Source organism: Chelonia mydas, chromosome 2 (genome assembly GCF_015237465.2).
Source record: "Chelonia mydas isolate rCheMyd1 chromosome 2, rCheMyd1.pri.v2, whole genome shotgun sequence".
NCBI classification, from domain to species: domain Eukaryota; kingdom Metazoa; phylum Chordata; order Testudines; family Cheloniidae; genus Chelonia; species Chelonia mydas.
The window spans coordinates 81,104,505-81,364,420 of NC_057850.1; the positions used below are offsets into that span (position 1 = coordinate 81,104,505).

The 259,916-nt window shown below is 42.1% G+C and overlaps 2 protein-coding genes across 4 annotated transcripts; both read right to left on the reverse strand.

The window, feature by feature from the left end:
- Positions 1–7,578: 7,578 nt before the first annotated feature.
- Positions 7,579–42,738, reverse strand: THOC1 (THO complex 1). 3 transcript variants are annotated; one of them, XM_037892774.2, is made up of 21 exons: positions 42,458–42,738; positions 41,498–41,571; positions 41,338–41,398; positions 39,900–39,966; positions 38,349–38,467; positions 37,025–37,073; positions 36,338–36,433; positions 35,945–36,027; positions 34,631–34,704; positions 28,857–28,965; positions 26,925–27,056; positions 25,435–25,535; positions 23,767–23,833; positions 23,384–23,434; positions 22,814–22,884; positions 21,220–21,315; positions 20,155–20,220; positions 15,450–15,533; positions 14,711–14,858; positions 13,369–13,447; positions 7,579–8,290 (listed from the first exon to the last, which is right to left on the reverse strand). In XM_037892774.2, the coding sequence occupies exons 1-21, from the start codon at positions 42,503–42,505 to the stop codon at positions 7,995–7,997; spliced, it is 1,971 nt and encodes a 656-aa protein (XP_037748702.1). In that variant the 5' UTR covers positions 42,506–42,738; the 3' UTR covers positions 7,579–7,994. The 3 variants fall into 3 exon arrangements, with proteins under 3 accessions (XP_037748702.1, XP_037748703.1, XP_037748704.1); XM_037892776.2 differs by lacking the exon at positions 7,579–8,290 and adding an exon at positions 11,212–13,282 and having other exon boundaries at positions 42,458–42,611; XM_037892775.2 differs by lacking the exons at positions 28,857–28,965; positions 34,631–34,704 and having other exon boundaries at positions 42,458–42,610.
- Positions 42,739–68,652: 25,914 nt separating this feature from the next.
- COLEC12 (collectin subfamily member 12) lies at positions 68,653–208,152 on the reverse strand. Its single transcript, XM_027827139.3, has 10 exons — positions 207,597–208,152; positions 192,316–192,366; positions 97,042–97,164; positions 87,821–87,919; positions 82,766–83,812; positions 79,343–79,822; positions 78,782–78,918; positions 77,478–77,587; positions 75,628–75,773; positions 68,653–73,516 (listed from the first exon to the last, which is right to left on the reverse strand). Exons 1-10 carry the CDS (start codon positions 207,601–207,603, stop codon positions 73,512–73,514), a joined length of 2,205 nt encoding a protein of 734 aa, XP_027682940.2. The 5' UTR covers positions 207,604–208,152; the 3' UTR covers positions 68,653–73,511.
- Between the last annotated feature and the right edge of the window lie 51,764 nt (positions 208,153–259,916).

A 259,916-nucleotide genomic window follows, 5' to 3' on the forward strand; every position in this document is an offset into this window, starting at 1 on the left:
TACCATGAATTTGTTGAGTCCGCGTAGGTCCAGGATGGGCCAAAGCCCGCTCTTGGCCTTGGGGATCAGGAAGTAGCGGGAGTAAAAACCCCTGCCCCTTGACTCTCTTGGAACCTCCTCTATCGCTCCCACAGCTAGGAGTGATTAGACCTCCTGTAGAAAGAGGTGCTCATGAGAAGGGTCCCTGAAGAGGGACAGGGAAGGAGGGTGGGGAAAAAGCAAACTGGAGGAAGTATCCCCTTTCCACCATGCGTAGGGCCCAATGGTCTGATGTTATGTGAGACCATGCATAGAGGAAATGGGAGAGAATTTTGGAAAGGTGGGGAAGGATCCTGATTGGAGACAGGTGCTCCATCCTTGGGCACACCTTCAAAAAGTTCTGCTTAGGCCCTGCCGATGGCTTGGGAGGGCCCTCGCCTTGGCTGGCTTGGTGGCCAGTTTGTTTTCTTTTACCACCTCAGCCGCATCTTCTAAAGAAATCCTGTCTTGGCCGGGGGGAAGGGTAGGATCTCTGAGGCTGTGGTCTGAAGGGCCTTCTCTGCATTACTGGGGTATGCATTCCCAGAGAGCACATGATAATTCTCGAGTCCTTCAGACTCCGCAGTCTTGAGAGTCTGTCTTTTCGGAGAATAGGCCCTGGCCATCAAAGGGCAGGTCCTGGAGGGTCTGCTGCAACTCTGGTGGTAAGCCAAAGACCTGCAGCCACGAGATGTGGCGCATGGCTATGCCCAAGGCCAGGGTCCTAGCCGCCGAGTCCGCTGTGTCCAGCGAGGCTTATAGGGAGGTTCTGGCCACCTTCTTGCCCTCCTCTACTAGAGCGCCAAATTCCTCTCTGGACTCCTGTGGAACCAACTCTAAATTTTTCCATAGAGTGCCACGAATTATAATCATATCGGCTCAGGAGTGCATGCTGGTTAATCACCCTGAGCTGCAAGCCTTGGCTTCTAGAGTCCTTTGATTTAGGCGCCGGGGCCTGCTGACCGTGCCGTTCCTTCTCGTTGACCGAAGCCACGACAAGGGAGCACGGTTGGGGTGTGTGAATATAGAGGTACTTAAATTCCTTTGAAGGGACAAAGTACTTCCTTTCCATGCCCTTGGCCATAGGCGGAATAGAGGCTGGCGATTGCCAGATTGTCTTGGCATTGGCCTGTATAGTCCATATGACAGGGAGGGCCACTCTGGACGGTGCCTCTGCCAACATAATATCAGCCACTGGGTCCTCTACCTTCACCACCTCCTCTATCTGGAGGTTCAATTTGCATGCCACCCTGTGGAGCAGTTCCTGGTGGGCGCGGAGGTCCACAGGAGGAGGACCCGAAACTGTAGTCCCCGCCACTGCCTCATCAGGTGAGGATGAGGAAGATATCCCTGGGACTAAGGGATCCTGTGTGAGGGCCTCTTGCAGGGAATCTTGATGCTTAAGGTCCACCATGCTAGGGGTGTGGGCCTGTACTGGCACTGGAGCAGTCACCTCAGAAATTCCCCAAGGGCGGGGGGGGAGGAGGGGGCGACGAGACACAGTGGCCTCTGGTACTCGGGGCTCCGAAGGGCGGAGCGGGAAGCCCCTGAAGGAACCCCTTGGGCCTGATAGTATGCCCAGGGGGTCCAAAAAGACCACTGTGCGGGTCCTTGGCCCAGGTCCTGGCCTTTGTCCAGCCACTGGCCTGCACCGCCCTTGCCCTGGTCCTGGTAGCCACCTTGTGAGCGTGTTGCTAAAGTGGAGTGAGACGGCCAAGGTGGTGCTGTACGTGTCATCGCTGAGTCCCCCGGTGCTGTACGGTGCCACAGTGCTGGGGACCGGTGGCGTGATGCAGAATGGTACCGAGACATCGATCGGTGCCTGCAGTCGTATCAGTACCAGAAGTCTAATCTGGATCTCGCTGGTGACCTCCAGCGAGATCAGTGCTGGGATCGGCTCCGGGTCGATCGCTGGTCTGACCGGTACCGGGAGCGGTGTCAGGAGTCCGATCAGTACCGGCCGTACCGCGATTCGGAACTCCGCAAACTGGAGCGGCATCGCAAGTACGACCAGTGCCAAGAACGAGATCAGTGCCAGGACTGGGAGCGATTCCGTGATGGTTGCCAGGACCAAGATTGGGACCAGGACCGGTGCTGTCCTGCTTCGCTTGGCGACGGCAGTCATATCAGGGACGGTTTTTCCCTCAATGGCTCTGCCCGCACCAGAGGTGCCGCCGGCTGCAGAGTCAGCGGCTCTGTGAGCGCGATCAAGTCCTACACTGTTGAAAAGGTCTTCGGCATGGAGGGCAGCTTCAGCTCGACAGCGATGTGCACTGGGGAGCTGACATGTACCAGACTCGACGGCCCTTGCGGCGCCAGAGTTGACGGTGTAGGAGCCATTACTTGTCCTGCGTGCTCTGGCAACAGACACAGCTCCAACCGCAGTGTGGGACGCGTCGGTGGCTGTCGAACAAGAAGCAGTCGGCAGCTGTTTGGGCTGCTGCTGCTTCTTCTTCTGGCCCGGAGGTAGGGAGCGGCGCCGTGTTGGAGGTGGTGCCAGGGAGATCTGGCGCCACGAGTCTTTAGCAGAGTCCGAACGTGGTGCCGGACCAGTCGGCGCTGCAGGGGCACTCCGCACCAAAGACGACGGCGCTGAGTCCCGGTGCACGGAGGAAGGGACCAGGCTAAGTGCCGCCTCCATAAGGAGCTGCTTCAGTCTAAAGTCCCACTTCTTTTTGGTTCTCTGCTTGAAGGCTTTGCAAATGTGGCACCTGTCCGCTTGGTGGGATTCCCCCAGACACCTTAGGCAAGAGTCATGGGGGTCTCCCATTGGCATCGGCTTCAGACAAGCCAAGCAGAGTTTGAAGCCCGGAGACCCAGGCATGGGCTAGAGTACTGGGACAGGTGGGAGGGGAGAAGACCCCGTTCCACCCCCCTAAGTAATCTAAATCTAACTATACTAAGTAACTATTAACTACAAACAACTAATCACAAACTATTAACAGATACTAAAGCAAATGCTAGGGAGAGTAGAGATCAGCCAAGCTGTGTTCCACAGTTCCAATGACCGTCACGGGCGGTAAGAAGGAACTGAGGGGGCGCTGGGTCGGCTGGGGCATATATCCAGTGCCACTCCAGGGGGCGTCTCAGCAGACCCACCGAGTGTTGCTAGGGTAAAAATCTTCCGACGATCATGCACGCGGCGCGCACACCTAATTGGAATAGATATGAACAAGCACTCGAAGAATGGAACTTTTCTTGGCACTAATGATGAAGCCATGCGCCTGGATAAGATTCAGCATCCAAGACGTAGCCCTGTATGCTACAGTTCTGATCGAGATATCATCCAGGAAGGGTATAAGTGAGTTCCCTGTGACCAGAGTCTGGCTATTATCACTACCACCATCTCTGTAGAAACCTTTGGGGCTGAGAACAGGCTGAACAGCACTGTTCAGTATTGATGCTTCCTGCCGTAGGCAAACCTGGAAATCTGCGGTGACATGGTCTGATGGGGATATGCATCTGCTAGATCTACCAAAAAGTCAAGACAACCTCTTGGGATAGGGATGACACTGCAGAGGCCAGGGGCCTCTGAAGCTGAAATGTCTTTCTTCATTCACTTGTCAAGCCTTGTGAGGTCAAGAATGGCTCTGATACATCCCCCTGTCCCATGTACAATGAAGATGGAGTAGAACCTTTCGTCGAAAGGAACATACTATTACTTCCATGTCTAGAAAATGAGATATTTCGTTCTGGATCAGATTGTGTTTTATGGGATCATTGGAGCTGGGTGACTAGATGAAGAGTGGATTGGGTGGAGCCCATAGCTTAAGGGAGGATCCCTGGCTCACATGTTTGTGGTAGATGAAAACTATTCTTCTAGGAAATGGGAAATCCTGCCCCCTAACTTCAGCTCTGGATGGATGCCTATGTGATCTTTGTAAGAAAGTGGTTTATGGAGAGTGGGGGCAGACTGAGGTCCCTCACGACTTTCCCCTTGACCTCGATTCCATGATTTCCTTTGGGGAATCTATTGTCTCTTTACTGGTTCTCTGTGAGGATGAGGAGCAAAAGCAGGCTGATCTATAGTCTCTCCTGATGGCACTTAGTGGGGAAGGGAGAGACTTGGATTTTGCTGCATTTTCAGCCACCACCTTATCCAGCTTTTCTCCAAAAAGCAGGGAGCGGATAAAGTTTGCTGAGCCTAGGACCTGCTTAGAGCATCCACCTTCCAGAGTCAGAGCCATAGGTGGCACTTGGCTGCTGCACTGGAAGCCCAGGCTCATTGCATCTACTGAGGCATCAGCAACAAACGCTTTTGGCTAGGGAGACGCTTTCTTTAAAGTGGAGCTGAAGTCAGGGCAATTCTCTGTTCTTAAAGGCTTTGAGATCTAGCCAGGAAAGGGATGCTCTAACAAAGCAGGTAGATGCCAGGGATGCTCAGAGGATAGCGGAGGAGACTTCAAAGTTATTGTTGAGAGTGGCTTTCTATCCACAGGGTTCTTAGGGTAGAACTCACCCTCTGAGGGAATAACCATACCCCTGGCAAAGTGCGTTTCCACCTTTAGTATCTCAGCAATAGAGCTCTTTGTATTAATAAGAGCAACCTTAGGCTCTGTAACATTCAAGAATCACTTGCCCTTATCAGACGTGTTCCATTCATCCCTAAACTTCCTTGGAGGAATGAAGAAGTATTGCAGCTTTGGGAAAGGATTTTGAGGGAAGAAATATATTCTGAGGCTTACTCAAAGGAGCCTGCTAAAGTTGCATTTGAATAATGTAGACAACCTTGCTGAACAGAGCGTGAAATTTCTCAGGGGAAAGAAAAAGCAAGCAAGAAAAAAAAATTGGTGTATTTTCCTCCATCCTGTTCAGATTCAGTGCCAGACAGCTCACCTTCCTCAGTGGAGGAGTCAGAGGACTCTCAGATCCTAAAACGTGTTTTTTCTTTTCCCTTCCCTTTATAGCCTCTTGATTTTTTTTAAACCATGTGTGCGCGCTTTGGGAGTGTAGATGCTCTGCTGTGGCTTTTTGTGCCTTGCATTCTTTAGGGCCTGCTGCCTTCTCAAGAGATCTGTCTCAGAATCCTCCCCTACTGCGTCCCATTCTCCCTGGAGGGGAGGGAATAGGACAACTTGTCAGAGCCCTCCTGGCTGAGGGTGATCAGAAGCCTTGCTTCCTTTTCCCAGGGAACTCAAGACACACCTTAAGACTTGAGGGGAGAACAGGATTCATGACCCTGCAAGCCTCCCCTCTTTGTTCTGTGAGGGTTCCCTGGGACTTATGTTCCCCTGCCCCAAGTTGAGTGGTCACTATCCTGCTTATTTTTGGAGCCTCTCTGCTCTGGCGCTCTTGGTCCATCTTTCCCACACTGGAGTTGCGACAGCTCTGGTGGGTAGGGGACCCCAGCTGCCTGTCTGACTCACAGCCCAGGGACCTAACAGAGTTACGGATAGAAGGCTGGGTGCAGGCAGGATATAATTCTCTTCTGCCGAGCCGAGGATGGTTGCATCACACAGAGAGCACTGCCTGGATAAGGTGCAGAGGAGCCAGCAGGGAGACACTGCAGGGAGGGTTAAACCCCCAAAAAGGTTAACCGACCTAGAGAGGAGAAATGCTGAGGAGGGAGAACACTGCTCCCCACTGCAAAGGGGGAGGAAAGGAAACTGCTGCTTTCTACTGCCATGGGGGCCAGAGGGATCAAGGCCAAACCATCCAGTGTCAAAAAGCTCATCTGCTTCATTGGGAGGAGAGCAACCCAGATGTTCAGAATTGTGGGAGATGCTGGGCTGCAGGACAGTGCTCCTATTTCACAGCTCTTACTTCCCTGACAAATGAGATAATCTCCTTGCAACTCCACAACATCTAACATCTGCCTTGAAATATGTTCCCAACACCGTCACACATTCAAATTATTACCCCTAAAGCAAATAATCCCTTAATATTTTACCCAAATCACAATCCCATAACCAGCAAAACAGCCACACTGGATCATGCCTGTGGCCCATCAAATTTAATATCCTGTCTCTGACAGCAGCAAGCATCAGATGCACCTCCCTGAAAATAACAAACGCGGCAGATGTGGGATAACCTCCCCTCTGCATGAAAGCCTCATCCTAACCCTTAATGGGCAGGGTTTATGTTCTGCAGAATTTTTTTTTTTTTGGAAGGGATATAAAAGTATTTAGCATGTACTATAGCTGGATAGTCTTGTTATCTCCAGAAATGTGCAGTCCCTCTTTGAATCTGGTTACGTTCTTGGCCTCAATTGACATCCTGTAGCACAGAGTTCTACAGTCGTCACTCTGAATGAAAAAAAAGTATTTCCTGTTGTCTGACTCGTTTCCCCATACCCTGTTCTTGTGTTCTGTGATAGAAAGAATACAAGATCAGTCTTCTCCATAAAACCACCTACATCAGCAATCTACACATTAGACAGAAACAGTCCTTTAAATAGGGCTCCTGATCACATCACGAGGACAAAACTCCTTAGAGGTTTAAAACAATGGGGGAAAAAGCCCAGAATGACTGGCTCTGCAGGAGAGAACTACCTAGTAGAACTCCCCACTACCTTGCTCCACCCACAAAGAAACACAGTACGTGTCCCAGCCCAAGAGTCCTGTTGGGCTGGGGAAGAAAGGATGGAGTTTTCTTTTTAAAAAGGCCCCCCCTCCCCCCCCCCAAATCTGGTGCCAGTGAAATCAGGTTTGGGGCCACAGTAGCTTGACACCTTCCCAGCTTTTTAAAGGACTCTCTCCTCCTTATGGTTGCCAGTCCTGCTTCAAGGGTCCTAATGGCCATGGCAGCCTGGTGGCTTCCCAGGCCAGGATATATAGCTGATCTGTTCGTTTTCAGTAGTGGGAACAATTAATCTAATACCACTGACAGAAACATTTATAATTTTTCTGTAGTAGGCTGCGCAGTCATTGGCGAGCATCTGTAGAAATTGAGAGAGATGATTTTGCAACTAGAATAGAGACTTTCAAAAATAAAAATCCAAATGATGCCTAAAGCTTTCTGAGTATTCAACGACTGATGCACTTCAATTAATAAAGCAAACTCTACATGGAGAAATGCTGATTTTGCTGAAGTAGGTTCTAGCCAAGTACTATACACCATCAAAAGCTCCTGAAGTTTTTTTTTTTTTTTTTTTTTAAATAAACTATATCCAGAAAGGCTTCACCCATCAATAAAATGCAGCCATCCCTACATTTGAAGAAGGAAGCTTAAACTAGCACTCAGCAACACTCTACAACAGGCCAGGATAGAATACCTCACCCACATTACATTGAGGTGAATTTTAGGTAGTTAGGTGACCTAACAACCCTATTCCTAAAAATAAATATTTAAAAGTCACATGGAATTTTTTTACTGGATTAGAGTTAATACCTCAAATATATGCCTAATCCAAAGAGCACTGGAAAAGAACAGGACACTTCTCCTCAGGACACTGCTTCACTGCTGATTTAGCAGTTAAACCAACTTCCCTCAGCAGGAAGAATACCACCCACTGGAGTATTAGCAACACTTTTTTCCCCCCCTAACTTGACTGTCAATGTTGACTCAAGTCAAGTTTTCAGGAAGGGAAGCCAGAGGCCTGCATACAATTCCACCCCAACATTTGCATGTCCAACCAAATTAATTAGGAATCGTATCATTTTACACATATTTAACCTGAGTTACATATAAGCAAGTACAAAGATAGTGCACATTACACACAGACCTTCGACACGCTTGTCAGCAAAACATGGTCTAAAAACAGCAAGCCGTTAAACTATTACGGTGTGTGTGTCTCAGAAAACTCCACTGAACCTTGGCTCTCCCCTTTTACATTTTCATAATTTAAGGATGATGCCTGGGTTGCTATTTCTGGATCACTGTTACTAATCCTTCTCGGGAACTCTAGAAAACTAAATATTATAGAAAGGTTTTATTTGTTTACTAAACATAAAGCTGGCCTATCAAAATGTTAGATCTGTTACCTAGCAACAATAATCACAAATTGTTTTAATAAAAAAGTTGCAATCTGAAATAAATTAACTACTGTTTTCAGTGTCATTAGTTAGGCTTTCTGCAAGGTCACTTAATCCAGCTTTGTTCACTGCAGTAATCAGATTCTCAGGTGTTGCATGTATCCCCTCTTGATCCTGCCAGGCAACCAGCAGCTGCTTTGCTCTCATCTTCACATCCTCACTATCTGATTCAATCTGTCTTATATCAGAGTCCTTCATTTCCAGGTAGGGGGCCAGAGTCTTCCACTGTTCTCCAAGCTTGTTAGCAAACGATTCAATTTGTTCCCCTGTCATGGGTTTGTCTCGTCGTACATCTGGACCTGAACACACACACAGAAAGAGTAAGGTTATACCCTCAGGATGATGCAGCACTCCACAATCCTTGTGATCTGCTAAATTTTAAGCCTATTACAGTAGAACCTCAGAATTATGGATTTCAGCCACATGGGGGGGTTAGGGGTTTGGGCTCAGGGTAGTGTGTGCGCGTGTGGGGGAGGGAGCGGGGGGCGTAGGGCTTCTGACCCTCAGAATGCCAGGGCTCCGGCAGGGGGCTCAGGCTTCTACTCCATGGGAGGACTGGGGCTCAGTGCTTTAGATTTGGCGGGAGGGAGTGCTCAGACTTCTGGTTTCAGCCTTGTGGGGGGTGCTGGGGCTGCTTTTGGCTTCAGCAGGTGGTGACCTCAGCTACAGAGGGAGCACTGAAACCAGTATTCCCCTCATAGCTGAAGCCCCAAGCCCCAGCACCACACCACCTCCCCCGCACCCTTCCTGGTCTAAAGCCCTGAGTCCCAGTGCTCCCAAGGGTCAGAAGCCCCCTAGGCCCTGTGGCAAATTGTCAGGACGATGATGGGTTCCGCGCTTCCTCTTCTTGGGGCGGGGGTGGGTGGGTTTCAGGGCAGTTTCCTTCCCCTGAACTAGGGTATCTACTGTCCCACTAGTAACCCAGAGAAGGGTAGTGGAGCAGAAGGGACCCGGGCCTGCCCTCTACTCCGGGTCCCAGCCCAGGGGCCCTAGGGATAGTGGTAAACCACTTGAATTAGTGCTTCCTTCCCCTGGGCTACTTCCCTCTCCCGTTCTTCAGCTTGTGGGGCTTCCTGCCCCCTCTCTCTGCATGAGCCGGGTGTCTCTTTACCTAGGGTCTTGGTCTTCTAGCCTTCTCCAAACTCTCCTCTACTTCAACTCCTCTAAACTGCTGGACCCTAGCCTTTTATCTGCTCTCTTTTCCCACCTAGACTTCCGGGGTTTCCCGGGGGATGAAAATAGCTCTGGGGCAAACTGAGCAAAAATTGGGGTGAGGCTATCTGTAGGTGCCTCCGTCTCAGCCCCAGGGTTGCTACCCTCCCCTGGCTCTACTGGGGGGAGTAAGTTCTCAAACCCGGGGAAGTCCCTACCAATTAGGACCGGGTAGGGGAGCCTAGGGACGACTCCTGCAGTTACCCTGGTAGTGTTTCCCTGGATCTCAATCCGTACAGGGACTGTGGGGTAGAAATTTATGGTGCCATGAACACACGTTACCCCTATGGTTTTGGCCCAGGTTAGTTGGTCTTGCCCTACCAACTTCCGAGACCAGCATGACAGCACTCCCGGAATCTACTAATGCTATGGTCGCAATACCATTCATCTTTACTGACCTTGTATACCCAAGTGAGGTCATTGCGACCCCTACCAGGCCGATTAGGCCACATTGTTCCCCAGGATCCCCCAGATTGCACTACATAGGCTCTTCCCTGTTGGGGCATTGGGCTGCTATATGCCCTAATTCCCCACACTCGTAACACCGTCCCCTTATCCCGGTTGCCGCCCTCTGCCTGGGGCTATTTGGTTCTCCCCCCCCAGCCCTCTCTTCCCAAACCCCCAGGTCCCTTCTTGGCCTCAGGCCATTCCTCAGCATCTCTCCTCCCAGTTATGATTCTTCTGTAGTTCGACAATCTTGGGTTTCGGGCTGTCTTCCTGGTTTGCTGTGTCTCACCCCCTGGGGTCTGGAACAGTTCGAAGGCTGCCAGCTGTCTTTCCACAAGGGAGACCAACTCAATGTAGGTAGAGGGGTCATTCTGGCCAACCCAAGCCCGGAGGCCTGGTGGTAGCCCCCTCATATACCAGTCCAGTACCAGGAGCTCCATCATTTTTTCAGAGCTGAGGGCCTCAGGGTGCAGCCCTTTCCGGGTCAGGTGGATCAGGTCAAACAATTGCGATCAGGGTGTCTTGTCCTCTGTATACTGCCATTCATGAAACCTCTGGGCTTGCAACGCCATGGTTACTCCGGATCTGGCCAGGATCTCTGCCTTCAGCTGGGGGTAATCCTACGCAGTCTCTGCAGCCATATCGTAGACAACCTTCTGGGCCTCTCCACACAGGAACAGGGCGAGGATACCAGACCACTGATTTAGGGGCCAGGCCTCCCGCAGGGTTGTTCTCTCAAATGCCAGGAGGTACGCCTCTACATCATCCTCCCATGTCATTTTCTGTAGGCAGTTGCTGGCTCGTATAGTCCAGGTTCCGTCACAATTGTGGTTCCGCTCCATAAGGGCCTTCATCTGGTTTGCCAGCTCCCATAGCAGAGCTCTGTCCTGGGCAGCCTGATTCATCAACAGCCGATTAGTCTCCTGCTGCACCCGAGTCGCTCCTATGGGGCAGTTGCTTGGATTCGGGTAGCCTCCTGCTGGGCCGCAGTGGCTTGTATTAGAGCCTTGACCACATCGTCCATCTTGGGGATGGGATGGTTTTGGTTAACCCAGGGACCCTAGGGATAGTGGTAAACCACTTGAACTAGTGCTTCCTTCCCCAGGCTACTTCCCTCTCCTGTTCTTCAGCCCGTCGGCCTTCCTGCCCTCTCTGCACAAGCCAGGTGTCTCTTTACCTAGGGTCTTGGTCTTCTAGCCAGCCACGGCACTTCTCCAAACTCTCCTCTACTTCAACTCCTCCAAACTGCACTCCTGCTCCAACTCCAAACCACTCTGCTCCCTGCTCCAACTCCTTCCCCTGGCTGATTGAAGCAGGTGGTTTTTATCTGATGACTAGCTTCAGATGCTCTAATTGGCTTCAGGTGCTTTTAATTAATCTATAGAAACCTTTCTTCCCTCTACAGGGAATAAGACTTCTCCTCATCCTGGGACTTATATATCTCTCCTATATCACTCTCCTGCTGCCTTCTGGCCATGCTGTATCACAGCCCCAACCCCCTGTGGCTAAAGCCATGAGGCAGGACAGAATTTGCCCCCCCCCCCCCTTTTCTTTTTTTTTAAAAAAAGTCTGCACTGCTGCCTGATTGGCGTCCGGTTGACTGGTAAGTCCGTAACTCTGGTGTTTGTACCTTTGAGGTTTTGCTGTATTTATAAACAGACTCTGGCTGTTTTACACATTTCAGCTAAGCATCTTATTTTGTATTTATGCTCTGAAACAGTCCTTTAAACTCTACTCAAAAACTGTCAGCCATCAATTTTACATAATCCGATCAATGCCTGAGTCTAAGATAAACTCCCCCCATAGGTGTATTATTGAAAGACTGTCCACTATGAGGCTTTCTAAACCACTAATCCAATCTGGTACAGCTACTATATTCTTAGGTTCATCACAAGCAACTGTTTCCACTGCTGAATGTAAGAAGTCTATTCTTGCAAGCCACTGCAATTTTCAATACCTAGGTCGATAGGTGTCTTAAAATCTAAAACCATAACTGGAATTTCACTACATCTGGAAAGGTTTACGTTAGTTAAAATCAAGCAGAGCTAGCCCAGTTTAACTTGTCTGAATTTGTGAAAAACAAAATTTGCTTCCCAGCAGGAATGAAAACTCTGGTTTTCCTGCTTACAGTGCAGCCTGCCCTGGATTATACAGCAGTTAGTTTTTAATTGTGTAAATTATTTTTTTCTTACTTAAACATTTGGCATCAAGATAAAAACACTTCGACCTTTGTGTCTTGCTGGGAAGACAAATGCTGTGTGATTATGCAAGTGACTTTACAAACTGGTAGTATATCACAGCTTGTCATCTATGTGCTCTGCTGACCATGTTTATAACGTTTCCAAAAAACACAGCAATGGATGAAGTTACCTATACAAGGAGTTGGATACTGTTCTGCATCAATGCGTCTCTCCTCACACAGCTTCGAGAGCCAATTGGCATGTTCTGAATGTTCCTAACTTTCTCCACTGCTTATCAGTCACACTCATTTATAGGACATTTCACAAAAAACTAAAACCATTACATCAAGAATTAGGAATTGAAGTCCATGAACAGCTTGGGACAAAAGCAAACAGAACACTTCCATTATTGCTCAGAGGCAGAGCATGCATATACTGCATCAGAGCACAGCCATCTCATCTTTACTTTAAAATGAGATTTAAAAGGAGAAGGAAAGTCAACAAAATGGAACTGTGAAGGCTGTTTCAGGTATTGTTAAACTGAAGAGGAGGAGAAAGCTCTTGCACCCAGAGTAACAAGATTGTCCTCTCTCTTCCCTTCTACAAGTGCTAGATGAAAAAAAGGTAGTGGACTAGATACACACACACAAAACCATGAAAGGTTTTAAAAACCAAGGAAAGATTGTTTTTAATTTGATCCTGAAGTGAATGGGCAGCCAGCAGGGGTGTCTGGGGATGGGAATGAAATCACATGCAACTCCCAGCAGCGCACTCCACATGCTGGATACTAGAGAGCTCAGATAGTGAAAGACCACACAGGGAAAAGCTGGAATGAGAGGACTGCATGGATAAGGATGGAGATAGGCAGATTCACTCACATGGGGGAGGAGAGATCAGAGTAAGAATGCGCCAGGATTATGGGCAAGAGGCAAATGAGAAAAGTCTGATTCATGGAAAGGAACGGAACGTTATCAGGAAGAATGCTCCTTCGCTGTCACAGAGAAACTTCTGCATTTGAGAAAGATGAAGAAAGATCTCAGCGATCTTGGAGACAGGTTATATACTATTATTGGAAGCACTGCATAGGGTATTTAAGGGTCTATAAGTAAACACTATCCCGGGGCAATTTAACTTGTACTTACAATAGAGGCCAAGAATTCAGAGAAAGCATTTCACATAGCTGTGCCATACTTTTGGCTTTCAATATCTAGTTACATAGTAAACACACACTGCCCAAGAGGAACATTGGGAGAGATTACTAATTATGTGTTCACAGTCCAAGTTGCACCCAACTCTGAGGAACGGAACACTTTCAGTGATGCACGGGTTGGGGATATCCAAGAAACTGCTAGCTTTGTGGGAACGGATATGGTGCTGCTTGTTACTTTCAATAGGAGCACTGGTGCCAAATGTTGACAGGTCAGAAGCAGAAGGTGAAACAGGACAGATGACCTTGGGGAGAAAGTATGATAAAAAACACCATCTTCTAAATATGGATCAAGAGTGAAACAAAAAAAACCAAAACATGTAAATCTTACTTTCATTGTTTTCCTTTAATAAAGCATCATTATCTTCCTCATCTTCATCCTCTCCTGTTTTTATTTCTTCAGAAGGAGGCTATAATGAGAGAATTGAATATCACTTGATGGCTTTTGTGTTTAAAAAGAAAGGTTATAGCTGTGTGATGGTCCCTGACATGCCTGCTAAAATAGACAATTTGACAAGACATTTGTGTAGCAACAAAAAACAAAAACCCATTATCCTTCTGTAACCAAAACCCTAACAACAACAAAATACTACTGACCTGGGCACAGGAGACTCTCCTGCTTTTTTCAAGAAAACAAAAGCTTACATGGAACTTGCTCACTTTAGGGAAAACTAATCATTCCACTATGATCTGTGATACTACAGGATATTCAGTGCTTATTTTTTTTTCCCCAAACCCTGTTCCCCACTCCCCCACCCATTTTCCCGTTCATTAGCCGATGGTGGCATTCAATAGAAAAAATACTGCGCTTATGGCCTTTTTTGCTCCTTTATGATGGATAAAAAGCCTAAGAGGATTAAAAAAGGTTCCTGCTTGTTCAGCATTTGAAATTCAGGTCTTCTCTACTACGTTTTTTTTGCTGTAGGACCTGACAGATGACTAGACAACTAGTTGGATGACAGAGTAATTATGCCAAGTGAAACATGATTGAAAAGAATGATGTTTACTGAGTGTTAAACTGTTTGTAAAAACTAGTTAATTCAAATGACTGAACATGCTGAAAAAAGCTTTATTAAGAATTGAGTTCCCTCTCTCTAGCCATCTTCAGATTAGGAATAAGAAAGCTCCTAAACACAAATATGGATCCTCCAAGACTGATGACGAACACCACAATCAAGAGAGACAGACAGACAGTCCTGATATTTCTAAGGGGTAAAAAAACAGATTTAAAACAAAAAATCCCACTCAACCTTTCAGGCCTTCTTCATATATCAATGAAAATAAAAAAGGGCAAAACCCCAACATTTCTCTTGTTCCTTTTAAGGTCACCTTTAACAACACGCTTAAGACAAACTGACCCTACAACACATGAAAGCTGAATGTTTCTGCAAATATTTTAGGAGTGTCACAATTAGTTGTTCTAACAAGCCAAAATTTTAAGCACATGATAGCAAATCAATTCTGTTTTGAAGTCTAGCATCAGCAGGGTCTTAATGGATAACACCAGTTTTATTTGCAGTTTTTATTTTAGCACACAACCATATGCATGAATATAAATTCTTTTGACATAAACCAAACATACATATGATCATAATTTATCATTCTGCAGAATAAGAGACTATCAGGAGGTCAGTTAGCATAATTTGATTTAAGTACCAGGAAATATTACTTACAGGCAACTCCTTAGCTAATTTGATTACCATGTTTTCTAAGTATTCTGGTAAACTCTTAAATTGTTGATTGGTTGGCTGGAAGAAGTGGGGACTTCTGCGTGCTAGTAATCTTAATGCTCTCCATCCATAATTAGAGTTGTTCACAGCCCTATAAAGACAAGTAGTGTTAGTTACATGTTCATCATCTATACATAGGGTTTGGAAGGCAAAAGAAAGAAAAATACCACTAGAGAACTTATTAGTGTTTGATTTAAGGAGATTTACTTTGTATCTTTTGATATGCGATGTTGACAATGTGTGTTTTAATGGTTACAAAGCTTTTAATGTTTTGAATCTCAACATCTATTATTATATAATTATCTAATCCCCCAAATGCCTGACCTCCTCAATTTCCCACAATTGTGAAAGCTTAAATAATTTTTTTAAAAAAATGCTTAAAACCCATAATTTTGCACAAGTTTGAAAATTAAAATTGACAATTTTAAAAAATGCTTTAACAAACTGATTTGTCGAAACCATAAAAAAAAAATTCTATCAAGCCTATCTGTTCAAGACAGAAAAAAAAAGTCACTCATTTTGCAACTAATGTCATGCTGTCCAAGCTTACTAGCCTTCTGGACAGAAGTTCAGACTTGTGGAAACATCAATAATCCAGAGAACAGATACTGTACTTCAATGACCCAAGCAAACGTTAAAAAGAGGGACACAAATTAAGTGGAATAAAATGAAATCTACTCACTTATACTCATTTTCAACCATGTTTTCAGGATCTGCCTGCTCAATAGCCTCTTCAAAGAACTCCTCCAGTGTCGGCATATATTCCCTGTGACATAAATCAGAGTTTGATACTCTTCACATTTTCATTCTGACTAATCTCTATTTATCCCTCCAATTAATTCATGCACACTTCAGTCTTCCTTATGAGGCAGCGATAGATATCCTGATTTGGACACTGCACTGAAGTGACAGATCTCAAGTTTACCTATGCATTGCTAATGTTGCTAAGACATGAACTACTGCTCCATCACTTAAATGCAACAGAGGTGTAACGTGATCTATTATCAGTTCAGCACCATAGAAGACTATACACACAGAATCCCTGCCCTGAAGACCTTACAGTCTAAGGCACCGATTCAGCAAAGCACTGACTTCAAATAGGACTTAAGCACATGCTTAAATGCATTACTGTACAGGGATGCGATTACTCGTGTGGTTAAGTGTTCTGCTCAACCAAACTCGAAATTAACGTATAACATAAGGAGATATAGAACATATTGGGTGGGAGGGTGAGTTACAGTAATATGATTATATGGTCGCTTTGATTACTAATATGCACGACTCTTGAGGATTTTGTAAAAATATTATTTAAGTTACCAGTATTATGAGGGTATGATTAGAATGCACAGATTTCATGGCAGAAGTGTGTTTTAAAAAGAGAGGCTTGAAGAAGAGAGTGGAAGCATGGCTGACCATATCAGGAAGGACCAGGCAGATGTAGGAGTCAACAAAGGTTGTTAGTTTTGTGCAACCTAGGTGAAACTGAGTAGGGAAAAGCACAGGGCCTTACCACCTCATCTGCCAATTCAGAACAAAGTGTTTGATATGGGCTGCATATATCCCTTCCATTCAGTTCATTTCTGGCCACTGATTTTAAGAGGAAAAAATTGTAGATGTTTTTATACTATACTTAATATGTTATTCCCATGCTGATGGATCCCACTCCTGGTTGAACATTTCAATAAGCATGGCTTTGCTTGTTTTTCTCCACTTGCAATGTGGCACATGAGATAATTACTGTATGTTTAAATTAAAAAGAAATCAACATACTCCTGAACATTTAGGGGATCACAAGATTACTTAGCTTTATTTAAAGAGTCAATACTTATAGTTATCATTCACCCTTTTGTTCGCTGCACTGTTAGCTGTTCTTGCAATAGTCAGCAGCTGCTTCTACTGGATATTCAAATCTGCACTTAATACTCCTGACAGAATATGGGCCACATTATTCTGTGCCCACCGCGCAGAAAAACACCAAAAGAAAAAAAAAAAAAAAAATCTGCTGGGGGACACAAGCCTCTTCCCCAGCAGCACGTCTGTTACAGTGTGCTTGGAACAGCCTCTGAGATGGGGGCTGGGCATGCATGCCTTACTGTCAGGGAAGTGGGGCTGGATGTACATGCGTGCCAACAAGAGACAGACACAGACTCTGTCCCTCTTTCTTGGGAATGCAGCTCCCTGGCATGGAAGGGTAGGGCTTTTTATCATGCACGAGGCAGGCTCGAGGCAGAAATGTAGCAGCCTGCCTGAGTTAACTGATCTCATTCTCTGAAGCACAAATGTAGCAGCTTAACTGTGTAACAACACTGTTAATGTTCCTATTGTTAGTTAACTGTTCCCATTCTCAGTCAGTTCCCCCAGGAGCACAAAATCTGTGCAAGTTGTAAGGCCCCTACATTGTTAGAGTGATGTAAACAAGCCTTATTATAAAATGACAGTATGGGAATCCTCAGATAGGAAGACCTATATGCTTTCTCACTTTTATCACAATGGGGTTAGATTAAATCTCAGGATTTAATTTTACTTACCCATTTAAAATATTAAAAAAAAAAAAAAAAAAAAAGACTGAGGGCAAATAAAACATTTACCAAGCAGTCATTAAAATGTCAGGACAATCAGAACCAAATCAATCACTTCCCAAAGTACTCAGCCAGGTCCAGGACAATGATTAGCAAAACTGTATGACTTTCATTTGTGGAAATCTGTGCAATTTAAAATGACATTCTACTTTTAGGGGTTTTTTTTGTGCTGTTTGGTGTCCTGTAATTTAAATGAAAATCCAGGATAATAACTGGAATGCAGGGTATTAGTTACCAAGTGTTTGTAACTTAACTTTCATGTGTTTAGGAAATGCTGAATAGTTATTGTGACTTTTTTCTGTATTGTAGTTTAAATAAATTACCAAAACAATTGAAACCGGTGTGATTATATTGTGTTATTTTGACAAAATATGCAGAATTTTGCAGAATTATGAATTTTTTGGCACAGAATTTTTAAGTCGTTGGCGCAGAATCCCACCGGGAGTAACTTAAGTACCTGATGCATCTAAGAATATGCAGAACCATCAAGATAGTTTAGTTCCTGTTTCAGAGACTGTCAGGGTTCCCTCCCCACTCTGAACTCTAGGGTACAGATGGAGGAACCCGCATGAAAGACCCCCTAAACTTATTTCTACCAGCTTAGGTTAAAACTTCCCCAAGGCACAAATTCTTTGCCCTTGGAGGGTACGCTGCCACCACCAAGTGATTTAACAAAGAAGCAGGGAAAGGACCACTTGGCGTTCCTATTCCCCCAAAATATCTCCCCAAGCCCTTAATCCCCCTTTCCTGGGGAGGCTTGAGAATAATACCCTAACCAGTTGGTTAAAAAATGATCACAGACCCAAACCCCTGGGTCTTAGGACAATAGAGAAATCAGTCAGGTTCTTAAAAGAAGGATTTTATTTAAAAACAAAAAAAGTAAAAATCACTTCTGTAAAATCAGGATAGAAAATAACTTTACAGAGTGACAGAAGATTCAAAAACACAGCAGAACTTCCTCTACATTTAGTTTCAAAGTTCCTAAAAACAGGAATAAACCTCCCTCCAGCAAAGGAAATATTTACAAGCAAAACAAAAGATAATCTAACACGCCTTGCCTAGCTTTTACTTACAATTTTTGTAATATGAGAGACTTTTAGGATGGTTTATAGGAGAAAGTTTTCTGACCTGATGCTTCTCTGCTTCCCAAAAGAACACAACAAAGCCCCCCCCCCCCCCCCCCCCCCCCCCCAAGATTTGAAAGTATCTTCTTTCCCCATTGGTCCTTTTGGTCAGGCACCAACCAGGTTATTTGAGCTTCTGAACCCCTTACAGATAAGGAGGAATTCTAGGCTACCCTTAGCTGTATGGTTATGGTTACAGCTATAGGGTACTGTGATATGTGCATTATCTTGCATCACAAATACAGCAGGAGATAGATTCATCAGGCATCAAGTCCTCATCTACATGTGCCTTATCTAAGGTCCATTCAAGAGAAATATCACCTTTGCCTGAAAAGGTGGCTATCATGGAGCAACAAGGAAGCAGGGAGGACACGCTGTAGTACAGGATCATGAAGACATCTAGATAAACTGACTTTGGTTTTGTTTTGAAAAGTGGGTTTTGTCCCAACTGAGACTGGGCCCCATTTTGCCAGGCACTGTACAGAGTCAAAGTTAGTCTCCACCCCACAGAGTTTACCAATATATAGAGACAATACTGGTGAGAGACAGGAGATATTATCCCATTGTACAGATGGGCATCTGAGGCACAGAGATGAAGTGACTTGCCCAGAGTCCCAGTCCAGTGTCTTAACCATTCAATCATCCCTCTTCTCAACCACTCCCCCATCATAATAAAATAAATACTAAATGGCTTATCATACCTCCATTGTTTCAGGTTTTTGGGTTGGGGGGGGGGGGGGGTCTCAACTCCATGTACTGATGTATGTGGAGTAAGAGGTTGGGTTTTTTAAGCACCCCTCTTCTGCAGCACTTTTCTGGTACAGAGAGGGCTAACCTACTTCAGCCTCCCCAGCCAAGCGAGCATGGTTAGAGATTCTGAGGCTCCCTCTAGCACATATTAGAAGCCTCAGAGCTAAAGAAAGCACCTCTCGTGCAGAGCTTCTACAATCTGTGAAAGCAGAGACTCTGCAAAGTTCCAGTGGAGCAGCACAAGCATCTTTCCTTGTGTTTCTTTTGGCCGCCTCAGCCACTGCCTACCACTCAACTGCCCCATCCAATCTCCATGCTCCCTGGCCAACCACTGATGCTGCACAAAAATAGATTAATGTAGCAGTGTTAGCAAAGACAATTATGTGGTCAAGTGTAGAGCCTTATAATTGCACAGTACACGGGGCCTTGACAGGGGCACAATTGTAAGGAGTAACTGAAGAGTGCATTTTATGGTCATTGCCTTAGCACAGCGGGTGTGTTAAATGACAGAAATCACTGGCAACAGATCTATTCCTAGCACCAGAAATAGTAGCCAGCTTCACCTCAAGTAATGCTACATACATACATGTTAACACATACCCACCATCTCATTTTATCTCCCTCAAGCATTACACTTTTAATACAGCTTAAACATTTCAAACCAGATTCTGCAACCCTCGCCTGCTACGAATGGCAACCGCTGTTCCCAGAATTACTAAGAGCAATGGGACTACTTGCATGAGCATGTGCTATTCAGTGAGAGTGAGGGCTGCAGACTATGGCCTTTAGTTAGAATTTTACTTTAAAAAAAGGCGAACAGAATTGTTGACCATATAAATAATATTAAACTGTTAGTTTCTTTGGTTATTTTAAATCTTGTATAGTCACAGTGCAGAAAGTTAGCTTGTAGGTAATGAAGTACTTTTCTGCTTACCTAGTCTCAGATTTACAAGCTTCCATGTTGTCCGGACATAAATTCCAAAGCCGAGTTAGCTCCTCACTGGAAACAGAAATACAAAATTGTGTGTTAAAACTGCACAATCGTTCACTAAAAGAAAAGGTGCAAGAAATATTCCTACCATATTGCTCATCTAAAAGACCCTTATAACAAATCATGTCACTTATGAGATGTGCATAAAATTGATATGTTCTGGGTTTATAACGTCAATGACTGACTGACTTCGTGGTCTGCGCTGGCCATTAGGCTAGTTACATTCTTAACATATGTGCAACATGCTGCCCTGGGGATTTGGGATCAGAAAGAAAAAAAAAGAATTTTACTTCAAGTTAGAAAAGCTTGACCCTGTCATGTTTGTGATAGAGCAAAGTACCACTTTCTAGCTCAGAGGGGACTTTCTGACAAAATCAAATCAACAGGAGGGGTTTGGAGTTCAACAGAAGGTTGAACCTTGCCTCTCCCAACCTGGAGGTTAGGTGAACAGCTACAATGGAAAGGAGAAGAAGAGAATTTCTCACTCCTCCACCTAAGAACAGTTAAATGTAATCAGTACATCACATAATAAGTAAAGGCAGCAAGCAGAACATGACATCATATTTGGGGATGCACTGACAAAGAGCCAGTGTCCCCAAAATGTTTATAATTTAATTCAGTCACATTAAAAACAACATAGACATAACACACTGGTACATGATAGACACAAGGGCGGGGGGAAGGATTCTTGGAGTGCTGCAAAGATCAGCGTGCACAGGCTTTTGTAGAAAACGTATCTTAAGGGAAGATTTAAGGCAGAAGAGGGAAAGGTGATTCAACAAGTGGCCTAGAAAAACGGTCAAAGATGAGACAGATACAAGTGGTGAACATGATCAGCTTCAGAAGTAGGTGATTAAAAGGAGGCATGAAATAAGGAATTAGAAGACACTGCTATACTCTGAAGAGATATTTCAGTAGTTTAACTCATTCTCAAAATTTCATACTTTTCTTATCACCACCAAGTCATCAATACAAACAACGAACTGGGGCAAAGAAAAATTAACGTACTTCCCCATGAGAATTTTTTTGTTTGGTCCTTTCCCTAGGAAATCCTCTGGAGCTGGCCTCTTTCTCACAAGTCTTGTTGGCTTGGAATCTGATGGTCTAAGTAAAAAACACTTTTCAATGTCAAAATTACAGTATTTGGAGATCCAAAATGGAAGACAATAGCTTCTAGCTGACTTTCAACGCAAACTTTCCAGAGGAAAGGTTAGCTATTAGGATTTTTGGGGACCTATACCATATTACACCTCAGATTCATGACATAACTGACGACACATCTCAGAATTTGTCAATAAGAAATAATTCCCATCTGTTCCAGCAGTCCATATTATGTGTCATCTGCATGCAACCTCCAGGGGATGCAGATTCCCTCTCTACAATGCCCCTGAAGCCACGGAAGAAATTCCTCCCTTCCCTCACCTCTTCTGCTATCTCTGCAAATGGGTGGAATCAAAGAGAAGGCTCCACCAAATTCCGCCCTCAGCATATCAGGTGGTGACCCCGCTGTTTTTCCCCACTGAAGATACCAGTCACCCATGGGGGAAGGAGGGCTCCAGGATGAAAGCATAAGATGGTGGCCCACAGCCCCAAAGCCTAAGAGAGTACATTTTTTAGCCTGACATTTTATCACTTTTTAACATGGCTTATATCTAACGGCACGAGGACCTTTTACTGGCTGTATGCAATGAACTACGTTTTCTTTCAGGTCACTCACTGATCATCACTGAGCAGCTGCTGGAGGGAATTTATCCATTCAAGCATGATTACATAAAATGCTCAGCCTCACTCCAACAAAGATGTACAGGTTTTATGTTCACTACAGCCAAACTGCCAGAGATCCTATTACTGGGAATCCACACCACAAGACGTGGTCATATGGGAAAGTATTTCAGCTTGAGCTATCTTACTTTTTCATTCTGAGCTCCGCTAAGTGCAGGAGGTGGGGAAGCACATGACACTCCATCAGTCCCCCACTCTCCAATCACAGAGTCCTTGGTAGTGTCCAGAGGAAAAACACACTGCCATGGAGGCAGCTGAGCCTCCTCCTCCTGCACAGGAGAGGAAAATCCACATGTGCAGAGCCCCCAATGTACTTGGGAGTACAGGGGCACGATGGGTTCCTAAGATTTTTACACCAGAGACCTAACTGCCATCAACACACACATGGTATGTCTATACTCAAACTGCAATCACACTTTCAGTTGAAGTGGGCACACCCGCACCAGCTTTAATGTAGCTAACGTGACTAAACATAGCAGAGAAGACACGAGCTTCAGCATGGGCTGCACAAGCCCGCACAGAACCCTGGCTATGTACTCTTACTGCTAGCCCGTGCCATGGTCTGTACTGTCCCCATGTTCACGGCTACTTTTAGCTGTGCTAGCTACATTAAAACTAGCATAGGAATGCCTACTCCAGCTGCAAATCACAACTCCAGCTGCAGCATCAACATACTCTCAGGTGTGATACCCAACTATTCTGTTTAGCAAAGTTACCTGCTAAGTCACTAAATGCATAAACGTAAGTACACATACTTGAGTGGAACGGTCATTTCAAGCTAATTATAAAAGGGAATTTACTATTTTACTAGTACACTTACCTTTCTTTCACAAAACTTGGGCAGCCTTCATTTTTCCAGGTGTTCCAGTTTTCTTCAGTGTTTAATATATGCTGAAAAATAAGTAAATAGACACCTAACACCATTAAAGGACACAATCACCTTCCAAAACAGTGCCTACATTTTTTAACGCACTACTATTAGAAACACTTGAGAATGCCAAGCAAAAGATTAGAGGGAAAAAAGTCTTTTTTAGTAGGTTTGCCCACAAAGTGCTGTAAAATGCACTAAGGAATCAGTCACACCATTTCTCTTATACAAAACGTAAAAAGGAAGCTTGGTTATACACATGTATGTTCGTGCGTGCATATTTTCCCCCCACAGCAACAGGAGACAGAAAAGCATTTTAAAGAAATATGAAAATGTGACTGCATAAAAAATATCGATGATGGGGGAATTGGTGTTGGTTATGGCACCTGAAACTTTTACTTCATACCTTAAAAACTGACTAGATAGATATCAGATCAATGGCATTCTTTTAGAGCCTACTTTGATTCTGTTTAGATAAAATTACAATTTAGTATATGTCTTTTTTTTTTTTTAAATACTTACCTCTACCATTTTTGAGAATCTTTCCCCATCTGGGGGGTTTTCTGAAAGAAGCTGCAATTGGAAGAAATCATATGATTAGTATTAACTTTTGGCAATATAATTTGTAGCAGAACATTTGAAAGAAGGTAAACAACCAAAAACTGTGGAAAGCACTTCATGGATAAGAAACGCCATTTATCTGCCTTTCTGGTATTTTTCCAAGATTTCTAGTGTTTTTTCATATTTAGGAAGACAACATAGCTAGATTTCCACAGTACAGCTGTGTTGAATTATTAAAAACTGATAATACAAAACAGCAAATGGAGTAAGGAAGCCAATTCAGGGAGAGTTCCTTCGAGTTACAAGAGTTAGAGCATGCATTGTTTGTTCTCTACTGTACTGACCTGGTAAACCAGTTTTGTAGTATCTTCAATCCAGAGGGACTGTTCATCAGTTAGAACATAGTTTGAACTGTGGGTGGGGGGAAAAAAGTACTGAGTAAAAACAGGCTGGCACATGAGATGCTGTATATTCAAATCTGTAATTTGAACATTAAAATTTTCTATATGTGAGGAAGAGGTTTGTAGTTAGCCAGCAGTGTTTGAAAGGAACCAATGAATCTAGGAACAGTAAGCAATGAACTACAGTAGAAAACCCACATTCATCTCAAACAATAACTTCAGCCTATTCTGTAGACTTCATGAAATAAAGGACATTGCTTTCTTTATGCATCTAGAATCTCAACAAGAGTGGCAGGTAAGAGGGGAAGGGAGACGTGAACTATTAACGAGATCTGTGACTTGGTTCATTTACAAAAGATGAGTAATTTTTACAAACTGAAAATGAACTTTAAATTCTATTTTTGAGTTTTCACTGGTGAAAGGAAAAAAGTCCATTTGTAAAGAGGATCCCTAGGAATATAAAGCCTGAATCAAACCATTCAGTAGCAACATAGTATGTAAAAATTCATCTTTTTTGTGAGGCACTAGCTATGTTCAAAAGTAAATATAAACATGGTTATGGCTAGTCAACTTATGGAAGAAAGATTTCTGCAAGGAGCCCTCTAGTTAGAGGAATGTGAAATTTGTTAGCTCTTTTAGAAAATCAGTATTATCTTACAATAGCTATATGAAATTTTATGCTGTCACATTCCTATTTTATTCCAGGTTGGTCTACACTAGCCTAATAAATGAATATTTATGTAGACAGGAGAATAAAGTTAGTATTTGTGCCCAAATTGGATTGTAGGGCAGTTTTGCCCAGTGGGTAAGACACTGGGGTGGGACTTGGGAGACCTGCATTCTATTCCTGCCTATGTCACTACCCTGCTGGGAGAGCTTGGGCACATCACTTCCTCCTCTGTCAAATGGAGATGATAATACTGACCTCCTTTATAAAGTGCTCAGAGATGTGCTAACTAGAAGCATCATAATAAGAGGTAAGTATGATTAATTATAATTAAGGATACGATTTGGTCACGAAGGTCATGGAGTCTGAATTCCATTTCAGCCCCCTGCAACCGGCGGGGCTCTGACTTCCATGATTTATTGCCCATGTTCTGCCCGTGAATTTTAATAAAAATCCTCATACCAAAATCTTAACCTTAATTATAATAAACTCAGTAGGCAAATCATATGTACACAGCACAAGAAATGAATGATCTAAATGTATTAGTGGGGTAAGTCTGGAAATTGCAAACATTGTTTTAAATTTAGAAAGTTGTACTCTAATACAGCAAAATTAGAGTATTTAGCAACATAAGAAAACTCTGTCATGTCACTTTAGGATTATAAAAAAAAAAGACCACAACCACTGCTGCTGGTATTTTGGACACACACACCCCCACACACACACACCCCTTTAGCATACAAAGGGCCAGATCCTTCAACCAGATGTTCCTCACTGTCAGATCTCTCAGACAGCCCAAATCCCATTATCAGATCTCTTCCTAAGTTTTACAGAAGATTTCCCATTAAAAGGACAGCAAATTTGGTGTCTCTTTTAAAAATGCATTAGTCTGCTTGTACTTATAAACCCAATCTCCCCCAAAAAGACAAACATTCCCAACTTACCTTTTAAATTTGACCTGTCCCTTTAGATACTGAAATAGTATTAGATACTGTAGCAAGATGTGACGGCGGAAGTTACTGTCACTCAGCTGTAAATCCATTAGCTAAAAAAACCCAAAAAAGCTAGGTTAAAAAACCCCATACCAACTATACATGATTCATCTGATCCAATATATTTTCAGATCATCTTCAAGCTTTCAAATGGAAAGCCTGTATGTATTTGATAGGAGCAGTCTCAACTTAGCCTACATAAATCTGAAGTTATCAAATATAGTGAAATCTGTAGTCAAGATTGTCCATATGTGGCAATTCATTGTAATGATCTTCAAAATGTATTACGTATCATTCTGCCTCACTTTTATTAGAATGCCTTCTCTACTAAGACACCAACTTTGACGTCTTGGGTGATATATTAATGTGATATCTGTTAAGAAAAGATAAAAGCATGAAGAATGGTGTATATGGGCAACTCATGGTTCCTTGAATCCATTACAAAGGTTTTATACTGTTACGCAGGCCAGTTTTACAGCATTCTACCTGAGGCATCATTCACTTCAAGCGTGCAAGGATTTGGACACCCACCACAAATGCCCTCACAGATGTAAAACTATTTTTCCCTCTACCAGCATACATTTGCAACCCTGAAAAGCTATTACCCTGCATAATTAAAAGTTTAAAACTAACTAAAAAAGGGCTCTGAACACTTCTTTCCCATGCAACATTTGTGTTGCAGCACAGATTTTTACAAAAAACATCTAGTTTTTACTACCAGATTCAATTTCTCCCAGCAAAACTTCCTACTGAGGTGGTCCAGTGCTTGGCTCCCAAGCAGTATTACTGCTACACGAAAAGTTAAGGAAAAGAATAAAAACTGACAGTTCCCTTGACTGTGCAAAAGGGGCTATGATGTGTTAGACACTACGTATACTTGGGCTCTGTGAAAAGGTATTGGCAACACTAGTCTCTGCACCCACTTATCATTGTCTAAAGTAATAGACATGGAACAGTTTTATGCTCCACTATACAAGATGGCTAAGGAAACTCAAGGGGGCGGGGGGGGAGAAGAAGCAGCTCAAAACAAAAAAGGTAACTTTGGTACCATATGAATTATTTCAAAGTTAAATAATGTATATTATTTCAAAGGGTAGATATTTTAGTATTTATCAACTTAAAATCATGCAATTGCCATAAAGTACATAATTCTATGCACATTACTACAACACTAAAAGAGATTTGCAATAATTTCCTCAAAAATTACAATACAATAAAGCAGAAAGTGCAGGTAAAACAACTGTATGCTCATTTTAAGCGTTGAAAGTTCAGTTGTATGTGATAAGAAAAAAGATTGTAAATATTTACTTTTGTTCATTTTCCTTCTAAATTGTAACATTATGGAACAATATAGGTCAGATGGTACAATTGCAACTGTACCAACTTTTATCGGTATCCAAGCTTTTCCGTCTTTATACAAAAACGGAAGTCAGGTACAATACCTTTTCACTAGTTAAGAACTTTGCAAAGTAGACATGTTCTCCCCCTGTTTTTAGTTCTTCCAACTTTTTTCTGGAGGCCTGTGTGTCATCCAATTTGTAGCTTTTAAAAACAGCCAAAACTTCTTCGGAGTACTGTAAAGCAAATGGTACTTATGTGAAAATACCAGCTATGCATTTTTTAACTAGAAAAACAGGACCAATCCTAGAAGGTTTTGAGCTAGTAAATATAAGTTTGCTATTCACAATCAGTAGAAACATCTGTGTGTAGTGTTAGCCAAAACACAAAAGTTATCCACTTAAAAGTCTGATGGAGAATGAATTTTGCACAGGAAAACTTGACTGTTAGCTTCTTGAGTAATTCAAGACAAAAGTAGGAATATGTTGTCCTTCAAGCGTTAAGTGGAAATTACTGAAAACTTAAATAATTTATAATGTGCGAAAAAGGAAGCTGACTGGTATTACTGAAACTACAGCTATGGCTCCCTACAGTTAAAGATGCAAGACAAGTTCAGTTCTAAGCCCTATATTGTCCCTGTCTCCCTGCCCCATTTTCTAATGTTTCCTCTCTCACACACACAAAACTTTGGCCTGAAAGGTCTTGCTCACAGTCATACCAAAGGAGAGGGTGTGTGAGCATGAAAATTTCAGGGAAACTGACAGACACTTAAATCTTGAAAAAAGCCACATGAAATTTTCACCACCCTATAATTTGTCTAGCCATTTTGGGCTACTCACTTCCCAGAAAGCACTTGTTTCAAAGCTTCAATACTTCTGAATCACTTAGTTTTTCAAAAGAACTAATGCACAGAGTACATTTGACACAATTTAATCCATAAAGTGAAAGTGATTTGAACTCTATTTTTAAGATACACATTTAGTGCTTTCCTGTTTAATCAGTGTATGTAAGAGCTTTCTCCATAATGGTTTTAGTGCTATACTCAGGCACCATCACACTTCCTTTTGCACATGCTAGAGCAGGTACTAATAGTTAAACTTAAGTCTCTACTTTTAGAATTAATTTAAAATATACTTTAAAAAATTATGCTAATGACAATTCATTTTCACGGAGAACCTTTGTCAGAATTTCCAAATTTGGCTTGGTTAAGTCCTGTCATTCTTGGTACTCCAAAATAATTTTTTTTTCTTTTACAGAGATTTTAAAAAGTGAAGAATGTTTTAAAACCTTAACCAAGATGTAACTTTAAAAATAAAATCCGCTCATGAGATCAAGCATTTTACCAGTAGCACATATAGCAAGTGGTTTGAAATAAGAAAGTTTTCCTTCTACTGAGTAACAAAAGGTAGAATTTTAAGACAAATGATTATAAGCCATTGTCTATTACAGAAACAGTTTAGCAATTATATTTACTAATCATACACATATCTACATAGCTGGCAAAACTGAAACATTGTTATTCACTATCCAACTGGTACAATGAGCTATGTGTATATGGCAGCTTCAAATCACAACATAAAGTCCTGACTCTACAGGGACTCTAAAAGGACCTGCCTAAGCAGAACATTATCTTGCACAAAATCCCACTGGCATCAACAGGACTCCAAAAAGGCACACCTCCCTGGATTCATTTGCAAGATTTAAGCCTAAAGCAAATGTTTTTCTCTTATCTAGGAAAAAAAAACAAGTTCTGGTTTTTGCTATTAACAAAAGAAAAACAGCTTTTGATATTGTTGGAACACATCAGCATTTCTATAAATGTCAGGAAATCATATATACATGTAGCTTTGTTAGCTGACCTACTGTGTGTACAAACAAATAACTGCATGTCTAACTCTGCACAAAATGTATAATGCATGAACTCGTGCACTCTTACTTTCCAGTATCATGAATAGTTTAATCTTTGGAAACAATACTTTCACTTGTGGAACAAAAGGTGAATTGCTGAACAGGTTTAATATAGGAACACAAATTACCTTAAGAAATGTCTTCCACGAGATCTTCTCATAGCACTGCACAGGATTCCTAAAGTAATCCTGAAGCGACCAGAATTTTCTATACAGGTTGTAATCTATTGGAATGGAGCTAACAAAGCAAATTATTATTTTACTCTGGCTAGTTTGGGATAAAAATGCTAAACAAATAAAGGTCCATTTTCATGAATACAGAATCACTGAAAACAAAACTACCACTATTCTTGTAAATCAAAAAAATGAAAAGCCAGTAGTAAGCCCTTCCTAGAGACAGTAACTCGGAATATCAGGCCAAAACAGGGGGTTTCATTCAGCCTGTTCATTTTCAGCTGTTATTTTAGGATCAGAACACTTTTCTTGAACTCTTTCTCCAAGTTCAACACTTCCATAGGCAGAGAAGCAGTACAGCCTCCTCTCCTCAAAGCATGCAATAATGACTGATACTGTAACCAGTCTATGGACGCTTGAAAACAGTGTATGTTGTCTTTCCTCTTTTAGGCAACCCACGTTAAAACATATTAAGACATACTGGGGCAGTGCCTTTACCTTGTAATGGCAAGAGAAACATGAGTGGATTTGAGATGGGTGTTGCAGGTAGCAATTTATTATGCAACTACCTGGGTTCCTGAACTGGCCCTTTAAATTAAACACCAAACAATTTTAGGTTCAGATTCTGCATCTCCTAGGCACAAATTTTAGAAGCGCTCTCTCACACCACCTGAGACAGTGATTTCACATGCACCAATAGTAACTGTGCATGCAAGTTAGCCAGTTTGATTTGTAATGGTCATTCACACGATCATGGTAACTATGCCTACAGATTCTCTTTCAGCCTTTGGGGCCGATATCAGGTGGAAAACAAGGCAGAGGAGAAATAACTACAGGGAGGGACATGACTAAAGATCACCCATTTTAAATATGAGCCTGCTGCTGTTGGTAAAGCAACAGTTAGCCACTTGAAAGCTGTCTGGCTTCTCTTCCCACTGACATAGTGGCTTCTAGGAGGAGCTGTTCCTGTGGCTAGCTACATAGTCACAAGCTGAAACAGTAGCTTGTTAATCACTCTTTTCCGATGGTATTCACATTAACCACGTCGGCGACCATACTATGTTCCACTCCTCCCACGAACATGAGAGAGTAGGAGAGGGTAAAGTAATTTACCCAATATGGGTATTTAAAAAAACAGAGTTAAAAAAACAAAAGACCAGGGGAGCAAGTGGACAGAAAGGAAAAACAGTACCAACTCAGACTTTAAGGTCAGATTAGACCATCATGATCATCTAGTCTGACCTCCTGCATATTGCAGGCCACAGAACCTCACCCACCCACTCCTGTAACAGCCCCATGATCTCCAAGTTACTGAAGTCTTTAAATCGTGATTTGAGGACTTCAAGACAAGAGAATCCATTATTTACTGTAGTTCAAACCAGCTGTTCCCCTTGCTACAAAGGAAGGTGAAAACCCCACAGGGACTCTGACAATCTGACCTAGGGGAAAATTCCCTTGACCTCAAACATGGTGATCAGTTAGACCCTAAACATTTCGGTGAGACTCAAGAGCCAGACACCTGGGAAAGAATTCACTGTAGTAATTCAGAGCCCTCCCCACCTAATGTCCCATCTCCACGCATTGGAGATATTTACTATCAGCCATGGATGGGTCACATGTCATTGTAGGCAACCTCATCATAAACTTATCAAGCTTAGTCTTGAAACCAGTTAGCTTTTTTGTCCCCACTGCTCTCCTTGGGAAGCTGTTCCAGAATTCACTCCTCCAATGGTTAGAAACTTTTGCTCAATTTCAGCCCTAAACTTGTTGATGGCCAGTTTATATCTACTTATTCTAGTGCCAACATTGGCACTTACTGTAAATAACTCTTCTCCCTCCCTGGTGTTTATCCCCTGGATGTATTTATAGAAAGCAATCATATCTCCCCTGAGCCTTCATTTGGTTAAGCTACACAAGCCAAGCTCTAAGTCTCCTCTTGTAAAGTAGGTTCTCCATTCCTTTGATCATCCTAGTAGCCCTTCTCTGTACCTCTTCCAGTTTGAATTCACCTTTCTTAAACATGGGAGGCAAGAACTGCACACAGTATTCCAGATGAGATCACACCAGTGCCTTGTATAATGGTAGTAACACTTCTCTATCCCTACTGGAAAACTTTGCCTGATGCATTCTAGTATTGCATTAGGCTTTTTCAAAGCTGGATCATATTGGTGGCTCATAGTTGACGACCAGGTTTTTCCTCCTCCTCCGTCACTTCCAACGGATGTGTTCCGCAGCTTATAGCAAAAATTCTTGTTAGTCAGTCTCTAGCTACATGACTTTGCACTATTAAATTTCATCTCATTTCTATTACTCCAGTTTTTAAGGTCATCCAAATCTTCTTGTATGATATGCCAGTCCTCCTCTGTATTGGCAATACCTCCCAACATTGAGTCATCCACAAATTTTATTAGCTCACCCTCACTTTTTGTGCCAAAGTCATGAATAAAAAAAAGTGTGAAATAAGATTGTCCCAAGACTGATCCCTGAGAAACTCCACCAGTAACCTTACTCCAGCCTGACGGTTCACCTTTCAGTAGAACCTGCTATAGTCTCTCCTTCAATCAGTTCCTTAGCCACCTTTCAATTCTCAGATTATCTACAGCTTTTCCAATGTAACTAATAATTTCCCATGTGGAACTATATCAAATGCTTTACTGAAATCCAGGTAGATTAGATCTACTGCATTTCCTTTGTCTAAAAATATCAATTATTTTCTCAAAGAAAAAGATAAGGTTGGTCTGACACCATCTACCTTTTGTGAAACTATATTGAATTTTATCCCAATTACTTCTATGTCCTTAACTACTTTCTCTTTCAAAATTTGTTCCAAGGCCTTGCATAAAATTGAGATCAAATTAATAGGGTTGTAGTTTCCAAGATCATTCCCCTCCCTACCCCTTTCTTAAAAAGAGGTTCTATATTAGCACTTCTCCTCTCATAGGGTATGCCCCCCTAATTTACAGATTCTTGCTGCTGGGCTTGCAATTTCATCTGCCAGTTCCTTTAGTATTCTTGGATGGAAATTATCCAATCACCCCGATTTGATCCCATTAAGCTGTTTGAGTTTGACTTCCACCTCAGATGTGGTAATTTCTACTTCCATATCCTTGTTTCTATTAGCCACCCTGCCACTACCCCTAAGCTCCTCCTTACCCTTATTAAAAGCTGAAGTGAAGTATTTGTTTAGATGCTGGGCTATGCCTAGATTATCTTTAACCTCCACCCCCACCCTCATCGCTTAGCGGTCCTCACTTCTTCTTTCCTTGTTTTCATTTATATGGCTAAAGAACTGTTTACTATTGGTTTTAGTTTCCTTTTCAAGGTCCAACTCTGCTTGGCTTTTGGCAGTTCTCACTTTTCCCCTATGCCTTCTGACTTCCAAGTGGCAGCTTTCCTTGCTGACCATCCCATCTTCCATTCCTTATAGGCTTTCTGCTTTCATGTGCTCAACTGCTGTCCTGATTCAGAGCATAGTCTCTCTCAGGTCATGATTTATGACAGGATATTTATATCAGTAAGGTCCCTTAATGGACCCACTTCAACAAACATTTCTGGCTTTAAGGGAGTGTGGTGTTAAGTATGTGTTGACTCATTCCTCAGAAGGGTATGTCAGTGGTAACACTTCCAAACTTTGAAACATCAAAGAGCAGCAAATCTATAAAGCTATATATTTCTCATTCCTTCAATACGGGGTGGCCAACCTAAGCCTGAGAAGGACCCAGAGTTTACCAACGTACATTGCCAAAGAGCCACAGTAAAATGTCAGCAGCCCCACGTCAGCTCCCCTCCCCCAGCACCTCTGCGGATCAGCACCTCCCCCTCCCTCCCAATCAGCTGTTTTGTGGCATGCAAGAGGGGAGGGATGGCGGGGGGGGGGGGAGTGAGGGCATGGCAGTCACAGGAAAGGGGGCAGGAAGGGGTGGAGTGGGGGCAGGGCCTGTGGCAAAGCCAGGGGTTGAGCAGTGAGCACCCCCTGGCACACTGGAAAGTTGGCGCCTGTAGCTCCAGCCCCAGAGTCGATGCCTATACAAGGAGCCGCATATTAACTTCTGAAGAATCGTATGTGGTTCCGGAGCCACAGGTTGGCCACCCCTGCTTCAATACTACAATTTTTTTAAAAAAGTGATCATATTGATATATCAATCCTGCTATTACTGTTTCAGTGCAATATTTTCTGATTATTTGCATGTACTTTACATCTGGCTCATCTGACCTGGAATCCATAGCAACAAAATCCTAGAGCACAGCCGCTCTCACACTAATGATTCAACCACTGTGAATGCAGCACTATTACAAGCTTACATTTACTGCTTCTGCCTCACTGTTTTACCACTCCTCTAATAATACAGCAAGATGGCAAAGGACAGCAATTTGTGGTTTAGTATGGTAAAAAGAACAAACATGCTGTTTAGTACCTGTAAAACTAATTACACTAAGAATATCAATAATCTGAGCAGAAGTTTGTTCTATAAATGCTGACACAAAGTCCATTTAAAAAAAAAAAGCACCTTGTTGATTATGCCTTGCACCACAGTGTCTCCAGCTCTCCCTCTGGGACAGGTGAAGCCACTTAAATGGAATGTGGATAATTAGAAAGAAGCTTCTTTAACATAAAAGCCTCAGGGAACAAGTTTTTTCCTATTACATTGAACATTTTCTTGATCGAGGACTATGGTAAACTGCTCAGCCACTTTACTGGAATGATTTTCAACCTCAGTGCCAATTACACTGTCAATTACAATTAAGGTGGTGATGTGAGTTAGAAGTCAAGTAGCCTGCAGTTTATCCTCTCTTCATGCACCCCCATGTTGCAAGCCAGAAAATAGAGAATTTCTTTTAACTATTCATTTAGTATTTTGAAAATTAGTAATAAGTTAGAAAGTAATTAGTTTAATTAAATAAAAGGCTTAAACAAAAACTTAAGTCTTCAATTACATTAACTGAACTGAGGACATTCTATAAACCCACAGGCAATAACTGTCAGTTGTGGGTTACTGAAGTTAGGCACCAAATAAGTGGCTTGATTTTTCAGAGCCATCTATTTAAATGGAAAACTTTGTATTATCATATTTGAAAATTTTGGCCTACCACCACTTTGGATAAATATTTTTTTAAAATGAGATAGGCTGGTATTTGGATCCATGAAGTTTTATCATCCGAGGCCTTGTCTATACTACTGCTGTAAGTCAACCTAAGTTACACTACTCCAGCTATGGGAATAACATAAGTGAAGTTGATGGGTGATGCTCTCCCGCTGGATTTACTTTACTCTTCTCGGGGAGCTGGAGTACCAGAGTCAAGGGAAGAGTACTCTGCCATTGACTTAGAGGGTCATCACCGGACTTGCTAAAATCGACACCCTGCTGCATCGATCACAGCAGTGCTGATCTACTGGTAAGTGGAGGCACGGCCTGTCTTATACTGTATTCAGTTTTTAATTAAACACCACTATCAAATGCTTGTTATGGTATTTTTTGGTAACATCAAAAATGTGGCTTCATTATTTGAAGACAATATTGTATTAAAATTAATGTGAATACTTAGATTGGACTGGACTTTTTTTTTTCACATTAGGTCATAACTGTTTAAAGAAAGGAATAATTCTGAATACAGCATACAAGAATATAGTTTCTAAACTAAGCATTCTTAAGCTAAAACTCCAGTTTTCAATCTACCACCGCATGCTTTCACTTCATAATTTTAAAAGCTAAACTAAACTTTAAGCTCACCAACTTGTAGGCGCTTCATCATCTCCCATTTCACCTTCTTCTACTTCCATTCCTTCATCTCTCTCCTCTATGTGCTGACAGAAAGGGGGGAGGAGAGGGGAAGAAAGTACACTCTAAGCGCAGAAACTACATATACACATTTGAATCTGCATGTCATTCTCATTATTCCAGTTTCCTAGACCTTCATTATTCATTGGAACCAAAACAAAACATCCTCTGAACAGTTTTTGGTTTGTTCATTCTTAAGCCAGGTCTTCAACTAGCAACTATTAGAACACTGACGCAGCGTTGCGATAGGTAAGGTAGCGAGTGCTGCAACTCGCATTTTAAGTAAACATGGAAGTTAAAACGGGTCTTGAAATGTGATGACTTGTAAAGGGAATTCCCTTTACTTTAATCCTTTCCCCTCTACAGGCCTGATCCAGGACAGCCTGCATATGAAGGAAGGGTGCGTAAGCATGTGCTTAAGTGCTTTCCTGAATTGCAGCCTATACTATTTTTTCCCTTCTTCCCTCCCCATCTCTTGGGGAGTTACACTCAACATATGCTCCGAAAATGGTTTTCAATTTTCTTGAATTGAAAAAATTAGGAGCAGTCACCTAGTTTAACTTCTGGGACACAAAGAGAAATACAGGCAGATACAAAAGAGAACATCAAGGAGGAAAAAGCTCCATCAATAGCATACACTACGGTTTTGGTCTCTTAATGAATTCCAGATTTTTTTAACTTCCTCTTTTTTTAAAAACTGCTTTAATTTTTGGTTCAGAAAATTTAGGATACAGTAACTTAGAGGTTTTCTTTCAGTGTTGTCCTACACTACTAGGTCCCTCTCACAAATACATATATATTGTATAGATGTGTGTGAGAGTCAGAGAGTGTCTGTCTCTCTCTCTCTCATATATTTATTTATTTCTGTAATGGACCATGCAAGGGCAGACTCCCTGACTTCAATGGAGCTCTGAGAGGGCTTGTACAGGCCCTGAATCTGCAAGTCAGAGAGAGGGCATGCTAGCACTGCAGTTTCACAAGTAGTCAGGAAAAGCTTATTTGATTAAGATATTAACCCTCAAACCTCAAGTTAAAGGTTTAAAATTCCCACATCCCATCCTACCTATAATGATTGCTGACAAAGTGGGTGAAATACATGTTAAGTTCCAGACCAGAATGATGTTTTATAGGAGTGCTATAACCAGAGTTAGAAGTATATAATTCTAAATACTGGTTAAAAGTGGTTGTGATTATTTTGTGCCAGCTCTCCTATAGTTTTACACAAATTTTCTGCAGACACATTGAGCATAATGCATCAATTCTCACCTTCTGTCCTAGAGTGCTCTCTTGTTCATTAGTATTGAAAACTGTGACATTTTCCAGATTAAACTGACTTTGCAAATTGAGTCCTGCAGAAAAAATACCAACTTTTAAAAAGAGCAGATATGTCAGTCTGGGAATTGATGAAGTTCATAAAGCCAGCTCATGATTATTACCCAACATACAGTAGCCAATCTGTAGGAAACAAATCAAGTAACAGTTTGTTTGTATTTATAAAAAGTGAATGATTTTTAAATTCTATGTTAGACACATATTAAAGTCAAAATTAAAAGCTGATTTCTGGTTAAAGTCAATTTTGTTTGAAGTAAGATTATTAGAGACTGGAGTATTTAATCTTTTAAGCTACTCTTCTTTCATGTGAAATACACAAAATCTCACCTGACTTCTCTGAAAGAGGAAATAATCTAGCCAGGAATAGCTGAATTCTTCCACAGAAGACAGTGTTCTGTGATTTAGATAATCTTCTTAGGAGATCTAAATAATGTAAAAATGAGAAAGCAGAGATAAGCATTAATGTTATCACATGTATTATCTCCCAACTTTTCATCCATTTTGTCTCTAGCACTCATTTTAAGAGTTCAGATAGGTGGGATCTCCATAACTAACAAAATAAATTTGAGACATCTGTAAATTTAAATGCTACTATCTTAAATGACCCTTTCTCCCTCAGGCCTCAAATGTTTTATCTAATGTGTTCTAGTGGACCAAGTCTCTGAATTCCCACAAACCAAGAGTCCTAAAATTGTCTTTAAAGATAATTGCAGAAAGAAGCCTATTGGACCACTCCTTCCAATACAGCCTCTGGCAATGATGAGAGCTTAAATGTTACTCAGAAACTTTCTTCTAGCGTCTCTCTCTCCTTCTCTGTGATAGAGAGAAATTTCCCCATAATCAAAATGAAGCTCATACTGAACAGCAAGGTCTTGAGTACCTACCAAGACAAACAGCTCATCATTTTAAAAACTATTACAGAAGACAGTCTAATGTGACTCAAATATTAAGACCCTAGCTTTGTTCAGCTGTTTTTGGACCTGCATTGCACTTCCGCAAAAAAGTGCTACTCACCGTTGCACATTCTCAGCAAGTAGTTCTTCCCAGCTGAATAAAATGTATTCTGTAAAACAGAGCAAACGGATCAGTCTCATTCGGAGGATGCTGCAAATCTTCAATAGCTTTTGTCTTTTCAACTCAACAATACAGATCACATTGATATTAGAAATAAATCCATCTGAGTCCTTCCTGTTCTTAAACCTCAACAGCGAATTTCCACTTATTTAAGGAAGACTCCATAAAAAAGTCCCAAAAATTCCAAGAAAATTTCTAGTTCATAAAGTAACCCAAGCTTAATGCCAACCTCCATACAAATACAAGAAATGCTGGTAATTCATGTGCTTTTTCTGAAAGGCTCTTAACACAGTGAGAAATACTGATTTGTCATCCACTTTTTCCCTGTGTTTTATGTATAGATGTAAAGTTAAGAGAAGCACATAAACACAAAAGATTTAGAACAGCATCAGCTGACAGTAGAAACTTGCCAGTACAAGGAATGAAATGGATGATGTTTGGAATGACAGAAACCTGTCCTGAATGGCTAGGAGGTCACATTTAGATCAAGGAACAGAGAACAATTATTTGAGGGTACTCGGAAGCTTTTTATGGATAAATCTGAAGAGCTGCCAACACTAAAGATATTGTAAACGTTGAAATTTTGGGCTGATTTTGAGGGGTTCTCATGATCATGCAATAAAACTGGAAACTCAGAAATATTGTTTGAAATGCCCAGTTTCCCCTTCAACTTCTGAAGGCTGCTGTTCTTGTGCTGCATGCAGTGCAGAGCACTGGAGCCTGCACATCCTTTGGCTTTGGCAGTGGCAGCAGCAGATTCACCCCCACCACCAACCACAATCTAGGAAGGGAGAGTGACTGAAGGAAGGAGCCCAAGGGAAGCCCCTTCTCCTGCAGGCTAGAGGGGAGAAAGCTGCTGAGGAAGGAAAGGGGGAGGAAGAAGGGGTGGGTGCACATGGCAGTTGAGGCCTGCATTTTGCGTGTGCACATTCTGTACACATTTTGAGTTGAATTTCCAATCTGTTATTGTCACAGACCATTTGGGATAGGCAGGGGATTTAATAAAAACAAGACAGACCAAAAAGATGATTTATTCCTTTTTTTTTAATTAATCATGATTTTTTAACTAAGTTAGTTCTGAATCTGCTATACTTACAAGCCTACCTTCTGTGTTTCCTATAAGCAGGCAATACTGACAATATTTATTCCACTATTTCAACACAAAAATAAAAGACAAAATCCATCTTGTTAATTGGTCAATCATTTATACCTCCATATCATCATCTTCAGCATGAACGAAACACACTTTGGAAAAAATACTCACTGATTTCCATGTAGTGACATTTTTTTCGACAAAGGTAAAAATTTTGTCACACTGATCCAAAGGCAGGCAATCCAGAACATCTCCCAGAAGAACAAAAGGGGTTGATGCTGTACAGATACCTTTAGAGAGGGGTGGGAGTGCAAGGATCATTTTAGTCAGAAAGACTTGCACCTAATAACTGTATTAACAAAGATGGAACAAGGAAGTTGCAAAGTATCATGAGAAAGAAGTTACCACAAAAAGTCAGAAAAGGTAGGGACTAAAATGTAAATTCTTCTGTTTTCGTGTGTGTGTGTGAGCACAAGTATGTACAGTACCTAGCACTTCGTAGGTACCGCTGTACTACAAATAAGATACAGTAATAGTTATCAAAACTTGGTAGGTCCCCAAATTAAGAGATGTTGGAATTTTTATTTAAATTTAATTTTATTACAATTAAAAGGTATTGGGCTGCTTTTTTCAGAGGAAGAAAGTGAAACTATAGTGGGGCCTACTGCTGTAAGGCTTTTTGAAGTAGAATCTGCCCGCTACCAAGAAACAATTCAGAAATGTCAGTGTTTTCATCACTGAGTGACTAATTCTTAGAATTGAAGAGACAGAGCCTCATATTCCCTCCCCCCCCCACGCCCATCCTCCTTTTTCAGACTTCCAATTTAATCATTCTACTTCAAAGATAAAGCTTCTGATGATTGTTATTATTGTCATTTAGTCAAGTGACTATTACAATGGTGCTCTGATAAATGGATGCAGAAATTACTGAGGTACACAGCATATGCAACCACAGCTAAATGGTCACACCTTACACTGATCATTTATGAAATACAAACATTTTGACAAAAGATGATTACTACCGTTCATATAAAATTTTACTCAACAAAACAAATATTTAACAGGAATACACTTAAGTGACTTATGTTTTTCCATTCATAAACAAACGGAATTGATGACCAGGGGTTCTGTGCAAGAGGGCTTCCACCATTGTCTCAATTCACATTCACAATTCTAAAGAGACATTGTAAAGACAAAGACTCAAACACTACCAACACAGCTGTGTTGCAGCAGGTCAGTTACTGCTGGGGGACCAGCATGGAAAGCCAGGAGATAAGTTTCTGTTCCAATAAGATGTTATAGGACATTGGTCAATTAACCTCACTGTCTCTCTCTTCTCAACAGTAAAATCAGGATAACAAAACCCACATTTGGAAAGAGTTTAGAGATCCATGGATGAAAAGTGCTATGTAAGTGCTATTACAACCTGAGAGAAAAGAGTCCAGAAATGAACTCAGACTCCCACTATGCTTTTAAAAAAGGATCCACTCCAATATGTACAGCGGTTACAAGTTCAGCTAGCAGAAGTTAGGCAGCTGTCCTATGCAAGAGCTCTACTACTGTTAGATCACCATAATATCTTAGCATCAGTGCAAAGAGTTAAGCTAAGGACCATGCACTAGCGGAGTCGACGTTTGTAAATACTAATGAAAGAGGATGATATGGTAAGCACACTCAAACTTATACCTTGTATCAGGCTGTTTTATATAATTACTCACTCACCATCTGTAACTCCATTAATAGCAAGAGAAATAATAGCCAAGACATTTTCACATGAGGCTTGGTTTATCTAAAAAAATGTAAAACAGATTTATTACAGAATTCAAGTAATCTGTACTATTTTGATCAGATGCATTTACTAAAGCCAGAGAAAGCTAACGTCTTGTTTTACTCAAGTATATTTTATATTACAAATGTTCAAAATCTCACTATGAGCACAAAGAAAAGTCAATGTTCATCTTCCCATGAATTTAAGCACACTAGGAAGTAACATTCAGTAGCAAGCATTTCATATGAAACTAATACCAAGTTAAACTCATGCAGTTGAGTGACATTTCCTGATTACTTTTGGTTATTAAAGACTCTATAGCACATTATGCATGGCCAGTGCTATTTGGAATACCCTTATTCCAACATGTGTAGTTACAATCTCTCTAGATTTCCTCTGCAATTTCAATGACCTGATACCTTTCATAAACAGTGGCATGGTAAATTTTAGGTCCATATAGGTATGGCACTCCAGAGTATGAAAAATCCACATCTCTGAGCGCTGCAGCGATGCAGCTCTAACCCCAAGGATAGATGTAGCAGATTTACAGAATGCTTCTGTCAGCCTAGCTACTGTCGCTCAGGAACATGGAGCTCCTACAGTGATGTAAAAACCCTTCCTTCACTTTGGATTGTGTCTATACTATGGAGTTATGTCAACATAGCCACAACTATGCTGCTATAGTCCCCACAATGTAGACATGTTGGGTGCTATTAAACGGTTAACATTTTCCCTATCCCCCACCCCCGAAGCATCTGCATTTTGGCTGCTGGGTGAAATGATTTTCTATATATTTTGTATATTACTTTGGAATGAACGGTGATACTATTCTAATCGAAGATTAAAAGACCCTTATGAGCCTACACTACAAAATGTTAGGGAATGTGCAACTTTTTTTTTTAAAGTATTTCCTTTCAGAGGGCAGAATGAAATCCTGTAAGTCTACACTCTGTTAGGTATTCTTTCATGCAAGTTATTGTTTTCAGTTTTGTTTTACTCTTAGGGTATTCCTTCAAGGGCTAAATAATGAAAAAAGCATTCTCTTAGATCCTATATAAAAGCTGTTATATCATAAATCATACAGATTTATAATTTGAAACTAAAGTACAGATTTTTAAAAACTACTGTAAACAATAAATACTTCAAGAGAGATTTTATAAACATCACTAGACTATGAGACATTTGTGAAAGCATCTTTCAATAGATAATTTTTAAAATATGGCAAAGTGATTCATGTTTCCAGCAGATATCTTAATAGTTACTGAAAGTTTTTACTAATAGCCAACATAGTACACTCAAATGGTAAATAAATGTACACAAGTTGTACATTAATTTACAATATACAATTTCAATTTGTATCAATAGTTACAGTGATGTGAACGAAATACTTACAATTTCCTCTTCTAAAACAACTCTGAAAGATTGATCCAGGGTGCATTTCTTTTCATTTTCACTACAAATAGTAAAGTTTTAGACAGTACTGATGAAACATTCAGGATCAATAATAACTAGTTGAAAAGACATTTTTAAAAATGAAATGATAACTCCTTACCTTCCAGGAATCTGGTTGAATGCATTCAATAAGGGTTTGATAGTTCTGTTGGTCAAAGCATCTCGAGTAGAATTCTAAAAACAAGTTACGTGATAAAATAAGTTGCAAGTAACTCCCAGTATGAAACCAGAAGGAAATCAAAAGTAATCCAGATACAGGAGTCTTTTTTTAATCCGACAGAAAAAGTTAAATACTAATGCTCTCTTAACATGTGGGGATTACCACAGATCAATTTCCAATAACAACAACAAACGTACACAATTTGGTGGGTCATAATGCCACAGAAAGTAATACCCTTTAAAGCACCAAAACGTATGTAAAATGAATTACGGCACACACTAACATGACTGACGCCACAAGTGATACAGAGGCCTGGCCTACTTACAAAAGTTGCACCGGTTTGACCAGAGGCACGGTTTTAAACTGATTGCGCTAAACTGGTTCAAGTTTACCTGGGGACACTCGTACGGGCTTAGCTCGCAACGGTAAACCGACATAAAGTTGCCCACACAGAAATTTACGCTGGTTTTTTTTTTTTTTTAATTGATTAAACTGAAACTGCTGCAGGTCCTACGTGCAGCCCCGAGATCCAGCACCAATTGGTGGCCCCAGTGGGAAAGCTACCTGCGCAGAGCCCTATGTCCAGGCCCGGCCAGTCGGGAGAGCTGCTGGGTCTGCCGCTGGCTGGCCCACCCCCCGCAGCAGCCGAGTCACCTGCCCCGCGGGTGTCGGGGGGACACACCCCACGGGCGGGGCCAGGAAGGCGGGGGGGGGGCGCGCGCGGCGGCGGGCAGGGCCAGGGGATGCGCGCGGCGACCCCCCCCCAGGGCCGGGAGAGCAGGAAATGCCTGCGCCGGGCTCCGCGCCGAGTACGCGGTGGCGTACACCGGGCACCACCGCCAGGTCCCGCTCCGCGCGCCAGGCGAGTCCGTGCCTCGGCTCCGCGCCCGCGCTGCTCACCGTGAAGCGGAGCCGCGCCTCGGGGAGGCTGAAGAGCGGCGGCGACATCCTCCCTCCGGCGCTCTGCGGCCCGCGCTTATGACGCCATCGCTCAGCGCCTCGGCGTCGAAACCATAGAGGGTGGAGCTCTTCGCCGCCGCCACGCCCCCTCCCTCGGGCTAGAGCGCCCTCAGCCACCGGCCTGTCGCGCCCCGAGGGCCAGGGAGAGGTAGGGCCCCACCCACCAGGCCGGCTAGAGGGACTCCGGGGGCGGGGAATGGAGCGCGGGGTCACGTGACTGTGAAAACGTCGCTTTGCTCCGCCTCCCTCCCGGCGCTGCGCTGTGCGAGGCGGGCACCTCCCCACCAGCCCGCCCCCGGCCCGCTCCGCTGGCCCCAGGGCCGCGCCGCCTGCCTGCGCCTGGGTGGTGTTGCCGGCACCCAGCGCCAGAGGCGAGCAACAGCAGGGGTTCGTTGCCCGGTGTGCGTCACCCCGTAAACACAACGGGGTGGAGAAGCAGAAGAGTTTATTTGGCGCTCCAAAGAAGGTACGGGGAGAAAAGAATCTCAAATCCTGCACACTGAGCAGGCAGAGTCGCATACCTTTATGCTCCTTATCTCTATTGCATTACACATCAGCCAAGTAAAACTGCCTTATATGGGTTACAACAATACTTTTTCCGGCAACCTTAACAAGCATTTAGCAATTCAAAACAACAGCACAGCCTGCTTAGCCTTGCGATTAATGAGGCAAATAAGCGGTTATGGCCTTGTAGCTGATTCCTGCCTTTATCCTAACTTGGCGCCAGCAAAACCTACACAAAACAGCTCTATCTGCAGCTGCAGCATCATTTTGGGAGTACAAGGGCTTTCTCAGGCCAGCCAGGACTGAATTCTGTGAAGGGGGGTTGAGAAGGCACCTGGGCCTAGAGCAAAGAGACTTCCTCGACACTCATGGTCTTCCATCCCCTCGACTTAACTAGTGGCCATGCCCTGGGACCCCAACGATGGGAACGGCTGTGAGCGTGCCCCGCCCACGGGGCCCTGGCTCCGGAGCCCAGGGTCAGCGGTCCCGGCTCCGCGTGAGCGCTGTGGCTCCTTGGAGCCAAAATGTCCAGCTAACACACTGGCTCCGCACATCCCGCCGCTGCATAGGTGTCCAAAGCCCTGGCAGCCTTCTGCTCAGCCCCCAGACCTCCCACTTCCCCCCGACGCTCTGCCTGCAATTCAGTTATGGGCTGTCCAGGCAAAAAATTTTGGCATAGCAAGAACTTAAAATGTGGGGCGAACATGAATTTACTATCAAAATAGGTAGCAGAGGGGCTGCTGTGCTGATCATATTATTCAATTCAATGGCTTAAATGAAGATGCAACATGTTTCCAGTGTGCCACAGGGGAGTGCCCCATAAGCCAAGAATTTTAAATTCAGCTGTTGCAGAGCTCAAAGGGCCTTGATCCTCCCAGAGAGCTTTTTTTTCTGTCTTGCCTTCACTGTAGAGCGTTGTTCCCCAAACTGTGAGGTGTGCCCCCCTCCGGGGGCACGGAGGAACGTTCTGGGGTTTGTGGTAGGGCCTTGGCCAGCCCCCATGGGAGGCAGGGAGAGAGTGCCACTCGGTCCTGCTCTGCCCCCAGCCCAGCTCCGCTTCCGGCCACAGCCCCCAGCTCCTGGCCCCAACCATTGGCCAGCTCCTGGCCGTGGCCCCCAGCTCCCAGTCCCAACCACAGCCCCACTCCTGGACCTGCCCCTCCCCACCCACCCCCCACAACTCTGGTTTTGGCTCCCAACCGCAGCTCCTGGGGGGGCGCAGACCAGGTAAGGGGGGATGCAAGTGAAAAAGTGTGGGGATCACTGCTGTAGAGGCTCTAGAACCTTCCCCAGCTCCCTTCTTGTCTGGTTTTCTGCTACAGTTTTAAAGAGTATGCACATCCTCATAAAAAACATCTCTACCCCAATTTTGTGTATAAACAATATTTAACAATAATTAATATTTAACAACAAATTGTTAAACCTAAACAAATCTCCAGCTTTGCCACTCATCCAGATGTCATCATCTTTGTCGGGAGATCGGTTTTGTCCGTATTCCAGTGGTGAAAGAAGAAAGCTTGAGATCTCTTAGGTCAGCATTTCTCAAACTATGGGGTGGGCCTCCCTAGGGAAGGCACAGGAATGTGTCAAGGGAGGTGTGAGCTATGTGGTTTGATTTTTTTAAGTGCTTTGGCTGTCAACCCTGGGTGGCTGGGGCTTGGGCTGTGCACACCAAATTGATCTGGGGTAAGTGACTGGTCTCTTGGGACTGGGAGCAATCTGAATATTTTGTGATTTTTGGTGTGAGTGACCATTTATCACTAAGTCCAGTTTGCCTAGGTGGCAAGACAGACTGGAGTGCCCAAGGGGACTGTCAGTGACTCCATAGTGAGACTGTTACAGTGATCCAGGAGTTCACATTTGTTTCTGGTGTGGCAAAATCTAATTATAGAACACATCACAGGGGTGTCTGCCCTGTTTTTGACTGTCTGCCCCAAGGCAGGCATTCACTATTGTGCACCACTCCAGACAGTGTGACAGATGGATACAAAATTGTTCTTAGATCCTAGGGTTAATCACAATGAGCTAATATAATTTAAAGATGAGAATCCTCGTCTGCACAGACGGTTACCACTATTTTGACATTGTGTTAGATAACCCTTGTTATAACACTGCCATATTCCAATGCAGAGAAGTCCTAAGGCATTAGAATATGGACTTAAATATTTCTATTATGGTAGTGCCCAAAGGTCCCAATCCACTCCATCACATGGGGCACTGTACAAACATACCTTCTCAGTGTGAGGAGCTTACAGTAGGACTGGTGAAAAAATGTATTTTTTGTAAAATCAAAAATCAGATTTCATTGTGTTTGAAATAATTCACTATTTTGTTGGAGTTTTTTGACAAAAGGAAACAGAAAAATTTTGACAGGTTTCAGAGTAGCAGCCGTGTTAGTCTGTATTCGCAAAAAGAAAAGGAGTACTTGTGGCACCTTAGAGACTAACAAATTTATTTGAGCATAAGCTTTCATGAGAAGTACTCCTTTTCTTTTTAGAAAAATTTTGGTTTGTTTCAAATTGGAAAATTTTGGTTCAGCTTTTGGGGTTTGTATATTTTAATGTTTTTCCCACTTTGTCTCCCTTTTATTTCTCTTCCCTAAAAAATTAAATAAAATTTTCAGATTCAAAATGAAGGGGATTTTTTTGTGTGTATTATCATCATCATAGCCCCTAGTAACTAGGAGCCCCAGTCATGGGCCAGGACATCATTGTGGAAGATGCTGGTTTAGCTGAAAAAACAGAAAATGTATAAATGAAATGAAAATTTTCTGTGATGAATTCTGTTCCATTAGTCATCCACTTTTCATCAAAAGCAATATCAATGAACTGTTCTAGCTTACACTCTAAGCCAGGGGTTCTCAAACTGGGGATAAGGACCCCTGAGGGGGTCATGAGGTTATTACGTGGGGGGTCATGAGCTGTCAGCCTCTACCCGAAACCCCGCTTTGCCTCCAGCATTTATAATAGTGTTAGATATATAAAAAAGTGTTTTCAATTTATAAGTGGGATCACACTCAGTGGCTTGCTATGTGAAAGGGGTCACCAGTACAAAAGTTTGAGAACCACTGCTCTAAGCTATATGTTTAATTACAATGCAATGCAGAACATATGAGACATACAGAAACAAGATGACAAATTATTCTCTTGCGGTGAGCTGTCACATTGCATAGATGCTGCAGTGTTCAGTGCTACACAGAATACCTAAGAAAAGATAGATAATCAATTGTTTTCTTGCAGGAACTGCTGAATAGTCCTGTAGATGTTTTTATTTCCTTAGCTCCCTCCTCTGCTTATACTGCCAATTGAGTCTGAGACAGCAGTGATTCAGCTACAAGTAAGCTCACTTCCATAGTGTTACTGGATAAATCCCATGGTAAGCCCAGTTGTTAACTAAAAGAGCTATTTCTTCCTGATTGCTTTTACGGTCTACTGAGAAGGCTGGATGAAATGTTTCTTATTTCTGTTGATGTAATTTGTTCATGCACTGTTGAGGATGGCAAAGGCCTCAGTTCCATAACAAGTGTATTTTCTGCACATCTCCTACCACTCTAAAACCAGTAACAGTATGTTAGCTTGACATTAACTAAGAAGCACACCAATTCTCTGTGGAATGGGAACATTTTTTGGCTGAATTACAAATGGTTGTTTTTCCTTGGGAAAGAGATTCAGTCCTTGACTGTTCATGAACTTTTTAAAGTATCTGAATCAATCTGTGCAGTGGAGTGAATTGATTTTCTTTGTCTTCTTTTAGCTCTCATTCTCTTTTAGTAAACATATATATATCGTTAAATAAGTGGGTAGTAAATTTGGTTGATTTCAGTTTGGCAGTGAAGCATTGTGTATTTTAGAGCATTTGTTTTACCCTCCTCCACTGCTAGATCTTCTCAACCTCACATAACTGAGGCCGTATCCCCATTTAGTACAACCCTTCCTATTCTTGTGGTTGGAATTTCCCCCTACAGAGCAAGCTGGTCAGATCATTAAAGCAGAGGTCTAAGAAGCAGGGGATCTAGGTTAAACATTCCTCTAATGTAGCCTCCTACGGTCTCTACACAGACCCCAGTTTTCTATGATCACTCATAGTTTGATTCAGTCTTCCTAAACTGAATCTGTATTTCAGTTACAAATAGTCAAAATATTGACTTCTGGGCTTCTGTCTCTCAGTCTAGTGACCTGACACTCAACCATTTAGCATTACCCGAGGCAGCTGAATTAACTAACACATTTTAACTAACATTTAAACATGACCTTAGTTTAGACAGGGACAGTTGTTTAAAAAGATCTGGAGCAGAGACAAGCAGGCAGTCTGTGTTGTTCCTCAAACAGCTCCCCTTCATGGCTTCCCGGTTTAAGTATAGGTATTGGCCAATCAGGGGACTGCTAGGACTGCCACTCAGGTCCTCTGGGTGGTACTTCTTGCCAAGACCAGCCTCACATGAGAGCCCAGCCCAAGTCGTCTGTGGCATTGTGGAGACATCAGTAGCTCAGAACCTCCCAGGTTCCAGCCCTGCAAGTTTTAATACTAATTTTCTGAAATTGGCTGGAATTGCTGTAAGAACAAGGTCATTGTAGACTTTGACATCTTTCTCTAAAGCCTTTTCTTCTTCCATAGGTGGCCATTTAATTGGAGCTCTTGATACAGTGTTTGCTGTGGTGAGTGTTTCCTCTGCTGCGTGTTCAATGTTGAAAGAAAATTGCATCAGCCGAAGTCTAAATCTTTGAATCCTAAATGGAAGGTTTTCCAGTGGTTTTACACCCAGTAATACCACTAAGAGCTGGTGATCAGTTTAAGCATTATTTTGGCCAGCACAGGTTAATAGGGTTGCCAACTGTCTAACTGCACAAACCCAAACACCCTTGCCATGCCCCCTGTCCAGCCCCTTCCCTGAGGCCCACCCTTCTCACTCCATCTTCCCTCCCTCTGTCGCTTGCTCTCTTCCACCCTCACTCACTTTCACTGGTGGGGGGTTGGGGTGCAGGAGGGGGTGTGGGCTATGGGAGGGAGTTTAGGTGTGGGAGGTGGCTCAGGGCTGGGGCAGGGAGTTGGGGTGCGGGAGGGAGTGTGGGCTCTGGTTGGGTGGTGCTTAACTCAGGTGGCTCCTGGAAATGACTGGCATGTCCCTGCAGCTCCTAGGCTTGGGGAGGCCAGGCGGCTCTGTGCACTGCCCCTGCCTGCAGGTACTGCCCCCGCAGCTCCCATTGGCCACAGTTCCCGACCAATGGGAGCTGTGGAGCTGGTGCTCGGGGCGGGGGCAGCTCATGGAGCCTCCCTGATTGACCCCACACTTAGGGGCTGCAGGGACATGCCGGCCGCTTCCAGGAGCTGCACAGAGCCAGGGAAGGTAGGGAGTCTGCCTTAGCCCCGTTGTACCACCAGCTGGACTTTTGGCCTATTAAAATGTCCCAGATTGCTTTCAGTAGCAACCGGGAGATTGAGGCTGATTCCAGGAGATTCCCAGCCAATCCGGGAGGGATGGCAACCCTAGGTATAAATAACAGTGTAGACGGTAAGGCACTGTTTAGGTGAGTAAAGACACGCCAGAACCTTAGAGTATGTACTCTACATGGCTCTCCACACATGCAAGCAGTGTCTCCCATAGCTACACTGCTATTTTTAGCAAAGTACTGTAGTGTCCTGTTTTGTCTCCGCTGCCAGAGACTTTCTCTGCCACAGGGAGTTGTTGAAGCCTTCCTCTGCCTTAGAGGAAGACTCTGGCTTTGGGGAAAGGCTCCGTCAAGGGGAGGCAGCAGGGAAGGGCTCCGGCAGCACCCCTGCTGCTTTCCCCCTGCCGGAGCCTTTCACTGCCACATGTAGCTATACACTGCATTGCAGATGCAGCCTACTTTTCAGTGTGGCATATAGCTACACGTACCTTACACGCTGCTGCCAGCACGGACAAGGCCTTAGTGGGAAGCCTAGGGTTAATGTGATGTGTTAAAATACAACTGGTCCTGTCTACATCAGAGTTTTAAAACATGTTAGTTAAAATCTATTTGTTGGTAAGTTTAAAAAACAAAACAAAACACCTTTTAGCCTAGTCTAGACAGAATTCAAGAAACGAGAGTGCTCAGCACATTGCAGGATTGGCTCCTTGTAATGCTGCTGAATACTCACCAGACCACTCTTGTATTTGAAACAGTAGAAGAGCTCAGCAGCCAAGACAGTTCCTTCGAATAAAGAGCCTGACTCAGGAAGAGCCTTCTGGCATTACTTTCTGGTGGTCATACTGGTCACTTGGGATGAATTCTACCCTTGATATGTTTTCCTTTTTTGTTTGTATTTGGTAATAAACAGTTATATGGACTTGGCTTGTGTTTTAGCTCAGAGGGCCTAAACAAACCCACTGGTTTAGCCCTGATGTGATTTCCCTAACTACCAGACATATTATTTTATGACAGGCTAACAAACCTAATTACTGAAAATTCCAGTTGACTAGCTGGGAAGCTGGTTTAATGGATCAACTTCTCTATAAAAAGAAAAGGAGGACTTGTGGCACCTTAGAGACTAACAAATTTATTTGATCATAAGCTTTCATGACCTACAGCTCAGCTCATGAAAGCTTATGCTCAAATAAATTTGTTAGTCTCTAAGGTACCACAAGTACTCCTTTTCTTTTTGCAGATACAGACTAACACGGCTGCTACTCTGAAACCTGTCAACTTCTCTATGGATCTGTACATCAAAGATGCTTTGATTTATTTATTTTACCACTTCTTTACAGTAAGAAAAGAACAATGTTATTTTAAATTCTACTTCCTGTATTTTCTGATTGTGTGACTGTAGTTAGTTATTAAACCACTAGAGGACAGTATTTACATAGAAAAGCATATACTTACAAACATCTTGGTTAGTTACAAGAAAAGGAGTACTTGTGGCACCTTAGAGACTAACAAATTTATTAGAGCATAAGCTTTTGTGAGCTACAGATTGGATGCATTGGATGCATACAGTGGAAAATATAGTGGGGAGATTTTATATACACAGAAAATATGAAACAATGGGTGTTACCATACAGACTGTAACAAGAGTGATCAGGAAAGGTGAGCTATTACCAGCAGGAGAGCAGGGTGGGGGGGAGGGGGGACCTTTTGTAGTGATAATCAAGGTGGGCCATTTCCAGCACTTTATAAGAACAGTAGGAGGGGAAATAAACAAGGGAAAATAGTTTTACTTTGTGTAATGACACATTCACTCCCAGTCTTTATTCAAGCCTAAGTTAATTATATCCAGTTTGCAAATTAATTCCAATTCAGCAGTCTCTGGTTGGAGTCCGTTTTTGAAGTCTTTTTCTTGAAGAATTGCCACTTTTAGTTCTGTAATCGAGTGACCAAAGAGATTGAAGTGTTCTCCGACTGGTTTTTGAATGTTATAATTCTTGACGTGTGATTTGTGTCCATTTATTCTTTTACGTAGAGACTGTCCAGTTTGGCCAATGTACATGGCAGAGGGGCATTGCTCGCACATGATGGCAGATATCACATTGTGCGGGTGCAGGTGAACGAGCCTCTGATAGTGTGGCTGATGTGATTAGGCCCTGTGATGGTGTCCCCTGAATAGATATGTGGACACAGTTGGGAACGGGCTTTGTTGCATGGTTAGGTTCCTGGGTTAGTGTTTTTGTTGTGTGGTGTGTGGCTGCTGGTGAGTATTTGCTTCAGGTTGGGGGGCTGTCTGTAAGCAAGGACTGGCCTGTCTCCCAAGATCTGTGAGAATGATGGGTCATCCTTCAGGATAGGTTGTAGATCCTAGATGATGTGATGGAGAGGTTTTAGTTGGGGGCTGAAGGTGATGGCTAGTGGAGTTCTGCTATTTTCTTTGTTGGGCCTGTCCTGCTGAAGGTGATGGCTAGTGGAGTTCTGCTATTTTCTTTGTTGGGCCTGTCCTGTAGTAGGTAACTTCTGGGTACTCTTCTGGCTCTGTCAATCTGTTTCTTCACTTCAGCAGGTGGGTATTGTAGTTGTAAGAATGCTTGATAGAGATCTTGTAGGTGTTTGTCTCTGTCTGAGGGGTTGGAGCAAATGCGGTTGTATCGTAGAGCTTGGCTGTAGACAATGGATCGTGTGGTGTGGTCTGGATGAAAGCTAGAGGCAAGTAGGTAAGCATAGCGGTCAGTAGGTTTCCGGTATAGGGTGGTGTTTACGTGACCTATCCAGCTTCTCGTCCACTGTAACCCTTAGGTCCTTTTCTGCAGAACTACTGCCTAGCCATTCAGTCCCTAGTCTGTAGCAGTGCATGGGATTCTTCCGTCCTAAGTGCAGGACTCTGTGCTTGTCCTTGTTGAACCTCATCAGATTTCTTTTGGCCCAATCCTCTAATTTATCTAGGGCCCTCTGTATCCTATCCCTACCCTCCAGCGTATCTACCACTCCTCCCAGTGTCATCTGCAAACTTGCTGAGAGTGCAGTCCACACCACCCTCCAGATCATTAATGAAGATATTGAACAAAACCGGCCCCAGGACTGACCCTTGGGGCACTCCGCTTGATACTGGCTGCCAACTAGACATGGAGCCATTGATCACTACCCGTTGAGCCCAACAATCTAGCCAGCTTTCTATCCACCTTATAGTCCATTCATCCAGCCCAAACTTCTTTAACTTGCTGGCAAGAATACTGTGGGAGACAGTATCAAAAGCTTTGCTAAAGTCAAGGAATAACACATCCACTGCTTTCCCCTCATCCACAGAACCAGTTATCTCGTCATAGAAGGCAATTAGATTAGTCAGGCAAGACTTGCCCTTGGTGAATCCATGCTGACTATTCCTGATCACTTTCCTCTCCTCTAAGTGCTTCAGAATTGATTCCTTAATTGCTCCATGATTCTTCCAGGGCCTGAGGTGAAGCTGACTGGCCTGTAGTTCCCAGGATCCTCCTTCTTCCCTTTTTTAAAGATGGGCACTACATTAGCCTTTTTCCAGTCGTCCGGGATCTCCCCCGATCGCCATGAGTTTTCAAAGATAATGGCCAGTGGCTCTGCAATCACATCCGCCAACTCCTTTAGCATTCTCGGATGCAGCGTGTTCTGGGCCAAGGTGTTCGAAGCACCGCAGGCCGGCAGAGGTACTCTGAAAAACGAGACCCACACGCAGCTAAGCAGCGAGTTATTGGCTTTATTGAAGGTTAGTGACACACCCGCAACAGGGATTCCAAGCGTTGCTGTCATGGAGGCGGAGAACCCAGCACACCGGAGCTTTGCCTGGGACGGAGTCCGACGAAGGGGTAAACAGCAAGCCCTAATAAGCAGTACACAAAAGCAGCTCATGAATATATAATAAGGTACTTCCCAACAGGGGCTTTCTGCTACCTGGCAACGGGCCATGCAAGGCAGACAAAACCGGCCTAAAACCGGTTAGAGTTGGTTCTCCATGTCCTACGGTGACCGGGCGGCCTTGAGAAAGTGGAAGTTCCCTAGCTAGGCCGTAACAAAGTCTTCCACAGTCCCTTACGCAGCGCATCCAGCCCCATGGACTTGTGCTTGTCCAGCTTTTCTAAATAGTCCTGAACCACTTCTTTCTTCACAGAGGGCTGGTCACCTCCTCCCCATGCTGTGCTGCCCAGTGCAGTAGTCTGGGAGCTGACCTTGTTCGTGAAGACAGAGGCAAAAAAAGCACTGAGTACATTAGCTTTTTCCACATCCTCTGTCGCTAGGTTGCCTCCCTCATTCAGTAAGGGGCCCGCACTTTCCTTGACTTTCTTCTTGTTGCTAACATACCTGAAGAAACCCTTCTTGTTACTCTTAACATCTCTGGACTCAGGCCTGCAACTGAGTGTGTAAACAGGCAATCTCATTAGCTACTCATGGATTGGATCTTGAAAGGTGATGAGCACTTTGGGCCTGAATGGTAGGGGCTGAGTACTAGGAGGAAGAGGTGGAAACACACAACACAGGTCAGGCAGGACATTTCAGGAGTAGGGAGCCAGCAGGAAAAAAGGCAGAAAGTGGAAGAAGGAAATGAGGGTGGCGTGTAAGTTAACGTCTGATCCAAAGGCTGCTGAAATGAGAGTCTTTCAGTTGATCTCAGTGGGCTTTGGACCAGGCTCCTAATAGATAGTCCAAAATTTTATCAGCTCGTTGATCAAAGCCAAAAAATCAAGTTGTTCTCAATGTGTTCTTCTAGGCAGCCAATTTGATACGGATTTAAAAGTTTAGCATTATTTTTGAGCAGATTCATTTTATTCAGGAATGTCTTATAATTCCTGGCTGGGGTATTAAAGAATGCTACATACACCAAGACATTTTTTAGACCACAGACCCCTGGGTTCCATAACATTAATTTTTGGGGTTATTTCCTTTACCTTTGTATCAGTTATTGCCATGAATTCCTAGACACAGCCTTTGTGTTTGTGCTATAATTCTAAACCTCTGCCCAATGTGGATAGATTTTTTTTCAGATTAGATTCCGAGCTATTGGAGCTGATTTATTGATATTATTCCATATTATTAATTTGAGCATGCGTCGCACTTTATAAAAAAAATAAGACACAGCCCTGCTCCAAAAAACTTACAATCTATTTCAAACACAAAAACTCTTCAAAGAGGAGTTGTTGATGTAAGAATCTAGCAGTATTCATTTTGTAAAAAAGCTTTGCAGAAAAAGTTTTCTTTAGGAGGACTTTGAAGCAAGAGAATTAAGTTGTTTGGTATATGAGATGAGTGAGGATATTCGAAGGATGAGGGGCAGCATGGAAGAAGGAGGAGGAGGTGAGAGACAAAGGTGTCAGAGCCTTCCCAAAAGTGGGAGGGACGGGAGCCGAGGGACCCTGCCCCTGAGGCCCCACCCCCAACCCTTGAGGCCCAGCCTCTGCCCCTCCTTACCTCCCAAGGCCCCGCCCCCAGCCAAGCCAGAAGCTGGAGTGGGGCCGGGGAGCCCGCCCCCCGCCAGGGGTTTTGGGGCTCCGAAAGCAGCCCCATGCCGATGTCCCCACTCCCTGGAGTCCCTGCCCTTGGCAAGTAGAGTATCCACAGCTCCTCACAGCTGCCCACGTGGCTCTTACCATGGCTGGGCTGTGGCTCCAAAGCCCACCCTCTCCGGTTGGAGCTGGGTCGGGGACAGAGGTATATGGGCATCTGTGGGGAGCTGGCATGGACTTGTAGATGGACCCTCCACCTGCCCTGGGCCTGGCAGGGACAAGGGCCAGGGCGGGGCTGCTCTCAGATGCAGACCCCCAAACTGCAGGCAGGTGGAGAGTCCTCATGGCTCCCACAACTGCCCCAGCTCCACACTGGCCTTGCTGGGGGGTGATCCTGGGGGGAAGAGAAGGGGAAGGAGGCAGGGTCTGCCCCCATGAAAACTGGATGGGCCAAGCCCATGCACTTTCAAAAAGTGGGAGGGTTATGGCCCCCCTGATTCCCCCCAGTTCTGGTGCCACTGGTGAGAGAAGGACACAGAGAGGGTAGATAAGAGGGAATGGGGCTGGATTTAGGGGCAGCTGACTGAGGTGACCGCCTAGGGTGCCAGGCTTGGGGGCCACTGGGCTTGGGGTGCTCTTTTTATTGTTAACGACAAAAGGGAAAATAGAATGTTTGAAGTAAAATATTTCAGGTATTCCGTATGTGGATTCATTTTAAATAGCCTCCTAAAATGTTATGCACCTTTGTAGAATCTTGTGGAACCTTCCAAACTTTCTGAGAACTACATTTTCCTTGAACCTCCTAGAATGTCCTTGTGAGCATATAAGGGGTGGGGCATCACCCACCAGTCAGTCAGTCAGATATAAGAACGAAGTGAAGCGAAGTGAGAGCCCAGCTGTGATATTGTGACCTTTAGTGTACTTGTGTTTTAAGACTCGAAGAGTGTGAGTAGTGACTAATAAAGAATGTTTTTAATGATGTCATGTGTGAGCACTTACATCAATTAGTTTGTAAAGAAGCTATGGACTATTACTTCAGGAAAACAATTCAAAATGAATTGATTGACCTTATGTCACTGAAGATGCTTGATAACATATTGATGCAGCCTGGCAAAGTGAAGTACTATGCTGTAATAATGGACTGCACTCCCGACATTAGTTACAGTGAAAAGATGTCATTTACAGTAAGATTTGTTGATGACAAGGATGGCTGTATCCAAGTAAAGGAACAGTTTATCTGTTTCTAGTCTGTAGATGACTTTACTGAAAAAGGCCTGACAGAACTGTTTGTGAACCTTTTGAATGAGAATAAAATAAAGATTCAGGACTGTTGCAGCCAAGGCTACGACAATGGTGTGAACACGAAGGGAAGAAACGGTGGCATCCAGGCAAGGTTCCTTGCACTGAATCCAAGAGCTTTCTTCATGCCCTGTGGCTGCCATTCCCTCAAACTGGTTGTGTCAGATGCAGCGTCATCGTCTTTAGATTCACTATCTCACTTTACAGTACTGTAAAGGAGGTATGTCCTGTTTTCAGCATCAACTATCAGGTGGAAGATCCTCAGGACAGATCCTCACGGACAATGTTAGAAATCTGACCGTGAAGTTACTAAGAGAAACTTGCTGGGAGAGCCGCACTGATAGTGTAAGGCCAGTCAGGTACCAAGTGACTGAGGTTTATGATGCCCTGATGGAACTGGCACAGCCATGTAAAGCCAAGGCTGGAATCTGACACGAGGTGCAAAGCCTGGCAAACCATATCACAGACTTCAAATTTTTTGTCTCAGTTGTGGTTTGACACAAAATCCTGTTCCAAGTAAATGTTGTAAACAAGGCATTACAAACTTAGTCGATGGACATCACAACCGCTACTACTTTGATGAAAAGCTGCCTTGATTTTCTCGTGGCCTACAGAGATAACGGATTTGAAGATGCCATCACTGCTGCCAAAGAAATGGTGGAAAACTTCGGAGTTGAGCCTGTCTTCAAGGAAACTCATATTCATTGGAAGAAGAGACAATTTGGTTATGAGGGCAGAAATGAGGTGATGGGAAGATTGGAATTAAAATTCAGGAAGGAGGTTTTTTGCTCTCTCGTTGACACTGCTTGAGTGTCCATCAAAGAAAGGTTTGGACAAAGTAAGCACCACAAAAAGACATGGAGTTTTTTTGTATTACCTTAGTAAGCTGCTAGTGGACAGGAAACACACTTGAACAATTGTACGAACCTTCACCGGATGCTGACACAAGAGGAAAGTTCAGACATCAAAGATAAAGACCTCGAATTGGACAACATCCATTCCATTTTGCAACATGGGAAGCACTTTCCACTCCAAGTTCTCCAATTCATTCGTGATGCAAAGCTGAAGGATATTTTTCCTAATGTGTGGATGCTTTGAGGATTCTGCTCATGCTGCCAGTCACAGTTGCAAGTGTGAGCACATCTTTTCAAAGCTCAGGCGCATTAAAACGTATCTTTGATTGACAATGGCCAATGAGAGACCGACATCGCTTGCTATTTTATGGCTTGAAAATGCCATTGGCCAGTCTATGTATCTCTCTGATACTGTGATTCAGTTCATGAGGGCAAAGGCGAGAAAAGTGACCTTTTGAACTAAAGGACTAGAGTTAACATTCTCAGGCTGTCACCTACTGTAACACTGTTTAATACTGGTCCACCCATATTGGTGGACAGTTCAATTTCTTGATCTTAGCACACTCCACTCCATGCATCTGATGAAGTGAGTTTTAGCCCACGAAAGCTTATGCCCAATAAATTTGTTAGTCTCTAAGGTGTCACAAGGACTCCTTGTTGTTTTTTCTTAAAATTAAAAAGGTTTTATAAGCTTAGAGGAAACTATTTTTTTATTTGCTTATATATGGCATGCATAAATACAGATTTAACTAGGCCATGGTTAAATATATTAGGAAAAAATCTATGGCTAAATTTATATTAAAATAAAAATAAGGTTGGTTGAGGGGGAAGAGTAGGAAGGGGAGTGTGGAATTAACAAGCCATGTGCCTACTGTCATCCTGACCACTTTACTGGTATGTTTTATCCCTTTCCTCCACCCTTCATCTGCTTTTTATTTGGCTTTCCAGGCCAAAGCTGGTGTATGTATAGCACATTGGGGTCATGCTCCCCATTTTGGTGCTGCTGCAATACAAGTAACAACAATAATGCTCATCATTTTGGGCTATTTGTGCACGGGGTCTCTTGTTTTAGTCTCACTGTGGTTGGAAATATCCATTTTATGGCAGCCGATGAGATTCCTTAAAAGTCAATTGAACACAAAAATGGAAAATCCAGCCGTGTCTGTGTGTAAATTATGACTAAAGCATGTGTCATCGATAAACTTTGCTATCGGGACTTTCTGTTGCCTTTTATTTGTATCAACTTCAAGCCTGAAAGAATGTTTTGGCTGCTTTTCAAAACATGAATGCCTAGCATATGTGGATTCACTGAAAGGGCAATTAGTCACTCCTATTAGCTCAGAATATCCAATCACTTTAAAATCCCTGCAACATCAATATGCCTCAGCATGAAACAAACTCTCTTGTGGCTTTCTTGTTTGCAACATGCTTTTAATACAGTTGTCTCTCTATCTAGGGGAGTATAGATCGTCTACTGACGTATAAATAGCATATGGGTGCACTACTTGTCCTTTTGGAAGAGTTGGGATGATACCACAGCCTTGAAATTAACCCAGGGCTTGTGTTTTGTGTTGTCTCATACTGCTTATGCCTAATAGAATTACTCATATTGTCATAGCTTGAGGTGTCATGTGACCATGATAAAAGCCCACAGTCATTCTTTTCAAATTCTGAACAAGGAATCCAATCAGAATAAGGAAAACAGTATTAGTCCCAAAGCTATTGTGTTTCTCTCTCTGGCCTGGTCTACATTCCAGAGTTAGGTCGAAGAAAGCCACCTTAAGTCTACCTGTTAATGAATGTGTCTACACTACCGAGTCCTTTACGTTGACCTAAGTTGCCTGTGATGTCGACGTCTGTAATCCACCTGTGCAAGATGCGTAGCACATAGTTTGATTTTCATGGGCTGACTGCAAGGTAGTGCAGACGCAGCATTGTGTAATTTGATTTAAGTGGCCTCCAGGTGGTGTCCCACAATGCTCTACTGTGACCGCTCTGGAGATCATTCTCAACTCTGCTCCACTGCAGCCAGGTACACAGGAAACAGTCCCTCCCCTGCTAAAGCCCCGGGAACTTTTGATTTCCCATTTCCTATTTGATCAGCATTGGGAGCATGCCAGCTTGAGCACAGCAGATAATGGAGACTACACACCCCAAACACACTCCAGCCTGGTCTACACAGGAGGTGGTGGATCTCACTGCTGTGTAGGGAGAAGAGTCTGTGCAGGTAGAGCTCCGATCCAGCAGAAGAAACACGGACCTCTATGCAAAGATCGCTCGTGGAATGGGGGAGAAGGGCAACATGAGGGACACACAGCAGTGCCATGTGAAAAGAAAATAACTTTTCCAGAAGGCAAGGGAGGCGAACAGTCGTTCTGGTGCTGAACCCCACACATGCTGGTTCTACAACGAGCTGCATGCAATTCTCGGGGGTGACCCTACCAGCACCCCCACAAGCAATGTGGACACCTCACAGGTGTGTGAGTCTAGGGACAACAAGGAGGATGATATGGTGGATGAGGAAGAGGAGGAGAATGGGAGACAGGCGAGCGGGGGATCCAATTTCCCCGAGAGCCAGGAAATATTTTTAACCCTGGAGCCCAGTGGGTTGCAGGACATCACGGTGGCCGACCATGATGGCGGGGAAGGCACCTCTGGTGAGTATACAGTTACAATAAAAGTCCAATTAAACTTTAGCGGGCACACACATTTCGTGGTATTGCATGTTTATTGTGAAGAAAAAACGAGGTGCTGTGATTCTCTGCATAGAAGAGGGCGCTCCAGCTACTCAGAGGGTGGTCCCTGGAAAAGACTGTTTATGTGGACTGGGATAGCCCAGGATTGTCCATGGATATCTCTAGGAAATTTTCGTGGTGGTACTGTGCAATCCTTTGCAGAAGGTTTCTGGGCAGGGCAGTTTTATTTCTTCCACCATGATAGGACACTTTCCCATGCAACTCCTGAATTAATTCTGCTGGCATCATTGTGGTACACAGCATAGCAGCGCAAGGACCGGGTCTATACCCAGACACTTGCAGCATCTCCTTCCTTTCTGCCACTGTTACCCTCAGGAGACTGATATCACGTAGGGTCGCCAAGGGAAACGGGGGAAGTTCTCATTAAAAGTGCTCTTTTACTGAAAAAAAGGGCATGTAGACCCCCGACCCCTTCCGGATCACCAAACCACACAGCCACTAATGTGCCTTTATTGTGCTCGGAATGGGTTGGCAAGTAGTTTAATGTGGCTGATAGGGGACTGGGTCCCCCCATGAGAGGTTCCGCAATTTGGGAGTGAAAAACGTTTCCCCCCCACCCCATTTGTAAACAGCTTCCTGTGGTGCTATAGGGAAGGACCATTGTTCGACTAGCTACCTGTGCTCCTGACATGAGCCTGCCATAAACTTCATTAAAAGTGTGGTCACCCGTGACCCAGGGGGGCCTACTGACCATGGCTGGAGTAGTAAAATGGTGCAGTGAACAGTTACAGATTCTGATTATGTTATGGCTTGCACCTAGTGTAATAAGGGTGGGTTTTTTTATGAAAATGGCTTTGCTATGAAAACATTTTATTCATGTGCAGTGGCTTCTTTATATTTTTTCCCTGACTGACAGCTGGAAATGTGTCCTTTAGCGTGTCATCAACACCTGAAAGCAGACTCTCGGTGATTAGAAGGAGGAGAAAGAGAACGCAGGAGGACATGTTCACTGAGATAATGAACACCTCCGGGACAGCTGACACAGAGCTGAGAGCATGGAGGATTTCACTGTCCGAGAAGTTAGACATGGACATGGAGAGCAGAAAAGCTTCCAATGAGCGAGAGTGTGCGGTGCAGGATGAGATGCTTTGGATTATGAAGGACCAAGCAGACATGTTGCTGCGTCTGATTGAACTGCAGGAACAGAAGCAGGAGGGTAGAGTCCTTCTGCAGACCCTGGTGGACATACAGCCAGCATCGCCTGGTGCAGAATCACTCTCCCCCAAGCATTCTATGAGGGGTGGGCGAAAAGTCCATTATCCTAGTGTAATAAGGTTTAAGATTTAGACTGTGCGCTTAGCTTTTATTTTCTTTGGTAACTATCTCTGACCTTATGTGCCTATCACTTATAATCAGTCGTTTTATATTTTACCTAAAACAGTGTGCTTTGGTTGAAGTACCTGGGAAATCTCAGCTCAGGTTACAAAGGCTAGAGTATGTCCTCTCCAAACTGAGGGAGGGGCGGACTATGTAATAAACTTACACTATGAGCCAATCATAGGCTTCTGACCAGGGAAAGGTGGTGTAGCGCTGGAGTGCAAGCCTGGGGACCTGGGGGGGAATTGGCTGGTGCCTTTCTCTGTGTGATTCGTGAGTGGCTCTGGGAGCATTCATGCAATCTAGCTGGGTCTGGGGCTCCACATGTGGTTGTGCTGAGTGATAACAGCACCTGGAGGGGATTGCTGCTTGTCACTAGCAAAGCAGTGTAAGAGGCAGCCCAGGCTGGAGAGTTAAAGGCACACAGCTGTACCCCAATTCCAAGTTGTACCCTGGGAACCCCATCACAAACATCTGTCTCCAGATGGTGTTCCCTAAGCCACAATGACATGCTGTAAGATCCTTTCAGATGTGACAATGGTCTGTTAGTTCAGTACATTGTTCCGTTTTCCCCTGTTTTAGCCAGAGTTGTTTTTGCAGTAAGTTTGCAGAAAGTGAGAGAAATTATATTGCACAAGGCTATATAAGTTTATGTCAGCCTACCACTATCTTCTCCTCTCATCCATGTACGTCACTCCCATTAACTGCAGGGAAGATATGCTTGTGAAATTCTTATACATCTAAATCCTAAAATATGCAAATTAACCTTTCTTTTAACGTGTCAGTTCAGTGCTGGTGAAAGGTGCTGTGAGTTCACAGCTGAAAACCCTGGAGCCCTCTGTTTAGTCACAGCCTGGGTCCAACACAGGCTGTGGCAGTGCAAACTTCTCTTCACAGTCCTGCTAAATTGTCTCATCCCTTATCTAGAGGAACCGGCTCTAGGCTGTTCAGTCCCCACGTCTGGTCTATCCCTGACCTGTGATGAGATTGACAAAACTGGGTCATTTTTCATTGCTGGTGTTTGTGATGTGGACACCTATCCATGGGGAAATGAACTGAAACCACTGACTCATTTCACTTGTATAGGCCATAAATAATACACATTTATCATTTTTCAGTGAGTGCTGTGTCACTCCTCTGTGTAATATCTCTTTATGCAGGGCCAGACTCTGGCTAATCCTTATATGGCTGCACAGTGTGGGCAGGAAGAGAGTATGGGGCCTCCACTTTCCACCTCCTTCTCTGTAATTCTGGCCAGAATCACAGCCCCTGTGATAGTGGAGTACAGGGTCTGCTAACATGATGCAAGACCCCAGAAACAGCTCACCTTAATGGGGCAACAAAAGGTAGGGAATTGGTGCAGGTATGGCCCCATCCCCTTCTGCAGACCAGCTGCATAGTAGGGGAGGATACCTCGCCTTTTGAAGGGATGTTACTGTCTGTACTTCCTGTATTGCTAGTAGTCCAGGTGCCAGCTCTTGCCAAGGCTATAGGTGTCAGCTGAGCACTGACAAATTCATAGCTGGAAGCCAGGCCAGCTCACCTAAATGTTAATATTGTTCAAGATAGGCGTTAGACTTGTAAAGAAGTGTTTAGACTCTATAAAATGCTGGTAAATTGCTGCATGCATTAATCTTACTTGTAATGTCTGTATCCCATGCTATAAGGTAATATGGAAGTTTTTCTTTATAACTGTAAAAATACCTGCTCTGAACTTGTGAACCCAGGCGTGAGGAGTGGTTTCCCCTCCTATCAAGAAGGATTATCGAAACTATGTGGGCCATTGTGAAGCATCACACTACAAAGACTGGGCTAACAGACCTTTCTCACCCGTGAAGGTGCTGTGTGCAAGGAAGCTCGTCCCATCAGCTTGAATTCTGAAAGAAGGAAATAAAGACAGCTGACATGAAATTCGTCATCTCCCTCTCACAGGGCTGGATCTAGGAAACAAAAGCAGAGAGCCCCAGGGTCAACCTGGGTTAGCCCTAAGATAAATTGAGAGCTGACTGATTACTACAACTCTGTCACCTTTTGGAACCATAGATTGTAACTTATTTGTGTATATATGCTGCCTGCTGTAACCTGTAAAAATCTGTCTCATTTCTTTTTCCTCATTAATAAATCCTTTGTTAGTTTACTATTGGACTGGCTATAAGCATTGTCTTTGGTGAGATCTAATGTACAAATTCATCTGGGGTAAGTGACGGGTCTCTTGGGACTGGAAGCAACCTGAATATTTTGTGATCTTTGGTGTACTTGACCATTTATCACTAAGTCCAGCTTCCCTGGGTAGCAAAATAGACTGGAGTGTCCAAGGGGACTGTGACTGTATGGCAAGACTATTATGGAGCTTGAGGAGTTCAGATTGGTTACTGGGTTGGCGAAATCTAATGCTAGTACACACCAACAGTTTGGGGTGTCTGCCCTGCTTTTGACATTCTGCCCTGAGGTTGGCACGCACGGTCATGGACCACTTCACACAGTATGACACTTCCCACTCCCCCTTACCAGTAGTGCTTACTATTAGCACAAAGTAGCCCACAACCAGGTTACTATATTGGTGCCAGACTAGTGACAAAACAGTCACTTATCTAGCAAATGCTAGCATCACAGCCAGTTGTTACATGCATTGAACTGGTTTCATAAATGAGCCAATCCTGTACTAAAGAGCTTTTGGGCTCCAGTTGATTCCTGTACTAGTTTGGCATGCTACATTGACTGTGGAATTAGGAGCAGATTTGCCAGTCCTTTAAGTAAAGTTTTGTATATAGAACAACTAAAAAACACATTGATTTTTTAGAGTATAAACTGTTCATGCCATTGTATTAGAGTCTGATCACTGTATAAATAAAACCAAAACAAAGACTCGACAGCAACTCCACCCTGTGGCTGATGTATTTTTTGTCTAGGTTTGTCTTCTCAGACTGTAATTACCTCAGAGCAGAGAGTGGCCCTGATTCTGCCTGCGCATCAGTTTGATGCCATTGTATCTCCTCCTACTTTCATGGAGTCACTTTAGATATGCACTGATGTGAGAGGAAAAAAATATCAGGCTCAGTATCTTACGTGGTATTCTGTACCGCACTGAGCACACTGTGAACACGCAATGATTAAATAACAGTATTGTGCTTTTGTTTAATGAATCCCATTGGCCACAAAGTCTGCGTTAGTCCTTAGTTAATAGTGAAAGAATTAGTTAAATCCATGGTTCAGGTCCTTCACTCATTTGCTTCATTCCTTTCTTAGCTAAATACACTTTAATATTAGTTAGGGCCTGACCCCGCAAAGTGCTTTGTATGCAGCAGGCTCTTGGGAGCTGCTGATGTAACTCTCGCTGAGGTCAATGGGAATGGCGGGCACTCAGCATCCTCCCAGGAGCATTCAGCAGATTGCAAGTTGAAATTCACTCCTTTGCAGAAGGCCAGCGCAAGACTTTAGTTACTCAAGCTAAACACTCACAATACTGTTTAAGTGGGACGTGAAGAGCTGTTGAGAGGCGGGAAGGGGGAGACAATTGTACTGGGCCCCGAAAATGAACAGGGCCCCCAAAACATCTGTAACTGTGGTGAAATGGGAGGAGACGGGTCCCCAAGGAATATGATGTACTAGAGCCCCAAATTTCTCTCAGTCGGCCTGGGGACGTGAGTATCCTTGTGCTGGTCCTCTGCATAGAATATCATTCCTCATGCCTATGGCACACACACAGCAATTCTTGGAGGAACAGGAGCACTGGAAGAGATTTAGAAATTGCTAGACTGGTTTGTCCAGCCTGTTACACCGTGAACACTCATTTTCACTCGCTATTTATTTATACAGAGCACTAGAAATATTCCTGGCTTTTTGTCTTGTTTCACAAGCCATATATTGTTTCAGTATTTATCTTGGTTAGCTTGATTACAGGGTAAGCAGTTCAGTAGCCCCAAAGTAGACGGAAACCAGCAAATCAAAACACATATCAGTATCCTTGACCACGGTGCCAACTTTTGCATAGTTGTGGAAAATGCAATACACATGCTTTTGTTGCTTGTGATGGTAAATGAAAAAAGATATACTACTATATAATTTCAATATACTGTACCTACAAAGTTGAAGCAACCACAAGTGATGCTGTACAGATGGTTTTCTCTTGCCAGTTCGCTGTGTGCTCGGCCGAGTTTCTCTTAAGCTATCGTAACTATAATCTAAAACGTACAACTGCAATCAGACTTGAAGATTTAAATAGGTTTTCAATTGCAGTGTTTTCCTCACCATCATGGACTTCATTCAAGGTCTGGTGTGGATAAAACAGCTGTTCTGCTTGAATTGTTTTATTTTTAGCCTCTTCTCATATATGAAGTGCCAAATTCTGCATGTACTCTGTGAGACTCAGTAAAGATGTCTGCTAAATAAGTAAAGAACTTCTAATGACATTTTAGTGAAACATTCTGCCTGGCATACTTTCTCCCTTATTCAAAATTGTTAACCCACACAGCAAGAGAATTGATTTAAACTAATAAGACAAAACTGGGATTTTTATCCACTTAGTCCCTTTCAAAACTTTGGGGGGTTGGATAAAATGGGATCTAGATTTGATCTACCTCAAATTTATTTTGGTTTTGGAAAACTAAATCCCCAACTGATGAAACTTGAAAGCCCCAAACCAACCCACAGTTTTATCCCTTTCTGTTTCATATAGAGTTGGGATTCCCTCCAAGACCTCTCCATTTGGCTTATCCAGAACGCCTTGTCCAGTTCTGGGAGAACACTTCATCCAGTTCTCTGGGATCCATAAAACCTCAGTTCAACGTCAAATCATCACTCATGTAGGCATGTAACAGCTCCTTGCTCATGCTGGCCAGGTCCAGGCTGATACCACAGTTTCAATTCACATCACACGTTATGCAGTTTGTATACATCTTTCCTAGCTACTAATATCTATACTTTTTGCATGTAAGGGCCAATCACTTTGCAGGCAAATGTATCAGTTCAACATGTTCCTGCCTATTTTGTTTACTATAAACATACCCACAATACCTGAGTTAGTTTCTGCCTCCTTTGTTTCAGCAGTTACTTGTTCAGGCTTGTCTTGTCTTGGTCTTGCTCATGTCAGCTAAGTTAGCCTTACATCTCGATTTTGAATGAAACTGAGGCCACCTCTCTGCCCTAACTCTTATCCAAAAAGACCCCCTAGTGGATTGGACAAACTAGGCTCTGGAGCTGAACTCTTTTATAACCAAAAGTAGCTCTGGTTTTGTTTAAAGAATTCTTCTTTTGCATCTTCCTGGATGTTCTTAGTGGACTTCAAGACTCCTAAAAAGGTGACACTTTTTTCTCATTATACAAGTGACCAACTGTACACAGGTTTTTAACCCCATATGGGGGGGGGGCCTGCTATTTCCTTTTTCTGCAACCTGTCTTCAGAACTCTAGTTTAGTAAGAGGCATATTTAACACAACTGAAAAACTGGGACAGATATTTCAGAACTTGTGCAGGAGGAAAAGGATGTGCATACAATAACTTAACCAAAAAAACCAAACAACCAGAGTTAGAACCACCAGAAATTTCTGCTTTTTCTGAGAAAGTCGTTTATGGCTTCAGGGCACCAACTAACGACTGCTTTCAAGTGCTGAAGTTCTATTCCTTTCACTTTTGATGAGAATGAGCATCATCATCATCATAAACACCCATGAGAATGCCTCACTGTGCTGTCTCTGAGAAGGGAGCTACTCAGTGGGTGATCCTATTAGAGCTGTGAGAATAACCTATTTTTTCCATTTGCTACCCATTTAAAAAAAAATAATTTTTTTTCAGATCAACCCAAAACAAACTTTTTCAAATGTTTTGGTGATCCAAAAAGTCAGGAAAAAATTTCTCTTTAGGTTGAGTGAAGTGTTTTGTTCTACCAGAAACAAAACATTGTTTAATTTTCAAGCTTCTTTATATTTCTAACTTTTTGAAAATAAAATTTAAATAAATTTTGAAACAAAGTCATTTTGCCTAAAAAAAAAATAAAAAAAATCAAAGTTGTGTTTCAAAAATGTCAAAATGAAGCTTTTCAGGGTCCCCGCCCCCGCAACTGAAACCATTTGGAGCATTTGACGTGAATTGGTGAAATGTTTTGGTTGACCTGAATTTGTATTTTTTGGCAAAAAAAAGTTTTGGACAACAAATTTTACCCAGTTTGGAAGGGACCATCATGAGAACTTCAGGGCAATTCTCCCTCTGCAGTAATTCTCTACCACTTTCTCGATTTCTCCCAATTCTTTTTCCAGTCCTCTCCTTGCTCTTTCCTATGTCCTTTCCTCCCCTATCCCCTCATCTTTGCCCTTTTTCCTTTCTCCTTCTCGTCTTCTTAGGAAAAAACAAAAACAACTTTAAAAACATTTGAGGGACACTACATGCCTAGTGAGATTGCTAATGTCGTCCCATGTTTGAGAGTGGGAAATCTGCTGTTGAGAGCTTAGGCCACAATAAAGTTCTATGCTAATATCAATAAAGCTTTAGCTATTTATTACTAAAACGTACATCAGGGGTTCTCAAACTTCATTGCACCGTGACCGCCTTCTGACAATAAAAATTAATACACGACCCCAGGAGGGGACACCGAAGCCTTGGTTAGATGGGGGGGCCAAAGCTGAAGCTCAAGAGCTTCAGCCCCAGGCAGGGGGCCTGTAACCTGAGCCCCGCCGCCCACAACTGAAGCCCTAAGGCTTTGGCCCGAGGTGGTGGGGCTTTGGTTTTGGCCCCGGGCACCAGCAAGTCTAAGCCAGCCCTGGCAACCCCATTGAAATGGGGTTGTGACCCACTTTGGGGTCCTGACCCACAGTTTGAAAACTGCTGACTTGCATCAATTATGTTAGCAGGGTGTGGTGCTGTCAGGAGTCAGGTCAGGAACATTTTGCCTGTTTTAACTGTTATAGTAAGAAGCTTCAAAGCTTGAGACCTTTTTCTCTCAGTTGCTACTTCCACTGCCAGGTTTTTACGCTGGCACTTTCAGAAAACAGACATACATTACACTTCTTTTACTATCAGTAAACAAAATATATCTCCTCTTTTAAGTGACTGTTGTCAAAGTGAGGCTGCAGAACTAAATAAATATTTTCTTTGCAGTCTGCCTGGAAGGCCAAATGTCAGGGATGCAGAAACATCCTTCTTTTCAATTGTACATTCAAACTTTTAACACCCAACATAGCACCTATGGCTGTAGTTTGACTCAAAGTCCTGACAGTTTGGAAGCAGTCCTAAGTACCTGGAACTTTCCCAGCTGCCTGAGTCTCCAGCCGAAAGCCTTTGTTTAATCAACTAGGATAGTTCAGGCTGATGGAATCAGAAAATTAACCCCTACAGGTCACGTGATGATCTCAAAGTTCTTTTGAAGATCCAGACGCTGATTCTGATTCACACTGATGAGAATCAGTATAAGTGAGATCAGACTCAGGCCCACAGTGTCATTCATTAAACATTTAATAAACCCTATGTCAGCTGCTTTAAAAAAAAAATCTAGAGAGCTACATTGGAACCAGAGGATCCATACATCTCAGGGTTTAAATTAGTAGGGCATGGGCAGGGGAGTAAGGAGCCAATCAGCTCCTCTCTCCCTCTGGCTGGCTAATGGGAGTTAGAGAGCCCATGGGAAGGGTGGGGAGGCACCCCTGAATTCCCCCCCATGTGTACTCCTGACTCCTCCCTTTTTCTCTGCCTCTGTCTCCCTTCCAGCTGGTCTTGTCAAATTTTCCACATCTGTTGATACAGGCCTGGGGCATTGTTCTTAGGAGAGTTTGTTTGCTCACATCATTCCTTGGTTGTGTCTCAAGATGAATGAAACCTAACTGACCACTGCATTACATGACATAACACAGGATTAATCGCGGTTTTGGAGATGCAGTGTCGCTCATTAACCCTTTCATAGACACTGCACATAGTTCACTGGTTGTGCCTTTCTGCTGGGCTCATCCCGCTCTGCAGAGCGATACATGAAAGCAGCAGTAGCAGCGGCATTACTTAAGTTAGCCCTAGGAGGAAAATAGGGGAGCAAACAGCTTGGTGTGGGTAACACCTAAAAATTATTTAAATCTGTTTTTCTGATCTTAACAGAGAATTGATTTCAACAGAACTATGGGCCTCTAAAAATCAGGCCCGCGCTGTCACAAAATGGGTACCCAAAATGGAGACACTTAAAATTAATAGAATTTAACCTCTCTTTGCCTCAGTTACTCCATCTGAAAAATGGGGATTAGACTATTTACCCACTTTAGGAAAGCATGCATAGACCCTGAGATCTTTGGATAAGAAAACCCTAAACATATGCAAAGCATTGTCATCTAATAAGAGCAAACTGTGCATTATATTTCTGGAACAGCTTTCAAATAGCAGTACTGGGCGCAAATAACCTAACTAGTTTTAATATGGAACTTGATTAAATTTATGAGCAGGATTATATGACAGGTTTGCCTGTGAAGACTGGACTCAATGACCCAGGCAGCCCCTTCCAGTCCTATATTCATATTACTTGACTAGTACTGTGGCTTTTATTGGTATTAGAATAAAGAAAATTCTCACACAAATTTTGGAGCATTGACCATAGTTTATTTTGAAAAACAAATAAAACTTTTATCTTCATCATTGAGACAGAAAAATATTGGTTCCTAGAAAAAGAAAACAAATTAGAATTTATTTTTTCCAGAATAGGGTTTCTTTGTTTTAGATGCCATCAAACGAGTGAGGGGGAACTTAAGTGAGGCAATGAATTGACAGGTGGACTGGAAGTTCCTAGGAAGTCCCTATGTCTGCTGCAGACAGCCTTATACAATGAGACACAGTAAATGAGGAACTGTTCTCTAGAAAGTTAGACCAAGACTTAGTCAATTCCAATTCTCTTCACATATTCTTCTGGTAATGATGTTCCAGCTGGGCCTTTACTGTCAGCTGGCTGTGACTTTCTTTTAATTAATGTATGTACATTACTTTGAAAGTGTCAAGTACTAGACAGAGTAAGTGATATCAGTATTACCATCACCAAAAGGCTCAGCCAGGAAATCAGAAAGGGGGGAAGATCAGTTTCCAAATCCATATTCTGATGTTAATGGGGGAAGAATAACAACGTCTCCTCCAAGTGGGAATATAAACAAAGAGGAGAAAGAAAAAGAGAAGGAAATTTATGGACTAAGGATGGAGAAATTCCATTTCTTTTGTATTTTACATTCTGACTCTGGCTGAGACCTTTGTGATTTTCAGCTAGGGTGCTTTAATAGGGCTGAACATTTTTGTTTAATCATATATTGTTAACAAACTGGATCTCCCAGATGGCTTTGCCTCCATTCTAGCTAAACAGATTCCTTTGCTTGGCACCATGCTCCCGTCAGCTTATCCTATTTCCATTAATAAAATCAATGACTAATTCTTACCACTTGTTAAAACCAAAAGAGGTATCTAGTGAAAAGAAAAATTAGAATAGCTGAGCCATTTGATATCTAGGAAAATAGCGACGTTGGAACCAGCATATCTGTTTAAACAGTAGAGTGAAACTAGACTGAACTATAGCTAACTTGAGTTCTGGTCCTGCACCATTAAAGTCAACAGATATTTTACCCTGGATCCCTTTTCCCAGTTCTGAGTTCCCTTCTTTAAGGCTTTATGAAGATGAGTTATATGTTTTTTCTCTTAACCTTTTAAATGACACATATCTATTAGCTAGATACTGAAGGAACAGAGAATTAAAAATGCAAGTCACTAGATAAAACAGATAATTGTGTTTAGAGATACTATATGCCTGATTATGATCTACCTTACAGCAGTGTAAATCAGGAGTAACTGTACAGTGGTGTGAGAGGAGAATTTTTGTTTGGAAAAACTATTCTTTCGTTTAAGTTGGCTTTTAATACATATGCAAAGCTTTTGACAATCTGTATGTACCTATATGCACAACCGCCAACTTTGCTATATATGTATGCACAGAAAGCACAATACTTACTTTAGTGTCTCCCACTTAGTGCTTCGTTCATTGGAACAATTTCAGATGATATTTATGGAAAATTTAAGGGATGTGAAAAGTTCTAATCAGCTGAAAATGATTCATAATGAATCAGTGATATCAGCAAAAGAGGGTTTTTAAAAGATCTAGCATTGGATGATGTTGTAAGGCACAACTTTTTTCCCCATAACATCTACAATGCCAACTACTTAATTATTAAGGGTAGTTATACTATCAGTGAAATAACATTTAGTTTTTATGTTAAATTAAAAAAAAATCCAATGGAAATACACATTCAGTATGCCAAGAGAATACAGCCAGTTCCGTTTTAGCTGGATGTAGCTTATCCAGACATTGCTGTAAGTGGACAAAATAATTTTCTCACACAAAAGTGACTTTTGCACAACTTTTCTGTCATTCAAGCCATACAGAAGATAGATTTACATGAATATTTACCAGACTCCACATGGCAACTCTGACTTCCATGGCTATCTCTTGGCCTCTCATGGCATCCAGTCTGCACCCTTGCCAATTGCCCTCCCCATCATGACAGTTTTCTGATCAGTACTGGCAACTTCCGCACTCCTTTTGAGATTTCAGTCTTCTTTTCCACTTCACATTTCCCTTTCTCTCTTATATGAATGCTGGCTAAGATGGACAAATGGGCATTTGCTTGATGAATCTGTCTTAGCTCGCCTGCACTCTGCAGGCCAAGTTTTCAAAGATGGTTGTCTAAGTTGTGCATGCAGAGGGCATCTACTTACAGTCACCCACTGAATCCATCTCTGCTTCAAGCATAGGCACAGAGACCCAGATCCTCAAAGGTATTTAGGTACCTAATTCCCTTTGAAATCAATGCAAGTTAGGTGCTAAATATGTTTGAGGATGTGGGCCAGGGTAACTGAGAATTAGGCCTGTTGTGTTTCTGACTCAGGAGTGGGTAATGAGGAACACCACTGAAGGTAATCTCCATCTAAATTCTTCATACAATAGTTATTATTCAACAACATTTTACAGCCTTAAACTGGCTCACCTCACTTTTCTAAGCGACTGGTAGTCTGTGAATGAGAAACCTCCCTGAATGGAAGAAAATTGGTCTTGGGAGGATCACTTACTGAAATGTATTTTCATTTGAAGAGCATTGTAACACACGTGCCATGGGGAAAAATCCATCTTTTCAAAAAGAATGCCGTATGCCAATACCACAGGAGATGAAAGATGGTCTTGCAGCAAAGTCTCCCAGCCCAGTGCTAAGCAATTTGGATTCTATTCACAGCTCTGCCTTGGACTTGTACAGCTATGAGCCCAATTTGTGTCTCAGTCACAGCAGTGGAAAGCAGGAGCAACTCCACTTAAATCAGTAGAGTTATACTGATGTGAGGTCAGAATGAAGTCTACCTGTTCCAGCCAGTATGATGGAGATATGAAAAAGATACTGTGTTAATGTTATCCGCATAGCTATTGTATAAATATATATTTAAACACAGCACTACTATATATTTATACACGTTTGTATATATAGGTACCGTATAATATTCATAGATCATCTGATTGTTATTCAATACATGACAAAAAGAAAATTCCTCTGGTAATCTAACTTGTTCTAGGAAAAACACTGCCTCTGAAATTATTAACTGTGTTTGTGGTTTGTGCTGTTATGTTCATTTTTCATACCCATTATGTTTTCTATGGATTTCTGCATTTCACTTTCCAGGTAGTTTCTTGGAATAAATTATAATTGACATTAAGAAAGAAGAGGATGAACTTTTGAGAGAATATGGAATTTAGGCCCTGGGAGCTCTAGAGCCAGTAAGGCAAGGATCTTTAATTGGTTACACTTATAAGCAATGCCAGAAAATATGAAGTACAAAATCTTGTCTCCTTCCAGCAGAGCTGGAGTATTTCAGCAGGCTTATGCATACTCAGCCAAGGTAAACTGGAGGTCACAAGGCAGTAAAAAAACAACTCTATTCCAAAAGGGTCCAAAAGGACATACACGATGGTGTAGCATGTGGCCTCACAGAGAATACACAAAATAGAAACCAAATCACATGGATTCTGCTAATAAACTTTAACTGTTTGTTTATTTTTTGTCGGTTTAAGATAGGCAGTGCTGCTGCTGTCTAGGCAACAGCTCTTTAGGGATATGGAGGAAGTGGGTTGGACAGTGATATCATCCATTAACCATACTAAATTCTGGTGGTAGCATACTTAATTTTGCTAGTTTTTTTTGGCAGGGGAGGATTGGGCCAAGGAAGTCATAAGATTAATTTACATTAAAACATTTTAGAGAAATGCAGGTTGACTTGACCTTTTAGAATACACAATGTTTTATTACCACATTTTGAAATCCAGTTTAAAAAACCCCACCACATTTCAGTATGCTTACATTTTTTGTTTCTGTTTTATAAATGTCTTTTAATGTCTTCTTAGTTTGACTTTCAGTAGTAAGCAGCACCTGTTATGGCAGAGCTCCTAAAAAACACTTTTTAATAGAGGAATAATTAAAACATTTAAAAAAGCTAGTGACTTAATTCTGTGATATTTTTCTGTAGACAGGGAGGGAGGAAGGGAGTGAAGTAAGGCAGACATTAGTGTCTTGTGTTAACATGACCCATATAGTACAGCAGTGCACTGATGGTTCACTGGGTGTGATTACGGCTATCATGAATATCTAGTCCCTGATCTACTTAGCTGTTACTCACACAGAGTAGACTTGCATAAAAATACTGTCTAAAATCAGCTTCAAAGTTATTTAACCAGAGTGGTTCATCTGGGAAAAAACATTTTTTTTAAACTGGAAAATATTTTTTGATAGCTTAGCAGAGCTAAGTCTGACAACAGCCTGAATTATTAGTAGTACCTTTACTGTTTTCTTTGGCCCGTGTACTATATTTGTTTAAAAAAAAAAAAGACAATAAAAAAAGAACAAATGTAAAAAGCAAATATTTTGTACAAAAATACAAAGTTTTAAAAGCTCTTAAAAGTATATTCCATATTATCGATAAGAACTTGACTATATATATATTTATATAAAATCTATATACTATATGTGTGTATCCGTGTAATTTTCCTATATTTGGGATTTTAGCAAATGAAATGTAATGTTTACACTGTAGCTTTATACGTATTTCCTATAGCTCAATGACCAAGAGTCTTACTCAGACTGCTAATTTCATGTTTTTGAAGACAAAACTTGTACACTTGTATGGTCACTGGTTGACAAAAATATGTAACTGATTCAGTCCAATTGCATTTCCAATAAATGCATTGTGCTACGGGTCCAGAATCCTTGAATAATCACAAGATGGCAAAGACGAGTTGCAGCTGAATTCTTTTTTTGCATTAAACCAGTTTTCAGTGCTTCCTTTTCAATTTTGTTAGGAGATGATGAAGTCCCATAGGATTTTTTAGTAATTTGTATTTGTGTCTCTAAATTCACAGCCTATTACAATCCAGGTGCCTAGGCTACAGTGAGAGAAAGAAAGAAAGAAAGAAGGAACATAGGTGAAAGGCTTGTAAAGATAAAACAAATTATCAGCAAGGAGGTTTATTGAATTCAAGGAATCTTGGAAAATTCTATCATATGAATCTAGGTTTTCAAGAAACATAACTTTTTAAAATACGACCCATAATCAGATATTGTACTCCTCCAACAACTAATCTTTTCAAAACCTAAAGTTCTGCTAATATAATACGTATTTATCTAGGAAGAAAAGAGAACTCTATGCACAAGCAATTCCTCAATCTACACAAACAGATGTGGATTATGCACATGAAGAGTGTACATATGTTTTTTGTGGATGCTACCTAAAAGCCAATATCTGAAAGTTTGAATCCAGCTGGGAGTTTCTACCACATCCCATGAAATTCTACCTATGTATTGGCAATCATAGCAGCCAGACATTCATATGACACACACAAAAAATTCTGAAAAAAGCTTTTAAACAATTAATGTTTCTGGCACACTGTAAAATAGTTTCTTTAAACAAGGTAATCATCAGAACAAAAATATTATGGGCCAGATCTGAGCTCTAGCAATGATCATGGAGCAGAGCCCTAAGCAGCTCTGTGGTGAAACAGGGTCCTATTCTAAGTGCATCACTAGATCTAGGAGGAGACTCTAGTACCTATGTGTCTGCTCAGTAAAACAGGCAGTCTGTGATTCCACCCCATCCAGCTGCCACAGAGCTGTCAGCTAGAGAACGTGGACAGGGTCCACACTCCCCTCCAGCAGTCAGAGTGGGTGGGTGGGTGGGAGTTTAAGGAGAGAGGCCCAGCAGTTGCCAAACCCTTCCCGTCAGCAGGGACTCCTCATGCTTCTTGGGGCTAGATCAGTGTAGAGCTGTTACAGGTGACAGAGTTTACATTTATGAGAAGTCTGTCCTCCCCGTAAAGCAGCTACACAGCATCTGCCCATACATAATCGGTATGGCTCTCCTCTCCCCCATGGTGTAATCATTACTCCTAAGGGCATTCTGCGCCAAAAAAATAAAAATTCTGCAAAATTCTGCAAATTTTATTTGTCAAATAAATGTGGAGGCTCCAGCATGTCACTGGGGAGCACAAGCCACTGGCTGCACAGAGGTAGGAGATCACTCTGCAGCTCCCCCATGGGACATGGCTCAGCAGTGAGCCTGAACCCAACCCTGACACAGCACAAGGACCGAGCCTGCCCCAGAAATACCCCAGGGCTCTGCCCCTCCATGCCAGGTGCACTAGGTGTAGGCAGGCAGGCTCAGCCTGGCAGGATCCAAGTGTGAGGGGATCCAGGTGTGGATTGAGAGGGTTCTGTGTGGGGCAATCTGGGCGTGGAAGGTGATCTAGATACATGTAGGGCTTGTTGGGGGGTTCTGGGTGCAATGGTAATGGGACTCTGCAGGGGGGTCCAGGTGAAGGTAGTTGGGGCTCAGCAGGGCAGGGTCTGGGTGCATGCATGGTGGATAGAGCTTGGCGGGGGGTCTGGGTGTGAGGGGTTCAGTACGCAATCCAGATGCTGGAGTTGTGGGGCTCAGTGGGGTGGGGATCCAGGTGCAGCTGGTTGTGCATGTCTGTTGGGGGTGGGGGGGTGAGGCTTGGCGGGAGGGTCTGGGCATGAGGGGGTCTGGATGCATGGGGGTTGGGCAGATGGGGGAGCAGCTCCCCGTGCATTGATCGCTCCCCCTGCAGCTAAGAAGGGATGGGCTGGGGAGTTTGCAGAGCTTCCTGCACCCTGGGGAGAAATCTTGGGGTGGGTCTGACCCATCCGCGGATGCCATGCAGGGAAGAGGAAGTCCTGTCTTCCCTGGGACTAGCAGCTGAGCCCAGCACAGGGTATGAGCCACCAGTCCCACCCCCTGCCCCATAGTGATTTACCTCTCTGCCTGGGCATCCAAAATATACTGCTGGGGAGGGTCACATGACTGCTCTTGTGGCTTTCCTTTGCTTCCCCATCAGAAAGTCATTTTTTTGAGAGGAAGCAAAGAAATCTGTGGGAGACATGAATTCTGCACATGCGCAGTGGCGCAGAATTCCCCCAGGAGTAAATCATGGCTCTTTGTGGCTATTATGAAACTCTTTTAATTGAACACTTAGCTTACCTTTGTCCATGTCTTTTTCACAAATAAAACTGTTAACATCTTCACATTGAAAGTCATTCCAGAGCCCAGCAGAGATTAATCCAGCACAATCTTCCCCTGGCCCTTGTCCAGTACTCCAGTTATCAGGCTGCCCACTTTTCCAGTTTCTTTCAACAAAATAAGAAGTAGATGTTAAGTGGCATCACATGATAGTTTTCCATGCACAACAAAAGAAATTAGCAAAAAGTATCATGAGATCTGCTCTGAACTGGAAATACACTCTTCAAAAAACATTACATGACTCTTCCTGAAAATGGAAAACAGAGACAGGAATCTACTCAGCCTTTGTCTGTCAAGGCTTAAAGCTTAAAATTAGACCAATGAGCTCTATTTTGGTTTGTGGATGTACATGCAAGTGTGATGAGAGTACATGCCATATGCACATGGCACCATTCCTCCACTGTATCCGTCTACTTCGTTCTTACCAGTGGATGGTACAGAAACATCCAAGATTCTGCCTAATGGATTCTTGTGTATTTCAATACCTTGCCGGCTAAAAAGAACTCAAAAGGGACATAGAGGAGAAAGGTGGCAAACTATGTACCTATTATTGCAAAGAAACTGAGATCCTGTCTTGATTGTGATGGGCCTCTCCAGCTGCAAAGCAGGGATTTGTCTATCTTTCAGACCTCATTTTGGATGAAAAATTAATTTTCAGACTCAGAAAGAATTTTTAAAAGTTGGCTTTATTTGGAGGCCAGTAACCTTGATAGTGAAACTTGACCCAGTACTTAGTACCTTTGCTTGGTGGAGCAAAACTCTCGATTCTGTTTTCATTTAATAAATGAGATATGCTTCCAGTCTCAAAACAAAAGCTCGGTTTTCTTAAAGAAACAGGTTGTTGAACAGAAGCTTGTGGTTGCTGTCTGAAATGGTGCCATAAGCAGCTAAATAACATGCCTGCCTGATACAGAGGGTCTGACCAAGCATCTGGGAAGAAACACAGACTTCCAGAAATAATGAATCACATTCAGTAACAGACAGTTCTGAGGTCACTAGAGGACACCTTTAAAGCACAGCACAAGAGAAATCTTCAGTGACACAGGCCTTAGGTTTGCTGTAGCAATCTGAAGTTGAGAGAGGTATAATGGTATAGGATTTACCAAAACCAGATCTTTTTTCCATGTTCCTCATGAAAGTGGCCACAAATTAGACACCTGCAAATCATTTATAACAAATACAAATGATTTAGCCTGTTTTTCTGGGGTGCTGCATGCTGAGATTTACAATCTCTGTGGTCCACTCCACTGTATTAAAAATTAGGGTGGCTGCAACCTGCTCCATTTAATACCAATTTGGTGCATCCTTTGGATGCCTGGCTACCTGCTAATGCAGCACTCAGCTTGCCAAAGTTTGGACATCCTTGCTTTATACCTTCTCCTTCTGTTTAATACCTTGTGTTTGGGTTTTATTTAATAGTTAGTCCTTTCATTTTTCTAGTCAGAATGAGCTCTCTATTTATGGCCAGTTGTAATGTAAACAAGGAAAATTTAAACAAAGACCAAAAAGCTGTCTGGGCTCTCCACCCCCACTTTGTAAAAACACTGGCAAGCAGTATTAGGCTGTACGGTTGTGTGATTCTTTCATTTAATATTCCATTTTCCATTTTCCTTTTGGCAAGGAGATAAAGCCTTGTGCATGGAGAAAAGAGGGGGGTAGGAAAAACAATATTCAGCAACACTTCCAGATAAAGTATTGCTTCACTGACATTCAGTAACTCATCTCTAGATATTGCAGATCTCTAGTAAAGTGGCGGCAAGAACAGTAGCACTCTGCAGAAAATAAACAACATGGTTCTTTTCAACACATACGTGTACTCTGGTAAGGTTCCATCCAGCCATCTCCACTCATTCTCTTGCTCTGAATCTGTGAGCCCAATCCAGAAGTTGCCTTTCCCAGCAATCTGCCTTTTTATCCATTGCTGTGAATGAAAGAATTCTGTGATTGCATTTTTCTGTTTCTCAGACCATACAATTACTTGCTTTGTGTAGATTTTGCTTTTTTGAAAATAGAATAAGAACAGTGTTCTTCTCCTTCCCATTCCCAATGCTCAACCACCTCGCTTCCTTGTGGGTTACCTCTTCCTTCTAATTTTGGGTCTTACTCTCCTTTGCTCTCACTCTGGGGATGCTGCTCGCACCTCTGGTAGTGACTGCAGTAATCAAAGGGCACTTTGGTAATTATTACTCCCTCTTGTCACCGAAGAATGCTCTCTCTCCTGAAAGGGTTCCTTACTGGCGGGAACTTCCTTCCCTCCCTCAAAGACAGACCTTAATTTGTAACAACATCCGAGATGGTTCTTATGGTTTGCTCCAGAGATAATCTGTACTATTTCTGCTTTATGAGGGATCACCATTGCTAATGTACAAATGATTATGGAAGGTTTATGCAGCTGTAGATGTATTTTAGGGCCTGATTCTGCAAACTTAACTGACAAAAAGGCACTATTTGTCTGTGAGTAAGAACAAAAAGGCACTAGACTCAATGGCACTATTTGTCTGTGGGTAAGAACTCCCCGCGAAAACTGGGTGGTTGGAAGGCTACCGTCCGTATTTTTTTTAACTAAGAAAAAGAATAAGCAGTTATACTTTACTGCACCACTCCTGCATGGCAGGGATATGTCTGAGTACCAGACAATTATACCACATAATAATGTAAGGTATGGTTTTTATTCATTATTGCTGCTCTGCCTATAAAAGACTTAATAGACTTTATTTAAGATTATAATAAAGGCTTAAGTTGTCTATCTTAAAGATTGAATTTAAAAATAACTATTTACAACATGGAAAAAATGTGTTTCAGATAATAGGCCACTAACAATGGGCCTGATTCTGAAAGGGGCTGAGCACCCACAACTCCCATTGAATTTACTGGAAGTGGCAGGTGTTCAGCAATTTCAGGATCAGGCCCATTGACTCCTATGTTGCTCCTTTTCACAGGACGTGCTGAGCAGACATGGGAGTACAGTGTTCTGGAATGGGGTAAGTCGGAGTTTTCACTTCACCATATGAATCCATGATGTTCTCAGCTTCCCTATTGCTGTTTAGTTTCCAGACTCAAAATACTTTCAAACCTTATACCTCAAGCTTTCAGAACAGCAGGTGATGTTATTTACCTGCTCCTCTTTGTTGTTTATGATAACCAGATGTGAGGACTTCTCATCACAGAAAACTTTTGCATCTTCAAAAATTTCTCTTTCAGATGAAAAGTAGTAGCATTTTTCTGTAAAGTTCTTCCAGTGAGCAGAACAACCTGTGACAGGAAACCCTGCTGTTAAACTGGGGATTTCAAACTCTCACAGCATGGCGGCATCTGAAATACTTAGGGGCTGAGTCAGTGAATATGCACATATCAGAAATCTGCACCAGAACGCAGAATATAGCTGACTTAACCTGCATGCCCAGAGGACTGCTTATTCCTCATTGCATTGCTGCCATCTCTTTAGAGATGAGGCATTTTAATCAAACTCCAGAGCAGCTGACAGAAGTCAGGCAGACACAGCTTTGCTAGGTAAACTAGAGTTCCACGCTAAGAATCTTTGAGAACGAGTGTGTCTAAGCAAAAGATAATAGAAATTAACATTCGCCCACTATCATGGTGGCAGGTGCACTAAAAATGGCTTCTTGGGCAGAGGGGCATATAAGTAGAAAAGTAGGTGGGTGAGTAGATAGCTTACCATTCGCCTCAGGTATTGATGTTGGCTCACTTTTCAGTGCCATAGGCATCCCTGGACCTGGTGGCCCAGGTGGCCCAGGCGGCCCAGGCATCCCTGGTATGCCAGGCAGACCAGGCAATCCTCGAGGTCCAGGTACCCCGGGCTCTCCAACAGTTCCTTGCAATCCTTGAAATCCAGGTGGACCTGGTGGACCTGGAGGACCATCTTTGCCAGGTGGTCCTGGTGGTCCAGGGTCTCCATTAGGTCCTGGCAGACCAGTCTTGCCAGTAGAACCTCTCTGACCTTTGGAACCAGGTGATCCTCTTGAACCTTTCCCACCTTTTTCTCCTGGTAGCCCGATTGGCCCAACTGGGCCCTTTTCACCGGCAGGTCCTGGTGGCCCTGGCTCACCTTTTTCTCCTTTTTGCCCTTTTAGACCAGTGGGACCAAGAGGCCCTTGGGGTCCCCTCTCCCCTTTAGGTCCCCTTGGACCTGGAGGTCCTGAAACAATTTAAACATGCAGAGGAGGGAAACAAAAAACAGGAAGAGTGTTCAATATACCTGAGATTAACAACGTTGGACATTCAATACACTGCAAGCCCAAGCTACTCAAGTAGCCAATGTAAAAATACAGTTGGTTTAGAAAAAAGAGGTGAATCTCTTCACAATCATTAGTTATATATTATTTCTTATTGAGCCTCCACAAGACACTTGATGCTGTAAAGAAAACATGGGCCCTGCCAGACAGGACTTGTAATTTACGTTAAACAGACACATAGTACCCCAGATCAGATGAGCCTCAGTTCTCAAACAGATACGGTTATCATTTGCTTTCTAAAAGTTGTGTTATGTGTTTTTTGTCTTTGGCGGATTGACACTGATGGGATTCATGGCAGCCTTAAGAAGGGATTTGAATGAAAAGAAAGAGCGATTTTTTGTGACACAAGAATAAAGGTTTTTTAATTTGAAGGAGCAGCATGAAAGAAGGGGTAAAGACAACAGCGGAAGGAGGTGGCAAAAAAGGATGTTTAGGAGGGCAGTTTGGAGGAAGTTAGCAGTCTGTACGTGGGTGTGGGGGGATAGAGTAAGGAAGTGAGATATGGGGGTGGGGCAGAACTGTGCAGGGCTTAAAGGTGAAGATCTCTCTCAATTTTTAATAGGTGCCTCCCAAAGCAGCAGCCATTGTGGATCACGGGTCCCTGAAATATGAGGCTTACTGCAAACCATGATTTCCCCCAAATCTATCTTCTTTCCCATCTTATCCTTTCACTCTTCCTTCTGTTCTCTTTCCTCTTCTACTCCCCCTTTGTTATGTTCTTTCTCCCTTTCTTCTATTCTCCCTGTTGCTTCCAACCACGCCTCTCCTTTCACTCTAATAGTAAGATGTAGTCAGTGACAGCAGCACTGTCTTGGTGTGGAACCTGCATGGGATTTAGCAGTGACATGCTGGGATAGTGGAACGAGGTCAAAAAAAGAGAGAGCCCAAAAGCAGAATGCCCCACAATGTCAGGGAGGCTTGAGAGTTATTGCACCACATGTTTATTATGAAGCAAGAAGCAGACTGGGAGTGAACCATAGACCAGCTGAATGATGAAAGGGAGAAATGAAGGAGCTATGGTCTATCTGAGAATCATGGGATGGATGGGTAGTGAGAAATAAGCCAACTGGAGGGTTAATGGAAAGACTAACAGAATGCTACCTGCCTACTGGATATTTATAGAAGGACAGAGCACCAGTCATAGCAGGAGATGAGAAGACAGTGAGAAGGAGTGGTCTTCCATATTTTATCATTAAAGGAGGTTTGGATTCTGTTCATGGATAAGCACATCTCAGTAAATTTTTAATTTTTTTCCCCAAAATCTATCCCGTTTAATCTCCATCAAGGTTAAGCTCCTAACATGTCTCTGAAAATGGAGGCAGCTACTTCTGTGTGAAATGAGACCAGGTAAGAAAGGTGCTCTGGACTCACATGCACCACGGACTGTGCTTTTATCTATTCCGAGGGAGGGTTTTATTTCTGTGACCAGTAGAGTTGACAATTTTGGTTGGACGTATTCCTGGAGGTTTCATCACATAAAGATTAATATTTAATTCCTGGAAACTCCAGGACAATCCTGGAGGATTGGCAGCCCAAGTGATCAGGGTTTAAAACCTGGTTCAAATCAGCAATATGGAGTATTAACTTCATTCAGAAGAATACTTGGCTTAGAAGACAAAAAAAAAAAAACTCAACAACTTTGTGTGTATATTTACTTCTGAAGAAAATAAAGTATCCTTTGATGAAAAGAAACAGGAGGTTTCCCAGCCTGTTCCCAGCTGGCTTAAAACAAAATAGTTTTACTTTTTCACTAAGGGTGACCTCTCTGGGAATGATCCAGTTTTGTATTGTTCAGCTATTTCCTCCTTAGCAGGGATTGGTTTCTTGAGGTTTCCACCTTCTCCACAACTATTATGGATTACTTTAGACTAGTGGTTCTCAACGCACATCCCAATCAGCACACAGCTGCAGTCCATGTGACATCCTGGGCTATACAGGTATATTGTGTCAATGTGGCCCACATAACACAGAGAGAGCTGCATATGCAGTCCACAATGGTAAAGAGGTTGAGAACCACTGCTTTAGACGATAGTTCAAAAGCAGACCCAACAGTCAGAATAAAATTTAACCAACCTATAACTTTCTTTCACAACATTCCAATTTCAGGCCGGTAAAGGAGGGAAGGGAATATTGGGTTGAAAAATTTAAACCAAACTTACATCTCCCAGGTTTAGAATTAGATAATGGAACAGATAAGGTCTGTGTCCCAGTATAAATTGGAAAAAGGACTTTCATAAAATGAAAGACTAATTTTTTTTTTTATTAAAGATTAAACTAAGGATCCCTTTCTCTGACAACGATGCCGGGAGAAGCCAAAGTCCAGGACAGCACATTCCAAAGAGAGTAGGTAATTGATAACATCTGTGTTCTCCTGGTCAATGTTTCCTTTCTTAGGGCTAGATTTGACCAGAGGTACTGTCAGGCACATTAGAGGGTTGCAGAGGGGTTATGTAGCAGCCAAAGCCCTGGTCACAAGGCCGACAGGAAGCACTGGGCAGGCCAGGCCTGGTGTGTGGGAAGTGCAGGAATGGAAGATTTGCATTGTGCAAATCCTCTGGACCTTCACCTTGCAGAACAGGGCAGCAGGAGCTCTGAGAACTACAGCAATCTTATCGCAGTCACACAGTTGCTTTGCTGCTGCTCCTTGGACAACGTGGGGTGTGTTCTTTCTCCCCATGCCCTCACAAACTACCTCTCTTGCAAGCTCAGCTATTCAGGCTTTGTTCAGGAGAAAATTTAACCCATAATAAAAAAAAAGTTGAAGTATTTTGATGTTATTTAAAGCAAGTAAAACCCATGTGTTGCTAAGAGGTACAACTTGAGGTATAGATTGAAATTCATCTTACCTTGCAGTATTGTGAAGTTCTTGATGAGCTGACCATGTCTGGAATCTACCAGCTTCATTTCTTCCATAATTAGTGATAAATTTGCAACTTCAATATCTAATCTTGATCTCATCACATCCTGTTGCATCCTGAGAGATGTAGAATCTAAACGAATATTGGCTAGCGTGTTGTTCATAAAAATCAGGTCATCTGTGTGTTTACTTAAGGTGTCTGTACAAGTTGTCCTGACCTCATTGAGATTGCTAGTCAGTGTCCGCAGGTGATGCGCAGTATAGCTGATATTGCTAATGATATTGACTATATCTGTCTCAAAGAGCTGAAAGCGCTCTTCTAGCTGGTTAAACTTGGCAGAAGTTCTGTTCTCATAATCTTTATGATGCTCCTGCAGATCCTTAAGATTTTGTTCATTGGCTTGTGCAACTGTGGTGATGTTCTCCATTTGCCCACTGAATGAGCTAAGTTGACTGTTCATGTCTTCAAGTGTATCATTATTAGCTTTGGCCAAGGCTGAGTTGTTGACTGCTAACATCTGTAAATTTTGCACTTTCTCCTTAAGCCAATCAGTGTCCTTTCGTGCTTGAAGGACAACCTGTTGCAGATTTTGAAAGTCATTTTTGATTCTTTGGATAGCCTGACTTGTATCATCCACAGACCTCTGCAAAACACTGATAAGATTTCTTTGCTGAACTTGTGTCAGATTTAAGTTGTTTAGGTTCATGATGACCACATTATGAGAATGCATTTGGCTTTGCAAATTTGTTTGGATATTACTTGTGTCTTGTTGGAGATTGTTGATATAGCCAGTGTATGCTTGGAGAGTTTTATTGACACTGATGATCATGAAAGAGTTGCTATCCAAGACACCTTTCATTTGGCTCTGCCTGTCATCTAATACGTTTCCAGAATCTTGTAGCTTCTCCAGTGTATCCTTGTTTTTGGTGGTTTTCTCTGCAATCTCCTGAAGCTGCTGGCGAAGAGCCAGAATATCAGATCTGAAGCTAGAAAGTTCTTTGTTAGTGCTCATATCTTTTTGTCCAGTTTCATCATCTATTAAAGAGGGAAATTTTTAAAAGTATTAGCTTTGTTTGTTTGTTTTTAAGCAAAATATAAAAAGACTCTTTCCTGCCCTGTAAATGCTGTATCTAAGAGTGGTCAGGCAATTAAAGCGTTCACTTGGTGAAACATTCAGTTGTCACTTTTCTAAAAACAGATGCTCTAGGGTCTAATTCTGCCCCCAGACACACGAAGTTAACTGCTGTTGAAGCCAATGGAATGCGACCCTTTGTCTTGCCCAGTGGCATAGAATGATGGTTCTATTGTCAATACTGTTTATATATGTTCATTTAAACATGATTGTTTTACTTTCTTTTAAAAATTAACTTTTAGAGAGAATGGTGAATAGGTGAAATATAGTACTGCTACTGTACTGAAGAAAAAATTGGATGATTAAGTGGAGTTCAATACGTTGAAGCGGTATAAGTAAGGAGCAGATGGCCCTTTCTGGTGTAAGGCACAGCAGGCTCAATCCCATGCCTGCAGAGCTGCCAGGTAGTGGGCACCACCCCTATTGCTACCTAGCAGCAGCTATAGCTTGCTTATGCTCCAGCACCCATGACCTGCTGTGGATACAGACCGAGGATCCTGGATCCTTCCAGCTCAAGTGCCACTTCTTGCCTGTCACACATATCCCACATTCCTCACAGTGCTGCTCATGCCTGCCTCCAGCTATGCCCTAGGGTTACCACCTCTGAAAACAAAAAAAAAAAACCCCAACAAGGCAAGCCTGCCCAACTCCAAGCCCCAACCACAAGGAAAAAACTCCTCAATCCCCACCTCCCGACCCCGCGTCAACAACCTCTTATAGTATTTCGAGAGAGAACACATATAGATAAGATTGATAACATCATTTGCTTACTTAAATTGTGGAAGTGGGAACACTGCGAGCATCTTTAGCTGGACACAAAAATGTTTAACATTAGATACCCCAGTGTACTGAGATGATATTGGAAATCTTTAGACCCACGTAAAAAAAAAAAAAAACAAAAAACCCCCACCCCAGCAGATAAAATTATTTTCCTGGCAACTGGCAAATCCACTAAAAAACCAGCCAGGCGGTAATCCTTCTATGCTCCCATACAGCTCTACAATCCTATGACCTGTCCCACTGTGATAGAGTATTTACACCACACAAGGCCTAAGTAAGTAAAAAGGATCAATTAACCCTGTGATGGCTGTACCTGGAGGAGAGTCAGGACTGGTAAGATCTAACTGATAAATCCCAGCTGGGCAGGGGCAGGCTGAGGTGGTATAAAACCAGGAAGTAGCAAGGAAGAAGGGAGTTGCAGGACGGAATACTGTAGTCACTTCCTCTAGAGGAGTTTATCTATGGGGAGAGTAAACCCTGGGATTCTGCCTCAGACTCCAGACTTTGGCAAGAGCCTGGGAAGGGTGAAATAGCATCAGGGAGCTCCAATGGTTACCCAGAGGGGGGCAGAGCTAGAGAAGAAAGGTAGGAAGGAGCCCAGGCAAACAGCAACATGGTCAGGGATGGCTTAGGCTGTGGTTACTAGACATACAGTTCTTGGGCTGGAATCTGGAGTAGAGGGTTGGCCTAGGTTCCCCTACCAGCCACTGGGAAAGAAGGAGCAATTTGAGTCCAGCAGGAGAGAGACTGGATGAGCAACAAAATAAGTCTGGTTGAGAGCTAATACCCAGCTGTGGCCACAAGGAGGTGCCACAGTGGTGAGTAGATACCATCTGACCCTCACATTTTCCCTGTGCCAGCCCCACCCCCAAACTCCCCTCCTAGAGCCCCCTTACTAATAAGCCCCACAGATATTGCCCCCATGTTTTTTTAAATGTTTAAACTTTTAAAACTTTTTAAATGGGAGTTGACTTAAATAGGAATTGATGGGGCTAATCACTCCTTAGATCTGGCCATATGATACATACTACAGAGTACAAACAATGCTTAGAAATGAATTTGATCACAACAGTTCCAGACTATGATTGATTAACTTAAATCACAGAATAAGAGAAGGCTGTATGTGCTTTTAGCTGTAACATTCCCTTCCTACGAATTCACCACTGCAAACACAGGACTTTGAATAACTTCATTAACATACAGTTTATGGACATCTTTTATTGAGAAGCCATTAGAGTTTTTCTTATGACTGAACTGCAAACTAAAGAGCTTTCCTAGCAGCAAGGACCTCACTTAATATACTGTAAATATCTATAAAACCTTTCCAGATCGATGGGTCCTACCCATGCCTATGGCAACATGTGTTGTACCTCATCCAGTGCACTAAATGCTCCACTAACAACTACGTAGGTGAAACCAGACAATCACTGCACTCGCAAAGGAACTCACACAGGACAATGGTAAAAGACAAAAACATCACATCAACTGTGGACGAACACTTTTCACAAAACAATTACTCTATATCTGACCCCAGTCCTCATCCTCAGAGGAAACCTGCCCAACACTTTCAAAAGATGAGCCTGGAAGCTTAAATTCATAACTTTGATAGACAGTAAAAATCATGATCTTAATAAAGACACTGTATTTATATCTTATTACAACAATCTGTAACCCACCAATCTCCCATTTTTGTCCTATGACTATAGGGGTGTTTATGGGCTATGTCACCTTGAATGGTCCCTTAGTTTAGCATAAGTAGACATATTTTATCTGTTCAACCTTGTATTTAACTGTGACAATCTGAGTACCTTTCCCAGACGTGAAAGAGCTCTGCGTTGCTCGAAAGCTTCTCTCTCTCACAAGAGAAGTTAGTCCATTATAATGTTTTTAATGAATATCTGGAGCTTCCTTTTCAGTGGTGCAGAGGAGGAAGGCTAGAAATGTACAGTGAAGAAAATATTTTCTATACCACTTATCTCTTTTCTTCAAAGTTGGGCGTGTGATATCACATGGGAGATCTACATTTATAACTGCATGACTTGTACTTCCCATGATGACTGACAGTGCTCAAAGTGGTTTGAAAAAAAGTGGTGGTGGTGGTCGGGGGAGTCTTATCACCCACCCATCTGCCTGTCCCCCTGCTCAGCAACCAACTCTGCCCCCTTGGCCCCAAATCTATCCTGTTTCTGTGGTCCCCACATCAGCTCTGCCCCCCTATGGCTCTCCCCTCTTCCCCCATCAGTTCTGAATCCCCTGTAGCTCCAGGTGTTCTTCACCCCCCACTTTCAGGCCTGAAGGGGGCTGCAGTAGAGTCCCTTCTCTCCGTTCCCAGGCTGGGTGTTGCAGGGAGAAGAGCAGAGGAGCCATCCTGTTGCTTGCAGAAGGGGAAGGGGGAAGAGGAAACAGAGCTACTCTCAGCTGCTTGACTCTTTCTGCTCTTCCCACTCCTGGGAGAATGATGTTGGATTGCTGAGGGAGTGGGGGAGAGCTCTCCCTGCTTCAAGAAGCCAATCAGGGGTCCATCCCGTCCATCCGTCCCCCCGCAGACAGTATTAAAACTGTGCCCTTCAGGGACCCGGCTTGCTTTTTAGAAGTCTTATTTCCTGGGTCTGTGACCTGTTTCCACCCAGCACACTTTAAGCACTAATGACCGATGAAGTGCATCTCCTACAAGTGATATTTTTGCCTCTGAGGTGAGGGTTAAACATATGCCATTTTTTGAACATCTCTGGTTCCAGATTTGGAATTTATCTACTAAACATCAGCTCAAAGATTACTGGGTGGGTGAAGACTTTCATTCTTAAGAGTCTCTTCTTTTGTCCATCAATATTTGCATCACTTTACAGCTCTGATTCAGAAAATCATTCCTATTCAGGACAGCTCATAAGCACATCCTGAAGTCCCTTTGATTTCAATATGGTTTCCATGGGATTGGATGTGGTTAAGAGCTATCTTGAATCGGGAACTAAAATTTAAGATGGAATGGATATGCAGGTATTTGGCCACCTGTTCATCAGACAGATCTGTGGAGATCAGAGAACTCTTATCCACTGATATATCTCCCAAAATAATACCACACAAGGACATGCAAATAGGCTGCCTTATCTGGCTTTCAGTTATGTGGAGATTACCTAATTTCTTCAGACCACTCTCCACTTCTGTGAGTTTCTCAGTGTATCTTCTGTGGGATGTCTCCATGCCACCTGTAACGTTGTCCATTTTTTCTACAACTGGAAAATTGAGAACAGTGTTAACAGGCATTTACATGTGTAATTTTTGTAGGTTTCATTGTGAGAAGTTCCAACTATGAGATATGGTGTAAGTAATGAGATTTTTATAACAAGTCATATAGATGAACAGTAAACAAGAGTGTAGTAAATAATGAAAAATATAAAATATTTGGGGTCAAGCATAGAAAATACTTTTTAAAAAAAAACAAACAATTATCTTGCTTTCCACTACTCTGCATAACGTCAGAACAGTGTATTCTCTTCTGCTCATATGACCGTGCGCTCTGCTAAGAAGTTAACCTCTATGCTTCAACCAAATATTTATTTTGGTAACAAACAGATTCATCTCATGAATGAAGATTCTTCTGAGTCTTCCTCTTCAATCAATTAATATTTTATAATATTTAACTACTAAAGGTGTCTCATTGTCTAATGAAGGCATGCTATATGCTTGAGGCTTGTTACCTCGCTAGCAGCAGACTCCCTCTCGCTCTCCTGTGGGCCACTTCCATTTAGATGGACCAAATAATTTTCTGATTCTTTTAATCATTATGAACTACATCCTAGCTACTAAGTGTGGAGGCTATAGAACATATATAAAGTGCTGTTCTTAAATAATGTCTTCTGAAAAGTGACGGAGCTTTAAAACCCCTAATAACAATTTAAGGACATTTAATTAAACAGCAGTTTTAGAATAATTCTGATTTGCAAGGGTTTAAACTATGGTCATTCAGCCCAGCCTGGACATATGGCTGTTCCCAATTTGCTCTTGGCTTGGGGAGGTTTGAGTTGTTTTCCTGGCAGTTACGCATTCTGTTGCTTTTCATGGCAACAGTATGTGTACGGAAGAAGGAAAGAGCCAGAAATGAAAAGCTCCAGAAAGCTCAAAGTGCTAAATATATATTTATAAATTGTTACAAGAAAGGGAGGAAACTGAATGCTTCAGAGGCTAGATTCTGCCTTGATAAGGTTGCCAACTTTCTAACTGCACAAAACTGAACACCCTTGCCCTGCCCTGGCCCCGCCCCTGCCCTGAGGCCTCACACCTTCTCTGAGGCCCTGCCCCCACTCACTCCATCCCCACTCTGTCCATCACTCGCTCTCCCTCAACCTCACTCACTTTCAGTGGGCCAGGGCAGGGGGTTGGGGTGCAAGAGGGGGTGAGGATTCCGGCTGGAGATGCAGGCTTTGGGGTGGGGCCAGGGATGAGGGGTTTGGGGTGCGGGAGGGGGCTACGGGCTGGGGCAGGGTGCAGGAGGGAGTGCGGGGTGCGGGCTCCAGGAGGGCTTGTATGTGTGGGAGAGGGCTCAGGGCTGGGGCAGAGAGATTGGGGTACAGAGAGGGGTGTGGGCTTTGGGAGGGAGTTAGGGTGCAGGAGGGGGTTACGACCTGGGACAGGAGGTTGGGGTGCAGGAACGGGGTTCGGGGTGAGGCTCCGGCCGGCCGGCACTCACCTCAGGCGGCTCCCGGAAGCAGCCGGCATGTCCGGTTCCTATGCGGAGGGGTCAGGAGGCTCTGTGCACTGCATGCACTTGCAGGCGCCGTCCCGGCAGCTCCCATTGGCCACAGTTCCTGGCCAATGGGAGCTGCGGAGCTGGTGCTCAGAGCGGGGGCACCACACAGAGCCCCTGTGGCTACCCCTGTGCCTAGGAGCTGGACATGCCAGTCATTTCCGGGAGCTTTGCAAAACCAGGGCAGGCAGGGAGACTGCCTTGGCCCTGCTGCGCCACTGACCGGACTTTTTTAGCAGCCTGGTCAGCAGTGCTGACCGGAGCTGCCAAGGTCCCTTTTCAACTGGGCATTCCAGTTTAAAACTGGATGCCTGGCAACCCTATGGCTTGACCTTCAAGTCCATGTCCATTTTCAGTTTGGTGTCTGTGTATTCAAATCACAGCTAAGGCCAGAAGGTTCTGTCCTATACCTAGATTATTTAGCCTCTGGGCAGAGAGGATCTGCACCACCCCACGAGGGGTTCCAGAAGACATTGTGCTGCATTGTCACTCCTCCAGCCCCCTAGCATGTGGAAGAAGAGGTGCTGCACCAGGCCTTCGGATGAGCCAGTGTGGAGGTAGGGGACAAAGCCATACCACTGCTTCCTCCCTATGCCTTCCCACCCTCTTTGGGGGTGATTTATAACCTGGCAGGAACTACAAAAGAGCAGTTGCCTGTGCTCCCCCAAGCGCAAGTAGGGGGGACCCTGGTACTGGGAGTGTAACTTCATGAGCCCTCCTCCTACTCTTTGCACTCATGCAAAGGTCATGCACAATCTGGCACTTTAATCTGTGGCAGCCAAGGGGTCCTTGTCCCTTTATTAATCTTCCATCTTCTTTTTTTGAAGATACGTACATGTATATAGCAGGATTTTCATGGGTCCATGCTGCTTCAAAAACATAAACCGAACAGACAGCTAGGGCTACAGTCATCCCTGGGCTAACTACACTGAAGTCAGGGGTTACTTTGGCCCTGTCACAGAGTGATAGCAATCAGCACCTGAACCAGCACTCTGATCACTATTTAACCAGTTAGGGCCCTGGTTTAAGCTGACCAGACAGCAAGTGTGAAAAATCAGGACAGGGAGTTGGGGGGGTAATAGGACCTATTTCAGAAAAAGCCCCAAATATCAGGACTGTCCCTGTAAAATCGAAACATCTAGTCACCCTAGCCTGGTTACAGAGAGGAGTTGCTCATTACCAGATCAGGTTGGGGCTGGGTAGCTAATAAGCTAATTTACGAGGAGCCAGGATAAAAGAGCACAGGGGTCAGGTGGACACCTCCTCAGGCTGTTTGTTAATCAGGCACAAGTTGGCGAAACCCCACCAGATACTTCCTGGAGCAAGAGTGAGGCTTGAATGTATACATGGGGATAAGAAATTCTGCCTTATGGCACAAGGGCCTCTGGAAGTTCAGGGGAAGTTTAAATGGAAGTGGGCTGGGGTAGTGGATTGGTTGCCACACCCTTTCATGTTAGGCACGGACTGGAACCCCTTCCCATTAGAAAAGCAAAGGGGTATCCAGAAACCCCAGAGGGATGGAATTTAACCCACGGGGAAGGGAAAAGAGCCATTAAACACTGCAGTGTTGGAAAATAGACAGGAGAACACAAGCCAGAGTGAAAGTAAAGAAAGGGGAATAACCCGTGAGATGAAGTGGGAGGGGGAAAAATAAGGAAGTAGTCTCAGGAGACAAAGGTAAATTGAGCTCAAGCAGTTATTGGAACAGAGCAGTTCCGAGGGTTGAGGGAACAAGTGACCATGGGAAGAGGAGGAAGGCAAGGGGCGGGGGGAGCGGGACGATGACACACCAGTAGACCCCTCCACAAAACAAAGGGTGAGAACAAGGAGAATGGCCCCCAGGTTGTCCCTGGTGTGAGGACCTGTGGGCTGAAGTGGAATTATGGGGGCTACTTCCACCCAGCACTGCCCCGTCACCGGGCCCAAGGTTGTATGAGGAACTTGAACATTCCTGGGTGGAAAGCTGCCTTGTTTCTCCTTTCCATAATGCGAATGAGCCAGCTATACACACTCCAGTGTGTGCGTGTGTGTATATATATATAAAAAACAAAACAAACACAAAAATAGAGCCAGAGTGCAGAGTTCTGCATTTCAGGACTGAGATGATAGTAGCTGGCCTTCTGAATACAAGATGCAGGCTGATAGGAATCCAGAACTAACACTCACTGTAACAGAAGACATCTGTTTTTTTCTGTCCTTATTCCTAATTTATGTTACTTAGAATTTCTAAAGGAACCCAGAAGAGAAATCAGCTATTTCACTGCATGTTCCCTGATCTAGAATGCTTGGATTTCCTTGTCCTCTTCAAGACTGAAGCCTCAGTTCACCAAAGCCTTTAAGCAGGTTCGTAAGTCTACTGATGTCAGTGGAACTTAAGATGTGCTTAAATGCTTTGCTGAATCAAGGCCTTAATGGGCATTATCACATCAGTTATGGTTCTTGTTAATCCCTGATGAAAACAATGCCCAATAACTTATTTTTCTATATGTTATGCCAGCAGTTCTCAAACTTTAGTAAGCCAAGGACCCCCATTTTGATTTAAAATTTTGCCACGGACCCCCAAACCCCCTGCTTAGACCCAGGACCTGCCCTGGTTTGTAACAGTTTGCTCTGAGGCTGATATCCACATTCGTGAGTTATTCCAGATAACCTGACCGCCACCATAGCCCCCTGCCCCTTCTTAGAGGCACAGGCACAGAATTTCACCCAGGGTATATTTAATATTGTTGCTGAAAAATACTGGAGGATACTTGGGATGTTGAAGTAGTTTAGGCTCAAACTTTAGTATATGTTATAATCCATTGTGGCCTCAAGGAATTGGTGGAAGTCAAATTTGCAGAGACCTTTAAAACTAGCCTGGGTGCAGCAGAGTTGGGAGGCTGTGGGGCAGCTGGTTACAGCTCCAGCAGGCAGATTCTAGGTCTGGTTTTTATGCCAGCCTGGAGTATAATAGAGAGATGTGGAATCTGCTTTAATCTTTGCAGACTGACTGGCCCCTTGAGGTGCTATCGGCCAACCAGGGAATGGCCAAGTGCAGAATGCTCCAGCCATGCCCCTTCCTTACCCTGATATGATCCTTACACTAGGGGTGGCAGTAGGGTGTGACATGAGCTAAAACATGCTGGTTATATACTTGCCAGGAAGATGTGGTTGCTTTTTGGCCCCTCATGCCACTTGGGCAGCATAATAGGGCCAGAGCGTAGCAGGAAAACCAGCTGGTTTCTGAGAAGCTAATGTTTTTGAATTTGTAACTTTCATCAGAAAACAGTTATCAACCTTTAAGAAATTTGACTGGCTAGCACATTAGGTGTATATCTAAAAAATGATTCTAATAAGCTCTTGACAGACAAACTGGAGACCTGCCCATAATTTATACTTTTTGATAAAATAAATAATTTCCTGAAGGGGTATAAAAAGAGGCCCTATCGAAACTAGATACTGCCAGCCAAGATGGCAGTGTCTGAGCTAGGTCCTTAAGCCTTTGAAAGATGTTAATCATCATTAAAGGGTCTTTGTATCATCAGTGGTCCAGTTCCTAGAAAATGCATGAGTCTAAAGCCTATGCGTGTGTAACTGGAGATAAGTTTTAAGTAGCAGCCCTGGATCAGGTGGGCTAGATCAGAGAGAGCTCTGTCCACAGAGAGAAATTTTGCTGTACACCGCAGCGTGATGCTCAGAGGAGGATCAAAGAAGGCAGTAAGATGTTAGCTATTTACTCCATTAACGGAGACTACTTTATCTAGTTTAGCTGATAAGTGCAAACCGAGATATGTTATACAAACCACTTCTACTGTTTTAATTCTATTTTCTCTGTCTTTAATAAACTTTGTTTTTGTTAAGATCATTGCTGTATGGGCAATTTTGCACAGACATCCCTTAAGAGATGCAAACCTTGCAACCAATTGCTGAAGGGTAGAATGTCTGGATCCTACTCCCTGCTCTCAGTCTCAGACAAGAAGCATGGACAAGTGTCCCATCCTAGCGAGTCGAGTTACAGAAGCAGAAGGATTAAGCAATAGATGAGAGTTGTTGAGCGTATTAGTCACAAACTTAAAGCTACAAGCTGCAATATAAAGGTCTACTACAAACTGAAAATAACCAGAAATTCAAATTTCAGGCTGATATTCAAAGAATGTTTACTCCCCGCCCCCCTTTGCCATGGAGTGAGCAAGAGTATAATCATTAACTTTAAATAGATTGTTTTACATTGACTGGTGCCAGAAGAATCTTAACTACATACTTTTGCATTTAATTTCCTTAAGAAAACATCTGGAAAACCAAGAACACTATTTTATTAATGTTTTTAACAATAGAAAGAATGTAAGTTTCATTCCGAAGGGAAAGGAATAGTAAACTCATCTTGCAACCCCTTTCAGACCTTGATATTTAATTCATGTTTTGGTTTCAGCTTTCTATGGATTGTTTCACAGATTTTACAACTAATTTGGAGATTTATTCTGTTTATTTTGTATCCCATAGAGTTATTTTTCTTGCCAACCAAATTTAATCCATTAATTCGTAGTTCTTGACTTTTTTTTTTAAATAACATAGGATAGCTAAGTACCATGTAGGAAACTAAAAGATTTAAAAGCAGCTTTGGGCATTATAAATATAAATCATCAGTGTATTGAAAACAAATCTAATGAAACCTTAGCTAACAGATTGGAAGAATTCCTGATGCTAGCAAAATTCTATCTTTCATTGTAATATCACCATACAAAGGAGAAGCTGAACTCTGAGGTAGAAGGGACTGTTGTAAAAATGTATTTCACTTTTCTTTAGTGTCCAAGATTTAAGGCCTAACTCCTTAGAAACAAACAAAAGTATCCTAACAGTTCATTTGGGGATCAGATATAATAATTTTTTCTCATAAACTGGTATTTCTTCTGATTTGCAGTGATCAGAAAGGTCTATGTAAAAAGCCAGCTTACTAGTGCACAGGATGCAAGTGTGAGGACAAAAGGACAAAATCATCCCCAGTGTAAGTCCATTCACTTCAGTGGAATTACTCAAGAGATAAACTTGACTCAAGAAGTCAGTGTCTTCTGAAATTCAGTGGAACAGACAGAACTGTAAGAAACATGCCCTGATGTTCAACCTTCACAACAAAAACAAATATGGGTGACAGGAGAGATGTGGAAAGTAGAGAAACAGGAAGTTGAGGAGAGTGCTGGACTGAGAATGGACTCTGGGCCAATGCCATGCTTCCCTCCCCTGAAATTGGGTTTGGTGGGCCCCCAAGTATGATGAATGAATGAGATGTGCATCTTCGCACAACCTCCAGTTTTTTTTCCTTGTGGCAATGGGCTAAGAAATTCCTCTCAGTGATGCCAATGAAAAATCCCAGTGAGTATTACTGAGTTGTAAAGAAGACAAAATGGTTGTAATCATACATGGAAGTGCATAATGGAATGTAGCGAGGAAGTAGAAAGAGCGAGGAAGGCCTTGAGGAGTGTAAGAAAACCAGAACTGGAGGCATGTGGAGAGAGAAGCCTGAAAATGTAGGGTTAGGAAGAGCGAGAGACATTTAGGTGAGGGTCGCCTTGTTTGCTTATTCCCATTCAGAGGTTTCATGAAGGAACAAAGAAATTGCCATAGGTCAGTTCAGACGCCTTATAGAGATAGACTCAAGGAGCTCTATCTATTTAGCTTAACAAAGACAAGGCTAAGGGGTGACTTGATCACAGTTTATAAGCCCCTATATGGGAAACAAATATTTGATAATGAGCTCTTCAGTCTAGCAGACAAAGGTATAACAAGATCTGATGGCTGGAAGTTGAAGCTAGACAAATTCAGGCTAGAAATAAGATATATAATATAAAACTGTGAGGGCAATGAACCATTGGAACAACTCCCCAAGTGGTGGATTGGGTGTTTTTTTAAAAGAGATGCTGTAGTTCAAAAGGAAACATTTTGGGGGAGTTCTATGGCCTGAGTTATAAAGGAAGTCAGACTGGATGATCACAATGGTCTCTTCTGGCCTTGGAATCCATGAATCAAAGTCCAGCTGGTAGGCTGGCTCTGACAGTAAGTAGCATCAGATTCTTCAAATGAGTATGCAAGATCCCAGAAAAGACAGTTATGCAATAACATGCCTAATGTGGAAGCTTCTTCTGAGTCCCAGGCAGTTAGTGGCTGGCTTAACATGGAGGACTGATAGCCCATGTAAGAGCCAGATCCTCAGCTGCTGTAAATTGATCTATGCCCACTTAACCTGCTAAGGGTCTGGCTCTGTTTTTATCCAGCTAATATAACTGGGGATATTCTTATCCCTACAAGTATCTAATCATCATTGAATCCTAGTAAGTTTTTTGTTTCAATATCTTGTAGCAATGAGTTCCATGGGTTACTTATAAGTTGTGCAAAAAATGTGTTTTGTTGTAAATATGTTTAATTTATTACGTTCCCTCTTGTTATTGTATTATACTAAAGGGTAAATGGGAGCACCTTTCGTTTATATTCATAGTTCAATACACCAACATCGTGTCTTCTCTTATGAAATCTTCTCTCTAACCAGTTCTGATCATTTTAATTTTTCCCATACAAAAGTCCTTCCAAGCCTCTAAACTGTGTTTGCTGCCTTTCTCTGTCCCTTTCCTATTTCTACTATTTCCTTTTTGAGGTGATGTGAACAAAGCACAGAATCAAAGGGAGGGGGAACCATCAGTGTATATAGTAGTCCCATTGTAATATTTTCAGCATTATTTTTCCCTTTTCTTAATACAGCCAAGCTTTTAACTGGCTTTTTTCCCTAACCAATACTGCATAGCGAGCAGATGTTTGCATTGATCTGTCAGGAATGATGCCTGTATTATTTTGTGGTGATAGCTGAATTGAATAACAATATGTATGACAGGTTTCAGAGTAGCAGCCATGTTAGTCTGTATCTGTAAAAAGAAAAAGGAGTCCCTGTAGCACCTTAGAGACTAACAAATTTATTAGAGCATAAGCTTTATGTATGAGAAGATCAAACTGTTCTTTTCAATGTGCATTACTTTGTACTCATATATAATTTTCTCAGGCAAAACATTGTTTAGCATTGTTTGATTCTTTGGAATTTCCTCAGTCTTCAAAATATTTTTTAGAATTGGCTTAAACACTGATGAATAAGCAATTTATCAGGTTTGGCACTACCCTGTTTATCCCCGCTTCCAGATCATTAAGAACAATATTCATTATACTTTTGAACTCCTCAGATAAAAAGTATTAATAATTAAGTGACACCATTCCTGGCCCCTCCTTTACACAAGATGAACTCTAGGGGTGGATTCTGGTACTTGTGTGGAGCCTTACTGAAGTCCTTGGCTCTCCAAATTAATATGCTTCCATATTGAAAACTGGTAAGTTAATTATACATTTTTTTTAAATCTCCACAAATGTCTAATCTAATGTCAAAGCTTTATAGCTGTTTGAAAGAGAAACTTCAAAGTTTGTCTAATATAGACTATGCCAAACATACAATGAATCATGTTAACAGAAGTTTAATTTTGCAATAATCTCATAACTGAAAATAAAATAAATCCATTCTCCTCTCTATCTCTTTCTAATACTTGGAGCTCTTGCTTGGATTCCTGTTTGAAAGTGAAATACTGTGACAGATATGGTACATACCTTTGTATCCCAGAATGGCTACTGTTATTGTTAGCAAGGCACACAAAATATATAGTAATATGATGGAGAACTTCAGTGCCCAGTTATTTTTACATTTGGTACATTGAGTCCCCTCCTGAATACCTGCAAAAGAAGATGGGACTTTAAAATCAGGTCAAAGAGTAAGCTTTTATTGTGGTTTCTTTGTCTAAATCACATACACATACAATAATTGTACACATACTTGTCTACACTGCAAGTGATGGCTAACATTCCATGGACTCCGGGCTCACTATAGCCTTACTTTAGTGATATGCTCCTTTTAAGGTTTCAGATGAGTAATAACTGGATTAAATTTAACTGGAAAACCAAATGTGGCTTTATTTGAAAAAAAAAAAACCCCACTATTATCATGAGTCTGATAGTGAGACTTGGTTGCAATTAAGCCAAAAATTTATGGCAATATTCTCTGTCTAGATCCTGATGGTAATAATTCAGTTTTAACATTCAACTTCCCTGCACTGTTAGCCGTGGGTGACATTCACACACAGAAAAAGTAGAACTGAAATTAAGTACTACTCTGAATGTCTGAAAGGAGACTTTTGCACTATTTTGCAACTTTTATATTGACACATGGACTTAGAAGATAAATATTAGCACTTCTTTTTATTTTCACTGTGTAAAATAATGTTAATGAGATTTACGGCTTGTCTATAGCAGCATAGTTATACTGGTATATCTCCCTGTGTGGACACCAGCAGGAGTTATATCAGTATAATTATGCTACTCATACCATTTCCCCACATAAGTGAGTTCTAAAAAAGAGAGAATAGGGAAAGGAACCTCCAGTTATGAGAGAAAATGAACCATTAATATTTGGTATTTGAGCTTTTTACAGAAGATATGGATGTCGGCCTGTTGTGAGACTCTTCTGTCAATGATCACAGGTTATAGCACATATATAAGCATTGAAAGCTTTCATTAGATTATCAATAATTGCAGGGGAAACAGGGACATATAAAAACATTAGAATGTGAAGACCATGTTGGAATGAATGGACTAGGTTGAGCCCTCATTAGGCAAGCATGAATATAGCCCCCTGCGTCTATTAAAAATGAACTTCCTTGACCTTTTACCCTATTTGTTTACTACTAATGGAGTCACAAAGGAGAGCGCTTTAGTAGGTTGGGTGTACCAAATTACTGATCTAATGAAAACTTGCTCAGAAACTTTTTATGAGTAAATTATATTTCCCTTGGGGATCAACCCACCAGCTGATTTTACTTTTCTCCAACTTGTGACCTTCTGCACAGTGCTATTCTTCAGGGAAATGCACAGGCAGCTTCAGCTGTGTTTACTGAGGACTGATGACAGAAATAGCAAGTTAAGTCAACTCTTGTTATCTCAAAGAGTAACAGGTTCTCGTGGTTTTCTTAAAGTGCTTTAAAAAGGGATTTTCATACAGAGGCAAATTCAAGAAGAGAGATTTATACATAAAGTAAGTTTATTTGATGAGTTATTTTCTCAGTCCCCTTTGCTTGTGTTATTTCATATATCAGGCTTGGATAACACTGAAATGAACACTTCACAGGCCAGCTCCTTCTTACACATTATGATTGTGTGGCGAAGTCACACCATAATCTCATTGTTGTGACATCACATTTTGTTACAACGGGATGGATGTGATGTCATAGATTCAAAATTATGAAGTCACTGTAGGACATAGAAGAGAAGCTCAGTTGGGAAAGATCAATTCCTTTTTCAGATAGAGATACAAACCTCTCAGTAAATTGATACATGTGGCAAAAAACGGTGGGAAAACAAGTTAATGCATTTATGTTCTAAATCTAGGTTTGTTAGCATAAGCCATTTGGCCAGAAGCTCCAGAGGGGAAAGGGCTCTCTGCTCCCCCTATTGGTGAAAAGAGAGCTTCATTTGCATAGGCTATCTACCCACAATCCTGCTGGTGACACTTGGGGAGTCACCATAACTAGACATGAACTTGGATTTTGGGGGCAGTGGGCTCCCAGAGCAGCTTGGAGAGGGGAAGAGGATTTTATCTTATGACAAAGAACTGGTTTCGAAGCAGCTAGGACTCTACTCAAGGGTTTTAAGTGTGGTTGGCTCCCCTTCCTGGCTTGTACAGGGTCTTGAAGTATTTGTGAGAGGGAGTTGTTCTGCCTGTTAACGGTCCCTAGAGAGGGAACACAGTTTTCCGGGCGGGGGCTTGGGCCAGTTTACTTATTTGTCAAGAAGATCCCCAAATATATTGAACACAGATCTTCTTGCTGTCATTAACGGCTTGGAGGGAGGGTTACTTTAGGTGCAGTGGAGTGCATGGTGCTTTTCAGACAAGTTTGAAAACAAGATCCCTCCTCTGAGAGGTATATAATTTAGGACCTGATTTTGTAAGTTTCTGTATGCTCTAATTATCCATGGAAATTAATGGGAGTTCAGGACACTCAGCACATCACAGGATTGGCCTCTACCTTATACAGGTAACAGAAATTAAAGTTAATGAGAGCAGGATCAAGCCATAATATGAAAGGGCAACAGACCACAGAGGTACAACACAGAGAAGGAGGCAGAAAAAAAATGCATGTTTGATATCAGCTGCATGTTGGAAATTTGTTTGTATTAAAGTCTCACATTAAAGTTACTCATTTTCAGCTTATGATCTGTTTGCTGACACTGTACTTAATTTGATTGCCTGTGCAATGTAACAGGCTGCAACTCTCACTGATGCCCCTGAATTTAATACTGTTCATCATCTAGCACCATATATGTACTCGTATTTCGCAAGCCACCTGCTTCCTTCTCTTGGTTTTCTCTCCCTATGTATGGTCCAATTAAACAACACTTGTGCTTTATGGATCTTTCAGTTTCAGTGTATTTCAAATGGACATAAAAATGGCACCTGAACATGAGACACTTCATTTTTTTAACAATCCACTACTGTCAGTATTGAGATAACACACACACACACACACTACATAATAATAATAATGATAAACACCCATTTTTCATGATTTGTGTGTATAAAACCAAACATCTTCTGTATTTTCCACAGTATGCATCCGATGAAGTGAGCTGTAGCTCACGAAAGCTTATGCTCAAATAAATTGGTTAGTCTCTAAGGTGCCACAAGTCCTCCTTTTCTTTTTACACACACTACAGCAGCCACAATTTAAAAATTATATTGTAATCTAATCTACCCCAAGATCTAACGTGCACAAGTGCTGGAGCAGAAAATCAGGTAGTTGTAAGTGGGTCCCTCCTCCCCCCACAACTTTGGAGACTCTAGCACAGATAGCTATATCAATTTAACCTCTTCTGGGCTGTGGTATTTGTCATGTCAGGAATACATGGTGTCATAAATATAAAGGGAAGGCTAACCACCTTTAAATCCCTCCTGGCCAGAGGAAAAAACCCTTTCACCTGTAAAGGGTTAAGAAGCTAGGATAACCTCACTGGCACCTGACCAAAATGACCAATGAGGAGACAAGATATTTTCAAAAGCTGGGAAGAGAGAGAACATCAAAGGGTCTGTGTCTGTCTGGGTGAGGCTTTTGCAGGGGACAGAACAGGAATGGAGTCTTAGAACTTAGCAAGTAATCTAGCTAGATATGCGTTAGATTATGATTTCTTTAAATGGCTGAGAAAATAAGTTGTGCTGAATAGAATGAATATTCCTGTCTGTGTGTCTTTTTGTAACCTAAGGTTTTGCCTAGAGGGATTCTCTATGTTTTGAATCTAATTACCCTGTAAGGTATTTACCATCCTGATATTACAGAGGTGATCCTTTTCTTTTTACTGTTTCTTCTATTAAAATGTTTCTTTTCAAGAACTGAATGCTTTTTTTCATTGTTCTAAGATCCAAGGGCTTGGGTCTGTGGTCACCTATGCAAATTATTGAGGATTTTTACCAAACCTTCCCCAAGAAGTAGGGTGCAAGGGTTGGGAGGATTTTTTGGGGGAAACACGTTTCCAAACAACGCTTTCTCAGGAACCCAGAGAAACATTTGGTGGCGGCAGTGGAAAACCAAGGGCAAAGGGTAAAATAGTTTGTACCTTGGGGAAGTTTTAACCTAAGCTGGTAAAAGTAAGCTTAGGAGGTTTTCATGCAGGTCCCCACATTTGTACCCTAGAGTTCAAAGTGGGGAAGGAATCTCGACACATGGATATTCATTTTGTTCCTGATAGTGGCTGGCCTTCTGATTAACTAATTAAATAGAGAGGACTACTAAAGATGACAAAAACCTGGATTTGTCTCAAATGAGAGAATAGGTACTGAACTATTTCCAATATCTCTGGCGGAGCTTGAACAATTTAGGTTCACTTTGCTTAAAGTCCACCCAAAGTTGGTTGATCTAGTACATAAGAGGCACTTGGTATGCATTGTGAACATGGTCTCATTAAGGTTGTCTTGTGGTTTGTTAAGGTCCTTTCCTTTATAAAGGAAACAGCCATATTAGTCTGTCAGACTAACACGAGGCAACATGGGGAAGGATTTAGAGTGAGTGTAGGGTATATGTAAAAAACTGCAACATAAAGTAGGTACCTTCTCTCAACCTTTATCATGGGAGCACAGAGTCATGGCTTGAAGTCCATATTCAATCTTTAACAGGAAAAACTTCCACTTGAGTTAATGGCATTTTGGCTATTTGGAGCCCTGAGTATAAAGACTACGAGATTTGGCTAATCACTGTTATCTGGCTAGGTTTGTAACATCTCATTTGGAGATCTTTAAATTAACTCAGTGGAACCAGTGTAGGACATTTTCCTACAAAGGGAACATATGTAAATCACACAGAACTGGGCTTAGCTTGAATCAGATCTTTGTTGTTCCCAACACAACATACTCCACTATGCATTCTCTACACATGGTTTTAATGATGATGCGCTCCCAGACATTTGTCACTAGCTTTGCATACCCAAAAGTCAGGGTCACTTCCGGATGATGAGCATTGCTCACTGCTGACTTTATCAACATTTAATAAATATCAGATGTGACATGCTGTGCCTTGACACACTTTTCTTTTTCCCCGACTTATTATAATACAAGCTTTGTTTTTTCTATTCACTGTTGGGAAGACATCTGGCCAAACAGACAGCAAATCAGTACAAAGGGATCCTGCTGGCTCACATGTTTTGGGTACCCCCATCTCTGTGAACCAAGATCGTCACAATAAACATGCAAGAGAGACATCCCCCTGTTACCAGCCTTTGTAGTATTTATTTTTACAGCAATACATTCTAGTGACTGGGAACTTTGTTTTCCCGCAGGGGGTATCCATCTGCAGACTCCTTTTGTGCTACAGATAAGGTACGGTTTTTTTTAATTACAGAAGGCTAAACGCATATTCCCTTTGCCAGTCTGCAAATACCTTATCAAAAGCCAGAAGCCTCAAACATATTCTGTTTCAAGGACCACAGTTTCGAATGTTTGAGTATAACATGTATACTGTACAGATTTTCCTGCCAAATACTTCTTTTGGAATATTTTCCACTGAGCTCTCTTCTTGGCTCTTGCTTCAGAAACTTAGGTGGCCTCATAAAATCTGTGCTATAATGTAGAGTTGTGATGAAAACCCAAAATTCCCTATATAACCATGACAAAAAAGCATTGGTAAGATAACTGAAATATTGGAAGAATGTAGTGCAGGAAGCCAAAATCAATGCATTATTTAGGAAAATTCCTTTCCAGTGTGATTCAATATTGATACAGCATCTCTTGTAGCATGCAAGGAAGGCTTCAAGTGTAGTTTATAGGCACCTTTATAAAACATTATCTAGAATCATGGATAACTAGAGTCATGAACCTAAATCCTTATTTAGTCTAATTTTAAAGAGGCTCAGTACAAGCAATTCCCACAGAATAGACATGGAGAAGTAGATTTTAAAATATATTTAGTTGCCAAAAGAGGCAGATAGGCACCTAGTGGGATTGTTGAAAGCACCTAAATGTCTAACTTTCTAATGCCAAGGGGAGTTAGATGCCTCAGTGCTTTTGAAAATCCCACGAGACATCTATCTGCACATTTAGACGTCTAAATACATTTAATAACATGATCCTAAGTAACTAAAATCAGGGACCCAAGTTTGAAAATTTTAGCTGGTGTAACTGACAAGTAAAATCATGATGCTTTAGCTTTAAAGACTGATAAATCTTGATAAATACCTTTAAGCATTAGGAAGGTGGTCTTACATCAACGGGGCATAAAGAGGCAATTTTCAGACTTTGGATCTTACATTTAGGCATCCAGATATGCATCTGGGTGTTTGTATTGACATCTCAAGACATCTAAAATAAGTATCTGACTGCCTGAGTGACAATTTGAGCACTAAAGTGGAAAGATTAGGTGCTCAGACATGAAAACTGGGCTCAAAATATTTAATATTTGGATCTGCTGGAGTATTAAGGGAACAAAGGGCATATTGCATTAGTATGTTCTATGCTCAGCTTACCAATGTTAACCTTCAATAAAGCTTGGAGATCGTAGAATCTAGTCAACCACAAAGTTTTAGCTGAGATTTGCAACTTTTTCCTTCATGTGGTTTTTACATGTTATTAACCTACTGCTTCATGGTATGAATCCATATAATCCCAAGTGAATAGTTAGGTTATAAATAGCAAAACTGATGATTCAGATAAATTCTGATAGTTAACATACCTTAGAAAGCAAAAAGTCTGTAAAACATTTTAATCACTGATTTTCTAAAGTTTACAAATTACAAAAATAGGCTGATTTTTGTTGACTTTTTCAGGAACATCCACTTTGTTATTTTAGAAGTTGATTCTGCATCATAAAGGCTACAGTGGGCATTGAGGGTGCTCAGCAATCACAGGATAAGGCCCTTAGACTGTGGTTATTAAGTACTCTAATTTAGGGCCAGATTCTGCTACCCTTACTCAAGCTGAGTAGTACCTTACTCCACAATTCTCCCCTTTGATTCCTTAGAGCTCCTCAGAGAGTAAGATACTGCTCAGAGAGAATAAGGTTGGCAAAATCTGGCTGTCCCTTAGTTTATATATTAAACACACAAAACCTATTGTTAAAAGAGCATATGGTTGCAAAGTCAAACACTCAAAAGTTAGGTAATGCCAGAATTAAAGTTGCCTGTACAATGCATTCCCAGCCTCCTCACCCAACAAATCCCAGCTTCCATTCTCACCCCTCGCTCCTGGTCTCCTTGCCTGCTGGTCCCAGTCTCTTTGCCCAGCCAGTTCCAGTCTCTCTCTCTGCACCTGCCTCTAGTGCTGGTCTCACAAGATTCCTTCTCCCAGTCTATTTCTTTCACTCCCCACTGGTCTGGCCTTTGAATCGGATAGATTCCTGCTCCATGCTGCCTAGGTGTCAGCAAGGAGGTCATTGAGAGCACAAGTGAGATGGACTCCCTGCTTTCAGTTCCTGTGCCCAGCCCCACACCAACCCAGAATAGCTTGGAGCAGCTGTTACAGGGAAAGTCCAGCTTCACACCTCTAGCTCTGGGCTGGGGCATGCTCAGTTGCTGTGTGAGGATGATGCATACACAGTCTGGTCAGAACTAGGAGCTGTGAGAGTCTTGAGTATGCTCAGTGAGGACAATCTTTGGAGATTTTAGTTGCTAAAATAGAAGTCTCTATTGAGCATGTTCAGACTCTGATTTTTCAAATTCTTATTACATGGCCAGATTTGCATGGTGATAGTAAAAAGCAAATCCCTGACACAAAGGCCACCCTGCTGCCAAATTTTGAGTTCTTGCTCCAAAGCATGGAAAAAGACACCAGAATGTTTTAACATGTACAAAACAATGTATTTTCCCCTAGCCTTGTTCTTAGAAATAGCTGAACCATTTTGGCTGAAGTTTTCCAAATATATTCAGCCAGGAGCAGACACCTGGCATGGAAAATTTCAGCCCAAATGGTTAAAGTTTGGCAAAATTATAAGTAACTGAAAATAAGGCTTTATAATGGGAAGCGTTAGACAACCCTAATAATAGGCAGCACTATCTGTCCCGCCTATCACACTACTGAAGTTACATGAGCATCTCAGGTTTCTTTAAAAAAAAAAAAAAGTTTCTAGCTGCACTGGTTGCAGAGAAAAGCTTTAAAATGTGAATTACAAAAGCTCAAAATCAGAAGGCAAATAAAAGAACCCAGCATTTATTATTGTTTTAAATGTAATGATTTTTAAACCAGTCTTATGACTGGGGGGGCTGAACCCTAATTTTTGAACACTTGGGGTTGGCAATATTGGAGATGTTTAATATCTTCAACTTCCATTGTGGTTAATGGGAATTGAAGGCACTTAGCACCGCTCATGTACCACTAAGGCTGTCAAAGGCATCCAACTGAATCCCAGTTGGATTTGGGAGCCAAACTCACTTAGGCTATGTCTACACTTACCAGGGATCGACGCTGCTGTGATCGATGCAGCGGGGGTCGATTTAGCAGGTCTAGTGAAGACTCGCTAAATCGACCACAGAGAGCTCTCCAGTCAACTTCGGTACTCCACCAGAACGAGAGAATTAAGGTAAGTCAATGGGAAAGTGTTTCCCGTTGACGCAAAGCAGTGTTAGACACTGGAGTAAGTCAACCTAAGCTACATCACTCCAGCTACGTGACTAACTTAGGTTGACTTACTGCGGTAGTGTAGACAAGGCCTTAGACAAGTGGTTCGCAAACTTGTTCCACTCGCGCTGCTTCCAGCAGCTCCCATTGGCCTGAAGCAGTGAACCACAACCAGTGGGAGCCGCGATCGGCTGAAACTGCAGATGCGTCAGGTAAACAAACCGGCCTGCCAGGGGCTTTCCCTGCACAAGCAGCGGAAGAAGTTTGGGAACCACTGCCTTAGACACCTTTGAAAATCCCAGCCTCAGTGTTTTGCTGGATCAGGCCCTAAATTCTGCACATGCGAAAAGTAGGGAAAATTCTTCACTGCAAGATCTATTCTGTCACATGTCGTGGTCCCTTTCCATGAATCCATTATCTCACTTCTGACCTAATAAAGGATCCCAAAGGGCTGGCTTTATTTTCTATGGAAAGCTCCCAGCATCAGAAATACTTTATTATGTGCAGTATATACAATCCCTTTCATTAAAGGAGGGAAGAGCCCTTATGATTCAGCTTGACCATCATCTCGCACTTATTTATATAACCCAGCCAGCATTTTGGTTTTGGCTTTGTACTTGTTCATTGTAGAATACAGAATGAATTGTCAAGGTTCCTAATTATACACCTCAACAACCATAACCATTTAATTATATAGTATTACCAAACAATGTCCTGCAGTGATTAAACATTCAATATCTTAATTAAAAGGGTACAGAAAAGGCCCAGCCACAACACAGGCAAACCACTGAGTGTCTGAATGGTTTGTTACACAAATATTCTGAGGAGAGCTGTAGGACTGTCATGGTAAATTTTGAGGAAAATCATTATAGTGCAATGTCAAGCCATAGAAATGTGGTAAGATTATTAAACTCCCAGGGGACATGAGATCTTTTAAACCATTATATTAAAACAATGCATCCAGATCTAAGATCAATCCCGAGCAAACAAGCAGCAAATGAGGGTACTTTGAAATAATAGTTTTCAACGGGTGAGCTATCACTGCATTCAGTTAATGCAAATCAAGCAGATGATCACTGAGTGCACTGCCCTGGAAGTAAGGAAATCCAATTAAACCGCTCACAAGAAAGAAAAACAAGAAAGAATTTAAACTTGTATATGAATTAAGGAAGTGTACACTGACTCACAAGACAGCCAAAACACCAAGTAGCATTCCAGCTAAATGTTTTTTTCAAGCTGAGCCATATGTGTGCACACACGCACGCAGAGGAGATTTAGGCCAAATAACTGAAGAAAATTCTGAACAGTAAAATTTATCGGATTGTGAACAGTCTCCTTCGAGAAGAAGTGGAGCTCCATTGTTTGAGTAAATTAAAACTCAACGAACAAAAACCTGGAAAATATATAGAAGGGAGCTGTCCTTCAGAGGCAAGGCATTTAGCCAGATGGCCTAATATGTCTTTTCTTTCCTTAAATCTGTTTAATTTTATGATGTTCAATTCTTAATCAAAGCAAGGAGCTTCATCTTGAGTGTTCCCAATGGAAGGTAGTTGCTAATTAATGTTGTATAATTTGAAGACCAATCAATGTATCTGATCTTTGTCCCCTAATTTAACTTAACTTTTGTTTTTCCTTCAGTGTAATGTATTAGGCTTAATTTATATTAGTCTGAATTTTTATACCATGGTATCGGAGTGATAGAGATTATAGTAATGGTATTTTGGTAGTTTTAAGGCAGAAGAAATAAGAAATGCATGCTGCACTGCTCTTGAGCTTCCTTTAAGAGGCCAGATTAAAGAAGTACCATCATGGTCCCAGGAGAAGCTGTAAGGGTTCTTGGTTATGATGTTGAGCACCAATTATATTTGCATGGAGGTGGGGCTTATTGGGGAAATAGTGACATTGCTTAAAGGGGCAGATGAAATTCCCAGGACCTTTTCAATCAACCTTTGCATTACTATTTCCAGACTTTTTGAGTGCTTTACTTGGCAGCCTAAATGTTCTTTTAACATAGATTTAAAAAAATAGAAAAAATGAAAGCATGTGCCACTATTTTGTAAAGCACAGAGGAACACTCTCTCTCTTGCCCAATATCTACACATGATGAGGCTAGGGCTTCTTCTTTCACACATATTGCCATATTCCATAAGCCACATATATTACAACTAAAATTTCATTCAACTTTCTTATTCATTCATGTGCAAATCCAAAGGAGACTAACTGTTCAGTAGAAATGTCTGTAAAATTTCTATGTATGCACATGTGCAGTGCTCATGGAATGTTGACAGGTGATTAGTTTTATTGTATAACAATACCCAGTGTGCATCCATGAACTATGTTTTTAAACTCTTTATAACTCAGAAGAACCAAAATGAATTTTCACCAGACCAGTGTAAGACACATCTATGCTCTTGGGAAGATATTTCTGAGAAACACCAAGCTTCCATCACTTGCCACTGCCATGCTACAGCTGTCTAAATAAGGTCCCAAAATAGTTTATAGCAGAAAAACTGCACTGTCTCTTTTTTCCATGCTTGCAAACTGCAGAACCATCTTTACTGAAAATTTCAGATTGAACAAATGTGTGGCACATCCAGTTGAAAAAAATGAAATAATGAAAATGATTGGGTATCCTTAACTATAGGCTTCACAATATATGGTAATGGAAAACTGACAATACAGAATTGGAGTAAGTAAATCATGAGTTAACGGCTTCAGATGAATATATAGCCTTTATCCTGCTGCCACTGAAGTCAACAGCAAAATTTCCATTGACTTCATTGAAAGTAGGATTATCCATAATGTACAAAATGCTTTTTTTTTTTCCATATGAAAAGTCTAATGGAGGGCAGTATTCAGGATTTAAAATGGAAGAGATGGAGGTTCTCCTGTTAATCTTGAATAAATAACAGCAAAATAGATCTCTTACTTGGAATGAGACCAAATGAATAAAATTATGCACAAAAATAATGAGGTGAATGAAGAAGACCAATTTGAGCATAACAGGACCTCATATAAGAACATGAATATGGAAAACACTTGGACTCCATAAACTATGCATCAATTTATCAGGCTATGGCTGTGGATGCGCATTGTCCAAACCCATTTCTGACTAGCCTTTCCCATGGTGTCACCAGTATGCTCCAGCTCCTAATAGTGCATGGTTGCATTTAATCACTGAATAGAAGAGGAAGATCTCTAGACACACTAGGTCAAATTCACCTTAGTGTCAGAGGTTACAAATCCATTGACTACAAATCCATTCCTAATCTCAACAAACTGCATGCCCACCTACAGAAAGAAGTTCAGCTCAGCTTTAAATATTGGTCTACTGAAAAAAGACCTGGTATTAACTTCTTAGCTCTCTCAGTTTCCTGGCAGACACACTTCTTTAGTATCCAATTACCTTGCTATAAAGGAAGCTCAGCATGAGCTTCCCTCACCAGACCAGAGCCTGTTTCAGGCATTTTTGCCAATGCACAAGGGCTCTGTAAGGCAAGGAAGCCACAGTTTTGGATTAATGGACTTCTCTCTGCCTAGGACTAGCATTCCATAAGTTTGGGAATTATCTGCAATTGTGATTTTACCTCTTATTTTCCTTTATATTTTGGGGAGGTAATTTTCACGGCACTATATTTCATAAATTATTGTATGATGCTCCCAGCACACTGGCAGAACAGGGACTAATAGATACATTTCTTGTTTTTTCTCTTAATTAAGTTTTAGAAATAGGCAAATGCCACATTCTACCTTTCTTTGCAAACAGCTTATGAATCATGGAATTAAATCTGCTTGTCACATGTTAGGAACAAGAGAAAAAAGACATTTGATATGTGGAATGGTGTTCTGTGCAGTTTGTATTTACAGTCCGGGTAAGTAACCTATCGATAACAACATAAACCCTGTTGAAATAATATATTTACTATGTCCCTTATGCCAGTATCTTCAAATTTGTATGTAAAGGAATAAGTCTGTTAAGTAGATAAAAATCCTACTGCAAATTGTTAAATATATTGGTCAACAAATCTGCAAACCTGTTAAATGTGTGCACATCTGCCCAGCAACAATTTGTCACATTTATACATAAGGAAAATTCATTGAACAGCCACCTAATTAACCAATAAACACATTACTGCAATAAAAATAAACCTTACTATAATATGTGCTGGCTGTTAAGTGTGTTAAAAGAACATATAACCCTTACTTGATAGTTTGTGAAAGCTTGAAAAAATATTAATTGTGGGCTTTTTGAAATATCTTTTATCATCTGAAATGGCAAGGAAGGGAGAAATTGTATTTGTACTTTTGTAAAGAACATTACTGAAAATTTTGAAAAAAGGCAATGTTACAGACAAGACAAAATCTTAGCTCATGACTGGATGAAAGCAGTCATGTGATAAGTCTGAAAATTGTGTGTGCTTACTTGGAGGGGAATACTACTTGGAGCAAAGCAGGCAGAAACGTAGGTCACTGCACTAAGAAACTTAGGATCCCAATTCTGATCTGACTTATACAAATATAGCCTCACTGGTTCGACAGAGTTACCTCTGATTTATATGAATGAAAGTGAAATCATAATCAAGTCTTCACTCTTCACATTTTTGTTTTAAAAAATTAATGCACAAGCACAGCAACCTATTTCTAAAACAAACTAAATTGCCTTCATGTCTTCAAAATTCAGAGACATTGAGTCCCCATTATGCTTTCATGCTCAGCAAAATTTCAGTTGAAAAATAATTTTGGTTTATTAGGAGTGCAAAAATCGTCGACAAATGTCTGTTTCCATGTAGTTCTATTTAACACAAAAAGTTTTTTGGCTGGTTGCTTGTATGTCAAGTTTCAGCTCAGAGTGAATCTTTCCATGGCTTAGGTATACACTCCTAAAAAGCAGTCTGGGAAATGCTGATAGACAATTAACTATAGCTAATGCCACACCATGAACCACACCATGAACGGCATAGCTTTCAATGTGATGTTGGAGTGTTCACATGTGTTTCATAAAATATGCAGGTTTCAGAGTAGCAGCCGTGTTAGTCTGTATTCGCAAAAAGAAAAGGAGTACTTGTGGCACTTTAGAGACTAACCAATTTATTTGAGCATGAGCTTTCGTGAGCTACAGCTCACTTCATCGGATGCATACTGTGGAAACTGCAGAAGACATTATATACACAGAGACCATGAAACAATACCTCCTCCCACCCCACTCTCCTGCTGGTAATAGCTTATCTAAAGTGATCATCAAGTTGGGCCATTTCCAGCACAAAGCAGGAGAGTGGGGTGGGAGGAGGTATTGTTTCATGGTCTCTGTGTATATAATGTCTTCTGCAGTTTCCACAGTATGCATCCGATGAAGTGAGCTGTAGCTCACGAAAGCTCATGCTCACATAAAATATGCATTTTGCTAAACATATTTCACAACTCACTCCCTGTGATGTCTGAGCATCTTATTCAAGCCTGCACAGGATGAGAATGGTTGAAGACCTAGGCAGAACACTTTCACAGCAGAGATTATTGTGTTTGACTACTTTGCATGCTTTTCTTGTTCTTTACTAATGGCTTGAAGTGCAAGAAAAGACAATTTTCTGTACACTGGTTTAAATGCAGCATTGCTCGTTTGAATAACTTTTGTCTTGCATACTCTTAACAAAAATATGTTGAAATTCTTTTTAAAGGTGGACAGAGTCAGCTCATATAACTGCTGCTGTGATAGTATTTTTAACTGACAAGATCCAAGGTGTAGTTTCTATAATTGTATAAAACCAAGTAATTAGGATGCAGAGTTGCACAATTAAAAGTGTCACTTTGACATGGATGTAACCTTAAAATTGATGCAGCCAATAGACTGACCTTGAGCATCTCCAGTTGTTTTAATCTCTCTCAGTTGGAAAATGTTCTGAAAGCTCTTGAGTCATAGAATCAGAAGTGGCTATGGCCAGCCAACGTATAATGCTCTTACTTAAGACTAGGCTGGCCTAGTCTGAAGTAAGGGCTCCCTTTCTCTTCCCATCCCTATTTTCTTAAGATCTCTGTTCAAGTGAACAGTGTTTTTTCAGAACTGCCTCTTCCTAAGTATTTTGTCAGGGATGCAGTAGTAAATTTAGGGCAAAATCTTGCTGCATAGGAGAAAGCAAGCAGAAGATAGAAGAGCAGTCATATTTTTAATAGCCTTTTCATTTCCTAACTATTAAAAATACTGTATTTTATTGAGCAATGCTGTATTAAGGTCCAAAGCTCCATGGATGTGAGTGGCACAGAGTGTCCCTCTTGCAACCCACTCAGCAGGGACACAAACTGTGCAAGACACACAAAGGGGGACAGGCCACAGCTTACCTCTCCACTGGCCTGGTGTGCAAGAGGGGAAATAGCTACACCCCTAAAGGGATATAGCACCCGGTGTGATCTGCATGCACACTGGCGACCTCCTGCGGGTATGATTTAGCACCACATCACCCCAATATGGGGATGTGATTAAAGACAAAATAGAGCCCATAATTAGTACTGGAAAAGAATAATGACCACCACCCATTAGAGATTTGAAAGGGACTTCAAATAAAGGGGGTGAGTGTGGATCAATAGCCAGTACTCTCTCAGTACCCTGAGACACTGTCTGAATGATTTTACTTACAAAGACCATAATAAAAATGTTTGTTCTAGGAACAAATAGGATGAATCAGAAGACATGAACTCCGGATATGAATGAAAAGCCTGTTTGTGTCTAGCACAATTGGAGATATTGTTTAGGAACAGTTCATCCATGTGAAACTATGACCCTGTAATACTGCCAAGGTCTGTGAGAGCTTTGGTGAGTAAGCTCTGGTTCTGCATGCTAATATTGCACAGTCAAGCAATCTTATCTGCTTTGTTTTCTCCAGGGAACATGTGCAAGCTGTAATGTGTAACACAGTTATTATAGGCCAGCTTCTCCCATTGTTTCTAATTGTTCTGGGCGCTTGAAAGAGGGCAAATTTAGAATTCTGAATTTCTGGGTGGCCCCTCTTCCTATAATGGGCCGAGCACCAAAGCCCCAGAATTGGATATCCCTGAATTATGGGGAAGTTTGTATTCAGATTCAGATCTCTAATCTGAGGCTTGGGCCCATCTCCAGAGCCTTCTTCAGAGCTGCTCACCACATTTTAAAAGGGAGATTTTGGCTATTTTGTTGGAGTGCTACTTATTTCTTGACAGGAATACAAAAACGGATGGAGGGGAAGAATGAAAGTTCTGTGAATGAGCTGTTAGAATGGATTGGGGAAAGAGCATAGGAACAATTGAGCCCTAAATCATGCTTTCTGCAACTGTACAAATATCAGTCAACAACATGTCCTGTAATGCCAGTGATTGTTAAAAGGCCCAGTAGAGAAAGCAGTGCCTTTGGACTACAGTACTAGATAGTAACTGATTCATTGTAATTTATCTTGGCACACATTCTCAGATCTGAAGTGACCTGTGTTTTCCAGAAAATTTGGAAGATGGCAACTTTTTGACATCGATGTAGAAGATATTTACTGAGGAAATCTTGGTTAGATGGCATTTACTGAAACAAACAGTTCAATCAATTTGGTCTTTATAATCCTGTTCTGACCACAGTGGCTGTTGTGACCACGTTTCTTGGTCACAGAAATAAAAGTAAATGTTGCATTCTAGAACCATTTGCCCAATAAGCTATTTAACATTATACAAATCTAATAAGTGATATAACACATTAAAGAAATGCTGAAATGCTGTATCATTTTCTGAAATATTGGACGCCTATTCATGAAGGGAACAGTATGAAAATATGTTCTACTGGGGACTCAGTGATGGCTTCCTTAGCCTTTCCATCTCGGTTCTCTCACAAAGCAACTTGTCCATTTTTTGACAGGGTAATTGGTAAAGTTGTCACTGCAGCTGCCTTTTATTGCCAACAAATGTGAGTCCCAGTGAGCTGTAGCTTTAATTCTTCATTATTCTAGTCTCAGAGGGAAAAAAATTACTCTGCTTTCAGCTATAACTCTCTCCCATGCCAGGAAGGGAAAGTGAAATGTGCATTTTGGGACCTGCAATGTGGTTGTGACTCTGCTGCTTCTTCCTTCAAAAATGGCATAATCAATTTAGAGATTGTATGAAACACATACGCTTGAACGTGGCAGGTTCTGGAACACATCTGGACCCAGCCTAATTCTCATGGAGAAAAGCTCAAACAGATGATTGTTTTTAAAAATGTATAGTTTCCAAGATTTGTTGCAGACATGACATCATTTTTTCACCTTGCTCATCCAACAAAGAAGATGAGAAGAAAGAAGAAAAAAAGAGGAAACAAAGAAAAGAAAAATCTCTAGAATGCGGACAGATGAGCCCTCTTTTGGACACAACTATGCTTCATTACCTCTGATGGCTGTTAACTGCTTATATGCCAGAGTAATATTGTGGATGTCTTAGATTAACAGGTCATTTGCTGCATTTCCTAAGGATGCCTAAAATGCTGTAAAGAAAAGGATTAAGGGCTGTGTCTTTCAACTTATCTGTACAGTGCCTGGGAAAACTGAACAAAAGAAGACAATCCCTTTGAATTCTCATTTGGTTTCAATGTTGGGATTCTGTGCCAAGTCCCAGTGGCTTGAATCTAAGAGTATTTTGGTTCATCAGTACTACTTTCATATGGAAGCTGAGCCAACTTCTTTTCACAATTACTCTTGTGGATCCCCACAGAAGTGAATAGTGCTGCTCCAATGTATCCGAGAGCAAAATTTGGCCTGTCAACTATTGCCCGTTAGTGTTGTCTGACTGCTTGGTAAAACTTCTAGGAAAAGCACAAGCTGAAAGCGATTCCGTTTTGCTAAATCAAACTACCCCACACATTCTGTGTGGCCTGAAAAAACTAGCTGGTTTCAACAACTGGTAGTTGTTTATTTTGAGAGAAGATGAATGCTGGATTCTTTGCATTGTCTGCCTCTAAAAAAAATATAAATATTTGCTTTCTTTGATTTAGACTTTTAAAAAATATGTGCTTATATTTATTTAACTGGACTGGATTTGTTTATCAGCCATTACTGACTGAAATTCTGTTTTCTTACAAGACTATTATGCTAGATAGGTCAATAGATGATGGGGTAACTTACGCTACAGGTTAAGCTAGTTTTTGGATGTGCATGCACATCCCATTAACTTCCAATTCAAGCCAATGCACATGCACTCAAATTGGCAGGATTTGTCCCTAAATCTGCATTTGTGAGATCAAAGAAGCAGTTATGGACTCTGAAGTGAACACATCGTTGAGGGAGCATTTGTAATGTGGATTTTGAAGACATTTAATCTGAATATCACTATTAAAAATAAAGTGTGGGTATTTTAAGTTTGCTCCCCTCTAAAACTCTTCAAATTTATCCTTAGTGTAACTCCATCATGTAAATCAATGGAGTTATTTTTTCACAACTGATAGTGTCCTTGGTGCTGTACAGAATACGGAAGAGATGTGATCCTTGTCCCATGAGTGGTTTACCATTTAAAGCTCTAATCCTGCAACCAGATACATACTTCCCACTGGAAGCAGTCACAGGAGTAAGCATTGAACCCAGCAGGCAGTGTTTGAAGGATCAGGCTTCTGTAGTGCACACAGATACGCCAAACAAAAGTCATAAGACTGTAGAGGGAATTTGCTTTCTTCACATGGAGTTTCTTTCTTATGTTAAATTCTGACCTCCATTACACCAGTGTAAATCCAGAGGAATGTCACTAATTTCACTGAAGTTACTCCAGATTTACATTGGTGTAGATGAGAGCAGAATTTGACTCAATATATTTAAGATATTACTTGTCAATATAAACTTTAGAAGCCCTCTTCAGTAGCCCTGGTATCTTATTTTAAGGCGTTTCTTAGGTTTTTGCTCAGCAGGGTCAGTTTCAGAACAAAAATAATGTTCAAAATTGTTTCATATTTTCTTACAGCCAAATCCAATAGTTCTTAATCACTCCCTGTCCAAGCAAAACTCCCACTGATGTCCGTTGGAGTTTTGCCTGAATCAAAAGTAAGCATGGTAGGATCTGGCCCTCCAAGAGCAAGGGAATCAAACACTAATGAGATCATGCTGACAACCACTTCTCAGGGGAGGAAGACATTGACATGACTTGTTTGAGGAATTTGTATAAAAGGGGTGAGGTCATCATAATTTGTTTTTAAAAGTTAAATAAATGCAAAATTGAGTCTCAGATTGCTCACTGTGCCCATTTGTGATGTCTCCTTTAGAGTAAGGTTTCAAAAGTCTCTTCCTTTATCACATTCCTGCTGTACTTGAGAAAAATACCCACAGACAGTTCCTACTTAGGGTAAACAAGATGTAGACATAAAACAGAGCATTTAGAATGCTCTATAATTAACAACATTAATTAACCACACGTCTTTGTTTCCATTTTCTTTTCTAAGAACTGCTTCTCTGAGGGTACTGAGAGACCACTACATAATGTGATCAAGGGCTGTGCAAATGTCGTCCTCCTACCGCTCTACCAATAAACCTCAATCCTGACCTGCAGCTTCCCTGCTACTCCAATCCTGGGCCTCTCTTTGGCAGAAATGGTAACTTTGCCAGTCTAAGGGGTAGTTCTAGGATGTGGAGAAATGAAGACAAAGCTGGGAGCAATAAGCTCTTTCTTACCAGACTCTGAATACTAATATGAGGAGGTAAAAATTGTGTAGGTCACAAGGACGCATTAACTCACTAGTCAATTAATTTCACTCCTATTCACGCTTTGGAATTACCTCTCTCTTCTTTTTCTTTGCCGAGAGTATGAGCCTTCTTAGATCTACTGGGAGCTCTTGGGGTCTCTTTGGCACTTTTCTAACAACAGCAGTCACACATCTAAATCCTCCTTTATGGAGCTGAAAATGCACAAGGACATAGATATTACACACCACTTCTGTCTGGTATTCTTCATGCCTGTGGAGTCTGAATTCCAGAACAGATGAGAAACAAATTTATCCACCAGAGAGTTAAAGCTCTAGACAACGTGGGACTAAAAATATCAGAAGTGTTTCCAGTAGAAATTTCCATATTGTTAATTTCCATCTTGTTTCAATATGGAAAATATATCAGCTGTATATTTCCTGCTGTCTTATGAATAAACTCTCATACTTTTAACTCTCACTAAGTTTTATTGTTTCTTTCTTAAAACTTCCCTAAAATGAGCTTTCTCTTTACATCCCTTCTACTAAAGTCCTGGTCATCTCTTATCTCAAATACCAAAACCTCCTCATCACTGGTCTCTTATCATAGAATATCAGGGTTGGAAGGGACCCCAGAAGGTCATCTAGTCCAACCCCCTGCTCGAAGCAGGACCAAGTCCCAGTTAAATCATCCCAGCCAGGGCTTTGTCAAGCCTGACCTTAAAAACCTATAAGGAAGGAGATTCTACCACCTCCCTAGGTAACGCATTCCAGTGTTTCACCACCCTCTTAGTGAAAAAGTTTTTCCTAATATCCAATCTAAACCTCCCCCATTGCAACTTGAGACCATTACTCCTCGTTCTGTCATCTGCTACCATTGAGAACAGTCTAGAGCCATCCTCTTTGGAACCCCCTTTCAGGTAGTTGAAAGCAGCTATCAAATCCCCCCTCATTCTTCTCTTCTGCAGACTAAACAATCCCAGCTCCCTCAGCCTCTCCTCATAAGTCATGTGCTCTAGACCCCTAATCATTTTTGTTGCCCTTCGCTGGACTCTCTCCAATTTATCCACATCCTTCTTGTAGTGTGGGGCCCAAAACTGGACACAGTACTCCAGATGAGGCCTCACCAGTGTCGAATAGAGGGGAACGATCACGTCCCTCGATCTGCTCGCTATGCCCCTACTTATACATCCCAAAATGCCATTGGCCTTCTTGGCAACAAGGGCACACTGCTGACTCATATCCAGCTTCTCGTCCACTGTCACCCCTAGGTCCTTTTCCGCAGAACTGCTGCCTAGCCATTCGGTCCCTAGTCTGTAGCGGTGCATTGGATTCTTCCATCCTAAGTGCAGGGTCCTGCACTTATCCTTATTGAACCTCATCAGATTTCTTTTGGCCCAAACCTACAATTTGTCTAGGTCCTTCTGTATCCTATCCCTCCCCTCCAGCGTATCTACCACTCCTCCCAGTTTAGTATCATCCGCAAATTTGCTGAGAGTGCAATCCACACCATCCTCCAGATCATTTATGAAGATATTGAACAAAACCGGCCCCAGGACCGACCCCTGGGGCACTCCACTTGACACCGGCTGCCAACTAGACATGGAGCCATTGATCACTACCCGTTGAGCCCGACAATCTAGCCAGCTTTCTACCCACCTTATAGTGCATTCATCCAGCCCATACTTCCTTAACTTGCTGACAAGAATACTGTGGGAGACCGTGTCAAAAGCTTTGCTAAAGTCAAGAAACAATACATCCACTGCTTTCCCTTCATCCACAGAACCAGTAATCTCATCATAAAAGGCGATTAGATTAGTCAGGCATGACCTTCCCTTGGTGAATCCATGCTGACTGTTCCTGATCACTTTCCTCTCATGTAAGTGCTTCAGGATTGATTCTTTGAGGACCTGCTCCATGATTTTTCCAGGGACTGAGGTGAGGCTGACTGGCCTGTAGTTCCCAGGATCCTCCTTCTTCCCTTTTTTAAAGATTGGCACTACATTAGCCTTTTTCCAGTCATCCGGGACTTCCCCCGTTCGCCACGAGTTTTCAAAGATAATGGCCAAGGGCTCTGCAATCACAGCAGCCAATTCCTTCAGCACTCTCGGATGCAACTCGTCCGGCCCCATGGACTTGTGCACGTCCAGCTTTTCTAAATAGTCCCTAACCACCTCTATCTCCACAGAGGGCTGGCCATCTCTTCCCCATTTTGTGATGACCAGCGCAGCAGTCTGGGAGCTGACCTTGTTAGTGAAAACAGAGGCAAAAAAAGCATTGAGTACATTAGCTTTTTCCACATCCTCTGTCACTAGGTTGCCTCCCTCATTCAGTAAGGGGCCCACACTTTCCTTGGCTTTCTTCTTGTTGCCAACATACCTGAAGAAACCCTTCTTGTTACTCTTGACATCTCTTGCTAGCTGCAGCTCCAGGTGCGATTTGGCCCTCCTGATATCTTTCCTACATGCCCGAGCAATATTTTTATACTCTTCCCTGGTCATATGTCCAACCTTCCACTTCTTGTAAGCTTCTTTTTTATGTTGAAGATCCGCTAGGATTTCACCATTAAGCCAAGTTGGTCGCCTGCCATATTTACTATTCTTTCGACTCATCGGGATGGTTTGTCCCTGTAACCTCAACAGGGATTCCTTGAAATACAGCCAGCTCTCCTGGACTCCCTTCCCCTTCATGTTAGTCCCCCAGGGGATCCTGGCCATCTGTTCCCTGAGGGAGTCGAAGTCTGCTTTCCTGAAGTCCAGGGTCCGTATCCTGCTGCTTACCTTTCTTCCCTGCGTCAGGATCCTGAACTCAACCAATTCATGGTCACTGCCTCCCAGATTCCCATCCACTTTTGCTTCCCCCACTAATTCTACCCGGTTTGTGAGCAGCAGGTCAAGAAAAGCGCCCCCCCTAGTTCGCTCCCCTAGCACTTGCACCAGGAAATTGTCCCCTACGCTTTCCAAAAACTTCCTGGATTGTCTATGCACCGCTGTATTGCTCTCCCAGCAGATATCAGGGAAATTAAAGTCACCCATGAGAATCAGGGCATGCGATCTAGTAGCTTCCGTGAGTTGCCGGAAGAAAGCCTCATCCACCTCATCCCCCTGGTCCGGTGGTCTATAGCAGACTCCCACCACTACATCACTCTTGTTGCACACACTTCTAACCTTAATCCAGAGACACTCAGGTTTTTCCACAGTTTCGTACCAGAGCTCTGAGCAGTCATACGGCTCCCTTACATACAGTGCTACTCCCCCACCTTTTCTGCCCTGCCTGTCCTTCCTGAACAGTTTATAACCATCCATGACTGTACTCCAGTCATGTGAGTTATCCCACCAAGTCTCTGTTATTCCAATCACGTCATAGTTCCTTGACATCACCAGGACCTCCAGTTCTCCCTGCTTGTTTCCAAGGCTTTGTGCATTTGTATATAAGCACTTGAAATAACCTGTTGATCGCCCCTCATTCCCAGTATGAGGCAGGAGCCCTCCCCTCACAGACATTCCTGCCTGTGCTTCCTCCCGGTATCCCGCTTTCCCACTTACCTCAGGGCTTTGGTCTCCTTCCCCCGGTGAACCTAGTTTAAAGCCCTCCTCACTAGGTTAGCCAGCCTGCTGGCAAAGATGCTCTTCCCTCTCTTCGTAAGATGGAGCCCGTCTCTGCCCAGCACTCCTCCTTCATGGAACACCATCCCATGGTCAAAGAATCCAAAGCCTTCTCTCCGACACCACCTGCGTAGCCATTCGTTGACTTCCACGATTCGACGGTCCCTACCCAGGCCTTTTCCTTCCACGGGGAGGATGGACGAGAACACCACTTGCGCCTCCAACTCCTTTATCCTTCTTCCCAGAGCCACGTAGTCCGCAGTGATCCGCTCAAGGTCATTCTTGGCCTTCTTCATCTCTCCTCTGACCTTTCCAATGTATCTAAAGTATTGCAGCTAAGATCATCTTTCCTGCCCACTGTTCTCACTACATCACTTTTCTCAAGGGCCTTCACTGGTTTCCCCATTCCTCTGCATTAAACTAAGCTGCTCACCCCGATCTTCATAGCTCTTCATTATTACACCTATACATTTGATCTCTTTTCCACCTCCATATGTTCTTCCATTTCTTCTCTCCTAACTGCTCCCTTTTTCTCCTCCTACCTGTGACTTTGTACCTCCTTTCACTGAGACCCTGATCCAAATCCCACTGAAGTCCATGGGAGCTGGATCAGCACTAAGGGCTAAATCCACAAAGGGATTTAGGCTTTGCAGAGCTCAGTGTTACAATGCCTAGCTTTTTAAGCACCCCCCACCCAGCAGAAGCCTCAGACCCAAGTTAGGTGTCCAGACTCCCTGTAAAATGCATGGGGAGAGTTAGATGCCTAAGAATAGCATTTATTGAAGCCAGCTCACAGGGCCACCTAAAATAGCCAGGGAGAGGGGCAGGGCCTAAGCCTAGTCCCTCATAGATGGGTAGGCACCTAACTCTGGACCAGGGGAATGCGGCTATCTCTGATCGGGATTCACAGCCGTGAACCCTTTCCTGGAATTAGGCACCTACGCCTGGTCAGCCCTTTCTCATGAGAAATCAGAGGGAAGGAAAAAAAAACTCTACCCCATTCTTGTCAATAGCCCAATGGTTAGGGAATACAAGTGGGAGCGGGGAGACCTGTTTTCAAATCCCTGCTTTGAAACCTAGATTTGAACATGAATCTCTCATGTCCCAAGTGTGTTCCTTAGCCACCAGGCTGGAGTTTCATTCTCTCTCTGTGGCCCAATTAACAGTTGATTATTGTTACAGCATGAACAGCTTCAACAGCACAGACCGAGAGAGCTCTGCCCCAGCATAGTCAGTAGTCTGGGGATTAGGGCACTCTCCTATGAGGGGAAGACGCAAGTTCAAGTCTCTACTCCAAAGCAGGTAGAGTCGGGATTTGAAAATAGGTCTCCGGAGTGAGCGCTGTAGTCCCATGGCTATTGGGTACACACCAACCCACCCCCAGCCTTGAAAATTCATGATCTGGCTGTCCCCAGCTGCCTTTCTGTGGTAGGAGCGCTCTGTAAAAGTAGCACTTTTATAGGCAGGCGAATGCCTAGTTTGAGAATCCTGACAGGGCTCAGGGGTGAGCTAGAATGGCTGAGCAGCCCACCAGCATCAGGACGGAAGTGGTTTTGCACATGATCATCAATGGAAATGTAAGCACCTAGTGGACTTTGCTTGCAGAAACTTAAGTTCCCAGGGAATTTAGACACGTACAGGGTTGTGTGACAACTGAGGGGAGGGAAGGGTTTGAGGATCTCAGTGATGCCTAAATATTAGATTTCGGTGCCCAAAATGGCAGTTAGGCACCTAAATCCCTTTGAGGATTTAGCTCTAAACCCCCTTGGCTTGGAGTAGCTTCTCATTTCTTATGCACCAACCACTCTCCCTCGTCTCCTTCAAACTCCACTGTGACGCTCTGTACCCCTAAGCAACACCCTGGAACCCCGTATTCACCACTGACATATGTAAGATATCACATGAAAAGTCATGATCTGCTGAAACCTATTGTTCTGTCCAAACGCGTACATTGTTAGTGTGTATCAAGTTATGAGATTTTGCTGTATGCTCGTTACTGAAATATGTTGTAAGTTTGCTAATGGCATACAAAGAAAGCAAATCACTCACAGGAGGGTATTCGAGGACAAAGTGTACTCAATGACCATTAACAAGCAGGGAAGTTATAATCCAGGGTTTTACAATTCAAGGATAGTTGCGCAAGCACCGGACTGCTTGACCCCATTGCACAAGACCACACCAGAGGGATTGCTCAACCTAGTGACTCAGGGAAGCCCTCCAGGACATGCTGAGACAAGTCCTGGGCTGGAGGAGAGTTCCAGCCTGTGTATTGAAGATCTGTAACCTGCTTATACTATCTGCCAGGGTGAAACACTGCTTGAGTCAAATCCTGTTTAATTCATATAACTTAAACTGCAAATTTATTTTATTTCTTAGGTAACCAACTTTGATCTCTATGCTCACTACTTATAATCACTTAAAATCCATCTTTCCGTAGTTAATAACCCTGTTTTATATTTTATCTAAAACTGTAAGTATTCTGCTTGAAGTGCTCGGGAACAAAAACTGGTGCATGTCCTCTCCACATTGAGGGAAGGGTGGACGAGTTTATAAACGTACAATGGTTAGGCTTCTGACCAGGGCAGGATAGTACAGCTCAGGGGAGCAAAGCTGGGGAGCTGTGGGGAATTGGCTGGAGTCCCTCTATTGTTAGTTCATGAGTGGCTGGGAGAAGCATTCATGTAACTCAGCTGGGTGTGTCCCTGCCTGTGGATGTCTGTGTGAAAGCAGTACCTACCAGAGATTTGCAGCTTGTCACAGTATCACAGGGTGAGAGGGAGCTCAGGTTAGCAGGACAGAGGTCTCAGCAGTACCCCAGTTCCAGGTAGCACCCAAAGACACCCGTCACACCTTCCTCCAAATTCACTTTCTTCTGGGCTGCCTTCCAGCTCCAGTGGTCATCCACCACATGGTGTCTGCCTACACACTACCTTTTTATTGAGTTGTATAATGTATTGTATCCATTCATGGCTTTAGACTGAAAGCTTTTCAGGCAGGGACTCTGCTACTTGTTTTGTGCCATTTGTACAGTGCCATGTACACTTACAGCACTATATAAATGTAATGCCATGCCTACACCAATTGCAAACTTGACAACCCAGGCTCTTGATGCACCGTAGAACCACGTTTTTCAAATGCAACATACAAAATAGAAGAAAAACAAGACAAGTTAATCCAGCCATTTCCACGAAACATTGAGAGGAAGTTTGCTTCTCTCAAGTGAGGACGCCAGTGTTATTGTCAACTAAGGATTCAGGAAAAGAACCAGATGCTCCACTGAGCCAAAAGTATATAAAACAACATTTATGAACTTGGCATTTCAGGGCTATAGTTGTTAAACAAACTTTTGTGACAGCCCCAGAACTGATTTGGTTGTTGGAAGAGCCAGCAATAGCAAGATACTGTATAGAAAGCCAGTATTCAAACCATAAATACTTTTCAAATGCCTATTTAGTCTGCAACTAGGTGCCTGGGGGAAAAAGATGGGACTGTACAATGTAAAACAAGTGATTCTTCAACAGGTTTCATCCTGGTCTGTATGTCTAGAACATAAGATCAGTGCTGATGGAGTGTGCAATGCTGATAAGGACAGGTCAGTTCTGCAGAGAAATCTGGATTGCATGGTAAACTAAACTCACTTGAATAGCATGCATTTTAATGCCTCTCAATACAAAGTCATACATACAGGAATCAAGACATGATGTGGGACCGTATTTTGGGAAGCAGTGACTCAGAAAAGGATGCCGGGGCATGGTGGAGAGCCAACTCACAGTGCAATGTGATGGCTAAGACAGCAAATGAAATCCTTGGCTGTATAAGAAGAGGATTATCAAGTGGGACTAAGGTGGTGGTATTACCTCTGTGTATGGCATTAATGACACCATTCCTGGAATAACATGTCCATTCTGGTATCCATGCTTGAAAAAGGTTGAAAAACTGGAAAGGGTTCAGAAAAGAGCTACCAGAATGATCTGAGGTCTGGAAAACGTGACTTAAAGTGAGAGGCTACAGAAGCTTAATATGTTTAGCTTATCAAAGAGAAGGTAAGAGATGACTAGATTGCCGTCTATACCTACATGAGGAAATGATTTTGGATAGCCCAGGGATCTTTAATCTAGCAAACAACGTCATAACAACTTCCAATGGTGGAAGCTGAATCTAAACAAACTCAGACTAGAAATAAAATGCAATTTTCTAATAGTAAGGATAATTAACCATTGGGACAACTTATCTAGGGATCTGGTGAATTCTCCATCGATTGAAGTTTTTAAATCAAGATTGGATGTTTTTCTAAAAGGCATGCTATAGCTCACACAGATGTTATGGGTTTCACATAGGAATTACTATGTGAAATTCTATGTCCTACATTATGCAAGAGGTCAGACTAGATGATCACTGTTATCCTTTCTAGCCTTAAAATCCATGAACATACAAGTTATTTGTAAGATTCTTTAAGATATTGGAAACTATTAATTCTACCAAACATCATAATTTTTGTTGATATGGAGGAAATATGGTCTTGTGGCTAAGTCACTAGACTGGGACTCAGGAGATGTGCCTTTTGTCCCTGGATCTCCTATGCATTTTCTGTGTGACGATCTGTGTGTGTCCAAGTTCCCCATTGATAGTAAAATGGGATAGTATTTCCCTACCTCACAAGAGGGTCATGAGAGTCATTAATATTTGTGATGCTCTCAGATGTTACATCAATGAGGGCCATAAAAGTAAACAGAAATAAGAATAGGGACTAGCCTAAGAACGATAATAAAGCAATTTAGACTTCTTCCCATGCATCAGGCAACCTCTCTTTTCATCAGGGGAAGAGAAAAAGCTCTTATACTCCTTTTAGCCCCCAAAGAATTTTTTAAAGTGTCAGGATATACTATTTATTATTTTTAAATCAGTAGGTTAAATAAATTCAATTTGGCAACATAGCTTTTATACATCCCTCCTTCAAATCTCTCGCTGAAACTTTTCTTATGCTTAACCTCCCTCCTGAGTGGTCTCCCTACACTCTCACACCTGAAACTTATTTGCATTGTTTTCATCCAGTTTTGGACCTGATCCCACATTAGGATCCACAAGGGTATATCCATGCTTCCATGCAGATCCTCACTGATTGCAGGGTAGGAGCTGCTGAGGGTGAAGTCTTCATGGTGTGGTCCTTGTATTCCTATATATTTCAGAAGAGCCAGGTACATAAGCGATATCTATAAATCATAACATTTTTACTTTGAATCTAGGGCACAGGAGATGATAGGGTGGCGCATTAACCTGATCAGCTACAAGTCCTCCTTCCACTTTAGAACAACAGGAGCTTTCACGTCAGGAGCGTTTGATTAATTTTAGATCTACTGGGAATTCCTGTGGTTGACAAGGACACCGATATGTCTTTCTGCTTCCTATAATTTCAAAAAGCCAAACTTCTTTATTTTCACCCCACATGTACAATGTGAACAAAACCTTTCTTCTGTGATGTTCGTTGGATGGTCCAGTGGTTAGGGTGTGAGACTAGGACTTGGGAGTCCCAGTTTTAAATACCCTGCCTCACTACTGACTTTGTGAGAGACCTTGGGAAAGTCAATGGGCAAGTCTACTTTGCAGCTGTGAGGTGTGATTCCTATCACAGATAGATAGGCTCGAGCTAGCACGCTAAAAATACCAGTGTGGATGTTCTAGCATTAGCGGTGGCTTGGGCTAGCTGCCCAAGCTCAGGCCCAGGGAGTCAGGCGGGCTTGGACTTGAGCAGCTAGCTGAAGCTGCCCCCAGTGCCGCTCTTTTAGCGCACTCGGGTCTGTCTGCCTACGCTGTGAATCACATCTACCAGCTGCAGTGCAGACATACCCACTTAGGCCAAGATTTTTGAAAGGTATTTAGGCATTGCTCTGCTCAGTGTTGCAAGTTTAACCTAGCCTAATTAGGCATCTAACCTGCTTAGGTACGTTTGAAAACCCCATTAAGTGCCTGTCTGCATTTTTAAGTGTCCAAATACCTTTGAAAATCTGGCCTGCAGGCCTTGCAAAGCTGAGCAGAGCAATGACTAAAATCTGGCCATCAGCCTCTCTATGCCTCAGTTCGATCTGTAAAATGGAGATAATAGCTTACCCAACTCACAGCAGCATGTGAGGATAAAGCCATTAACAATTGTGAGGTGCTCAGATACTACGGTAATGGGGACAATATTTGTAGGACAGATAAGATAGATGTTTTTATAGGGCCTGATTCGCCAACCTTACTTATGATGAACAGCATTTATTCATCTGAGTAGCCCAGCTAAATCAGGTTCACAGTGTTTTCTTAATTTATTATATGTCCCTTCATTGAAATATATACAATATATATATGAAATATATATGGTTACCAAAAGCAACTGTGTGAAAATGGCTACCTATATGATCGTGAGCTCAGGGGTAAATGGTAAGCTATAAAAAATGGTGTGGGGTATTTGAAACATTTTGCAGGCTCTTTAATCAGACTCATTTCTTTTTCTAAAAAAAGGCTCAGTTTAAGTCCCACAGTGTATATTACAAGCATGAAGAACAGTGATTCCAAAGAAAAACATATGGGGTGGGCCAAATTCTTCTCCCTCAGGTACAGGTATGTGGCTCACACTGAGCTCTGTGGGAGCCCTGTGTACATATCTGAGGGAAAGATCTCCTGGGTTATGTTACTACTTGGGCAAATTTGGGCAAATGTAGGTTTCACCTGGGTAAAATGCACAAGACTCTATAGTTCACCCCTTCTAGAGGGAAGACTCATACCTATGGATGTTACAAATCTGAACGGCAGCATGCTGGGTAAAACACAACAGCTACATGAAGCAAACAATGTAAGCATGTACCAATAAAACAGAAAAGCCCCACAAAGATGGACTATGTGTACCAATTTGCTTGTGTACATTCTAGAAAAGTATGATAACTGGGGAGATTGCATATGCAAGTTTTCTGGACCAAAACAAACAGGAGACCACCCTAATGTAATATACATTTTGAAATATCTCAAGTTCCTTATCTTTGCAAAAGTAGAGCCACACTTTTCTTTATGATTGGGTCTCAAATGCCTCAGTCTGCATGATCTCATTGGGCCTGATTCTGCACTTTCTAACATGGCTCTAAAACAGAAGTAACTTCATCGACTTCAACAGTTACACCAGTGTAAATAGCAGCTTAAGTGGGATCAAAAATCAGGCTCCCTGAAAGTAGGCAAGAACAGTATTTATTTTACTCTCCCTCTGTGCCTCCCTCTCTTGAAAAGCAAGTTTCACATCTGCTTGTTATTAGTAGTTATCTCACAGTGTGCCTCTGAATCATTTAGAAAACTCAAAGCACATGCTTATTCCTGCTGAGGAATCAGCCATTACCATGCTATTTACAGGCCCTTTGTGACCTGAAGCACACTACATGGTGTAGAAAACCGCCAAGGTTTTCATCTCAGGGGTTCTCACTGCCGCTAGGTTTAATTACTTAGCTAGCTGCTTTCAGAGATGTCACTCTCCCAGACACTAAACGTTAGCTCCTTCTTCATGAGGAGCAATGACGGGAAAAGTACGGTGTACGTTCATGCGCATTTGGGCTTGTGTGCGTGCACGCACATCAGAATCTGAAGGCCACTGGCTGATTATAACTGTGAATAGACAAAAACAACGAGGAGTCCTTGTGGCACTTTAGAGACTAACACATTTATTTGGGCATAAGCTCTGAAACCTGTGAATAGACAGCGTGCCCCTGAATACAGAAAGTTTAGGTTCTTCACTCAGAAAAGGCCATGGACATGCTTTTCTCGAGTTCTTTCATGTTTAGCTCGTCCAGATGAGCTTTATGTAACACTCTAAAGCACTCTACCATCATACAGAAGGAATCCCCCTTGCTCTGAGACACAAGGTATGATCCTTTGCCCGCTAAGGTCAATGGCAAAGCTCCCACTGACTTCCATGGTGCAGGATCAGGATCACAGATTTGTCTATCAATTCAGAGATGACAGACAAACCTCTCACCTGTGATTTCCCGCTCATTATTCAAAAAAATTAATGTTAATAGGTTAAAAAAATCTGATCTCCCAGAAAGTCAGTATTTCAGCCTGAAACTGTTCCCAATCAAGTCAACAGGAAAACTCCCATACCTGTCTATTTCTGGAGCACAAGGGGGTCAGATTTTGGCTGCTCCTTGCTCAAAGATGGGGAGGTGCAGGGTTCTTTGAACAGAAAGCCAACATACTTATCAAATTCTGCCAAATACTCTTTTGCAGGGTTAATACACTGTGTTAGAAAAATGCTGAAGATTTTTTATTTTTATTTTCAGAGAATATCACTATAATCAAGCATATAAGGTAGCGAACTACAGTACACAGGGTATGATGATCATTGTGGGTGTGCCAACCCTTGCATTAGGCTACTTACTGCAGTCTAGCTGTGTTCAATCCCCTGCTTTGCCACAGACTTCCTGTGAAGCTTGGGCAAGTTACTTAGCCTCTCGGTGCCGCGGTTTCCCATCTGTAAAATGGAGATAATAGCACTTCCCTACCTAATGGGTCTTATGAGGATAAATATATTAAAGACTGTGAGGTGCTCAGATATTATGGTAAATGGGAGCCATGCAAGTACCTATGACAGATTTATAAATCTGCCTGTGTGCCAATTATAAATGGAAATATCTACCACAGCCTTTCCACAGTATTTCTGAAGTATCTATTATCTTAGTTAGCATTAGAAAAAAGTGAATTCCACCAAAAACTAAAGAGATTCAATAAAAAAAATAATTCAGCCAAATGCAGCAGATTGAAATTGAAAACATCTGAATGTTGCTGAGATTTCCATGTCTCCATGTGGAAATATCTGTAGATGACAGCTTTAACCATACATTTTGCACACTGCTTTATTTCACGCCATGGGGAGGAAGGGGAATGTTTATATATCCACTCAAAAGTGTCAGGTACTTAAACACCACAATATGGGGAACTGTAAAAGTGGAGAAAAAGCACTCAAGGTATGGATAGGCCAAAATCCAAATCTAAACCTAACCTAAATAAGTCTGATTTCCTAAACTCCTACTACCAATCTAATATAAAACAGTATGTTTGACTAACAAAGTTTCTGGCTTTAACTCATGAAAACCATGGAAATTTAAAGTTGAATTCGAAGCTACTTCCTCCACAGTACATGCATTAAAAAAATAAAATAAAGCTGTTTTCTGTCTATTGAGTAATCTTGTGTTCTGGCAATTATTAAAAGTTTGTTTTATTTGCTATACAGACCAATAGTCTTTATAAAACATCTAGTCTATTATTTAAATACATATTTAAAATTATAGACTCATTTATCAGAATAATATTAGCAGCAATTAGGTTAGAGGTGAAAAATACATTTAGCCAATTTATTTTGTCCATCCCAGTGCAAGCTACTTCCCTCTGGCATTTACAGAGTTTTCTTTTCCAAGGATCTCTATTGTGAGATCTGAAAAGCTTGATTTTGACACTCCTCCAGTTTAACATGTGATTGGGGCTACCTTGTCGTTAGTAGATAGATGGGATGTGGATCTTTGCTTGTTTTAATTAGACTTGGATAGTGTGGTTTCTTTGCTTTCCCAGAGCCTGGACAAGAATAGAATTTGGATCAGAGTGAACTGGCTAAGGCTCAATCCCACAAGATGATATTGGTGGGAGAGCAAAGGATCTTAAGGGAACAGAAGAGTTGGTTTCTATCCCTGTTATTGAAGGGGATTTTCCCCCACCCTTTATGCAATAAGTTCACAGTTTGGAGGTGGCCTTGGATTCGCCATTATTCCTAATAACCCAGAGTACCTTTTTCATCTGCATCTAGCTAAGGGTTCATGACCTTTTCTGTCAGATCTTGGCCTTGACACAATAAACCAAAAATGTGGATTTTTTACTTTTAGATGAAATTATTGCAAAGCTCTTTATTTGGCGCTGCTATGAAGATCATGTGGAAACTAGAGCTGCTACACACCTGCAGCTTCCTACCTGTTAAGCAGTATTTCACTACAGGCAACATGTCACAGCTGCTCTCCAGGAACTGTGTTAGTTTCAACATGCAATATAGACATTGTTCTATAAACCCCTATATTACTTGGGTCCAGGCTATCTGAGAAAGCCATGTGTCACTGTGGCAGTCAAGGTGATCAAACTAGCTATCCCTAGATTTAAGAATCCGGTGGCTGGTTGCAGGGCATTCTCTGTAAAGGACACTCGACTCCAGAGTTCACTTCCCCTGCTCGTTCAGCCAAGGCCAAATCTGTTGAGCATTAGAGCACGTGAGGCCCATCTCTTAACCCAAGTATCTGCTTGAGGAATTGGTTCAGATGATAGGGGAAAGACATTGCTGGCTCTTCCATAGATGATTTTTGGAAGAGAGGCAAACATATGTTTTTACACGTGCCCTGACATGCAAGGAATTAGAAAAGAAAAATCTAAGGATTTCAAATTTTCCATTATAAGCAGGTATGCTACCCTTAAAAATAGGCAATTGCATTCTAGGAGTGCATTCCCCAGTGCTCTCCTAATCAAAGTCTTCATAAGATATAGTGAGTACATCTGAATTATAACTCCGAAAAGTAAAGGCTTATAATGGAAAGACTGACATAGCCTTAATTATGTAGAGGCTCTGTTTTAATAGAAACCATCAGCCCTTGGCATAAGAACACAACCACAATTGTCTGAATTTAGGGGACTTATTTTTTATCTGGGTGCATGCCCTAATTGTAGTCATTCTGTGGCTTTGTTTGTTTGCAACAATATTTAGGAGTTTGGGGGGAAAAAAATCAAAGGGCGAAACATGTCATTCTTTAGCCTACTGTTTATAGTTCACAGAAGGCTTTAGCATACATTGTAGTGCTGTAAAACTCCAGAATGTCTTTGTATTCTTTAAAGGCATTACCAGTCTGCTAGCAATTTATGCATTGCTGGGGAGCTGGCAACCTTGTAAACTGGCACATTTTTTGACAGTCATGAACTTTTGTTGTTTCACACATAGGAATATTCCAAGAGTGTGGCAGACGCACCCATGGATTAAGGCAAGTATATCCAGATCATTCATAATTTCTAGCGTCTTGAAAAAGATTATGAGCTTTTCGGAGGGAGGGGGTATGAGGTGAAAAATTAAATATTTATATTAAAATATTTTGGTTCTTTCCCAAAAAAGCAAGTGGAATTTATTCCATATGACTATGCTTTTCTTTTTTACATATAACAATAAAATATCTATAGTTTATGCTGGTTTATTCTGAGTTTTGCTTGTGTTATTCCTCCTCTGTGGTCCGCCAATGGCACCCACTTAAAGGTTTCTGACTCTTCAGCCGTCACCTCTCGTGGGTGGAGTTCCATCTCTCCCCCCTCCTGACATTTACCCCTGTGATATTTCCAGCAATCCAGACTGCCTAAACAGGCCAGCACCTGATCTTTGCTTCCTCTCCAGAGGCTATGAACAGAGTAATTGCCAGTGGACACAAGTTACCATACAGCTCTTTCTAAGCAAGCACATTTATTCTTAAAGTGAAAGCATTACAAAAGGAAAAAATTAAAAACTATAACAGAACCGACGCACATGCTAAAAAGTTTACCAGAAGTCATCCCAACTCCAACCTTGGGCTCTGGTAGCGTCAATCCTTCAAAACCTACAACTGCTTTTTCCCTGTGGTTACAAGTTCATGACTGTCTCAGGTTCAAAACCAGAGCACAGGCTGGAAAGTTCAGCTGTCTGATCTTGTCTCCAGGAAAAAGAAATCAGCAGACAATGACCCGCTTCTCCAGGCGTAGCTTCAAAAGACTGGGTTTTGCATAACCAGAGATGGGGGAATTTGCATTATCTCTCCCTAGGTATTCCCCAGCAAATCTACTACACACATATTGTCCCAAAAGTTCATTCTTGTCTGGCATATTTTCAATATAGCCCTTTGAACTCTCTGGCCACACACCATGTCTCCCCCTGGAGAGGTGGCATGCAATCCCAGGCCACAATGATACATAAACTTTGCATTTAATACAATGGACCCCATACTTAAACTTAATTCAATAAGGTCTCCCAAGGATATGCAGGAAATTGCCATATCTGTCACAACTTTCTTCCCTCTTTTGTTCACATCTGGAATTAGTCCTGATATCATGAGTATGGTATGTCATCTGCCTCATCTCTCCTGGTATAAATGAGGAAAACTACTTGGTACTCATCATTCATTCACAAGTCTGAATGGAACACGAAACTGTTCAGAGTAGCTTATCCATTTTGGCCAGGTTGATTTATCTACAAAGTTAAAGCTCTTTGGAAGGAGGACAGGAAATATTAACTCCATTGCTCCTGGAAAAATAACTTCTCTCTCTTTATAAACTTTATTTTAATGCCTCTCTCCCTTCCCCCATTTGTGTATTTATGGTGGATTGTTTTTTTTCCTCTCTCTGCTGTAATGGAGATGGCCCCTCCCCCCTCCTTTTCTCTTTCAGGGGGATCCGTGTCTCCTTGATGCAGCTGCTCTGTTTCAGCCTAGTTTCTTAGCAGAGTCCTCTCCTAAAAATGTTTACTTTTTTCTGCCCTTCTTGCTTCATTCTTTGCTTCTTCTTCATGCTGGGTCTTTCTCTTTCAGTTCAGCCTGTTTTGTCCTTTAGTGTTTGGGAATATAGAACACAAAGCGACCTCTTATTGAAAAGGTGATTCACTTACTTAAGAGAAACTTCCGTGTTCTCTATCCCCTCTCTGCCAATAGGATCAGGCCAGTTCTGACACTGAGTTAAGGTGCAGGCTGGAGCAAAGAGAGGCATACACGGTTACAACAGAAATAATTGCTTTATTAGTGAGGACCCAACAGCTACACAGAAAATTCAGCACTACTTCCAGGTGTCGCAAGGCCTACAGTATTAACTCTTAAAATGTCTTCCAGTCCTGTATTCACCCTCTGCGGGTGCAATTGGTGTTGATTATGCTCTCCTACCGTAGATTTTCATACTTGATGGTGGCAGGGGACTATAACTTTTAATAAGCATTAAAGGCGGCAGGTTGCTTGGAGAGAAGATACAAAACTTGTATTATATACATGAGAACACAACTCATACTGAGATTGCTCGGGCTTCTGAAAACCTCTAGGTCACACCTGGAATAATACATCTATTCTAACAGTCACTCTCATATTGACATTAAGTCATTCATTAGCCTAATCACTCCACTACCAGCAATATGATATCCGTCCTTAGAGGGATGTGCTGAGTCAGTGAATCCACAGACTGCCCTAATTATGCCCCCTTCCCAACCAGCACCACCCACTTCATTGGCAGCACTAGCCTATACCCATATCTGAATGGAGAGGATGCTAATGTTTTCTGATACTTTAACCTCCCTTTTGTCAGGCTTTTGCCTTGGGGGGCAAGCTAGCATAAGAATTAGATAACCTGACCCAGTGGAAGTGAAAAGTTTCTAATGTTGTAATAGTTACGATAGATCCATAACCTCTATTTGGTGAGCTATGGGTGTGAAGAGTGTGTCACAGTTAAAGTAGGCAGTGAAATTTTGCCTCGAAGTTCTCCTGGTTATTTTTTTACATTTGTTTTAACTCAGATATTCTTTTAGGGCTCTTGTTGTTTTAAAAGTACAGTATTTTCAACCTAACTCTATTTTAGTTTTTTTTTATGTTTAGAAATATAGATAAACAGCACCAGACCCTCAGCTGCAGTAGATCACTGGAGCTATGCCAGTTTGCACCGGCTGAGGATGTGACCCACAGAGTTAATAAAGACAGCATCTTAAAGCCCAGTTTGCTAGTCTGTCTGAAAATAACAGTTAGGCATGTAATTTGCATTAATTCTGGACACTGATATCAATTTACCAATGAGAATATGCTCTTATGACAGAAGCCATCTGGGAATAGTTGTGATACTGATCTGCATTGAACATGTTCAAGGAACCTACAAGAGAGGATGACACAAAACCTTTATTGGAAAAGATTAGAGAGTCTGATCCTGCTCCCATGGAACCCAGTAGGAGTTTTGCCATTGACTTGCAGGGGAGCAAAGTCTGGCTCTAGGATTGGCCCCAAATACTTTAAATCCACATGGTCTGACTCCCATTTCTAAAATGAAAGGAAGTATTCTTTAGGATTCCTTCTCATCAGTTTAATACATTTTCACAGGGACACAGCCAATCTCTCTCCTGGCGTGCTGGGAGCATGTTGAACTATTCTCCTCAGAACCAAGTGAATGATTTATGATCACAACAGCAGCAGTAAACTACACGGCTATGTTTAAACATCACTGGCCTGATTTCAACTGTTACTTGCTTTCCAGGTATCTAATAAATTCATATGGGCTAGGATTCTTTTTAGTGTTATCAACTGCTGTGAAGAGTTGGCTTTATCTTAAAATAAGATATTTTATTGGAAATCATGCACAATCCATGTATCTTCATACAGAAGCTGTCCTTAATTAGGAATCATGTTTGTTTAGCAGCCACACCCTTACCATGTGGTGTTCAGTTGCTGCCTTCTATCAGTAGCCATGTTTTTACACACCAGCTACAGGGGAAAGTAATTGAATTGTAACAGAAACCACCCTTGATTTAAAGCTGCAAGGAGAAACTAAGTAGACATAGTTGAAATCATGGATGCTAAAAAAATATGCATGGTATCTTAACTTTTTTGCAAATCGGTCATTATTTCTTTCAGTTTAAGACATGTAAAATATGCTCAGTAACCTCCCATTCCCCAAAACCACATGATCTTGAAAACAAAAAGTATTAACAACTAAACTCATATATACACAGAGCTATATTATACATATTACATACATGCTATACACTATAAAGTGTAATATACAAAATATAAAATATTATCTATGTGTATATATGAATTTTGTTTTTAATATTAGTGTGTGCAGGCACATGTGTATCTATATATAATCATGCCCACATAAGACAAATATGTAATGACATTATAAAACTGTAATAAAGTGATGCCTTATTTTCCACATAAAAGGAACATTTTATTGTCACACATGGAACTTATTCTTCTGAATTAAATAAACTTTATACAACCAGTCTTCATTTAGAAATCATTCCTTTCAATCATTTTCTTGTAACAAAAGAGCAAGCACTTTCCTAATATACAAAAAATGACAGTTTTGAAACTTGAAAAGGAATGAATTTAAGATTAGGATTGAATTATTCATCATGGTCGTTTCAAATTTAGGATTCAGCAAGGAGTTCAAATACTACATTTTCACAGGGAACAAAAAGTTCAATTCAGAAACCAGTAGTGGTAGTGGTGGCCGGAGACCCGGGCCCTTTCAAATCAACAGCCCGGAGGCAGCTGCTCCCTTTGCCCCTCCCCTGTGGGCGGCCCTGCTGGTAAGGTCCGTACCGCTGATGGGGAAGAGATAGCGACATTAAAGCGCTGGACAGTGCTTTAACGTCGCTGCCCTTTCCCCCATCGGCAGCCCTGCCGGTACAGACCCTAGCAGCAGAGCCGCCAACAGGGGAGGCAAAAGTGGCAGGGATGTTAAAGCACTGCCGTGGCAGCGCTTTAATGTGGGCTGTGTACGGGCCAGTATAGGTTTCTTACCGGTACACCATACCGGCCCGTACCAGCTCACTTTCACCCCTGGTAACACCCCCAAATGGCTTTGACCACTGGTTTCTGAATTAGCCTTAAACATTTCAGGGATGAATATATTGTGGAGCACTATGTGTAAACTGCACCCAAAGAGCCAAAAACTCCCATAAAAATTAGATGCGCCTATTATCTTAAATACTAGGATGTTCCAGCAGCAGCAAGGATGGAAACCTATGATATAATCTTCCCAAACACATTGGCAAGGCAGCTCTAGTGTCTCAGAAAATTGGATATAATCATGATGTGATGAATTTTGGCTGAATATATCAAGGCAGGTTGGTAAGGAGTTCACACAATCTTCTCTCTCCCCTCTGTAGGGCACAAAAAGGGTTGTTGTGTTAAAAGCTGAGAAGGAAGGTAAAGAAGCCATTCATTCTTTCTTACTCAGGCAGGCTCCATCATGCCTGTGAGCTCATGAGAACTGTGCTCTAGGTCGAACCTTTGTAAGTTTATCCTTTGCTCAGTCTCTGCAATTAGGGATTTCCAATAGCGTGGAAGTTTTAATAAAGCAATTTCTATCTAGTTCAGATTTCCTATGCTGCATGCTCTGGCCTTGCAAATAGCGCTAATAAAAGGCCAAACTATCATTCTTTTTGATTGCATCATATTTAGGTGTTCTATAGTCTCAGAAAGTCACTGAGAGTCACGATACCCAAGAGAGAATTTATACATTACAGATGAAGCTGTTCTGACCTCATCAGTGAGGCAGACAGGAGAGTATTTGAAATAGTCCCGTTGATGCACTACTTGATAGGATGACTTTTCAATTTCTATTTTATGAACAAATTCAAACCTTATTTAGGAAACTGAATGGCAAGTCCCTTGCTCATTGCCATTTCCACATGATTCCCCCCACACTTTGGGGTGTGATCACTTTAATAAACTTGAAAACTCTCAGTCTAGGCTTTTGCAGGACACCTTTGCCCATGGCTATCAAACCAGTTGTCTTCCTCCTCAGTTTTTTCTCTCCGTCATCACTTCACTATTTTAGAGCACCGTTGACCATTGAGAGTTACTGTTGTGGTGCAACCCTTTCTAATGTCAGACATTGAAGAGATAGCAACCTAGGGTTATTTACCTTGGGTATTTATTATGGCCTTCAACACTATAGTATCTCTTTAACATATTTATTCTTCTAGGGTTACCAAGTATCTGGTTTTTGACCAGAACACGTGGTCGAAAAGGGACCCTGGCGGCTCTGGTGAGCACCGCCGACCGGGCTGTTAAAAGTCCAATCGGCAGTGCTGCAACGCTGAGGCGGGCTAGTCCCTGGCTGTCCTGGCTGGCACCACACTGCGCGCCAGAAGTGGCCAGCAGGTCCTGCTCCTAGGCAGTGGGGGAAGGAAGGAAGAACCATAGGGTTCCCGGCCAATGGGAGTGGGCGGTGGGCAGTGCGTAGAGCCTCCTGGGCCCCCACCTAGGACCCAGACCTGCTGGCCGCTTCCAGGGTGCACACAGAGTGGTCCCGGGACAAGCAGGCCGCCTGCCTTAGCCTTCCTGCTGTGCTGCTGATCAGGAGCCACCCAAGGTAAGCCCGTGCCCCAACCCTCTGCCCCAGCCCTGAGGCCCCCCCCAAACCTGGAGCACCCTCCTGCACCCCAAACCCCTCATCCCCAGCCCCACTCCAGGGCCCTCACCCCCAGCCCAGAGCCCCCTCCCACACCCTGAACCACTCATCCCCAGCCCCACCCCAGAGCCAGCACCCCCTCCTACACCCCAACCCCCTGCCTCAACTCACAGCTATCCCAAACTCCAAATCCCTCAGCTCCAGCACCCTCCCCCCACCCCTCAAGAATCTGGTTCAGTAAGTGCAAACAGGCAAAAAGGCGAGGAAGGCATTGATGTGGGAATATGGATTAAAATCGTAGCTCTTTATACATTTTCATGAGATGCCAAGCCTCTGTGGAAAGGTTTGCATCTGGGCATCTTCCAATTTTACATAACAAAAGCACACAAGGAAAGATCCATCCCTTCATTAGGGGCAGGATGCAACACTTGTTAAAGAATCATGTTTTTGTTCTAGAAGCTCTGACACGTAGGGTTTGTCTACACAGAGCAGCAATGCACCTATGGGGGTGTGATTTCTAAAGCATATTAATGTGTTGTGCATTAATTGGCCCTTTTAGATCCTGCTGGTGTGCAATTATGAATCCCTAGTATGCTTTAACATAATGCCGTTAAAGCGTATTTAGGTGCTAAAGGAGCATTCAAGGAAGACAAGGCTATTGTGTAGGATCTGAGGGAGATTCCTACACCTGAGCCATTGTTTTTAATGTGACAAATCTGAGGACTGTCCCAGAGTAAGGTGTCAATATGGGGAGATTTTGGAACAGACTGATAAATTAAACAGGAATAAGTCACCTGGACCAAACGGCATTCACCCAAGAGTTCTGAAGGAACTCGGAGATGAAATTGCAGAACTATGTAACCTATTGCTTAAATTAGCCTCTACATCAGATGACTGGAGGTGTAAAGACCTGGGGATTAGAACCTGGGTCTGGAGAGACTGGGACAACTAATATCCTCACAGTGCCACCAGGAGACCTTATAGAGGCACAGGCAGGGAGCACTATGGAGAATAGGCACCACAGGAAGTACCTCCCAGAGTGATGGTACCCTTCAGCCATCTGATTGGCCCACTGCCCTATTTAACCCCTGGGGTTGCCCCAGGAAGTTGTCTGGGCAACCACACAGATTTGGCCTGCTGCAATGCCAGACTTTGTTTGATCTCTGGTCTCCAACCTCAGCCTGGCCCTGACTGTTGCCTCCAATTCTAGCTTAATACTATCTCTGGTCTCTGATCCTGGCCTGACCCTGACTCTTGCATACAGAACCTGGTGGAATCCCAAGAGCCAACTCCTGCCCGGTGACTACTGTCGTGGTGGGCAGGTCTCAGCCCAGCTGTGATTGCTAGGCCAGACTGCCTACCCCCCAATCTCTTACAGGAGGATAGCTAATGTAAGGCCAATTTTTTAAAACGGCTTCACAAGTGATACTGGAAATTACAGGCCGGTAAACTTAACTTCAGGCAAACTGGTAGAAACTATAGTAAAGAACAGAATTACCTGACACATAGATGAACATGATGTGTCAGGGAAAAGTCAACATGGTTTTTGTAAAGGAAAATCGTGCCTCACCAATCTATTAGAGTTCTTTGAGCAAGTCAACAAGTATGTGGATAAGGGGGATACAGCTGACATAGCGTATTTGGACTTTCAGAAAGCCTTTGACAAGGTCCCACACCAAAGTAAGCAGTCATGGGATAAAAGGAAAGGTCCTCTCATGGACCAGCATCTGGTTAAAAGGATAGGACACAAAACATTCATAAATGATCAGGAAAAGGTGGCATAGCTTGCAGATGATACAAAATTACTCAAGATAGTTAAGTCCAAAGCTGACTGCGAAGCGTTACAAAAAAGACCTCATAAAACTGGGTGACAAAATGGCAGACGCAATTCAATGCTGATAAGTGCAAAATAATGCAGAAAGGAAAACATAATCCCAACTATACATACAAAATTATGGGGCCAAAATAGCTGTTACCACTTGTGATACAGCATGGCCAGAGGGCAGCAGGAGCGTGTTAGAAGGGAGCCTTATTCCCTGTAGAGGGAAGAAAGTTTGCGATAAATTAATTAAAGCACCTGATAAAACCCCCCTGCTTCAATCAGACAAGGAAAGGAGTTGAAGCAGAGTGGATTGGTATTGGAGCAGAGAGCAGTTTGGAGGAGTTGAAGCAGAGTGGATTGGTGTTGGAGCAGAGAGCAGTTTTGAGGGAAGCAGAGGAGAGTTTGGAGAAGTGCTGCAGTGGGCTAAGAAGACCAAGACCCTAGGTAAAGGGACACCTGGTTTGTGCAGAGGGAGGGCAGGAAGCTCCACAAGCTGAAGGGCAGGAGAGGGAAGTAGCCCAGGGGAAGGAACGGCTAGTTCAAGCGGTTTACCGCTATCCCTAGGGCTCCTGGGCTGGGACCCGGAGTAGAGGGCGGGCCTGGGTCCCCCCCTCTCCACTAGGACACTAGTGGGGAAGTTAATACCCCAGTTCAGGGGTGAGAAATGGTGCCCTGAACTCTCCCCAAGAAGAGAAAGCGCGAGACCCATCAAAGTAGTGCCGGCAATTTGCCACACACTCAAGAAAGATCTTGGAGTTGTCATGGATAGGTCTCTGAAAACATCCACTCAGCGTACAGTGGCAGTCAAAAAAGCTAAACCCCATTAGAAAAGGTGTAGATAATAAGACAGAAAATATCATAATGCCACTATATAAATTCATGGCATGCCCATACCTCAAATACTACAAGCAATCCTGGTTGCCCCATCTCAAAAATATATATAGAATTGAAAAAGGTACAGAGAAGGGCAACAATAATGATTAGGGGTCTGGAACAGCTTCCATATGAGGAGAGATTAAAAAGACTGGGACTGTTCAGCTTAGACAAGAGACGACAAAGAGGCGGGGAGGAATATGATAGAGGTCTACAAAGTGAATATGAAGTGTTATTTATCCCTTCACATAACACAAGAACTAGGGGTCACCCAATGACCTGCATAGGCTGCAGGTTTAAAACAAACAAAAGGAAGTACTTCTTCACATAACACATAGCGAACCTGTGGAATGCATTGCCAGAGGATGTTGTGAAGGTCAAAAAGTATAACTGGGTTCAGAAAAGAACTAGTTAAGTTCATGGAGGATAGATCTAACACTTGCTATTAGCCAAGACGCCCAGGGATGTAATCCCATGCTCTGGGTGTCCCTAAATATCTGACTGCCAGAAGCAGGGACTGGACTGACAGGGATTGGATCATTTTATAATTGTCCTGTTTAGTTCATTCCCTCTGGGGCATCTGGCATTGGCCACTGTCAAAAGACAGGATACTGGGATAGATGGACCATTGGTCTGACCCAGTTTGGCAATTTTTATGTTGTTAATTCATGTGCAACACATCGGTGCACTTTAGAAATCATGTCTCCTGCATCCAATGAAGTGAGCTGTAGCTCACGAAAGCTTATGCTCAAATAAATTGGTTAGACTCTAAGGTGCCACAAGTACTCCTTTTCTTTTTGCGAATACAGACTAACACGGCTGCTACTCTGAAATCTGTCTCTGTAGTGAGCATTATTGCTCTTTGTAGACAAGCCCACAGAAAGTGATTGTATTTGCCAACACATGAAATGATAAAATATCTAACCACAGTTTATGGAAGAGTTTGTCAAGGATGTGGGAATGCAGACTGTAACTAGGTTTCACTGACTCTGAGCACCCTGAGTCCAGAGTAGAGGGCACAGTTTTGAACATAATCCAACCAATAGGTCTATAAAGTAGTACAAACATTGATAATCACTCAAAACTTCCATACACATGAAAAAAGAACAGAAATCCTAACAATACAATACATAACAGGATAATCAAGGACAGTTTCTTCTGATGAATAAGATATTGTGAAACTACAGCTACTGTAGTTGAACAGAGGGAAAGTACTTATGGGTAAATTATTCAACAATCAAAGGAAGTAAAAAATATGAATAATATTTGAATATTTTATCAATCAGCAAAAGAGTTGGTCAAATAATGGAGATATTTGTTCACAGATAATTTAATGAAACTTTTTTGATAAATTATCTAACAAATAATTTGACTAGGTGTAAATGAATTCTCAGGTATCCAATTGCAATAGGCATGTGTGAGCGGTTTGCATATACTGTTGTTCTGATAAGCCAGAGGGAAGAGGTAAGGGAAGCATGTTCAGTCTGGAATTTAAATAGACTCTCATAAACAAGAGACATCAGCTGCAGGTCAACAACAAACTCTACTGTGTTGATTTTCTAAGGAGAAAATAGCTGCAGCTATGTCAGACTTTTTCAGGTAGGCTGTTAAGGATAAAGTCTTCATTTTTTGCAAAGCTACAGAGAAAACCAATAACTAGCTGCTGGAAATATGACATTCTGTATCAGAGGATAAACAAGACATAGATAATTGAAGTTTTACTTCATACAACATAGGAAAATGTTCTAAAGAGACTTTAATTAAGCCAAAAGAAAAGGTGGGTGAGGTAATATCTTTTACTGGACCAACTTCTGTTGGTGAGAGAGACAAATTAAGCCCTCAGTTATAGGTTTCCACCTGCTGGTAGGGAGCAGTGACTACATTCCCAGATTTGCACAGGGATAGTAATTACACTTTGATGTTCAAAATACATAAGGGCCACAAGGTAGTGCTGCTTTTAAGTATGTTGAAGAAATCACTGTAAACACCATGGACCAAATTTTCAATGTATCTCTGTTTTGCATACACACAAAACTTCCATACATGCTCCCAATTCAATTTACTGATTTGCACGTGAAAATGTGGGTCTTACCCACACAAACAGGTGATAACACAATAGAAGCCCTTGAAAATTTGGCCCTTTCTAAAGTGAAGCTGATTTAGCAAGCACTAAAGAGAGACCACCATAATTAACCATAATTAAAACATATTCAGAGGCTCACACATGAACAGGGACATTGAAGGGTAGACGAGAAATATAATTGCAAAGTAGTAGCAGCAAGGCTTCTACTTCTTACAAAAACAAATGAGACAATATGAAAGAGGCCATATTGTACTCGGCTCCTGTCTCAAGATAATCCCACATTATAAATATTGATGCAGCGCTTGTGACTGCGGCCTCCACAGGACTTAATGCAGTATAATGCAATGCATCTGTTCACTACCTAGTGGGGATGTAGCATGGGAGACTGTACAGTAAAATATGAACAAGAAATTGAAGGACTCATTATACACTGACACTCCTCTTACCCATCTCATGCTGTTATATGAGGATAGTGGAAAATATTTCCTAATTCTCAAAGAGAGTGATCTTTTATATTTCCAAAAAAGTTACATTAGTTGAGTTCAAAATAAAATGGGGGAGGGGAGAAAAAGTGGACTTCATTCTTTGACTTTCTGTAATCGTGTAAAGTATCATAGTTGTTTATGATTTTCATATGTGATGCATAAGATAGGAAAAGATCACAAAGTATACATGGAAATTTAAAGGAATAAGGAAAGAGTCAGGAATTATGCCTGATTTTTAGATCTTTAATTTAGGAAGTCAAAGGATGTAATTGCCAGTTTACACAACCTAAGTAATGCACATAGAAAGTATGTGTGTTAACCATGTTAAAAAAAAACAACAACCAAAACAACTCTGTGCCACCCACACTGCAGATAAGTGGCACTTTATTCTCTCACTTTAAAGACACCCTTTAAAGATTTGTAGATGTAAAAACTGACCTACTTTGACAGTGGTCTCATCGGGAAGTTTTTATTTTTGGGAACCGTCCCATATACAATATTGCTTTCTTAAAACAATTCACCTTATAATTATAAAAAAAATGTTAAAAGCCACAATTCACTGTTACACCAACAGTAAACAAATCAATGTTTGCACAATATATGTGACAAAATAGATTTTGGTTACTGTGAGTCTTCTTCTAACCCTATGATTCTACATAGTAGTTTTGTTAAGCTTTTCCTGGCAGCAAAAGTTTGAAATGAAAAATACGTTGAGAAGATCATTAAAGCAAGCTCTTTTGGCTTCTATGTGGGATCACTATCAAAGAATGTCAATTTGTGGAGCTACCAATGTTAACAGCGTTCTCTGAAATAACGCTTTCGTTGTGGCACAGTTCACTTTTTATCCGCAGAATATAGCGTCTCTCGCCACTCATTTTATTATTATTAAACATTTATATTGTGATAGAGCCTACTGGTCAACCAAGTTGAAGCTCCATTGCACTAAGAACTGTAGAAAAATAAAGGAGGATTTTCAAAGGCAAAAAGGGCAGGCAGGTACGGAGTTGGGCACTGTGAAAGGGAAGACTCCCCACCAGTGCCACCTCGTGGTCAGGCAGGAGTGCGGCAGGTTGTCTCCCTTCTGTTTCTCCTTTCCCCATTTTCTGTTCTGTTTTATGGGGTCTGTCCCTTTTTTTTTGGGCTCAGCCCTCTGCAAGGGTCACACATTCTAGTCCACCCTTTTCAAGGTATACAAAAGAAAGTCCGATATTGGGGGAAGTCTTTCAGGGCCATCAACGGCTTCAGGGCTTTCTCCTTAGTTCAGGGACTTGGAGTATGGACCCTTGAGCACTCAGGATCTTCCCCTGCTGGATTCCCCACAAAGGTAAAGGCTCCCATTGTTGTCCTGTCTTGTGGACTTGGTAGGGGAACACAGGCCCCGTCTCTCCACCATGCTCTGATCCAGTACTCGGTGGTGGATAAATAAGTTCTGTACCTTGGGGTGCTAAGCAGCTGCCTCCTTGGATCACTTTGTACCTAAGTCCTCTTTTACCCACACGGTAAATTAAAATTTCTGCCCTTCACAGTCAGTCGCCCGTCTCTTCTTTGCAGGCTTTGTCAGGTCTGTGTTGCCAGTTCTCTGCCTACAAGAGCTCCTAGGCCATACTTCCCCAGAGCGCAGAACGGGTCATACTGAAAGGTGAACTGTCAGGCTGGAGGGAGGTTACTAGTGGAGACCCTCAGGCATCAGTCTTGGCACCAGTCTTATTTAATATATTTATTACTGACCTTGGCACAAAAAGTGAGGGTGGGTTAATAAAATTTGCAGATGACACAAACTTGGGAAGTATTGCCAATACAGAGAAGGATTGGAATATCACACAAGAAGATTTGTAGAGCCCTGCGCAGATACCGATTTATATCTGCATCTGCAGATATAAATTTGTATCTGCAGAACCACAGGGCTCTCCCGGGAACCGCAGTGGCGAAGGGAGCAGAACATGGGGCTGCTGCTTCAAGGAGCCAATGTCCCACGCCGGCAGCTCCTCCGGCGTGGCTGTACTCCCCCAGCCCTGCCTACTGGGGCGGGCACTAGGCTCACTGGCAGCTGTCCCTGGTCGCACTCTTGTGTTCAAGTGGCATGTACACCCTAGACAGGAGGCACAGACAGCTGCGTGGAAGGGATGGGAGCAAAGCTGGGGGCGATACAGCCGTGTCAGAGGAGCTGCCGGCATGGGGAGCTGGCTCCTGGGAGCAGCGGCCCCACATTTTGCTTCTTTTGCTGTTGCAGTTCCTGGGAGAGCCCTGCAGATACTGATTTATATCCGTGGATATCCACATCCGCGGGATATAAATTTGTATCTGCGCAGGGCTCTAAAGATCTGGATGATCTTGTAAACTGGAGTAATAAAAATGGGATGAAATTGAATAGCGAAAAGTCATGCATTTAGGGACTAACAACAAGAATTTTTGCTATAAGCTGGGTACTTATCAGTTAGAAGTAACAGAGGAGGAGAAATCCTGGGTGTATTGGTTGATCACAGGATGACTATGAGCTGTCACTGAGATGCGGCTGTGAAAAAGACTAATGCAGGTGAGGTATTTCCAGTAGAGACAGGGAAGTTTTATACATTATACAAGGCAATGGTGAGATCTCATCTGGAATAGTGTGTGCAGTTCTGGTCTCCCGTGTTTAAGAAAGATGAATTCAAACTGGAATAGGTTCAAAGAAGGGCTAGTAGGATGATCTGAAGATCATCCTAAAGAGAACCTACCTTATGAGAGGACACTCAAAGAGCTTGGCTTATTTAGCCTAACCTAAAGAAAGCTGAGGGGAGATACATCAGAGGGATAAATACAGGGAGGGAGAGAAGTTATTTAAGTTAAGCACTATTGTGGACACAAGAACAAATGGTTATAAACTGGCCATCAACAAGTTTAGGCTTGAAATTAGGTTTCTAAGCATCAGAGGAGTGAAGTTCTGGAATAGCCTTCTAAGGGGAGCAGTGGGGGCAAAACCCTAACTGGTTTCAATGTCATGTGGCCCATTGGCGACTGCCAGAAGCAAAAATCCTCGATAGCTGGAGATGGGACACTAGATAAGGAGGGCTCTGAGTTACTACAGAGAATTCTCTCTCAGGTATCTACCTGGTGGGTCTTTCCCCCATGCTCAGGGTCTAACTGATCACCATAGTTGAGGTCAAGAAGGAATTTTCCTGCTGGGTCAGACTGGCAGAGACCCTAGTGGTTTTTCACCTTCCTCTGCAGCATGGGTCATGGCTCACTTGCAGGTTTAAACTAGTGTAAATGGTAAATTATCTGTAACTTTAAGTCTTTAAACCATGATTTGAGGACGTCAGTAACTCAGCCTGAGGTTATGGGTCTATTACAGGATTGGATGGTTGAGATTCTGTGGCCTGCAGGGTGCAGGAAATCAGATTAAATAATCATGATGGTCCCTTCTGACCTTAAAGTCTATGAGCAGAGGTCTAATCTCCTCCACTGCCTGCTTGCTTGCCTGCCTCCCTCCCCCTGAGCTACTCTGATTCCCTTTTTTAAACTGTGCCTCCAGCTTCTGCAGGCTTTGCAGGTGCAGCAGGGCAGGGCCCCCTGGACCCAGAGCTGCTCCTTACCCTCTTGTTCTCCAGTGTGCAGTTTGTACACCCATCACAGACACCTGACTGTCCTTTGTGCCTTTAAAAATAACAGTTCTTTGCCCCAAACAGCCCAAGGATGGTACAGAATCAGATAAGATCCACTGGGGAGAATTTGAACTTTACCTGCCCAGAAGGGTGGGGAGGGGGAAGCAGGAGCTGCTCCAAAAACCAGATGGGTCCGCTGTCACTTTAAAAAGATTCTGATGGACAAATGATATATAACACGTCTGACTTGGTAGAGAAGGTAGAGGAAATATATTATGATGGATGAAGTTAGGTAAACTCAGCATTTTTATGATGGTCTGTACAGAAATCTGAACCATGTCTATTATGCAATCAACAAGGCATTTTTAACACTCATTCTGTTTGGATTCTGCATGTGAACAATGTTGAATTTTTTCCATATTGTAATGGTGCCTCTGAGGATATCAAATAAATCTTTCAATCGTTAGAGAAAATTAGAAACAGTTTAAGGGCAGTTTGGCCATGCTGTTTGCTCAAGGCTTTCACTACATAACCCTTTAGTAATGGTGCATGACCCGGAAGGAGACGTAGTCTGCCTCTTGTGGGAAATTAGACAATTAGTTACTCTAAATTATACTTCAAGAAATATGAGCTGAAACTAACCATATGGGTAAATATGCAGCAAATGCTCTCTCTCATCATATGTTTGTTTGAAAAGTTTTGCCTACTCTGCACAATGGCTTCACAGGTATGAAATAAGGTTGTAATTATTTAAACAATGTTAGAAAGGGTGCCAGTTACCTATAAACAATATACCTTCCTAATTCCCAAGAGTCTGATTCTGCTGTTTATACATTTACATACAGTACTAATTTTTATCCAGGACTGTTTTCAGACTTAGTTATGGACAAACTACTGGGTTCACAAAGAATACGAGTTAGGACTGTGGTAAGGGCAATATTGGAGCATGTCTCACTACATAATAATATATTCATTCAAAGATGAGTTAAAAACCAAAAAGGTTATCGATGGAGAGCAAGTAGACCTGGTATACTGGTTATTATTCAAAGTAATTAAGGTTATCCAGCTTTATGCTCTAGATTCTTTTCTCCGGTTAGGAGAATTGAAAAGAAACGTGAAATGACGAAAATATACCATCCCTAACTTCAACTGTAATGTGTGTTTAATACTATTTTCATGTAATCAGTGCTTTGTGGATGAAGTTTTTAATGTACAAATTATAGCATGTATCCAATTGTGAAGGTAAAAGCTAAATAAGAATGGATTGACTAACTTAGTTACATTACCTTGAAATAACTAGTTATCCATCCTGCTTCACAGCTGTTAGTCATCATGCTATCATTGTCTTTAAAAAAAAAAGATATAATTCCCAGGGTACATTATTCACTCTTTTCTTCTTATATTACAGATGGGCCTGGACTGGAAGGGCACAGATGAACCAAGAGTTCATGAACCTCAGAGTTCAGGCCCAGCACTAAAAGATGAATCTGAACTGGAACACTGGATCCAATACCCCTTGATCTTTGGAGAAGTTTTGATCTAGGCTGATATCCATTTTCAGCACTCAACTAAGCAGCATTGACTCTTTTCTAATTAGCATGTAGTCTGCAGTGTTTAATGCTTAAACCAACTCTTACACAGCATACAATCCTGGTTCTTTTCCACCAATATTCATATCAACACCGAAGAGTATTTATGTTTAAAAAGGAGGGAAATGTGATAGTCATTTAATGCCCCCACACTGCTATGAAATTCCAGGCTTTTATGTGCAGGAAGCATTGTGTTGATTTTGGCTTCCCTATGGGTTAAAAATCTTGTTTAAATGTTGCAGACTCTAAATGCTCTTTGAGGTTTTTCACTGTTGTTTTATGGAAAGGCTTCTGCCTGATTATTTACAGATGCTGTCTCTGAGAAAGCCAAAAATAGTCCCCTACTAATTCTGAAATTTCAGCTTGCACTTTTATTATTTTACTGTGTAACCAAGAAACATTGCTCCAGGTTCTTTCATTTACATAGCAAAGTGGAGCCTTTTAGACCTTCTGCCAGCATCATGTGCTCAGGGTAGCTACAACGACTACAAACACAGATATTAAGGCCATATCCAGCAGATATGCATCTGCTACTGCTGCTTGCTCAATGGCCTTTCTGGGTGACATTGCCACAGTGGTTCCTCCCTATTTCAAGATGGTATTCTCTCCTTCCTCCCCCTTCAAACCGTGTAGTCTGGAGAAGAGAAAACTAAGAACAGTTTTCAAGTACATAAAAAGTCGTGGAGGAGGGAGAAAAATTGTTCTCGTTAACCTCTGAGGATAGGACAACAAGCAGTGGGCTTAAATTGCAGCAGTTTAGGCTGGACAAAAGATGAATATAAACAAATAATACAAGTTCGCATGGACAAAATTAGAAAGGCCAAGGCACAAAACGAGATTAAACTGTGCCCCTGAAAAGTAGACCAAACTATCTTCTGAATAGGTCAACCTGCTGCCTAGAAAATATCTATAGCCAGTGCAGTTTTGAAGGTTTTGGGTGTTTTCTGAAAGCAAGTTTCCTTACTGTAAATAGTATTATTGATTTTCTGACTATATATATATATATATATATATATATATATATATATATATATATATATATATATGCACAAATGTCATGTAGGGACACCCCCCCTCCATTCAAAAACAAACTTTTGCACTTGTAATGTTCATGGTGGCTGGAGATGTACCGAGGAGGTGTTTAGTTTGACTACACTTGAGACACCAAATCATAGTCAAAAGAGTGCTAAAAACGAGATTTGGATTTGAGTATGACAAAATTTCACCATCTTATGAGTTTTCTGACATTTTGATCCTGAGATTGGACACTCTTTTAAGATTTTAGCTTTCTCCAAACTGGAGACAGAAAATAGGATTCTTTCAGATGTGGCTCTAACCTAGAATCAAAGTTTTAAAGGCAGATTCTGATCCAAACTTGAAATCTGACCCCTTTCTTCCTGAAATGTAAAGGAGCTAAGATTCCAAGTTCTGGGTTCAACTCACCTCTAACCACAGGCACCAACTTCCTCCTTGCCCCAGGGGGCGCTCAAGCCCCCATTCTGCCCCAAGCCCTGCCCCCACTGCACCCCTGCCCCCAAACCCCTGCCTCTTTCCAGCCCGCCTCTTCCTACCCCCACTCTGCCTCAGGCCTTGCCCCCACTGACTCCACCCCTTCCCCCAAACTCCACCCCACCTGCCTCTTCCCACCGCACCTCTTCCCACCCCCTGCCCCGAGGGCGCCCTCTCCCCGCTTCTCCTCCTTCTTCCCCCTCCTGACACCGCAGAACAGCTGATCGCAGTGGGTATGAGGCGCTGGGAGAGAGGGGGAGGAGCTGGCTAGACAAATTTTTTTCTGTGGGTGCTTCACAGCTGGAGCACCCACGGAGTCAGTGCCTGTCTCTAACAATAGTATAAGCAAGATCAGTCCAGTCAGAATCAAGTATAGGTGACGATGACAAGTAATATATGAGAAAGTCTATCACAACACATCTGAATGTTCCATCAACTGTCACACAGGGCCAAATTTGCAAATGCAAATGGCTATTTTCTGCTCTGCAAAACATTCATGAGAAACTCCTGTGTATGTCAGCCTTCTGTTTGCACAAAAAAGGACTTTTACATGCTCAGAATGCATTTTCTGCTTGCAAAAAGAAAAAAAATTGCCTCTGTTTTTTGCATGCACAATTACCCACTACGTTTCTGTAGACAAATATAGACACAATTTTTTGCAAAGGCCAAAATTTAAATTACAGAGACAAGGAAGTAACAGGCAATTTCCTGGAAGGAGAGCCTCCTCCTCACATCCCCTTTCCACTACACCATTGTCAAAGCTTCCCAAAGGGCAGCAACCTTTATGCTCCTGGGACTCTACCTGAATCTCTGCTGAGCTGTGAGAGGACACAGAGGATGCTAGAGTGAATAGGCGGTGGTGGTGTTGCAGACCAGAAAGGCTCCTGTTATAGGTTTAGACAATGGCATCCTGTGAGATTCAATGTGGTCTTTTTATTGTGTATTTATTTAAAACTTTCTGCCCTGCATGCCCTGTCAACTGCATTTCTGTGTGTCCAGTTGACCCTGTCAGATACTGCCTGAGCATCTTGCTATTATGTATATGTTTTTAAGATTACTAAATATATAAATGTAGAAAAAATAGTTATCTACAGCTACCTAGCCACAGTGCAAGTTGGCCACACAATTTTTGCAACCACAAAATGAAGAGATAATTTGCAATTCTATAGGCCCTTCCACCTAAGGATTTCAACACATTTTACATATATCTATCTTTGTGCGACCATAGTAGCTGAGCGCCTTCCATGTAAAACAGTAACAATGGAGTTCTTAGAGTGCTTCATGGAGTCTCTGGCACTTTTCTCTTTTCACGGTTAAAAAACTCGGGGTAGGGTTTTTTGCTTCTCATTTGGCTGATTTGTTTGTGTTTGATTCCATTTTTGGGGTGGGTGGGTAGAAGGTTTGCTTGAATAGATGGGAGTATCAACAATGCAAGGGCAATTCTTGCTAGGGTGGAAAGACTTTTTCAACAAGGAAGGTTTTGCAGCATTTCTTAAGATGGTTAGACTCCACCTTTGCTTAATCTCCTCTGGTTGTTAATTCCATAGCCAGATCCTCTCATCTAAGAATGCTTTGAGCCCAGCTGCCACAGACTTTGTCCTGTAAGGTAGGTAAATCTCTTAATCTTTATTTTTAAGATGAGGAAATGGACAGAGATAAGTGACTTTCCTAAAGTGAAACAGGCATTCCACGACAGAGCTAGAATAGAATCATGACTGCCTGACCCCCTTCCTTCCCTGTATATATAGCTCAACTTACTCTCCATCCTTTTTTTTTTTTTTTTTTTTTTTTAAGAAGGCTCCTAACTAGGCACCGTACTGCTATGTGACTTTAAGCAAGCCACTTCTCTCTATGCTACAGAGTCCCTATCTGTAATATGGGGCTAATTACATTTATCCTCCTCAGAAAAGCAATTTGAGATATACACTACTGAAAAGTGCTACATAGCAGCTAAATATTACTATTTTAATGAAACAGCATTTCATTAAAATTGGATCAAACATTTGCCTGTCTTTGCTAACTTTGTTAATGAATATGCAGGTTATTAGTGCAACCAGACATAGGAACAAAAACATCACATGCTTAAAAATTAAAAAAAAAAAGTTATCCACTTTGAGCTGTTAAAGAAATCTGATGCCAAAAATTTTTGCTGACCATTTATCTTAAGATGCAATTGAGCATTTCCATTCCTTTAATATATGTTGCAGGTGGGACTGTCTTTTATGAAAAATAATTCCCCAAAGAAAATTCTGTTATTGTTTTGAAATCCCAGGACAAAACTAAGAATTTGCAAATGCAGAAACAACTTTAGACAGGTTGTTCTGATAAAAAATATCAGAGTGCTTTCCTAATTCTGTACATATTTCTGTTTTCATCACTGCTATATTCAGCATTTGTGGCTGGTAGCCCTAAATTTTACAATCTTTTTCTGTCATGAATGTGCAGTATTACCAAAAACCTGCAAATAATGTTTTTGGCTAACAAGCAAAATAGGATGCCTTTCTGAACAATTTGCTATCTGCAGTAGCAAACCTTAACTTCAAGCCAGAGAAAGTAGAAAAAGAAGGAAGATGAGGGATAGTGCATGCAACTGACAATTGGAATGCTTTTGGGCCTGACTCACCACAATCTTACTATTGTTTTATGCTGGCATAATGCCATAGTAGTCAGTCAATGGAGTTGGAACAACAAAGCTGGAAAAACAAAGTGGTGAATTGGGCCCTCTATTTCTAAGGTTAGAGGGTTTTTGTCCCACCTAACTCATCTACATAGTCATTCTATTTTTATAGATTTCGAATAACTACAGAGAAATCTATCCAGTATTACAGGCCTGGAGCAAATTTCATTGACAAGGCTAAATTATGGCCAGAGACTAACACTGGTCTTTCATGAAAGCACCTCAAGGACCAAATTCATCAGTGACAAACTGTGTGATGTAAGTTGCTTGTTGTGTGTAAGTTAACTGGCTCTCCCTACTTTGCAGGACTGGGTCTCATTTGACCAATGGGATCTTCTGACAGAGAAAATAGGAGGTATAGTTCCATTCATTGACTGAGAAAGCTTCCTTCACAACGGAAGAGTTTGTGCCAGGAAAATGCTTGGAGCATACTGACAGCGTCTGCTCTTACCATGTGGTTATACAGCTCAAAGAATTCCCTGGAAATTTCACATCCTTCCTTCTGATAACACAGAGAAGAAATCCTTTGAAATGAAACCTAAATCATGGGCATGCTAAAAATAGTGATGCCAAAAGTCTCTTGTTGTCATCTTGCCAGCCAGTTGCTCTAAGTAACTGGTCAACCCCTCCGCTTTAGTTTCACTGTTTCTACCTCATACCTGCAGGGAATTTAAGCCAAAATTAATGACCATGCTTACCATGCAGAGTATGGCAGCCAGACCCTTTCTCTGCAACCTGTAGTCTCGATTGTGCATCAGCTCTTGCCTTGCTATCTTTGCCATCCAGATGTGTTACATGTATCACAAGTTACCAAGATACACATGTTTTGAACAGACAGAACTCCAATGAACTATCTATAATTAAATCCAGGTCTTAGAAAGAAGGTTTGTTCTCTCTGTCAATGATCTAATAGCTAAAGCAGTGTACCATAAATTGAAGAATGAGGAGTGCACACTAAGGTGATTATAACACCAGGATACACATGCTAACAGCTGGAAGAGATCATGGATTATTGAAGTTACATTAGCTTCAGGATGGCCACCTGCACTACGTTTTCAAGAATCCAAAATTCCTTTCCATGACCAGGCTGATGTGTCCTATGACTATTTTCCCCCAAGTTTGTTTTCATCATGAGAATACTTTGCAAAGGTGGGGGAGAGATGCAAAAAGTTAGTAGCTCAGGGTCAAACTTCAATAACTGCAAGTCAGGGGTACAGCACAATGAATTCTCTCTTAGTGTGTAGCTGTACTTACTTAGCAATAGTAGAAAGTTGATAGTGGGCAAGAGCTTAACATGGGACAAAGTAGGTTAGGTGAACTAAGTCAGGTGGTCGTTTCTTTGTGTGGAAGGGGCAGAGTGCCTAGCTAGAGTTTAATGGAGACCCAGATCTGAGCAAAGGAAAACCCGAGCTGGGGTTTACATTCTTCTCTAACCAAAACCACAAAAATGGAGAGAGTCCCTGGGTGCTAAACTCATTGTGTGTATGTGAATAAAGAATACCGCACAGAAAATTATAAAACAGAAAATTATAAAACACCAAAAGTAATACTTTTGTTTCCCAAGACCTCTCTCTCCTGGCTTTTGGTCAGCACAAACACATCTCTTTGACCTGGGAGTAACCAAACCCCTCTTAAATATGTTAAGATTAAGAAGGATCAGCTACACCTGATTAGTTCCCATGTGGGAGCACGGTCCTGACCTGACTCTAAAATCTTACTGGCAATTTAACCCATCAAACCCCAGGTCACACTCTGGCTCAGCCAGGCCTCCATCTCTGGGCTGTTCTGGGGCAGGATGCACCAGGGCTTCAGGACTCTTCACAGGGCTCACCAAAAGAGCTGTGCTCTTTGTCACACCAGTGTTACTGAGGTCTAGGTCTGAGGAGGAATGTAATAAGGGTTAAATGTCACAAAGCAACAGTTGCCAGGATACCTGTGGGTGATTCCTAGAAAACTGGTGATAATCAATGAAATCCAACAGGAAAGTCTGATGCTAAACTTCCCTGTGTAGAAGCCTGTCAAAGGGAAATGCAATGAGCATGCGACTGTGGAGGATATGGCAGATGGAAAGTTTCTTTCCAGAAATTGCTTAATACCAAACTACAACAATAAACTACATAAAATATACTCCACAGATCTGGAATTTTTATGATAATAGATGATATTTAGTTGTATTACATTCAAATTAAAAATAAGAAACTGTTTTTTTTTTCTTTTAACACTTTTCAGATCCATGGATCGATTATAGGGACCCAAGTGCGCTTAGCTCAGGCAGACTCCCATTGATTTCACTGGGAGATGTGCCCATTTACACAAGACTGAATTTAGCCCAAAATTGCAGCCTTAATTCTGAATATCCTGGATTCTGTCAGGAGGAATTACATGACAGAGTCAAATCTCACTTTATATTTTCTTCCTTTATTATGAAAGTCACTGTTCATTTATTTCTACTGAAAATGGTTTTACCACATGGAACTTGGCACTTTGGTGGGAACATATAACACATCAATCAAACCTGGCCAGTGCAATAATTTTCATGTGATGAACAGAATAAGTTCAATACCAGAAAGTGCAATAATGGTACACCTCTTCTTTCATCATGGTAAAAATGTAATTTCAGCAGATTCCATCCTCAGGGGGTTTTAGATCCTCTCAGCAACAACATTATCCTGTTGTTCTGGAGAGATTAACCCCTCCCCCCAGATCCCCAACTGCCAATAAATTTCACCAATAGAATATTATATCTAAATAAAACTACCTAGTTTATCTGAACTTGCTCACAAAAGGCGTGAGTCAGATCTCACTTATGGTGGTATAGATCAGGAGTGACTCTTTAGAAGAACAAGCATGATGTAAGGTCAGAATCAGGCCCTGAGAGGTTAATTAGAAAACACTTTGCAGCTGAGGCTGTGGTATGAATTATTCTACAATTATAAACAAATTTCATTGTAGAGCCCAGATTCAGTTTTCCTTTACAGATCTGTCTGACCGCTTGTGTGTGTTGTGGGAGTATCTGGGAGTAGCAGTAGCATTAGGTGTCTACATATTTTCATTGAGGCTATCATCAGGTTGCACAGGTAACAGTTGCATATTTAGTTTTGATGTTCTCACTCTGCTTTACAAAGCACTAAAGTCTCTTATTGAAGTGCCCGTATGTGTAACTCCAGATTATAAAACCTAACTAAAATACTACTGTCAGCACATAAAGACTCTTACTGTCCTGATGTACAAGTAGAGTGGACACAATGGCTGCAAAACCAAACAAAAAACAAAACAAAAACAAAAAACCCACAGACAAAGCAAAATGAAAGAAGAAAACATCAAATTGAACATTTTTTTGAATTTTTTTGTTTTAAATTGTCAAAACATATTTCAACATTTTTTAAACAAAAAAATTCTGGTTTTCCAGTTCAAAACAACTTTTTGTTTTGAAATTTAAGCTATTGAGACTGAAAAAAATCTTAAAGCTCAAAATAAAAGTGAAACATTTTGATTGACATGACCAAAATATTTTTTCTTTTTTGGTTCATGGAAGTTTGAGATTGACTTTATCTCCTGATTAGATATAGTAAAAATTTTCAGACTCTTGAAAATATTTGTGAGATAAGAAAACCTTTTCCCACCCAGCTCCAGCTTAACATATAAATAATGAGTAATGGTAAATATTCTGGATTTTATATGGGAAATTATATTTGTTTTTAAATGAAAGGTGTTAACCCATGGAGGCTGAAGTTAACTGACAGTTTAACCATTTCCTCATGTATAAAAGATAAGAGAAAGTAACACAGCAAAGTAGTATAGAGATCTCCGTCAAACACTGGAAAGGAAAAATCATTAACTCCAAATACATCACTTAAGTCATTTTCAGTTTCTTTATGCATCTGAGAAACACAGGCTCATAAATAATTTCAGAGTGTAATTCTACAATAATTTTAGAGCAATCTGCTAATAATTAAACCACAAAGAAACCAGGTGCCTTTTAGAAGTAAATGTTTACTAGATTTGGTCAGGAATTTTCTGTCAAACTTTTTTCAATAGAAAATATAGTTACTGCAAAAATTGAAATTTTCAGCAGAAAAGTTCTGATCTTTTAGATTTTATTTTCTATCAGGAAAATGGAAACAAAATGTTTTGTTTTGGACTGTCCTGAATCAAAACATTTTTGTTTGTTGAACCAGAGAAACATTTCTGGCTAAACAGCTGGATGCATCATGTTAGTCTGGCCCTTGCAGGCAAATGGCAGCATGATTTACCAGAACTACATCTCCCATGAGGGACTGTGGCCGTTCCAGTGGATGCCGTTCAGTGTCAAACTGAGCTGAAACTCAACGTTTTGATTCAGGAATGACTAAACATTTTATTTCAGCTGAAAACACCAATACAGAGTATTTAGACATTTCCAAACTGAAATTTTGCTGAACTCTGTTCCGTGAAATTTTTTTTTCAATATTTTGACTTTGCATCCTGATTTAAAACAAAAACAAACGTTGTAGTATTGGAATGTCCTGTGGGGTGGAGGAGGGGAAATCCTATTTTTGACCAGCTCTAGTGTTTACAGTGAAGGTGTTTTAGAGCTCTGGTCCTTTTAAACAAAGCTATTTCCTTTTAAAAACAAACTAATAGCACTCGGAATTTAAGATGAATGCAGTCCCATGCAGCAGGCCAGCACAAGACTCATTCACCACTTAAATCCCATTTTAACCCTCAGAATAAGGTTTAAATTGTGCATGGGCCTAATGATTGAGAGGCTGTCTCACAACGCAAGAATAAGGGGATGTTCAATGACATTACAAGGTAGTGGATCAAAAAAAAAACATTTCCACACAGTGTGCACATGAACTGTGCAACTCTGTCAAGAGCCTAGTCCCCCTGCAACACTGCTTGGGGTCTGATGGGGTCATGTACTCATTCACCTCTTGTTGTCCAAGTTGGCGGGGGGGCTAGCATCACAAGCCCCGTGGCGGAAACGCCATTTCCTCTGGAGTTTACCCACCTCCCCTTCTGGAGCCAGAGGACAAAGAGATGAAGACAAGGAAGAGAGAAACAACCAATCAGTCCCAAATGAGCCACCTGGCTCTCTTCCTTCAGGGGGACGTCAGGCAAGCTGCAATCTGGCTCAATGTCACCTGGTTATCTATCAGGTCGCCAACTTTCTAGTCGCACAAAACTGAACATCCTAGCCCCGCCCCTTCCCCAAGGCCCCCCCCCCCCCCCTGCTCACTACATTCTCCCTCCCTCGGTGGCTCTCTCCCTCACCTCACTCACTTTCACTGGGCTGGGGCAAGGGGTTGGTGTGTGGGAGGGGATGAGGGCTCTGGGATGGGGTTCCAGGCTGGAGCAGGGAGTTGGGGAGCAGGAAGGCTCTGGCTGGGGGTGTGGGCTCTAGGGTGGGGCTGAGGGATTTGGAGTGTGGGAGGGGGCTGCAGGTTGAGGCAGGGGGTTGGGGTGTGGGAAGGGGTGAGGGCTCTGGGATGGGGGTGCGGGGTCTGGGGTGGGGCTTGGGATGGGGGGTTTGAGGTGCAGGAGGGGGCTCAAGGCTGGGGCATGGGCTTACCTCGGGTGGCTCCCGGTCAGTGGCACAGCAGGGCTAAGGCACGCTGCCTGCATGTTCTGGCACCACGCTGCACGAACCCTGGAAACAGCCAGCAGGTCTGGGTACTAGGTTGGGGAGGGGGGGCAGGAGGCTCCACACACTGCTCTCGCCCACAGGCACTGACCCCACCCCCCGTTCACATTGGCCAGAAACAGGTAGGGACTAGCCTGCCTTAGTGCTGCAGCACCGCAGAGCCGACTTTTAACAGTCCCATCGGCAGTGCTGACCGGAGCCCCAGTGTCCCTTTTTGATCAGAAACCGGACACCTGGTTGACTACCAGAAAGTGTCTTGAGGTAACCATTTATAATCCGGCCTGCTCACAGTGCTCAGACAGTTTGTAGGCATGGTCCTGGGTTCTGCCCTCCATCAGGCCCCTCCCTGGGCACTGGGGACTAGAAGTCTATATCCTCCCAGGGCTGCTTCCTACTGAGCTGTGCTTCTCCTCTTTTGAACTCTTCCTCCAGCCCTGACATGTCTTGCAGGTGTGTTGGGATGGGCTACTTGAGCTCACAGCAACTCCTTAACCGCTTTCTGTTTGGTGTAGTGTTTTGTTTTAAAAAAAAAAAAAAAAATACACACTGTCACACACTCATTGCCACAGAATCTAATTCAGGCCAAAAATGCAAGATTCAAAAGTGACATTTATATGGATAGCAGAAATATCCAGAGTTACAAATAGTTAATGCTAACAAACTTTTGAAGTTATATTAAACCTCATGATTCAGGGTTTACACCAGTCTCTATTAGAAATTAAGAGAAGATCAAATGTAGGGGGTAAATTATTCTACATCTGACTAAAGTAAGATTTCTGGCACATTCCTCTGAAGCATCTGTTAGCTTCTCCCCTCAGTAACGTAGGCCTAAATTCAGGGCCCACAGTAAGGAAGCCAAGTGGTAGAAGTGGAAAGGATACTCCACTGCTGGCTGGGATGATGTGGATCTGCTGTTAGATGGCCGTTGGGTCTGATCCAGTATGGAAATTCCTATATTCCGTTGCACAGGGGAAATTTTACTCTTAATGCAAGATCTAACTGTGAGCATTTTTTAGGTTTCCCTCTGTGCTGAGATGAATAGGATTATTTTATAAAAAGAAAAAGGAGTACTTGTGGCACCTTAGAGACTAACAAATTTATTTGAGCATAAGCTTTCGTGAGCTACAGCTCACTGAAAGCTTATGCTCAAATAAATTTGTTAGTCTCTAAGGTGCCACAAGTACTCCTTTTCTTTTTGCGAATACAGACTAATATGGCTGCTACTCTGAAACCAGGATTATTTTATAGAACTTTACATATTCAAAATGCCATACAAGCATTAAATAGTTGTTTTAACTGGAGATTAGGCCAATATGTTCCTGTTAGTTTAATGAGGTGTCATTTGCTGCTGATGTTTTGCTTTTGTGGCACCCTTTTGCTTTTGATAATATCCGCCATATAACTTTTTTTTCCTGTCAGGTTTGAGGCTTACCTCATATTTGGAGGTAGGTGACTGATTTCAGTTTTACAGGGAGCTGAGGCTTTGCATTTTTACTAGGCTTTGGAAAAATTAAACTTTCGCTCCTGTAACCCTCCTGGGTGTGGTGTGCACCGAGACCACTTACAGAGAGATAAAATGAGTCTGCTCTACAGCCTTAACTAAGTGCCATATGGCTTTTAGCTCATGTATTTAGTTCCAGAGGTCCCAGGTTTGGTCCCACCAGCCAATGACCAGGGTCTGTCGGCGTTACACATGTAATGTAAGAGTGTATTTTTTTTAACATGGTAAGCGCCATATGATAGGTACAAGAGAAAGAGAAAGCAAATATATGTGTGGGAGAGGTGAGAGTCAGGCTGAGGCATGGAATAATATGACAACTGGTTATTTTAATATACACAAACTGGGGTTTAAATAAAGATTGTCAGAATAAGACAAAAGATGAGATTGGGTTGATTCTATTATTTTACCCTAGTGTAAGTGGGGTGAGGCCCGTGTAAAAACCAAGGGTGAGGGGGCAGGAGCAGGTGCTTTGAAATGAAATCTGAATTTCCTTATGGATGCAAACTACAATGCTAGTCTCTGATTTGTCTTTGCTCATGAAGTGCTAACATCCAGAGAATCTGATGCACAACATTTTGAAAACTCAGATGAAGGAAATTGTATGGCTCATTAGAAGTACTTTACCTGTGGCCACTAAAGGTATCTCTTCTCAGCAGCTGAAAGTCAGCCTTCCACACTGGGTGGACACAATCAAGCTAGCATGCTAAAAATAGCAGCATGGATGTTGCAACTAGGGCTGCAGCTCAGGTTGAAGACTAGGGAAGCTTTCAAGCCTTTACCTGAATCAACCTACTTGCTTGCTAATATATACTTCCTTTTTAAAAGAGACTTTCTTGTGATAGTGTTCTTTATAACTCTTCACTGACATCAAGTGATCACAGTGCAAATAAGATCAGTTTGATTTTATAAAGTAAAATAGTGATAAGGCACAGTTTTACAAAGCAATCATTGCATGCTAGAGGAGAAATAGGGCAGTTGACAGTTAGGTTCACAGTTTTATTGTGCAAATAGGCTACTTGGCATACTGGTTCATATTCTCATGTATGCACAATAAAGCTCATGTAAGTGAGATACTTTTGGAATTTTTGAATATGGAGATCTGCTTGGGATGGGGCAGGAACATCCCATGGCCTCCTCCACTTACCAGGTGTTAGGGGACTGGCTGAACACCAGATCCTGATCAACCCAGCCAGCAGTGGGGTATCCTTTCCATTCCTACCACTTGGCTTCCTTGCTATGGACCCTGAATTTAGGCCTGTGTCACGGAGGGGAGAAAATCCACATTGGGGAGTGGGGAAGAAGGAAATAAATTCTCCGGCAGGTTTTTTTTTTTTTTTTTTTTAATTATTTTATTGGCAGCTGCTGACTGGTTTGGAATGTTAGAAGTGGTCCCACAGGAGTTGGGGGTGTGTGCAGAATGTAGTGAGGTAGCAATTTATCAAATAGTTGTCTCCACCACATGTAGTTTATCCATGTGTCTCATATTAATGTATATAGTATTAATCAGTCCTTGTAATTCTAAGATGTAGAAAATTAGAAAGCGGTGGGAGGAGGGGGGGGGAACAAACACTACAGGCAATCCTGTTAATATCTTCATTACTTTTCTTTTCAAAACCAAGACAACTATTTTGCCTAATCAATCTGTGAAAGTTCTACTTGGCCACTCATGACTGCAAAATTTATTTCCATTACTGAGATAGGACACTAGGCATGTCCTATTGTCTTGAGTCCTTGCATTAGGACATTATGAAGACATCTGAACTTGCCTTCAAAATACAACTTGTTTAAAGAAAGCAAACAAAAATAAAAACACGCAGAAAACTATACTTCCTTTTATTCTATATTGCCAATTCCCTGTTCTAATGAATTGAGTCTCGACACCAGAAATGGATCCTCAGAGCTTAATGAAGAAAGGCACTTGTTTCTCCCTCTGATTTCTCCTTATTAAAACTGAAATCACTGAGTTAGAAAGTCTGCCTCAATTATTCTTAATTGCTGTCATTTCTGATTAATGTGGACTGTCTTGATTCTGCAGCAATCAGCAAGAAGAACAAAATAGGTGCTCTTTTCTACAGTCCTTTCACACACAAAACTAATGTCAATTTCAATGGTAATACCGTAACTGGAATGACTAAGATTGGGCTCATGATTCGGATGATGTGACATCACATCTGCAACCAAGTTTTGCAATAACAGCACTGTTTCTATTTTAGCCACTTATTCACTATTATGAATTTTTTTTGTACTGTAGCAAGTAATGTGTAAAGTAGGGCTGTTGATTAATCGCAGTAAACTCACACGATTAACAAAAAAATTAATCACGCTTAATCGCAGTTTTAATTGCACTGTTAAACAATATAATGCCAATTGAAATTTACTAAATATTTTGAATGTTTTTGTCCATTTTCATATATATTGTATTCTGTGTTGTAATTGAAATCAAAGTGTGTATTATAAATATTTGCACTGTAAAGCTAATAAAATAGTATTTCTCAATTCATTTCATACAGCTATCATAATGCAATCTGTCGTGAAAGTGCAATTTACAAATGTAGATTTGTTACATAACTGCACTCATATATTAAAAAAAAATGTAAAACTTCAGAACCCACAAGTCCACTCTGGCTGAACAAAAAGTAGGACAATCTGAAGTGCCTTCCAAAATCTGAGAGGGACAAAGGTGTGGAGCATGCTTTCAGAAGTCTTAAAAGAGCAACACTCAGATGTGGAAACTACAGAATCCGAACCACCAAAAAAGAAAATCAACTTTCTGCTGGTGGCATCTGACTCAGACAATGAAAATGAACATGTGTCGGTCCACACTGCTTTGGATTGTTATCAAGCAGAACCTGTCATCAGCATGGACACATGTCCCCTGGAATGGTGGTTGAAGCAGGAAGGGACATATGAATCTTTAGCGCATCTGGCACATAAATATCTTGCAATGCCGGCTACAACAGTGCCATGAGAATGCCTGTTCTCATTTTCAGGTGACATTGTAAACAATAAGCGGGCAGCATTATCGCCTGCAAATGTAAACAAACTTGTCTGTCTGAATGATTGGCTGAACAAGAAGTAGGACTGAGTGGACTTGCAGACTCTAAAATTTTATATTCAAAAATAAAACAATGCAGTTTTTTTTGTATATAATTCTACATTTGTAATTTCAGCTTTCATGATAAAGTAATTGCATTACAGTACTTGTACTAGGTGAATTGAAAAATACTATTTCTTTAGATTTTTTACAGTGCAAATACTTGTACTCAAAAATATAAAGTGAGCACTGTACACTGTGTTCTGTGTTGTAATTGAAATCAATATATTTGAAAATGTAGAACACATCCAAAAATATTTAAATAAATGGTATTCTATTATTGTTTAACAGTGCAATTAATGGAGTGATTAATCTTTTTAATAGCTTGACAGCCCTAGTAAAAAGGTGTTTAAACTCACTGACTTTTTAGGGCTGCACGGAGCAAGTGAGGTTTTCAGAGGGATTGGAAAAAGAGAAGAGAGGATTGTTTTGTTGAAGGGAGTTGAGAGGGCATAGCTTTACCACTGCACAAAACGGAGGAGCTAAAATGGGCAGAGCTGTTTTTACCACTCCTTAGGATTCTGTATATCCTTTCATCCAGGTTAACAAGTGGCAAGGGGCAGATTGAAGGATCCTTCAAACACACTGTGTAAGAAACAAAGATAGGACTAGAGCTGCTGGGTGCTACGGACTTTTGAACACCTGGTCCATATCTCTCATCACACCTCTAAAAGTCTGAAATACCCTCTCAAGATATCAGAAACATAAGAGGTGGGATATTGGACATGATCAAAAGAAATATATTCATTTTTAGAAAAACCTTAACCCCCCCCCATACACTTGTAGAAAATATGCCAAATAATTTTCTAATCTCTTCTGATTTACTTGTTACCACATGCATTAATATCTACACATGTGGCATATTTTGCGAGAGAGAAAACTGTTCAACATCAGCTCTTAGAGGCACTAGTAAATGTGAAATTGTCATCTCAAAGGACAAAAGGCTGTCTTCCAGATAGCCATTCTTCTAGACAAAAGATGGATTATTGGACTTCAAGTGAGACAGTCTTTTATTAAATCCCATAAGTAACTCGATACAAAAAAATCTAAAATGAGATTCACTTTATTATTGCAAGACTTTAGAACATGCACAATGAAGATCAATACTTTGGAGTTATTCACATTCTTTACAAAATGCTTGTGTATGTCTTTATATATTCCAGGACTGGGTGGTAGCTGGATTCCTAGCTATGTCATATTACTATAAAATATTTTCAGTTATACAATATTTAAGAAAGGCTCCTGATAGGATACGGTGAGAGATGAAAGGGGCAATTATTCATTTATTTCGGTGGGACTGCACCAGGTTTAAGTCAATGCATACTGTGATCCTCTTCCTAAGAGAGAGCCTAATCCAAATCCCATTGAAGTTAATGGAAAGAAGTGACTGGCCTTTAAAACAAGTTTCAATTACATCCTCAGTTATACTATTATCTTTCAACCGGGTGCACAGGTGTAATTTGAGATAGAATTGGCAGAAGACAAGGTTGCACAAGTGTATCCCAAAGCATTGTTTGGCTTGCAGAATCTTTATTATGGGTGATTAATGAGAAAGAAAACTCAGATTGACTTTCAGATACCAAAGTCTGTTTCCAGCTATTTACTGGTAAATAGAATGAATCTGATCTGAAATCAGTGAGATACAGTGTAACTTTTTTAGACCAGAAGCACATTTAAAACCACACAAGACATACCATAATTATCCTAGAAAGATACCATAGTGATGGGAATGGTATAAAATCCTGGATAAATAGGAATTCATATATGAAAAACAAAAACAAACAAACAAAAAAACAAACAAACAAGGAAAACACTTCACTTACTCTCCTAATGTGATGACCATTTCACACCTAGCACAGGCAGATATAGCTCCGATGAAGTAAGTGGAATTGTACCTGTTACACCATTTGAATCTAACCCAAGTAGTCATTACTGATAACTAGTCCAAAAACCTCAAGTATGCTCAACTTTCTAAAGATTGCTTTAAAATAAACTTCATGAACTTGAATCTCAAAAAAACCTCAAAGCAACACCACACATGCAGAATGTAAGTACTGGTTCTTTGTTACAAGTGAAATGCAATAAACAATATTTCAAGACTAGGAAACTGAATGGAAAAATTATAAGTTTAATCACACAAACCTTGAATTAAAAAGACAAAAGGGCTGCTTTGGCTATCCCATCTGCAGAAGAAAGCAGCATATAGATTACAGATTCCCCCCACATCTTGCAGTAATACCAGTTCCAACATTTCAAAGAAGCCACGGGGAGTTAAACGTAGGTCTAGTTTACTGGAAATCTGCTAGCAACTTCTTCATGAGTTGGTTCAGGAACAAGCAGTGCAACTTGCCAACTTCCAAAACAGCCCATTTTTTTAAAGACGCTGCAGTATGCTGACTAGATTTGCTGACCCTCAGTAACGGTGAGCTCTAAGAAGCTAAACATATTGAGAACACACAGATCATGCTACAAAAGTTCAAAGGCTGATCAGATGGTACTGCCAGATCTCCATCTATCAAACAAGAAAGGAACACAAACAAAAAGCTACTAGGAAAATAAGATTTTTCTTAGCCACAAACCAAAGAAGTTAGCAGAAAACACTGAGAAGGCAACATGGGGCTAAATTCCCACTTTGCTGTATGTAAGGGGAAAATGAAGGAAACCTGCTTCAATGCAGGGGCAAAATATATTTTACACATACACTGGGGGCCAGTAGTGGCATGTAGCCAGAATCTGTAGACCCAATGGTATCAGTGGCTGTCACTTAATCCATCTAATGATTAAGAGCTGGGTGGCAAAATGAGATCTCTTTCTTGACCATCCCATATATAGCTACAGGCAGAAGGACCCAACTACCCTCATACCCTCCAAACAATATTTTTTTAGGCTTCCCACTAGATCTGTACTGGCAGCAGCGCATGTGTTCTTCACATACCACCTTCTCTCACTGGAGGAGGGAAACAACTGAGGTCCTGGCAGGCTTCTTGCTGTTTTATCTCAGCTAGTAAACAGTGTTTGTCAGAGTCATCCCAGTTACCCTAGAAGATGGTTGCACCTGCAGCCCATGTGTTATCTACCAGTCTGGGAGGTCAATATCTATACAGCTGTGGACAAAATGGACCTTTCCTCAACCCACAACTCTTAATCTTTGCTTTCTCCACATCAGGTACATTCTTTTTTAATGTTGCAAAGAAAACATAGGCAGAAATCTACTCAGAATGTGTCCTGCTAAAAATGTGGTGAAATGTATGGGCAATGTGCTTTCTTCCTGGGAAGAAAAAAAAAATAATTGAACCTTTTTAAAACTCTGGAGTTCAACATAAATAAATCCTCCACTAGAGCCTTAACTGTAATATTCATTTTATGCAGCTTTTCTAAATCCCATGTAAGGATCCATATAACGACATGAAAATGATGTTTATAGCCTTGTATATCTTCTCTAGGCATGAATTAATGCAGTCATAGGTAAGGGCTGTCTTTACTAATTGCTCTTATCTAGGCTTTGGGTTTTCAAATATGTAAATGGACTATGCACCAAGTTTTGAAATCAATGGACACAAGCTTTGAGTGGTTTAACCTGTAAGTGAATGAAACCTACTCTGGAATTCTGGGAGCTAGCTGTGTAAATGTGAAAGGGGGAGGCTAAGCCAGCAGTTCTTAGCCTGCTGACACAGCTGTACTAGGATAACTCATTTGCTGGAGCTCAGAGGGATATTCAGTTACAGTGAAGAAATCATAACAAAGACAGGAAACAGATCAGCACTCCCTGGATTTAAACACCCTCCCCAGGGACTGTGTTGATTTCCAAACTGCAGATGTTTTTAACCCTGTCTTGAAATATGTCTGTACCACATACTCCAATCTGATGAAGTCAAGTACAGTATATAAAACAATACAAGTCAGGGCAGAAACAGCCTTAAGAGACACCAGTTGGAGCAACTGGAAACATTTCATATTACTTTCTGTGAATGAGCATAAAAATATGTATTGAGCTGAACTGTGTCCAAATAATAGCAGACTAACTCTTATAATGAACAAGCTCAGCTAAACTTTGCTTAGCAAAAACCATTTTTTACATTCTGATTAAGTGCTTTTCACTGTGAATAGAAGTAAGAGACTTCCGCGAAGATCCCAACTCCTTCTACAGCCGCAGCGTGTCTGTTGTGTTGCAGCATTGTTCTCCATTTTTGCTGCTCTCATCACTACCCATCAAAAATAGGGAAGGAAAATCAAGTTGCCTTCATTTACCATTATTAAACCATTATTAAACTCAGTGCCAAGAATAACTAGATCCTGAACTGTTTAGTGTTGGTTATTGAGTTAAATGTAACATATCTAGCCTAATGTAACAGATAGTCTTTCATAAACTAGATCAACTCTACAGTGCTGGGCGTATTTAGTTTAAAAAAAATTGAAAGTGAGAGGCTACAAGTGTGGTTCTCTGCTCCCATGTGAAGAGGAACTCCGACTTGGCTTTTGCTTATTCTCCTTCACTGCCTAATCTCCTGTACAAGTCAGCCTCTTAGACTATATGCCTCAAAAAATACCCTGGGTCCTAGTTTACCTGGAGGCTTGTTTGGTTGCTTGATTTTCTCTTTTGCGATCTAGTTTCATCTATCTGAAATTTTCATTCCATGCATGAAGCAAGAGACTTAGCAAGGAGTCTTCTTGACACTGGAGATGTAATTAACTTAACTGACACTCAAACCAAATGTGTTACGAAGTGACAGCTGCCAGCAATATAGCTCTGTATTAAGCCATATTACCACTAACTGTAACCTCTTGTGTAGACATTTGAGAATAAAAATACACAGATATGATGATGTAGTTCACAAAAGAGGCTGAGAAAAAGCCAAGAACACTAGCTTCTCAGGAGTCAGCATACTAAGCAGCAGCAGGGAAGCAGTGTAGCTATCATTGTTAAGGTGTCCCCTAGCTTCACACACTTATTTCAGATGTCACTATGCAAGATGGGTACAGGCTGAATAAGGGGGTTAAAGCTTTTTCTGACTTTGGCTCTTCATTGGCTCCTGGGTTGTGTCAAAGATGGGGATCCCTAAAAAGCCATTCAGTTGGAAAGCTGCGAGGCCCAAGATTCAGTGTGCAACAACCACATTTTCGCACTTTTCCCAAGCTCCTATGCCATGCCATCTGGCTAGGCCTTGGACCTGCTTTATTCAGGCTAGTCCAGAACCAGACTGAGTTCACAGAAAGTGTCAAGGGAATAAGGGATGGAGATTTCTTTTTAAACAGAAAGAGGAGGAGCCTCCTCGGATGTGCCACAGCCAGTACTTCGGTAGAGTAAGGAACATTCTATTGAAGCATTCTGATTTGCTAGTGGGCATCACAGCATAACATCTGCATGGAGAAGCTTGTTCTCCACACCCTGTAATACTAAAACAGGAGTAGTAGACACTACACAAATCAGTGGGCTCCCATCGCTTAGGGTCCCCCCACATGCGTAGCTTTGGAAGCGCTGTCTGAATTGGATTTGTCTGTATCTTGGCAAAGATCTGCCTAGATAACAGAGCTAAGATGGACTAAGATATATTTCCCTTTGGAGGAACATGGTACTTTCATTACATCATGTAGACACACTGCAGAAAGTTTTCTAGCGTGGAAAAACTTGATCTTTGCTCTGTATTTTACACATTCAGGTAAGTCCCACTCCTCTTTATGGTGTTTATGACCATACTTCTAATTCCTGATCTCTTTCAGTTGTTTCAAATCCTCCCTCACATCCAACTGATGACTGTAATGGGGCCTCACAGTCCCTAGCAGCCTGGTGCAGCCCTGCAATTTCCCCTAGTGGGCTTTCAGTAAGTCCAGTCAGGCTTATATGTATTGAGCAGTGCCCTTTCAGGGGTCTAGTTTATTTCACGCAAAGGCGGATCATTAAACGAATATGCCTCCAGCCCAGGGTCCTAGCTAGACTGCATTAACCTTAGTCCATCAACCCCACTTACGTACAGTTTCATTACTAGTAAGGCCCTCTTGATCCACAGCCCTCTTCTGGAGTCATGGCCTTTTGTCATCAGATGGGGAAAGATCTCTCCTCTTGGGTCATGGTCCCCCCAGAGTCAAACCACAATGACCCTTCCTCAGAAAACATAGTTCCTTTGATCTGGTGCTGCCTGCTGCTCTCTGGTGATATTCTTCTATTGGGATCAGGTTTCACTGAGACTTGGCATTCATAGCTCTTCCCTTTTGGAGCCTCTCCCACCTAACACCATTCTTCCATGGTTTCCTTTCCTGGTGAACTCCCTCACCAACTACCCCTGAGACACCCTTCCCTTTGGAGCTCGGTCTTTCTGTGTTCTGGGGACTGTTACTCTCCCCAGGAGCCTGTTCTCCAGCCTGCCCTCAGAGAAGCTTCCCAGCCAACTCCCCTGAGAAGTTCTTTCCCCAGGAACGTCCTCCCTGTGTTCTCCGTTGCCTGAGCTAACATAACCCTTTGTAAGGTCCAGGTGTTCCCTTAACTAATTAACTACTGCTCACCTACTTGGGCAATCAGTTATCCCCAGATGGATCTGGACTGGCTCATTCTCTTTCAGCAGAGCTTGAGAGCCTAACTACCGCAGGGGCCAGCCACCTGTGACACAGACTTGAAAATAAGTTATTTTTTAATTAAAAATATTACCTAAAAAATGACTAACCCTTTTAAAAACTTTAATTTTAAATGTAATATTTGTGGAAAGTCTTTTCAGATCCTCTGTAATGAACAGAAGCATCAGCTGTTTCTCTGTTTTCTTTTAAAACTGAGTCACATACAGCATTCTCGCTCATCTTATTCTCCACTGCTTTTCAGAAAGTGTTTACTAAGGACATACTGCCTGGGTCTAAGGTATGCATATGTTGAATTTCTTTGATGTTTTCAACTAGTAGGTACCATTAATCAAGCAAAAGTCCAATTTCCCCTTAGAAGACATTCAAATAAGTTATGGAACAGCGATGGGTTAGTCTGGTTTAGGAAAATTCACATACAGTGTAATGGGAAAACAACCTCTGCGTTCCTGGCCAGGAATTTGGAAGTCAAACAAGAAAAGCCACCCCAGTTTTTTCAGTTATCAGGCGCTGGGAATGTTGGGTCAGGACTTTTGGAGAGAACATTTTCAAGAGGAGCCCAAACCTGGCCTACATTTTTCTGTATTTATTTTTGCACACTTGTAGCGGAAAGAGAAAGTGTGCAGGAATCAACCTCATTTTCTTTTGATTTATACATTCAAATTGAGTTTGTGCATTTAAATACAATCACAGGTTCCAAATTAACAAAAAGTCATTTCAGGTTGACCCAAAAATAAGTGTTGCAAAAATTTTAAATAAACTGAAATGTGTAAAATTATTTAAAAACTATTAAATCTCAAAAGTGAAACAAATTTTTAAAATAAAATTGAGGGAAATGCCAAAACAAAGTGTCTTTCCAAAATGAAAGGTCAAAAGGTTTCGTTTTGGAAATGCCAAAATGAAGTGTTCAGACATTTAAAGTAATAATAATAAATAATAATTTTCCCCCCCTCCAACTGAAACAATTCACAAGACTTACCTGAACTTGTGAATTGTTTCAGTCAACCTGAATCTGCATTTTTCAGTGAACAAAGGTTGTTTTTGTGGGTAGTTTTTTTGGGGGAGGGGGAGGGGGAAAGGGGGAGGACAACAAACAGGTAACCTGAAAAAACATCCTGGAACTTTACCTTCAACCAAAATACAAATTCTTCATAATCACCACCCACCACTGAATAGTTTAACCTACTCATCTGTACAAGCTGTGCAGGAATTTAGCTGAAGTTAAGCCAATTTCCATGAATTTTGAGGCTATAAACGCTCTGGGATTTTCCACTTTCCAGCGTGAGGCACACAACCTCCGTATCAGGTACAGCGCAACATGACGTGAACTACTAAACACTTTCAAAACCACACCACTTTTAAAGAGTTATATTAAAGTTTTTTTAAGTTTCAGTGTATAAAATATGCAAAGAGCCACTGTCACAGAGTTTACTGCTCACCACTGGTGTGGCTCATATGGGGGATTAGCTCTTGGTCAGCCTGACACCCCCTCCTTTGCTTCCTTGCCTCATGGTCGCTCTCTCAGGAGTCAGGTTACTTCTTTGTGATATGGCCCCCTGTCCAGGTCATTATAGTCCTCCCCTTCTGGGGTATCAAAGTTCCCATGGACAAACTGTTTCAGCTAGTTTTTTAGTCCACTGCAACACTTCCACTGGGTCTGGAAGGGGAACAAGCCTCCCCACTGCTCCAGCCCAGGGTGTCTAGCAACCACTGTCTACACAATCTCAGACGCTGTTGCTGTTTCCCTGGACTTCTTCCTCCCATTTCCCCTCTATTTTCTAGCCTTCCTCAGGCTACTTCACCATGTCTCAGGTTCTTGCCAAAGTCTCAATTCCCAGGCAGAATCCCAGAGCTTCTTTTCCTCCTAGAACTCATCCTTATCTCATACTAACCCCCATCCCCTCTAGAGAAGGGCTGCAGAGGATCATTCCCTGCAGCCCTCTTTTAAGGCCAACTTCCTTTCTTTATAAGCTAATCCTAGCTCCTCTCCCTGCTGGGCTTCATCGGCCTTTATCAGGCCCTGACTCCCCTCCAGGTGCAGCCTATAGGTTAATTGGCCTATTTCACCTGTTCAGCCCTTATGCAGGTCATACCACCCCATCACAGGCACCCAAAGAGCTCCTACTGCCTGCCATCCTTTAAAAGCACAACTAGCCATCCTCACTCCTTCATAAAATTGCCTATCAGCAAATAACTGTCAGCAGAGCAACAGCCCATCGTATTCTCTCCCCACTATGTCCTATCCATTCTTAAAAGCCCATAAAAAAAAAACCCCAGACTTTCCAAACGGTCTTAACTGTGGAAAGCTGAATTGAGTTCCCCTCTCTATCTTCCTCCCACAAAGATTCCAGTTTGAACAAAGGGTGAACAACTAAAACAAAAATAATTAACTTTAATTTTTCTAGGGCATCTTTGGTCTCACTTCTTGGCTTGGGGATGGGGAGAGCAGGGTTTTTGGGATGCATCTCTGAACTGAACGGTGAGTGTCTGTAGCACATAGAAACTATCAAAGCACTGATTGCTCAACACTCCTCCATATTGTGTCTGTACACCAGGCAGGGCTTCTTCCATTTCATATATCTTTCACAATGTGCTTCCAGTCATTCCAGAACGTCAGCACATTCACTTAACCCAGGGTAAAACAAGCCAGATATTTTTTCTGCATTGATAGCTAAGCCAAGCACCATGAATACTAACAAAGTTGATAAAGAAAAGAATAAATACAATTTATATACCAGCTCTTCTTTGCCTTATCTGTAGCGACTCAGCACATGGACTGTGATTTTCTTTTAATCTCACTATACTGAGAGCAAAACCACATAGCCTTCCTCCCCCATTGTCTGTCACAGACAAGCCTACCATAAAGACTTTTATGAACTTTATTCGGCCCATCCACAATACCATGTTCTTCCTCAGGCATATTTTTCTAGGTCAGCAGGCATTGCCAGATTTTCCAGACAGTGGCTGCATGGGATTCCTTACATCCAACAGTTATATAATTTAATATTGAGACCTAGAGTTGAAGGACAATAGTAGCCAGCCCCCCATATAACACACCTATTGACTGAGGACCAAGGCAAAGAAGTATCTCCAATATTGAAAATACCTCTCTCAGTGAGGAAGCGTAGAAGGTGCACAATCACCAACAGTGGTGTCTAGTGGTCAGGCAGTGGTTGGCAGGACATCTCCACCTTGAAGTAGAGCCCTGTCCTTCAGGGCCCCTGCCTCAAGGGTTTCCAGTCTCCCCTTTAGCACAGGGGCTTTGAGAGCTGGGCCCTTGAACTGTCTTTTCTAGCTAGCCTCTCACCAGAGGTGAAGGCTCTTGTTATTGTATTGTCCTCTCAGACTGGGTAGAGGAGCCCAGGCCCCCCATCTCTACTGGGCTCCAGTCCAGGGCCCAATGGTGGGCAGCTCCACTCAACACCTCGGAGTGGCAAACTGCTATCCCTCAGACCACTTCCTACCCTAGTCTCCTTCAGCTTCCCAAAGTAACTCACTCCAATCAAGTCCCTGATCCACCCACTTCATGCCCTGCTTCTCCTTTGTGGGTTAGCTGAGGTCTGTGTTGTCAGGTCTGAGGCAGTGAGCTCCTGGACAGTACTTTCTGTGCTCAGAACAGCCACCTGCTCCCTTTTACTGCCCACCTCTGAGCTGCTCTTCTCCCCTTCTTAAAGCCTTGCCACCAGCTTGCGCAGGCTTTGCAGGTGTGTCAGAGTGGGGCTGCATGGAACCAGAGCTGCTCCTTAACCCCCTGCTCTCCAGCGTGGGATCTGTATACCCCATCACAGGAAGTCATTTATTTCTTCCACTTAATGTGCTGAATGAATCTTCAGGCATGAAGTTAAGTCTCTTCAAACCCCCACTTCAAAGGTTTCCCATTTACAGGAATACAGGGGGGAGGGATAGCTCAGTGGTTTGAGCATTGGCCTGCTAAACCCAGGGTTGTGAGTTCAATCCTTGAGGGGGCCATTTAGGGATTTGGGGCAAAAATTGGGGATTGGTCCTCTTTGAGCAGGGGATTGGACTAGATGACCTCCTAAGGTCCCTTCCAATCCTGATATTCTATGATTCTATGAATTGATCAGATCTGGCCAGTCAGCTGCCCCAGGTAATTGGCTAGAAGCTAAGGAGCCAATCCTACAAGGTGCTGAACACATTATTATAGAATTGTAGTGGTGGAAGGGACCTTCAGAGATCAAGTCGGGCAGCCCCCTGCACTGAGGCAGGACCAAGTAAACCCTGATCATCCCTGACAGGAATTTGTCCAACCTGTTCTTAAAAGCCTCCAATCATGGGGATTCCACAATCTCCCTTGGAAGTCAATTCCAGAACTTAACTACCCTTACAGTTTTTTAGATATTAGCAAAATCATTCAATCTCCCTTGTTGCCCCTTAGACTGATTATTTCTTTTCCTACCTTCAGTGGACATGAGGATCACCATCCTCTTTATACCAGCCCTTCATATAGTTGAAGACTTTTGCCAGGTCTCCAGTCAGTCTTCTTTTTTCAAGACTAAACATGACCAGTTTTTTCTAACCTTTCCTCACAGATCAGGTTTTCTAAGTCTTTTATCATGTTTGTTGCTCTCCTCTGGACTCCCTCCAATTTTTCCACGTCTTTCCTAAATTGTGACGCCCAGAACTAGACTGAGTACCCCAGCTGAGGCCTCACCAATGCCAAATATAGTGGGACAATTACCTCCTGTGTCTTACATACATCACTCCTGTTAATACACCCCAGAATGATATTAGCCTCTTTTTGCAACTGCGTCACATTGTTGATTCGTGTTCAATTTGTGAGCCACTATAACCCCTAGATTGTTTTCAGAACTTCTACTACCAAGCCAGTTATTCCTCATTTTGTAGTTGTGCATTTGATTTTTTCCTTCCTACGGATAGTATTTTGCACATGTCTTTATTGAATTTCATCTTGTTGATTTCAGACGAGTTCCATAATTTGTCAAGGTCATTTTGAATTCTAATCCTCTCCCCCAGAATCTTTGCAACCCCATCCAGCTTGGTGTCATCTGTGTATTTTATAAGTTTACTTTCCACTCCATTTTATCCAAGTCACTAATGAAAATATTGACTAGTACTGGATCCAGAACTGACCCCTGTGGCACCCCACTAGATACAAGTTTGACAGCAAACCATTGATAACTACTCTTTGAATGTGGTCTTTCAATGAGACTGTCATGCGGAACTTTGTCAAAAGCCTTACTAAAAATTAAGATATATTACTTTTACTGCTTCACCTTCCCCACTCCCAATCCACTAGGCCAGTAAACCTAGGAAGGAAATTAGGTTGGTTTGGCAAATTTGTTCTTGACAAATCCATGCTGGATATTTCATATAACCCTGTTATCCTATAGGTGCTTACAAATGATGTAATTTACGATGAATTTCATCAGGCCCTGCTGATGTGAATACATTGAACGTATAAAATAGTCTTTAATCTGTTCTTTCCCTATTTTGTCTTGCATTCCTTCCCCTTTGTTTTAAGTGCTTGGCACCATTGACCTTTTCAGTGAAGACTGAAGCAAAATAGGCATTAAACACCTCAGGCTTCTTGATGTCATCCGTTATTACCTCTCTTTCCCCAGTATGTAAAGGACCACCTACACCTTCCTTTATCTTTCTATTGCTCCTAATGTATTTAAGGAACCTCTTCTTATTGCCTTCTTTGTCCCTTGCTATGCCTAAGTCATTTTGCGTGTTAGCCTTTCTGATTTTGTCCCTACATGCTTGTGCTATTCTTTTGTACTTCTCTGAGCAATTTGTCCATGTTTCCATTTTTTATAGGATTCTATTTTGATTTTCAGGTCTTTAAAGAGCTCCTGATGGAGCCATATTGGCCTCTTATTAGTCTTCCTATCTTTTCTTTGCATTGGAATAGTTTGCTGTTACACCCTTAATACTGAGTCCTTGAAACTGCCAGCTTTCCTGAATTCCTTTATCCGTTAAATTTTCTCTTAGCTACCAGTTCTCTCAGTTTGTTAAAGTCTAAAGTCCATTATCCTTATTCTGCTGATCTCACACCTTCCTTTCCATAGCATCACGAAATGTATAATTTCATGATCACTTTCACCTTTAGACTTGCAACCAGTTCCTTCCTGTTAGTCAGAATCAAGTCTATAATGGCTGCTCCCCTAGTTACTTCCTCTACCTTATGAAACAAAAATTAGTCCTCACTACAGTCCAAGAACTTACTGGATATTCTGTGTTTTGCCATATTATTTTTCCAATATATGTCTGTGTAGCTAAAATCCCTCATTACTACCAGTTTGTATTTTGGATATTTCTGTTATTTGTTCTAGAAATGCCTCAGCCACCTCCTCTTACCAATGTGGAGATTTAAAGTAGACTCCTACTCATGACATCACCCCAATGTTTTCCCCTTTTATCTTTACCCAGAGACTTTCAACTGGTCTGTCATTCACATCTTTCTGGGTCTCAGAACAAGTGTATATGTTCTTGATGTGTAGTGCAATATTTCCACCCCTTTTCCCGACCGTCCTGCCTGAATAAGCAACACCCCCTCTATACCAGTATTCCAGTAATGAGAGATTTATCCCACTAATCTATGGTGCCAGTTAAGTCAGACTTTAGCTTTTGAACTAATTCTTCCTATTTCCCATACTCCTTGCATTGTGTCTAGACCTCTAAGATATAGAGCAGGTTCCCCCACTGATTTTCCTCTTGTTGCCCCATGACCTATTGGAATTTTCCATGTAACCTCTCTCCACCTCACAACTTGTAGCCCTTTGTTAAGGTCTCCTTTTTATGTTTACCTGTGGGTTTTTGTCATCTACCCTTTTTGAACCTAATTTAAAGCCTTCCTCACTAGTCAGTGTCCAAAGGTGCTCTTCCCCTTCCTGATCAGGTGGACCCCATCTCTCTCCCGCAGCCTTTCTGCCCAGAACACCATCCCATGGTCAAGGAAGCCAAAGCCCTCCCGTCAACAGCATCTGCACAGCCACGAGTTCATCACCACGGATGCATCTGTCCCTGTCTGGGCCCTTACACTCAACCAGCAGGATGGACAAGAACAGAATCTGCACCCCCAACTCCCTCAGCTTTGCTCTCAGAGTCCTGTAGTCACTGCTGATCTGCTCAGGATCATGCCTGGTAGCATCATTAGTGCCCATATAAATGAGCAGCATGGGGCTGTAGTCAGAGGGACACATGAGCCTTGGCAACCTTTCCATGACATCTCAGATATGGGCTCCAGGCAGGCAGCATACCTCCTGGGGGACATCACATCAGCTTGGCAGATGGATGCCTCCATCCCCCTCAGAAGGGAGTCCCCAGTCATTTGTACTCTACATCTCTTCCTCTTGGGTGCGGTGGCCATGAGCCTGCCAGCCTTGGGGGCAGGTGGCTCTTCCTCCTCAGCCATTGGGTCTGCTGCTCACTTCCAATTGCCAATACAGCACACTGGTTCTTGACAGTGATGGACAGGGAAACTGGGTGGGGCATAGAGCACTGTCTGTGTGTGAGAGCTGAGAGCACTCAGGCCGAATCACAGGAGGCTGCTTGCTTCACAGTTTCAGGCTCCCTCGCACATGGGAGAACAGGCATGAGTCATACAATGCCACATATGCTTGAAATAATGTTAAATTACATGTTATGTCAAAAAATTATGACATTTTGATTCTAAGATTTTTGAGGGGTTCAGACCAATGATTGTACCAACTTAATTTAATCTGATCTTTCCCCTTCACTAGGACATTTCTGAAATGGAGAGCAGGAGGTAAGATGGCTGCTCTATCTACATGAAAAAAGTCTGGCTCAGACACCAAGCAAGACATCAATAGAATCTGAGGCCTCCTAATTGGACTGTCAGGTGCTTATTGTGTTAGTGCATATGAATATAAATTCATTTATCAGGCTAAGTTGTTCTGAGTGTTAGTCTTAGCAACTTTTGATTGACACATCTAATTCTTTTGCTGCTTGCATTGTTTGTTGCTCACTACTTACTGACACAAGGAAGCAATAGAAGTACCATAGCTTTACTTAGGCACAGCTTGTTTGGAAAAAAAACCTGCTAGCTCAGCCAGGTCCTAATCCTTTGAGATGCTTAGCACCTCCTCTGAACGACACTACTCTCAATATTCAATAAAGCCAGAAAGTATTTAGTACCTTGGAGAACTGGGCCCCAAATACTGAGCTGACATTCCTGGAATTTCAAGCTTTTCCTCTATGCCTGATAATGTCACCATTAGAGTTTCCTGGTGTTTCAAAGGGCCTTCCAAGGAGTTTAAAGATAGCAGCACCCATGACCAGCTGATGAAGGGTATGAGTTTTATTCCTGATTGTCAGTACAAAACATTTAGCCTAAGTGTTTCATATGCCCTCAAAAGAAAGTGGCACTAATTTTTAAATTTAAAGGGTGAATACCACTTATCACCAGATACCAGCGTCTGTTGAACAGCTAGGTTACATGCAGTAAACACAACACATTGCCTTCATTACTTGGGATGCTTTTGTAGGTGATATGCTAGATAGAGCAAGTCCACAGTACAGTTCTGAAGTATTTTGTTATATAATGGCATCTGTGTTGTTAGTGGAGGTTAATGAAGAGGGGTAGATAGTAGCAATTGGCTGTACATACATACTGTTAGTTTGAACAATATTTAAAGATGCTCACCAATGACATCAGGAATTACAGCAAGTATTCCAAACATGAACCTAACAGCCAGCTTCCCAGTGTGTCATTTTCATATATCTTTAATTTCCATTCCTTTCACTGTTTTCATGTTATCAGAAAGGTGCTGATTGCAGATGAGACAATTCTTAGTCTCTGTATAAAGCAGTCTATTTCAGGGAATCACTGTAAGCTCATGAACACATACAGTATCACGTGTGACTCGGTGGCTCAGGCCAGGGATTTTGGTAGAGCCCAGGTGGTAAGTATTTCATTATCTGTCCATCTATAATATTGATTTAGTGGAAAAGCAAAATCAAAATCTCCAAGATATGATGGACTACATATTCAAAATTTTTCATTCCTCTGGTATGTAAAATGCAACAGTCAAGCTCGTGCATCTATTTTCCAACTCCAGTACAAAAAAGGGCGTAAAATACACAATTACTGATTGTATGTCTCTTATTTCAATACATTTCAGAAATGGATGGAAGGTGCTCAAAAGCAGGTAGGAGGTTAGGCATGCAAATGAAATATGCACAACATTGTGAACAACTTTCATTGCATTCAGAAGTTCTAATAGACTAAAACCCTCAAATAAACAAGAACAAGACGCTGTTTGGGGCTCTTTCCACATATTTATGGACACAGTCACCAGCCACCCTGGGAATATTTCCTTAGTCCCGAGGAGAGGAGAAAAGTCAAAGCTGGCTTCTGCCTGACTGTCCCTTTCTGACAAAAGGGTCACTTCAGATGAAAGTTCTCATCCTAGCATGAACAGCAACACAAAGTTTCATTCAACATGGCTTTAATTATCATACAGACACATTTTATAATATGATAAATTTGACCAGATCATTGAACTGGAAGTAACTTGCCAGACCTTCCAGGCTTTGTTATTAATGGCAGCCCAGATAATTTTACTAAATTTGCAAACACATACCTAGAAGAATGCCCTCTTTAATTATTCTGTTTGTGGGGTCTGAAACCCTCCACCACTGGCCTTTTTCAGACCTAGAACAAAGTCAACTCAAACTTTTAGAGCTTAGATTTTTTTCCCCTGAAGGCTTAAGGTTTGTGTGCATGCAGAACACACTGCCAGACTGATGCTACACATTTTTGTGCATGTTATTACAGTTTTGAACAATTGACTGGATTCATCAAGGGATAGAGAGTAGATTTCTGGGCTGGAGGGGGTGGTCTGGGCAGCGTTTAATGAATAAATGCTCTTTCTGCAACTGAATAAATGCTCTTTCTGCAACTAGCAGAAAATGCCAAAGGAGGAGTTTTAGCAAATGCTTACAGCGATAATTTCTGAACGATGTTATTTATAGTAAAAATGTGTATGGTATCAGTATATCTAAAGGAGCGCCACAGGGATCTGTCCTGGGTCTGGTGCCAGTCCACATTTTCACTTATGATTTGGATAACTGAGTAGAGATTACACTTATAAAATTTGTGGATGACAGCAAGCTGGGAGGGGTTGCAGTCATTTTGGAGGACAGGATTAAAATTCAAAATGACCTTGACAACTTGGAGAACTGGTGGTCTGAAATCATCAAGATGAAATTCAATAAAGACAAGTGCAAAATACTACACTCAGGGAGGAAAAAAATGAAGTACACAAACTATAAAATGGGGAATAACTAGCTAGGTAGTAATACTGCAGAAAATGACCCCGGGCTTAGAGTGGATCACAAACGGAATATGATCCAATAATGTGATGCAGCTGCAAAAAAAGACTAATATCATTCTCGGGTGTATTAACAGGAGTGTCATATATAAGACACAGAAGGTGATTTTCCCACTCTACTTGGCACTGGTGAGGCCTCAGCTGGAGTACTGCTTCCAGTTTTGGGCACCACACTTTAGGAAAAGGTGTGAACAAACTGGAGAGAGTCTAGAGAAGAGCAACAAAAATGATGAATGTTTTAGAAAACTTGCCCTATGAGAAAAGGTTGAAAAAAACCCAAAAAACCCGGTCATGTTTAATCTTGAAAAAAGAAGACTGAGGGGGGACTTGATAACAGCCTTTAACTATATTAAGGGCCATTATAAAGAGGCTGATCCGTTGTTCTCCTTGTCCACTGAAGGTCAGACAAGAAATAATAGGCTTAATCTGCAACAAGGGAGATTTAGGTTAGATATTAGGGAAAGTGTTCTAACAATAAGGATAGTTAAGTCCTGCAAGAGACTTCCATGGGAGCTGTGGAATCTCCATGATTGGAAGGTCTGAAGAACAGGTGGATAAACACCTGTCAGGGATGGTCTAGGTATACTTGGTCCTGCTTCAGTGAAGGGGGATGGAGTAGATGACCTCAGGAGGTCCCTTTCAGCTCTACATTTCTATGATTATTAAATGTAAAGTTTTGTCTATCTCAGGGTTCTGGTTTTCCATTGTAAGTTATTGATAGAGTTTTCATTTCAAGTTTGCAGTTGTAATAACTTCTATTGAAGATGGAAGAATAGTAATGTCGTGGAAAAATCAACCACGTGTTGTGTTTGGTTCAGAACAAACCCATCATATCCGTCCCGCTATGGGCCCCATCAGTAAATAGCATTTTTCTCTATTTATGTACAAAATATAAATCAATATTTAGGAATGGAATGGATCCAGTTCAATTGTTCCTTTGCCACTCACCACAAAAAACACTCTATTTTAATGTAAGATCTATACATTAAAAAAAACAAAGTTTGCAGGTGCCATATTTCTGTATGATGTAGTCAGTTAGCGGCTCTCATTTTTGGAACAGAAGTTGATAGGTTTAATTCCTACCCCAAGAATGACACTATGGGCCTCATTCAGTTCCTGACATGTAAATTCTACCTAAGGTCTAATTTAGATACTTAGGTACTACATTGGTGCACCTATCCATGTCATTATTGTAAAATGAGTGAGATCCTGTACAAGTGCATCAATGAGTAGGAGGGGCTTGATTTGCATAATGTGCCCATACAGAAGAGGCCATCCACTGTGTGAACCAATAGTTGTTACGCAGTGACACCCAGAGAGCTATTGACAAGGTTAAAAAGAAGTTTATAAAGCCAAAGAATACAATTCTCATACTGGCCCCCATCAGTCATGCCTATTGTGGAGTCATAGGTCTATTGCTAACCAACTCAGAAAAAAGATTTTTCATACCATGTTGTTCATCTGTTGAGAGACTAGTGCTCAAATATATCCTGCTGAAAATGTGGGTGTCTTAAGTAGTGCAAACTCTGTGCACTGCATGACAGCATTACACAAGAGTTAAACTGGGACATGAATACTTCAGACACTGAGCTTTTTCTCGCTTATGCACACATCGCTGCTGCACATGCACAGCTGCCACAAAGGAACATGCTCTAAAGGTTTGCATTAATCATGACTCATTCCTTGCTTGCATGCCCTGCCTCTTCCCCAAACACTGACAAAGGAGATTTATTCCTGTTACAGTAACAATGAACGATCCCAGTATGCAAGTCACACTTCAGATGGCCATGCTGCTTGCAACTCTATCACTGTTCCACCCTCTGTATGGCTGACAAATTGGTCCCTACAGGTGTCACATAGTATGCTTTTAGAAGTTCTATTGTTTGGATGGGATGTTGAAATGAAGTCCCTTCTTGCCCATCTCTGGTATGCTGTCTGGGTAGAAATTCAAGATCCCAAAGGACTTTTCAGAAAGAGGTTATACTTACCCTTTCTGACATTATGCCCCATATTCTTCATAGAAATATGCTTACGATATGAATATGGCATAACTAAGACATATTTCATGCAAGATGAGTCATGTGAGATATCATTGGAAAGGTTATGATCTTATTTGTATACATGTATCAATTCTGTATATAAGTTAGGACTATGAACTATGTAACAATTACAACTGTGTTTGCACCTGGGGACACTTACCAGACAGAATGCAATCAGCCTGGAATGGACCATTAGGGAGAACAATAGGACTTTGAAGATGCTAATCTCCCTGCTTCCGGAGAAGTTTCCTGGGATGCTGCTTTGACACTTCAGGGTCAGGTAATCATGTCACCTGGTACTGGACACCATCTTGGACATCTAGTGTTTTTTAATTAAGAGGGAGTGGGGGGTCAAACTGGGAAACAAAGGATTCCCGCCATATGTAAATCCTATTTATGGCTGGGGAGTAATCTTGGTTTGTTCCTCACTGAATTCCCACCCAAGATGACTGCTGAAAACATCTAAGTAACAAAGACAAACGGGAAATGGGGTGGGTCTGGGGGAGAGCACTGAACTTAGGCTGGGAATGGTCTGGCCCGTGAAGGATATACCTGGAGTTTTAAGCTGCAAGCAAGAGCTGTCTGGCCACAAAGAAATTCTACAATTTGCTTAAAACAACATTTAGGATGAGAAATTACTATTTGTAGCCAGTTTCTTTAGTATATTGAACCTAGTTTGCATTTGTTTTATTTGCTCAGTAATCTGCTTTGTTCTGTTTGCTAGCCCTTATAATCACTTAAAATCTACCTTTTGTAGTTGTTAAACTTGTTTTTTGTTTATTCCAAAAACCAGTTTGTGTAATTCACAACTGGGGGGAAGCTGTGCATATCTTCCTCCACATTGAGGGAGGGGGTGGATTTCATGAGCTTATGCTACATAGATTTCTGTGCAGTGCAAGACAATATAATTTTGAGTTTACACTCCAGAGGGCGTGTGCACTTGAGTGCTGGGCAATTCCTTAGCTGAAAGCCTTCCCATGCAGCACTGATTTCAGTATCAGTGTCATTCTGCAGCTGGGGGGAGGGGGAGTGTGTGTGCGTGCATGTGTGTGTGTGCATGTGCGCGTGCGCGCGCAGCAGGACAGAGGGAGGGGGCCCAGGCTGGTGAATGGGCCGGCTCAGTGGAACCCCAGTACATTAGGTGGCACCCCGGAGGCAGGGGGGAAACCAGTCAGACCCTTCCTGCAACTTTTCAGATGCAGATGGCAGGACTGTTAATTCAACACAAGGGGATAGACTTACATGGTCCTCCTCCTTATTCTATAATGTTAGCTCCATCTTTGGGCTTCTGTTATCAGCATGATTTCAGATTTTTCATGTCATCATTCATTCCAATTTCTTCTGTCTCCAAAAACTTCGCCATGGGTTCCATAACAAAGAATGATAAGTCCATCATCCTTGTTTTGAATTACCCAACAGCATGGAATAAACTGTACAGTGTATAACTTTGTATTGGATTTTGTACATGCAATCTGAGCATTATATATTTTATAATTTCTCAAACACGTTAAATTAAAATTCTCTTCCCCACACCTGTCACCCTGAAGTGTTGTGTACTGTGAACACAAACACAGGAATTGCCATACATACTGGGTCACACCTGGGGTACACTTAGTCCAGAATCCTAATGCTGCCAGTGGCCAGCAGCAGGTGCGGTGAGGAAGGTGTAGGCAGATGTGGGATATTCTTCTCCCCACTTGGTCCTTATCCTGGTATGTAATAGTTAGACATTGCTTTAATCCATGAAGCATGAGGTTTAATATCCCTTCCAAAATTTTAACTTTGTGTTCAACTGAAATCAACACTTTTCTTTGTGGTGTAAGATTTGCCAGTATGATCTCAGAGTTGTTAGACATGTTTGTTTGAATAAATGTTGTTAACTTTATAAACAAAAAAAAAGCTAAAAAGAAAAACAGTTTATACTATAACTCCTCATGTGAGTTATTTTTCCCATATATTAAACAAGCCTTTGGCAAGTAAACTCAAAACCTGTGAAATTAGCTTACAGTGGAGTTCAGAGATGCTGAATTACTTCTCTGTAAATCTAAATTAAAGAAGCTAATCTAAAATGACACTACCATCTTAAAAAATTCTCTCTCTAGCTGAAAGTGTTCACCTGTTCTTGTTAAAAGTGACACCTAATATTATAAGAGTAGGTTTTGTGTGTGTGCATATATATATACACACACACACACACACACACACACACGAGTGAAATTCACTTCTGCAGAGGGTTCTGTATAAATTCCTTTGTGCCACTTAAGTGTCACTTTCAGGACATATAGGAGCTTGCCTGGGTTTGCTGCATGAGGCTGAACTGGAACATGAGTACACATTATATTGCATATTAATTTCTTTTTTATTCATTCTCCCATTTCTTTGTTCCAATTCTTGATTTTCTGTTCACAGTTTCTAAGAAAACAAAACAGGACCGTTGACTGTAGAAGTTATCTTTTGCAATAAATTACTAACTAAAGCAGGGACATGCATAGGAATAAAAATTTGGCTGCTTTTGGAGGGGCACTTTCTTTGCCTCCCACAGCCAGAGGAGCTGGCTCTCCCCTGTCCCCACCAGTCCCCCTTCCCTGTGGCCAGAGGAGCTGGCTTAGGGTTTCCAACCCTCCAGGATTGTCCTGGAGTCTCCAGGAATTAAAGATTAATCTTTAATTTAATATTATGCCACATGCTGAAATCTCCAGGGATCCATCCAACGAAAATTGGCAACCCTAAGCTGGCTCTCCACCCTTCCTCCCCCTGCGGGCAGTGGAGCTCACTCTCCCCGTGCCCAATCTGGAGGAGTTTGTGCCCACACTGATTGGGGGGGCCTATGCCCCTGCTTGCCCCCCCCCCCCCCAAGCACACCCCTGAACTAGAGAGATTGTCAGATGTGTGCCTCTGAAAGAATGGCCTCCAAATTTCATTCATCCACTCTGTTCCTAAAGGAAAAGATGAAAATTCCTGAAATTCTGACAGGAGAGGGTTAATGTTGATGGTAGTTTTCTAGAGGAAAACAATGGAGAGAGCAGTAGCTTGATCATAGAATCATAGAATATCAGCGTTGGAAGGGACCTCAGGAGGTCATCTAGTCCAACCCCCTGCTCAAAGAATGCCAATCCCCAACTAAATCATCCCAGCCAGGGCTTTGTCAAGCCTGACCTTAAAAACTTCTAAGGAAGGAGATTCCACCACCTCCCTAGGTAACACATTCTAGTGTTTCACCACCCTCCTAGTGAAAAAGTTTTTCCTAATATCCAACCTAAACCTCCCCCACTACGACTTGAGACCGTTACTCCTTGTTCTGTCATCTGCTACCACTGAGAACAGTCTAGAGCCATCCTCTTTGGAACCCCCTTTCAGGTAGTTGAGAGCAGCTATCAAATCCCCCCTCAGTCTTCTCTTCTGCAGACTAAACAATCCCAGTTCCCTCAGCCTCTCCTCATAACTCATGTGTTCTAGTCCCCTAATAATTTTTGTTGCCCTCCGCTGGACATTTTCCAATCTTTCCACATCCTTCTTGTAGTGTGGGGCCCAAAACTGGACACAGTACTCCAGATGAGGCCTCACCAATGTCGAATAGAGGGGAACGATCACGTCCCTCGATCTGCTGGCAATGCCCCTACTTATACATCCCAAAATGCCATTGGCCTTCTTCGCAACAATGGCATACTGTTGACTCATATCCAGCTTCTCGTCCACTGTAACCCCTAGGTCCTTTTCTGCAGAACTGCTGCCTAGCCATTCGGTCTCTAGTCTGTAGCGGTGCATGGGATTCTTCCATCCTAAGTGCAGGACTCTGCACTTGCCCTTGTTGAACCTCATCAGATTTCTTTTGGCCCAATCCTCTAATTTGTCCAGGTCCCTCTGTATCCTATCCCTACCCTCCAGCGTATCTACCTCTCCTCCCAGTTTAGTGTCATCTGCAAACTTGCTGAGGGTGCAATCCACACCATCCTCCAGATCATTAATGAAGATATTGAACAAAACCGGCCCGAGGACCGACCCTTGGGGCACTCCACTTGATACCGGCTTCCAACTAGACATGAAGCCATTGATCACTACCTGTTGAGCCTGACAATCTAGCCAACTTTCTATCCACCTTATAGTCCATTCATCCAGCCCATACTTCTTTAACTTGCTGGCAAGAATACTGTGGGAGACCGTGTCAAAAGCTTTGCTAAAGTCAAGGAACAACACGTCCACTGCTTTTCCCTCATCCACAGAGCCAGTTATCTCATCATAGAAGGCAATTAGATTAGTCAGGCAAGACTTGACCTTGGTGAATCCATGCTGACTGTTCCTGATCACTTTCCTCTCCTCTAAGTGCTTCAGAATTGATTCCTTGAGGACTTGCTCCATGATTTTTCCAGGGACTGAGGTGAGGCTGACTGGCCTGTAGTTCCCAGGATCCTCCTCCTTCCCTTTTTTAAAGATGGGCACTACATTAGCCTTTTTCCAGTCGTCCAGGACTTCCCCTGATCACCATGAGTTTTCGAAGATAATGGCCAATGGCTCTGCAGTCACATCTGCCAACTCCTTTAGCACTCTCGGATGCAGTGCATCTGGCCCCATGGACTTGTGCTCGTCCAGCTTTTCTAAATAGTCCCAAACCACTTCTTTCTCCACAGAGGGCTGGTCACCTCCTCCCCATGCTGTGCTGCCCAGTGCAGTAGTCTGGGAGCTGACCTTGTTCGTGAAGACAGAGGCAAAAAAAGCATTGAGTACATTAGCTTTTTCCACATCCTCTGTCACTAGGTTGCCTCTCTCATTCAGTAAGGGGCCCACACTTTCCTTGACTTTCTTCTTGTTGCTAACACACCTGAAGAAACCCTTCTTGTTACTCTTAACATCTCTTGCTAGCTGCAACTCCAGGTGTGATTTGGCCTTCCTGATTCACTCCTGTATGCCCGAGCAATAATTTTATACTCTTCCCTGGTTATTTGTCCAATCTTCCACTTCTTGTAAGCTTCTTTTTTGTGTTTACGATCAGCAAGGATTTCACTGTTAAGCCAAGCTGGTCGCCTGCCATATTTACTATTCTTTCTACACATTGGGATGGTTTGTTCCTGTAACCTCAATAAGGATTCTTTAAAATACAGCCAGCTCTCCTGGTCTCCTTTCCCCCTCATGTTATTCTTCCAGGGGATCCTGCCCATCAGTTCCCTGAGGGAGTCAAAGTCTGCTTTTCTGAAGTCCAGGGTCCATATTCTGCTGCTCTCCTTTCTTCCTTGTGTCAGGATCCTGAACTCGACCATCTCATGGTCGCTGCCTCCCAGGTTCCCATTCACTTTTGCTTCCCCTACTAATTCTTCCCGGTTTGTGAGCAGCAGGTCAAGAAGAGCTCTGCCCCTAGTTGGTTCCTCCAGCACTTGCACCAGAAAATTGTCTGCTACACTTTCCAAAAACTTCCTGGATTTTCTGTGCACCACTGTATTGCTCTCCCAGCAGATATCAGGGTGATTGAAGTCTCCCATGAGAACCAGGGCCTGCGATCTAGTAACTTCTGTGAGTTGCCGGAAGAAAGCCTCTTCCACCTCATCCGCCTGGTCTGGTGATCTACAGCAGACTCCCACCACGACATCACCCTTGTTGCTCACACTTCTAAACTTAATCCAGAGACTCTTAGGTTTTTCTGCAGTTTCATACCAGAGCTCTGAGCAGTCATACTGCTCCCTTACATACAGTGTAACTCCTCCACCTTTTCTGCCCTGCCTGTCCTTCCTGAACAGTTTATATCCATCCATGACAGTACTCCAGTCATGTGAGTTATCCCACCAAGTCTCTGTTATTCCAATCACATCATAATTCCTTGACTGTGCCAGGACTTCCAGTTCTCCCTGCTTGTTTCCCAGGCTTCTTGCATTTGTGTATAGGCACTTGAGATAACTTGCTGATCGTCCCTCTTTCTCAGTATGAGGCAGGAGCCCTCCCCTCTCGCGCGCTCCTGCTCGTGCTTTCTCCTGGTATCCCACTTACCTCAGGGCTTTGGTCTCCTTCCCCCATCTGATATATGGATTAGATGACTTCAAAAGTAGCTGCACACTGTGACTGACAGAAGCAGCAATGGTGACAAAGTAGGTTTCTTATGTACACTCTCACCACAGTAGTCAAAAGCAATGGAAAGCTGAGTCAGTAGATAGCTCACTCCTGGCAGTTTTCTTGCACATCTGCAGCAATCATTGAAAGGAAGTAAACAGCCTCAACCAACACTCGGTTGAAAAAGGACCTTTCCTCAACCTCCCTACAACAACTTGTTCTTTGCTTAAAAACAAAGAAGAAAAATATACACAATTTTTTTAGTATCTTGAAGTAGGCCAGAGAATGCCCTGGTTGTTATTTAACATGTTTGTGGCTTAATATAGTTAGCTAATGTTTTGCCAATTGAAAAGACTGGTAACAACATAAATTATTTAAAATTAGCTTAGAGAGGGCGGAAGAGAAAGACTCAGGGGAAGTGGTGTGTGTCTATGTTGGTAGGGTGGGGCAGTGTTTAGTCTATTTTTGAAAGGCTTTTCCCCAAAACACAAGGTTTCCCCCGGTATGTCTTCCTCCTCCACTGAACATCAATGAAATTGAGTGCAGAGAGTAACAAGGTTTATTAGTCTCCCTTCCCCTCATCCATTTACAACTTTACAGATCTGTTCTGTTTGCAGAATGAACTAATGGCAACAACAACCAAAACCCAATGTCACTTATAATACTCCCTTTTGCTGAACTCTTGAGAAGCAGTTTGGTCAAAACTTTGCTTGCCAAACACTGACCAACAACTGTTCCCAGCTGCCAGCAATTACTCACTGTAAGCCTTTAAATACACTAAGCTTCTACCAGTGTTTTTCATGAAATCAACAGTGTTCTGGCTCTCTCTCACTTTTCAAAACATTTTATGTTCCAGAAAGGACAAACAAACCCCACCTCCTCCCAAAAAGGTGGGGTCAATGGCAATTGAAATCTACAGCAGTTCTGCTACTGAGGCAATACCTGCCTCACTCAGAAAAATGAAGAACTAATATCACAGCTATGTACTATTCACAGTATTTCAGAGTAAAATAATAGCTCTTATATTAAGGACTCATGGAGGATCAATGCTATAGTGCTCCTTATTGTATCAAACACATTCTAGTGGAGGATGTAAGTCAGTAGCAGTAGGATTTCATTGAACAGCCTGGCATACACACTCTCAACATCCACATAACACATAAATAACAAAAAAGACTTAGTACTTGTACGGTGCTTTTCCTCCTCAAAGACCTTCATAAATACCTAATCCTCATGACACCCCGAAAGGTAAGAAAATGCCTATTATCCCCAGTTTTACAGATGGGGAAACTGAGGCACAGACTTGACCAAAGAGGGAATAAATATCACAGCCAGGATTTCCTGGACTTCCTGATTCCCAGTCAGGTGCTTAATCTACCGGTCCACACCTGTGCAGCTATGGTAAGTTACAGTGTCCAGGGCTGGGGTAGGGGGTTGGGGCCCTGGAGGGAGTCAGGGGTGCAGGCTCCAGGCAGCGCTTACCTCAAGCAGCTCCCGGAAGCAGCAGCATGTCCCCCATCCAGCTCCTATGCAGAGGGTGGCCAGGCGACTCTGCGTGCTGCCTCATCTGCAGGCACCACCCCTGCAGCTCCCATTGGCTGTGGTTCCCGGCTAATGAGAACTTTAGGGGCGGTACTTGGGGAGGGGGCAGCATGTGGAGCCCCCTGGCTGCCCCTACACATAGGAGCTGGAGAGGGGACATGCCAGCTGCTATCCGGGAGCTGTGTGGTGCGGAGGCTAGCAGGGAGCCTGCCAGCCCCACTGCATGGTGCCACCAACTGAACAGTCAACGGCCCGGTCAGACCAGGTGTTCCAGTCAAAAACCAGACACCTGGTCACCCTAAGGGAGGGATGGCCAACCTGAGCCTGAGAAGGAGCCAGAATTTACCAATGTACATGCCAAAGAGCCACAGTAATACATCAGCCCCCCATCCACGCCCCAGCTGCCAGTGTCTCTGGCAGCCCAACAATCAGGGCCTACTCCCTCCTTCCCCCAGTCAGCTGTTTCACATGCACAGGAGGCCATTGGGGGTGGGGGGAGTGAGGGCATGGCAGACTCAGGGGAAGGGGAAGGGGCAGGGGCCTTGAGGGAAGGGATGGAGTGGGGGGCAGGGCTTGGGGCAGAGTAGGGGGTTGAGCAGTTACTGGAAAGTAACTGGAAAGTTAGCATCTATAGCTCCAGCCCCGGAATCAGTAGCTAGGTAAGGAGCTGCATATTAACCTCTGAAGAGCCGCATGCGGCTCCGAAGCCACAGGTTGGCCATCCCTGCCCTAAGGAAACTCCATGCAAGCCTGGAACCAAGCATCAGGCTGTTTTTCCCTCTGGCTTCCTGGGTTCTGGGTGGGGGGAGGGAGGGAGAGATCTAGGTGACTGGGATGCGGGGGCCACAGCTGGACTCATGGGGGAAGAGGTGCGAGATATCTGGGCTGGGGGACCTCGCACTTGGGCTCGGGGGATAGTGTGTGGGTATCTGGGCCAGGGGGGCCCCGTGACTCGGCTCAGGGGGGCACTGTGGTTGGGTTCTGGGGGGGAGCAATTGTGGGTGTCTGGGCCCCCCAGCTGGGCTCTGGGGGTGGGGGCAGAGAAACAGGAACTGAGTTGTCAAGGAGTTTCTTTAACTCTCTATTCTTGGGGGAAATTGTGTGTGTGTGTGTATTCTTACAGACATACTTGCTGACAGGTATTTTTAAATAAATTACCAAAATAGTTGAAACTGGTGTGATTATGTAGTGTTATTTTGACAAATAAAATCTGCAGAATTTTTAATTATTGTGCACCTAATTTTTAGTTTTTGGCCCATAATGCCCCCCTTCCTCCCCTCAGAGTAGTATGTGTACATGTGTTTGTACACTGAAGACAGATAGTTGTACAAACAACTGCTGGCACATACAAAGAGGGCATGTACAAATGGGCATGCACAAACTGTGTGAAGTCAATTTTGGCAACTCTTTTTGACGATTTGTACCCAAAAAATAATATGGACGGCTGAGAATGGATTTTTGAACAGGATATTATAGATTTATAAAATTCCTACTGCAATGTGAATACTGGGTATGCACAAAGAAGCTTCCTGGCCCTTTTTTATATCTGACTCTTCCAAAACAAAGACTGGTTGAAGGGGTTATTTCAAATACTGAAGAGAGTAGAAAAAGCTCTCAGAGTAGCAGCTGTGTTAGTCTGTATCCGCAAAAAGAAAAGGCGTACTTGTGGCACCTTAGAGGCTAACAAATTTATTTGAGCATAAGCTTTCGTGAAGTGAACTGTAGCTCACAAAAGCTTATGCTCAAATAAATTTGTTAGTCTCTAAAGTGCCACAAGTCCTCCTTTTCTTTTTGAGAAATAGCGCTGGAATTTTGTTTTGATTAAGGAGAGGTTAAGGTTATTTTCTAGAAATGGAACTAATCTCTCTCTCGCGTTCCACACAGAACAAGAGCATGAGAAATGTCTTCCTACTACTAATACCATACTGCTTCCCCCTTTCTCCATGAGCAGTAATAAAAGCTGTTCTGGAAATATTCAGATGAGCTTTATGACATTTTTAAGAGAAGAAATGAATAATTTTGTTAGTGGCACACCATCCAGGGTAAAGGGGAAAAAAAAGTAAACCGGTTAATACCTGTTTTGTCACACAAGTGGGTTGTTACACAGACAGGATAACTTCACACTAAAACATTTAGTCATTCATTGCAAAACCACACTGATGAGCACTGCATAGCAAACATGCAACCCAGAGGGCAACTGCTTTTATATTTCATTTTGAATTACTGCCTTTTTCATTAGAGGTGAGAGAAGTGTGGTTACACTCTCTCACGGTTTCTCAAGAATCCTCTGCTATTCCAGGGTCTGATCCAGCGAAAATAAAATAAATAAATAAAATGTGCAGCCTTATGAACTTCCCAAGACACAGATGCTGGCCCTATGGTGAGCTGACCTCTCCAAAAAAGCTCAACAGCAGGGATCTGTGGAGGAGCTCCAGGGAAGAAGAGGTGATGCAAATAAAATCCCCACCTCCCAAATATTGCAGTTCCTTATGCTACATATGTTCCTCTCCTCCACTCCTTTTGAGGCAGTAGGAATTAAATAAATAAATATATTTGTTTTTAATTCAGTGATCCTTTTCCACCCGTGTTAACCAGGGGCAATGAAGGGGCTCTTGCTCCATATTGTGGGGATGAGTGAAGAGTGGACCCTTCCTGCTCCACACCTCCCCATCATCATTTGCTTGAGGTAAGAGAGAGGGAAATAAGGTGAGTTTTTAGACAGTCGCTTGTGCTTTTTCTTCCTGCTGACAGCTTCCAAACAGCAAGGCATCTTTATATGTGTCCCTTAAGAAATCTCACTATCAGTCATCTTGGACAGAGCTTTCCATGCATTTAGATGCAGTGGGCTCAGTGTTCTGACACTATCATTCCTGTGATCCCAACGGCAACCAGAGCGTGGAGTCTGATTGCTCTTGCCCTTGGGTGGCTATGGAATGCCTCCAAAGGTTGTTGCCAAGGAGGGAAAAACTCCCTTGAGAATAGGGAACAGTCTCAGTGATTACTAGCACTCATTCAGAGTTGTGTGCACTGGGGATCAGTGCCATACAACAGTCATTTATAATGAACAAAGATCAAAGATCAAAGTGAGACAACTGATATTGTTAGGTTAATAAAAGAACACTCAACAGCATTGTTGTTTAAGTAGCAATTCATAAAATATCAAGTTGTACCACATTACATCAGAGGTAAACGATAAGGTGGTGATGAGAAATTGTTATTAAGACTTGTTTTTAAACTTTGAATGAGCACGCTCCATGTACCTTTATTTCTGTCTTGTTCTCATGGCATTTGGTTTTTTGTGAGAAATGCAGGGGATGGAGGGAGGGGTTTCTGGCTAAATTGTCACCATGTCTTCCAAGAGTCCATAATAGTTCCCATTGTCCTATTCCTGAAAAGTAAGCTAGTCATTTACAGGCCTAAGGAAAGTATAATTGACAAGGAGAAATCCATGACGTATGATACTGTACCTTTTTCTTAACTGCCAGCAGATATTCATTTCTGCTAGAAGGCAAACTTCATATGAAACAGTTATGTAAACAAGTAAACAATAAAACAGGTAACATCACAGAAAGAAAATATATATTTACTTAAGTAACTCTGGACAGTTAGCTCAGGACTGTTTCTGAAGGATATACTTACCAAAGATGTTTACCAGGCGTAAACATAACACCTGTTTCTGGTCCTATATTGTATATTTCCTTTGCACATCTGCATCAGCCCCGTGATGAGCTTGTTCCCATACTTTGTCTTACTGCTACCAGCAGAGGTGCTGGAACAATTTTTTATAGTGGAGGTGCTGAGAGCCACTGAACCAAACTGCAACCCCTGTATGTGATGGAAACCACTTCAAACTAGGGGTGCTGTTGCACCCCCTAGTTTGTAGCACCTATGGCTACCAGTAAGGGGTTTTGTAAGACCTGTTTGACTTCATGTGAGTAATAAGAAAGAGCAAAGTGAGAGATTTGTTGCTACTTACCAAACCTCTTGTAACCGAAGGACTGCACCTCCTCCTCTTCTGCAAAGTCGTCTACAGAAAGACAGATGCACAGATTTAGTACTAAAATTAGCTATGAAGGCACAGAAGTTTGAGTATACACAAAAGGTTACTGAAAATTGTATTTGAAAGGTTAATTGGTTTTATCAATATTACTGCTTGCTGATATATGAAAATATCTCAAACTTTCCTCTTTCCACTATTAATCTTCCACCCCAATCTTTGGCTACTGCATGATACTTGGATCCTTTTTTCTCTGAGTCACCAGCAGAAATCCAATTGATAAGTTATCATCATCTGATGGCTGTTCAGGGACTTTTATTAAATTGATTGCTGGTCTTAGTACAGATTTTAGCAGACAAATTCCTCAGCACAACTGGCACTTAGTGCATCTTTGTGAGCAGTCTCAGCAAGGCAAAGGAATAAGTAGGCACAGAGACTGAACCACCTTTTAACCTGTACAGGGGAGCCCCCTCCAGGTCAGGGCAGAGGCACATTAGAAAGGTCTTTTGGGCGAGCCTGCATTACTGCTTGCCTGTGCTGTGCTTTTCCTGTGAATAAAGAGAAGGCTTCAGTTGCTAGGGCTGTCAATCCATCACCTTTCATGAACACTAAATTTACTTGAAGAGATAAACCCCATTCAGACATGGGCAACAGAACTGACATGTTGGTCAAGTTCAAAAAGTTAGCAGAAATAAGAGTATTTAGTCCTTTTCATCTTGACTTGGGCACAGGGAGTAAGAGGTTGGTATTCAGGCCTTAGCTTGTCATTAATTTCATCTCTCTCCCCACTTCCTCCTGCCAGTAACAGCACAAAGGAAAGGATTATGACCAGCACAAACAAGAAATATCAGTACTTTAAAAAAAGTATATAACATCTCTCCACCAATCCTGCCCTTTCTCCCACCTCCAGCATGGCCCATTTGCAGCCCTATTTTCCACTGTTCTGGAGCAGTGTTTCACCCCTTCCCACATTAACATTGGCAATGTGCTTAGATGGGGTATAAACATTCCTGCCACACGTAGGGCATCTGGAGCAATTACAAATCTTCACCAAGAGCTCACCTTAAATCAGTCCCCTAGGAGGCTGACACCACTCTCTAGGCGTGCGACACACAGAGAATGCCATCACTACCAAGTACGCTAACCCCCCACCTACAGCTTTCCCAAGACAAGCCATAACAGAAAGAAGTAAACAGGAATACCGGCCAGTACCTGGACAGAAGGTTACCAGAAAGCTTCAGTCAGTCAGATGCAATCACAAAATAGATATGTTATACAGGCCTCAAACAATCAGTGGGCCCTCAGCCTTATGAGATTCAGTGCAAAATCTGCATTCAATAGGCCATTCACCATTCAGTCTCATGGCCGATGAGTCAACCAGCCAGGTCTGCATCACAGAAATCTGGCTGGCTGACATGGTAGCCAACTGCTACCTCACCTGGCTCTCCCATCCCCACCCCACCCAGGATATGTTATTCACTACACAGCCAGACCTAGAGAGGACAAATCTGGAGATGGAGTATAGTCATTAATTTCCCATTCAGGCTCAAGATCAGGAAAAGCACACACAAATCAAAATCCTTTGAGGGCATCCACTTACTCTTGCCCGGAGACAAGACTAACCAAGGCATACTACTAATCTATTAGCTCCCAAACATCAAAGGCTCCCAGGGGAGCTGATGGAGATGTTGCCTGACATGGTGATGACGTTCACTGGAATTTATCACCTTGCAGGACTTTAACATTCACACAGCTGGTACTCTGACAGGACAGCTCTAAACCTCCTATCCTAACTCTTCACCTTACATCACACAGCTGCCTATACCCTGAATTGGATCCTGAGTTGGATGCGTTTGTACGGAATCCAAGTACTTGCGGCAGCTTCCTAAAAGACTTTTTAAGGCAACAAGAAACCACTTCCCTAAACTCTCCTGAAGCCTGCCAAATTCCAAAATGTACACTTTGAAAACTCTACCCAACAAAGAGGCCAATCATATCATGGCAAATGCTAATAAATCAAAGTGATCACAAATCAGTCAACATTCAGCTTTCTCACACACCCCAACAGTACTCATTCACTACACAGAGCTTTGGATAAAATGCCAGTCTGGTGTGCAAGAAAGAGCTACATAACTCAGGCTTCAGTTCAAGACTGAACTCATTTCTCTCCCCATTTCTCTATCATGGTGGACAACACAACGACATGCCCGGTAACTCAAGACTACAATCTTGACTTCATGTTTGGCTTGGCCTTCCACTTTGACCCACACAGCCAAGACATGTCTAAATCTTGCCTCTTCTTCCGAAACATCTCTAACATCCCATCATTCCTCTCTGCCAAAGTCTTGTGCAAGCCCTGATCATCTTGCCCCTTGACTACTGTAATCTCCTCTTCTCTGGCCTCAATGCCACAACAGCGTCTCCCTCAAATCCCTTCTAAGTGCTGTGGCTAGGATCATCATCTCTGACTCCTCACTGGGAAGAGATCTTGATAGGTGTTGAATTAGGCTCTCAGAGAACTCTTGGGGGGAAAAAACCAGACGCTTAGAAGTGACAGACTAAAAGCCTCTGTCTGCCCCGGAAGGTAAAACTTAAGATAATTAATACAATGATAAATAATTTAAATAGACCAGTTGGACAGGGCTGAAAATGCCACTCAGAGAGGGGACTCACTGTTTCAGATTTACTATATCTGGAATGATTAATGGAATTAAACATATTTTCTTTTTCTTTCTTTTTTAAAATAAATAAATAAATAAAAAAGGTCTCCTAGAAAGATACATGAATCAGATCCAAAAAGGACCCAGGGGTGAGGAATGTTCATACTTCCAACAGAAAAGACATTAATTTCTCTAAAGGAACTAAATGTCAAAAATATATATTTTATGTGGAAAATTGTTATTGTGCTCCTTTTATGAAATGTGGGTCAGAGGAAAGCCTAGGTGGCACGTTAATGCATAACTGCCCTATTCAGCTGTAAACACATCTGTCTGCATTCCTTTCAGACCCTTTTACCACATTACTGCTGATCTGCTTATTGGTTGTAATTTTCCCATTTTCCCATTGCAGTTCCAGTTGAAAGGCAAAATTTATCCCTGGTACAAATGAGCAAAATTCCATTCAACTGATATTTATTAGCTACAACAAAATACATATAGCTATGTTTGAAGTTCAGTTCTGCTCTGTGACTAAAATATGGCATTGTGGAGTTCCATGTTTACTGTCTCAATAATTTCAGCATCAGATGTGTTCAGTTTACAAGTGTAAAGATAGGAGGAAGGAGTTTAGAACAGCTAATCCTGCGAACTCAGTAGAGATCTGAGAGTGAAAATAGATTTTTCCTCTTCTCACATATCAGATAAGAATATAAGAATCACCATCCTGGGTCAGACCAATGGTCCATCTGTCCCAGTATCCTGTCTTCCAACAATGGCCAGTGCCGGATGCTTTATAGGGAATGAAAAGAACAGGGCAATTTTCGAGTGATCCATCCCCTGTCATCCAGCCCCAGCTTCTGGCAGTCACAGGTTTAGGGACAACTAGAGCACGGGATTGCATCCCCGACCATCTTGGCTATTAGCCATTGATGGACCTATGCTCCATGAACTTATCTAATTCTTTTTTGAATCCATTTATACTTTTTGCCTTCACTACATCCTTTAGCAATAACTTCTAAAAGCTAACTGTGCACTATGTGAAGAAATACTCCATTTTGTTTGTTTTAAACCTACCGTCTATTAATTTCATTGGGTGATGCCTGGTTCTTGAATTATGTGAAGGAGTAAATAACACTTCCTGATTCACTTTCTCTACGCTATTCATGATTTTATAGACTTCTGTCATATCTCCCCTTAGTCATCTCTTGTCTAAACTGAACAGTCCCACTCTGTTGCCCTTTTCTCTAACTTTTCCAATGCTAATCTACCTCTTTGGAGATGGGGCAACCAGAACTGCAGGCAGTATTCAAGGTGTTGGCATGCCATTGATTTATATCGTGGTATTATGATATTTTCTGACTTATCTATCCCTTTCCAAATGATTTCGAACATTCTGTTAACTTTTTTGACTGCCACTATACACTGAGCAGATGTTTTCAGAGAACTATCCAGGACACCAAGACCTTTCTCTTCAGTGGTAACTGCTAATTTACACCCCATCATTTTTGAAGCTAATTTAATTGAGCCTTCACTGATAGCTGTGCACAGATATAACCAATTGAAAGTTAGCAAACAAGTCATTTAATGATGCATAAGAAGAAACAGAACCTCTCTCCCCCTTTCTTCTGAGTCTTGGCTCTGCAGTGCCAATATAAGTTAAAAGTAGTAAAAAAAATATATTTTGTCATTAATGTAGGCAAATTCATGTCTGATTATATAAAAAGAATGGTTATGTTGAACGAGAAGATGTCATTTATACAGTTTTTCTGAGGAAAACTTTCGTACAATGAAAGTGCTGAAGAATCAAATAAGTTTATGGGTGATATACAGTTAATTAACTATGCTTGTTTGCTGAAAATCCCACCTCCTTCCCCAGAACACTAGATGGACTGTATAAGTCATTTCATTACTCATGTTTTGCCCAATAGCATTGCCAGAGATGTATTTAGATTTCTTTGGACCTCTGGCTTTTTTATTTGTGCAATACAGTACACTGTGATTTATTGAAGACTACCGTTTTTCTTTGCTTGAAGGTAAAAAGACTTTATAATGCTCATATTAAATCTCTTAATTATGATGCATATTCATGCTGTTTTGAAGGTAAATAGAGACTATAAGGACACTTCTATCAACAAATCTCTGCTTCCTTTACATTAAACTGTGGAGCAGATAATTTATTTCTTTGTGAGCAAAATTACTAATGGGCCAAATTCATCAGTCCTTATGTTTGGCCTTCCGTTATTAAAAGGTGAAAATATAAACTATTTTTTAAAAAAAATTAAACAATAATTGTAGTTGCATATGTAACAATATATTGCAATAAATTAGAGAGGAGGTTGAATTAAAGCCCCACCCCTTTGGGAATGATGGAATGAGAATTCAACCAGTGATATGAATCTGAACTCAGACTTTACTCTAAGTTACAGTGTTAAAACAAAAGTTGAGAAACAAACTGATAAACATAAATCCAGAGTTAAGGCTAACTCCTTCCCTTACACTTTAATGCAGGGGTTCTCAAACTTCATTGCACCGCAACCCCAGCCCCTTCAGGGGGCCTGTAACCTGATCCCCGACCACCCAGCACTGAAGCCCGGGGGTTTCAGCTTTGGCCCCTGGCCCCAGCCCTGGTGAGCCCATTAAAATGGGGTTGTGATCCACTTTGGGTTCCTGACCCACAGTTTGAGAACTGTTGCCTTAACCACTACAGGAGAACCTCAGTTTTCATTAAAAAACAATTTCTAGCCCTCATGGTTGCAGAGGAAAATATGTAAATGTGACTTCAATGTACTCAAAACAAAACCAGAAAGCTACTGAAAAGAGTCCAGAAGTGTATTCTTTGTTTAAATCTCATTATATTAAAGTCAATCTCAGGCAATCTGGAGGGTCTACCTATAATTTTTGAGTGTACGGTGTTGACACTACTGCAATTCTGTCACTTACATCTGTGCAATCCCATTGATTTCAGTGGGGCTATGCAGGTGTAACAGAGCAACATTTGGCAGAGTGAAAGCCTTAACTTTGAAGTTTATTGCTGTTGTTTAAGTTAGATTTTTTCCCTTTTCATAGAGTACTTTAGGGCAGTATTTAATGTTAATTTTTAACATGAAATAAAAAGTGTTTTTTCTCCTCAGTGACAAACATAAAGGGCATATTTCTCTTTAAGTAATAAAATTGAACTTGCTCTTGTGGCTACCTGAATGTCACAATGTCCCACCTCCCATCTAGTCTAAAGAGGATCTAACTCCCTACCGGTGCAGGAGAAGGCAGCCATAATTCAACTCAGAGTCTGCCACTTAAGAGGATGGGGCTTAGCAAACTCCAACCCTGGAACTATTAGTGCAGCTAGGGGAATGTCACTTCGCTCACACGCTCTATGGCATGACAGCACCTTTCCTGTATGAGCTTGGCTAGATTCTTTAAAAATACAACATGCTTCATAAAAAGCAGATTAGACTGTGACATCTAATACCCTATGGAAACCCCATCCCAATTCCTGATCAGAACTTTGGAACAACAACAACAAAAAAAAAAGACTGACAGTCAAGGTTTTCCACTGAGCCCAGTACATGATGCTGGGACAGGACTTCAGGAGTTTTGTCAACAATTCTATGCTGACATGATCAATACAGGTCACAGTCATGTATTTCACTACTTCATATCAATGCTTTGACTTACAAATCTCCCAGTTTTTAGTAAGAAGAATCAGCGAATGAATCTAGAATAAAGAAGAGGAGAAAAACTGAACTTAAATAAGAGTCCTTACCCAAGCAAAGCTTCCATTAGCTTCAGCTGGAGCTCTGCTTGAAGAAGGATCAACAAAAATTGGGATTTCAGATAGAGAAGAAAGGTATTTATTATTGCAAAGTTTTAAAAGTAACTAGCCAGTATTTAAACATACAGAAGAAAGATCCAGTCAGAAAAATGAAGGGACCTTCTGAGAGATATTTCTCCATCAGTGACATAAGTACATCCTTGCATTTCTGCACCAGAACTTCACTTACTGCTCAGTCCTGAATCACTGAAGACAATGGGAGTTTTGCAGTTGGGATGGGATGACAATTGGATAAGAACCTTACTGGGAAAATCAATGGAAAGCAAGGTTTCAGATTTAAAAACTTTGAAACACTTAGGCAGCAACCACACCTCACCAGGCTCTGATGGTAAATTTTTGGTAACACTTCAGATATAAATTGTTATTCTCACATCTTTCATAAATATAGTTAGAGAGTTAACTAAGTTACAGTACTGTGCTTAAAGGGAGAGGAAATAATAAGGTAGTTCAATGGGGGATTAACACAACTAACAGAGGGAGTTCATTTAATCTAAAACAAATTGGACTCTGGTTTGATTAATTTGCTGGAGGCAAAGTAAAAATCTGGTGAGTAGAACTGTGTAGTTTCTGCTTCCTTGTTTTTAGAATCTTCAATATGTTATTCATGGACCACTTGTGACTTAGTTTGAACTCAAGACAGACAGATTTGGGCTGGAGCCATAAAGGATGCCAAACCCATCCTAGTCATATAACCCATAACCACTCCACTTCTTTCTCTCTTCACTGGCAGCGTGTCAGATCCATGAGTTCTTTGGATCCAATATGATTTAAGTGGAATTGTTACAATTTACTACTGTGTTTTATGGATGTCATTCAGAATGTGTTATGAAAAGCAGCTAATGCGATGTCTAGTTGCCACCTCTCAAAAGCAAACAGCTCAGTGATTTAAATATATTTAACTAATGAAATAATATTGAAGACCTGAAATACTTTTGGACCAAATTCTACCTTGGTAGACTTCTAGAACACTTGTACACACATTAACAAGGGTATAATCTGACCCTCGGTTTAGTAAATTAAAATGGCAGAATTAAGAAAACAAAAATTTTTCCACACCAGATTTCAAAACCAAATAAAGATACAGTTCAAGGAATAATGAAGAGAACAGGACTGAAAACTGTTATGCGAAGTTTCAGCTCAGATTTGAACAGCTAGTTTATAAACCCCATAAAAACTGGATTTACAGTATATTAGAACTCACTCATGGTAATTCAGTTTAATAATACTAATTTCTAGTAACGATGACATCCATTCTGTTTCCTTTAAAAGAAATCTTTCTATAATGTCCATTTGCAAAGAACTTTAATGGCTTTGATCCCGAGTTAATGGGAACTGCATATAACCTTATGCAAAGCTCTAAAATTTACTTCGCCCTTAGCAAGAATAGATTTTTTTATTTTGAAAGATGCTGCATTGATAATATAGGATTATGACATTCTCTGTTTATCCACAGAACAAAGACATGCAATGACAAGGCAATGCAATGACAAGGCAAGGTACCCCTCAGAATTCTCTACTAGTGTGTCTCATACCCAGTCAGGAAGTACCAATTCTAGCGGCAAAAAGTTCAGTCTCTACTTATTGAATCTTAGGCCTTTTTGTTAAAGGTGCAAACTTGCATGACTATGTATTTTTTGTAACACTAACATCTGTGCACAAAGAGGACAGATACAACCAATTCATTTATTACAGGTTGTTGAATAGTCATCAGATGTATACATACTTGTGATAACTATTAACCTAGCCCAGATCCTCAAAGATCCTTAAAGATCCTTGTAGTTGGAGTTAGGCTCTTAAATACCTTTGAGGATCTGGGCCCTAGTCATCACTGACCTAGAGATGAAACTGAGCCAGCAGGAGCAGAGACAAGCAGCTGCAGCAGGGACTTTTCATTGCTGATGGTGTTTTCAGTATTCAGCTGCCTTTCACAGCCACATGTTCTCTCCAATGCACGCAGACTGGCTGTTCTCTCCATTCTCTCCTCCGCAGACTCTTCACTTCTGCCTTACTCCATCTGCCTTTCCATGCTTCCCTTCCTCCCTCATTCTTTCTTGCTACCTACCATCAAAACCCCTCTCTTTTCCTTTGTTTAGCTAATCCCCTCCCAATAAAAACCCACCCCAAAATTAAAATAAAAAAAAACCCAACAGCAACAAAATCATGAAACTAACATGCCATTTTCAAACAAATCATTCACTCTGCTTATATCTTATAGTCCTTCTCACCAGACCTTTGGCTGACTTGCTCCTTTAGATTTTCATCTCTTTGGGTCAGGGATTGTCTCTTTTTCTGTGTCTGTACAGTGCCTAGCACAAAAAGGCTCTGATCTCATTGGAGCCTTGGCACCCCGTAATACAAATAATTAATAATGATAAATAGCTGAGGCTCAATAGCTCATTCCCAATTCTCTGAGTCATCTTGTCCTCCAAGAGTCCATCCCGCATTCCCCATTGGTCTCACACACAGAAATTTACTTTTGTTCTTAAAGAAAAAAGTCCCACTAGACGTTTTACTTGGGAGATCCATCCTTAACCACACATCAAAAATAGAGAGAGGCCATGATATAATGAAGACTAGAATACTTCTATTGAAAAAAACATATCAGTGCTGAGAACAGGAGCTGCTGCACTGTGCAATATCAAAGTTTGAAACTAACAATTAGAATCTAAGGCCTGAATTTTAAATCAACTCATATTTCAGAATAATAATTTGAGAACAGATCCCCTAGGTCCTATTCATGAACTGAAAACTATAATTTTTCTATGAGGACGTTTATAGGACTCATTTAACAATGTTAAAGCCTGGACTACATTTTCCTAAATAATATATTGCTATACTATTTCCATAATTCATCCACTTGTTTCCCAGTCATGTCTCAGTCTTCACCTCCAATTTATAAACCAAAATGAAATGTAATTTTAGAAGGGGGCAGGTTAACCCCAAAGAGAATTCATGTTATGTTTAGTCCATTCTTATATAATGCTACATTCAACATATTAAGGGATCAGATTCACTTCTAGTACCTGGTAGACACATTTAAAAAAAAAATGATGATTTTTTTGGGGTGGGGGGGGGCTCTATTGGGTGGTCATGTCTGTCTCTTCAAGGGAGAGCTGTGGAGCACAATTACCCTGGGAATCTCCCATGATGACTGGACACCTGTATTGTGGGGTATTTTTAAAATCAATTTGGGATTTATCCCATCTTCCAGCCATCTTTAATTAAAATTTTATGTTTCCTTTACTTTCACCGTGCACATATACACCTGCTGGCCCGGGGATTGCACCTCCATGCATGATTGCATGTTTCCCTCCTTGTCTTACAACTTAAATGCGCTGTGATGTTTGGACCGATGAGCATGATTTTTCTCTTGCAGTGCAGATCTAAACAAATGGAGCTAAAGATTCATAACAGTGGGCCAAATTCTGCTCTCAGTTATACCAGAGTCAGTCTAGAGTAATTCCACTGACTCCTGTGTAAAAGAAAAAAAATCCCAGTGGATCTAAATTCTCAGTCCCTATTCTCCCTACATTGCACACAGCTCACAGTCACAGCTCAGCATGCCTAGGGAAAATAGAATATTGAGATCCACCATGCACGATTCTAATTAATTCTGAAAATCCTTTGGGATAATTAATTCACATGTTAATTAATTATATTTAACACCATTTATATACAGTAATTCTCCTTTCTTCCTCTTTTTTTGATCTCATGACACTGTGCCTTCTTGTATGCTGCCAAATGAGAATACCCTTCAAGCTCATGTTTGCAAGATCCCCCTCTCTTTTCCTGTCAGAAATTTCAAAAACCCTTCTTTTCTGCCAACCCATTCCAACTATAATGACCATATGCTGGCAAAGCTTTGGGTTTGTTCTGTGTTGTATCATACATTTATTGTATCTGCTCATGCCTTTAGATTGTAAAGGCTGCATCCTCTTATATGTGCAGCACAGGTGTCTCATTGTACATGCATGTCTGGTACATTTATGGCACTACCAACATATACTAATCTATATAAGAAGCTTCCAGGATTGTCACTCGAAGCCCTGAATATTCGTTGAGTCTGTGTGAAATGATGGAAACAGCTCCAAGCATGGTTGAGAGCTCCTTTTGTTCAGAATATCAGATGAATGAATCATCACTAGGATTTGAGATCTGTTACTGTTCAATTTTTAAGCCATTTTGACTTTACAAGCCCGCACTGTGGCACAGGTGTAATTTTCAGCTATAATAAGGCAAGAGTCCTAGACCAGCGTTTCCCAAATGCAGCCACCATGTGGCCACCAGGGGCTTTTCTTGTGGCCAGAGCCTCCTGGGCAGTTATTGGCGGGGGGAGGGGGGGAGCAGCAGAGCCACAAATACCAGAGGAGCAGGCAGCCAGTGTGAGTTCCCCACTTTCCCAGGGACACCAGGGATCAGGCTTCTGGCTTCAGCTCTGGGGTGGCGGTCTCTGTCGTCTGGCCACACGGCAGCAGGCTCCATCCTATGGCTTCAGGCTCTTGCCCCAGCCCTGGGCTCACCACCCCATCCCCCCTGGACCCTGCTGCCTCCCCGGCCCCTCGCTGCCTCCTTACCCACCTCCCCATACAAGGTTTAATTTGTTCTCTGGCTTACCAGGGCTGAGTAAGTCTGTTGTGAAAAGTGGTATTTGTACGTTTGCTAATATCACTTTTCACAGCAGCTGACCTGATAGCTAGAAGATAGTGTAAAGTGATATTAACAAACATACAAATATCACTCTTCACAGAAGCAGACTTACTAGCTAGCAAGTCATAAAAAAAAAAACAACCAAAAAAAGCAAAAAACAAATACAACCAAGAACAAAAGACAAGAACATGCAAAGCACCTTATTTGTGTTTGTATTCTGTTTAGATCCAATAAAGAATACATACAACTGTACATTATTTTTATTATTAGGCCTGCAAAAAACCCTACGTAAATAAATTACACTGACTGGCCCTGTATATGTGCATATTTATTGTTTTTTCTAAAGTATTTTAGGAAAAAGTGTGAGAGTGGCCACCAGCAAGAGTTCATGGCCACACTCTGAGGCCACCAAAATTTTTCTTGTGAGAACCCAGGTCCTAGACCATAGTGATATCAGAGGAAAGTCAACCAATCACCACTGTTATTCTACAGCTAATTTGCATGCAACAATTTCATTGGTTGCACAAGGGAGACTGCACAGATGGAGTATTACTAAGCCCAACTGCCACCATTCTTACAGCAGAGTCTTTCAGCTACTAGTACCATAACAGCTAAGTTAAGGTTACTGGGTCATTTCATTCTCATCTTCTGATTTCAGTTGCTAACTTTCCAAATCTTTTATCTACTGGGCTGAAATTTCTGAAGTGTTGTCTCTGCCCAAGAAAGATGTTTGCAGAAAGACCATTCAGCTGTTTTTGAATACAAGGAGAGTGAATCACTTGTGTCTTTAATTTTTTAAAAACAGTTCTATCACCAGAGTGCCTGGCGACAGAAAACTGAAATTTGGAAAGAAAACAGTAATCATATAGGAGAATTCTTTGATTGTTAAAAATAAATCTTTATACAATGATATGCATGCATATAAAATGCAGCCAGACAACTTTTGGTGCATGTTTAAATTTTGAGAGAGAAAAAGGTTTGCTCATGAAATGTCTCATGGCTCTGTGTAAGATCATAACAGGAATGACTGTAACTGTAGGAGTCAGCCATTCACTGTCCAATAAAATGCATACTGAATAAAGCAAAGAGCGCATATAAGCTTGGTTAATGGAAAACTTTATGTACCAAGTTTCTTCTAAAGCAAGTCAATGCACACTAATGAAGAAGGGCTCTGAAGGAGCAGTTCACCAGATTCATCCCTGATATAACTATTGACTTCAGTGGAACTATACCAGGATGAATCAGGCCATATGTCTCACTGAACATGCAGTTTTTAAGATGAGTGTGCACTTTGCATGGGGCAGGTCATTCTGGTCACATACTTTTCTCAAGTAAAGTATCAGACATTCCCCACCTCCACCAAAGACCTTTCATACACATGTAGGATCCCACAATCCTGTGTATATCAAACAAGTAGACTTCAAGAAAGTGATATGAGAAGTACACAGTAAACCATAACATTTTACTATATTTGACACCAGAACAATTGTGATAAAAGTATAGTGCCTAGTGATGCATTTGAAACAAAGAAGTTCAGAAATATCCAGTTGAACGCTCAGTTTTAATTGCATCTTCTTTCCCTGTGTTAAATTGGGCTCAATGTTTTTGAACATGTGTTGTTGTTTGAATATGTGAAAGTTGTTTTCCCTCTGTTTCCTAGACAACAAGTACTGCTTCATAACTCACAAAATATCTAAAATTTTAAAAACTGAGAAGTATTATTAGGTAAAAATACAACTAACCCTAAGGCAGTCAAATCCCTTTATAAATAATGTCACATTATTAAAAAGCAACATTTATGAGCTCAGTTTAGTTTACTGGAAATCTGGCAGTAAACTAAACATATATTTCAATTTATTTTACTGATTTAAGACAACACATTAAGAATTCAAGCAATGGAAAAATATAATTTATTCCCTACAAATATCTGATGATGTAATTATTTTGATACTGTTCTGTTCTCCAGAGAGGGTAGATACGGGAATAGAGACAGCTGTTTACCGCATTCAACAGATCAACTATGTGGTTATTCATAAGGAGAATGTGTGATTACACTAGGTTCACAAACTCTAGAATTATTGCAAGCACCAAGTTTAAATAGAGAACGTGGAAAGCCAAATATGTATGTTAAAGAGGCAATAGGAAAATATAGAGGCGAAATTTACTTTGGCAGTATTTAGGACTTTTATAACTCTTGCAGTACCAGTTGATTTGATGTCTTTGTTGAAGGATATTTTCTATTAATACCATAATTTAAAGATTTTATTTTACAAGGCGTATTATTGATTTCCATTGTTCTGAACAGAATTAAAAAAAATCAAGCAGTTGTAAAACTTCTTAAAGAAACATAGTGGTTAGGGAGTAAAAAGGAGTGTGAAGCTTTTCAGTAAGGCTGCATTTCTGGAGCAACCAACACTAATTTACAGAAGCCATAATACCTTCTCAGAGTGCCATTTCTGCCCTTAGCAGAGAAAAGCAATTGGCTACAAATCATATCAGCTCAAATTGCATATCCATTGAAATCAATGGCAAAACTCCTGTCAGCTTCAATGGGTGCAGGATCCTGTCCAATGTAATACTCAGCAAGGTACCTCACCTTCCTCCCCACCCCCAAAAAAGAGACAGCTAGAAAATAAGCGAGCAAAGCGTCAATGCCAATATGAGAAGAAACACTGAGTTAAAGATTGTAAAATCAAACACATATGGTTTTAAATTTGCTATTTCCACTATTTTACTTTGTTTTTGCCACTTGAAATCTGCCAGTGAAAGGTGCTATATAAGAGACAAGGATGATCATGGTGATGATTACACTAGTGCTGCTAGCAGTAAGGCAATGACAAAACTTTTGGCACTAGTGACCTCTCAAAAATATTGTTAATAAACTGCAGGCTCTTCTAGAGACACCTTGTCACAATGTCAAAAGTTATTTAAGTAGTGTGCGTGGGTTCACAAAACAAAAATAAAAGCAACCACACTCCTCCCTTTAGGCAGCTACTCTGGCATGCGAATAAATGATCACATCGCTTGCTGTACTCGGCTCTGGAAACTAAGTGTAACTATCATGAGGTTTCTGGCCGGTTGGCATCTAGGTTCGAAACCGGTGCACTACTGCAGGTTTGCTGGTATTTTAAGAAGTTTATTTTTGTCTCTGAAGAAAAACTGAACTTGAATCTTGCAAACTCACAAGCACTTCCTAAACTTTCCCTCGTGTTCTTGGATGCTTTCTTTGTAACCTTCCCCAGAGTACAGCGTTCCATGCTTGGCTGTACAGCTCTCTTTTTCATAAACAGGAGGGCTTCTTGCAAAGCCCTAGTACATCTTTATTAGATTAGAACTATAGCAATTTGGAGAGCCACTTCTGTATCTGATTTAAAAAGCGTACTATCTGATACCTCTTAGTCACAACTTTATAGGACATGAGCAGGGCCAGCTGGTGTGTTAGTGTAAAAGCAGCGGGTGTTTCACCCATTTAAAGGCGGGGAAGGGGGGGGGGATAGAAGAGGACTTTAACTTTCAGTTTTAACAGATGCAAAAAGCAAAAGACCAAATATTTTCCAGTCAGTGGATCTTGGGGTGAAGGATGCCAAATACATTTCACAAGCCAGTTAAACCTCCATTGGCACCTAATCATTGCCAGATGTTTAAAAGCAACACCAAGAACATCACGAAACACTGGCCAAAAAAGAAAAAGTTGCCCTGTTTTCTAATACTACAGGGGGGGGGGGGTGGGGAGGGAGAAAACGAAAAGATAGGGGGTCAGGAAATACGTGCTGGAGAGAGCAGAAACGGTGGGGAGGGCGAGTGCTCCCCTCTCCTGAACAGAATTTTTTCAATCCAAACGTCTGAAGCAGGGACTCAGTAAACAACTTATTAGGGACTGGTCTCAAGTTTGCTTTAGAAACTCACCCAGGGCAGCTTTCTTCATAAGTCTAAAGGGGGGGGGGGGCTTAACAACCTCCCCCTTGCACCATTTCCCTCCCCATGGCCAGCTAGTGGAAGTTATCCCCCCTCCCCCGGGGGGTTTTGCAAAGAGATTTCCTGGCAGGTATCTCCCAGCGGAGCAAGCCCCACATGTGAAAGCGCGGCTAGATCCCCACACACAGCTCCCCATCCCCCCCGCTTACCTTTCATGTTGGCACAGAAGCGGGTCACATAGGAAACTTTCCGAGCCTGTGGAAACGAAGTTTGCTCCCGGCGCCCCGAGCTCCCTTATTGCACTTCCACGGTGGGCACCCGGAGCGGGGGGGGGAGCGTGCCCAGGAGCCTCTCGCTCTCCCTCTGGCTCTGGGCTCAGCAGCCTCCAGGACCTGGAGTTTCCAGCACTGACCCGACCCGCCTGAACTCACACGACCAGCCCCCGCTCCTCCCCTCCCCTCCGCCTCAGCTGGGAAGAGGAGAGAGCTCAGCCGCCGCGCTCTTCTTGTGGCCACCCCGCTCTCCCCCCTTGGGCTGGGAAAGCGAGACCGGGAATCCCAAAGCGGGGGGGGGGCGCGGGGGAGGAGAAAGCCTTCCAATGAAGTTCTCCCAACACCCCCCGAAGTGGCCCCAGAGGAGGGAATGGCTGAGCCCTCAGACACCACCTGGCTGCTTTTCTAGAGCGGTCTCCTCAGCCTGGAGTGGGAGGCAAGTGAGGTTCAGGCAGAGGCTCCCCCCACAGTGTAAGGAGTGGGGAGCAGACAGGATGGGGAGAAGAGCCCCCCACCTTCAGTTATGTTAATTTCCAGTTTCCCCAAGGAGCACCAATAAGCGAATGAATACTTTGTGCCTTGGCAGCCCCTTTCACCTGAGGATCTCAAAGCACTTTACAAAGGTAGGTATTATTTTACAGATGGGGCATCTGAAGTACAAGGAGATTAGGGTGGGATCTCCAATGAGTTCTCTAGGGATGGACCCCTGCACTTGCATGGACTCAGAGATGCACCTCTACTCAGCCGAGTGAAGGATTGAGACCTCAGGTCCTGATCTTGCACCTTGGAACACACAGGCCCTAGGTCCATGCATCCTAACTCACAGGATTGGGGCCTCAGTGATTTTTCAATGTCACAGATCAAATCAGTGACAGAATCAGGAACAATACTTTTTGATTAGATCCTAAATTCACCAGGATGGAGATACATTATAATGCCATCCAGTCCTTTGTTATAACCAGTAGACCACCCTGTCTCTGCAAAACATTGCACTTTACAAAATAAAAATCTACTTCAAGAAGCAGAAGAACCATTCATACCTATACCCCATCCATCAGAAAGACTTATGCCCAGACCCTGAAAAGACTGACACGCATGCTTCACTTTACGCATCAGGCTTGTCTACACTGTGTCACAGTGCAGACTTAAGGGGGTGTGAATTGCAGAGCCAACCCAAGTGTTCGAATCGTAATCTCCCACAGTTAGCACGAACATAGTCCTCTTTCAAACAGGACTGTGTTAATGAGACAGGTACCTTTTAGTTCGCACCAGCAGAATCCACAGGGGGAAGTTAAGTAGCAAAGCTTTTGCAATTCACCCCCCCACGTAGTCCGTACGGTTTTCACACAGCCACTGTGAGTAGCCCTACTGAAATTAAATGGATTACTCACAGTGCCTAAAGTTAAGTAACTCTGCAGAATTAGAGAATTAAAGGCAAGTCATCTTTTATTTCTTTAGCTCGAATACTCTGGCAAAACTGCCATTAAATCAAGTGGCGTTTTGCCTGGATAAGGAGAGGAAGATTGGATCCTCCAAATATTTGTTAATACAAAGATTTTTCTTAAAACATTAGACATTATAATTATTTTAAACAGTGTCCTGACTATAATTGGTTCCAACTGTTCCCTCCTTCTGCTGGCTCAGAAAAGGTCCTTGTTCTCCCTTTCAGCAGTATTGCCAAAAATATTTGCATACCGCTTAAACTGGGTGTAGTTAGCCCAGTAATCGCCTTTTAATTTAGGGTCAGGTGTTGGGTATTAAAGAGATTACAATTTATTTATATTTCACTAATTTATTGGGATTTTCCTACATATGCCTAATGGGCAAAGCACTTAAATCCAGCCCCATTCAGCAAAGCCTTGAGAACATGCTTAAGTGCTTTGCTGAACTAGGGCCTTAACAAGAATTTTAATCTGCAAAGGCAACAACACTGACAGTATTTATATACCAGCACAACACTTGATCGGATGTTTAGCTTAAATTGGCTCCTGAGTCAACCACTAATTTTTGATTTTGTGGAATCTAAATTGTTATGTATTCAATTGCCAGTATTAATAACTATTTAGAGCCTGATCCAAAGCCCATCAAAGTCTTTGGAAAGATTCCCATTTGGAATCAGCTTTGATGGGCTTTGGATAAAGCCATTATTGAAGAGGTTTAAATTCTCCACAGAAAAACTACATCTGAATTAAAGTTGAGCTGTTTGGCTAATGTAAAAATAATTAATGCTGCTTTAAAATAGTGATATTAATGAAAAACATGGGGGCTGGTTCTTCAGGAAGGAAACCTCAAAAGCAGCTTTTTGTTGACAGCATGTGCAATTGCCAAGAGCTTAAGAAACTAAAGGACAGCACACAAACAAAATGTTGCTGAGTATTGCAATGAATTAGCCAATGTGCCTGGAAAAAAACTGGATAAGAAGAAAAACTAGAGAATTTGCAGACATATGGACCATGCTTTTAGACATTTATGACTGATCCATTAGGGTGTGAATCTGTTTTGTATTGTACTGTGGTTTAAAAATATACATTTATTTATTAAAACTTGTATCCATTGTGGTACTTCATGTTTTTTAAGTGTATATCCTTCCTTGATCATCTGAATTGTATACTCTTTTTAATTATATATATATAATCCCTGCTGATCTTTTGCTAATATTTAAATAGCAATGACTTTTAAAATCTCTATTAGTGATGAGTAAAGAAGTTCAGAAAAGATAAGAACTGCCCCAAGTCTCAACTCTTTCCTCTGACATAAATCCTTTTATGGTTCAGACTGCTTGAACTAAGTACTTCCTTTTTCTTCCCCACAGAACACTCTCCCAACTCCTAATCAGACGCCTGGATTGTGGAAAGTTATAACCACAGTCCTTGTTAACGTTAACATTTATGAATCCCATTGAAAGACAACTGTTTGGACTTGTGGATGTTCCATGGAGACTCGGGGATTCTAGTCAGTGGACATAGTGTATTTTTAAATTTGTTTCAGGGAGGCTTAACTCTGGCTTCCTTGGCTGAAAGGATTATTGATATAGAAGTGTGTATATTCTAATAAAGAAGATCCTTTTAATCAAAAACAGTTTGATTAGAAAGACAGGCACCAGTAGCAGACTAAAACACTCTGATAATATACTGTAGAAATGCTGGCTTTTGGTGGGGTGACAATATCCCCCACAAAAGTGATGCTGGTGTGCCCCAGCATCTTGCATTTCTCCCATCTTCATCTGACAATAATGAGAAATGGAGGTATGGCACAACCATCTAGAGCAGCATCTCAGACCTCAGGTTGTATTTCCCTTTCCTGTTGTCCAGGGATTATGGAACTCTGTACCATCCAGCTGTTGAACCAGGAGCTAACACAGTATGCAGTAATAAGGGTACATTACCATTCCCAGAATGTTCTAGGCAGTTACTGAGCTGTCTGTCTTTGTAGCTTCTGAGTCTTGTTTAAGGGTATTGTGCAATTTGCTAAACATGACTACAGCTGTTTCCTTATAAAACTTCCTTATAAATCTCCTTATAAAACTGTTTATGTTTTCAGAAAATATTTTCTCAAACATGCTTTTATTTTATTTTAGGAAAGTGCAGGTACCTAGGTTGCCTATCCTAGAGTCGTATCTGATTTAACAGAAATATTTCATTTTAGAGATTTTGTTTTTATTCTAGTTCAATAGATGATTTAGAGACCCACTTTTTCATCAGATAGAGTCATAGAGAACCACAAAATACTAGTAGAGGGACAACCTGCTATTACACCACACTGTCATAAAATGTCATGAACCAACATCACGCTATGGCCAAAAGTACAGGGGATGGCCAAATGTAGAGGTGGTGTAAATTTCACTCCTTTAGACTTATACCCATTTACTGTTGCTTGAGCATTAGGGTATCTAAATTTGTGCAGTTTACACATCAAGTTGAGGAAGTTGCTGGACTCAATTCAAAATGTTCATTGAAAAAAAAAGTTGACTATTATAATGCATTTTGGAGATACATCTTCTTTCTCCAACAATTTCCTATTGTAGTTAATGAGCTTTTTGGAGCTGTGCCCAAAGCAAAGATATTTTCCTTGGATCTGGGTAATGAGTTTGTAAATGATCCTGAGCAAATGATGAAGTTATTTACTAATCATTTTGTAAAGTCTACAGATGATCTTTTCCTTAATCTGGATCATGTAGTCTCTTCTGTTTATCATCAGAATTTGGAAGTATTTAATTATTTGGACTTGTCCTGTACAGGTGAGTTTGTTTTTAGCCACCCTGCACCACTCTTTTTCATTCTCTGAACATTTGAAGTACAGACAGGCAAGTCCAGAAAGCAGTGAGCCAGCAGGTTAGCTCTGAGTGGCTCAAGCTAGTCATGGATGTAGATTTCCATTTCATATGTTATTCCCTCTAAATTTGAATGGTGACACTGCTAAGACCCACATCCCAGTGGTAGCTTGTCAGGCTTTCCTTGCTGTGAGCTCCTCCTTTTGGAGACTGTACTTTGTGGAATTTCAACATTTCAAATCCTCGAAGCCTAAGATACAGAGATAGATTGGATGCTCCTATTACACTGGATTTAAATAAAAACAAAATGCTTGAATGGAATTAAAACTACAATCATTATAATAAGCTGCAGATGACATTTGGAAACCACTAATTCATATTTTTAGTATTTGATGAAGCACTTCATTATATTTTTCATATTTAGAAGCAGGAATGAATTTTTCCTGTTCATAAAGTTTGGGGAATTTTTTCCTGGGAATTTATAAACCAATTTCCTTGCTTAATATGCCATCAAAATAATTGGAAATGATTGTATGTCTAGTTTATTGAATATCTTAACCAACAAAACATTTTGCATTCTCTGAAATCAGATTTTGTAGCAAGTAATTCCATAACTACTACATTGTTTATACTTATACCCAGGTCAAATAATTAGTACCATATTTTCAATTTTTCATAAAACATTCACCAAAATGGCTCTTTATCCATTAGTAATAAATTGGTTTTGATCATAAGCTCAGTTTGTTTCAACATACAACATAAAATAAAATAATTCAGACTTTCACCATGATGTATATTACATTTTGTCCAAGATGAAATAGATTATGCTCTTTAGTTGGATGGCAATCGATAATAATATCCAAAAATTGCCACCAGCTGTGACTTGATATGTGCTGGTGAAAAGAAACAAACAATAGAAGACAGATCCTATAATGTTGTGAGCATCTCAAAGTGTTGAGCACCTTCAAGTCCCTTTTACATTCAATAGGTGCCGGGGATGCTGAGCCTCACTCAGAAGATGCTCAGCTCCTTGCAGGAGTGGGCTTTATATGCATATAGAAGTATGGCTACATCCAAAGATAGCAGATTGTGTTCTCTGAAACAGGAAGAGAATTTGAAATGTTCTGCCTACTCCAATCCTATTTTGTAACTTCTTTTAGAGACTAGGCAAATTCAGATGGATGTCTATGTAAGCCTAACTAACATTAGAGAGCTGGTGTAATGTATAGCTTCTTCTGGCATCCTAGGGTGACCAGACATCCCATTTTTAAAGGGACAGTCCCGTATTTAAGCCCTCCTGCAGGTGTCCCAACTTTCTCTTAAAAACAGACAAATTGTCCCATATTTTCTGTCTCACCCTCCCATCAGTACTGGTGGGTCCTGCTGCTGGCTGGATCCCTGCTCACCAGCCACCCGCTCACCAGCAATGATTGTGGGGTGGGGTGGGTCCAGTGGCTAACGATGGGGGTGGGTGTGCAAAGCTTGTGGCAGGGCAAAGCTGCGGCATGCAGGGCTGGCCACTCCCCCTGCTGGTTCATCAGCTCAGCCCCTCCTGTGTGCTGGCTCTCAGCCAACAGGGCCCCCGCCTCCCGCTTCCAGACGGCACTGGCTGTGAGCTGCGGTGGCTGGTGAGTACGGGCAGGCGCCAGGCGGTGGCCGGTTATACGTCATCTCTGCTTCCCACCCATCAGCCCTTTATGTGCTCCCCCTCTTGCTGTCCTCTCCCTGCTCTGCCCCTTCACCCCACCCCAACCCCGCTGCTCCTCCATGTCCCTCCCGTCAGGGCACATCCCACTCCCAGTGCTGTGCAGAGAACCAGCCCCTGGTCGGAGCGCTCCGCTCACCAACAGCCCGGCCGGCAGGCTCCCTCGTTCCCCCACTGCTTCTGGCTTGTCCAGCACCCCAGGAAAGCCTAAGACCCTCCATCCCAGGACACTGGCCAGGAGGAGCTGAGCCCTGCATGTGCACAGCACTGGCACAGGGCAGCCTCTTCACCCCTCAGCTAAGCTCTGGAGTGGTAGGGGCAGGGGAGCGATTTCCAGCTTGTTTGCGCCTCGACCCTGCAGGTTCCACAGCAGCCCCCAGGGTGGGGTCTTAGCACCCTCTTTAGCCCCCAGCCCCCTGCCCTATGTCCTGCCCCCCCAGGGAGCGCAGGGCTGCTCTGTCCCCTGGGCACCCTTGCCCGCTGAGCCACCTCTCTGGTGGGGTTCGCCGAAGCCCCTGCAGTCAAGTTCCCTGGGCCCTGGTGCATCCTTAGGTCTTAACCCCTTCCTGCCTGTGCTGTAGCTAGGGGACAGGAGGTGGCTGGGTTATGTTGGTGGCCAGCAGCATCCTGGAGGTATTAGCTGCCTTTCAACACTGTGCGGGCAGGAAAGGACAAGCTGCTTCCAGCCACAGAGGACTGGGGGAGGGGTGGGGGAGGAAGATGGAAGAGATGAGCTCTGCAAAGACACAGGCCAAGTCATCCCTTCTCCCCATCACCTGTAGCTGGAAGCAGCTCCTGTCCCTTCCCTGTCGCACTGTGCCAAACGGCTGCTGCTGGTGATATTCTGGTGTGAATCCTGGCAGGAATCTGGGGGGTGGGGGAGCATGTGATCCTGTGCCCCCCCACCCCCTTCCCTCCACACACACCCACACGTTGCCTCGGGAAGATGCAGCACCAGGTAACAGGAGAGGTTGGTCTGTCCTGGGTGCCCATCCAGGCATGGAGGGCGGAGAGTGCAGGGCAGGGCTGGTCGGTCACCCCTGTTGTGTGAGAGGTGTACGGGCATATGTGTGTGTCACCTCTCCCTATGTGAACCCTTCAGCCTTAAAGATAAGAAGGTAAATAAAAAGAATCCAACTGCGCAGTGTTTCTTTTTAACAGGGGCTCAGTCAACTTGATGTTAATTTGAATGTTTGTACTGCATAGTTCTGATTGAATGCTGTTGAACTCGCTTGAATATGAGTAATTTTACCAGGAGTTTCGTATTCAGCATAGGGAAATATGGTCACCCTAATCCTCAACATGTAGCTTACTTCTACTAGAATGTAGCTTAGTCCCTCTAGAATTCCATAGTTTTATTACCTTCTCTAGTTTTATTAATGCAGATGCACTTACAAATGTATACCTTTCACTCCCCCTTACTCATCACCTCTGAATTTGGACCACAGAGCCTAACAGTCTAAGCTGGTATAACTCACATGCTGATTGGCCAGAAGAGAGAAGATTAGCAAGAAAAGTAACTAAACAGTGTACCCTCCCTACTCTCACTTAACCTTGTTACAACCTCAGTATGTAAGTTACACCTGTGTAGACTTACTGACACCCATTTACTGGTGTGTAAGTAGGTCTCAGATAGTGTTAAGTTACAACACTTCACCTCTGAATTTGGCCAGAAAGTATAAAAATAACTTTGAAAGTAACGAAACAACATGATTCTGACCATAAATTATTTTGCTTAGTATGCAGAACACATCTGTGATCTATGTAAATTACAGTTTATAGAAAACATTGAACCTTTGAAGTTTTGCTGGTTGAGGTGAAATGATAATAACCAATAGCTGCTTTAATAAGAATTTTAGTCTTATTTACTAGGTTTACATTGGTCTGACTTTTCAGACTAAACAGATTTCAAAAGGAACAGATAGACTAAAAGATAAGTGGAGATAAATTGCCCTTTGTATATTGCTTTTGAGATCATATTATCAATAGTTGCCTCTGAAACAATATTTCTGTGTTCTTTCAGCTTGATTGCAAACTGCTAGTTATTCATTGGAAATAATAATTAAAACTTTCAGAGGAGCATGTATCTTGTTTCCAGCATCAAACTTTATATGTATTACACACACAAAAAGATGAACTTTTACAAATGAGACCACAGGCTCTCAAGTCAAGCACCACAAAATGAGGAAGACACAGTTAGTGACCTTTTGTGAAAAGTTTGGTTTAAGTGACTTGCCTAGCATCATATAGAAACAATGTGGCAGCATTCAACTGTCTTAACCATGAGACCATCCTTTCTCTTTCGGCAATCTCCTAACTCACTCACTACACACCTTCCAAATTCATAGAATCATAGAATCATAGAATAACAGAGTTGGAAGGGACCTCTGGAGGCCATCTAGTCCAACCCCCTGCCCAGAGCAGGACCAATCCCAACTAAATCATCCCAGCCAGGGCTTTGTCAAGCCTGACCTTAAAAACTTCTAAGGAAGGGGATTCCACCACCTCCCTAGGTAACGCATTCCAGTGTTTCACCAACCTCCTAGTGAAAAAGTTTTTCCTAATATCCAACCTAAACCTCCCCCACTGCAACTTGAGACCATTACTCCTTATCCTGTCATCTGCTGTCACTGAGAATAGTCTAGATCCATCCTCTTTAGATCCACCTTTCAGGTAGTTAAAAGCAGCTATCAAATCCCCCCTCATTCTTCTCTTCCGTAGACTAAACAATCCCAGTTCCCTCAGCCTCTCCTCATAACTCATGTGTTCCAGTCCCCTAATCATTTTTGTTGCCCTTCGCTGGACTCTCTCCAATTTTTCCACATCCTTCTTCTAGTGTGGGGCCCAAAACTGGACACAGTACTCCAGATGAGGCCTCACCAATGTCGAATAGAGGGGAACGATCACGTCCCTCGATCTGCTGGCAATGCCCCTACTTATACACCTCAAAATGCCATTGGCCTTCTTGGCAACAAGGGCACACTGTTGACTCATATCCAGCTTCTCGTTCCCTGTCACCCCTAGGTCCTTCTCTGCAGAACTGCTGCATAGCCGTTCGGTCCCTAGTCTGTAGCGGTGCATTGGATTCTTCCGTCCTAAGTGCAGGACTCTGCACTTGTCCTTGTTGAACCTCATCAGATTTCTTTTGGCCCAATCCTCCAATTTGTCTAGGTCCCTCTGTATCCTATCCCTACCCTCCAGTGTATCTACCACTCCTCCCAGTTTAGTGTCATCCGCAAACTTGCTGAGGGTGCAATCCTCACCATCCTCCAGATCATTAATGAAGATATTGAACAAAACCGGCCCCAGGACCGACCCTTGGGGCACTCCGCTAGATACCGGCTGCCAACTAGACATGGAGCCATTGATCACTACCCGTTGAGCCCGACAATCTAGCCAACTTTCTACCCACCTTGTACTGCATCCATCCAGCCCATACTTCTTTAACTTGCTGACAAGAATACTGTGGGAGACCGTGTCAAAAGCTTTGCTAAAGTTGAGGAATAACATGTCCACTGCTTTCCCTTCATCCACAGAACCAGTTATCTCATCATAGAAGGCAATTAGATTAGTCAGGCATGACTTTCCCTTGGTGAATCCATGCTGACTGTTCCTGATCACTTTCCTCTCGTCTAAGTGCTTCAGAATTGATTCCTTGAGGACATGCTCCATGATTTTTCCGGGGACTGAGGTGAGGCTGACCGGCCTGTAGTTCCCAGGATTATCCTTCTTCCCTTTTTAAAAGATGGGCACTACATTAGCCTTTTTCCAATCTTCCGGGACTTCCCCCGATCGCCATGAGTTTTCAAAGATAATGGCCAATGGCTCTGCAATCACATCCGCCAATTCCTTTAGCACTCTCGGATGCAACGCATCTGGCCCCATGGACTTGTGTACGTCCAGTTTTTCTAAATAGTCCCGAACCACTTCTTTCTCCACAGAGGGCTGGTCACCTCCTCCCCATGCTGTGCTGCCCAGTGCAGTAGTCTGGGAGCTGACCTTATTCGTGAAGACAGAGGCAAAAAAAGCATTGAGTACATTAGCTTTTTCCACATCCTCTGTCACTAGGTTGCCTCCCTCATTCAGTAAGGGGCCAACACTTTCCTTGGCTTTCTTCTTATTGCCAACATAACCCTTCTTGTTACTCTTAACATCCCTCGCTAGCTGCAACTCCAGGTGTGATTTAGCCTTCCTGATTCCATTCCTACATGCCCGAGCAATATTTATATACTCATCCCTGGTTATTTGTCCAATCTTCCACTTCTTGTAAGCCTCTTTTTTTGTGTTTAAGATCAGCAAGGATTTCACTGTTAAGCCAAGCTGGTCGCCAGCCATATTTACTATTCTTTCTACACATCGGGATGGTTTGTCCCTGTAACCTCAATAAGGATTCTTTAAAATACAGCCAGCTCTCCTGGACTCCTTTCCCCCTCATGTTATTCTCCCAGGGGATCTTGCCCATCAGTTCCCTGAGAGAGTCAAAGTCTGCTTTTCTGAAGTCCAGGGTCCGTATTCTGCTGCTTTCCTTTCTTCCTTGTGTCAGGATCCTGAACTCGACCATCTCATGGTCACTGCCTCCCAGGTTCCCATCCACTTTTGCTTCCCTACTAATTCTTCCTGGTTTGTGAGCAGCAGGTCAAGAAGAGCTCCGCCCCTAGTTGGTTCCTCCAGCACTTGCACCAGGAAATTGTCCCCTACAGTTTCCAAAAACTTCCTGGATTCCACAATAAATGAAGTGGGGTCTTAGTCTCCTTTATTACAAAACACTGATTTCATCCCCAGATCGTGTGCGCTGAATGAGGCAGGAGTCCTGTGGAAAGATAGTATGTGATCATGTAATTAAATACAGTATTATAATGCATATGCATAAGGAGGGGCAAACTAACCACTTTGTCTGTTCTCCAGCCACCACACTTAAAGCTCACTTAAAATCACTACCAGTATCTCAAAGCAATCAGCTGTGCACAGATCCTGCCGACTACGCCACTGTGACGGGTTGGATCACAGAAACCCCTTGGGACTGCCACCTGATGTGCCAAGACTACTTCTGCTTCTGCTTTCCTGCCCTGTCAGCTTAGGACTTCAGTGCCCTGCCTGGTTTTCAGCCAGACCCACTAGCCTGTTTGCTTATTTTCTGTTTGCTTATTTCGAGTAAGGGAAGTAGGGACAGAAAAGGAAGCAAAATAAGTAAGAGTGAAGATCAGAACAAGCTAGAACTGCACAGGTTGCAAATTACCCAGAAAAGCTGAACACTGGGCCTTGGGAAAGTCTCTGTTAACTAAGAATCCCCTGAGCTGAGTGCATCCCAGTTTCAGTGAACTACAGAGGGGGCATGGCCCAGCACAAGAAAGCAGGAAAATGACTACCAGTGAAGCAGCTAACAAACTAGAGCTGGCTAGACTGGAAGCAAAAGAGAAAGACAGAATTAAGACAATTAGAAATTAATGCAGAGGAGGCTGCCCACAAGAGAGAGCTGTGGAGGCAGAAACAGCCAGGGAGGAAGCTGCCCACAAGAGAGCTGTGGAGGCAGAAACAGTTAGGGTGGAGGTAGAAGAGGCTGCCCACGAGAGCTAGGGAGGCCCAGAAGCATGAACTGGCTGTTATGGAGTTGAAGAGACAAAACCCTTCAGCTGCTGGGTCCACTTCCCCAAAAATCCACAAATGGGAGCGACTATGTCCCCAGTATGATGAATCCAGCGATATTGCTGAATATTTCATCACCTTTGGGAGACTGTGCACCCTCTATGCGATCCCTGAAGACCAAAAGATGACCACATTGATAACAAAATTGACTGGCAGAGCTCTGAACATATTCAATAAGATGCCTATTAATGATGATTCAAACTATGGTAAATTTAAGGAACTGGTTCTGAAATAGTTTCAGGTTACACGTGAAACCTACAGGATTAAATTCAGAAGTCTTAAGAGGGGATCTGGATTGAGTAATGTGGCTTATGTAAATGAAATGAAAGATTTGGTAGATAAGTGGGTGAGGGGGAAAGGCATTACAAGCTTTAAAGGAATGTGAGATTTGGTTACTCAGGAACAATTCCTGAATATGTGCAGTGATAATGTAAAACGGTATTTGTGGGACAAAAAGGTGGATACAGTGGGTAAATTAGCTGGGTTTGCAGACTCTTATGAGCAAGCACAGGCTGCAATTAAACATAAACCACTGGCAGATGGGTACAGGGTTGGGGGAAAGCAGAACCACCATTTTACCCCTGGGAAGAAGGAGGCTGGGCGTTCACCTCCCCATTCCCCTGTTACTTGTCCCAAATTTCCTGTACAAGCAGAGGAGCCCAAGAGGTGCTATCATTGTAAGTCCACTGAGCACCTGAGGAATAAGTGTCCCTTGCTGAGTGGAAGCAGGCAGCAAGTAACACATGAAGCTGCTACTTCTCAGAGCCAGGCTGCGGCCTCTTTCCACACAGGATTTGTAAAGCTTGCTTCCACACAACCAAGCAATGAGCATATGCATGCTGTTAAAATCAATGGTGAATTGCTTCTTGGATTGAGGGACACAGGTGCTGAGATTTCTGTGGTCAGGAGGGACCTGATCCAGGAGAAGGATTTGTTGCCAGGTAAAATGACAGAATTAGAACTGGTGGAGGGTTACAAAGTCCTTGCACCTTTAGCAAAAGTACACATGCAAACTAAGGATTTACAGGCTGAACTGACTGTTGCCACGATGGCACACAATTTTGCACCATTTCTACTGGGGAATGATTTATTTAATGTGGCAGAATCTGTTCCAGGGTTGCGTAGCAGTGAGAAGGAATCTTGTGCTAAAAACACCGGTGTGGGGGTAAAGTCACATGGACTGCTGTGGGAATAGGAGGGTGTCTCTTAAATTCCTCTGTAGCAGTAAAGAATGCAGCTTTGGGGGCAGGGATGGTTGTAGCCAGTTCCTGTAGCCCCAGGGCTCCAGGCAAGTTCCAGTGGGAGGGGCTGGACGAAGCTAGCTCCTGTCACACAATCATTTCCCCGGGAGAGGGGAATGTATCACCTTTTTACAGGGGGGCCACCCCAGCCACTGACTGCCAGGAAGTTGCAGGTCTGCAGGGGGCAGGGCCTGTCCTGGGGTGCACAGAGACATGTGTCCTGAAGGTGGAATTTGGGGGACACAGGGGTGTCTGACCCAGAGGGGAGCCCGGGGGAGGGGGGAAGCCCAGATGGAAGGTGAGGCGGGGGCCGGAGAGTCCACCCACCTTTTGTAGGGAGGATCTTTCCCAGGAGGAGGGTGAAAAGTCTGCATTTAAAATGCCAGACCCCTCTCCTGTGGATCAGGTTTTAAGGGAAAACTGGGGGTCAGATCTCTGGGCGGGGGGAGTCCGTCCAGCTAACCTTTTGGGAACAGAAAGTGGGGTGTCCAAAGGGATTTTACCAATCCAAGGCACTCCATTGAAAGATGTTCTTGTTATGCTCTTAAGGGATAAAGCTGTCTCTCCAAGACAGGAAGGGAAAAATCTCTGCATGGGTGAAACTTTACAAGGAAGTGGGGTCCAGTCCAGAGAAATTCCAGAGGGAGGGGCCGAGGGCAGGCATGGTTGCAGTACACCTTTTCCTTGCCAAAGCCCGAAACACATGCCTGAATTGAAAGCCTTCTCCAAAGAGGTGGAAGAATCTGCATCAGAGTGCCTATCAGGGTGCACAAAGAAATGGGAAAATGCAGTAGACACTAAACAAGCTAAATCATGTGAACGAAGCCTGTCCACTGTAGATTTGCTGTTAATCTTTTGTCTTTTGCTAATTCATCTATGGGTTAAAACAAAGGAATTAATACTAGTGGTAAACCCTTTAAAGATGTGGGACATACCTGATTTGTGGAAGAAACTGTTGTACATGCTAGGGATGGTGACAGGACAGCTCCACAAGAATGTTACTTTTCAGCCTATACCTGTAAACAGACTGGAAGCTTGGCACAGCAGCAAAAGCATAACAGGCCCATGCTGCTGTGCAGAAGGGGAAACTGAGGCACACTGCCTCATGGCATTGGTGGCTAAATGCTAAGAGGCCTACACTTTAACAGATATTGCTGTCTGCATTCTGTTAGCAATACTACACCCCAACCTGTTTTCAGGCATCCGGGGACCAAGAACCCCAAAACTGGCTAGAACACTTATGAATGACATCATATGGTTTAACGGTTCTGAAAAGGAGTGTGACCAAAGACAAATAGGGATTTTACATGTACTGCCTCCATCATGGACAATGTCCAAGTCTCTGGCAGTAAGTTCAGGAGGAGGGTGTGACGGTGCCCCCCATAAGGCTTTATTGAAATATGCTTATGAATGTGTGTGTATATATATATATATATATATATATATATATATATATATATATATATATATATGAATGACATAACTGGAATATGTTTTATGCTACATATGCCATGTAACATATCTCTGTAGAGGTTATGATCCACTGAATCTACTAATCCTATTTGTATGCATGTATCATTTTTGTATTCGAAGTTATGAATATTGGCTGTATATTTGTCTGATTCTAAGTAGGTTTTAGTGAAGCAGTTGGTCTGCTTCCTGAGAAAAGACTATTCTCAGTAAGTGCCCAATCAAGAAGCCCTTAAGCCAGCAATGAACTTGGAGACACCAATCCACATCTGAGTTTTCCCAGGAATGTGGCTAGGCTGGTAAGGAACTCAGTCATGCATGGACATGTGACTTGCCCAGGTGACTCCAAAACTCCATTTTGTAGCTGGACTTTACATAGAAGAGAGGAGGGGGTCTCCACCCACAAGAAAAAGTCTATTTAAACCGCTGGGAGACCCCTCAATTTGTCTTCAGCTGGCAAAAGAAAGAGCCTCTCCACCTCCAAGGATACCTGAAAGAAACTGAAACAAAGGACAGTAACTACAGGGGGTGTGAGTGATTGCTGGACCCAGACTAGAAGGAGACTAGTCTGTAAAAGAAAGCTTACTGGAACTGATTCAGTTTGATTAGACATAGACTTGTGTGTTTTATTTTATTTTGCTTGGTAATTCACTTTGTTCTGTCTGTTACTACTTGGAACGACTTAAATCCTACTTTCTGTATTTAATAAAATCACTTTTTACTTATGAATTAACCCAGAGTTGAGGGGCAAAACAACTGTGCATATCTGTCTATCAGAGTTATACAGGGCGAACAATTTATGAGTTTACCCTGTATAAGCTTTATACAGGGTAAAACGGATTTATTTAGGATTTGGACCCCATTGGAAGTTGGGCATCTGAGTGTTAAAGGCAGGAACACTTCTTAAGTTGCTTTCAATTAAGCCTACAGCTGTTAGGGGATGTGGTTCAGATCTGGGTCTGGGTTTGCAGCAGGCTAGCGGGTCTGGCTCAAACCAGGCAGGGCACTGAAGTCCTAAGCTGACAGGAAAGCAGAAGCAGTCTTGGCACATCAGGTGGCAGTTCCAAGGGGGTTTCTGTGATCCAACCCGTCACAGTACATTCTGTCTCCAGCAGTCATGAGCCTCCATCTACTGTTTGGCAATTGCATTGCTCTAGTAGAATGTAGCTGTTGTGGGAGGTTATGATTATGGTGGAAGAGGTATTTTCCGAGGTAGCTGTGTAAGTCTTTGACTATCAGAACAGAGATCTTGAATAGGTCTGAGAGTGTAAAACTGGGATGATGTGTTTCATAGATTCATAAACTCTAAGGCCAGAAGGGACCGTTGTGATCATCTAAGGTGATCTCCTGTATAGCACAAGCCAATAAAACTTCCCCAAAATAATTTCTAGAACATATTTTTTAGAAAAACATCCAATCTTGATTTATAAATTGTCAGTGATGGAGAATCCACCACAACCCTTGGTAAATTGGTCCAGTGATTAAGTACTCTCACCATTAAAAGTTTACACCTTGTTTCCAGTCTGAATTTGCCTAGCTTCAAGTTCCAACCATTGGCTTGTGTTATACCTGTGTCTGCTAGATTGCAGAGCCCATTATTAAATATTTGTTTCTCCTTTTGGTACTTATACACTGTTATAAAGTCACCCCTTAGGTAACAGAATATACCCCAGTTTTCACACCCTACACACTTTTGTAATAATCTATGTACAAAGTATGCCTTGTAAAGTATCATTTGAAAACTTATAATTTGCTGATCAGCATCCTCCTGAAAAAATATATGTGGCAACATTGTATGTGAAGTTATAAGATTCCACTGTTTGGTGCTATTAACACATGTTCCAGGCTGAGGTTGGCAAACAGGTCTGTCTCAAACAAAGGAATGTGCTCTCTGCTTAATGTGCATTTAAGCAGTAAGCAGAATCTTTAAGCAGGAAAGGAAATGTAGCTGAACTAGGTGAGAAAAAAACAGAAGGGAACATCTTTCCCCATAGAACTTTTGTCTCCTGGTATCCAGCTGGAAACGTTTTTCAAGAAGGGGACTGAAACTACAAAAATGAGGGACAAGCACCCCAAGGCAACTCCCCCACCCATAGATTCACTGCACCTGAAGGGATAAAGGACGCAGCTGTTGGACTGGAGAAGGAATCTTTACATAAAAAGTTTAGTCATGAAAGCATGTGGTGAATTTAACATAGTAAGTTAGGCACCAGTAGCATTTTATCTTTATTTTTCTTGTAACCATTTCTGGCTTTTATGTCTCATTACTTGTACTCACTTAAAATCTATCTCTTTGTAATTAAAAATTTTGTTTTATTGTTTTATCTAATCCAGTGTGAAGTTTCTGGGAAACTCTATTTGCGGTGGCGAGTTGTGTGCATATTATTTCCATTAGAGAAATAATGGACGTTATATAACTTGTATTGTCCAGCAGAATGTTGGGCAGGCTGTACAAGTCATACATTTCTATGGGAAAATCAAAGACTAGCGGTGTGTTGAGGTCATTTTGCAGTATAACCAATGGTGTTGAGAGCCAGAGTGTAATGCAAGCATGGCTGGCAGGCTGCAGATACACACTCTCAGAGTGAGGCTTGCATGCTGGAGGACTGTTTGTGAGCAGCCCAAGTGGGAGCTACTTCAGCAAAACATTGTAAGGCACCCCAGATTTCAGGGCAGGGGTTACATAGTTGCTCATCAGTTTGGATTGTACCCAGGTATGTTGTCTCTTTGTTAAGCTAAATAGATTGAGTTCCTTGAGTCTACCACTATGTGTCATGTTTTTTAATTCTTTAGTCATTCTTGTGGCTCTTCTCTGAACCCTCTCCAATTTATCAACATTCTTTTTGAATTGTGGGGACCAAAAGTGGACACAGCATTCCAGAAGCAGTTGCACCAATGCCAAATATAGAGGTAAAATAACCTCTCTATTCCTACTTGAGATTCCCCTGTTTATGTATCCCAGGTTTGCATTAGTTCTTGAGGCCACAGCATCACACTAGGAGTTCATGTTCAATCGATTTTCCATCATGACCCCCAAATCTTTTTCAGAGCCATTGTTTCCCAGGATAGAGTCCCTCATCCTGTAAGTACAGCCCACGTTCAGTGTTCTAGGTCATGTGTTGCTAAGCAAATGGGCTGCTGTATTTTGTACCAATGGAAGTTTTTCAGGATGTATAGCTTCATTCCCAAATATAATGAGTTACCATTATCAAGTGTAGAGGTCACAAATGCATCTTCTGTTCAGCATCATCAGTCTTGTTCAGCACTATATTGGCAATTAATTTGTAATCATAAAATTTTGGCAATATATTGCCATTAATTTGTAATAATAAAATAGCAAGTGTGATGGATCATTCTGTGACAGATTAAAATGCATTCTAAAGTCTCTGGCACAGATCCTTGGCTGTGCTGGGGCTGCTTTGTGCTGGCAGTGCAAATTGGCCTTAAAGCCAGCTTAAACAGCCGTGTGAGAATCATCACCCCAGTGTATGTCCTGGTGGCACAGAATCAGCAAAACCACTCCTAAGCCACTCTCTCTTCCTGATTTTGCGATAAAAGATGTGGCCAGGGCTTCTCTATGAGTTGGTTATCACTGGCTGCTGTAATAGGCTTTTGGCAATCAGTGTCTGATGTAAGCTACACCAGAGGACCAGACCAACATGGAGCCAGCCCAGACTGGACAGCACAAAGGTGGCTTCAAGCCACCTTTTCACCCCCTTTCCTGAGCTGTACTATGCATTACTCTAGCACAACTGAAGATTGTGGCCTGTAGTCTTATGTGGCAAACTTTCACTTAGGAATTAGTTGGTCATGCAGCCAGTATTGTGTTAAGATTTTCCTTGGCAAGAGTGAATTGAAATAGCTTTGTATAATTACACAATTTTACTTTGACTCGTATTTCCTGATTATATTGATGGGCAGGAGCCTTGGCTATTAAGAAACATACGTAAACTTACACTGCGTACAGCAATACTGCATGAATTGATATTGGAACAATGTCTAGAATTCTTTCCCAGCCTATTAACAGCATTCTGAGTGCAAACAGTTTTGATTGAACACCTGCTCATATACACACCATTGTACAGTCTAGTAGTGCTTCTTGGAAAGATGCATTTTCTTCTTACATTAGCTGCATGTGTAAATACTACTCTGAGACAGGATGACAGTGTATTAAAACTCAAATTGCAAGGACTAATAGAAATGATCCAGGCCTCTAGCTAAAACGCTACACGCTATTGTTCCTCGGGGCAGATCTAACACCCATTAAAGCCAATGGAAAAATTCTCACTGACTTTAAATGGGATCTGGATCAGTCCCTTATACCATTAGGACTTCTTTAGTCTTCTCTTTCTTTTATGGTTCATTAGCATTAGAACCCCTAAGTGAAATATTGGCCCCATTGAAGTCAATGGGAGTATTGCCATGGATTTCACTGCATGAGGATTTCACCCCATGAGGATTTCACCCACATTGAGAGGTTTACCATTTTTGGTTTTGACTAGCAGAAAGGAAAGCTGTGCAGCTCCTATAGAGTTAAATTAACATGCAAGCTGTTTGGATGAATAGCTCCACATTGGAGGCAAATTGTGCTGAAATGTATCCTACATTCACTAGAAATATGAACTAATTACTAATTCATAACAAAATCCCAAACTGTTCAAAATCCAGAGTTTTCTATACTTTGATGAAAAAATCAATACTGGGCTGATTTGGTGTGAAATTCCTTAAAAGCATGTAGATTTTCAAGCAAGTTCTGTGAAAGTGGACAATTTTTTGAGCAAATGTGGGCCCATTTTAACTCATTTTTACTTTGAAATGGCCTCATTTTTAGTGAAAATATTAATTTTGCAGTAAAAATAATCTATTCAACTAGCCATTTTGTCAAAATTGCAAAATTTCACGGAACAATTATTATTATTACTTGTGTTAAAATAGCACCATAGAGGCCCCAATATTAAACATTTCCATGAATTTCCATTAAACAAAAATTATGAATGGCACTCAGTTTAACTGTTCACCCACATTACAATTATTTGCATTGCAGCAGTAGTGCCTGCAGACCTGAAACAGATCAGGGCCCCCACATGGTAAGCACTGTATAGACTGCAGTGAGGCAGCATGGCCTCCCTCCAAGACTAAGGAGGAGAAACCACTCTCCACACCCAGTGGGTGGAGCCAGGCAACCCCAGGAGACAGAGGTACACTCGGATGGGGTAATAGGAAGTACCCCAGAGGAACCAGACCAGACGTTAGTCCAGTTGTGTTGCCAGAGTCTAGGTCAGCGTGTTTTGATGGGATCCCTGCTGACCCAGTGGGGAGCCCTCTGCCACTGTCAGGCTCTGGCCTGGGACCTGGTGGAGTAGGGTGGGTGCAGTTCCCCCAGCCCCTGCTGCCAGCCTCGCCTCTAGGGGCAGCCTACCCTTCTTAGGCCAGATGACCTGCACTGGCTTATTGCTCTGCCGTGCCCAGAGGGGCCAGACTCCAGAGCCCTTAGATTGCTAATTCCCCTGTGGAGCATTGTACATCTAGGCACAGTAGTGTGGGGGCATGGCCTCCCTCTGACACTGATGAGGAGGGACAGCCACAGATCACTACACAGACGTAGTGCAAAAGACAGTCCTGCCCCAAAGATTGTGAAAGAATCGTGTGCTTTTTAAAACATGATGGTACCAGAAGTCAGGGGTATGTTTTAACTTTACTGCAAGAAATGTAACAGAGATTTTGCTTTTTGTGAAATATTGCTTGTGGTGGACTGTGTAACTTGACCAAATTAGAAACATAAAGTGCAAAGCCTTCTTTTGCAGGAATGAGGGTAGGCATTAAAATCAAAATCTCCCTATCATCCCATAAGTAAGACCTTGCTTTAGTTGATTCTAAACACATTTTTGTAATTAGGATCGGTAAGCTTTTCAGCATTTTTTGAAAGGTTTGTCATACTGTTATTCATATTAAGTCACTGATTCCCTCTTGGTGGTGAACTAATAGCAAGAAAGACTTCTGTCATCACACTTGAGGAAAAGAGAAATTTTGAGCCACAGGCATAGAGGATTTCAAACCTCAAGTAGGTCCTTTAGCCTATTTAGCCATTTAACTATACGTGTTTTTTGTGCTCCCTCCCGAGACACCTGCTCTCCCCAGTCATGAGCGCAGAAGAGAGGACAGAATTTCAGGAAACCACAGTAGTGGGGAAAGGAGAAGGAAAGCTCATCTGAGATAATTTTTTTTTTTTTTTAGATAGTTGGGCTGATTTAGATAGACCGTTTTGCAATAAATGAGTCAAAACTGCAGATGGTCTTTAAGAAAGAAGAAGCAAAGTTGTTGATAGTAAAGTCATAGAGGATATGAGGGGGTGTTTGTGATTGAGTGACATCAGAGGTGTTAAGAAGTATAAAAACTTGGGCCCTGATCCAAAGCCCATGGAAAGCAATGGGAGTCTGATCATGGGTGTTTGTTCAGCTGTTTGGAGATCAGAATTCTTGCATTTCTTTTTTCTCTCCTCTTTTTATAATAATGAGACCAAAATGTGATATTTTTTTTTCAATTTACATACCAAGCTTTTCATATACAGTAGCTCAAATTATGCTCTTCAGGCGGTGTTTCATTAAGAAGGTGCCTTATATCATTTGGAAGATTGGTCCACGTACCCTGTGGATTAACCCTGATTGTATGCATGGGTAGCACGTAATGGAAGCTGGAGGAGGCTAAACCTTCCCAGACTTCGTGCCTCTGGGGCGGGAGGGCTGGGGAAGCAGTGGTAGATTACCGCATGCTGTGCCCAGGGTCATAGCCAGTTTGGGGTTCTGGGAAAAATCTCCCCCTATCATGGCCCCAGGGCTCCCGCAGCCTGGTCTCGGGGCCGCAGTGAGGGGTGGGGGCCAGAAAGGAGTGAGCGTGAGGCAGGGCCTCAGGGGAAGAGGCAGAGTGGGGCCGAAACAGGAGTGGGGCTGTGGGCAGAATGGGGGAGGGGCTTTAGGGGAAGGGGAGGAATGGGGTGGGGCCATGGGTGGGGCTGTGGGCGGAAGGGGAGAATCAGGGGAGGGTTCTGGGCCTGGGGCTCTGGCCAGGGCCAAGAGCTCTGTGGCAGTCCCAGCCAGGGCCGAACTCTCAGCCCCCATCCATGGCCCTGACCGAGCTCTCAGCCCCGGGAGAGGGCTGAGAGAAGTGAGCAGGGGCCTGTCCTCAACCGGAAGAGGCGGGGGAGGCTAGCCTTCCCAAGGGAAAGCTTCACCTGCCATTTATGATTGTACATGTTCTATTTCTTTATTTATTTCTAAACTGCAGTAACTGGAAGACCAAGACTCACTTAAATAACAAGAGTTGAAGACTGACCTCTTTTCAGTCATCTTTTTCACAAGTAAAATCTAACTGCTAATGAATAGATGCTTTTTTACAATGGAACACCTTTGTCTTGCATGGTTTTCTTTGTCTGTCTGCTTGCAGGGGCACACACCCCTTACTACACCACAGAGATGGAACAAGATCACCAAAACACATGCAACAAATCAATATAGTGCCTTGGAAAAAGCTATATACTTTATTTAAAAAATATGTATATGTGTTCTGCATATGAGTGTGCTCTGGAAATATTTTTTCATATTTCTCTTCTAGATGTGGGCCATTTGTTAATAGTGTTATAAGAGCAGAAAACCAGATGGCTTAATTTTGAATTGTTATAAGGCATTCTTTTTCCACAGTGACTAATAAAAACTCATTTATGAAGCAAAAGAAAAAACACATTACATTATGTAGCTATTAGTTCATCACTGAACAAAAGCTATTCCATGCAATTCCATGGAAATATTATTGGACCAATGAAGAAAATATCTGGCTTAAAACAAACATTGGATTAACTGACGGCTATTATAGTGGCACCTTGTTGGCCAGGACACATATTCATGGGAAGAGTAACTTACGTTGAGTGCACAGCATCTGTGCTTTCTGAGGGGAAAAACTTCACAGCTTTTCAAAGGCAACTGGAGCATCTAGAATATTCATAATGCAGCCACTACATAAGAACTCTGGATGTTAGTAAAAAATGCCCTCATGTTCCTGGGTTTCCTTAACTTCTACTGCATATAGACAGGTTTCAAGAGTAGCAGCCATGTTAGTCTGTATCCGCAAAAAGAACAGGAGTCCTTGTGGCACCTTAGAGACTAACAAATTTATTAGAGCATAAGCTTTTGTGGGCTACAGCCCACTTCATCGGATGCATAGAATGGAACATATAGTAAGCAGATATATATATATATACATACAGAGAAGGTGGAAGTTGCCATACAAGCTGTAAGAGGCTAATTATCAGCAGGAGAAAAAAAACTTTTGTAGTGATAATCAAGATGGCCCATTTAGACAGTTGACAAGAAGGTGTGGGGATACTTAACTTAAGGAAATAGATTCAATATGTGTAATGACCCAGCCACTCCCAGTCTCTATTCAAACCCAAGTTAATAGTATCTAGTTTGCATATTAATTCAAGCTCAGCAGTTTCTCGTTGGAGTCTGTTTTTGAAGCTTTTCTGTTGCAAAATTTCCACCCTTAAGTCTTTTACTGAGTGGCCAGAGAGGTTGAAGTGTTCTCCTACCGGTTTTTGACTGTTATGATTCCTGATGTCAGATTTGTGTCCATTTATTCTTTTGCATAGAGAGTGTCCGGTTTGGCCAATGTACATGGCAGAGGCTTATATTCTAATAAATTTGTTAGTCTGTAAGGTGCAACAAGTACTCCTGTTCTTTTACTGCATATAGGATTCACGACAGCCCAGAATCCTCATGGCACTGAACTCTATATGCCTGTTTCCTCCTGGCCCCAGACCTGTCTAGGCTCATGGCTGCTACTCTGAAACCTGTCATTCCGTAGACTGTGATTGGAGACACGCAGCATAAGAACATTTACATAGGCTCCACACTGCTCCTACACTGCAGAAATTCTACCTCAGCCAGCTGCAGCTTCTTTAATGCCCCTAATATGCCAGTGGAACAGCATAGAGTGGAGGCCAGAACTTGGCTTCATTATGGCTAGGGATGGAGGGTGGTACCAACCTTCCCAGATTTTCTAGGCAGCAATAAACTCTTCCAAGCTATACTTGGAAGTGTTTAATACTAAGGAGGTTTCTGAAGGTGCCTTTTTTTCTGGTCTTTTCAGGTCTGAGCACCATAATCCAGAGCAAAGTAATAGAACTATTGCAACTTGTGTTTCACAAAAAGCTTCTCCAAAGTAACTATCAGGGCACTTGGCCATTTAAGTCAGTGAGAATTTTTCCATTGACTTCAATGTATCAGACCCTTGAAAAGGACACTTTTTATGCTGTTACATAGATGTGGAAACTGAGGCATGAGAGGGTTAAATGACATGACCAAGGGAACAGTAAGCAAGTAACAGAGCCAGAACTAGATTGCAGGTTTCCTGGCTGCATGCTTGAACGAGTAATGATTTTTCTATTTTAATCAAGGAACTTTATCTAAAGGGCTATCTCCACTACAAATCATGACACTTTCTCTTCAGACACTTCTATATAACCTTTCAACTAGGATTTTGCAAACATTAATTAGTTAGACTGTAAGCCAGTTGTTCTCAACTAGGGGTATGTGTACACCTAGGGTTACAGAGAGGTTTTGCAGGGGGTACATCAGCTCATCTGGATATTTGCCTAGTTTTACAACAGGCTACATAAAAAGCACTAGTGAAGTCAGTACAAACTAAAATTTCATACAGACAGTGACTTGCTTATACTGCTCTATATACTATACACTGAAATGCAAGTACAATATTTATATTATTTTTAATTATATGGTAAAAATTAGAAAGTAAGCACATTATCAGTAATAGTGTGATTCTGTAAGCAAGTAGTTTTTAAGTGAGGTGAAACCTGGGAGTACGCAAGACAGGTCAAACTCCTGAAAGGGGTACAGTAGTCTGGAAAGGTTGAGAGCCACTGCTCTAAGCTGTCCAGAATTTGAACGGCCTTTTCCTGTGTGTTTGTATAGCACAGAGCAAAATGGGGTCATGATAGGGCTCAGCCTTCAGGCACTATGCAATAATACTGTAATAATAATAATAATAATAAATAATTAGTCTGGTAACACCCTTATGAGGTATGTAAGTAGCATTATTCTCATTTTATAAATGAGGAAAATGAGGCACAGAGGAGTTAAGTGTCACATAGCGTGATACAGGCAGAGCCAAGAATAGAAACCAGACCTCCCGACTCCCAGTCCCATGATCTCACCACTAGACTGCTCTCTCCTTTCCTTTGAAAATGTTGATGGTTTACTGGAGAGGAAAATCTACAAACCTTACACATTCCACTGTCAAAAAAAAAGTCTTTGTTACTTGATATAGGAGGTCTTTTAATTACTGTGGTAACTTCTCAGCATGAGGTCACAAAGGGCAAATTTGTTAGCAGCATTTATTAGCAATCTCTCCATGGGTTGCTCACATGTACAAGATAAGTCCAAAGAATTGGTTTGACACATTAGAGTTTATAATCATGAGACACGCTAGCTCAAGAAAAATAAAACTCCAATAACAGGTAAAGTAATATACTGGGGATAGGCGAACTGATGCCAATACAATGAGAACTGACCTGATCCTTCATCTTCTACAGTTTAAAGAACACCCAAATCCTTTCCCGTCTCTTCTTTCTTTAGTTTCTGGCTTCAGATGGAATGAGAAACAGAGGAACCTAAAGAGAGACCCTGATCTTGCAAAATTTTCAGAATCAAGAGTTTCAGATATGCATTGTGCATTTACATCACACTGACTGTACTTCAGTAGTTTGTTTGAACTCTGTACTAAATGCATGGTTATTTGCATAAATGTTTACCTTGCATTTATAGAACTGAATAGGATATTTGGGTAGTTGCTTTAATTTCTTGTGATCATTTTAATTAGTGGTGTTTTCATTTTTCATGAATGTTTCTATTCACTTTTATACCTTGTATGGATTAAACAACTTTTACTACTTTTATATAGAAAAAATAAGAAAAATCAAATCTAGAACATTTCACTTGCAAATCAATAGTGTATATTAAAATGGTCTAGAAGAAAAGAAAAAAGGACCTCGTTACAGAAAAAGATGTAATATTTACAAAAACCTGAGTCCTGATGTGTCTCCATCTGAAGTCATTGGAAAAGTTCCATTGCTTTTAGTGAAGTTCTGCCCACTTACAATAGCAGTGAATTTGGTTCAATGGGAGCAGGATTTGGACCAAAAGTTGGGAGAACCTGGGGATCCACGGAGTGGTAAAAACTGATAAAATACAGAAGCCCAGAACTAGCAGTGTCCTTAGAGCCACATGACACTCATATCTCCGAAGTTTTGAGCTCTGCTTATAAGGCCCAATCCCGCCAACCCTGATAGGTCTATCTTCAATTCATGTGAGTGGGCCCACTGGTTTCAAATGAACTACTTACTTGAGTAATTCTGCTCACATATATCACTGTTTGCCTCACCGGGGCCTACGTGAAGTGCCTACTACATTAATATGGTCATAAATTTAGCAAATTCAGGTCTCTTTTTTTTTTTTTTTTTTTTTTAAAAAAGGTTTATGTTAGAAAAGGGTTTGTCATCTAAATAGTCATGTCAAACAAGATCTATAATAATTAGTGGTAATGTCCATAATAATATTTCCTATCTATATATCTCAAAGTGCTTTACAAAGATGGGTAAGGATAATTGTTATCATTTTACTGAAGAGAAAACCGGGAAACAAAACTGACAAGTTGAAAAGTCAAAACTTTGTCTCTGTTTTGATTTTGAACGCTTCCCCCATTTAATTTTTTAAAAAATAAAAGGTAATTTTGAAATGAAAAAACTCATAAAAAGTTGAAAAATCTCATTTAGAAAATGTCAAAACAAAATGTTTTGACTTTTTCACTTTTTCTGAAAAAAAATTTTTTTGTTAGGTTTTTTTTTTTTTTCCAGCTGAAACAATTCACTGAAATCAACATGAATTTCTCAAACGTTTCGGTCAAACCAAATCTGCATTTTTTGCTGAAAAAGTTTGGTGGAAAAATTTCACCCAGCTCTATACTCACATACTTCAACTTAGGCACATGCTTAAAGGATCTCACTCATTTGAGGACCTACTGTCCTTTTCCTGCAACGTGATACACATGATTGGGACCCCCGTGATCATATGGATCCCCACAGATGTTAAGGGGGCTCCACAGCAGATTGTGGGGTGTGCGTGTGTATGTGTCAGTCTAAAATAGCTAACCTTTCTAGTTGTTTGTATAAATATCATACTGTATCTTCATGTAAAAGGTGTTTTTATCTACCTTTACCATACTGAACATGTGAAATGTTTTGGGTCACAAGGTCAAGTATTTTAATTTATGGAGGGTCACAGTTACTACTTACCCTAAACACCAGTGGAATTTTTCAATATCCTTGGAGTAAATCCCCTTTCCAAAGCAGTAAACATTAGTATGACAAGATGTCAAGCATGGATTTGATTCAAGATTATTTACTTACAATTAGACAACTGTGCTGGTCTCAGAGAGAGAAGTCAGCAAAATCAACATTATTTGAAATAGCAGGGGGACTAGCTAGAGTTTTAGAATCCATGGAATGTGGTTTTCCTAAATTCCTCAGGATTATGAGATGCCACCAGACCAACTAACTTGTTCTATAAAGAGTTGTTTTGGACTATTTTATGTGTGTTTCCATTTTAAAAGGTTTCTATTTTAAGAGGGAATTGTGAATAATTATGTCTCAATTTTCACACTTATAAGATAACCATTTTTCCATTATGACCAAACTAATCTTTCCCTTCTTTTTCCTCTTCTTTAAAAATTGGAGGGAGGGAGAAAAACAAACACCGCCACCACACACACATACAAACCCATATCAGTACTGTAGTGCCTGCTGGGGAAGAATTAAATTCTCAAATGTAAAAGACAGACAGTTTGACATACTGATTCCCTTTAGTGCCACTATTAGTGATTTTCAGTATTGTCATTTTGATTGTGCTTTGAGAATGCAGTAAGCTGCTACTCTTTAATAAGCATTCCTTGTAAATCCTTGCAGTATGATTAGATCTTTTAAAGGCTTTAAAGGCAGAGGAAAGTGTCCCCATGCCTATATTTGTGCAAGTAAATAGTGTGACAAAATTCCTCCTCTACCTTGGTGAGTCTTGCGCTTATTGGCAGATTTGCTCGCCTTGGAGCTTCACGGCAGCCCTTAGTTTGGCCGTTTTCATGAACCCACAGTCCAGGTCGACTCCTTCTGTGTCTGACCAGGAGTTGGGAGGTTTGGGGGGAACCCAGGCCCACCCTCTACTCCAGGTTCCAGCCCAGGGCCCTGTGGAATGCAGCTGTCTAGAGTGCCTCCGGGAACAGCTGTGCGACAGCTACAACTCCCTGGGCTACTTCCCCATGGCCTCCTCCCAACACCTTCTTTATTCTCACCATAGGACCTTCCTCCTGGTGTCTGATAATGCTTGTACTCCTCAGTCTTCCAACAGTATGCGTTCTCACTCTCAGCTCCTAGCGCCTCTTGCTCCCAGCTCCTTACACGCGCACCACAAACTGAAGTGACCTCCTTTTTAAACCCAGGTGCCCTGATTAACCTGTCTTAATTGATTCTAGCAGCTTCTTGATTGGCTGCAGGTGTTCTAATCAGCCTGTCTGTCTTAATTGTCTCCAGAAGGTTCCTGATTGTTCTGGAACCTTCCCTGTTACCTTACCCGGGAAAAAGGGACCTACTTAACCTGGGGCTAATATATCTGCCTTCTATTACTCTTCTGCAGCCATTTGGCCCGACCCTGTCACAATAGCTTAATATTTTCTTTCTTGTCAAATCTTATTTTTTTAAATAAGATCTTAATTATTCCTTTCTATTGAGGATAATAGATTAATTTCTTTTGCAAATACAGTGTAATAATACAACAGATTTTTTTAAGGCCGGGCAGACCTGAAAAATAAACTGTAAAGCTTGTGTTGTGTTAAAAATGTGCAATCATATAATTATACACACAATAGACCAGGTCCTCAGTTGATGTAAACTGGCATAGGTCCATTGACTTCAATGCAACTATGTCCATCTATACTGACTCACCACCTGGCATAATATCTCTACATTGTAAAACAAAATGTAAACTAAGCTGTAAAAGCAATTGAGTTCAGACTGAAGATGGCAGAACCATTGAGCTCAATAAGGGATGTGGAAGATCCTTCAGGGAAGAAAGTTACTATATAATATTTACATTCCAGCTGGACCTCCATCAAAGAATGATTTCCTTTCTTAATGTCTTATGTGACATATGGCACGACTAATAGTACAAAAATCACTTGTACTGCACTGCACTGTCAGAACTCTGGATTAGCCCAGATTCTGTGTGGGATATGAACATATTCATTTCTACTGCATAAAAGTCTGCAAAGTAATCATTATTTTGGAGTTTTTAATTATGTCTCAATTAAGCCAAAAAGCTTACCTGTTATTTCTGAAGTCTGTTCACAATATGCTAATGGGTACTCTTAACTTTCTCTTCTCAGAATTTGCCTGTGGTGCAGCATTACACTTTAACCATGTCCTACTGCTTAAGTGGAATCAAATCCTACAATAGCATTGATCAAGCATTGTGCATAAAAGCTTGTTGCGGGTGGAGAGTCAGATTCATCAGTCTAATTTTGATTTTTCTAAAATGATCAGAAAATAATCTGGCATTCTTTCAGTATTTCTGCTTGACTTTTTAGGCCTTAGATCTGTGAGGTGCTGCATGCCCTCAATGCCCATCCACTTAATGGGTGTTGCAATGCCTCTGCACCTACTAGGATTGGGCTCTATGTGAACCAGAGCGGATGAAGTTTGAATAAAATGTCAGCTACAGATTACAGAAGGGAGTGTAAGAAAAGGCGAAGAATGGACAGAAAATATCATACAAATGCTATAAGAAATTGTTGAAACTCACAAAAGAAAACAGGAGTCAGATGTAGACCGCAATACATTTACTTGATAAGCTAGGTAAAATGTTAAAGAAATATTTTCACTCAACATTCGCATAATGATGGAGAAACGGATGCCAGAAACAGTCTCAAGGGAGGAAAAAGAAACACTGAACCAGGAAACAAGGCCTATGTTAGAGCAGATAATTAGAACATCTCAGGAGTGACAAAATCCCAGTGCCAAACAGCTTCCTAAGGATGTAGCCAGAAAGATGTGATGTAACAAATACCGCAGGAAACATACTTTAAAATTCAAGTTGCCTTTGTCTAGCTCACTGCTCTGCTGAATTCTGGTTAGAAAGAACCAGAGGTCACAACTATTCTGTGTTTCCTCTTTATTCAACACCCATTTACTCAATATTCACCTTCATAACTGTAGTGTCTTTACCCTCAGAATCTTGCACGAAAGCTTTATCTATCACAGGAATTTACCTCAATTCCAGTACAGTATATGATGGCCAGTCACTATTGTAGCTGCACAAGTGCAAACCCCATTTGTAGATGAGGAAAGCCACAATTAGAACCGTACTTGAAACCAATCCACTGCTGCAAATTTGCTATTTTTGCATCAAGGAACCTGAAACTGTTTGCAAGTAATGCACAGAAAATTCCCCTGTGGGAACTTCCTACTGGTGCAGATATGGTGGCTCCAGTCCTGGTTCCTGGCATCAGGGAAGAGACAGGGTGGGGGCAGAAGCAGGCAAGTTTGGGTGCAGTCCTGCACTGGTCCATTAGTTGTGCAATTTAAAACTACCTGTCAGCAACTTTATTTGTGGCAAGGCTGGGGCTGGTCCTGATAATCAGGACGCTGAATCTGACTCCCTCATCCTTTTCCCACCCACCCCGTTATGTTTTCCATTTTATGAATCCTAGGCCTGCCCTCAGATATACTTGCATAACTCCAACTGAACATAGTGGGAGTTGCACAAGTGTATCTGGTGGCAGAACTGGGCACACTGCATGAAATTCTGTATACTGCTTTGTTCGCAGGATATCAGAGATGGACAAGTGACAGGAGAGGGAAACCAGATGATGCAGGAACTGAAACTTCTTAGTTAGTCAAAAAGATTAAAGGAATTGGGCCTGTGAACTTTCAAAAAGAAAAGATTCAAAGGAATCTAAATGATGTATACAAAAATAAGAAGGGACAAGACAGATAGTAACAGCAGCTATGAGTTTGTGCCAAATACAAGAATAAGGGCATAGATTTAATCTATGGAATGACCAGACACAAAAGGAATTCAGATGGAATTTTTTCTGCCTGGAGAGTGGTCGATAGAGTATGTAGAAAAAACCATTAGGCGCTAAGAGCACAAGTAGTTTGAAAAAAGCATGGTATGCAAGTGTTGGATAAAAACAAATTATTGTGGAGTTTAACTATAAACATCAAGGGGGGCATAATAGACTTAATTATAAGGAATTTCTAATTTCCTTGTATCTAAAATGTCTCGTTTGCTATTTAGCAGCTCAATAGGGTGTATGAGATACAATTACTACTTTGATGAAGAAATTTCAAACCTTCACCCTAAGAGATTAAACTTGTCACTCAGAGCCTAGGACTGCAACCCTTACTCAGCAGTCCTACGTTTCTTTGGATGACTTAGTTGTGAGTGTTCAGAGTTTAAAGTCAATAAGTTGTTACTTACACAAGAGAATGCTGTAACATAACCCTCATTTACAAGCAATTCTCCGGAAGTGGTGTGCAACATAAGGCTGAGCAGGGCTTATATTTTTCCCCACGAGTTCATTTACTTCACAAAATACTTGGATGAGGAAAATGATATTTCCTATAAATTTCCCACCTTTCCTAATACAACCATCATTTCTGATTTAATTCCCTATTCACAGCTCTGAACAGAGGAAACAACGCAAATGATCCTATTCTGTAGCTATGTTAACATTTCTGATACTTCTCTGCAGACTAAATACTGCCCTGACTTAGACCCTATGCAACATGATTGCTGTGTCTGAAATGGAACTAAATAGTTATGCTCTTCAATAATTAATAAACAGAGATGCCAAGGTAATGTACATCAAAGGTATTTACAATGAGATCTTTAAATTAAAAGAGACCATCACTTTCCTTTATTTGAATAAAGAAAATGGAAAAACTAACAAAGTTTAATGTTTCAGCCACTTTGCCTTCCTTAGGAAACTCTGCTGAGTAAGATGTTGAAATGTTAAAATTTGTTTCTCTTTCTATGGGGCTGCTCAAGGAATTACCTACATTACAATCAAATGTCAGTTGGAAAAGAAATACCATTTAAAACCTTTTCTAAAAGTCACTTTGATTCTTTTTAGATATGCAGGAGATTCAACATCTCTTTCTACAGATTGCGGCTACCATAGGGGGGAACTAAACCTATATTACAATAAGAAAAGGAGAGTTACCTATCGCTGTGGATATGAATAAGACTTAAAGCTAATAGATACAACTACTCTGATATGGCTTCTGTGGCTAACGAGGTACTAACACATCTCACAGACTTCTCCAAAATAGACTGAAAAAGGAAGCAAAGCTGCCCAGAAATAACATGATTTAATTTGTGATGCAAACCAAAGAGCTAAATGTCAGAAGCAGATCTGTATTTCCAACCTTAATGATGAGGCCATTTCTGGGGGGGTCAAAATAGCCTAAAATGTAAATCCTGCAAGCCAAATTCCGCCTTGAGATCTGAAGGTGGGACTTCCTTTGTTTCCTCCAAGTAGGAACCTGAGATCCTCCCAAAGGTGGAATTTGGCTCTCTGTGGCACAGAATTAATCATTTATGATTTTAAACGATGCTTGGGTCTAATAATTCTTCCCCCATATGGGAAGTTGTGGTTTTTCTGCTAACCAGTGAGTCATTCTTCTGTAAACCATGATCTGTCTCTTTTTTTATTGGGGGGGGGGGTGAATGCAAGTGGCTCTACATGGTTTCCACAGACACCTCCCAGCTGTGGATTCCCAGGCAACAGGAGGGTAATACTGTTTTCTTACCTTATCAAAACATAGACTAGAGTTTGAAAAGCATGACTTTTCTCCCGGCAGATACTTGCCTCTATACTGCCAGAGAATTTAGGCTTGGTGTCCCCTGCAAACAACATGAAAGCAAGTGGCCTCTTCCTGAGTTCACTGTAGTATAAGAAGACTAACGTCTATAGAAGGCAAAGCAGGTTTTACTCTTTGGAGAAGAGTTTCAAAACATATATGGACAAAATACTTAGTCCTGCCTTGAGTGCTTCTCAAGGTCCCTTCCAGTCCTATGATTCTATGAAAATGTATTACTTGGAGGACAAAATGGATGCTATGGAGGCACATTTAGGAGAGTATGATGAAGACAACAGTTAAACGGGTAGTCACAATAGACTATAAATTAGGGGCACTGGAAAATGTGACAAGGGACAGAAGTATCCTCATTCTGGGGGTATCAGATGATGTAAATACCTCTGTCCTGACTGACCTGGTGGAAAATGAAAAGTTAAACTTGGCTACATTGTCAGAGAGAAAGCGGCTTTCTACCTTTAAGGATATCTTAATTAATTATTATTCATGGACTACATTGTTTTGGTTTTCGCTCAGTTTTTACTTCAACGGGAGCTCTGCTTGCATAAGGGTAGAATAAAAACTGAGTAAGGACTTCATGATTTAATTCATTGTGTCTCTCAGAAGCCCCAAAATGCTTTATAGAATTACAAACTAAATACCATAAAGGAACTACATCTCTTCATTCACCACCAAAATGCAGTCACTACCATGCTGCTAGCATTACGACACAAAAATATAGGAACAGGAAGTGGAGAAAAATACCTTGTCCAATTAAATAAATGACTACTTAGGCAGGTGCAATTTGTTTACCCATTTAATGGAATTTGTCCAGGACACTAGAACAAACACCCATACTCTTGTGAAAATAATGTGCTTGTGAATTATTGGGAATGCATTATTATACCTTGTCCTAAAGATGCTGCCTCTGGCAGCTTGGTGCCCTTTAGCATCATGTAGAGTCTTTGACTTAATTCTCACTCAGAAAAGGGTTTTACCTACTAATTAACCAAAACCATTTCCCACAACACTGGGATTTTTCCATGGAAGTCTCCCATGCTATGCAAGTACTAAACAGGCTCAGTCTTGCTTCCTTTAGCTTGTGAGATTTCACCACAGACTCACTGATGAGTGAATCATCCTGACAATTCTCTACCAGTGAAACTGAAAGTGATTTATAAAGACAACTTTTGGGGATAATGTTTAAAGGGCCTAGGCTTCAACTATAGCTTGCAAATCTGCATTTGCAAATAACTGATTGCTTAACTACCCAGATTTTCATCTGCCATGTGGCTTTCATAGACCCACAAAATAGAGACTCTTTGTAAATTTAGACCTTTCATTTTAACATCAATTTCTTGACTAATCGAAAAAAAAATGAATAAATGGAAGACCAAGACCCTAGAGGACTCAGCTGTTGAGTGATAAATTGACAGATTATGTGCTAAAGACATACACTTGATATTTCTGGCAAAAGTCCACACCGAAGAGGACATAGGGCGGTACATATGATATGCATAAGTGCTGGATATTGTTGGCAACATTTAATTTTATAGTTTCTTCAGTGGTTTGTAAAATCCCTTTCTCTATTTTTGGAAGAAGATTAAGCCCTAAGCTTAACAGCAGATGCTGTTTAAAAGTAAGCAAACATTAGAAACAAAACCCGGGTAACGTTTTATGGAAAAAAATTGTTTTAAGTATAGTGCTGCTTCCCTAAGCATAAATTCGTCTGAAGAATGTTGATATAAATTTCATCTTGATATTGAACACTGTTAAAATAAGTAGTTTTAAGATTATGGATGCTTACTCTCTGAACTGTTTCCTGCTATGGTAGAGGTGATTATAAGCACTTGAGATCTGCCAAGAATCTGATAATGAAACTGCTAATTTGGTCACAGATGATGTGTAAAGAAGCAGGACACCCGGTCAATGAATCCATAGGAGGTTCAAAATGCCAATCCGAAACTGGGCCCTCATGTCTTTGGTCAGGAAGTAAAGGAGCTTTTTCCTCTTTGGAAGAGAGGTTCATGGGCACAGTGTTCACATCAGATTCTTTTAGTAAAAGGAATCAGTGTCTGATGAGGAAGAAGGAAGCTAAGATTTAGGGTATATCTACACTACAATACTCTCATAGCTTTGCTGGCAAAGCTATGCTGGCATGTAGCCCCGTACTGTAGATGCAGCCTACACAAACAGAAGAGATTTTTCTTTTGGTGTAGGAAAACCACCTACCCAAATAACATCAGCTATGTCTACAGAAGACCTCTTCTATTGACATAGCTGCATCGACACTGGGGGTTATGTTGGCATACCTATGTGGGTCAGGGGCATAGGTGCTGGAACTAGGGTGCAGGGGGTGCTGCAGCACCCCTACCTTGAAGCGGTTTCCATAATATACAGAGTTTACAGTTTGGTTCAATGGCTCTCAGCACCCCCACTATACCAATTGTTCCAGCACCTCTGGTCAAGGGTGTGTTTTTTTCACACTCCTGGCTGATGTGGCTGTGCTGATATAACTTTTCAGTGTAGACCAGGTCTTAGTGAACTATCTTGCTTAGCTCAAGGGAGTGGAGGGCGGACACATCCACATGCTTTTTAATGAAGCAGCATATAAACAGAGCAGTCTATAGAGGGGAGCCTACCCTTCAGTTCCTAGAGCAGGGGAGGGGGATGTGACTAAGCTAACCCTTCACATTTTTGTGTATACACTGTTATGAGCTGGGAGAAATCTTATTATGAGTTGAGTTAAAGCCTTGTTCAAAGTGATGTGAATGCACTTGTCATGTAAGATAGTCGTAAGAGAGTTAATGGACCACATTTAACACAAGGTCTAATAGAGTCTGCCCAGAAACTAGCACCATATGGATGTGGGGGTTCCACTGGATGTTGTAATCAGGTGGATGTGTGAGCAAACACACAGAAACTGAGAAAAGACAAGAACAGAGAGGGAGGCAGAGGCCAGAAAGCTAGAAAACCAAGCAGTAGCCTGTGAGTACAGTGTGACCCTAGAAAAAGCTAGAGAGAGTTTTTGGGTCTGAGGGCTAAGGAGGTTTTGGGCTGAAAGCTAAGAAACTGCTCCTTTTGTTCTTGGTTCCTCTTATGTTCAGAGAAGCGGGACTTTATACGTTCCTTGTAAATAAGCAAGATTCCATCAAAGAAAATACCAGATTCCATCAATTTCTATTTCCAGCTCGAACCTCCACAGGCCCCAAAATGTGACCAGTTGTTTGGGTCAAAAATGGGTAATAATACTTTTGAAGCCTCTTATTTGTGTTTTCATTGTAATTGTTTTGAATAAGCATCTCAGAGGCACTGAGATCTCTGGATTGCACTGGCCCTCTAAACAAAAAAGGTCCTTCAAAAAAAAGGGCTCTTTTCTTTCACTTCAAAACTACCTCTGTTCTATGAGAAGGAATCTGGACCTGGGCCTTGAACACACACACTGTTATTAAAATAATTAATAATTTCTGATGTTGTATCTGCTGCAGGGTACTAGTTTAGAATTTCTTCAGCTATCATGCAATTGCTTTCTGGATTTCATGTGAATGTATATTTTTCTTCTGTGATCAAAAGCTCCTGAATCTGCTCCCTTGGTGTCTGTGTACGTTCTGAAAACAGTTCAGAACAACAGCCTGCACTGGGTAATGTCATGTTGAGGAGCAGGGAGCATACAGAAGCACATGATGGTTCAACAAGGGTAAGTGCTTTGTTATCACTTCCAGTTTGTCACTAATACAGAGAGTTGGCCCTACTTCTGGCTGTACTGAGACTTCGTGGGGCCATGGACAGGGTGTGCATAAATCAAGAGGTGCGGGAAACGGTGCAGTCAGGACCTTAGGAGAAGATTCTGGAGGAGCCGGAAAAGGGGCTGTAACCTGGTGCACTCAAGATAAATGTGCACCAGAGCCTCCCTCATGACACAAAAAAGGCAATTGTTGGGAATAGGGGTGAACCACACCAAGTGCATGCCTGTGCTCACAGCTCCATGAAAGAGCCGCCAGCTGATATTGCCGGCGGGCCTTGGAACCAAGGTGGAATACAGGCTGGCCCACAGGGGTTCCTCACCCTCTGCGGATGACAGAAGGTCCCACCACTGGGTGACAGTATTCAAGTGCAACTGATCTGTCTATGTTGGAGCTCTGATAACAGAAATGTATCTCTGAATTGTGATCTTTGCTACTAATCCCGCTGCAGGTAATTACAGGAACTATGCACACATTGTAACTAAAAATAAGGTTTAGCTCTCTGTTGGGTCCATAAACATTCTGAGGGGTTAGAGTTGCAGCAGAATCTGTCTCCCAAAGAAAGCTAAGTACAAATGGATATCAGGAGGTATGAACAGTGACTTTATTCTTTACTAAGCTTTATTGTGTCATGCATTATTAGATTAAGGAACTCATGTTACTAATAAAGGAAATGGTGAACAGTGAAAACTACAAATGAATGCGGTGATTAAGGTATGTACAGATGTGATTTTAAAATGCCCACAAGTTTTATTTTGTTCCTTCAAAAGATTGACTGAAAGCCAGAGCATGTATTTCCATTATTATCTCGACTTCATCAGATTACATCTATGCCCCTTATATGAAATGGAAACACATTTATATTACCTCCAAAAGAACTATGGCCTTGCTTCAATTTAATTCTTGTGGAACAAAAAGACAATTTTCCTGTACAAAGCAGAACATGGAAACTTTTTGAAAATGTCTCCATCTGGTGGTGTTCAATTGTTTCTACTTGACGGTAATCCCAAAGTTACCTTGCAAAGCAAGCCAAATGGCTGTGTATCAGAAGTGATCAGCCATGTTCTGCTTTGTTCAGCCAGCCACAATAAAGTAGTAACACATACAGACACCCCTTTAACATAAGAAATATAAAAAATTGCAGATACTGTATTTGCATTTTAGAAATGTTCATCTGGATTAATCTTTTTCTGTATGGAAAGATACAGTACTTACTCCAAATATTTCAGCCAAAGACTAATGGAATAATGATGCAGCCTTCACTATTATTAGAAGTAGTTCAGGCTGATTAGTCAAGCTTAACCTACTTGTTTTGACAAGATCTTCAAGTTTACTTCTGTTTAAACAAAAGTGTAAAGCTCTCCACTGATGTTTATGTAGTTTGAAAACACATTTTCCTTTAGGTGCAGTAAAAGAAATGACTGGTTCAAAGGTTCCAAGCAAACACTTTAAGAATAAAGTTCAGAATAAGCGACATTTATCTAGTTTCCCAAAAATCAACAAATATATCCAGTCAATGACAATGCAATGTCAGGAAGAGAGTCAAGATCCGATGAATTGGTTTGTGCATTTCTTGGTAAAAGATTAGATATTGTTATCTAATAAAGAATGGGATAAAGACAACACAATGAAAGGATAGAGGAAAGAAAGTGATAGGAAAGTATAAGTTGGAATGCTGTATAATAAACATTTCTTAAACTTTGCTTGACCTTGAAGCATTTGAAAGGAAATCTAAATTCTGAATGTTATTCTGGGCTTCACAAATGCAGACTGAGGCTTCAGTGATTTTCAAATCTTTCTATCAAACAAACTGAATTTACTGTCAAAGACATTTTCTTTGCCTTCTAACTTCCTGGGCCTTGAACAGATTTCCTGGGACCCCCTCTCCACAACTCATGCCCCTTTAGGCAGTACTAGTTAATGAGACAATTAAATCCAGGGAGGCATCTGACTTATGCAAGTCAGGACAGGAGGTCTTGTATTTGATAATGCAGAACAGTGGCTAGCAGGGGGCTAGATCACCCTGGAGTTATGGTCCTGACACTAAAAAGGTGGATGAGGCACTGAGTTCCTGTGCTGTTTTCGACAGATGTTTTCCATCTTCCTTGGGCTCCCCTTTTAATTAGAGGAAGTTTTGCTGCAGATGTCACCACCTGAAAAATCATGCCACATCTCTCTGTGTGCTTTAGTTTCCTCATCTGGAAATGGGGACAATCTTATTTACTAACCTCCACAGAGACATAACTCCAGGGTGATTTAACCAGTCGCTAGCCACTGTCAATCAAAAGGCCTCCTGTCCAGACTTGAATAAGCAAGATGCCTTCCTGAGATAATTGTCTTCAGTGGGAGATGTGGGGGCTCAGGACCTCTGAAAATGAGGCCATAAGTGATTTGTCCAAAATCTCACTGGAAGGATGGGGCTTTGCTATGTACAGGACCCAGATCTCCCTTCTCCTTGTCAGTGCCTTAAGCATCCTTTCTGGGTGCCTTGTTTTTCTGGGATGGTTCATAATGGACTATGTTAGTAAAGCAGCCTCATGTAGTCCACATGTGGAAGTTATTAGCATCTGACTAATTCTGTTTCTGTAGTCACAGATTCATAGTTGTCCATCTCTCTGCCAATACTGGATTATTCCCTACAAAACATTTTCTAGGGTTTTGTCAAGTCTAATTTTAAGTGTCCCAAGGAATAGGAATTACAAGAATTCCCTGGGAAGATTATTCCACATCTTAATAAATCTCTGTGTCAAGATGCTTTCTCTGATTGGCTAATTTTTCTCTTTAATCCCTTTGGTTCTTGCAGTACTTTATATAATTCCTCTTTCTTTTTGGCCATTACACCCTACACCTTGTTAATGCATTCCCTCACAGACAAACTATACATATTTACCTTTTTTAACTTCTCTTTGCAAGGCTGAACTTCCAGTCCTGTCAAATATATATATATTTTTACTGAACGGTCTCTGGTGTGTCTGTTTTTCCAGTAAAGCAAGAAATGCAATCATATTTTTTTAATGGGTGGGGAAGCAAAGAAGGTGGAACAGAGTTAAAGGGAGGGTTCTGGGGGTACTCCCTTATAACAGTTTGAAATAACCAGGGCAATTTCCTGCATTTTGAAAGATGTTACGACATATTTTATGTACCAAAAGTAAGCCTTCTTCTCTAGAATTCTCTCCCCAGATAACTTGCCAATGGTAACTTATATTTTATTAAAGCCAAACAAGCATCACTTCTAATGGTGTCCAAACACACTCGCTTATTTCCAACCAGACCCACATGAAAACTGATTTTAAAGCTTGCATATTAAGGGTTTTTTAAGGCCAATATAACCAGTGGAGGGGAAAACCCTGAAAGCCAACCAAACAAAAACCAAACACAAACAAACCTCTCTCTCCTTCACCAAGTGAAGTCGATTTTCCTCTTCTCCATAGGTAGGAACATTAGCCTTCTAAAATGATCCCACATCTCTTATAGACTCATGCCCCTGATAGCTGATAAACTTCAATATTTATACGTTCATATGTACATGTTCACTGTTTTCTGTCTGACACAGTTCAGCTTATAAGGTAGATCAAAGTGCCACTTATGTAGCATTCTCTAGTGGCTGGAGCAGGAGGCTGAGGCAGGACCCCTGGGTTCTATATTCTACTGTGTGATCAACTCCCCTTGCAACATTAGGGAAGTCATTTAGGTAAGTTGTGCCCATCATTTGTTTGCATCAGTATCAAGGGTAACCAGATGAGAGCCAAGGAGACCTGGATAGTAGGGAAGTCAATAGGAGACGTGGGTGCTCAATACTTCTGAAAATCAGGACAGTCATTCATGCATCTAGATATGGATTCAGGTGCCTAACTTTAGTCACCCAAACTGAAAAAAGTTGGCCCTCATTCTTTTTAATGTGTTGTAGGTTTTCTGGCTGGCAAAGGAAGAGAAGATGTTGGTCTATCTAAGCCTTTACGTCTTATAAAGTCATAAGAATTTATGTACTCACTATGAGAAGAGCAGGAGACAAATAGGTTTTGTGCTCAAAAAGACACAAAACAGTTGTATGTAAATATCACTGCCTCAGACTATACCTAAAGATGATCATGCCAACAAAAAGCAAGTAGACTGAACTGTTGTATATAGCTGCTGTAACAAACTGGTTTATTCCTCATTCCTCAACATTTTTCAGCATCTAATCATCCTCCATTTAGTTATTTAAACAGTTAGGAAATAGCAGAAATGCTACATAAACTCCTACCTAATCATGATAATGACATACATGTATAAAGTGCTTGTCTTCCGAAAGACTCCGACAGCACTTTATAAAGTGGATATGATAAACCTCAGTTACCCACATGGAATGGGGACCTGAAACTAGTTCAGACACACTCAAGCAGTAGAAGAGTATTTGAAGTTACAGTGGATAATAGGTTTCTAGATAATCTAGATCAGATAAGTGAAGTTTCACAGTGCTGCTGTCACCTGCTGGCATGCAGGCACCTCAAGGATGAAGTATGGTGACAACTATTTAATGGCATGCTGCAACTCTACCTAGGAAATAAAGAAAACTGTCCCCAACTGAAACTATAATGAGAATTATTTTTAGGTAGAAACAACTAAGTAGGATATGGTTTATTCATTTTCTGATCATGTGTTTAACATTTGATCTCTTTTGTACAGCTTAAATATTAATTCATAAAGAAGTTATATTTTGCAAACTGGATTGATATTTAAACCTGGATCAGCTCAGCAGTATTAAAGACAGGTGTTTCTGCAACTGTGATACACTGAGAAAATCTGCACTATTAATTGCTTTCAAAGTAATTTATATGTAGGGTCTAATGCTGACAATGGGCTGTGATAGGGAAGCATGTAGCACACTAGCTTATTATACTGCTGAAAAATTTTAACACTGTGGATGGGATCCTCCCGTTTCTACCAGCGAAGGATCTGGCTCTTTTCATGGTTCTTTCCCCCTGTTTCCTCATTTAAAATCTTGCTGATATGGATGTAACCCTGTCACAGAGTCATGCTGATCTGAATTTTATTCTGGGTAATGAACACGCAATTTGCTGAAGTAGGAAGGAAGACAACTACCCTTCTTCCATCTAGGCAGTATAGCATGTTTAAAAGCACAGTTTCTGAATTTTGGGGCATCTAGCCACTGATAATCTTTCTGTTTAGTCTTGAAGACGTTCACCAGCCAAGGGGAGAAGTGTGAGTGTAACTGATTCATTTTAAGAATATTGCAACATTATTGCACCACTGAAAGTACTACAATGAAAGTAAGAGAGAATGAGGCCTGGGCTACCCTATGAAGTTAGGTAAACATGAGCCGCCTTGCATTGACCTAGTTGTGCATGTGTCTACACTTAAATTTGTCTCCCACTGATGTAAGCTCTCCATGATGCTGACATAGTAACACCACCTCCCCCAGTGGCATTGAGCCATGGTTGGTGTATGAGGTTAATGCAGTGCAAATTTAAACACTGTGTTACCTATGTCAACCCTAAGAATCCTCCAGCAGCTGTCCCACAATGCCTGACACTGACCACTCTGGTCACAGTTGTGAACTCCACTGCCCAGGGGTCACAGAGAGCATGTAAAGCCGACCCCCACTTTGAAGCCCTGTGAATTTTTGAAATGCCTTTTCCTGATTATCCAGCTTGGCAAGCACACCTAGCAGCTCTCCATTGTTATGTGCAACTGCCCAGCTGTCCACTTTCCACACACTCTCCGGCTTGGAGTAGACAGGAGATATTGGATCTCTAGGATCTGTGGGGAGAAGAGGCTGTGCAGGCACAACTACGGACCTGCCAAAGAAACGTGGACATCTGTGAGCAGATTTCACAGGGATGCAGGAGAAGGGGTATGACAAGGACCCGCAGCAGTGCTGTGTGAAAGCAAAGGACTGTGGCAGGCATAGCAGAAGGCCTGGGAGGCCAACAGTCGATCCAGTGCTAAGCCGCAGACCTGCTGCTTTTACAAAGAGCTGCATGTCATACTTGGTGAAGACCCCACCGCCACCCCATTCATCATTGTGGTTACCTCTGAGAAGCCCTAGTCACAGGGAGGATGAGGTAGAAGAGGAAAGGAGGGGACTGGGGCATATTCAACCATAGGGTGTTGGGTGGGGGGGGGAAGGATCCAGCTATGCCACAAGCCAAGACCTATTTGAGACTCCACTGCTGTCCGGTCAGTCCTGCCAGTTGAGCATAGGTGGGTCTGATGCAGGGGAAGGAAACTTGGGTATGTGAGTCAATTTATTTCCCTATTACAGGGATGGTGCTCCCAATGTAGCAGGACACAGCTACTGGCTTTTCATTAATTTACTCATACTAGAAGAGGTATTGGTACAATGAAGAGAGGTAGAGTGATCTGCTTTTCATTTCCCGGTACAGTTAGGCAGGGGCATGCGGTGCAGTTTGCTTATGTACAAAGGGATGTCCCTTGAATCCTCCTGAGTGGTCTCAATAAAGCTTTCAGGGAGGTGCTCTGCAATCCTCTGCTGAAGGTTTTTATGGATGGTAGCCATATTTCTTCCTCCCCTATAGGACACTTTCCCATGTCAGTTGGCAATAGCTTTGGTAGGAACCATTGCAGTACACAGGCTAGCAGCATACGGGCCTGGGTGATTTCAGGATGCCAGCAGCAGCTGTGCTCTCTGTGCTTTTGTTACCCTCAGGAGTGAGATATCTGCTGAAATCTCCACTGCCTGTGGAAAATGGTGCCAGTATTCAGTGCCATTGCCCATCACTCATAGTTTCATGCAATTGAGCAATCCCTTCTTCATTTCCCTCACCCTTGGCAGGCCATACACACCATGGCTGGAGCTGAGAGTGGTATTGTGCACAAGCACTCTGAACCAAAAGTGTCAGTAAGCGTGTATTGCTTAAAACTTTCGGGGAGCAAGGGGAGGGAGTTCTGAATTTTAACTTTGCTTTCCATTGTGAGTATACTGACAATGGTACCTCTGTTTAGTCTGTAGCTGCTGCCATTGCAGCCTTGAGGCTGCTGCCTTTGTGGCCCCTGCACACACGTGGAACACCCGAGCCAGATAAGTAGGAGTAAGAAGAAGATTCGGGATGACAGGAGATGACGGCCCAGAAGTCAGAGAGGGAGCTGCACCAGGACGTAATGGGGCTTCTCTGGCAACAAACATAGATGCAGCAGGCACTCTTGTGGATCTAAAGGTTCAACAATCCTGAGTTTGCCTCCCTTTGCAGTCCATGGAGAACTGCAGTTTAGCACCTCTCTATGCCACATGGAATGTTGAGGGGTGGGAATCAAGGGCCCCATGCTTATGCCTACCACTCCCCACTGGGGGCCATTAAGGACAACCACAGCTTCAGATGCACTGACCTGTGACAGGCACGGTTGATGTCTATATTGCTAAAATGGACATGAATGTTCCTTCCCTTTTATTAAGCTCTGTTCCATAAACTTATTACAGTTTTAATGTATTTGCCTTTAACGTGCACAGAATTTTTTGGAAGTGTTTTTGTTACTTGTTCAGAAAATAACTCATGTTCATTAGTTCCCAGCAAATGCTGCAGAATGGCCGTGATACTGACAGCACCCACCTTCTCGTGATTGTATGCTTTGACACAGCTCATAAGATCAGTGACACACCGTGCAATGATCATAAATGTACAGCAAGCCCCACAAAATGAGTAGGTGCGTTGTCAGTGTCACATTCATAGATGTGCACCAAGCACCACGGAATTCCTAGCAGCCCCCAGACTGCAGGGCCACGTAGAGCACAGCACACCACAGTGCATTACTGTGGCTCGCTATTCAAGTGCTCTTTCAAAGCCTCCCTGCACCGGATAGCTCCACATTAAGCTCTTTTGATAGTCCTTGTGTCTGACTGTTCAAACACATCAGACAGTCATTCTAGCTTTGTCCTCTGTCCGGGTAGCAAATTTCCTACCCTTTGCTTCACAGATATTTTGCAGGGAAAAGCAGGTGGCTATAATCATTGGGATATTTTTCTCACTGAAATCCAATCCTGTGAATAAACAATGCCAGCGCCCCTTCAAGCTACCAAAAGCACATTCAACTGTCATTCTGCATCTGCTGAGCCAGAAGTTGAATCTTTCCTTGGTGCTGTCGAGGTGGCCAGTGTACGTCTTCATGAGCCAGGGAAACAAAAGTTAGGCTGGGTCCCCCAGGATCACTACTCACATTTCAACATCACCAAGGTTAATCTGCCGGTCAGGAAAGAAAGTCGCTGCTTTCTTAAAGATACACACGTCATGCAACTTCCCCAACCACCACACACTGATGTCAGTGAAGCATCCCCAGGGATGCACCAGAACTTGCATAGCCATAGAAAAGTAGTCCTTTCAGTTGATGTAGTCTGTGGCAAGGTAGTCCAGTGCCAAAATAGGAATACACATGCCATCTATCACTCACCACAGTTTGGGAATACCATTGCTGAAAATCCATCCATTATTTCCTGTCCATTGCCAAGCGTGACAGTTCTGTGTAGCAGGAGATGACTAACGGCACTGTACACTTGCATGACAATGGCCCCCCACTGTGGATTTTCAAACTCCAAAATGATTTACCATTGACCAGTAGCAATCCAAGGCAGCAAGTTTTCACAGTGCGATCACTACTTGCTTCTTCACTGTCGGTGCAGCTCTCACTCTAGTGTCCTTGCCCTGGAGGGCTGGGGCGAGCTCAGCATGCAAATCCAGGAACATGGCCTTGCACATCCGAAAGTTCTTCAGCCGCTGCTCATCATCCCAGTCCTGAATTGTGATCCCACCCATCAGTGCTCTTTTCTCAGTCCCAGAAGCAGCGCTCCACTGTTTGCAGCAGCTCCATGAACACCACCAACAATCTTGAATTAGTTCTTGCTATGTCCCACAGCAACCTGACCTCCAGGAAGTTGTCATGTTCCCCACGGCTCTTCTTGCGGTTCTGCAAATACTGGAAGATAGTGAGTCCAGTGCTTGCAATGCTCGTGATGATAGTGAAGAGCTGTGCAGGCTCTGTACTTCTGTCAGAGATGGCAGACAGCAACAAGTCCCGCACAGCTTTGTGGGATTTTTGAAATAGGCATAAAATTATGACCTAGAGATGGCATTGTGGGCTGGAGAAAGCTGCATGCTGGGAACTTGATCCCACAGTCCCATTCACCCCCGCACAACTCATTTCTGCCTCACCATGCACTGCCAAGACTTCCCAAAAGACAATGTGAGGGATGGTGGCGAGTTGCATCCAGGGACACTTACTCCTGGGAAACAAGCATTCCTGGTGAATATGTGCAGTGCTGATGCAAGGAGCCAGGGATTCATGTGCACAAGCAATATACTAACTGTACCGGCTTCATGACGATGTAACTTGTGTCAGCAGAAGTTTGTAATGTAGACATGCCCTAAGGGAAGAAGCACCATATTACTTCAGTATTCACTATAGAAAGATAAGGTGGATCAGAGGCAAAATGGAAAAAGTAATATTTCACCAACTATAAGCCACATCCTTCTCACGTGTAACTAACTTTAGTTGTCCCCATTAACTTTAATGGGACTATAAAGATGAAAGGATATGCCCTATGGATATGTTTATCTACTCAAGTGTTTGCAGATTTAAATTTCATGAAGATGCTATTACTAGTCTTTTGTGAGTAGCTTTGTTTGTTGTCATAAATATATGGGTCTATTTACTCCAACTCACCGACAGTGTCATCATACTCTCACTGATTCTGACAGAAGTTTTATATAACCTACAGTCTGATCCAATCCCCATTACAATCAAAGGGAATCTTTCTGTTTACTTCAATGGGCTTTGTAACAGGCTCATAGATAGGAAAACAGACTCTCTCTTCCTCCCTGCTTTTGTACTGTATTCAGCACAGTTAATAGCCATATATGTTCATTTTTTAAGCCCTGATCCAGCAAAGCATCTAAGACCATTGATTTCAATGAAATTACTCTCCTGCTTATTATTAAGTACTTTGCTTAAATAGGGTCTATTATTTTTAATGTTCTCATTTACTTTTTCCCCTTGTTGATAATACTTGGTCTCTACAAAGTGTTAGAAGCACACTATTCAAATTAAACAGTCCAGCGTGGGGGTCATGTGGTTTGCAGCCGTGATTTTCATGACAACTGTGTTCAAAGCAAAAGGAATTCTGACTGATGGATACCACTGGCTTTTTGGATGTTATTTCCTTTGAGGAAGTACTGTTTTTCATTATTGTTAATTCCATTTACTGCCCAGTTATTTGTTTAGCAGTGCCCCAAACTGCTTGGCACTGTGTCTGGTTTCCTAAATCTAGACATGGAGAAATGTGTATGTGTATACACATTGGTCTTTAGTTGGTCTAGATCAATATCGCTTCACTGAAATCAATAACTAATGCTAGTTTTACACCAGCTAAGGATCTGGCTCATTGTCTATCCCAGTGTTTCTCAAATGCGGCCACCATGGCTGCATGCAGCCACCATGGGGTTTTCCTGCAGACATGGCAGCCTCTTGGGCCGTGATGATACCCCAAAATTTGGACCCAAGGCTTCCAATACTGGCTTGCCTATAATCATAAATTGATAATCAATTTATTCTGGCCAAATGGGTAATAAGGGTTTTACCAGGGGGTTTATCTCCAACTCACAGAGGACTTCCAGAGCTGGCTAATCCTACCAACCCTTGGGAGGACACAGATCCAGCCCTCCACTCAAAGGATTGACATTCAAGCAGTAATTCTTCAAAAATAAAGTATCATTTATTTAAACGAAGTAAGCACTTACAATGCATTAAATAAAGCAAGAGGGAATACATTATAATACATAAGATAGTAAAACACTATGAATTCTTATTTAGAGATTATACATTAAAGCAGCGCAATAAAATAAAGACACAAACTACACAGAACACATAGCACACACAAATCATATAATGGTTACAATGTGATACTTAAGGCACACAGAGACCCTGCATATATATGTATACAAGCCCTACTACAATGCTGATACATAATACTGCACTTATTAGAATGTAGCAGATGGAGATTCTCCCCACACACACACTATATATATATATATATGTGAAAACATTACAAGTTTGTATATGGAAAAGACGGCACAATTTAACATTACAATTCTGTGAGCGGTGATCAACCGGTCACAGAATGGGGTGGGGTGGATCTCACTCAGAAGCAGGCATCCAGCTTTATTTACAAGCACCCCAGTCAGTCTTTTTAAATAGACAGAAAATCAGACTTACACTCCCTCTGAACCATCTAGGGTCCTTCTGCCCTATCCAAATAAACTGTGGTTGCTGTCTCAGATCTCAGAGTAACAGCCGTGTTAGTCTATATTCGCAAAAAGAAAAGGAGTACTTGGGGCACCTTAGAGACTAACCAATTTATTTGAGCATAAGCTTTTGTGAGTTACAGCTCACTTCTCAGATCTGCTGCTGTTTCTTCAACTGCTGTTGCTTTCTTCTCGAATCTTCTGCTTCTTCCTTCTCCTCCGCTCACACCCAAACATCAGCCTGCTGGTTGTCAGCCTTATATTCAGTCCCTAGCCTTCTCTGATTGGTTGTTTTTCCAAGCTCAGAAATCAGCATAGATCCTCCCTGCCTAATTATACCGGCTCAGCCAATCAACTTGAATTCATTAGCATAGACTAATCCTCTCTTGATCCTCCTTCTAGCTATGGGAATAAATCCTCCTCCTAGCTCCACTCTTCAGGCATTTTGGAGAGGAAGCTGAGTCATGCCTGTTGAACTCTATTTCACCCCTATCGCTTATCTGCTAGTAGTCAATTTAGTCTGTGTCCTTCATTTTGATGTTTTCTAATAGAGAATCATTGCAGTGACCATTTTGGATTTTTCACTATAAATCATCATTACTTATCTAAAGCCATAATTCTAAAATTAACCAGTGTTTTATGCAAGCTAAAGCATTATGATACTGTCACCACCATTGTTATGCAAATTTGGAGAGATGATTTTCACAATGTTTTTAAATCCCTCACTAGTTTCCCCCCACCCCCACATATCTCTGTCCTAGGTCCTGCAAGGTTTTTCAGAACAGCTAAAAGCAAAATCTCTTATATCAGTGGTGGGGGAGTGGGTGCTCAGTAAAGCATTGGCCTCTCCAGCTCCCTCCCTGTTGCTCTCGGAGGTGCAACCCTGCACCACCCCTGGAGACAGATGGGGCACAATGCTGCAGGAGCAAGGTGAATTCTCTTCTCTACCTATGGAGATGGGGAAGTGGGGCTTCAGCCCTGGAGTGGTTGAGAGGCGGGCTCCAGCAGCAGAACTTAGGGAGCCTGGCTGTGCAGACCAGGCTCCAGCCACGGGGCTTTGGGTGCCAACACCCGTCTCCGGCTGCAGCATTTCAGGCACTGACCCGCAGCTCTGGCCATGTGGCTTCATTCACTGGGCTTCTATTCAGGTTCCAACCCCTGGCTGCACAGCGGCAGGCTCCAATCCCTGACTCTGGCCACATGGTGCCAACCCCGGCCCCGGGCTCTGACCCCCAACCCTGGCACTTGGCCCAGGCACCAATCCTTGGACGTGCGATCCAACATCCAGCCCTGGCCACTGATCCTAGCTAGATGGAAGGCTGTGAAAAGTGATACTTGTATGTTTGTTAATATAACTTATCACCAGCTACTAAGTGTCCCCTGAAAAGTGTTTGATATTAAAAACATACAAATATCGCTTTTCACAGTAATATTTTTATTAATGAGTATGCAAAAAACCCTACATAAATAAACTACAATAATGTAGATCTGTATATGCGCATATTTATCTGTTTTTCCTAAAGTTAATTAAGTATTTTAGGGAAAAGTGTCAATGCAGTCACTAGCAAGAGTTGGTGGCTGCACCCTAAGGCCACCAAAAAATTTGATGTGAGAACCCGTCTGTATACATAAATGTGTACCTGAATATACTCTGTTGAAGTGTCCCTAGGCTCTGTTTGCCAGATGCGAGGAATGAGCAAGGGGGTGGATCACTTGATTACCTGTTCTGTTCATTCCCTCTGGGGCACCTGGCATTGGCCACTGTCGGAAGACAGGATACTGGGCTAGATGGACCGTTGGTCTGACCCAGTATGGCCGTTCTTATGTTCTTAAAATAAATGCCTTGATTCCACAACAAGCACAGTTCAAATTAGCTACATCAATGTTTCCTAAAGTGTGGGGTGAATGCAACAGGAAGGGGTCGGTGACAGAGTGTGAAGGACTAAATAGGAGACAGGTGCAGACAGAACTCTCAATTGTTCTTCAGAGTCTCAGCTTTCATATTTCAAAGTTAGCCTCTAGCTGTAATGGTTGTGAAGAAACCTTCAAAATGTGGCCCACAGTGAAACCAATGGGGTGGTGTCTGCCTGACTTTGCAGAGAGCCTGAAACAATAGCTCTGAAGCGTGCACTGTACCATTTATTTCAAAGAGTGCTGTCGATGTTAACTATGCCAACAGAAGTCCTCTTCTATAGGTATAGCTATGTCTACACTGGGGGTTTTGTTGGCATAGCTATGTCACTGGGGGAGTGGGGGAGAGTTTTCACACCCCTGACTGACATAGCTATGCCAGTATAAGTTTTAAGTGTAGACCAAGTCCAGTGTTCAATTATAATGATACAGTCAGACGAAGGAAGAGGTGATGGGGCCCCCAGTACTAAGGCTTTGTCTACACTAGGCCTTTTGTCAGTAAAACTTTTGTCGGTCAGGGATGTGAAAAAAACATTCCCCTGATCTATATAAGTTTCACCAACAAAAAGCACCAGTGTGGACAGCGCTATATCAGCAGGAGAGCACCTCCCGCCAACATAGCTACCATTGCTTGTTGGTGGTGGTTTAATTATGCCGATGGGAAAGCTCTCTCCCATTGGCACAGAGTGGGTACACGGGAGACCTTACAGGGGCGCAGCTGCAGCGGTACAGCTGTGCCACTGTAAGGTCTGTAGTGTGGACATAGACTTTGCAATCCAGCAGCAGTCTTTCCAGTCGCAGCTGAATCAGACAAACAAGAGACACTGGCAGAGTTACAACAATATTCTCATTGCTGGCAAAACATTGCAGAAGCTCGCTTTTGAGTATTTGTGAGAAATCAAGTTATTTTGCAGCCATAAGCTGTTTTCACTGTGACGCTGGCGAACGTCTTTCTATGGGAGACTTAGAAAAGTCTGAGTAGGATTTAACAATTTCCCAGCCTTATGGGGGAAGGGAGGAAGCTGTGGTCCATAGCAAAGATGGGCTACTGACTGGGGTAGAACTGGAAAATACTCATGAATAGATGTGAATTGTGTTATTATTTGTATTACAGCAGCATCCAGAAATTCCAAGAGCCTCATCATACCAGTTGCTGTACAAATACATACTAAGGCTCTGTCTACACTAGCACTTTTGTCCATAAAACTTTTGTTGATCAGGGGTGTGAAACCCCCCTCTCCCCCCCGATCAACAAAAGGTTCACCGACATAGCTACTGTCACTCGCTGGGGGTGGTTTTGAGTGGCTACACGGGAGACCTGACAGTGGCACAGCTGTGCCACTGTACGGTCCGCAGTGCAGACATAACCTAAGTCACATGGGGGAAACTTATCTCTGCAGTCTGGCCCTTTTGAACAAGTTTACCAGTAGAACAAAGCTGCTGCAGGACAATCTAATCTGCATGCAAGTGGCCACCTACAGGAGGCAGAGAGGTAGCTCTGCTGGCTCTGCATTACTGCTCCTACAAGAGGCCCCTGCCAGGGGATGAGTGGCCAGGGCAATCTCACATGGTGATGATTCTGCATTCATGCAAAGACTAGGGACACAAGCTAGAGCAGCCCTGAAGAATGCCCTAACATCCGCCAGGCAGGACCAGAATATGGGAGATACAACCTTTCTCCTCTCTGCCCCTGCAGTTGCCTTTGTGCCAGTCCAGGGGTGAATCTAGCTCATAGTTCTTGCCCTGAAGAGTTTGACCTAGTTTATGATTCAATACTACAAGTGGGTGCAACAAACAAAGGGGAATAGGGGGTGGAGAGGAACTAGAGCAATAATATATGAACATACAGTTATGCAGACTAGCTGTGTTCACCGATGGCTGGATGTGAATCATTCAGCAGGGTTTTTTTCTTTGTCGTAAGTTATGTGAATAAAACAAAAGAAAAAATAATATTGATATCTGTAATCCCTACTGGCCATTGGCTACCTGCCTAGAACTAAAAATGTCTAATGTTGCACTAGACACCAGTTTATGTAGCTGTCCCAAAATTCTGAATGTAACTTAATACCAAAGAACAACTAAACCAGATTTTAAAAAAGTGTTCAAGTCTAATTTTAAATTACAATATTCTATTAATTTCTGCTTCACACAAGAGTTTTCTTTTACATTTTATGAATGCAACACATTGATCCAAGTTTTCATCAGGCTTCTGATTGACATGTGACAGTTGCTATCTTAGTTGACTCTGGAAATTGAACAAGGGATCTCTAGAGCAATAAGCATTCATTTCTACAGCTTGAGCTAAACAGCCAGACTATAGCTAGGGGCTGTAACTGTCTCACATCCTATGTGGATCAGAAACAGCAAGGGACATGTAAAACACATTGATTTGTGACCTAACTTGTGCTTCAGTTTGTATATTCAGAACCTAAACCAGAATTTTTGCATGCACAGATCTGGTAGTTGGCTTGGCAGATTTGTGCAGGCCAAAACAGGGATGTGCAGCCTCTGTGGCCGAGATTTATAATTATTATTTTTTATTTTACAGTGTCCAAAAGTGAGCTGGACATTTTAGAACACAAACAAACGCCAAAGTCTTTGTCCTAAAAAATTTACTATCTGACTAAAGATGTGACCCAAGAAATGAAGATAGATGGGGAAGATGGGTGAGGAACTGCAAGGTTTTTATGCACATATTGATCGATAATTTTCAATTTTTTGTTGTTTGGATGAATTATTTATTTATAGGTGACATGTACTGTACATTGTATAACTGCATAGCCTGTTCTTCCTTAAGAATGTTTTCCTTTAAATTCTGGTGCTTTGTGGACTCCACCTCCCTCCCCCTCATTTCCCTTTGTTGCTTCTTTTGTCTCTTTCTATCTATCTTCCTTTGTGTTTCTTTTTCTCCCTCTTGCTTAGGGGATTCATCTCCCCCACCCCCTCCTGATCACTCAAACCAATATTTCTATCATAGAACCTCTTAAAGTATTTAAAAAAAAAAAAGAACAGGAGTACTTGTGGTACCTGAGAGACTAACAAATTTATTAG

What these genes read in the sequence shown, in the direction of transcription:
- THOC1 (XM_037892774.2), bottom strand. Translation starts at nt 42,505, where the DNA reads ATGTCGCCGCCGCTCTTCAGCCTCCCCGAGGCGCGGCTCCGCTTCACG. An exon ending in GGACAGGTCAAATTTAAAAG is followed by an intron (nt 23,834 to 25,434) that starts GTAAGTTGGGAA and finishes CCCCACCCACAG; the next exon opens with TTCAAACTATGTTCTAACTG. An exon ending in GATTCTCAAAAATGGTAGAG is followed by an intron (nt 22,885 to 23,383) that starts GTAAGTATTTAA and finishes CTTATTTTTCAG; the next exon opens with CATATATTAAACACTGAAGA.
- COLEC12 (XM_027827139.3), bottom strand. An exon ending in AGCCATTCTGGGATACAAAG is followed by an intron (nt 87,920 to 97,041) that starts GTATGTACCATA and finishes TCAATTTTCCAG; the next exon opens with TTGTAGAAAAAATGGACAAC. An exon ending in GGAACCTTACCAGAGTACAC is followed by an intron (nt 75,774 to 77,477) that starts GTATGTGTTGAA and finishes TTTTGTTGAAAG; the next exon opens with AAACTGGAAAAGTGGGCAGC.